The 270,611-nt window shown below is 28.7% G+C and overlaps 1 protein-coding gene and 8 non-coding genes across 10 annotated transcripts; 6 read left to right on the top strand and 3 right to left on the bottom strand.

Moving 5' to 3' along the window:
• Positions 1–40,577: 40,577 nt before the first annotated feature.
• EcR (Ecdysone receptor) lies at positions 40,578–215,026 on the bottom strand. 2 transcript variants are annotated; one of them, XM_065513966.1, is made up of 6 exons: positions 213,963–215,026; positions 211,571–211,740; positions 43,537–44,009; positions 43,324–43,467; positions 41,677–41,829; positions 40,578–41,601 (listed from the first exon to the last, which is right to left on the bottom strand). In XM_065513966.1, the coding sequence occupies exons 1-6, from the start codon at positions 215,009–215,011 to the stop codon at positions 40,855–40,857; spliced, it is 2,736 nt and encodes a 911-aa protein (XP_065370038.1). In that variant the 5' UTR covers positions 215,012–215,026; the 3' UTR covers positions 40,578–40,854. The 2 variants fall into 2 exon arrangements, with proteins under 2 accessions (XP_065370038.1, XP_065370039.1); XM_065513967.1 differs by lacking the exons at positions 211,571–211,740; positions 213,963–215,026 and adding an exon at positions 111,843–112,735 and having other exon boundaries at positions 40,595–41,601.
• On the top strand, positions 211,205–211,276 carry TRNAD-GUC (transfer RNA aspartic acid (anticodon GUC)). Its single transcript has one exon. It is a non-coding gene; the product is annotated as a tRNA-Asp (tRNA).
• Positions 215,027–217,391: 2,365 nt separating the features above from the next.
• On the top strand, positions 217,392–217,465 carry TRNAN-GUU (transfer RNA asparagine (anticodon GUU)). Its single transcript has one exon. It is a non-coding gene; the product is annotated as a tRNA-Asn (tRNA).
• A 242-nt stretch (positions 217,466–217,707) lies between these two features.
• TRNAR-ACG (transfer RNA arginine (anticodon ACG)) lies at positions 217,708–217,780 on the top strand. Its single transcript has one exon. It is a non-coding gene; the product is annotated as a tRNA-Arg (tRNA).
• Positions 217,781–218,042: 262 nt separating this feature from the next.
• TRNAN-GUU (transfer RNA asparagine (anticodon GUU)) lies at positions 218,043–218,116 on the bottom strand. The gene has a single exon. It is a non-coding gene; the product is annotated as a tRNA-Asn (tRNA).
• Positions 218,117–218,785: 669 nt separating this feature from the next.
• TRNAN-GUU (transfer RNA asparagine (anticodon GUU)) lies at positions 218,786–218,859 on the top strand. Its single transcript has one exon. It is a non-coding gene; the product is annotated as a tRNA-Asn (tRNA).
• Positions 218,860–219,350: 491 nt separating this feature from the next.
• TRNAN-GUU (transfer RNA asparagine (anticodon GUU)) lies at positions 219,351–219,424 on the top strand. The gene has a single exon. It is a non-coding gene; the product is annotated as a tRNA-Asn (tRNA).
• An 8,126-nt stretch (positions 219,425–227,550) lies between these two features.
• Positions 227,551–227,624, top strand: TRNAN-GUU (transfer RNA asparagine (anticodon GUU)). The gene has a single exon. It is a non-coding gene; the product is annotated as a tRNA-Asn (tRNA).
• Positions 227,625–231,045: 3,421 nt separating this feature from the next.
• On the bottom strand, positions 231,046–231,118 carry TRNAR-ACG (transfer RNA arginine (anticodon ACG)). Its single transcript has one exon. It is a non-coding gene; the product is annotated as a tRNA-Arg (tRNA).
• Between the last annotated feature and the right edge of the window lie 39,493 nt (positions 231,119–270,611).

Raw genomic sequence — 270,611 nt, 5'->3', positions numbered from 1 at the left:
AGGATAACAATGACTGATAATAGCCACACTATTCTTCTCATTATCCTCAATCTCTCTTTACCTAGGTGAATTCTGCTTGTAGACATTGTTAGTGAAATTTATGCCAAATGCTGGCAGTATCAGTGAAGAGTAGGAAGGAGTATCAGCGAATGCTGTACTAACTCGACATCACCGGCGTACGTTTTAATGCCGTGCTCTTTCCTCAAAAATTCCCAGTATAACATTGACTGCTAATAGCCACACTATTCTCCTCATTGTCCTCAATCTCTCATTACCTAGGTTAGACTTCTGCTTGTAGACACACTAACTATCTATTCCACCTAGATATCTTGAGTTCCTCCAGTGAATCACTGATTATCCTATATTCATAAACGAGAAGATGAGCTTCATCTTTTTAACAACGCTGCTAACGATTGAACTTTTACAGATTTCACTTTCAACAGATTTACCCTTTAGGTAGGCATGTTGAGGTTCACTAATGATGATCGTACCAATTGTGTTCCTCAGTTGTAGTTAGAACGATCGGTCATTCAAGTGTTTTAGATAGATAAAAGGACGCTTGCCCTATACGAGCTTTAGGATTACAGTGACACCGTTAGTACAAGTAACTTACGTTCCAAGGTAGTTACCCATGCTATCTTACTTCTTCTATTACATTTTATGGTCAGACTATAGTTACTGAAATTTAAAATATTCCTCGCGGTGGTCAGATTATATCGACCGTAAAATGAGCGAAGTCCGCGGAATATTGCCTGAACAGAACATCCATTTTGTTAAAATAATTTTATCAGCTGCACGTGTTGATGAACTCTACATACGTCCATGGTGATTTGCAAATAAAATTGAATGAATGACAGCCGCTATCAACTGTCAAAGTTCCGAAGTCCCTTTTGGAAGACTCTTTACAATGAAATAATTACCCTTAATTAATAGATTTAATCAAATAATAAAGGAGAGGAGGGAACAGTTGATATGTTGGGCCAGTTCATTGGTCCAAAGGATCGTTGGTCGACTGTTAGAAGACTGTCTAACAAACCTAAGTTCACGGGACCTCCTGAAAATTGGCACAGCTCCAAAGTATGTTATAGTAAGTACAAATAGGATCTGAAAAGGTTATTAGGAATACCTGAAAAAGCAAAAGTTCCGCCATATACTATCCAAAGACTTTCGTGTAATTGGATAGATTCAAAGTAGTATTTACGGAAGCATAATTTCTTGGCTATAAATATACGGAGGAGATGGCCAGTGGTCAGAGTATTACATTGATAAGTGATGTTGAAATGTCAATCTTTAGTCTGACCATAAAATGTAATACAAGAATTAGGGATAAATGGCGATAAGAACTCAGACTTTATAAGACTGTTATCCATCCGGGGATTACAGATTGTAATATTAAGGAAATCGATTTCGGTAAGACACACTAAGTTTAATACTCAGAAGAGATTAAAAATTGTAAGTATTTCAGGTTGGGGTCGTAGAGACTGAATGAAGGGTTTGTCGTATTCACTGATTGATCAAGTATAGAGATATTCGTAGACGGTAATGTTAATATAGGCAAGGCGAAAAATGTTTATGTTGAAAGCTTTGAAGTGTCATTGGGTAAAATTCGAATTAGTGGATGATTATAAAAGAGCTCTAAGTGGGCTAATTGAACTATACAGAGTCAGCCTATGGGCTACAGGAACAGTGTAAGCAGGAGAGTAGTTAGATTGCGGATGGACATGCGACACAAGGTTTGGAGTTTGATTTGGAAGTGAGAAAGAAATTGATGGAACGATGAATACGTCCACCACCAATGACCCAAAATAACTATTATCCAGAGGTGGAGAGGAGGGCTCTCGGAAAGCTGATAAGGCAGAGTGAAGTGCAAGGTGTACATATTTGTGGATCTGTGGATGCTCTATGTGGATATGTGAATGCTTTTAGGGATGAATAGAAGCAGTTTAAAATTCGTTGTAGGTGGTTTGACGGGTCATTATTCGATATGTTTACTATGACTAGTAAATGGGTCGCTAAAAACCTTAAACTTTAAAAAGACGATGTCAGATTTCATCCCTATTTGGACGATTGTCAGTAGTGTAGCGCCGATTTATCATTCGAAATGCCAAAGATCGATGAGGTGTGATTCATACTATTGAAGAAAGATGAGGTTACAGATTAGATCATTTGAAGAACTCCAATTATAGCTGTCTGTATTTCCGTCGATGAAGAAGGATGACATGATCGCAATTTGTGTAGATTTTTTTTATAATTTCATTTCACAAGTCGAAACGATGTGTTATTCTTCCACCTTCCAAATAAAATTGCAGAAGTCATCAATACAGCCAAACCATCCAAGACTGTTATCGATATATTCATGCTACTCCTGTTTAATTACTACCTAACAATGGCCAACATCTTGAAAAGGTATGTTTTGAATTATCTGAGTCATCTCCAGTCGTTCATGGAGTTTAAAAGCAAATTTAATAAAAAACCCGAAGTTAAAGAAAGAGTTTCTCAGGGTGGTGTCTTTCTGCACTTCCACAAGTAGTGAAAGCGATTACATATTCCGGAGACTTCAATAATATGCCGCCGGGTCTTGTCATTTATGACCTTTGCGGTTATCTCAGCATAGAACCATCACAAGCAGCCTTCAAATAACCTTAAGATAACAAAGGTTTATAAATGTCGCTATAATATATTATGTATGGGCTCCGATGCAATGGATCCTGCATATCTCCAGGAGCCTTTCACTGTGGAATTTCGAACTTTGAATGACAGCTCCGATAACTTATAGCACGATATATGACTTCTTTCTTCCACGATGTCAACGGAGGAGTTATTCAAGCTTCGAAATTGTAAATTTTCAAGCTCTTCGAGAAATGTAGAATCCATTAGATTCTACATCCAAGAAAGAATTTATTCATCGTTCTGTGATCTCATTGGAGGAGTCATTTAAACTTCGATATCAAACAGTTTGGAACTTCTTGTGAAGGATATATACATACAAGAAAGGAGGAGACATTCAAACTTCGAAATCACATAGTCATAGTCATGCGGGATCCTTAGGATCGCAACTCGTACATAATAGCTTTGAAAACATCTATAAAGACGCCGTCAATTCCGTATGGTCAATATGTGGTCTTTATTTCTATATATAGTCTTACATTAGTTCGAATCAATAGCAAGACTACTAAAGGAGGTCTGGAGAAGCAGAAGATTATTTTAATTCTGGAAGTTTATAAAATGTTTTTTGGGTTTGAATTTCAAAGTAACTTTGGTTCTATCTAAAGGATTTTTCCTTAAGCGCTGATGAAGAATTATGGACTGTCGCCAACCCAAAATCCACACAAAACAGTGACTTTTTCGGAATGTATTGGACGCTAATTGAATAAATGACAGCCGCTATTAATTGTTAAAGTCCCTATTGGAAGACCCCCTAACAATGAAATGATAAAGGAGAGGAGGGAACTTTCGATATATTGGAATAGGGAAATAAAAGTATCGAAGGTCGACTGTTAGAAGACTGTCTAAAAAAGCTAAGTTCAAAGGATCACCAGAAAATTGACTCAACTCCAAAGTATGTTATAGTAAGTACAAAGAGTATGTGAAAAGGTCATTAGGGATAACTTAGAGTGAGTTGAATCCTCGCTAATGATTGATTATAATCATCGTAAGTGGAGCTCAAATGACATTAATGAAGCGTAAGAAACTTAAGATTTCTAGGTGAAATAGATAGTGTGCCAACAAGCAAAATTTAAACCGAGAGATTGAGGATAATGAGAAGAAGAGTGCCCAGAGGGTGCTCACAAGTAGGAGTGTTATTGTGACTATTAGCAGTCAATGTAATCCTAAGGTTTCAATATACAGTGGTTGACAAAACAATGAAAACTTTTCCAAATATTTCATTAGTTGCCTAAAATCTGAAATAATTTTTTGAAAAATTTTAACATTTTTGTAGTATTTTATTTGTATACTTTTATTAATTTAATTTAACAAAAAGCAAAGGACATAATTAATTAAATTCTAAAAATGAGAAAACAAAATTAAAAGATTTCTTTATTACGGCATTGACAAAACAATGGAAACTTAGGTATTATTTTAACAAATATGGTCTAAACTTTGCAATAACTCAATATTTTGTTGGGTATCCCTTATTTTTATGGTCTCCTTTGAAATATTTTGCCATTCCCTTATAACCGCCTCCGATAAATCTTCCCTCCTGGTGTAATTTTCTATGGGATTGAGATCTGGCGATTGGGCAGGCCACTTCAAAACACGTACCTCGTTGGATTGTAACCACTCGGTTACAACCCTAGAGGTGTGTTTCGGGTCGTTGTCGTGTTGGAATCTCCAAACTAGGGGCATATTTTCCTCAGCGTATGGATACATCATCATTTAATATGGTTCTGTATCCTATACCTATCTTGGTATCTTTTACAATACGAATTGGGTCCATACCTTGCCCTGAAAACCATCTCCATACCATAATATTGCCACCGCCAAACTTTACAGCCTCATTTGTGTACTTTGGATCTAATCTTTTTCCCTTTGGTCGTCTTACAAATGTTCTCCCATCACTGCCTCTTAAATTGTATTTGGATTCGTCGGAAAAGAGGACAGTATTCCATTTCTGTATCGACCAGTTTAAATGATCCCTGGCAAATTGTAGACGAGCAGAACGGTTCTTTTTAGAAATGAATGGGATTTTCACAGGACGAAAGCAACCAAGACCAGCCTCATTTGCCCTGCGACTAACTGTTCGGGTACTTATTTCTAATTTTAGGCTATTAACAACCTCTCGAGGAGTTATTTTTGAGAATATCTTGAACTCTCTCGCTATTAAATTATCTTGTCTAGGAGTAGTCTTACGAGGTCTTCCACCTAAATGTTGAGTTTTTACAGAACCGGTCTCACGAAATTTCTTTATAATTTTTGAAACTGCTGATTTATTTATTGAATATTTGTCACAGATACTTTTTTGTTTTAAACCAGCTTTAAAATCGTTAATTATTTTATTTTTTTAAATCTTCACAAATCTTAACTTTAGCCATTTTCGTTAACTTTGAAAAAAAGCAATTATGCGAAAAACTTAGAAAAAGAAATTGTGAAAAATTACCAGAATTTAAAAATAAAATAACTGTAAACAGGATGCTTTTTACATCGATCTTTTAAATATTGTTACGAAATTGTACTTGAATTCAAATATAACGATTTTAAGGGCTGATTTAAAAGTAGCATAATGCTATCAAATAACAGTGCTGTAATAGCAAACTGTAACATATCTGTGGGCATTATTAAATAAAAGCTTTCGGTTGATTTGATCGTAAGTTGGCAACGCTGTATTCGAATTCGAATATTCAGTTAAAGAACATTGTAGAAAGTACACCACAGATGGCGTATGTATTAGTAAGATTTAGAATATTCGAATTTTGACAGTTAAAGAACAATCTAGAGTGCAGATGGCAGTGTTATAAATAGTGGCAGAGGTTGCAGTCGTTAGTCAGTTTATCAGAGACGCTTTTCGAATAAACATCAACTGAGTGCCTTAAAGTGTGTTGTGTTTTTCAAGTAAATTCGTGTACATTATAAATTGTTCTTTATTCTTTATTTCTGCGAATTTACAAACGTGTATAAAAAACATTGAGTGACTATTTAATTCTGTTGTTGTTGGCTTTTATTTGCAATCAAAAGTATCCGGTTTATTTAAAGGAAATAAACCAGCGTTTTGAAAAGGTTAAAACGTAACAATATTATTTTCGTTTTACACTTTTTTCTTGCAGAAGTTTAAAAGTTTCCATTGTTTTACAGTAGCGAAATAGTGAATATTTTAAATTTTGTTCCCTTTTTTCCAGAATATAATTAATTATGTTGTTTGTTTTTCAGTTAATTTATATAAATAAAACTATACAAGTAAAATACTAAAAAAAAATGTTATTTTAAACAAATATTTTAAATTTTGGGCTACATATGGAATATTTGGAAAAGTTTTCATTGTTTTGTCAACCACTGTATATGATTTTTTTTTTAAAATATAAAAAAAAATTTTAAATTTAAAAAAAAAAATTAAAAAAAAAATTTTAAAATAACTATTCAAAAAAACATTTTTCACAAAAAATTAAAAAACAACTTTTGACAAAAAAAAAACATTGTTTATCTAAAAATATTTAAAATTTGTACTTGGAAGTATAATTTGGTGAAGGGTTTATAAGATTCGGCACAGCCGAATATAGCTCTCTTACTTGTTTGTTCATCAACTTTGTTCACGTGAAAAAATTCCCCCCATGTTGTAAAATTTTTAGATGGAATTTTGTAAACAATAAGCAGCTGTTACGAACAAAATCAACTATTGTGAATGAAAAGTTCATGGGAATATCACGATAGCAATTTTGCCTTAAAGGGCAATGGATATTTAATGGGAACAAAATTTCACATGTCGATAGGGGTGATTGGGAGGTCCCCTTAGGGTCTTTCTTTACATACATAAATGGTAATATACTTTACCTTTTTTAACCCTTTCTATGGAATTTAAACTCTATAAATTTAAATATATTTCAAATATAGATATATATATATAATTTATTTTCTTTTCATTTCTTTTTATATAGATTTTATATGTATGTATATAATAATATTTGTTTTTGTTTTTCAGTTTTTAATTATTTGTTTTTTTATACTCTTTTTTTTTATACACAACTTAATTTTTTCCATTTTTGTCTTTTGTCTGGGTTTATTTTTGTAATTTGTTTCATTATTTTGTTTAATATTTATTTTATACTGTAATAAGTTTTTGGTTTTTGTTTTTATTATTAGAAATTTCTTAATATTTTTTTGAATGCAGATTTGAATGAATTTTTTTTTTTGTTTGAAAAGTAATTAAGAATTAAATTCTAGAGTAATTGTTAAATTATTATTAATTAAGGTGAAATTAATTTATTTTTATTTTATTATTTATTTCAGTTATTATTAGTTTGAAATATAAAAACCGTTTTTACTTATTATTATTATTATTTAATAATTAATATTATTTCTTTTTGGTTTTAAATATAAATATATGTTTTATTTTATTATTATTTTTAATACAATTCTTAAGTTTTGTTTTAAATCTTACAAACCATGTTTTTTTATTTGTTGTTTTAAACGTGCACCATTTCAATTTCAGTTTTTTTCAATATTTATAATTTAATACTTAGTTATTTAACATTTACTTTACAATATCTCTTTATATTTGTTGCTTAAGCTCCAACTCATAATGAAAATTTTATTTTATTTTTTTTTTATACAAAATTTTTAACAAAATACAAATTTCATTGTGTTTAAGGGCCTTTTACTCTTTTTGTGTTTTTATTTATTAATCAATTTATTTTTTTCGTAAGTCTAATATTTAAACTTTAAACTCTAACAATCTCTTTAATTCTCTCTCGCAAAACATTCTAATTTATTTATTTGTTGCTTAAATTTTTTTTGGTTTAATTTAATAATAATAATTATTAATTGTTAAATTAATTAGAATTAAATTTGAATTATTATTCTTAAAAATTTATTCCCTATTCTCTGGTGTGTCACAGTGTTTTTTAAAAGGAAAGTAAGAGAAATATACGAATTTATTAAAGAACAAGTAAGAGAGCTATATTCGGCTGTGCCGAATCTTATATACCCTTTTCTAAATAAAAATTGTAAATATTTTTTGGTAAACAATTTTTTGGAAATTTTTATTTTTAATTTTTTGAAATAAATTTTTTTTTTCATAATTAAAAAATTTTTTTTTTTTTTTTTTTAAATTTTAAAAAAAAATTTTGGGTATTTTAAATTTTTTTTTGGTAAAAAATTTTTTTTTTTTTAAATTTTTAATATAATTTTCTTTTTTTAAATTTTAAAATTTTTTTTTAAATTTAAAAAAAAAAGTTTTGGTATTTTAATTTTTTTTTGGTGAAAAAAAAATTCGGTTTAAAAAATATTTTTTCCGATTTTGACCCATTCTAGGTCCAACTTATGGTCTTATATACGTCGTTGCAAAGGTCTTTGAAATATCTATCATTAGATATCCATATTGTCTATATTAATGACTTAGTAATCCAGATATAGGTCAAAAATCGAGGTTGTACTGGTTTTTTCCTCATATCTCAGCCATTTGTGGACCGATTTTGCTGATTTTAAATAGGATACTTCTCGAAAGCATGTCTGACAGAATTATTGAATATTTGGATCTCGAAGATATCTGGGGTCTTCAGAAAATTGATTTCAACAGATAGACAGGCGGACATGGCTTAATCGTCTCCGCTATCTATAAGGATCCAGAATATATATACTTTATAGGGTCGGAAAATTATATTGTGGAAATTACAAACGAAGGAGAAGGGTATAATAAATGTTAAATGTTTGAGAGGGATAAAATGTCTATCTTTGCAAATAGAGAGCGGATCAATAAGTCCTTGACTTTTTGAATGAAAGACTGGTTTTTTGGATTTTATTTTCCAACGATTCCAATTTTTGTATTCCTTCCAAAAACTAAGATTTGTCAAGGACATCATAATAGGTATGTGTTTTTGAGATGATTTCATCGTTGGAATCAAATCTCTTTCCGCCGTGCCATTTCTTCAGATTTGGAAACAAGAAATAGTAACTCGGTGTTTAATCCGCAGAATAGGGCAGATGAGGGAGCAATTCGTAGCAAAATTCTGGGATTTTTGCCATGGAATCTGCACATGTGTGCACCCTTGCATTCTTCTGGTGAAAAAGAATTTTTTTCTTGGCCAAATGCGGTCATTTTTATACCCTTCACCTTCGTGAGAAGGGTATATATAAGTTTGTCATTCCGTTTGTAATTTCCGCAATATAATTTTCCGACCCTATAAAGTATATATACTATTCTGGATCCTTATAGATTGCGTAGTCGATTAAGCCATGTCCATCTGTCTGTTGAAATCAACTTTCCGAAGCCCCCAAATAGCTTACATACACGATTCATACATCAATATCTCCGGAATTCTTCCGGCTCGGCTGCTATTTAAAATCGACAAAATCGGCTCATAAATGGGTGAGATATAAGGAAAAAGCCGGGATAACCTCGATTTTTGTCCTATTTTTTTATCTATATCTGGATTACTAAGTCATTAATATAGACAACATGGATATCTAATGATAGATATTTCAAAGGCCTTTGCAACGACGTATATAATACCATAGTAAATTGGACCTACAATGGGTCAAAATCGGAAAAAATATTTTTTAACCGAATTTTTTTTTCACCAAAAAAAAAATTTTAAAATTTAAAAAAAAAAAATTTTATTTAAAAAAAATTTAAGACCATAGTAAGTTGATGGGTCAAAATCGGAAAAATATTTTTTAAACCGAATTTATTTTGTTCATCAAATGTTTTTTTTCGCTAAATATTAAAAAAAAAATTTTAAATTGTAAAAATTTTTTTTTTTTTAATTAAAAAAATTGAAAAATACACAATTCGAAAAATTTTTTTTTCCAAAAAATTAAAAAAAAAATTTTTGTTTGCCTAAAAATATTTAAAATTTTTATTTTGAAGTATAATTTGGTGATGGGTATATTAGATTCGGCACAGCTTTCTTACATGTTTTATTTCAAATCCTTATTAAATCTACATTAAGTTGAAATAATATTCGCCATTGATTGTTTTACAGTTTTGAATGTAGTCAATGTGGATTATACAAATCCACCTATGCCTTCTTTGGCGTCGATTCAACCCGAGAAACCAACTGTTTTGAATGCATTTTGGTCTCTGATAATGGATTTTTGTGATGGATTTACGTTTCGTCCACGGTTACGAAACGGCGCAAAAATTCGTCTATATTGCGGTTGAACAAAGCCAACCACTGCTGCGAATTTGTCACACGATTGCGTTTGTGATTGCTTGTTAGCAAACGCGGCCCCATATTTCGGAAAGCTTTCTCATACCCAAATGATCATTCAAAATTTAAACCACTGGGCCATGTGTGATGCCTATGGCAACTACAACCTCCGATGGGCCAACACCATATCGTGAATTTTTTTGAATTGTTTCGGGTGTAGAGTCCTCAACTGGATGTCCAGAACTATTGGCATTTTCGGCCACAACGAAATTCAGTAAATCACTTTTTTACCATTGAAATTGATGGTGCAGAGATCCCCTTATATTTTTCAAACTTAGCCTTGGCTTGAGTGATGGTTTTTTTCCGCAAAAAAATAATGCTTAATGAGCACACGAAATTCACATTTTTTCATTTTGTCCTCAAGTCATGCTGTACTCTGCTATCAATGGCTGACAAACATCAAATAAATGAAGCAGCTTGTTCAAAATTTTTACAGGATTCAACGGACAAATGACTCTTGACAGGAGCAGTGTTGCCCTTTCAGTTAAGAGACGGGAAATTCAAAGAGTCACGGACTTATTGACCCGTCCTCGTACTTAATAATGCTCAGAGATGTGACTCAAAGGTGCACAACTCAAGTGTCTCTGAACATAATTTGAGATTTGACTAATAGGGATAGAATGTCTAACATTCATAATGTTTATTAAACCCTGTTGATTTTCAATTACCTTAAATTTTCATTGTGAATTGAATTTAAATGATTGTGACAAAATGTAGATAGATCGGAATGATTTGCCAAATATTTTGTAACTGACTTTCATTAGTATTCATTTTGGAATGACTCTATCTCCAAATTTATCTCTATCTTACGTTAAGCCTATACTAAGAGGGAAGGTCTCTAGATATGACACTTCATTCGCTAGTGGATTGCTTCCGCATAAAAAGTGTGGTCTTGTTGCCTTTTTGGGCATATCAATATTTCATATGAAATATTTTCCCTTTTTTCGTTCATCAACTTTGTGAATGTGAAAAAATTCCCCTTTTTGTGAAATTTTTAGATCGAATTTTGTAAACAATAAACAGCTGTTACGTAGAAAATTAACTATTGTGAATGAATAGTTCATGGGAATATCACAATAGCAATTTTCCCTTCGACGGAAATGGATATTTGATGGGAACAACATTTTACATGTTATTGCCGATAGGGGTGTATGAATTTAATCAGGCTCAGTGCTGTGTTGTCTGTTATTGATGGGCTAGAGGCTGAATATTGTAAAAGCTAATACATCTGAAAGATATTTGGTAGCTACATTGAAATATTTCAGTGTTTCTAAACTGGCAAAGTGTGGTGATGGTGTTCCGCTGATAGGAATTGGACATTGCAAGATGATCTAAGATATCCCGAAATTCGTTTGCATTAAACTCTCTTTATTTTTCTTACAAAATCTTGGAAATTACTTTTTCCTTTTGAACTTTCATTTCAGAAAACACTGTGAGATTTTTTTTAGTCATTAAAAAATTGTACATACTCCTAACAAACGCTTAAAAATTCCACACATTCTACTTCATTCAAAATATTATTAAACACTAAACCATCTTTAATCAATCTAAAAATTAAATAGTTTTCTTAAATCTTACATTTATTTAGTATTCAGTTCTATGTGAAAAATGAAAAAAAAAAAAAAAACAATTTCAGAAATAGATTTCCAAATTAAGCAAATACTTTTATATACACAACATTATACAGTTAGTTTAAAAAGGGGAAACAAAAAATTGGTTATAAAAAATAGTTCTACAGATGTGTTAAGTTTTAAAGCCCCCCTTAAATAAGTTTCTTTAACTTCTGGCAGCTGAAAATTGATTGGTTTTGCAACTTTAACGGGCGATTTTATGTTTGTTGTCAAGAGTTGTAGAGAATCTAAGTACTGAATAGTGGGTAACGAGTATTTGCTTATATTTTTAGGGTAATTGATCCTAAAAAAAACTCAGGGAATGACTCCTACCCATGCAAAGTATTGAGTTGGAACTAGGAAAATAGGTTATGGGAGGGAGGAAAGCGGGAGTAGTGTCGATTTGAATTTTCCTACATTGATAATGACAGGAAAGACTTCAATGGGAAGTTTGTTCCACGGCTAAAGAACGTATTTTCTCTTTAGAGTGTGTTTTTGTTGTTGTAGCAGCATAAACAATTTTACAATAATCAATCTGGATGTTCTGGGGGTTCTGCATGTTGTTCAAGTCCAAGAAAATGTGCTACTTCAACAGGATGAGTCCATAAATCCATAGAACTGGGTGATGTAGGGTTGGCTGTGGAGGGTGTAATGAGGACCCTGACCACATGCTGGTCATAAGTTAAGGACGGCACGGTCTATGCGTGACCAAAAGGCATTAAATCTGTTGCTCTATCCTGATCTAATTAGTGCCAGAACGACTCTGCAGAATCTTCTCGGCGTCTGCTATCGGTGGTGGATGACCTCCAAGTACGACATTCATACGGCATCCTGATACAGCAGAATTAATGGCGTCTCTGTGAATGTCGTTCAAAGCTGTCATATATGAGCGGCGATGAAATGGATCCTGCACATACCTCTGTATGCTCTCCTTGTATTTCCGTAGGTCCTGTCTGACATGCCTCGGGGGAGACACCAACTGTGTGATGTTGAAGTTTGGATGACTCCTCCGGTGACATCCCAGAAGTAACTGTTGCATCAACATGACGTTGTGTTCCTTGACCGGTAGAACCTTGGTTTCCTTGTGAAGGTGGTGTTCGGAGGTAATTTGAAGGCAGCTTGTGACGGTACTTAAGGCTGCGTTTTGACAGCTTTGAATATTTCTCCACTGGGTATCACTCAACGAAGGCGACCACACTGGAGCAGCATAGTTGACCACTGTCCGACCAATCGTCTTGTAAATAGCTAGCAAGGTTTATTTGTCAATACCCAACTACTGCCGGCTAGTTCTTTGTGGACCTTGTTCCCATGACAGCCAGTTCTACGTACTGGAATGACCCGAAGATCTTCGGCCAAGGGCTGTCAACCCAACAACAACAACTATGTAGTGTGCTGTGCTGTCCACTGGCCAATCGACCAGAATGTGATATGTTCTTGATGTAAATCGTGTATTAAGTAGAAATTTGCGGATATCAGGAACAAGTTCCATAATTTCATCAGAACAGTGAAACGCAGACCACATTGGCATAGGTGCTCCAGCGAATCAATTGATTTGGATTCCCCTACTGTCACCAATAACCACCTTCGACCTAGAAACTCCATAACGATTTAACAAATATCCTAGTATTTCCTTAATCTCCTTCTTTTTTCCAAAACGTCGCTGACAGGCATATATTGCCCTAGTAGCATTTTTGAAAGTGTTGGCAGTTCCAAGTTAGGGTTTTATCAAGTGTAACCCCAAGATATTTTACCTCCTTAGAAAACCCTATTGATGAGCCATTCAATGTAGGCTCAATGAGTCTAATAACTCTCCATTTAGTAAATGGTACACTAATTGTCTTGGCTGGATTAATGGTCAACAGTCGTCGGCTTGACCATATGTGCGGAATTCTAGGTTATTTAGTTCTTCCAGTAGTTCATCGATAACCAGAGTTCAGAATAGTGGCGATAAAACGCCACATTGTGGACATCTCCTAGTAGCTTGTATGGTTCTCGATGATCCTCCTATGTCCAACATAATAACCCTCGATGACAGCATTTCCAAAATCCATTTTCTTCCAATATACGGAACCCTTTTCCTATACAGTGCTAGATAAATAGCATTGTTTGATGTGTTGTCGAAGGCCCCCTGAATGTCAATAAACGCACATAGCGATATGTGATTGGCACCTACAGCCTTCTCGATTGAAGTCGTTACATGATGAATTGCAGTCACAGTAGATTTACCAGGTTGCTACGCAAACTTGAAACGGTGTATAGGATTTACCAGAAGATAGGTATCTCGTATGTAACTATCGAGTAGCTTCTCCATCGTTTTCAAGAAAAACGAACTGAGACTAATTGGTCTATACGACTTAGGCAGTTGTTCAGATTTGTCCCCAGCCTTAGGTATAAATATCACTTTAACCTCTCGCCAATTCATTGGCACGTGACAAGCCATTAAACTTGATTTGAAGATTCTCGATAGTTGGGGGACAATAATCTCACCTCCTTATTGTAGAAATTCCATCTTTTCCTGGGGATTTATATGGGCTAAATTTAGATAACGCCCACCTTACCCGCTCTAAACCAAAAATCCTGCCCACCAACCGGCGATTACTATTGGATATTGAGGGAATCCATCTGTGAGTCGCAGTTGCACTGAAAGGCAATGAACCAGAAAAGTGAGTAACCAGGAGAAGTTTACAGATCTCCTCCGGTGATTCAGTGTACGTCAGGACGTTTCAGCATACAGAGACCATTTTGATATCGAGATAAGGTATTCTGCAGCTGAATAGCATCCGGGAGATTATCAATTTATTATCTTGCAGTAGCTACGCCACGTTGATATTTTTTTTCTGCTGATATCCCTATTGTATTCAGTGAGAGCCCAGTAAGATAAGATAATATTGCCTCCACTACACATCAAATTTGTGGAGGCATTAGATAAAACTGGTCCATGTTTTGCCTTTCTTTCAAAGGAGTTTTCAAGGTTGATAACAGAAACACTAAAAGCTGGTGTTTTTAATGCCCACAAATAAGACTTTTAATGAAAGACAATGCTTTCATAGATTCAATGAATGATTTAGAAGCAGCGACTTGGAAATGTATTGTCGTTGTGAAAAATTTCTTATCAAATCAGAAGGCAGAATATTACGAAGGATTAGTCTTTTAAATCTTTGATCTAATCTATATATGTATATAAAATACAAAAAATGTTTCTACCTATGTCCGTTATAGACTCTGAGACTATCCAACCTATTAGCTCCAAACTGGTATCATTGGAAAGGAAATTTTCTGAATATGGTTTTGCACACCTAAAATACTACATTAGGTCCATTCGGTCGGTGATTTGGTAAAGAAGATTTTCGAATTTTCTTATACAAACATTTTTCATCTATATATATAAAAATTGATGTATGTTCCGAATGAACTCAAAAACGGCTGGACCGATTTTAATGAAATTTTCAGGGAATCTTCGGAATAGCTCTAAAATCAGATTTTTGAATTTCGGTTTGTGGGCGGAGGGGTGTGTCAAAATCAAATTTTTACATTATACCGCTAATGCCATCTATATATATATAAAAAACCGCTGGACCGATTTTGACGAAAATTTTCAGGGAATCTTCAGAATAGATATTTCATAAAAATGGATGTGTATGTATGTTCCGTATGGACTCAAAAATGGCTGGACCGATTTTGATAAAATTTTCACGGAATCTTCAGAAAAGGCTTTTGGTGTATAGTCAGATTTCTAATTTTCGGTCTGTGATAAACAATTTTGTTTACTCTTGCATATTAGGTGCATGAATAAGAAATTTCCATATGAATTCTACTTTTAATCAAAAAATTATGACGTTAACAAGTTCGATGACCAAATACAATTGAAAGTGTCTGGCGAAACAATAAAATACAAATCGTTTGACACAGGAATGAACGAAGAACAAGTCGTCAATTGTCCTACTTAATTTTTGAATTCATTGGAACCAGCCGAAATGCCACTACATGTATTAACATTTGGAGTACCGACTTTTTCCGGCACTGTATATTAAAATGGAGACCGAGATGCAATATAAAACAGATGTTTTTTAAAGGCCAGCAACGCGGACCGGGTTCAGCTAGTATAATCATAAAAATACAGTCATTTAGACATGTTTCCTGATAATTGTGGATCATATAGCGAATAACATGGATAACGTTTCCATCAAGATTTAAAATTTAATTGAAGATAGATACGAAGGTCGCTGGGATGAACATATGATGACGGATTAGCGTTGGAATAGGACACTCCTGTGTAATATTCCAACATATATCTGGCATCGAAATCGTATAGTTTCCTTTTTTACCCCTGAAATTTCTCGAACTACACGTAGCATACAGTTCGAATCAGGATATTGAATAAGCTTAAAATCTGTTTTAGTTTTGGCGGCACCAAAATCATTGTAGACCTGTGTTAATTGTTGGTGATTTTTTTTTTAAGTTTTGTAGGCCCGCGGTGACCAACTTTCGGAAGATCGTGTACTGACCCCAAATAATAATTAAGCGTCAGAGGTCTTTCAATAGGGACATCCGAACATTGACAATTTATAGCGGTTATATTGTTGAAGCTAAATCTCTCACATTGGCTGTCATTTATTCAATCTGTCATGCGTTTGGAGGCGCCATATTTTTTTGAGAACGATGTTGGCCAGGCCATCACCGTCAATGGCAAGCGCTATAGGACGATGAATACCAACTTCTTTTGGCTAGAAATATATGATATGGGCACCAACGGCGCTACGTGCTACACATCTCATGCCATATTGAACATTCTGCACCATAAATTTGGGGGCATGGTCATCCATGAGGAGATGATGTAAACTGGCCACCAAGATCTTGTGATTTGACCTTTTCTTGTGAGGTTTTCTTAAGTCGCAGGTCTATGTGAATAAGCCTCAAACTACAGCGGCCCTCAAAGGCTACATAACCCGTGCCATCGCTATAAGTCAGCCTCTTTTATGCGCCAGAGTCATGGAAATTTGGATATTTCGGCTAAGCCGCGGCGGACATTTGCACGTTGTTATATTCCTTACATAATGGCATCGATATGCCTTTCAAACGAATAAATGTTGATGATTTAAATTTAAAGTAGGGAGCGCTTAATGAAAGATCCTTTACGAACCCATGTAAATACAAATCGTTCACGATTAACCGAATTGTTTTAAAAATAAAATGTTTCTAAACCATTGTGCGACAAATGGATCTTCATTCCGGAACGATACGAATTTTATTCGGCCAAATATTGCTAACTCAGCGATAGCGCTATCAGCCGAGCGTTTTTTTCGATGACAGCTGACTTGTTACAGCCAACAATAACTTACTTCTTTCTCTACACTTCGTGACAACAAAGTAAACAATCAGCCCAATTATGAATAAAAATTCCCCGGGAGTTTTTTCCCTTTTCTCATTTTTCCTATTCAAATTCAAAACAAACTCTCGGGGAATTTTTTATTCATGATTGGGCTGAATATCTTGCTATTTGCCCTGCAAAACGTCATCGAACTGTCAACATGACAGTCAACACTTGACTTGACACTATGAACTTTTTTAATTTTAAACCTAATTTTTTGTTTCCCTTTTTTTCTTACAAGTTTAACAAAATTAACAAATAACTTAAGCCCTTTCCTTTATTGCATAGTTACATACATACATAATTAAAAATTAATACGATTATTTACATTCAACATTTTGTTTGTTTTGTTATTTTGAATTATGACCAGAGTTACCATTATCGTTAAAAGACATACCAGCCTACAGAGTTACCATTTATTTATTTGTTTTAATATTTATTAATAATTTTAATTTTTTGTGTATTGCTATTCTGGTTGCTAAACTTTTCTTGGGAGTTTATTTCTTCATATATGTATGTTGTATGTTTTATTTTGTTTTAATAATTTATTTCAGTTTTGAACATCCAATTCAGGTAGCGGTTATTTGTTCAAAAAAACCTATTTCAATTTTTCTTTTGTTATTAGAAAAAGCTTATTTTTTATTATATTTCTGTTAGCAGCCATAATTGTTCAAAATATTTTAATTTTTAATTAAGTTTTTTCAATATCTAAACAAAATGTTTTCTTTTTTTTCTTAAATTGTTTTATACGAATCTTCTGTTTTTTTGTCTTGTGTGGCAGTGTAACCTATTTATTTTTTTTGTTTTTATGGGAAATTTTTAATAAAATTTTATTTTGTATTTTTTTATAATATTTTCTGAATTCATTTATTTTTAGCAAAAAAAAAATTACGTATTGTTAAAGATTTTTCTTTTTCTGTTTTAATAATATAATAATTGTCTACGTTTTTATTTTTTTTTTGGTTTTAAGTATATTTTTGTTTAGTTTCCGTTTTTTTTTTTCAATATAAAGAAATGCTTTTGATCAGTTTTTTTATTTATTATTTTCTGTTTGAATAATTTCTTAATTTTTTTTTGTTTAAAAAAGTGTGCGTCATTGTACTTATTTATTTTGATAAACTGCAAATGGATTTTCGTTTAATGTTTTGGGAATTGATAAAAAGCTAAGCAAATTATATGAAAATGTTACACTAATCGAATTTCAATTACAAAAATATTTTAATTATTTCCAAAATTCTGAATAATTTAATAATTTTTTTGGTAGAAAATTATTATTAAACCATAATTAAACCTGTTTTATTATTCAACAGTTAACCGTTAAACCATGTTTAAACTTAGATATGAAATTAAGTGTTTAGTTCTCTCTCCTGCTCTATCTTCGTTATTTGCTCTTACTTCTTGTTGTTTTTTTAATTACAAAATTATCTGTTTTTGTATACCATTGATATTATATGGAGGACAAAAAAATATTGCTGAGGATGACCGTAGCGGTTTTATAGTTCTTGAGTTTGAACAAAACTATACTAACTTTGGTTAGATCTCAAAAAGAACAACTCATTTGCAAAAAGAACAAATATACGAGTGAACGTGATACAGCTCTAGCCGAGCGCTTTCCAAAAATATAAAATTCTTTGAAATCGGATGGGAAACAAAAAAATGGCACATGTCGAAGGTACCCTACTTTTATCAAGATCGGACCAGCCGTTAAGAAATGCCAGATTTATTTCCAAAAAATTTCGATTCTGCCCCACTGTGCAGTGGCGCCCGTAGAACAAGTTAGGTTGCAAAAATCAAAAATTTCATGAACCCCTAAAAAATATTGAATAAACCTATTTTACAGTAAATTGTCCAACGATTTAAAATATGCTACTCTTATTACAATCAGATTTTTGGTTCAGCCCTTCAAAGTTGACTGATTTTCAATTTTCAAAAAAACACCATTTATAGGTAATTTGGCCCGCTTTCAGATACAATATATCGAAAACTATATAACGGATCGTCATTATTTTTTTGATAGATATATTTATATTGATAGAAATATTTATTAAGAAAAAACAAGTAAGAGTGCTATATTCGGCTGTGCCGAATCTTATATACCCTTCACCAAATTATACTTCAAAATTTTAAATATTTTTAGGTAAACAAAATTTATTTTTTTTCCAGTTGTTTTTTGAATTTTTTGGAAAAACAAATTTTTCGATTGTTATTTAATTTTTTTTTTTTAAATTTAAAATTTTTTTTTTTTAAATTTAAAATTTTTTTTTTTTTTAAATTTTAAAATTTTTTTTTTGTTTTTTCAATTTTTTTTAAAAAAAAAGAATTCGGGTTCAAAATTTTTTTCCCGATTTTGACCCATTGTAGGTCCAACTTACTATGGTCTTATATACGTCGTGGCAAATGTCTTTGAAATATCTATCATTAGATATCCATATTGTCTATATTAATGTCTTAGTAATCCAGATATAGTTAAAATAATAGGTCAAAAATCGAGGTTGTCTTGGTTTTTTCCTCATATCTCAGCCATTTGTGGACCGATTTTGCTGATTTTAAATAGCAAAATTCTCGAAAGCATGTCTGACAGAATTATTGAAGATTTGGATCCCGAAGATATCTGGGGTCTTCAGAAAACTGATTTCAACAGACAGACAGACAGACAGACAGACAGACAGACAGACAGACAGACAGATAGATAGACAGACAGACAGACAGACAGACAGACAGACAGACAGACAGACAGACAGACAGACAGACAGACAGACAGACAGACAGACAGACAGACAGACAGACAGACAGACAGACAGACAGACAGACAGACAGACAGACAGACAGACAGACAGGGATCCAGAATATATATACTTTATAGGGTCGGAAATGAAAAATGTAGAAATTACAAACGGAATGACAAACTTATATATACCCTTCTCACGAAAGTGAAGGGTATAAAAATAAAAATAAAATTGTACTGTTTGCTTTGTATTTGTCCAGGTAAATCAATATTTACCAACTATCCATTTTTTCAATATTTCTCAACTTTGATGGAAAATAAAAAAAACTATTATTTTCTATATTTGCCATATTTTCAAAATAAGTTCTTTGATTATTCCTTTACCTAATGCAAAAATCTCCAGCTGTCCGTCTTTGCCCCATTTTGAAAAAATACTTGTTTCCAAAAATGACATTAACCGTGAAAAAACAAAAAAAAAATATTTTTTTTTAATCTTTTCTGGAATAATTTTAAATCATAAAAGCCTTTAAAAAGAAACAAAAAAATCAAAAATTTTAAAAAATACTTTATTTTACTTCCCATAAAATTGATTTTTCCACAAATTTCAACTTTGCTAACCCATAAAGGCGTAGAACCATTTTTAAACACTCATTTCATAGGCTAATCAATTATCTATCATAGTCCTTTTAAATTTTTTGATTATCTCATTTGGTTCAAAAGTTATGATTTTTGCAACGAAAAAACTCAAATGGCGCCACTGTGCGTGGTAAGACTGATTGCCGCCATTGTGGAAATATTTGACAAGTCATACGAAATTCAATGATCTTATAAAATATTCAAAATATTGATAATTACTACTACAATCACTTCATTTAACATTTCATTTACATTGTACATTCCATGTAATCTAGCATGAACACAATTGTCCCTTAAGTGGCTCTAAGTAACCTAGAGTGTAGTCACTTTAAAAGTTTACTTTAGAAAATAGTTATTTCACCCACCAGAAGTAATGTATTGAAGAGTTGTCGGAGGAAGTTTTTTTTTGCAAGCAATCGGTTATTGGACTGTCTATGAAATGTCTTTTTAACTGACTATTTGAGGTAATTAGCACCCGTACATGTTAAAATACAGATTTACTAGAGAACAGGCATGCAAAAATGTTCCCTACATGCCTTAAATAAGCATATACTCCAAAAGCCTGGCGTCACACAAGAGTTGTCTTTCTACCAAAACCAAGCAAATGCTAAAGTGTACATATCCTATATTTCATCCATAACTAATACCGAATAATAAGCTGACATTTAAAGAGCACGTCAGTATTAGAGGTCGATCTATTGAGAGCACATTTCAAGAAATTCTACATTACATTGAGAGATCATTCAAAAGTTGATCATTTGAAAGTTTTGATCTAGACCGGAACTTATATTTTTCTCTTATTTTTACTCTTGGAAGCAGAATAGGCTCGTGACTTAGTCGCCTAAATTATGTTGGTGGCTTTAGTTCCCATAAGGAGCATATTTCCTCAACAAAAATGTTGCAATCGTTTCTACTTAATGCTAATGTACTAAATTCCATTTCAGCTTTTAGCCAAGTGTCTACTCTATTGTATTACGGGTAACATCGGTTGTCTTCGTAATGCATGGGCAATCCATCGCCATTTCCAATATTTCAATATGTATTTGGCATTGCTGAGTGCGCACACAGAGTTGTGTGTGAGTTTGATATGTCTTGGACCAGAAAAGTCTTATGGGTCTATTGTGGACGGCAACCTAAACTATACGACTGCCTATTCCACATGTTATGCCTCTGTTTTTGACCGTTGCATTTATCTTGTCCCGAAATACGTTAAATGGTAATGACGATAAGATCTAGCCTTGCTGATGAAGATAATCTGAAGTGTATCGAAAGCTTTTTGACTGTAAAAAGTTAACAAGGCAAACGAAGCTCTTGACATATCTTACGATTGGAAAATAGGAAAAACCTCTTGTCAAATCGATAATCGATGGTATTTAAGCAACTGCAATTTATGCTGCACTAGGAGGAGATTAGTAATCAGGACTGTTGTAACTAGGGACATTCATAAAAGAGATGAACATTCAATCAGTTTGTGGAACCTTTAAATGAAGCGTATTATTTTGCAACTCAAGGGGTTTAGTGTGAGAAGTTGGATCAAATTTATCGTTAAAATGTGAGGGTCTTCCAATAGTAACTTCCAAAATTTGACAGTTGATAGCGGCCATATTGTTGAAGCTACATCTGTCTAATTGGCTGTCATTTATTCAGTTTGTTTTGGCAAATCACCATGGATAATAGCGTTCAACAACATGTGCTATTTATTTATTTTTTTTATTTATTAATAGCAAATTAAATTTACATATTAATAAACATGTGCTAATTATAAAATTGTTTTATTGAAATGGCTGTTCTGTTCGGGCAACGTTCCGCCCGCTTCGGAACGTGGCTTAATTGGTTAGCGCATTTGAACATTAAGCATGATATGGTATTTGCCGCCTGGGTTAGATTCCCAGCCACTGCCAATCAACTACATCAGTTTATGATAATTATTAGCATACTAATAACTAGTATTTATCGCAGCACCCTCCTTGAATAATGCGCCTACTCACAACCAGAGGCGCTGCATCATGTGCATCAAACAAAAAGCTTTTCTCCTCCTTTCATCACCTTTCCTTCTGCAATCTAGCATTAATTGCTACTTCTCTGTATTAATAAAAAACAAAATTGTTGAATTTGGAACGATACCAATCCTCATGACTTCCATGAGGGTCTTATGCATTCTGAAAGAATGGTCTGGTGGCGTCATCGCTCCATATATCTTTGAGAACGACCATCACCGTTTATGGCAAGCACTATAGGTCGATAATTGCCAACTTATTTTGGCCTGAATTGAATGATATGGTCACCAATGACATGTAGTTTCAACAGGACAAAGCTCATGTCACATTGGACATTCTGCATGAGCGATTTGAGGGCATGGTCATCTCACGTGTAGGTAATGTGAACGGCCACCGATATCGTGCGATTTGACCCCGTTAGACTTTTTCTAGTGGGGTTTTCTTAAGTCGCAGATTTATGCGAATAAGCCACAAACCATAGCGTTCCTCAAAGCCAAGATAACCCTTGACATCGGCCAAATACAACCTGATTTATGCGCCAGAGTCAGTTTTTTTAACATTACAGTTGAAACTAAAGTGATCAGTTCTTAAAATCATAGTAAAAAAAAAAAGAAAATTTATTTCTTCGAGAATCGCATTTATATCACATCAAACAAGAAAGCAAGTCTTTGGAAGTTAATCACTTCTGAAAAGTAAATTCTTAAAATGAATTTTTTCCATTATGTTTCAGTAAATTACTGAAATGTTTTTAAAAATAAATTTAAATTTCGATTAGTGCTTTGAAATTAAAACAAATTACGGCTCCTTGGCAGTGAATGCAATAGATCTGATTTGGTTTTTTTATGTTTTAAAAAAAGGGAAATGAAAAAAAAAATAAAAAAATGCAATAATTTAAAATTGATTTATGATACGTACGATTATAGAAAATTCTTATAAATTGTAAAGTACTGCACAGTTTTGTACGCAACTGTTTGAACCGGAATTAATGGTGTTTGTGTGGAATGTATTGTATTGTATGTCTTTGCTAACCGATTTGAAATATTTTGAAAAATTGTCTATTTTTCTTATTTCTTTGGTTTTTGTATTTTTTTTTTATAAATTTCTCTTTAAGGTAGCGCTTGTATTAAAAATTGATTGATTTCTTTCATTTCATTTCTTTTTTATTTTATTTTATAAGTATGGAGGTGTTTTTCATTATTTATTTATTTTTACAGTTAAGAGAATTTTTAAATCGTAATTCTGTTGTTAGTTTAAATTTTGAATATTTTTATTTGGTTGTTTATATGGGTTTCAAAGACTGTTTTTTTTCAATATTATCTTTAACAATATTTTGTTTATTTTTAATTTGTTTTATGTTTATTATTATTATTTGTTTTTTCTTTTCTTGTTCAATCGATGAGGTAGCATTATTTTGGATTATTTACATTAAAAAATTTGAAGAAATTTTACTTAAATACAAATTTTACCAAAAGAAATGGGAATATTTTAAATTGGATATTAAATGATTTATTTTGTATGGAAAGTATATTTTAGTTGTGGTTTTGTTGAGTGTTTTAAAATATAAACATTTTAAATATAGAACAAGAAAACAAAAAGAAAATTTAACAAATTAATGTTTTAAATTAAATGGGTTCTTAAAATTAATTCACTTTCGCAGAAAAACTGTGACATGCCTGATTATTTATTTTAGAATTTAATCAATTTAAACAACTTGGGGAAAATCCTTTAAATTCTGAAAGAAGAGCAACACTAATTTTTTCTAAATTTATATTCTTTCACGCCAGATTTAACTCAGGTCAATTTTAAATTCAACTGTCATGACAAACTTTAACTCAATAACATCGAATGGATAGAAAAATACCCAAAAATAGAGCAATTTTAGAAAAATTCTAGAAAATTCTAAGAGAGCGATATCAAAAATCTTTTTTTTGGAATAGATAAAGTAAGAATCAAACTACTTAAAATAATTTTTTCGGTAATATTAGGTCATTCCTTGCTGGGGAACTAGTGGGCCAAAGTTGGGCAATTTTACAAAATCACAAAATTGGAAAATAAACGGCTCTAGAAAACGGGGGGAGTGGAGGTCCCCCATGTCCTCCTTGTGTCTAGTAGTCTTAGATGTCCTCTATCAGTAAACAAAATAACCAAGTGATTACACCCACTTTCCTAAGCTACATGACAAACTTTAATCTAACGCTTTACAGTGGTTTCGAAACTTTTTACTATGAAAATATTTGGGTAGCTCGTAACCCATGTAAATAAAAATCAACTCAAATTACCTTAGTACTGATATCTCAAATCGTTCACGAGCTACTCAATGATTTCCAAAATAACCAGTTTCTAAACCACTGTGCACTTCGATCAAGAATTAAGGGAAAATGGCCGACTGAAAATTTGACAGTTTAGAGAATTAATCCTCTAGATTTGAGAATTTGTGGAAATAATCCAAGGTTGGCAACAGTTGTAACTTTTCATCTCGACTACCGCTAAGCTGCCTTTCACCATTACTTCGTAATTTCTACATTTTTCACTTGCGACCCCATAAAGTATAACAGCCCAATTATGAAAATAAATTCCCCGGAAGTTTTTTCCCTTTTCTCATTTTTCCTATTCAAATTCTATGTTAACAAGTAAGATAGCTATATTCGGCTGTGCCGAATTTTATATACCCTTCACCAAAATATACTTTAAAATAAAAAATTTAAATATTTTTAGGTAAACAAAATTTAATTTTTTTTCATTTTTTGGGAAAAAAATTTTTTCGATTGTTATTTTAATTTTTTTTTTTTTAAATTTAAATTTTTTTTTTTAAATTTTAAATTTTTTTTTTTTAATTTTAAAAATTTTTTTTTTGTTTTTCAATTTTTTAATTTTTTAAATTTTTTTTCCGATTTTGACCCATTGTAGGTCCAACTTACTATGGTCTTATATACGTCACTGCAAATGTCTTTGAAATATCTATCATTAGATATCCATATTGTCTATATTAATGTCTTAGTAATCCAGATATAGGTCAAAAATCGAGGTTGTCTTGGTTTTTTCCTCATATCTCAGCCATTTGTGGACCGATTTTGCTGATTTTAAATAGCAAAATTCTCGAAAGCATGTCTGACAGAATTATTGAAGATTTGGATATCTGGGATCTTCAGAAAATTGATTTCAACAGACAGACGGACAGACATACAGACGGACATGGCTTAATCGACTCCGCTATCTATAAGGATCCAGAATATATATACTTTATAGGGTGGGAAATGAAAAATGTAGAAATTACAAACATAATGACAAACTTATATATACCCTTCTCACGAAGGTGAAGGGTATAAAAAGGGTCTTCCAATAGGGACATCCCAACATGGATAATAGCGTTAAACAACACGTGCAAATGATAAAATTGTTATATCAAAATGGCTGTTCTGTTTGGGAAAAGTTCTGCGCGCTTCGGCTATTTCCAAAAGCGTTCAATACATCCCGAAAAAGTCACTGTTTGGTGTGGATTTTGGACTGGCAATCACCGTCAACGGCGAGTTCTGTAGGTTGATAATATGGACACCAACGACATGTGGTTTCAACAGGTCCTCGCAAAGTGACACTCAACTCATGGCACATTGGACATTCTGCACTAGCGATTTGAGAGCAGTTAAGAACCCATCAACTCAAAATTTCCTCAGCACCTCACGAGTAGAGTATACAAAACCGAAACCGGGTCAACCGGTTTTTTCATCTTTGTTAACTCCACCGGTTTCGGTTTTTTTAACTTTTCGATTTTTTGACAAACCGGTTTTTTGAAATCAATTTTCTAAAGCTCATTCAAACATATTTATGAAAAATTTTGATACAATTTTTAAAAATATTGATTTATTTTATGGAAAATTTTAGCATTTGACAACATTTCGTAAAAGATATAAAATAATTGCATAAAGAAATCAAAAATGCTAAATTTTCATTAAATACAAATTTATTATAAACCGGTTAACCGTTTTTTTTTTGAAGACAAAAACCGAAACCGCTTAACCGGATTTTTTAAAAGACAATAATCGAAACCGGTTTTTTCAAAAACACACCTTTTCAGTTAAACCGGAAACCGGTTTTTTAAATTTGCCGGTTTCTTGGACACTCTACTCACGAGTTACAGACTTATTTTCAAAATAAAAACTTTCTAAACCACTGTGCCCCTTCGGCCAAGAATTAAGAGAAAATAGCCAACACCAATGTTGATGCTAAACTGAAGTCGAATAATGTTCTAAATATTTAAAGCAATCGTTTTCTAAATTCATCTTTTATTCCTCCTGTTGTAAAGCGAAACCGAGTAACGATTTCGATTTTAAACGAATTCACATGTTTTGGTGTTCTGTAAATCAAATCCACATGATTTTTACTCGGTTTTACTTTTGGGTAAACAAACCAGTTTTAATGTATAAAATCGTGCGTTTTGCAGAACATAAATTTTTCGACTATTTGTTTGGAAACCACCCGATTTACAGAACAGAGAGGTATGTCTTCTTTTTTTTGGAGCTGCCAAGATATATAGATAGATAGATTTGCACTGTAAGAAGTACACTTCCACACGAAGACCCATAGGACCCATTAAATTGGAAGAGAAAGAAGGGTGATATAAATGTATCGATTATGGATGGCAACCGAACTTCAGTTGCGCTGCCAGAGGGTAACCAGAAATTTCGGGTTGCCAATTTGTCAACAGCAACTTCGGTTCGGTTGCCATCCTTAATCGACCCTAATGAGAAATAATCGGAAAAACCTATAGACTGGGATTCTCAGCGTCCTCTTACCAAAAATAGCCAGATTTCCTAGATCATATCTAGCTATAGCCGCCTGTTCATCATGGAATCTTTTCCGTAGCCATTTTTGTAATCTAGGACAGTTACACTGTTTCTAGTTCCTCAATATCCTGGCGCAACCTACACAAGTCCAGTGCCCCCATATCCATTTAACAATGAAGGCTGAAGCAGTGCCCGGTTATCAATCCTACTAAAGACCTGAGACTTTTGCTATCCAACCCAATAACATCCAACTTTGGCCAATTAGCCCTGGACACCCTGAAATCCATCCTACTACACCAGATTGGTTCATAGAGTCCCGGAATCTTTCGAAGATCAAGCTATACAGGTATGTTCTGCAAATCACATTTTATAAAAGTGGTTTGAAATCACATAAAAGGTGTTCTGAGCACATAATTTTGTGATTTTAAAACGTTCAACAAAGTCTCTAATGGTTTCAAATCACTTGGTTATTTCTGCGGCTATTGCATGGAAAATATTAAAATAAATTATTTAAATAAATTAAACAATATGTCCTTTATTAATTTTCTTATAGAATTACTTGTTTTATTAAAAAAAACACCTAAAATTTAATAAAAATCTAGAGACACCTTTTCTGCTGTAATAAGTTTATTTGCTTTTGTGATTTCTTTTGTGGTTTCAGGTTTGTTTTCAGTTGTCAGCTGTTTATGATTTTCGAAAATACATGGAAGCTTGCCGGACTAAAATTTTTTAATGTTTGTCTAAAATATGTTCAATATCTTTAAATTAATTATAGAATTCGTCATAAAATTTATAATATTTGTTAGATTATATTATAAGTTATCAATATGCGTTAAGTTTTTTGCGCAAATTGGAAAAAAAAATGCAACAAAGTTGAAGCAAGTGGTAACCAAAAGCAATTGTGTACTGTGGCAGCTTTACTGTTTTGTTTTCTTTTTGACATAGTGGTTGAGCTTGCGCCATAGTTTTTGCAAAATTTTTATAAAATGTAGTTCCATTCTTTTTAATTCCATTAAAGATATAACAGAAGCTCCAGGCATTTTTTTATTTTCACTTTAATATTTCTACAAAATTATTAGCAAAACAAAACATTTAAAATAAACGAATCAGCTGTTTTCTTGTGCTTTCGAAAATTTAAAATCACACCGAAAAATATAATAACAGTGTGATTTACAGAACAGGCACAAATCACATGTGTGATTTTAAAACGGTATGTGATTTGAAATCACGTGGATTACAGAACATACCTGATAGTAGTGGCATGTAGGAGTTTTAACATCCCAATCCCTATTAATATTGTCCAGATCCAAACCCTACCTGGCCAGTTCATCTGCTATCCCAACCTAAACCAAGGTTGGCTACCGTTACCGAATTAACTGCAATTAACCGTTACCGCTAAAATACAGTTACCGATATAATCGTAATTACCGTTACCTCTATTTAATAATTTTATTTGAATTATGAAAATTGAAATATACAGCCCAAACATGAATAAAAAATCCGCGAGAGTTTTTTCCTTTTCCCATTTTTAACACTGAATTTGAATAGGAAAAATGAGAAAAGGGAAAAAAACTCCCGCGGATTTTTTATTCATGATTGGGCTGATAATAGTGAATGAAAGCAGAAGGTACCGAAATAACAGCAAATACCGTTACCGCTAAGCTGCCGTTAACGAAATAATCTAAATTATCGTTACCCTACATTCAGAGGTTTAAACAAATCATTTAGGGCATTTTTGGGAGATTTAAAATGTGAAATTGAAAAACTGCGGAATATATTAAGACATTATCCCCTATCGTGAAAAACATGTGAAATTTATGTTCCCATGAAATATCCATTTCCCTCGAAGGAAAAATTGCTATCGTGATATTTCCCTGAACTTTTAATTCACAATAGTTGATTTTGTTCGTAACAGCTGTTTATTGTTTACAAAATTCCATCTAAACATATCACAACATTGGGAATTTTTTCACGTGTGAACAAAGTTTAAGAACGAAGAAAGGGAAAAGTGAACATATTTCATGTAAAATATTGATTCGCGATAGAGGTGATTATGAAAATTAATTTTTATTATTGAAATATAGAGAATTTAAAATGTAATATAATTTTTTATTTTTGTAAATTGTATTAAACTTTTATATCAGACCGGAATTAACGTTACCGCTAAGCTGCTGTTAACGAAATAATCTAAATTGGCGATAACTTTTAACCGTTTTGAATCGGTAGCCAACCTTGAAAGCAACATTTGTAGGTTATAATTTAGAGGTTTAAACAAATCATTTAGGGCATTTTTGGGAGATTGAAAAACTGCTGGATATATTAAGATATTCACACTTATCGGCAATAAAATGTGAAATATATGTTCCCACGAAATATCCATTTGCCTCGAAGGGAAAATTGCTATCGTAATATTTCCATGAACTTTTCATTCACAATAGCTGACTTTTTTCGTAACAGCTGTTTATTGTTTACAAAATTCCATCTAAAAGAGTGGCAAGGGTATATATAAGTTTGTTATTCCGTTTGTAATTTATACATTTTTCAGTTGCGAATCCACAAAGTATATATATTCTGGATCGTTATAGATAGCGAAGTCGATATAGCCATGTCCGTCTATCCATCTGTATGTTGAAATCAACTTTCCGTATCCCCCAATTAACTTACATACATGATACATACGTTAATATATCGGGAATTCTTCCGGCTCGGTTGCTATTTAAAATCGAGAAAATCGGCCCATAAATGGCTGAGATATAAGGGAAAAATTACTATGTCATTAATATAGACAATATGGATATCTAATGATAGATATTACAAAGTTCTTTGCAACGATGTATATAAGGCTATATTAAGTTGGACCTATAATAGGTCAAAATCGTTAAAAAGAATTTTTCACCAAAAGTTTTTTTTTCGCTAAATATTAAAAAAAAATTAAAAAACAAAAATAAAATTTTAAAAATTTAAAAAAAAAATTATTTTTAAAATTTAAAAAAAACAATTCGATAAAAAAAATTTTCCAAAAAATTAAAAAAAACTACTTTGGAAAAAAAAATTATTTTGAAGTATAATTTGGTGAAGGGTATATAAGATTAGGCACAGCCGAATATAGCTCTCTTACATGTTTAATTTAAAAATATTTTATTGGAACAAATGTTTGCTGAAAAATTTTTGTACTAATGTTAATGAAAATTTTCCATTAAAAATTTAAAATTTTTTTTTAAAAAATTTTTATTGAAAATTTTTTCTGAAAATTTTTATTGAAATTTTTGTTAGCCAAATTTTTACTACACCTTTTCCAATTGTATTTCAGAAGTTTCTAATTGTATTTCAGAAATTTCCAATTGAATTTCAGAAATTTATAATTATATTTCAGGAAATTCCAATTCAATTTCAGAAATTTCCATTTATATTTCAGAAATTTTCATTTATATTTCAGAAATTTCCAATTATATTTCAGAAATTTCTAATTATATTTCAGAATTTTCTAATTATATTTCAGAATATTCCAATTATATTTCAGAACTTTCTAATTGTATTTCAGAATTTTCCAATTGTATTTCAGAAATTTCCATTTGTATTTCAGAATTTTTAATTTATATTTAAAATGTTTCTAATTGTATTTCAGAATTTTCCAATTGTATTTTAGAATTTTCTATTTGTATTTCAGAAATATCCATTGGTATTGCTATTATAATTTTCTGAAATACAAATGGATATTTCTGAAATACAATTGGAAAATTCTGAAATACAATTGGAAACTTTTTAAGTATAACATAAAAATTCTGAAATACAAATGGAAATTTCTGAAATACAATTGGAAAATTCTGAAATACAATTAGAAATTTCTGAAATATAAATGGAAAATTCTGAAATATAATTAGAAAATTCTGAAATATAATTAGAAATTTCTGAAATATAATTGGAAATTTCTGAAATATAAATGGAAATTTCTGAAATATAAATGGAAATTTCTGAAATTGAATTGGAATTTTCTGAAATATAATCAGAAATTTCTGAAATTCAATTGGAAATTTCTGAAATACAATTAGAAACTTCTGAAATACAATTGGAAATGGTGTAAACATTTTTTTTTGCAAAATTTTTACTAAACATTTTTTTTGCTGAATTTTTTTTTAGCGAAAATCATTATTAAAACAAATTAAACTAAACATTTTTATTGAAAATTTATTTTCCGAATTTTTTTTTTCGAAAATTTTTATTGAATATTTTATTTTTAGTATTTTATTGCAATATTTTCAAAAAAAATGTTGAGTGAAAATTTAGTATCAATGCCATAATCTCAAAACGAAAATTACAATAAATTTTGCTCGGTAAAATTCGGCGGTAATTCCTGGCTGTAAGAACCATAGAGAAACTCAAACAAAAAAATTACTCAAAAAAGTTACAAGTTGTTTACACATAACTAGTTTTTTTTTTGCTAATACATTCTCACCACTTAGGTTTTTGACAACTGAGTTAGGTCTTTGTTAAGAGAGTTTCCGATCTATGTGTATTAATCTATTATATGTTTTCCTGGGTAATTGCTTTGTTTTAGAGGAGAAAAAAACTATATAAGAAATTTAAAAATAAAAAGAAACACAGTTGGATTTTTTTTCATTTAATTATTTTTTTTTTTTCAAATTTTTCATTTTTTTTTTGTATATATTTGCTTCCAGTTTTTCACGTTTAAGGTAATAATATTCACATTCTTTCTGGTAATCATTATTATTGTTTTAAGGTTTACAAATTAAAAAGAAATTAAAAAAAAATAAAACAATAAAAAAAGGAAATAATTTTATAAAATAAAAACATGTTTATATTAAGATAATAATAGTAGGTATGATTATGTATTTATATAAAAAAAAACTCTGAACTTAATAAAAAGCTGCTTAACATACAAGTGGGGGGAGGGGGCTAGTGAGAAGGGAGGGGTTACAGGGTTTTCTTAAAAGGGTGTATTAGGTATTAGGTTTTATAGTATTATTGTATTATTAAGGGGCTGGTTGTTGTTTAAGTGTAAAACTTACATAAATATGAATGAATTTAATTTGCCATATATATAATAAGTAAATTTACATTTGTTTTATTAGTTTTATGTTTTTGTGGGTTTATTGTTTTTTTGTTTGTATTAATTTTAATAATATTTTTTTTTTATATTTATATTTAACAAGTTTTATTTATTTTATAATATAATCAATCTTAAAGTTAAACAAAGTAGAAAATTTGGGTTTTGTTTTTGTTTTGTAGTAATAATAATTATTTTCTTTTTTTTGTTGAGTTTAATTTAAATATTTTACATTAAATGTGGTTGGTTGGTTTTTGTTTATTTTATATAATATACATTTTAAAAAATATGAGAAAAAAATGTTGAATATTTTTTTTTATTTTTTTGACTCTTAAATTATTAATATTCGTATTTAGGGGTTTTTTTAATTTAATTTTTAATTTTAAATTAAATGTTTTTTTTTCTTCTTCATTATTTTCAATTATTGTTATTATTTATAGTTACTTTTATTTAAATATTTAAACAATTGCACAATTTCGAAATTGAAATAATTTTCTTTTATTTTTTTTATTATAATTATTATTTAGTTTTCATTTATCTCATTCCATTTCTTTTTATTTATTTAGTTAAAAAAAAATTAAAATTACATTTAATTAACTTAAGCAAAAAAACAAAAGCTTTTATTTTGGAAAAAAAATTGTTCTAAACAATTTGTTTTAAATTATATGTAGTTTTTCTTAAAATCATAAAGTGATTAAATTTTGCATAAAAAAATTTTGTTATTTTTTAAAACATTTTTGTGTTTGTTTTTTTTTAATAAAAAATAAGGCCTTGTTTTGGAAAAAAATTATATAAAAAAAATTTTAATTAAAATATATATTTTGTATATAGAAAAAAATAATTGCCAAAGTTTTTGTGCCAAAATTATTTTGGTCTTTTGTTTTTCTTGTTAGAGATTTTAAAAATTATGTATAAAAAGTTTCTAGTCTTTTCTTTTTTTTTAAAAAACAAAAATAAAATTAAAAATTAAATAAAATAAAAAAAAATTTTAATGTTTACATTTTTACAGCTAAAAGTATAAATTTTTTTTTAATATATAGATTATTTATACAGAAAAATTATAATTAAAAAAAAATTATTTATATATAATAAATTACTATCACTTGTTTTTTCTTTTACTAAAATCAAAAGTTTTCATTTTTTTTAAACCTTTAACATTAAAGGCGGGAAAATTTAAAGAAAATTTAGAAATTCCAAAAAATTTCCTTAAATTCTGCAAAAACAGTTTTAAAGAAAATTCCAAAAATTTCCTTAAATTGTGAAAAGAAAAATCAGAAAATCTAAAAATTTCACAGAAAATTTCCTTAAATTGTGAAAATCTAGTTTAAATTCCAAAAAAAAATCGAGAAAATTTCCTTAAATTCTAAAAGAAAATTCAGAAATTTAAAGAAAATTCCAAAAATTTCCTTAAATTCTGAAAAGATAAAACAAAAATTCCATAAATTTTAGAGAAAATTTCCTTAAATTGTGCAAAAGCCAGTTTTAAATTTAAAGAAATTCCAAAAAAATTTCCTTAAATTCTGAAAAGAAAACTCAGAAATTCCCAAAAATTATGAGAGAAAATTTCCTTAAATTGTGAAAATCCAGTTTTAAATTTTAAAGAAATTTCCTTAAATTGTGAAAATAAAAATTAAAAAATCTAAATATTTTACGGAAAATTTCCTTAAATTGTGAAAATCTGGTTTAAATTAAAAAAAAAATTCGAGAAAATTTCCTTAAATTCTGAAAAGAAAATTCCAAAAATATCCTTAAATTCTGCAATTTCACAAAATTTTAGAGAAAATTTCCTTAAATTGTGAAAAGCTAGTTTTAAATTTGAAGGAAATTCGAAAAATTTCCTTAAATTCTGAAATACCAAAAATTTTAGAGAAAATTTCCTTAAATTGTGAAAAGCCAGTTTTAAATTTATAGAAAATTAAGAAATTCCAAAAAATTATTTCTGAAAAGAAAATTCAGAAATTCCAAAAATTTTAGAGTAAATTTCCTTAAATTCTAAAAATCCAGTTTTATTTTTATACAAAATTTCCTTAAATTCCAAAAAGCCAGTGTTAATTAAATTGACTTGCCGTAGACATTATAGATGATTGTGTATAAAGTTTTCTTTCATTTTAAATTCAGTTTTTAAACCTCATGATCATGATTAAAAGCTTAAATTAAGTATGAATATTTTTATGGAAAATAATTTTTTTTAATTGATTTATTTGTAATATTTTATAAAAAATTTTAGTGAAAATTTATTATTGAAACAAATTAATCATTTGTATTGAAAATTTATTGTTAGAAATTTTTGTTGAAAATTTTTTATAAAATTTTTTTTTAGAAAATTTGACTGAAAAATGTTTTCGAAATTATTTTTTATTGAAGCTTTAAATTTTTAATTGCAACTTGTTTTGAATTTTTTATTAAATTTTTTTTTTTAGAAAATTTAACTAAAAATTTTTTCCGAAATTATATTTTATTGAAACTTTAAATTTTTAATTGAAATTTGTTTTGAATTTTTTATTAAAATTTTTTTTTAGAAAATTTGACTGAAAAATTTTTCTGAAATTATTTTTTATTGAAACTTTAAATTTTGATTGAATTCAATATCTTATAAAAATTTAAGTGAAAATTTATTATTGAAATTTTTGGTAAAAATTATTTACTGAAAATCCAGTATTTTCGTATTCTAAGCGAAAGAAAACTGATTCGTTCACATAAACACGAAGTAAGGAAAATCAAAATCAGCTTTCTTTCGCTTGGAATGTGAAGGAAATCTCCATATTGTGAAACAGGCTATACATTAAACAAATATTTAACAAACCTTAAAATATCCATTTCCTGCCACTAATTTTTAAAATTTTGGTTTTCTTGAATTTTAAACCGTTTTTTTCTTTGTAATTTTTTTTATCAATTTCAAAAATTTCAATTTTTCAACTCTCTCTTTAACATTTTGCAGCTGACATTTACAATAAACAACGTTTGACGTAAAGCAGTGATGCAAAATGGTGCTTTTTCTAATGCTTAACTTTTTTTAAAAACTGCTGGTTTAATATTTAAACTTGACTTAAGCTTTTGTATCTGGTTTAAGTAAAACTTAAACTTTTTAGACATTTAAAGGTTTTAAATGGATTTCAAGTGTATTTAAACATAATTTAAGATAAACTTTAACACATTATCTTAATTATTAACATAAACTAATTCAAGTTTAATTTTCTATAAAAACAAACCGGCTTTGGAATTTTTTTTTTTTATTAGTTTTACTTTAAATTTTCCCTTTATTTAATGCAGATTTTATATGTATTTTTGTTTTGTTTGTTAATTGCCGCCATTTCTTTATAAATGTTTAAATTTTGTTTTAATTTAAAAAATATTTAATATATAGTTTTATATATATAAATGTGGTTTTTTGTTGTTGTTTTAAAGGGAGGGAATTCTAAAAATGTATTTTTTGTTAAATTTAAATGTTTTTGTTTTGTTTTTTTTATTTTTCTTCTTAATATTTTCAATTTATTATTTTTGTTTTCCATTTCATGGTAGCTTATTGTGTAACTCGTAGATCTAAAAAAATGTGAGAAATCAGTCCAAGTTTGTTTTTTCTTTTTTTTTTTCGTATTATTATTAATTATAATAATAATAATAATTTAAAAAAAAAATAATATACAATATAATTATTATATATGTTTAAATTTTTATACATATATTATATTAGAAAATATAATATAATATTTAATATTAATTAATTGTTTTAATTTTAACATTTATAACATTAGTACTGTGTAGTTTATAATAGTAGTTTTTAAGCTTACAATTTCTTTGTTGGTTTTGTTTTTCATATTCAAAAAGACAAAATTAATTCCCAAAAAACTAAAATTTAAATGAAAATTTCTTTAAAAAAAAGTGAAAGAATGTAGTTTTTACGGTTGGTTTTGTTTGCTGGATTATAAATATTTTTGTTTTGTTCAAATATAAATGTTTAATAATTATATATTGTAGAATATATATATATTTTAGTATGTATAAGAAATTTCTTTGATTTTTTTTCTGTTTTTGTTATAAATACATGTTTTTGTTTTGTTTTTACATATAATTTGAAGTTATTAACATTTTTAGCATCAACCTAAATACTAATGAAAAAACATTTTTTTTTGTTTTGTTTAACAATCTTTACTCTCAGTTATTTTTTTGTTTTGTTTTTTTATTTTGTAAGTTTAATATATAGAAAAAAATTTTGTTTTAAAATTAATGCATTTAATAAATTTGTGTTTTTTTTTAAAACACTTTAAAAGTGTTTTTTTTTTTTGTTTGTGGAAATTACTAAAATAATCATGCAAAAACTATAAAAAAATTCCTCCCGGCTGTTTAAAAACAGAAATTTTATTTAAAATTTCAAAATAAAATCATAAAGAATTAAAATCTGAAGGTTTTTGAAATATTTCAGAGTTAGCTTAAGTTTTTTATTTAACAAATTTGCTTAAAATGAAAAAATTTAAAGAAAACTATATAATTTTGTTAACAATATATAAAATATGTTAATATGAGCTTTAAACCGCTTAAATAGCATTTGAAAATACATATATGGCATCACTTAACGCCATTTTGCTTTAACTCTCTTTTGACATTTAACCAGTGATGGCCAAGTAGCGATTTTAAGCACGCCAAACTATTACTTTATGTTACAGTGATGCCTTGTTACTAAATTTGTCAAGAAAAACTGTTTTAAAATGACATGTTTTAATTAAATCAATAAAATAAAGTTGTTTTTTTTATTTCATTAAAAAATAAAAGTCTTTTAATAAATTTTGTTAGAAAATGTAAAATTTTTTTTGCCAAAATTTAAGAAAATAATAAACTTTTCTTAAAAACTTTTAATAATTCTTGATATTATTGACTTTAAGGCAAGAAACTCACAATGGCAACTTTAAATGCAAAAATAAATCTAATTTTATTAATTTTAAGTTAATAATAAATATTTTTATTTATTTTTTTTTAGAAAATTGTAATTTCTTGCTATTTAAAAGAAAATTAAAGACTTTGCATTAAAAACATTTAGGGCTGGATTCAGAAACACAAAAGGAAAAAAATTAAAAGTTTTATATGAAAAACACAAAAAAATATTTAAAAACTAAGTGATTTCATATCAAAATTTGAAATTTTTTTCCTTTCGCGTTTCTGAATTCTGAACCTTACTTGTTGGTATTAAGTTGACTGAAATTAAGAAAATGAGGCAAAATCTCATCTGTAACCAAAAGAATTTGAAGTAAGATTTCTCAAATTCAAAATGGCGTCATTAAAAATTCATCGCTTTATAACAAATATAAACTTTCTCTTCAAACCTCAGTTGTTGGTATTAAGTTGACTGAAATTAAGAAAATGAGGCAAAATCTCATCTGTAACCAAAAGAATTTGAAGTAAGATTTCTCAAATTCAAAATGGCGTCATTAATAATTCATCGCTTTATAACAAATAAAAGCATTCTCTTCAAATATTTCATTAAAGTATTTATGGATCTGTTAAATTTAGAATCAGTAATTGGATTATTAAACTATAAAATTGCTAATCCAATATGGCGCTTTAATTTTGATAAAAAAAAGTAAAAATTTATTAAATATGCTGACATAATTTGAAAATACAGTCTTATGATCCTACTTAGGTATACAAAAAAAACGTATATGTGAAGAATTAAGTGAAATTAATAAATTTGAAAAAAATTTCCGCCATTTTGTTTGTGCCTTATTGGTTATTTGGAAATCTAAGTACGGATTCTATTTAACTGATACCTAAAACTGGCGTATGTAAAGTTTCAAGTAAATTCCATTACTTTTGAAAAAAAATTCCCGCCATTTTGTTTTTGAAATTTAAAATTTTTGGAAATCTAAATACAAATTATTTTTGAGGGACTCCTAAAACTAGCTAATGTCAAGTTGCAAGTAAATCCAATCACTTTTTAAAAAAATTGTCCGCCATTTTGTTTCTGCTATTTAAAATTTTTGGAAATCTAATTACAAATTCCTTTAAAGCGACTCCTAAAACTGACTATCAGAATCTAAAACTGGCATATGTTAAGTTTCAAACAAATCCTATCACTTTTTAAAAAAAATGTATCCGCCATTTTGTTTCTGATATTTACAATTTTTGGAAATCTAAATACAAATTCCTTTTAAGGGACTCCTAAAACTGGCTAATGTCAAGTTTCAAGTAAATTCCATCAATTTAAAAAGAAATTGTACGACATTTTGTTTTTGATATTTACAATTTTTGGAAATCTAAATATAAATTCCTTTTAAGGGACTCCTAAAACTGGCGTACGTAACATTTCAAGTGAATGCCATCACTTTTTAAAAAATTGTCCCCCATTTTGTTTTTGATATTTTACATTTCTGGAAATCTAAATAAAAATTCCTTTTAAGGGACTCCTACAACTGGCTAATGTCAAGTTTCAAGTAAATTCCATCAATTTTAAAAAAAATTGTACGCCATTTTGTTTTTGAAATTTAAAATTTTTGGAAATCTAAATACAGATTCCATTTAACTGACTCCAAAAATTGGTTAATGTAATGTTTCAAACAAACCCTATCACTTTTTAAAAAAAATTGTCCGCTATTTTGTTTCTAATATTTAACATTTTTGGAAATCTAAATACAAATTTCTTTTATAACGACTCCTAAAACTGGCTATTGTCAAGTTTCAAGTAAATTCTATAATTTAAAAAAAAAATTGTCCGCCATTTTGTTTGTTGCATTTTTAATTTTTGGAAATTTGCTTCTAGATTCATTTTGAGCGACTCTTAAAACTCTACCAGAGTCAAGTTTCAAGTAAATCAAATGATTTAAAAACAAAATGGCCGCCATTTTTCAAATACTTTTAAGCGAATTTTAAAACTGACTAGAGTCAAGTTTCAAGTAAATTCAATTATTTTTAAAAAAATTTCTCCACTTTTTTGAATATTAAAAATGCCTTAGGCATTGGAAAAAGTAAATGTTTTTAAATTATTTGTGTCTGTCAATTTTCAATCAAATCCCATCACATTTTTAATAAAATATCCGCCATTTTGTTTGTAATATTTTGGTATTTTATGTTCGAGAAAGTACTTTTTATTAAAGTACCCATTTAACTATTGCAAGTACCATTTTTCTATGGTTAAAATAAATCATATTTCATTTTAGAAATATTTAATACTTTAATTTAAGCGAATACCTTAGTAGTATTCGAAATTCAACGTTTTTTAGTTAGCTAAATCTTACAACTGCACTATTTTTTGTGGTTGATTGTAAGCAACAATGTTTACATCTCATGTTACAACAACAGCATCATGATGGCAACATTTTAACTAGAAACTGTTTTTCTAGGTTTACATATTTTCATACATTGTTGTTTTGGCGCCATTTTAAAAAAGAGAGTGAGAGAGGGAGTGAGGAAATTTAATAAACATAAACATTGGCCATTTTTGAGTATTGCCAAAACACAGTGGTGTGATAATTGCAATTGTGGGAATTTTGAGGTTAGTTTAAAACGAAAGCTAACAAATTTAGCTTTCTAAAGCTAATAAATAGATTAAATATTATGGAGCAAGTAATTAAAATAGCATTTACTTAAGAAAGAAACTGTTTAAATAATTTTTACTAAATAATTTTACTAAAATAAAAACTTTGCTTGAAATTTCGCTAAATAAAATTGAATAAAATTTAAAAAAAAAGTTATGGTCATCAATGTCTAATTAATTTGTTTATAGTGTTTCCATATGAAAATTAACGACATAACATAACCATAACTTTGTATTTGAAGTACTTTTTTTCAAAAAATAAATTAAAATCAGTATTAAAAGTCTTAAACTAGCATCAAATTAGTTCTAATTAAAACACAATTGTATCAATCTATCATAAAATCAATTTCTACTATGTTTGCAAACAGATTTTGCAAATTTTTTAATTAAAACTTTTTGAAAAACCTAATAAATTGTTACAATTGGACTTAAGTTATGCTTAATTACTTTAAATATTACGATATTGTTGTAGTTTAAAATAAAATTTTACTAATAATATAAAACAGTTGTTAAATTTTAAGCTCTTGGTACTATTTTACTCTTGGTACTAATTTTTAGTACCAAAAAGCGGCCTCTTTTTGAAAAAAGGTATTTTAGATAAACGAATTTGTTATCTTGAAGTACTTTTTGTATGAAAATTTAGCGAATTTGTTAAATAAACTAAAACTCTGAAATATTTCCAACTCAAGCTAACCTCAAATTTTAAAAGCTGCTAAATAATGTAAATAAATTTGTTTAAATAATGGTTAAATATAAAATGCACAATAATTTAATTTAAAATCTGGCCGAAAATCTTTAACTTTTTTTCAACTTATTTTGTTACTGGTAACATGCCTGCATATACATACATTCTTTACTTTTTTTCTTTTCGCTTCAACGACCATTTCAATTAGATGCCTTTCTTTTTTTATACTCAATAATAATTTCTTTTGGTCTGGCCTGAACTCTGTGTCTTTCATTCTCATTTCAAAACATTAATTGAAAGAAAACTCACGTTTTAAACGCCTTTTTTCTTTCTTTACTTTGTTTTGCTTAATTTGTCACTTGCGGTTTCTGTCTCTTTGTTGTTGTTGTTGTTTTCTTTTTGTTTTCACTTTCTCTCTTTTTCTATTCCAACCCCTGATGATCGGCAAAAGCTACTACAGCATTAGCAGTACTCTCTAATAACACTACACCCTCATCAACGTCGTCGTTGTCGTCGTCCATGTCATCGACGTCATGCTCATGGTTAACGTCATTTACAGGGACAACGGAGCCCTCGTCGTTGTTGGCAATAGTTAATAGCTATTGCTATGCCGTATCCGATTGCACCAAACTCATGCTCATATCGGTGCCCACGTAATCGACACCGGTCCCGCCATTGGGCGTGGAAGCTGCTGATAGGGAGACGGCTGAGGGCGATAACGATGATGAGGATGATGTCGCCATCGAGGTATTTATGGAGGACGATGAGGTGGCGGCCGCTGAAATGGCCGTGTGCGACAGACCCGAAGTGGTAGCCTGAGCTTCCTGGGCGGCCTTTTCCGCCTGCGTGGCCTGTATGTGTGACTGCACCGAGGGTGGAATGGCATGGACATCCCAGATCTCTTCGAGGAATTTTGGCAGTTTGCGATTTTTCAATTTCAACGAGAAACACATTTCGGCATTTTGATTGCCCAACGTACGCAGTTCGGTTAGAATTGACAGAAGCTTGGCAAAGAATACGAGACTCATGGGATCGCCGCAATGGCGATTAAGTATGTAAATGCGGAGTGTATCGATGTAGTAACTTTGTATCGCTTCGACTAGTTCGGCTTCTTCGAGACCCGGCCGATCGGAAAAGATCACAATGGCAGTGAGTAAAGCATATTCGACATTGTCCACCTTCATCGAGTACATTTGTCGACAGAAATGCAGCAGATCCTCAATATTATCAGCCATGCCGGCCATTTTGTACGAGTCACGCGTATACGATCGATTGTTGGCAAAGAATATCGAGTCCGAATTGTGATCGTAACGTCGTGCCATACGCAACATCATAACTTCCGATGAGCAGGCCTATAAAATAACGAAATTTTGTTTATTATTCAAGTTTTCTTTGGCTTTCAAACAAAAGTTAGCGGATATACTTACCTTTAATAGTGTAATTTGATCTTCTTGTGGTATTTTGGTAAACGCTGGCAAACCCTTGGCAAATTCCACAATTAATTGTACTGTTAGTATAGTGATTTCCGTTATATGACGAAATGATACATCATGTTGACTTTCATTTTCATCGGGTGAACTCTATAGAAAATGGGAATTGAGAAGGGGATAAATCGGAATTAATAAGGAAATAATAATTTCTAGATAAAATTGTGAGAAAATCTATTAAAACTGGGATCTTCAAATGGAAGATGTTTTAATCCGTTAATGTTCTCCAGCATGATCACTCTTCTGGTTTACAATTGAGTTTAAGAGACTTGGCTCGTTTTCTAGTGAAGATCAAATTGTTGTGGGATCACTGAGTTAAATTTGGATCTTCACAGGAACTTAAATTTATGCAGCTATTGGTCATTATTTTTTTAAATTCCTAAAAATTTTAACCAAAATCCCAAAATGGGGAACTTAAAAATAAGGAAAACTAAACAAATATTATAACAAAAATAAATTACTTTCAAGAAATTAAAAAAAAAAGATTTTTAAAAAATTCCCAAAATTATTTAAAAAAATCCCAAAACTGGGGAACTTGAAAATCAAAAATAAAAATTAAAATTTTACTTGTTATGAACACAAGAAGCTAAATTTTAAGAATTTTTTAAAAAAAATCAAGATTTAAAAATTCCTAAAATCACTCAAGAAAATCCCCAAAATGGGGAACAAAAAATTAGTTTAAAAAAATTTTAAATTTACAGAAACTAGTTTTCTTTAAAAAATTATTAGATATATTAAAAAATTTTTTAATTTTTTTAAATTCCTAAAAAAAATTTAGCAAATCCCCAAAGTGGGGAACTTAAAAATGTGAAAAACTAAACAAATTTGATTACAAAAATTAATTTACTTTCAAGAAATTACAAAAAAATATATTTTTTAAGAATTCCTAAAATCTTCTACAAAAATCCCCAAACTGGGGAACATCAAATTAAGAAATAGAACACAAAATTGTACTGGTTATAAATAGAAGTAGCTAAATTTTAAAAATTTTATTAAAAAAATCAAGATTTAAAGAATTCCTAAAATCATTCAAGAAAATCCCCAAAATGGGGAACAAAAAATTAGTTTAAGAAAATTTTAAATTAACAGAAAATTGATTTCTTTAAAAAATTAAGTCAGATATTACAAAATTTTTTAAATTTTCTAAATTCCTAAAAAAATTTTAACAAATCCCCAAAGTGGGGAACTTAAAAATATGAAAAACTAAACAAATTTGATTACAAAAATTAATTTATTTTAAGAAATTACAAAAAAAAAATATTTTTTAAGAATTCCTAAAATGTTTAGCAAAAATCCCAAAACTGGGGAACATAAAATTAATAAATAATAAATTAAATTTTACATTTTCTAAACACAAAAACATACATTTTAAAAATTTTATTAAAAAAATCAAGATTTAAAGAATTCCTAAAATGTCTCCAGAAAATCCCCAAAATGGGAAACAAAAAATTTTTTTAAAAAAATTTTAAATTTACAAAAACTAGTTTTCTTTGAAAAATTAGGCGAAATATTACAAAATTTTCTGAATTCCTAAAAATTTTGGAACAAATCCCCAAAGTGGGGAAGTCAAATTTACATTAAACTTACCATTATACGTTTGAGATCTTCCTCGGATGGCTGTTCATAGCCATCTTGATACCATATTAATTTATATATAACTGCCAATTGATTGTACGATAAAGGAGGTATATTACGAGCTTGACATTTAGCCAAAATGTCTTCAGGTAACAGCTAAAACAATAAAACCAAATAAGAAATTATTAAATCATACATTCCATTCAACCAAACTCATTAGCTTACCGGACACGTTGGATGCGATGGCGGCTCACATGTCATCAAATCGAGTATTTCCTTTTTAATTTCCGTTGCACACACACTGGTCTGTATTTTATCCTTCTCCTTCTGAGCCTTCTTCTCGCGTCGTTTCATTGCACACTGGTTCTCGGGCACCACACATTCCGGCCGCATGCCCACAGCCAAACACTTTTTCAGCCTACACTCCTGACACTTGCGTCGCATATACATGTCCATTTCGCACGCATGTCCAAACTTACAACAATACACGGCATTTTTGGTAACACTCCGTCGAAAGAAACCCTTGCAGCCTTCACAGGTGAGAGCGTTGTAGTGATAACCGGACGCCCGATCGCCACACACCAAACACAGTTCCTCTTGTAAACGGGGCGCAGGACCTTTTTTGATTTTCTTAACATCACTAGCATCGCTGGTTGAGAAGCCATTAAGACTGCTCGAGGGAGAAAGATCATCACGACCTGCAAGGAAAAATTAAATAGAAATTGTTAGTTTAAGTCATAATAAAATGGTTTCTAAATTGATATTGATAAATGATCAGTTGTGATCTTAAATAAATTTCAAAGTATTTTTTTTTCTAGAATAGGGCAGCTGTAGTATTTCAATTTATTTATGCGTTTTCAGTTCAGTATCCAGTTTTTTTTTTCTTACTTGATTTGAATATTTGAAGGTTTTCTTTTTCTACTCGCTGACATAAATAAGAATTTCAATTAGTTTTAGAAGAAAAAAAATTTATGTCGTACACAAAAATATGACGTCAAATTGTTGATCTGCATAAATGTTTGTTTATAAATGCTAATGATGATTTCAATTTTACATAAACAAATGTAAAACAAAGTTTATGTAAAATTTAACTCTATAAATATGTAAAAAAAACTGAAAAGATAAAACAGGCATAAAACAGTAAACAAATCTAGTTATTTATGTATTATTTATGTTTAGGCATAAATATGCATAAAATTCTTAGAAAATATAACGGTTTTTAACAAAAAATGCTTTTTGAAATGTGGAATTCAATTAAATTGATTTCTATGACAAGACATTTTTATGTCAATGTTAGTCCAGACGTAAGACATAATCTAAAACTGGGGACGTTTAAATTTCATAAAAAATTTAAACAAAATTACAAAAAATGTACATTTCTTTCATTAATCCGGCAATAAAAATTAAAAAAAAAATATTTTTTAAGAATTCCCAAAATCTTTCACAAAAATCCCCCAACAGGGGAACTATAAATTTCAAAAGAAATTTAAAATTTTAAAGCTATTAATATTACAGAATAAAATTTAAAGATTTTATGATATAAAATTCAGATTTTAAGAATTCCCAAAATGTTTCACAAAAATCCCACAACTGGGGAAACATAAAATTTCTTAAAAAATAAAAATGTTTACATTTTTAAACAAATTAATTATTAAATTACTAAAAATTTCTTAAATTTAAGTATTCCCAAAATCTTTTACAAAAATCCCCCAACTGGGGAACTTTAAATTTCACTAGAAATTTAGAATTTTAAAGCTATTAACATTACAAAATAAAATTAAAAGATTTTATTATATAAAATTTAGATTTTAAGAATTCCCAAAATGTTTCACAAAAATCCCCAAACTGGGGAACTATAAAATTTCTTAAAAAATACGAATTTATTAGTTTTTAAACCAATTAATTGTTACATTTCTAAAAATTTCTTAAATTTATGAATTCCCAAAATCTTTCACAAAAATCCCCCAACTGGGGAACTTTAAATTTCACTAGAAATCTAGAATTTTAAAGCTATTAATATTAAAGAATAAAATTTAAAGATTTTAACTTATAAAAATCTGTTTTTAAGAATTCCCAAAATATTTCACAAAAATCCCCCAACTGGGGATCTATAAAATTTCTTTAAAAATAAGAATTTTTAAATTTTTTAACTAAATTAATTCATAAATAACTAAAATTTCTTAAATTTAAAAATTCCCAAAATCTTTTAAAAAAATCCCCAAAGTGGGGAACTTTAAATTTTACTAGAAATTTAAAATTTGAAAGTTATTAATATTAAAGAATAAAATTTAAAGATTTTAACTTATAAAAATCTGTTTTTTAAGAATTCCCAAAATGTTGCACAATAATCCCAGAACTGGGGAACTATAAAATGTCTTAAAAAATAAGAATTTTTATATTTTTTAAACAAATCAAGTTATAAATTAAAAAAAAATTCTTAAATTTAAGAATTCCCAAAATCTTTTACAAAAATCCCAGAACTGGGGAACTTTAAATTTCATAAAAAAATTATAAAAATAAAAAAATTGTATGTTATTTCCATTAATTTAGCAATAAATAAAAAAAAATTGTTTTTTTTTAAATTCCCAAAATGTTTATGAAAAATCCCCAACTGGGGAAACATAAAATTTTGGTTAAAAAAATGCCAAATTATAAAATTTTGTTTTTCTTTTAGTATAATACAAAATACTTCAAGATTTTAACATATAAAATTCTGTTTTTGAGAATTCCCAAAATGTTTAACAGAAATCCCAGAACTGGGGAACAATAAATTTCACAAGAAATTTTGAATTTTAGTGCTATTAATATTACTGAATAAACTTATAAAATTTTGTTTTTCAGAATTCCCAAAATGTTTCACAAAAATCCCCACAACTGGGGAACTATAAAATTTCTTAAAAAATAAGAATTTTTAATTTTTTTTAACAAATTAAGTGATAAATTAAAAAAATTCTTAAATTTAAGAATTCCCAAAATCTTTAACAAAATTCTCAGAACTGGGGAACTTTAAATTTCATAATAAATTTATAAAAACTACAAAAATTTTATGTTATTTCCATTAATTTAGTTTAACAGAAATCCCAGAACTGGGGAACAATAAATTTCACAAGAAATTTTGAATTTTAGTGCTATTAATATTACTGAATAAACTTATAAAATTTTGTTTTTCAGAATTCCCAAAATGTTTCACAAAAATCCCCACAACTGGGGAACTATAAAATTTCTTAAAAAATAAGAATTTTTAATTTTTTTTAACAAATTAAGTGATAAATTAAAAAAAATTCTTAAATTTAAGAATTCCCAAAATCTTTAACAAAATTCTCAGAACTGGGGAACTTTAAATTTCATAATAAATTTATAAAAACTACAAAAATTTTATGTTATTTCCATTAATTTAGCAATAAATAAAAAAAAAAATTTTTTTTTTAAATCCCAAAATGTTTAGAAAAATTCCCAATCTGGGGAAACAAAATTTTGGTTAAAAAAATGTTAAATTATAAAATTTTGTTTTTTTTTTAGTGAAATACAAAATACTTCAAGAGTTTAACATATAAAATTAAATTTTTAAGAATTCCCAAAAGTTTCACAAAAATCCCCAAACTGGGGAACTAAAAAATTTATTAAAAATTAGAAATTTAACATTTTTTAAATAAATTAATTGATAAATTAATAAAATTTCTTAAATTTAGGAATTCCCAAAATGTTTTACAAAAATCCCCAAAATGGGGAACTTTAAATTTTATAAAAATACCAAAATTTTATGTTATTTTCATTAATTAAGTTATAAATAAAATTTTTTTGTATTTTTTTAAATTCCCAAAATGTTTAAGAAAAATCCCCAACTGGGGAACATAAAATTTTAGTTAAAAAAAATTTAAAATATAAAAATTTTGTTTTTCTAAGAGCAATTAATTAAATAAAATTTTAATTTTTTTAAGAATTCCAAAAATCTTTAATGAAAATTCTAAAAATGGGGATTTTTATGTTTTAAAAATTTTAAAATTTTGTGTTAAAATTATAAATTTGAAAATATTTTTTTGATTTTAGTTGTTTTTCCAAATTTTAGCCCATTTTTTTCTTGTAAATTAAGATTTTGGGTGTGGTTTTTCTATTCTATATTTAATTTTTCTTTTTAATTTACTTTTACTTGTTTTTTGTCTCTTCTGTTTTGTAAAAAAAAATGTTGTCTTATATTTTCTTTTCGTTATATTTTTCCTCTATTTTTTTTTTGTGTTATTTTGCGATAAATTTTTAATCTCAAAACAAATCATATAAAAGCGGCGACAAGTGCATTAAGAATATCAGTTCTATAGGTGGCATACTGTTTCCCTTTTGATTTTCTACCCACTTTTCCATAAAATAATGTTGAAGCTCTAGATACAATAATGAAAAAATAAAAACATTTTCTTCATTGTTGTAATTCTTTTGGTTTTGCTAAAAGCTAAACAAAAAAAACAAAAAAAAAAAACGTATACAAAAGATACAAAACAAAAACGCATAGAAGATACTCGTGTGTACTTGTACAATGCCAGCTACATAACATAATATTACTATGTTGAGTGACTAGATACATATTACAGCTACAAGATACAGATACATAGAAACTGATAGATAGATACATCTAGTATATCATTAAGGTATGTTGTTTATGTATCTTATAGAGTGAGTTTGTATAGTATATGTGTGTGCACTTGAACTGCATTCACATCTATAAATACTTTTACGTACCGTGTTGCCACTACTACTGCTGCTGCTACTTCGGCTTGTGAGAGATACTATATATATCTACAACTCAACATACATTCGAGTTGCGTTGTGTGTTTTATGTCATCGCGATGCACAGTGGGATCAAACGCTAAAAAAGTGTTAACACATCTATATCTTCTAAACTACTAAACCGATTGCAAAATGATGTATGAGAGAATTGTAAAGCAGGACTTAGGCTTTAAGAAACTCAAATTTGTAACCACCCAGTTCCAATACAAGGAGAGATACAGGGTGTCAAAGTCGACCACCTCGGGTCTGGATTAGGAAAACTGTGTACAGCTTGTAACTTGAACAAATATAAACAGATTTCAATGAATGAATTTAATGTATAAACAAATCATAGAGGAGGACATAAGCTTTGAGAAAATGAAATTTGTGACCATCCTGTTAGAATATAAGGTGAGATATAGAGTGTCAAAGTCAACCACCTCTTGCTAGGATTATGAAAATTGTTTACAGTTTGTATCCTCTACAAATTTGGACAGATTTCAATGAATGAAATTTATGTATAAGGAAATCATAGAGGAGGACATAAGCTTTAAGAAAATTAAATTTGTGATCACCCTGTTCCAATAAAATGTGAGATACAGGGTGTCAAAGTCGACCACCTCTTGCTAGGATTACAAAAACTTTGTACAGCTTGTAGCCTCTACAAATTTGGACAGATTTCAATGAATGAAATTTATGTATAAACAAATCATAGAGGAGGACATAAACTTTAAGAAAATGAAATTTGTGACCATCTTGTTAGAATATAATTTGAGATATAGAGTGTCAAAGTCAACCACCTCTGGTTAGAATTATGAAAACTTTGTACAGCTTGTAACTTGAACAAATATAAACAGATTTCAATAAATGAAACTAATGTATAAACAAATCATAGAGGAGGACATAAGCTTTAAGAAAATTAAATTTGTGATCACCCTGTTAGAATACAGCGTGAGATATAGAGTGTCAAAGTCAACCACCTCTGGTTAGGATTATGAAAAATTTGTACAGCTTGTAACTTGAACAAATATAAACAGATTTAATTCAATGAAATTTGTCTATAAACAAATCATAGAGGTGGACGTAAGCTTTAAGAAAATTAAATTTGTGACCATCCTGTTCCAATAAAAGGTGAGATACAGTGTGTCAAAGTCGACCACCTCTTGTTAGGATTAAGAAAACTTTGTACAGCTTGTAACTTCAACAAATATAAACAGATTTAAATCAATTAAATTTATGTATAAACAAATCATAGAGGAGGACATAAGCTTTAAAAAAAATCAAATTTGTGACCATCCTGTTACAATATAAGGTGAGATATAGGGTGTCAAAGTCAACCACCTCTGGTTAGAATTATGAAAACTTTGTACAGCTTGTAACTTAAACAAATATAAACAGATTTAAATCAATGAAATTTATGTATAAACAAATCATAGAGGAGGACATAGGCTTTAAGAAAATCAAATTTGTGACCATCCTGTTCCAATAAAAGGTGAGATATGGGATGTCAAAGTTGACCTCTTCTGGTTAGGAAAACTTTGTACAGCTTTGGCACCCTGTATCTCGCCTTTTATTCTAACAGGGTGGTCACAAACTTAATTTTCTTAATGCCTAAGTCCTCCTCTCTGATTTGTTCATACATCATTTTGCAATTGGACCAGTAGTTTTTGCGCTTAACCCCACTGTGCAGTGCGGTTGCACTTGAAGGCAAACTACTCTCGTGCAAATGTCAGCCATGCAGCCAGCCAGTCAGTGAGGCAGCCAACAAACAGTGCAAACAGCCTTCTTAGTTGGGATTATATGCCACATCATATACATAGATGCAGCAGGCAGGCAGGCAGTCATGTACTTTAGTTACAAACATCTACAGCTATATATCTACATAGCATGTATTTTATGGATACATGCATTTGTACTTGCCCATACATATTCTAGTATATGTATCTATGCCCTTCACCTCTGGTCGTTCGCTTGACTATGGTTGGATGGGATTTTTATTTTTATATTTAAAAAAAAAAAAAAAATACAAAAATGTGCACGTGCATTGTTGCATAGTTATGCAAAAGTTTATTGACGTACATTTTCCAAGTGTGTGTGTTTTTGTTTGAGTTTTATTTTTTTTTTGCTCCAAAACAACGACCGAAAGACCAACAAACCCACCAAACAGCCGAGCAACCACTATGACACACACATTCACTCACTCACCCATTCCACATTCAGATATCTTTATTTATGTATGTATGTCTATGTGTCTATCGGAATAGTAGTACATATGTACTAGCAATATATATACTTATATATATGTATAAGAACAACAAATAATAAATAAAACTACATACTATATGGAAAAACTTGGCTTAAGCACGTTTTTCCATTTACATGGCATTATGCCACTTTCCATTCCTTAACTTTTGCAACAACATGCAGCTAAAAGTGAATAAAACGAATAACAACAACAGAAAAACAAGTAAGAGTGCTATATTCGGCTGTGCCGAATCTTATATACCCTTCACCAAATTATACTTCAAAATTTTAAATATTTTTAGGTAAACAAAATTTAATTTTTTTTCCAGTTGTTTTTTGAATTTTTTGAAAAAAAAAATTTTTCGATTGTTATTTTAAATTTAAATTTTTTTTTTTTAAATTTTAAAAAAAATTTTTTTTTAAAATTTTAATTTTTTTTTTAAATTTAAAAATTTTTTTTTTGTTTTTTCAATTTTTTTTAAAAAAAAAAAAAATTCGGGTTCAAAATTTTTTTCCCGATTTTGACCCATTGTAGGTCCAACTTACTATTGTCTTATATACGTCGTTGCAAATGTCTTTGAAATATCTATCATTAGATATCCATATTGTCTATATTAATGTCTTAGTAATCCAGATATATGTAAAAAATAGGTCAAAAATCGAGGTTGTCTTGGTTTTTTCCTCATATCTGAGCCATTTGTGGACCGATTTTGCTGATTTTAAATAGCAAAATTCTCGAAAGCATGTCTGACAGAATTATTGAAGATTTGGATCCCGAAGATATCTGGGGTCTTCAGAAAACTGATTTCAACAGACAGACAGACGGACAGACAGACAGACAGACAGACAGACAGACAGACGGACATGGCTTAATCGACTCCGCTATCTATAAGGATCCAGAATATATATACTTTATAGGGTCGGAAATGAAAAATGTAGAAATTACAAACGGAATGACAAACTTATATATACCCTTCTCACGAAGCTGAAGGGTATAATAAAGAAAATGCAAATGAAAATTATGAACGGTCTTTAGAGACTTAGAAAAATAATGCACTAAAATGGAAAATTTCCAATTTTTTGTATTAAAATTAAATAAAAATTTTTAAATTTTATGTTATTCGTCATTGATTTGTTTGAAATTAATAAAATTTTTAATTTTTAAAAATTCCTAAAATTTTTAAAAAAATCCCCAAAATGGGGAACTTAAAAATGGCAAATTAAATCAAAATTTCTTTGCTAAAATAACATTTTCAACCATTTTTATACAAATTAAAACATAAATTACAAAAATTTTTAAAAATTAAGAATTCCTAAATTTTTTTAAAAAATCCCCAAAATGGGGAACTTAAAATTTCAAAATAATTCAAAAATTTTAATTCTATTAATAACTCTAAAAAAAATAGAAATATTTTAACACCAAAAAATTTTATTTTTATGAATTCCTAAAATGTTTAACAAAAATCCCAAAAATGGGGAACTTAAAATTTCAAAATAATTAAAAAATTTTAATGCTATTAATAACTCTAAAAAAATTTAAATATTTTAACAACAAAAAAATTTGATTTTTATGAATTCCCAAAATGTTTCACAAAATCCCCAATTGGGGAAATCCTAATTTTTTTTAAAAAATAACTCTAATAACCATTTTAAAAAATAATTTAAATATAAATTACTGAAATTTTTTAAAATTTAAGAATTCCTAAAATCTTTTAGAAAAATCCCCAAAATGGGGAACTCAAAAATGAAAAATAATTAAAGAATTTTAATGCTATTAATAACATTGCAAAAAATTTAAGATTTTAACACAAAAGAAATACATTTTTAAGAATTCCCAAAATATAAAATAAAATCCCCAAACGGGGAAAACCTAAATTTTCATAAAAATAACCATTTTTGGAAATAATTAAAGAATTTTAATCATAAATTACTAAAATTTTCAAAAATTTAGGAATTCCCAAAATCTTTAAGAAAACTCCCCAAAATGGGGAACTTAAAAATTAAAAATAATTAAAGAATTTCACGACTATTAATGCTGCAAACAAAAATTTAAAGATTTTAACACAAAAAAATACTTTTTTAAGAATTCCCAAAATGTAAAATAAAATCTCCAAATGGGGAAAACCAAAAATTTGGTAAAAAAAAATTATACAATTAAAGCATAAATTACATAAATTTATGTTATTTTAAGAATTCTTAAAATGGCTATGAAAAATCTCCCAAATGGGGAACTTAAAAATTAGTAAAACCATTTCAATTTATTTCTGTAAATAACAAAGAGACAAAGATGTTAAGCCATTTTGAAGAATTCCAAAAATGTTTAACAAAACTCCCAAAATGTAAAATTATAAAAATGTAAGAATTCCTAAACTGGGGAACTTTAAATTTCATAATAAATTTAAACAAAATTTCAAAAAAAATCATATTTCTTGTTTTAAACCTACAATAAATAACTAAAAATTGTATTTTTTAAGAATTCCTAAAATATTCCAAAAAATCCCCAAAATGGGGAACTTTATTATGAAATAATTAAAAAAAATTTAATGTTATTAATAATATAGCAACAAAATAAAAGGTTTTAACTCAAAAAATTTGTGTTTTAAGAATTCCCAAAATGTTAAACAAAAATCCCCAAATGGGGAACACATAAAATTTCTTAAAAAATAAAAATTTTAACAATTTTTAAGCACATTAAACCAGAAATTATAAAAATTTTTGTTAATTGAAGAATTCCTAAAATGTTTAACAAAAATCCCCAACTGGGGAGCTTTAAATTTCTTGCTAAAAACTTTAAATTTTGGTTTTATTTAAGAAATTAAGTAATATTTTATAAATTTTTTTAGTTTTTAAAGAATTCCTAAAATGTGTAACAAAAATCCCCAACTGGGGAACTTTAAATTTCGGCTAAAATTTATAAAAATATAATATTTTAGTTTTATTTAAGAATCTAACGCATATTTTATAAAAAATTTTAGCTTTCAAAGAATTCCTAAAATGTGTAATAAAAATCCCCAACTGGGGATGTTTAAATTTTAAGCTAAGTATAAAGAAAATATAAAATTTAAATTTTCTTTAACAATCTAATGCTTTTTTATAGAAATTTTTTGCTTTTAAAGAATTCCTAAAATATTTCACCAAAATCCCCAACTGGGGAAGTTTAAATTTCATGCTAAAAATTATAAAAATTTTAAATTTTGGTTTTCTTTAAGAATTGAAGTAATATTTTATAAGTTTTTTAGTTTTTAAAGAATTCCTAAAATTTTCAACAAAAATCCCCATCTGGGGAAGTTTAAATTTCTTGCTAAAAATTTTAAATTTTGGTTTTCTTTAAGAAATTAAGTAATATTTTATAATTTTTTTTTAGTTTTTAAAAAATTCCTAAAATTTTTAACAAAAATCCCCAACTGGGGAAGTTTAAATTTTAAGCTAAGTATAATAAAAATACAAAATTGTATTTATTATTAAGAATTTAATTAAGATTTAAGAGAAATTTTTAGTTTTAAAGAATTCCTAAAATATTTAACAAAAATCCCCAAACTGGGGAACTTCAAATTTGAAGCTAAAATTTTTTAAATATAAAATTGTATGTTTTTTTAAGAATATAAAGCATATTTTTTAGAAATTTTTAGTTTTAAAAGAATTCCTAAAATGTTTAACACAAATTCCCAACTGGGGAACTTCAAAATTTTTGCTAGGTATAATAAAACTATAAAATTTTAGTTGTCTTTAAGAATCTAATTCATATTTTATAGAAATTTTTAGTTTTTAAAGAATTCCTAATATAATTAAAAAAAATCCCCAAACTGGGGATCTTTAAAATTAGGAAAACTAATCTAATTTTACATTTAAATTATGCTAAATGTGGTATGCAGAAAATTTAAACTAAAAAATATAAATTTTTTAAATTCCCAAAAAATTTTAAAAAAATTCCCAAACTGGGGAACTTAAATTTTAGCATAAAAATGCAGTTTTTATTAAATTTTTTAAAATATTGGCTAATATGTTTTTAAATGCCACCAATAAAGACCAAATCTTGGTTTAATTCAAAATATTTGAAAAAATATTGGTTGGAAAACTTAAATTTTTTGTATTTTTTTTTTTTATTAATGCAAATATGTAATTTAATATTTCTTTGGCCATGTAGGGTATGCTGGGAAAACACCCAACAACATGCCATGCAATTTATTTATTTTTTTTTTTGTATACCAACAACACTAGAATGTTTAAAGAAAATGGAAAGCAGCAGCAAGCATACACAAAACATTGAATGAGAATTTTTGTTCAAAAAAAAAAGCAAAAAAACACACAATTTTCTATGTGTTCATTTGCCATGTTGCCTAGTTTCACATTATTAACAGAAGAAAATAGCAACAAAACAATTTTCATAATAATAATAATAAAAAAACAAAGTTTTGTTGTTGCTGTAATGTTTTTTTTTTAAAACCAAAGTGTAAATATAAGGCTTAAACATGAATTTTCTAAAGCCGTAAATGTTAATGTTAGTTTGTGGTGATGATGATGATGGTGAAGATGACGCTGTTGATGAGGAGGATTTTTTTTGCCTTTTGCAATTTTCTCACTCTCGAAACTATGGCTGATTTTTAATGTTGCTGAACAAATTTATGCATTCGACTGCAACCAACCAACCAACAACTTTCTCTTTGCAACACAAACCGATATTAACTAAAATAATATTTAAAAAAGAAAACAACAACAAAGATGTTAAAAGAAATCAAGTTTTTGTTGCCTTTTGGTAACATTATATCTTGAGCTATCATTATCTCTTGAATAATACACGATGTGTGTGTGTAAGAGTGTGTTTTGTTTATGTGGGGAAAATGGTTGGTTGGTTGGTTGTGGGTCTGTCAGTTTCACTGCCTGCTAAATGCAACTCTAACAATTGCAGCATTAGCAACTCTGAAAGCAAAAGCAGCAACAACAACTTTTAACTACTACTGATCTCATGCCCCATGTACGACGATGAATAAATTGCAAAAAAATACAAAATCAACGATTATAGTCTATGTTGCCTATTTTCTTTTTTGTTTATAAATTTATTTTGTTGTTGTTGGCTTGGTTTGTTGAACAACAATAATATGAAGAAAAAATGAATGTCAAATCAAGTCAATAACAAGGTTTTAAGAAGAGAAACTTGCTCTTACACGAACACATTGTCATACATATACAAACATACTCCACAAGTACGAGTCCAATGCAAGTCAAAGTGGTTTTTATTTTCCACTTTTTTTTTTTGTTGTTTTCATTCTTCTTGCAATTGTTTTATTTATTTTTTAAATTGCAAGTTGATTTTCCAAAAACCCACCCAATTAATTGTACTAGTTTAACTTGGTAGAAATATCCATAAAAACAACAAATACTACAATATATACATAAATATGTACATACAACAGTCTTTATGTACATAAATATATGTATATCGCTATTTACATATTTATTTACTCGTGCTTGTACTTGTACTTGCATGCCTTTAGTTTATGCTGGTAACCTATTGTTTTTTTCATATGTACACAACAATATATAGCAGGGCAATGGCAAAAACTACTAAAAACAACCTGCAAAAATAAAAAAAATGCTAAATAAAGGACTAAAGTTTAAGAAACTGACATAATACTCATACACAGGCAACTCTATTCTGCAGCTAACACAAGCCAGCAAACATTTGCTATTAAAAAACAAAAGACCTACCACAATAATTGAATAAAAATTCATGAAAGTTCTTAGAGAAATTCTAAACCTTCAAATTAATTAAAGAAAAATTCCCAAAATCGGCAACTGAAACTAAGGAAAATATGAATTTTTCCATAAATTACCAAAATTTTTCAAAATTTAAGAATTCCTAAAAAAATTTAGAAAAATCCCCAAAATTCCCAATTTAAGAATAACAAATAATTCAAGAATTTTTTTTGTTTTAAATGAAATACAAACAAATTTAAAGATTTAAACACAAAAAATTTAATTTTTAAGAATTCCCAAAATGTTAAACAAAAATCCCCAAAGGGTGAAAACTTAAAATTTCCAAAAAAAAAACACTGAACCATCAAATTGTTTAAACAAATTAATCTATAAATTACTAAAATTTTTAATAATTTAAGAATTCCTAGAAAAATCCCCAACTGGGGAACTTTAAATTTCTTATTCCCCCAAAACTCGGAACTTAAAAATTACAAATAATTAAAGAATTGTATTGCTTTAAATAAAACAGAAATAAACTTAAAGATTTTAACAAAAAAATTGCCATTTTTAAGAATTCCCAAAATGTTTAAAAAAAATCCCCAAATGGGGACAACTTATAATATCAAAAAAAAAAAAAACTGAACCATCAAATTGTTTAAGCATATTAAAATATAAATTACTAAATTTTTTGATAATTTAAGAATTCCTAAAAAAAATTAAGAAAAATCCCCAACTGGGGAACTTAAAATTTCTTAAGAAATTTAGCAAAATACTAAAATTCCACAAATCCAGCAATAAATTACCAAAATTTCGATTTTTTAAGAATTCCTAAAAAGTAATACCAAAATCCCCAAAAAGGGGAACTCAAAAATTAGAAATAATTAAAGAATTTTAATGTTATCAAGAAGACAGAAACAAATTTAAAGATTTTAACACAAAATATTTAATTTTTAGAATTCCCAAAAAAAAAAATTAAGAAAAATCCCAACTGGGGAACTTTAAATTTCTTAACAAATTTAGAAAAATACTAAAATTCAACAAATCTAGCAATAAATTACCAAAATTTCGACTTTTTTTAAGAATTCCTTAAATGTATTACCAAAATCCCCAAAACGGGGAACTTAAAAATGAGAAATAATTTAAGAATTTTAATGTTATCAATAACACAGAAACAAATTTAAAGATTTTAATTAAAAAATTTCATTTTTAAGAATTCCCAAAAAAAAACTGGGGAACTTTAAATTTCTTAATAAATTTAGAAAAATAAGAAAATTCTAGAAATCTAGCAATAAATAATTAAAATTTCGACTTTTTTAAGAATTTCTTCAAGAATTAAGAAAAATACCCCAACTGGGGAACTTTAAATTTCTTAAGAAATTTAGAAAAATACCAAAATTCAACAAATCTAGCAATAAATTACAAAAATTTCGATTTTTTTTTAAGAATTCCTAAAATGTTATAACAAAATCCCCAAAACGGGGAACTTAAAAATAAGAAATAATTAAAGAATTTTAATGTTATCAATAACATAGAAACAAATTTAAAGATTTTAGCACAAAAAAAATCAATTTTTAAGTATTCCTAAAATAATTAATAAAACTCCCTAACTGGGGAACTTTAAATTTTTCAAGAAATTTAGAAAAACAACAAATTTTTTTACAGTTTTAAATAAACTAATGTCTAAATTACCAAAATTTTAAGAAAATTTAATAATTCCCAAAATGTTTAATAAAAATTCCCAAACTGGGGAACATAAAATTTCTCTAAAAATATAAAAACTTTACAAATCTTTTCAGTTCTTAAAAAATTAAACCCTAAATATGAAAAATTTATGAATTCCTAAAATGTTTAAGAAAAATCACAAAACTGGGGAACATAAAATTTCAAAATAAATTTATAAAAAATTCAAAAATTTTCAATTTCAATCATAAATTCAGCAAAAAATAAAAAAAAATTTTTTTAAGAATTCCTAAAATGTGTAAAAAAAATTCCCAAACTGGGGAAAATAAAAATTCATAAAAAATTTAAAAAACACTAAAATTTTAAATTTCTTTCCTGAAACTTGTAATATATAACAAAAAATTTTATTTTTTAAGAATTCCTAAAATGTGTAATAAAAATTCCCAAACTGGGGAACATAAAATTTCTCTAAAAATATAAAAACTTTACAAATTATTATAGTTCTTAAAAAATTAACCCTAAATATGAAAAATTTATGAATTCCAAAAATGTTTCAGCAAAATCCCAAACTCGGGATCATAAAATTTCATAAAAAATTAAAAAAAATTCTATTTCTTTCATAAATTCAGCAATAAATAAAAAAAAATAGTTTTTTTAAGAATTCCTAAAATGTGTAATAAAAATGCCCAAACTGGGGAACATAAAATTTCATAAAAAATTTAAAAAAATACTGAAATTTTAAATTTCTTACCCTAAATAATTAAAATTTAAGAATTCCTAAAAAGTTTCACAAAAATCCCAAAATTTTCTATTTCTTTCATAAATTCTGCAATAAATAACAAAATTGTTTGTTTTTTTAAGAATTCCTAAAATGTTTAAGAAAAATCACAAACTCGGGAATACAAATTTATAATTAAATCAAACATTTTCGATTTCTTTCATAAATTCAGCAATAATTAAAACAAAATTTTAGTTTTTCAAGAATTCCTAAAAAGTGTAAAAAAATTCCCAAACTGGGGAACATAAAAATTCATAAAAAATTTAAAAAAATACTAAAATTTTAAATTGTTTTCCTGAAACTTGCAATAAATAAAAAAAATTTAGTTTTTTTAAGAATTCCTAAAATGTGTAAAAAAAATTCCCAAACTGGGGAACATAAAAATTTATAAAAAATTTAAAAAAAATACTAAAATTTAATATTTATTTCCTGAAACTTGCAATAAATAAAAAAAAATAGTTTTTTTAAGAATTCCTAAAATCTATGAAAAAATTCCCAAACTGGGGAACATAAAAATTTTAAAAAAATACTAAAATTTAAAATTTATTTCCTGAACTTGCATTAAATAACAACATTTTTGTTTTTTAAGAATTCCTAAAAAGTATGAAAAAATTCCCAAACTGGGGAAAATAAAATTTTATAAAAAATTAAAATAAAACACTAAAATTTAACATTTCTTTCATTAAATCAGCAATAAATAACAAAAATGTTAGTTTTTTTTAAGAATTCCAAAAAAAAAAATACTTTAAGCTGCAATATCTCTGCATTTACGAATGTTTGTCTACTTAAAATTCTTGCCTGGGTTGTCAAATATTTTTTGTTTATTTTCCTTTATATCCTTTAAAGTATATATGTATGTATTTGTGTATTCATTCATTTACGTGTGTATTTGTATATGTATTTATAAACATGCATTGCATCATGTTTATCCAGCCATGTGTGTGGATTTGTAAGCCTGCCTAGGTTAACATTTTTTAAAAAGTTTCTGCAATGCAAGCAAAAGCATGCGCATTCTGAAGTTTGTTATGAAAAAAAAAAAATAAAAAGCAACAACAAATGCCACTAAAGAAATCGATATTTTTGTTGTTGTTGCAGTTTTTTTCTATTTTCCTTTTGCTGGCATTTTATTCAAAGAGGAGTATAATATTTGCAAATAAAAAGGATAAAATAGGCAAAAGCGGCTTTAAGGAACTTTTTTTTAAATATAAACAAGAGATTTCTATTTATAAATATTATAAATCATTTTCTTTTTTAAATTATTTTCTTTTGAAATTTTTATTTTTTTAAGCTTCTACTCTTTTTTATATTTTTTAATATTTAAAGATTTGTATCAATAATTTTTTTTTGAATTTTTTGTTTTTACTTTAAGTTAATTATATTTTGTGTTTCACGTTTTTATTTTTTTTTTGTTGTTTTGTTCCATAATTTATTATATTTGACTCATGACTTTCTAGTTTTTTTTTTTAATATTTTTTGCGCTATTTTTTTTAAGTACCTAGACACAAAACAGAAATCAGCAATTTGAAATAATTGCACACCCACTCTATTTGTTAAAAATTTTAAATATAAAGTGTTTGTTTGTTTGTGTAGTTTTTAGTTTTTTTTTTACCTTCAAAAACCCACCTTAACATAATTTTTGTTAATTGTTTAAAATGTAAGTACATGTAGGTAAAATTCATTTTGAAAATAGTGGACAAAAACTAAAAAGTATGTCAAGAAGTTATTTTGCAATAACCACAATTTTAATATTTCTTTAGATAGCCATAAATAATTGTAACAAATTTTAAACATTTAAACCTGATTAAAAACTTTTTCTTTTAGATTTCAACATTTATTGTTGAAACAAATTACAGCCTACTTGTTATTTAACTGTTAAATGAATTTGGCAACATTGCTAAGAGAGTGAGTGACAAGCTCTTTTGTTTACATTGTTTACTGCAAATTCACCACGCTCTTGTTAAGCTTACCTACCACATAGAGAGTTATAAAAATAAAGTAAAATTCCCAAAATGGGCAACTTGAAAATGAGAAATAAATACAAAATTTTATTGCTAAAAAACAAATTAATAGATTTTAACTCAAACAAATCATTTTCTAGGAATTCCTAAACATTTGTAACAAAATCCCCAAAATGGGGAACTTGAAAATCAGAAATAAATGTACAATTTGAAAGCTATTAATAACACAGAAACAAATTTAAAAGATTTTAACACAAAAAATTTAATTTTTCAGAATTCCCAAAATGTTTAAACAAAATCCCAGAAATGGGGAAATTGTAAAAATTCTTAGAAAAACCAAAATTTTTATAGCTTTAAACAAATTAGTTAATAAATTACCAAAATTTTAAATTTAAGAATTCCTAAAAATGTTTAAGAAAAATCCCAAACTGGGGAACTTGAAAATCAGAAATAAATTTAGAATTTTATAAATATTAATAACACAGTAAAAAAATTAAAAGATTTTAACACAAAAAATTTAATTTTTAGGAATTCCCAAAATGTTTAAACAAAATCCCAGAAACGGGGAAAACATAAAATTTCTTAGAAAAACCAAAATTTTCATATTTTTAAACAAATTAGTTAATAAATTACCAAAATTTTAAAAAATTTAAGAATTCCTAAAATGTTTAAGAAAAATCCCAAACTGGGGAACTTAAAATTTTAAAAGAAATTTCCAAATTCCAAAAATTTATAATTCTTTCATTAAACTAACTATAAATCACAAAAAGTTTTATTTTTTAAAGAATTCCTAAAATTTTTTACCAAAATCCCAAAAATGGGGACCTTGAAAATCAGAAATAAATGTGGAATTTGAATTCTATTAATAAAACAGCAATAAATTTAATGATTTTAGTACAAACAAATTTAATTTTTAAGAATTCCCAAAATGTTTAAACAAAATCCCAGAAATGGGGAAATTGTAAAATTTCTTAGAAAAACCAACATTTTCATATTTTTAAACAAATTAGTTGATAAATTACTAAACTTTTTAAAAATTTAAGAATTCCTAAAATTTTTTACAAAAATCCCAAACTGGGGAACTTTAAATTTCATACAAAATTCCCAAAATTTATATTTTTTTTAATAAATTAACACTTAATCACCAAAAGTTTTATTTTTTTAAGAATTCTCAAAATATTAAAAAAATCCCCAAATTGGGGAACTTGAAAATCAGAAATAAATTTAGAATTTTGTAAATATTAATAACACAGACAAAAATTAAAAGATTTTAACACAAAAAATTAAATTTTTCAGAATTCCCAAAATGTTTAAACAAAATCCCAGAAATGGGGAAATTGTAAAATTTCTTAGAAAAACCAAAATTTGTATAGCTTTAAACAAATTTGTTAATAAATTACCAAAATTTTAAAAAATTTAAGAATTCCTAAAATGTTTAAGAAAAATCCCAAACTGGGGAACTTTAAATTTCATACAAAATTCCCAAAATTTATATTTTTTTTAATAAATTAACACTTAATCACCAAAAGTTTTATTTTTTTAAGAATTCCCAAAATATTAAAAAAATCCCCAAACTGGGGAACTTGGAAATCAGAAATAAATTTAGAATTTTATAACTATTAATAACACAGAAAAAAATTAAAAGATTTTAACACAAAAAATTTAATTTTTCAGAATTCCCAAAATGTTTAAACAAAATCCCAGAAATGGGGAAATTGTAAAATTTCTTAAAATTACCAAAAATTGTATATTTTCAAACAAATTAGTTAATAAATTACTATAATTTTTAAAAATTTATGAATTCCCAAAATGTTTAAGAAAAATCCCAAACTGGGGAACTTGAAATCAGAAATAAATGTGGAATTTGAAAGCTATTTATAAAACAGAAACAAATATAAAGACTTTAGCACAAAAAAATTTAGTTTTGAGAATTCCCAAAATGTTTAAACAAAATCCCAGAAACGGGGAAAACATAAAATTTCTTAGAAAAACCAAAATTTTCAAATTTTTAAACAAATTAGTTAATAAATTACCAAAATTTTAAAAAATTTAAGAATTCCCAAAATGTTTAAGAAAAATCCCAAACTGGGGAACTTTAAATTTTGTAAAAAATTCCAAAAATGTATATTTTTTTCATTAAATTAACACCAAAAGTTTTATTTATTTATCGCTGGTCTTTATATAGATCTCTATTCAGCCTTAAATTAGCTTCAATTGCAGGTCTTTATTGCAGATTAAGGGTTTATACAGTCCTATATTAGTTATTTATAAAGTTTTAGATTTGGTCTTTATAAAGTCTTGGATTAGCTTTAATCGCAGGTCTTTATACAGTCTTAGATTAGGGGTTTATACATTCCTATATTAGGTCTTTATACAGTCTTAGATTAGGAGTTTATACACTGTTATATAGGTCTTTATACAGTCCTAGATGAGGTCTTTATACAGCTTTAATCGCAGGTCTTTATACAGTCTTAGATTAGGGTTTATACAGTCTTAGAATAGGTATTTATACAGTCTTGGATTGATTTTAGTCGCAGGTCTTTATCAGTCTTAGATTAGGTCTTTATACAGTCTTAGATTAGGTGTTTATACAGTCCTAGATTAGGTCTTTATACAGTCCTAGACTAGGGTTTATACAGTCTAAGAGTAGGTAGTTATACAGTCTTGGATTGTTTTTAATCGCAGGTCTTTATACAGTCTTAGATTAGGTGTTTATACAGTCTTAGCTGAGGTCTATATACAGTCATAGATTAGCGATTAATACAGTCTTAAAGTAGGTCTTTCTACAGTCCTAGATTATACATTAATACAGTCTTATGTTACCTTTATGCCGCCATATTTGTGCTTTTTTTTAACATAAATTCCAACGAATTTTAAAACCATTTTCAACCCTTTAGCATAAAAACATATTTTCAACTACCGGATATCAAAATAATGAAGAAAATTATTTAGACAAGCCATTAAACTTAATCATTTTAATAAAATCTAAAAGTTTTCTTAAGGTTCCCTTGAATTTTAAGCAACTTTAAACCGGAAACAAAACACAAAGAAGTCAAAAGTTCATTAAAACATTAAAGCTCAAATGACAATTAAAATATGGTTAGAAAAGGCTGGTTAGAAATTAAAATTCTTTCAAAAAAATAAAAATAAAAGTGAAAGTAGGCTAAAAGTAATAAAATACTTTTCTTTATATTTTAAGAAAGATGGCCTATGAAATCTAACATTGTGGCTAAAAGATTTCTTAAAGGTATTTAATAAAAATACCCAAAAGTGTCACGTTAAATTTCATTTATTTTTATAAAGTATTTAAAGTTAATTGTATTTTTTTTTATTAATTTCCCAAGAACTATCAAACACAATCACACTTTTTTATGTGTAATTATTTGTATGAGTTAAGTGTTAGTAGTGTTTTTTTTTAATTTTTGCCAGTCCATGTTTCCTCGTCTTTAGTTACACCACAAGCGAATTTAAAACGTATTTTCAAGGTTTTAATACCGAAAAAAACATACATACGTTGAGTATTACAGATTTAACACTTAGGTTTTGTATGTATAACACAATATGTATGAATAAATAAAGTAGCTAGATAAACATAGATACAATTTAATAATATTACAGTAAAACTTCTATTAAATAAACTAAAATTTAAAGAAAAATTATATAGATTTTTAAAACAATAGCTTATTTTTGTTTAGTAAATTTTGTAAAAAAAACAAATTTTTATTTAATATTAAAAGTTTACATTTAACGAGTGTTTACTGTTTTGCTAGCCTTTTTTTTGTAGTATGTCTTTGTGCATGCCCAGCTAGCAATGTTTATTAACAACAGTCTTTTTTTTTGTATTTTTATTATTGCTTTTGATGTATTGAAGAGTATTAAGGTTCTCACATTTTCTAATTCAGTTAAAACAGAATAAAAATAAATTAAAAAAGCACAACAAGCTAAAAACAAAATCATATTAGTGCTACATATGTTGCGTTGTTTGTTAGTCTAAAGTTTATCTTGTACAATCATTTGTTGTACATATTAGTTTGTGTTTTTACCCCCATCTCTCCCTCTCTCTCTCTCTCTTCCTGTCTTATTTTCCATTTAATACCCTACTTGAGAAAGAAAAGGGTTTAAAGATGTTTAAGGCAAATGCCAATGGTAATTTGAAGCATTTTTGTTAAGCGTTCTGGTCCCGATAAAAATTTTGTTTAAATTACTTTCAAGTTCCTTTAATTTATATCTTGGATTTTCTTTTATCTTGCTAAATCCTTTAAAATCTATTAATTTGTATGATCTGCTGTCAATTTTGTTCGATATTTCCTCCAAACGTATCAAAACATTGTTTTCTTTTAGAGCCAACTCACCATTTAGCAAAGTTCACAACCCCTTTTGGTTGTAGGGAGGTCTTTATACAGTCCTAGATTCGTTTCAATCGTAGCTCTTTATACAGCCTCCGTTTAGCTCCAATCGTAGCTCTTTATACAGTCTTTAATTAGATTCAATCGTAGCTTTTTATACAGCCTTAGATGAGGACTTTATACAGTCATTGATTAGCTTTAATCGTAGCTCTCTATACAGTCTTTGAAAAGGTCTTTATACAGCTTTTTATACAGTCTTATATTACCTTCAATCGCATCTCTTTATACAGTCTTGGATAAGTTCTTTATACAGCCTTAGATAAGGTCTTTATATAGTCTTCGATTAGCTCCAATAGTAGCTCTTTATACAGTCTTTAATAAGCTTCAGTCGTAGCTTTTTATACAGTCTTGCATGAGGTAGTTACACAGTCTTTGATTAGCTTCAATCGAAAGTCTTCATAAAATCTTAGATGAAGCTTTATGTTGGTGAGCTAAGTACTTTTGGCAATCATTCATAATCATTATAATATCAAACAAAATTGTGATTAAATTACTTTAAAATTTCTAAAATTTAGAATTATTTACTTAAAAATACATTAATATTGCTTAAATCCTTTAAAATCTATTAAATTTTATGATCTTTGGGCGATTTTGTGTGATATTTCAACAAACCAAGGCAAATGGGTAGTGAACTTAGCCAAGTTCACCACCCATTATGGTTACGGCTGTACTAACAGTACTACAAGTGCTGCCAAGTTTATATATTTGCTAAATAAAAGTAAACAAGCTGTTAAAATGCTATTTTAACTTAAAATCTTTATTTTAATGAAATTTTTAAAGAAATTTGTATAAAAACCAATCTGTTAAATAATTTATGGAAATTTTAGTTAGAATTTCATTAAAAAAATATATAATTTGTAGCGCATTCCTTAAAGTCGACCATTTGTTTGCTTAAAATTGTTAATTGTTGTTTTTTTTTGTTTTGTATTATATTTTAGTTCGTTTTTTATAATTTTTTTTTGTGTTCAACTGCTTCCTGGTAGGTAATAAATACTAAAGTATCTTCTACATACCAAAGTTAAACATTTTTATTTTTTTTTTTAAATAACAACAACTACATTAACATTTCCAACAGCATATTATTAAATTGTAGTGTATTTCTACTATGAAAATACTTGGTTACTTACTACTACCACCAGTATTATTATTATTTTTATTATTTCTACCTCTCTCTCATAGCTTTTTGTTTCATTTGATTATTTATTTTTTAGCTTTAACTTGTTTTAGTTTTGTCTTTAAGGTTCTCAAAGGCTGACTATTGGAGGGAATGAAACCAATAACATTAATGGTTAAGTAAGATTAAACATTTAAGCTGGAAATTGTTATTTTTTCTAATGTTTAAGGTTTTAAAGAAAATTTAAATTTTTAGTTTAATATTTTTAATCTTTGTTAGGCTTCCTTCCCTATCACCATCATCATCATCAGCTTTGTTATTGTGATGTTGCTGATTTTTGCCACAGTCATTGTAATTAAGCCTCTTCCACTTTATATGATCTCGTGTTTAAATTCTTTTTTAAAGAACCTTATTTAATGTTTATGATTAATTATGTTTTTTTTTTGTGTTGGCCCATTGTATTATTTTTTTAAATTGTTATAGTTAGAATTTTATTTTGGGGGGTTTGTATGAATTAGATTTTATATTTATTTTTTAAAGATGATGTCATATGAGTGTAGTAACAATGAAGTGTAGTAACAATGTTTTTTTTCCAAATTATAATTATAAACGTGTTTTCTTTACGGCCTATAAGTTTAGTTTTGATATTTTGATTCCTGCTGTTTATTAAACATTAAAAATAACAATTAAATATGAAAGGTGGCAAAGAAAATAACAAAATAGTAAAGGTTAAAAGCAAAATTGAAGGGTAAATTAAATTGCCTTTAAATACAACAATTCCCCCCAAAAAAATAAGCGAAAATAACTAAAATCCGCCATTTTAGTTAATTGTTTACATTAAACATTAAAAATATGAAGACTTGGCAGCACTTGCATTGCAGTAAACTGCATCTAAGGGGAAAATGAGGTTAAAGTGGTGAATTTGTGAAAATTATTAGAATTTACTTAAATAATTCAAGTTTTAAGCCATTTTTTTAAGTAATAATTAAAAATTCACAAATCAGTATCAAAATATAAGGTTTTAATTTCGAATTATAATCGTGCTGGGTTTTTAACAAACTTTAAATGATATTATCAAAGATATCAAATCTTTTTGCAAAATTTTAAGAAAATTTCTTGACTAAGCTATTATTCTCCAATCAATCTCAAACATAAAGGGTTTGATTACAAATCATAATCAATTTGAGATCAAACTCCGTTTTTTGGGGAGTTTTTAAGCATACGATCTCTAATTTGAGCATTATTTTAATGTTTTTGAATGAATATATATATTTTAGAGACAATATAATGAAGATATTTTTATTCCAGGACGTATTAATGCTAGTTAAAAGGAATATTCCTTGTAAATTTTCTCTACATTATACAAATTTCCTTAAAAAAATCAATGTAAAGTTTATATTTTAAGGTTTGAAAAAGTTTTTCCGAAACAAAGAGCTAAAATTTTATTATTTCTCATAATAATCGCAATAAATTTTGTTAAAATTAATTTTATTATTTAATAAAATTGAGATAACAACAAATTTTATTAAAATAAATTTTAGTTTTTAATAAAATTTCGGTAATTTATAAATATTTATTTAAAAACATATCTAGTTTGTTAAATCCATTAAAATCTATTAAATTTTATTAAAGATATTCTATTTGTTTCATTTATATCCAAATAATTCTTTAAATGAAGCAAACTATTGTTTACTTTTAGTGTCTAATCACCACTTGACAAAATTCACCACACCACTTTGTTTTGGTATAACTGTTCTATTTATGTGCCCAACAAGTGCTGCCAAGTCTCTATATAAGTGGTGTAAATGCTTGAATCTTGCTAGTTTTACTTATAAACTGAATTTTTTAAGGAAATTTATAGGTTTTCTTATAAATACAATTTGCAAAAGATATTTATTAACACAAACTTATAAAACCTAAAAGTTTGATGGTTTTACTTAGAAAATAAAATTTTTAATGAAATTTATAGGTTTTGTTATGAATACAATTTGCAAGAGCATACTTACATATCTAGTTTGTTAAATCCATTAAAATCTATTAAATTTTATTAAAGATATTCTATTTGTTTCATTTATATACAAACAATTCTTTAAATTTAGCAAACTATTGTTTACTTTTAGTGTCTAATCACCACTTGGCAAAATTCACCACACCACTTTGTTTTGTTCTAACTGTTCTCTTTATATGTCCTACAAGTGCTGCCAAGTCTCCATATTAGTGGTGTAAATGCTTGAATCTTGCTAGTTTTACTTAGAAAATAAAATTTTTAAAGAAATTTATAGGTTTTGTTATAAATACTATTTGTAAAAGCTATTTATTAACAAAATTTTATAAAACCTAAAAGTTTGTACAAAAATTCTTGCTGGTTTTACTTAGAAAATAAAATTTTTAAAGAAATTTATAGGTTTTGTTATGAATACAATTTGCAAGAGATATTTATTAACAGAAACTTATAAAACCTAAAAGTTTGTCTAAAAAATTCAAACAAATTTGTTTTTTTTATAATTAAAATTAAATTCTTTAAATTATTTTGCAAATTTATGTTATTTTCAACTAATTTTTTTAAAACCTGATTGGCAAATCTTAAAATAGTTATTTCAGTCTCTGCTATCAGAATTTTTCTATAACAAAATGCCTTAAAATTTCGATAAAATAGGCTGTATAGTATTCTGATTGCTAAAAGTAATGATTTTTATTAAATTTCCTTAAAAAATATGAAAAATAAACAAAAATAGCTAAATTCAGTTATTTGCCAGGTTTGTTTACATTAACCTCTACAATATCAAAACTTGGCAGCACTTGGGTTACGGTAAAATGCAACAGAGAGCGTAAGAGAGCAAGTGTATAGTGGTGAACTTTAGGAAATGACAAGAATACATTAATTAATTTGGTAAATTCAGGGAACATTTAACAGAATGAATATAAAATCAATAGTTTTTAATATAATAAATTCTTAATTCAAATTTTTATTATTTTTAAAGATTTATCCCAATTTTAATTTAGGTCACTATACAGCAATTTCTCTGTAATATTTTTTCATTGCTAACCAACTTTTCTTTTTTTTTTAAAAAAATAGTAGTATTTTTTTGTAAATAATTTTATCTACAATTTTAAATGTTGTGTATTTTATTTTATATTTTGTTGTTGTTGTTGTTTAACTTAACAAGGTTAAAGCGATATGCGAAATGTAAAATACTGAACAGAAAAAAAAAATATATTAACAATCAAAAGGTAGGTCTAGGTCTTATTACTTGTTTGTACTTGCAAAAAATAAATATCAACTCATTGTATCGTTTAAAGTGCGTTTTTTGTATTGTTAATTTTGTTGTAGTTATTGCTGCTGTTTGTATTTGTTTTTAAATTTTTCGTTTTTGTTTTTTTTGCTTTTATTATTATTCATGTCAGTAGTAAGTTTAATGGTTTCCCAAATTTATAAATTTTATTTGTTTATGGGTGTGTTGAATGATTTCGTTTTTTTAAATTTTTATTTTTAACTTTTGTTTTTTAATAAATTAAAAAAAATGATTAAATTATTTATTAATAATATAATTTTGGCATAAATAATTTTTGATTCACACACTTTTTTTATTAAAAAATAAATAAATTGAAGGTTATGTAAAAAAAAAAATTAAGAAAATTTTAGGGAATTTCTTAAAAAATAAAGAAAATTATATTGTGGTAATTGAAATTTAATGAAATATTCCAAAATGTATCAATTTAACTTAAGTGTCCCACAGTAATCAATATAAAATCATTAAATTTAGCTTAACCCCTAAAAATATTAAGACTTGGCAGCACTTGTATGGTAGTGAAATGCAACTAAGGAAAGAAATCTGGAAAATTTCTTTAAAAAATTATGGAAAAATTGTGTTTTACATAATAAAACCTATAAAAACAACAAAAATTTTCCTTATTTTTCTATGTTTTCAATGCTTGCTGCATAAACAGTTGTTTTATTATTTTGAAATTTTACTTAAATGAACATTAAAGTGTTTATTTTATAAAATGTATAAATTTGTCTCTAAAATTCTTTAAAAAATTAAGTTTTTTTCATAAAAAAACCAGAATAAATAATTTCTGTAGTTGTTTACATTAACCTTAGCAAATCTAAAGACTAGGCAGCACTTTTAATACAGTAAAATGCAACTAGAAATTGGCAGCACTGATGTAATGCAACTGTGGTAGAAAATCAGGGTAGAGTGGTGAATTTTTGTAAAGAAATAGAAAATTAAGAGAAATTACGAAAATTAATGGAAAATTTATAGAAAATTAAATAAAAACTCTCGAATTCTTTATAAAATTTTTAAAAAAAAATTTTTATGAAAATTTTTTTTTATAAATAATTAATAAAATAACAATGAATGTGTAGAATAACTAAAATTCTTTAATTTAAATTATGTACAAAAAAAAAATAAATAAAAAGATTCAAACAAAAAACTTTGTTGATGTTTGAAATTAATTTTTGGCCAACAAAAAACAAAACATGACTATAAATAATGTTTATATACCAACATTTAATAACAAATTAATAGTTTTTGTTTAAATTTTACTTTAGCTGAAGCATAACAATACCTCCCCAAGCTTAGCATTAGTGCTGCCATTAAATTTAGCTTATTTTACGCACCACTCTTTTTTGTTTGTATGCTTTGTTACTTTTACACAATTAGTTATAACTTGTTCACTCTTGATTTAAATAAAAAAAACTCTGTAGTTTAGCACGTTCATAAATATGTGAACAATTTTTCAGCTTTTTTGGCTGGCAATTCAAAATTCAATTCAAATTGTTTCGCTTGGTATGTGTATTTAACGCAGTCAGTCTAGCAGGCATGTGTTTTCGTTTTTTGTTTTTAATAAGGTTTTCTTTGCTGTTTTTTTAATGTTTCTAACTAATTTTAATAATAAAAACATTTTAAGTTTTTTTTTTTCTATTCGTATTTTGCCAAAACGTTCATTGATCCTAAACTTAAGTCAAGGTTAAAAAAGTTTTCAAAAAAACAATAAAAAAAACGTGGATTAAAACAAACAATAGAAAAAGTAAATTAAAGTAAAAGGTAAATTGTAATATATAAGGGTTCTATTAGAATTAATTACTATTAATTTATGTTAAAATATTTTTTAATTAATAGCCTAAAATAGACCCCTTTATTTTGAAATTTAATTATTTTTGTTGTTTAAAAAGACAATTGAAATTGTTTTATATTTTAATTATAACTTTGAACCTTCTTTTTTTCCTTTGTTTTATTATATAATTTCTAGTATTTTTAATTAATAAAGTGTTAAATATTTCATAAGTTAAACAATCAAAAAACAAATTAATGTTAACCATAAGAAACACATAAAGGCATTACTAATTGTCTTAATTTAACAACAAAGGCAATAAATTAAACTGTTTTAATAAAATTGTAATTGTTATAAGGGTTAAAGTATTAACTAAAAAGATGTTCTACTAAAATATAAAAAAAAATATTAAAAATTTCAATTTCCTACATAATTATTTTATAACAAATTATCTTCAAATTGTAATTAACTATGCTTTAAACAATATTCATGCCAACAGAAATAAATTTAAATAAAATTTTCTTTAAAATCCTAAAAAAATTACTGTTAAATTTTTACATTTTGTCATTGTAAACAGACTGGGCAGCAACCTAAAACATTAGAAAGTAATGAATTTTTGCCTTAAAGTTTTAATAAAATAAGCTATAAAGTATATAAATAGCCAAAAACATAGAGTTTAGAACAGGCGCTGATCCAGGTCAACCATTTGGGGGAGATAAATTTGTTCCCCTTTTTTATATGAAAACTTTTCGGTTTTGAGGGAGGAATTCATATTTCACCCCTTCTGGGTCCGCGCCTGGTTTAGAATACAATTTTGTTTAATTTCCTGAAAAATTAAAACCTTGCATTCACATTTTATGATTTATTATAAAAAATCTACAAATTTACAAAATTTTTGTTCCATACTGGGGTTTGCTATAACAAATTTAATTGAAATCATAACGATTTACCTAAAATTTTCTTTCAAAATAACCAAAACAACAAAATTCAGACATTTTTAACTTTTGTTTACATTCACCACTACCCTTATAAAGACTTGGCAGCACTAGCAATACAGTAAAATATAACTGTGTGAAAATAACAGCATTTTTTAAATTTCTTTAACACTACCTATAAATATAAAGACTTGGCAGCACTAGCATTACAGTAAAATACAACTGTGTGACAATAGCAGCAGGAAGTGGGGAATTTTTGTAAATACTTCGAATTTAACAAAACAAATAACTTTAACCAACTCAAATTAAAGCAATTTATAAACAACTAAATATAAAACCTAAAAAATTGTATTTATATTCAAAGTTTTATTAAACGATTTTAGTAAATTTTGTGTATAACAGTATTTGCTATAGAAAATGTTGTGTATAACTTTTATTCTATAAAATGTTTTAAGAATAAAAGTTTTTTATAAAAAAAAAAATGATACACAAGACATTTTTTTCATTTATAACAGTTTTTTATTGAAAATACTTGGTATAAGGTATTTTTTGTTATAGAAAATGTTGTGTATGACAGTTTTTTCTATTAACAGTTTCTTGTGTAACAGTTTTTCTATAAACAAATTGTATATGACAGTTTTTTTCTATACAGAAATTTGAGTATAACTGTTTTTTCTATAAATTTCTTTGTATAACAGTTTTTTTTATATAAAAATTTGTGTTAGCCCACTTTTTTTTATAAAAAATTTGGGTATAACAGTTTTATCTATAGAAATTTAAGGGTATAACAGTTTTCTCTATGGAAAAATTCGAGTATAACTGTTTTTTTTTATAGAAAATTTCGTGTATAACTCTTTTTTTTTGTGTATAACAGTTTTTATCTATAGAAATTTAAGGGTATAACAGTTTTCTCTATGCAAAAATTCGAGTATAACAGTTTTTTTCTATAGAAAATTTCGTGTATAACTGTTTTTTTTATAAAATATTTTCTGTGTAACTTTTCTATGGAAAATTTTCAGTATTACAGTTTTTTGTTGGAAATTTGCAGTATAACAGTTTTTTCTACAGAATATTTTTTGTTTTTTATTTTTTCGATATAAAATCTTGGATATAACTGTTTTTTTATTAGAAAATTTTTAACTAAAAGAAATATTTCTGTGTAACAGTTTTTTCTATAAAAAGTTTCATGTATAACAGTTTTTTCTATAGATTTCTTTGTATAATAGTTGTTTTCTATATAAAATTTTGTGTATAACCATCTTTATTATTAAACATTTTGTGTATAACATTTTTTTTCAGAAAATTTCATGTATAACAGTTTTTTTTCTATGGAAAATTTCGTGTATAACAGTTTTTTATAAAATATTTCTGTATAACAGTTTTTTCTATAAAAAGTTTTATGTATAACAGTTTTTTCTATAAAAAATTCTTTGTATAACAGTTAAAAAATGCTGTGTATAACAGTTTTTTTCCAGAAAATTTCATGTATAACAGTTTTGTTCTATAGAAAATTTCGTGTATAACAGTTTTTTATAAAATATTTTCTATATAACAGTTTTTTCTACAAATTTCTTTGTATAACAGTTAAAAAATACTGTGTATAACAGATTTTTGCAGAAAATATCATGTATAACAGTTTTTTTTTCTATAGAAAATTTCGTGTATAACAGTTTTTTAATAAAATATTTTCTGTATAACAATTCTTTCTATAAAAAGTTTTATGTATAACAGTTTGTTCTATAAATTTCTTTGTATAACAGTTTTTTCCATATAAAATTTTATGTATAACCCAGTTTTTTATAAAAATATTTGGTATAACCGTTTTATTCTATAGAAATTTTAGAGTATGACGGATTTTTTATGGAAAATTTTGTGTTTTTTTTCTACAGAAAATGTTTTGTATAACAGTTTTATCTGAAACATTTTCTGTATAACAGTTTTTAATGATGGAAAAATTCGTATATAAAATTTTTTTCTCGAAAATGTTCTGTATTACAGTTTTCCTATAGAAAAATTCGTTTATACCAGTTTTCCTATAGAACATTTTGTGTATAACAGTTTTTTCTAAAGAAAATTTTGTGTATAGAAGTTTTCATTTCCCATCCCTGATACCAAGTCTCTCTGCTACAGCGAAATGTGAATTTACCCTCAGCTGAGAGTGTGAAATAAAATGGCTACCAAAATATGTGCTGCCCAGTTCTTTCTAGCACAACAAATGTTACCAACAGGATTATTTAAAGTTTTTGAGAGAAATCAACTATTGAAACACAAATTAAGTCAATAATATCTCTTTGCTATTAACTAATAAATATTTGTTGTGTTCCAGTATTAGTTAAATTTAAAGGTTAAAAGATTTAGCTAGCATTAATTAGAAAAAACATAATAAACTAAAGTTTTGAAAGGTAATAAAAGTGTACTAGCTTTACTACCACAATATTTAAAAATTTTTTAGAATTTATTTCAATATTTTTAATGAAAATAAGGAAATATTATTTACCTATACTCAAACTTTAAATTAATATTAACAAAAGTAATATTTTGTTAAACAAAACTGTTAAACTGTTATTATACCAACACCCTCGATTTTTAAGTAACTAAAAGAAATACAAAAAGTTTAGCAAAAAAATTAAAACATTCGTTACTGCTTGGTAGCTTTAATATTCAAGGTAGTTTGGCACGTTTTTTTGCTATACGAATTCATATTCTCTGTTAGTATTTCGTTTTTTCCACATGAAATTTTGCACGAATATTTATTTATTTTTTGTATTTTTTTTTGCTTTATATTGTATACAAGTGTGTACTTGAAATTTCGAATTTATTGTCAAAAATCAACACAAAATGTACTTGAAATATTTTTGTTGTTGTTGTTGCTTTGTTTATATATTTTAATGAATGCATTATATTTATGGTTATAATGGTTAACAATTTATTTAAGTACAATAATGGTTGTTTTTTGTAATTTTTTTTTTTGTTTTTTGCCAAGTAATGTTTGTTATTTTTACCTCATCATTGTGGTTGATTGTAAAAAAAAATATAAACAGTATTCATATTTTGGTAACAATTTATTTATATAGCAAATAATCATAGTTCAATGATAAATTTATTTTAACTATTACTAATTTTTTCAATAGATATTTTTTTTAAATTTTTTCTAATATTATGAAATTTGCAATAATTTCTTTTACAATTGAGAAGGTCATTTTAAATTAATTTTGCTTGGTATAATAGAGCCCTAGGGTAGAATGTTAAAGGTTTTTAACAATACAAAAAAGAATTTATATTATTAATGTAACAAATACTTGGTAGCACTGTTTTCCAAAGACACGTGTTATTGAAAATAGTTTGTATAACAGTTGTTTTTATAGATAATTTTGAGTATAAAAGTATTTTCTAGAGAAAATTATTACTAACACTTTCTATAGCGGTTGTTTTATGGAAGGTGTTTAGTATAACAGTTTCTTTTTCTATTAACAATTTTTAGTATAACAGTTTTTCTATAGAAATCTTTTAGAATAACAGCTTTTTCAATAAAAAAATTAAGTATAACAGTTTTTTTATAAAATTCTTGAGTATAAATTTTTTTTTTCAGAGGAAATTTTTAGTACAACAGTTTTTTTCTATCGAAAATTTTCCATATAACAGTTTTGTATAATAGTATAACAGTTTTTTCTATAAAAAAATTGTAGTATAACAGTTTTTCCTATTGAAAGTTTTAAGTATACAAGTTTTTTTATAGAACAATTTTTAGTATAACAGTTTTTTGTAAATAAAACTTATTTTTCTGTAGAACATTTTGTGTCTAACAGTTTTTCTATAAACATTTTTTTGTATAACAGTTTCTTTTATAGAAAATTTTTTGTATAACAGTATTTTTCTATAGAAAATTTTATTAATATGGAATATGTTTAGTATAACAGTTTTTTTTTGTATAAAATTTTCAGTATAAATGTTTTTTCTATAGAAATATTAAAGTATAACAGTCTTTTCTATGGAAAATTTTCAGTATAACAGTTTCATCTATAGCCCTAGGGTAGAATGTAAAAGGTTTTTAACAACACAAAAAAGAATTTATATTATTAATGTAACAAATACTTGGTAGCACTGTTTTCCAAAGACACGTGTTATTGAAAATATTTTGTATAACAGTTGTTTTTATAGATAATTTGAGTATAAAAGTATTTTCTAGAGAAAATTATCACTAACACTTTCTTAACGGTTGTTTTATGAAAAGTGTTTAGTATAACAGTTTTTTTCTATTAACAATTTTTAGTATAACAGTTTTTGTATATAAATTTTTAGCATATTTTAGTTTTTCTATAGAAATTTTTTAGAATAACAGCTTTAAGTATAACATTTTTTTTCATGGAAAATTTTTAGTATAATAGTTTTTTTCTAATGAACAATTTCCATATAACAGTTTTAAATAATAATATAACAGCTTTTTCTGTATAAATTTTTCAGTATAACAGTTTTTTCTATAAAAAAATTCTAGTATAACAGTTTTTTCTATTGAAAGTTTTAAGTATACAAGTTTTTTTATAGACATTTTTTAGTATAACAGTTTTTTATACATAAAACTTTTTTTTCTATAGAACATTTTATGTCTAACAGTTTTTCTATAGAAAATTAGAAGTATAACAGCTATTTCGATAGAAATTTTTGTGTATAACACTTTCTTTTACAGAGAATTTTGTGTATAACAGTTATTTTCTATAGAAATATTACAGTATAACAGTATTTTCTATGAAAAATTTTCAGTATAACAGTTTCATCTATAGAAAAATTTCATTATAACAGTTTTTTTCCGTATAACACTTTTTTGTATAACAATCTTTGCTATAACAATCTTTGTATTTAAAGTATAACAGTTTTTTCTATTGAAAATTTTCATTATAACAGTTTTTTCGGTAAAAAATATTTTAGTATAACAGTTTTTTCTATAGAAAATAACAATCTTTGTTATAACAATCTTTGTATTTAAAGTATAACAGTTTTTTCTATTGAAAATTTTCAGTATAACAGTTTTTTCGGTAAAAAATATTTTAGTATAACAGTTTTTTCTATAGAAAATCTCGGGTATAATAGTTCTTTTATGGAAAATTTTGAGTATAACAGTTTTTTTTCTATATCAAATTTGTGTATAACAGTTTTTTTCTAAAACAAATTTCTTGTATAACAGATTTTCGATGAAAAATTTTGTGTATAACAGTTTTTTCTATAGAAAAATTTCTGTATAACAGTTTCTTTCTGTATAAAATCTGCAGTTTACAGTCCTATTTATAGAGAATTTTAAGTATAACAGTTTATTATGGTAATTTTTTAGTATAACAGTTTTTGTCTATAGAAATTTTTTAGTATAACATTTTTTCTACAGAAAATCTTGGGTAAATGAGTTTTTTTATATAAATTTTTTCAGTATAACAGTTTTTTCTATAAAAAATTTGTGTATAACAATTTTTTTTACAAAAAATATAGTGTATATCGGTTTTTTTATAAAAAAAAATTTCTTGTATAACAGATTTTAGATGAAAAATTTTGTGTTTAATAGTTTTTTCTATAAACAATTTTCTGTATAACAGTTTTTTCTATAGCAAAATTACAGTATAACAGTTTTTTCTGCATAACATTTTCAGTATAACACTTCCTACTATAACGAATTATAAGTATGACATATTTTTCTATGGAAAATTTTCAGTATTACAGTTTTTTGTTGGAAATTTTCAGTATAACAGTTTTTTCTACAGAATATTTTTTGTTTTTTATTTTTTCGATACAAAATATTGGATATAACAGTTTTTTTATTGGAAAATTTTCGGTATAACAGTTTCTTTCGATAGAAAATTTACAGTATAACAGTTTTTTTTATAAAATTTTCAGTATAACATCTTTATCTATGCAACATTTGCAGTTTTTTTTAGAAAACTGTTTGTATAACAGTTTAGTTCTATAAAAAAATTGTGTATAACAGTTTTTTCTAATGAAAATTTTTATGTATATTAGTTTAGTCTTTCTAAAATTCTATATTTATTAGAGTTTTCTAATAAAAATGTTGTGTATATCAAAATGTTCTTATGGAAATAATAAAATTTTTCAATTTTAGTATTCTGGGGTTAAAAAAAGTTGTATTTCAATATTATTTTGATAACGTACCACAATTTCAGTATCCATCCCTGATAACAAGTCTCTCTGCTGCAGAATTTACCCTCAGCTGAGAGTGTGAAATAAAATGGCTGCCACAAGAAGTGCTGCCAAGTATTCCTTGTTACAGCAAATGTTATCAACAGAATAGCATCAAGATTTTGAGTAATAAATCAATCATTTGGAGGATTTTTGTTATAAAAATCTAATTTTTTATATATTTCTTAACCCTTTTTATTTATTTGGTACTAATGAAGTAACTTTTGCAGTTACCATAATAAAAAAGCCCCAGGGTAGAATGTAAAAGGGTTTAAAATACATTATAACAAATTTATTTCAATTCCAAAGTTATTCAATATTTGAAATCTTTTAAAAAAGTATTTTTAAAAGCTTTTTTTCTTAAACATGAAAAAGTCATGCTGGTTTTTGCCTTGTTTGACATATGTTTTTGCGTTTTTGCAATATGTATTTTTAAAATTATTACCTCCCGTTATTTAACCCTGTCCAACAATCGATCCGACGGCCTATTTAATATCTAATAGCGTGTGTTTGTTGTTACATTTAATGTTTATTTTTTTTTTTACTAATGTAGTGCGTCAAACAGTAAACGATAGGAACATTACTGTACGTTGGAATGTTTGTGTGTAGGTTTTGTGTCCATTTCAACCACAGGTTGCGGTAAACTTTTAGCGAAAGTTAATGTTAATTTCGAAACACCCACCCATTGTGTTTTAATTACAATATACATTTACAAAAGTTGACACTTAAATGTATGACTTACTTACTTATGAAAATGGCCTAAAAATATACATTTAAAAGGGCAGAGGGGAGTCCTCTCCCCACAATTTATAAGTGAACTATTAGATTTAACAAGATTGTGCTATTGTTTTTAAACTTAAGTACAAAATCATGCAGTTTCAATGTTATTTTCAAAAAAAAAAAAAAAAAATTTCATTAATTTCATCTATTTATAACATAAATAACTAAAAATTCATTAATTTTTATGTAAAACTGATCAAATTGACTTTATTTTCATTTTGGAGCTTAAAATCGTCAACATAACAATAATTCATCAAAGGGGGGAGCATTGTTTTAAGCAGAGATGCAGCAGAGAGTAAATAAATAAACAACAACAACAATTGTGCATGAAAAAGTGATACCAAGTTGTTTTTATATAAAGAAGGTGTTGAAAACATTTTAAAATGAACAAAAGTGTTAAAATAAGTAACAAAATATCAAAAATATTAAGATTTGAAGAAAATAAAGAGCATTTAAGTTGTTTTCATTCCTAAAATGTTTTAATTACTGTTATATATACATTTAAATGTAAAAATTGTAACTTATTATTTAAAGAATCCTATGTAACTCTATTATAATTGTATTTCCTTTTCTAAAACATTAAAAATTTTCTTTTATTATTGTAATTTTGTTTGTTACAGTCCAGTACTCTTTTTTTATTTATTTTCTATTTCTTTTCTTGTATCCCTGAACTTGAGTTTCATTTTACACTTAAACACATCGTCATCATTTTAGTTTATACAAAATACTACTAGTAGTACTAGCTTTTTTCTTATACTTTTATGTTTTTCCATTGATTTTTGTTTCTTATACAAAAATATAACAAAAAAAATACCACCATATATGTAAAAGAAGCACAAAAGTTCATGAACTTTATTTAAATTTTTTGCAAAATATTGTGAAGGTTAAACTAGATGATGATGTTTGCAACAATAGAGACATTTATAGTGTTTTTTTATTTTTGGACACTTCTTTCAACAATTCAAAAATTATGTAAAATTTTGCGGAAATCAAAAACAAAATAGAAAAAATTAATAAAAAAAAATGTTAACATAATGAATATGAACAATAACCAGTTTCTGCTATATATATTTGTTAAATATATTTCAATAAATTATAACAAAAATGTAGGTTTATTAATTTAAGAGGTAAGTGTAAAGGTGTGATCATAATTGGTATAAAAATTTGGTAAAACTATTATTAGAATTTATTAAAAGTAAAAAAGTATAAAATATTTTGAAAGTTTAAAATTATTTTAAAAAAATATTGTCAAATATTTAGGAATTTTCTCGCTATTTTTGGATATATTATTACCATTTTACAATAACAACAAGCTTTTTTATAAAAATTCTATAATTGAAAGCCAAAATTATCATGTTTCAAAAAATGTTCAATCCTAACCTCACTTTTTATAAAAATTTTACAATTATTTTAAATAAGTGAATTTTTTACAGGTCTTTAACACTATAAGTGTAATTTTAAATATTTTCTATAAAAAATTAGCTAAATTTGTGAAGTTCTCAAAATTTTTCTTTCTAACCTCAAATTTTGGAAAATTTTTTTTCAATATTTCAGAATTTTCTATAACTTTTAGTAAATTTTATTTGGATTTTATCATAATGACAGGCTTTATATTAACAATTAGCTTTCGTAAAGCTAAAATATTAAAATTCCAAGAATTTTTCAAATTTAACCTCACTTTTTAAGAAAATTTTGTTTAAAGCTTAATTTCAGAATTTTATTGAAGTTTTAAACAGTGTATATTAAAGCTTTAGCCGTATAAGTGTAATTTTAAATGTTTTCTATAAAAAATTAGTTAAAATTGTGAAGTTCTCAGCTGTTTTCCATCAAAAACTCAAAATTTCCAAAAATTATTTTTCAATATTTCTGAATTTTCTACATCTCCAATGACTTTTAGTAGTTTTTATTTAGATTTTATCATAATGACAGGCTTTATATTAACAATTAGTTTTCTTAAAGCTAAAATATTGAAATTCCAAGAATTTTTCAAATTTAACCACACTTTTTAAGAAAATTTAGTTTAAAGCTAAATTACAAAATTTTAATGAAGTTTTAAACAGCATATGTATCACTTATTTAATAACTATAGTATTTTGAATATTTCTTTTAAAAAATTAGCTAAAATTGTGCAAAAATAGCAAAGTTTTCAAAGTATTTTGAAAATTAATTTAAAATTTTCAAATAAAACATAAAAAATAATTTTGAATTTTCCAGATTTTTGTAATTTTTATATAAATTTGATTATAATAAGAAACATTTTAGTTTAAATTTGCTTTTTTGAAGGCAAAATATTCAAGTTTTAAGATTTTTTCAAACTTAACCTCACTTTTTGCAAAAATTTTACAATTAATGAAATATTTTTGAATTCTTCCTCTTTTTTAAAAATTTTTATTTAAATTTTATTATAATAAAGTGCACCTTATTTAAATTTCCTTATTTGAAGCAAAAATATCAAAGTTTTAAGATTTTTTCAAACTTAACCTCACTTTTTGTAAAAATTTTACAATTAATGAAATTTTCTGGGGTTTTAAACAATATTGTTATTAAATATGAAATATTTTCTTATAAATTATAGTTTTAAGAAGCTCATTATAAAAAGAATCTATAAAAGTTTTCAAGATATTTGTAATTTAACCTCAAATTTTATTTTTTTTTAATGATTTTTTCCTTATTTTTAAACTTTTTGTTAATTATATTTAAATTTTATAATAATAAGATGTTTTGTAATACAAATTAGTTTAATTGAGGTAAAAATATCTTAAATTTAAGAATTTTTCAAACTTAACCTCACTTTTTATGAAAATTTTACAAGTAGCATAATTTAATGCATTTTTAAAGGTTTTTAAGCATAATACTTCATACTATGTGTAAAATTTATATAAAATTTATGTTAATAAAATCAAATCTGCTTATTTAGTGTTAAAATATAAAAATTCAACGCAGTTTTGTTAACCTAACCTCAAATTTTTTAAAAAACTTAAAAACTATTTTTGAAATTTCTGGCTCTTTTTCCGATTTTAGTAATTTCTTTTTAAATGGTTTTACAATGAAATATTTTTTAACTAAAATAAGCTTAATTGAAGCATAAATTTACAAGTTCTAAGAATTTTTCAATCTTAACCTCACTTTTTAATAACATTTTTTTGAATTCTCCTTAAATTAATGAATTTTCTTAAAGGTTTTAATAGTGTACTTAATAATTTTGTAGTCAAATTTCTAGTGTTGAGTTATTTACTATAAAAAAGCTGTGAAAAATATCATTATTCTAAACATTTTTCCCAATTAAGCTGAAATTTAGTGTAAATTGTATTATTGCACAATTTCTCATCATTTATTTGCTTTAATTTCTTTAAAACGTTTAGTTATTTAGAATTTACTAAAACAAATGTTAAATAGTGCTGAATTTTCCATCCCCGGGTTAGTGGTGTTTATGTTGCTCTTTAAAAGTGCTGCCAAGTCTTAGTAGCAAGCTAAGTTATCAAACCAACATGGATTTTAGCCATTTTTATATAATATTTAAGCTTAAAGTCATTTGTTTTACACAAATTTGATATCAAATTAAAGCTATTGAAAAGATTTATCTAATTATTTATAAGAAATATTAAAAAAGTTTTTAAATGTTTAACAATTTTATTAAAAAAAACTATACTAGTTACATTTTTAGTTAAATTCTAATATTTCTGCTTTTTATCAACAACTTAATTAATTTCAGACAGTTAACGATTCAATTGCTTACCTTTATTACAAATTACCAAAAAAAAATTGTAATACAACTTGAATTTGCCATCCCCGGTTTAGTGGTGTTCAAGTTGCTCTTTAAAAGTGCTGCCAAGTCTTGGTAGCAAAGCAAGTTATCAAACCAAAAAATATTTTCGAATTTAACTTTAGCAAAATTTATTTGTTTTCCACAAATTTGATATCAAATTAAAGCTATTGAAAAGATCTATCTTATTCTTTATAAGAAATATTAAAAACTGTTTAATAATTTTATAAATAAAACTATTTTAGTTACATTTTCTAGTTAAATTCGTAAAATTTCTTTATTATATCAACAATTTAAGTAATTTTAGACAGTTAAAGATTCGATTGCTTTAAAATGATTACTTTTATTACAAATTACAACAAAAATTTGTAATACAAATTGAATTTTCCATCCCCGGTTTAGTGGTATTTATGTTGCTATTTAAAAGTGCTGCCAAGTCTTGGTAGCAAAGCAAGTTATCAAACCAAAATATTTTTGAACTTAATTTTAGCAAAAGTCATTTGTTTTACACAAATTTGATATCAAATTAAAGCTATTGAAAATATTTCTCTAATTACTTATAAGAAATATTAAAAAAGTTTTTAAAAGTTTACAAATTTTATAAATAAAATTTATTTACTATTTTAGTTACATTTTTTAGTTAAATTCTAAAAATTTCTGAATGTTAACAACAATTTAAGTAATTTTAAACAGTTAAACATTCAATTGCTTTCAAATGCTTACTTTTAATACAAATTCATTCAAAAAATGTAAAACAACTTGAATTTTCCATTCCCGGGTTAGTTGTACTCTTTGAAAGTGCTGTCAAGTTTTGGTAGCAAGGCAGGTTATCAAACCATAATATTTTTAGTTTTTTTTTTAGATAAATTTAAGCTAAAAAAAGCTTTCAAAACTTTAACACGTGACTTTAATAAAAAAAAACATTATTAAATAAATCACTATTTTTATAACAAAATCCCAATTGAGTTAACAACTAAAATGATAAAAAAAAATTCATTAAATGCCCCGTTTACCCCTTAACATTATGTTTTCTTAATTCAAAAATTCCATTTTAATAGCTTGCATATACTACATACACAAATAGTTTATTTGAAAATCAATTTGTTTCTTACTCTAAATTCTTAAGTTTTTCTTTTCTGACATTTAATTGAAAATATTGACTAATGTTTTATTCTACACTGGCTGTATTTATAAGTGTATATGAGGGTATGTATGTATATTGATTGCACAATGACCCCAATTTTTATTTCATTTCATTTGCTGCTGCTGCTGCTGTAGTTCTACATACAAACCAACATACGTTGTTTTCGGCACGAGTTTTATTGTGCATGTATGGGTAACCCCTATCCCCGGTGGCCGCCTGCTCTTGATTCTCCCATATTAAATGAAAAACAATAACAACAACAACAAAAAAACCAAAACACTCACCAAAAAAACAACAAAAAATGAAAGAAACAAATACATGCAAAACATGTTTATTCTTGTTTGTAGTGTTAATTCTTTTTTTTCTATTATTATTATTATAAATGTCTAGTTCTAGACCAGAGATCATGGTGAGAGAAGAGAAAATACATAGTTTTATACACAAAAATGTAGGTGAATTTTATTAAAAATTAATGTATGTATGTATTTGTGTGTTTATTTTTGTAGTATAAATGTGATGTATAACATTTTTGAAGTACTCATACTTTTTTTGACCTAAAAACGAAAAAATTAAATAAACTAAAGTGTTGCAATACAACAAAAAAAAATCAAACAACCCAAAATAAAAACACCCACTACACTACTGAATATAAACAAAAAAAATTAGAAAAACAAAAACCAACAACAAATTGAAATATCTAGCATAGTTTTTTTGTATATATTTATTTATTTTTATTTTAAATATAGCACAAATTATGACGTTAAAATTGATAACAAAATGAAAAGTAATGAAATTTGTGAGAGAGAATTTTTCCACTAAAATAAGGTGCATTTTTCTATAAATGTTTTAGTGTTATCAGTTAAATATCGTTTTTTTTTTCAAATCAAATAAAACAATACAATGTTTAACATTAATTTCATATGAAATGTATTTTTGTATACACACTATCTAATTTAAGCCATTTGTTTAGAAATTTCTTTTAAAATTTATACTTTTATCAGAAAATAATGGCAAATAAAAAATACCATAGACTTTTCCAACCCTGGTTAGTGATGCTCTTTAAAAGTGCTGCCAAATCTTAGAATTAAGGAAAGTAAACAAACCGGTTTGTTTTTATGTCTTTTTAAGCTAAATTTAAGCTAAAATCATTTGCTTTTAACAAATTTGATATGAAATTAAAGCTATGGAAAATATCTATTTAAAAATATAAAAGAAATGTTAAAAAAGATTTATTTAATTATATAAAACAACAATTGTAGTAAAATTTTCATCATAAATTTAAATAGTTCTTAATTCTTAACAACAATTTAAGATATTTTAGGCATTTTTTTGTTTTTCTTGCTTTAAAATGCTTTAATTTATAAGAAATTACAAAAAAAAGTTTAATACAACTGAATTTTCCAACCCTGGTTAGTGATGACCTTTAAAAGTGCTGCCAAATCTTAGAATTAAGGAAAGTAAACAAACCGGTTTGTTTTTATGCCTTTTTAATAAATATTTTAGATAAATTCATTTGTTTTTTACAAATTTGATATGAAATTAAAGCTATGGAAAAGATCTATTTAAAAATATAAAAGAAATGTCAAAATAGTTTTAATTAATTACATAAAAAACGATTCTTGTAAATTTTTTTCATAAATTTAAAAAAAATCTTAATTCTTAAAACAATTTAAGAAATTTTTGTAATTTTTTGTTTTTCTTGCTTTAAAATGCTTTAATTTATAAGAAATTACAAAAAAAAAAGTTTAATACAACCTGAATTTTCCAACCCTGTTATATGGTGTTTATGTTATTGGTTAAAAGTGCTGCCAAATTTTAGAAGCTAAAGAAGAAGCAATAATTTGTTCTTTCTTTGAACATTTTTAAGCTAAAATCATTTGTTTTACTCAAATTAGATATCAAATTAAAGCTATCTATACCATAATATAAAAGGAATTAAAAAAAGTCTTTTAATATTTAGATATTTTTAATTTTTTCCCACAAACAAAATTAATTTTCTTTGTTTTTGTATAACCTTTTGTAATTTCCTTACAAAATTTATAAAAATGAACGATTTGTAAAACAAATTAGCTTAATTAAAGCAAAAACCTCAAGGTTCTAAGAATTTGCCAAACCTAACCTCACTTTATAATAAAAATTTAAAAGCAGCCTAAATTGTTAACTATTTTACCGAATTTAAGCAGTATTTTAAATACTAAAGGTACAATTATGTAGAAATAACAAAATTCCAATGTTTTTTAAGCAAAATTAGGCTTAATTGAGTTAAAAATATGAAAATTCTAAGAATTTTTCAAACTTAACCTCACTTTTGAACAAAATTTTAAAAGCAGCCTAAAATAATGAAATTTAAGCGAAATTTATGTAAATACAACAAAATTCCAAAGTATTTTAACAAAACTTAGATTAAATGTGTTAAAAATATAAAAATTCTTCAAACTTAACCTCACTTTTGAGCAAAATTTTAAAAGCAGCCTGAAATAATGAAATTTTGACGGCTTTTATAAAGATTATTTAAAATTAAAGCTATAATTGTGTAAAGATATCAACATGGGAAAATTAGAAAGCAAAATTTGGCTTAATTGAGTTAAAAATAATAAAGTTCTAAGAATTTTTCCACTTTAACTTCTCTTTTCAATGAAAATTTTAAAAGGTGTCTAAAATTATGTAAACCTAACAAAATTCAAATGCATATTCACATAATTGAGTTAAAACTATCAAAGTTTGAAGAATTTTTCCATTTTAACCTCACTTTTCAATGAAAATTTTACAATTTAAACCAAATTAATGAATTTTCTTGGATTTTTAACATAATAATTCATAAAAATGTGTCATTTTATAAAAACTCTATAAAAAATCTGTTCAAATGTGCTAAAAATATCAAAAAATATTCAGTTTCTAAACATTTTTCAAACTTAACCTAACTTTTTCTAAATTTGTGAGTTTTCTTGGACTTTTAAATCTAATAATTCATAAATATGTGTTATATTAATTAAAATTTATGGCAATTAGATTATTGCCTTAAAAAATCTGTTCAATTGTGGTAAAAAAATATCAAAGTTCTTAACATTTTTGTATCATAACCTAAAATTTTCAAAAGAATTTAAAATTTTTAATGAATTTTCATAATTTCCTACAACCTTTCCTAATTTCTATTTGAATTTAATAGTAATTAAAATCTTTGTCATAGAAATAATCTTAATTTAAACAGAAATATTAAATTTCCAAATTTTTTTTTCAAACTTAACCTCACTTTTCTAAAAAAATTTTAAATTCTCCTAAATTTGTGAATTTTTTGGAGGTTTTGAACAATTTATTTAATAAATATGTGTAATTTTGTTTAAAATTTATGGTAATCACATGATTACTATAAAAAATTGGGTAAAATATCAAAGTTCTAAGAATTTTTCCAACATAACCTCAATTTCTCCAAACAAAATAAAGTTTTTAATGAACTTTTACTATTTAATACAACCTTTTGTAATTCTTATTTAAATTTTATAATAATTACATGCTTTAGTTTAATTTAAACAAAAATATTCTATGAATTTTTCCAACTTAACCTCAATTTTTCCAAAAAAAAAAAATAAAGTTTTTAATGAATTTTCGCGATTTCAAATAATTTCCATTTAAATTTTATAATAATTACATGATTTGTAAAAACTTTAGTTTAATTTAAACAAAAATATTCTAAGAATTTTTCCAAAAAAAATTTTATTCTTCAAAATCATTGAATTTTATTATGGGTTTTAAGCTATATTTTTCAAATATTTGTGATTTTGTTTAAAATTTATTGTATTCAGATAATTACTATTAAAAAATCTAATAAAATATAGTAAAAATATCCCAATTCTGCTACATTTTTCAAACTTAACCTCAAATTTCCAAGAATTAATTAAAAAAGATTTAAATTTACTGAATTTTTATTAACTTTTTGTAATTTACTATTTGAAAACTAACCAAAAAAATTATATTTTTGTAAAAATTTTAATAATTTAAATAAATTTGTTCATTAAATTTAAATTTTTTTAGAAAAAAATTAAATATCTTTCTAAATAGAAATTTTCCAAGATTTTATTTAAATTTTTCCCTTTTTTCATTATTACCTTCCTTTAATTTCCCTACTATTTATATAAAAATTCCAATTTCTTAAGCTCTATGTAGCAAAAGTCTATTATTTTAATCCAAAACAAATTATTTCCCAATATAATTCTAAATTCCTAACTAACCACTGTTCTTTGTAATTAAAAAGAGCCACAAATATTTTCCACTAGAATTCTAATTCAAATACAAAACAAATAAATGAATTTTTGTTTAATTCTAACGCTCTCTCTTCTTATCACTCTCTTGGTGTTCCCATATCGGTGATATCAATATGTCCTACATTTTGTTGCTGCTTTATAAATGTATTTAAAAATAAAAACAATACACTATCACAAAAACAACAACAACAAAACTAGAGCTCTTTACTTAGAAACATGGCTGCAGGGGCTAGAAGTTTTGTTTTGTTTTTTTTTATATTTTTTTTTATAAATAGATTAAGAAAATACCAAAAAATAATAACAGTAAATGTTTGTTTACATTATAAATGAAGAGCATTCATCAATAACTCTAAGAAAAAGGGTGAGAGAAAGAGAGAGGGAGGGTGAAAGAATGTGGGTGGCCTTAATAAAGCATGAATAAAGGATTAAACCGTTATGAAAACAAGCAGTGATGTCTACTACATAATTTTAAGCTAAAAACAGTTAATAAATGCAGAAAAGACTTAAAATCATATTTAATTCAATTAAAATAAATGTAAAAGTCTTTATGTGCCAAAAAATCAAAGAAAATTACCTATAACTTTACTTTTTATACAATTTTCTGTTCTATTTAAAAGGCTGTGTGACATTTTGAAATTTCATTAATATTTCAAGCTTTTAAACCATTTAACCTAATTATGTTTGTATTGTCTAAAAACCAATGGAAAATTTTATAAAAGTATTTCAAGTAATTAACTACAACCCAAAAATAAATCTAGGTCTAGGCCAGTTAATTGCTAACAATTGTATATAGACAAATAAATAAATAACTTTCATTTCAAAAAAAAAAAATTCTATAAACAACTAGCAGCGAAAGTGTTTAATAAAACAAAGTTATAATAATTATTTATTATTTAAACAATTATTTATTTGCTTACCCGGCTTTATACAAACTACATATTAAGTATAATATATAAATTTATTGATGTAAATCCAAAAACAAAAAACATACCTGAAAATAGAAATAAGAAAAATATGATTAGTTTATTATTTAAATGGATTTTAAAACATTGTTATACAAATTATATACATTGTATTGTATTTAAACAAATAAGAAATGAACAAAATATATAACACGTAAACAAAAAAAGAAAAAAAACCGACTGACAAGAGTGTTTAACAACATTGTATACAATTCTTAACAGTATTTACTTTTAGATTAAGAAAACCGAACGTTTTTTTATAAGAATATTTTCCATTTCATATTATTATAGGTATTATTGTTTAAGTATAAGTGTAAAACAATGATGCCACACAAATTTTAAATAAAAAATCCCAATAATTTCTAATAAAATACCAAAATTATCCCAATTTCTATTTAAAAAAATCTTTCCTTGAAAACAAAATTTTTTAATAAAGTGTGATTTTGCTTTAAATCATAAATTTATTTTAAGTTTTTAACAAAATATATTCAAATTTAAAGCTTTTATAAACCTAAATTTAACCGAAATATCATAATTTTAGCCTTAAATAAACCAATTACTTATAAAACTGCTTTAAATCTTCAGTTTATTAATTTTAACCTCAAAGAAAACGACACCATTGACAATATGGCATCATCATCACACATCTGGCATCTTTCGCCACAACAAACACATGCATTTAACTGCACTTGTATAAAACATTAGGGCAAGAGAGAGAGGTAAACAAAGCAACAGGAAAAGAGAGTGTAAATAACAACATTGTATAGAAATTGCTAAATATGGTATCAAATATATAATCTACGGAAATTAACAGTTATCAATAAAATATAGTAAACACTTGCAGAAAAATATGGTGGATTTCATTTAGAAATAAGAATTATTAAGACATTTTATTAAAATGAACGATTTTAAATGAAAAAAAAAAATCCAAAAAAAAAAATTCAGAATTTACCTGAAATAAAACAAAAGTTATTAAACAATTCATAGTTTTGATTTAATTATTCCATGCAAATAATTAAATTTTTAGATGAGCTTCAATAGTAGGTCTTTCCACATCCTAAGATTAGCTTTAATCGTAGGTCTTTATTTAGTCTAAGATTAGCTTCAATCGTAGGTGAGTCTTACATTAGCTTTAATAAAAGGTCTTTAGCTTCAATCGTGGGTCTTTACAGAGTCTTAGATTAGCCTCAATAGTGGGTCTTTACAGAGACTTGGATTAGCTGGAATCGTGGGTCTTTACAGAGACTTATATTAGCCTCAATTGTGGGTCTTTACAGAGACTTAGATTAGTCTCAGTCGTGGGTCTTTAAAGAGTCTAAGATTAGCCTCAATCGTGGGTCTTTACAGAGACTTGGATTAGCTTCAATCGTGGGTCTTTACAGAGCCTTAGATTAGCTTCAATCGAGGGTCTTTACAGAGCCTTAGATTAGCGTCAGTCGTCGGTCTTTACAGAGACTTGGATTCGCTTCAATCGTGGGTCTTTATAGAGACTTAGATTAGCCTCAGTAGTGGGTCTTTACAGAGACTTGGATTAGCTTCAATCGTGGGTCTTTACAGAGACTTAGATTATCCTCCATCATGGGTCTTTACAGAGTCTTAGATTAGCTTCAATCGTGGGTCTTTAAAGAGACTTGGATTAGCCTCAATCGTGGGTCTTTACAGAGACTTAGATTATCCTCCATCATGGGTCTTTACAGAGTCTTAGATTAGCTTCAATCGTGGGTCTTTACAGGGACTTAGATTAGCCTCAATCGTGGGTTTTTGCTGAGACTTAGATAAGCCTCAATCGTGGGCCTTTACATAGTCTTAAATTAGCCTCAATCGTGGGTCTTTACAGAGCCTTAGATTAGCTTCAATCGGGGGTCTTTACAGATACTTAGATTAGCTGGAATCGTGGGTCTTTACAGAGACTTAGATTAGCTTCAATCGTAGGTCTTTGCAGAGTCTTAGATGAGCCTCAATCGTGAGTCTTTACAGAGACTTAGATTAGCCTCAATCGTGAGTCTTTACAGAGTCTTAGATTAGCCGCAATCGTGGGTATTTACAGAGACTTAGATTAGCCTCCATCGTGGGTCTTTACAGAGACTTGGATTAGCCTCAGTCTTGGGTCTTTACAGAGACTTGGATTAGCTGGAATCGTGGGTATTTACAGAGTCTTAGATTAGCTTCAATCGTAGGTCTTTACAGAGACTTAGATTAGCTTCAATCGTAGGTCTTTACAGAGTCTTAGATTAGCTTCAATCGGGGGTCTTTACAGATACTTAGATTAGCTGGAATCGTGGGTCTTTACAGAGACTTAGATTAGCTTCAATCGTAGGTCTTTGCAGAGTCTTAGATGAGCCTCAATCGTGAGTCTTTACAGAGCCTTAGATTAGCCTCAATCGTGGGTCTTTACAGAGACTTGGATTAGCCTCAATCGTGGGTCTTTACAGAGTCTTAGATTAGCCTCAATCGTGGGTCTTTACAGAGTCTTAGATTAGCCTCAATCGTGGGTCTTTACAGAGACTTAGATTAGCCTCAGTCGTGGGTCTTTACAGAGACTTAGATTAGCCTCAATCGTGAGTCTTTACAGAGTCTTAGATTAGCCGCAATCGTGGGTATTTACAGAGACTTAGATTAGCCTCCATCGTGGGTCTTTACAGAGACTTGGATTAGCCTCAGTCTTGGGTCTTTACAGAGACTTGGATTAGCTGGAATCGTGGGTATTTACAGAGTCTTAGATTAGCTTCAATCGTAGGTCTTTACAGAGACTTAGATTAGCTTCAATCGTAGGTCTTTACAGAGTCTTAGATTAGCTTCAATCGGGGGTCTTTACAGATACTTAGATTAGCTGGAATCGTGGGTCTTTACAGAGACTTAGATTAGCTTCAATCGTAGGTCTTTGCAGAGTCTTAGATGAGCCTCAATCGTGAGTCTTTACAGAGCCTTAGATTAGCCTCAATCGTGGGTCTTTACAGAGACTTGGATTAGCCTCAATCGTGGGTCTTTACAGAGTCTTAGATTAGCCTCAATCGTAGGTCTTTACAGAGACTTAGATTAGCCTCAATCGTGGGTCTTTACAGAGACTTAGATTAGCCACAATCGTGGGTCTTTACAGAGTCTTAGATTAGCCTCAATCGTGGGTCTTTAAAGAGTCTAAGATTAGCCTCAATCGTGGGTCTTTACAGGGACTTGGATTAGCTTCAATCGTGGGTCTTTATAGAGGCTTAGATTAGCTTCAATCGTGGGTCTTTACAGAGATTAGCCTCAATAATGGGTTTTTACAGGGTCTCAGTCGTGGTTCTTTACAGAGACTTAGATTAGCATCAATCGTGGGTCTTTACAGAGACTTGGATTCGCTTCAATCGTGGGTCTTTATAGATTAGCCTCAGTAGTGGGTGTTTACAGAGACTTGGATTAGCCTCAATCGTGGGTCTTTACAGAGACTTGGATTAGCTTCAATCGTGGGTCTTTACAGAGACTTGTATTCGCTTCAATCGTGGGTCTTTATAGAGACTTAGATTAGCCTCAGTAGTGGGTGTTTACAGAGACTTAGATTAGCTTCAATCGTGGGTCTTTACAGAGTCTTAGATTAGCTTCAATCGTGGGTCTTTATAGAGACTTAGATTAGCCTCAGTAGTGGGTGTTTACAGAGACTTAGATTAGCTTCAATCGTGGGTCTTTACAGAGTCTTAGATTAGCTTCAATCGTGGGTCTTTACAGAGTCTTAGATTAGCTTCAATCGTGGGTCTTTAGTCTAAGATTAGCTTTAATCGTAGGTCTTTATAGAGTCTTATTTGGAGTTGGTGTTGATTCGGCGGTTTGTAGGCTGGGAATCACATACGATATCTAAAGCTTTCATCGCAAGTAATGATTTAGGGAGAACATGATTTTCTTTTATAGCGTTCAAACCAAATTTCACTGCTTTTGGATGAATCCTGCTGCTCTTAAATGTTTTGATATTGCTGCCTGAGTAATTCCCAATGATTTTGCAAGGTCTTGTTGAGTTTGTCAACAATCTTCATGGAATAATGCCTCTAATTCTTGGTCTTCTTTGTCTTTCATATCAAAATCAACACTTCTGAACTGCACAAACCATTTCTCGCACTCGGAAACCGATGAAACATATTCACCATAAGCTTTGGTGAGCAATCGAAAAGCCTCAGCGGCAGTTTTTTTTCAAATTAAACAAGTAAAGCAAAACTTCCCGCATATGACGATTCGTTGGTAGAAAATTCGACATTTTCGAAGCAAAGAAAATTAAAATATTTATGATTAACATTTAATTTTAATGTGCAAAAACTCGCAATGTTTACATTTTCAAATATTGCTCTAAAAATCTTTCAAATATTTCTAAAATATCCAAATATATCCAGGTGCTAGTCAATTTCTACCCTTTTATTATATGAAAAATCGATTTAAAATGTACGTTCACTTTAAGGTTTAACTGTTGAGACCTAAGCTAAATAAACCCTTTTAATATTTCAAAAGGTATTAATGGGGATTTCCAAAGAAACGTGTGGAAGTGCAAAACACGAGGTAAACACTTCCTTTAACATTTAATTCATATTTTTCTTTTCTATATTTCGTACACTTGCTTTCTATATACTAAACAAACAATTTGCAAATATGTACAAGAGAGATGCTTTTGCTATTACACTGCCCCCCCCTTTTACACACAACCAACCAACCACCCACCCAACCGACAACCATTTTGTCTTAACAATTCTAGTATTTGTCTACTACCTCTCTCCCACTCTCGCCTACTTTGCATTTAACTGCACTCACAATTGTTGGTGTTTTCTTTCTTTCCGATTCTTCTTCTTCTACTTCATTTCAATAAAATAGAAAAGAACATGTTCGTCATACATATTTTTTGTGTGTGTGTAGAAAGAACAGCATTATAAATATTAAACAAACATTGTTTTCGTTGTTGCTGTTGTTGTTGTATATAGGTATAAAAATAAATGTAGGTATTTGTGTATGTCAGCTTGTATATACAATTCATAAAGAATTATATATACAAGCAGAACAGCAGAGCAGAAAAAAATATATATAAAATAAAACTGCACTATTAGCACACGTTTTATAGGTTAATGACACAAAACCAAATGAAATAATACACAATAATAACAAAATAAAATAAAAAATAATTTTTCATGTGAAAACGGCCACAACAACAACAACAAAATAGATTTACACAAATAAACTAAAAATTTGTAAATATGAGTGCATTTAACTAACTATTCGTGGTATTAAAATGCAACCCAAGATTATTTTAGTTCAAGTGCACGTGTAGGATTTTTGTATACATACCAATTTATTGTTGTTTTTTTTTGTTATTGTAAATGTAAAATTAAACTTAACAAATATTAGGAAAATTTTACAATTTACTTAAGAAAATATTGCTGCAACTAATGCCAAGTGTTGCCAACTTGTATTGTAAACAAAACCCACAAATACAAGAATTCGTTCAAGTTTATTGCAACAACAAAAAATAAAATAAAAATAAAAATCGAAACCTTGTAATAAACACATTGTAAATAAATACCAATCTATGTATAAAATAAATATTGTGTTTAAAGCACAATGTATAAAGAAAAACTAATTGAAAATTATAAAAAAATTAATGTAAATAAATTTTCTTGAATTAATGGTTTTTAAAAATATAGAATAATGAGAAATTTTGTATGCAAATCTAAGACGGTTTGAGGGCCAACTATTGAAGCTCATCTAAGTCTGTTTAAAGATCTACGATTGAAGCTAATCTAAGACAGTTTATGAATCTACGATTGAAGCTAATCTAAGTCAGTTTAAGGATACACGATTGAAGCTAATTCAAGACCGTTTAAGGATATGCGATTGAAGCTAATCTAAGACTGTTAGGGACCTGCGATTGAAGCTAATCCAAAACTGTTAGATTGCCTGCGATTGAAGCGACTTTACGTATCCAGGAATGTCCTTGAAGAAATTGAAGATCTGTGATTGAAACTAATCTAAGACTGTTTATGGATCTATGATTTAAGCTAATCAAAGTCTCTGAAAAGATCCACAATTGAGTCTAATCTAAGTCTCTGAAAAGACCGACGATTGAGGCTAATTTAAGTCTCTGTAAAGACACACGATGGATGCTAATCTCAGACTCTGTAAAGACCCACGATAGAAGCTAATCTAAGTCTCTGAAAAGACCCACGACTGAGGCTAATCTAAGTCTCTGTAAAGACCCACGACTAAGGCTAATCTAAGTCTCTGTAAAGACCCACGATTGAGTCTAATCTAAGTCTCTGAAAAGACCGACGATTGAGGCTAATCTTAGTCTCTGTAAATACCCACGATTGAAGCTAATTAAAGTCTCTCTAAAGATCCACGATTGAGGGTAATCTAAGACTCTAAATAGGATTCAAGTTAATCTAAGACTCTGTAAAAACCCACGATTGAAGCCCTGTAAAGACCTACGATGAAGCTAATTTAATTATATATGAAGACTCATGATAGAAGATAATCTAAGACTTTGTAAAGTCCCATAAAGCCTTGTAAAGACCCACGATTGAGGCTAATGTAAGACTCTGTAAAGACCCACGATTGAGGCTAATGTAAGACTCTGTAAAGACCCACGATTGAGGCTAATGTAAGACTCTGTAAAGACCCACGATTGAGGCTAATGTAAGACTCTGTAAAGACCCACGATTGAGGCTAATGTAAGACTCTGTAAAGACCCACGATTGAGGCTAATGTAAGACTCTGTAAAGACCCACGATTGAGGCTAATGTAAGACTCTGTAAAGACCCACGATTGAGGCTAATGTAAGACTCTGTAAAGACCCACGATTGAGACTAATGTAAGACTCTGTAAAGACCCACGATTGAGGCTAATGTAAGACTCTGTAAAGACCCACGATTGAGGCTAATGTAAGACTCTGTAAAGACCCACGATTGAGGCTAATGTAAGACTCTGTAAAGACCCACGATTGAGGCTAATGTAAGACTCTGTAAAGACCCACGATTGAGGCATAATCTAAGACTCTGTAAAGACCCACGATTGAGCTCAATCTAAGACTATGTAAAGGCCCACGATTGAGACTAATCTAAACTCTGTAAAGACCCACGATTAAGGCAAATCTAAGAATCTAAAAAGACCAACGATTGAGGCTAATATAAGTCTCTGTAAAGACCCACGATTGGAGGGAATCTGCATAACTCTCTGTAAAGCCTCACGATTGAAAAGACTCTGTAAAGACCCAGGATTGAAGTAATTCTTTGTAAAGATCCACGATTGAAGCAATTCTAAGTCTCTGTAAACACCCAGGATTGAAGCAATTCTAAGTCTTTGTAAAGATCCACGATTGAAGGTGATCTAAGTCTCTGTAAAGACCCACGATTGAGGCTAATCTAAGTCTCTGTAATGTCCCTCGATAGAAGCTAATCTAAGTCTCTGTAAAGACCCACGGTTGAGGCTAATCTAAGACTCTGTAAAGACCCACAATTAAAGCCAATCTTAGACTGTATAAAGACCCACAATTAAAGCCATTCTTAGACTGCAAAAGACCTGCTATTGAAGCTAATCCAAGACTGTACGAAGACCTAATCTAAGAATGTATTAAGAAACTTGGAAAATATTCTTATTCCTTGGAGTTTCAAATAAGATTCTTTAGCCAACTAAATTTAAATATAATTGCTACACAGTTTCTAAATGTCTTTTAACAGTAGACATTTGTAAGTTCTTTCCAATTCCTTAACATTTTCAATACAAAATTCTCTACACCACAGTTCTATCCTAAGACCATTTGAAGCTCAAAAAGCTTCATCACATGTTCCTGGTCAATTAAAACTTCCTCAACAAACACGATCTTTATCGAAAAAGACATAAATGTCAAGTATAATTAGCAACACAAACAAAATAATTATAGAAAAAAATTATTCAAATTAAGAGGGGGATTGAATAAAACCCCTTCTAACAAAAGAAACAAAATTTAAGCACGCAAGAATTTATTTTATTATTTCTTCAAGAAACATACTTTTGTACAAATATATATAGATTTAAGTGATTTTTGAAACAACAACAACAATAACAGCTATAAATAAATTCAAGAAATAAAATGAACAAAAAAAGAAAGAAATAAAGAAATATGATTAACTTTCTCCAAGTAAAGAGCACAACACGTTTTAACCCACAACGAAAAGCAGAGTAGAAAACTAGTTATGGATGGCAAAACAACAAAATAACACTACTATTAACAGCAACAACAACAACAACTAACATTGAACATTGAAAACTGATGGCTGCAGAGAAATGTTTATTTGGAGTTTTGTTTTGCTTTGTTGATGTTATTGTTGTTGTGTTTTTCGTGCTGGGTTGTAGTTGGATGGTAGTGAATGTTGGTGGTGGCATGATTTTGGTACAATTACAATACAACCCAGCTTAAAGAAAGAAAAAAGAGAAGGTAAATAAAACACGTTCGTACACATGACGTTGTTGTTGTTTCTTCTATAGATAAATTGTGTGTTTGTAATAACAACAAGATTTCTGAGCTAAGTTTTATTTTCTTTTTGGTAAAACAAACATTAAATCAAGAAGAAAGTGATATTACTTACACGTTAGATATACACAGACACCATAAATTTATAGAAAAAAACAGTAAAAAAATAAAAATAAATAAAAAGAAGCTTGAATAAGTGAGTTGAGCCTAGTGAGAGTAAATAAAAAGAAATGTGAATGAAAGTTATTTGGTAGAAAGAAATAAAAAGAAAAAAAATTACAAATTAAGCAATGATTTGAGTTTTAAGTAAGAATACAGAATTTTGGTTAATAAAAAACCTGTTTTTGTGGGGTTTGGTTTTTTTTTGTCTAGAGGAAAAAGAATATTTTCTTTGACGTTATAGGTGAAAGTGTTAAAACGTTAAGAGTTATTGAAAGTAAGTGGCTAGTAAAGAGGAAATAATAGTTTCCTGGGTTTAGAATTATTAGCTATAATGGAAGTGTATTTTATTTATTTTATTTTGATAAAATATTTTTTATTTGGAGCCTAACTCTCTAACGATTTTCCCAATTGGTTAGAAAACAAAAAAAAATTCTAACTCGAATTACCTATAACATTACTTTTAAATCCAATTCATTACTTCGGAAATATTCTGAAAGTTTTGGAGAACTATATATTCTTTTTTTAATTTTTGATTTTTTAAAAATTCTAAAAAGAGTAAAAATATGTAATTTCATTCTTAAACCATTAAATAATATAAATGTTAAAATTTTTTTGTCCAAAAAAATTTTCACACAAAATTTCAAAATTTTTTTATATTTAAAAAATTCATAAAAAAATAGAAAACGTGCAAATATTTAATTCTATTCTTACAACATAAAAACCTTGATTTGCTACAAATAAAATGAGCCTTATTTTATTAAAATCGGTTTATATTCAGTGATGTTATGCACATTTAACTAATGATATGTCATAATAAACCGTTGTTTGGAAAATTCGAAGATTGCAGCTTATTTGTGAACATAACATGACAAAAATTTGTCCGATTTGTTTGAAAATTATATCACCAAGTTCTATTTAAATTTATCAGTTATTTTTACAAACATTGTTTTTAAAACTGCTTTGTAGTTTTAAACATATTCTGAAAGTTATAAAAAAAAATATTTTTTTTCTTAAAAAATTCTAAAATTTTTTATTTTTAAAAATTCATAAAAAATCGAGAACGTGTAAATATTTAATTCTAATCTTACAAAATAAAAACCTTGATTTCCTACAAATAAAATGAGCCTTATTTTATTAAAATCGGTGGTAATCTAAGGATTTTATTCACAATTAAGCAATGATATGCCATTATTAACCTTTGTTTACAAAATTATGGAGGTTGCCACACATTTTTGTGCATAACTTGACAAAAATTTGTCCAATTTGGCTGAAAATTCTATCAAAAAGTTCTAATTAAATTTATCAGAAACTTTCGCAAACATTGTTTTTGAATCAGCTTTATAGTTTAAGAGATATTTTGAAAGTTATGAAAAAAAAATTTTTTTTTTTTTTTTAAATTTAAAAATTTTTAATTTTTAAAAATTCATAAAAAATCGAAAACTTGCAAATATTTGATTATATTCTTACAGCATAAAAACCTTGATTTTCTACGAATAAAATGAGCCATATTTTATTAATTTTTTTTTAGAAATTCAATGATAATGTTCACAATTAAGTAATGTTAAGTCATAATAAAACGTTGTTTGGAAAATTAAGGAGATTGACTCACATTTTTGGACATAACTTGACATTTATATGTCCGATTTGTTTAAAAATTATATAAACAAGTTCTTTCTAAATTTATCTGGAACTCTTACAAACATTGTTTTTAAATCTGCGTTATAGTTTAAGAGATATTTTGAAAGTTATGGCAAAAAATATTTTTTTTTTCGCAAAAATTTAAAAATTTTTGATTTTTAAAATTTCATAAAAAATCGAGAACGTGTAAATATTTAATTCTATTCTTACAAAATAAAAACCTCGATTTCCTACAAATAAAATGAGCCTTATTTTATTAAAATATCTTTGAATTCAATGATGTTATTCACAATTAAGTAATGCTTTGTCATAATAAACTTTTGTTTGGAAAACTAAGGATGTTGCAGCTTATTTGTGAACATAACTTGACAACAATTTATCCGATTTGTTTCAAAAATATATCAACAAGTTCTATTTAAATTTATCAATAACTTTTGAAAACATTATTTTTAGATCTGCTTTATCGTTTTGGAGATATTTTAAAAGTTATGGCAAAAAATATTTTTTTTTTCACAAAAATTGAAAAAATTTTGATTTTTTAAATTTCATAAAAAATCAAAAAATTGCTATTATTTAATTATATTCTTACAACATAAAACCCTAGATATGTTACAAATAAAACAAGCTTAATATTATTAAAATCGGTGGTAATCTAAGGATTTTATTGGCAAATAAGTGATGATATCTCAGGAAAATGTGTTGTTAAAAAATTAAGGAGGTTGCTCTAAATTGTTGAGCATAACTCGAGGTTAAAGAGTCCGATTTATTAAAAATAAATATCCAAATATTGTAATTCAAATTAGCTTTAAGTTAACAATAGCAATATTTTTTTTAACAACTGTACAATATCGAAATATTTTAAAATTTTTGTCAGAAAAAAAATTTAAAGAAAATATTTTTTTTTTTTTAAATTCTTAAAAAATTAAATATGATTTTATATCTACTTAGATCATAATTTCCTAGAAATAAGGAAGTTAAAAATATGTCGCTTTACAAAAAGCAAAAATAATTGTTCGGTTTCTTCAAAAGACATTTGCAAATTGAGTTAAAAGTCTCAATAGCGTGACGCAATTTTAAAACTTCTATAAAACACGTACCCAACTACTAGTTATTGCCATTGTTTCTCACGACAAATGACCATACATATCATTCTTGCCTTCCCAACTAAAAACTTATTTTTTTCTTCGCACTTACATACACATTTTATATGAAATAATCTTGTTTTATAATTTGTATTGTCATGTAAAACAGTATAAAGCATGCATGAATTTCATTCTTTTATTTCTACTATTTAAGTATTTAAATATGCACCCCTCTCTTTAGCCCTCAGTTGCATGTCTCATCATGCACTCTTCTCTTTATTATAATATATGTATCAATGAAATGCATATTTATTTGTCATTATTCTTCTTCTTTTTCTACTACAATATGCACTTATCGCACACTATGAAAAACAAGCACAATAACAACAACAACTACAACAATAACGAGCAAGTAAGAAAGAATGAAAGAAAAAAAAAGTGACATAATAAAAATAAAACTGCAGCAACTAAAAAAATTCTTGGGGTAGGTTTTGGAATTTTGTTTTATTTATATTTTCTATACTCATTACAAAGAAAATAATATAATAAAAATAAAAACAACAACCAACTGCTGCTGCTGAATGCTGCTAAAGTTGTTGCTATTGTAATTGTAGTAATAAAATCTCATATACAACTCTGTATAGCAGCCACAACAACAACTACAAACAACTTTAAATTCAATTGCAAATGTCGTCTATAATCAGATATTACAAGTTCATGCATGCACATTTACACACACTCACTTAAACAACAACAACAATGCCAGCCTGCCTGCATGCGAAAATAATATTTACAACAACAACATAAAGAAAACATCATATAAAATGCAAGCCTGCATGCAGGCATGTTCGCACACAATCTATCATAACAGACATGGGAATGTGTAATTTCTTTTTTAATGCAAATTATGTAATATTTCAAACAAGACAGTTAAATTTAATAGAATTTAGCAGGGAAATAGATAATAAATTAAATAAAAAGCTTTAATTAGTAGATTAAAGCAAAACAGAAATTATAATCAGAAATGGAATGCTGGAACTTCAGCAAGACAGGTGAAAATAAAAGATTATTTTAAAAATAACAAATATTAAGCAAATCTTGATCAAGAAATTCAAAGGAGAAAACATAAACGGCAATATTCGATGTAAATTTTAGAAGTTTTCTGTATTCACTAACCTTCCTACATCCACAATGTTGGAAAAAGGTAAAGTTTTGCAAATTCAATAATAAAAGTTTAATGGTACATAGATTACACCTTAACAATATTTTCTTCTCTTCGCACATCTAGAATTTTGGTATTATTTTCAATATCTTATTCTAAGCTTCGATCTAAATTCAATGTTCAAATGTTTTCCATAACTTCATACCACAAATAGACGAAGTTGCTACAAAAAAAAACTCTGCAAGACTTTAGGATGTTTAAATTAATAAGTCTTTGAGATTTTGTTAGTAGAAGGAGATTATAGGAGGAATATACCCAAATAGAATCCTCAGCTTTGACCTAAATTCTATGTTATTTGCAGTTATCCTTCATTTTCCTTTCCTTTTTAAATCCAGGATGTTGCAAATGTTTTTTATGGCTTCGTATAACAAGGATACGATGTTTTTTGTTACGATAGTTCAATAAAAACGAATTTTCTGAAAGGTTTTATTTAAATGGTCCTTAAGAGGATCCATAATTGTGATCTTTAATCAATATTAGTCGATAATATTCTTAGATCTTCCTTTATAACACACTTTTATTGGTGAGTTCAATAAAAGAATATTTTTTTGACCTGTAGCTGGCTTCGTTGTTCGGGTTTTGATTCATTTTTATTTGGAAATTTACTTTTATCCTTCTGTTCCTACATCCAGGATGTTGGAAACATAATTTGAGGGCTTTTCAAGTTAGAAAGACGATGGGGCTCAATACAAATATATTTTCCAAAGAAGTGGCCTTTAGTTCAATGGTCCTCAAGAGCATCCATAATTGTGATATTGAATCAATATTGATTGACAATATTCATTTATCTACCCTTTTTACACACTTTTGCAGCAAAAATTGGTTCTCTTTCTACATCCAGGATGTTGGAAATGTTTTTGAGAGTTTTGTTAGTTAAAGAAACGAAGGAGCTCAAAAAAAATATATATTCTACAAAGACGTGGCGTTTAGAGGAGTCCATAGTTTGGTTATAAATTCAATTTTACTTAAAAATTTTCATTTCTTTTCCTTTCACATCCAGAATGTTCGAGGAATTCTATTCCATCTTATATCCAGGATGTGGGAAATGAAGACTTTTGCTGTTTAGACTGGATAAGTTCAATAAAAATGTATTTATACATGGAAAATTGGTACGCAACTGGCTTCTTTAATCGGATCTTGATTAAATTTTATTTGGAAATTTATCTTTATCCTCCAGTTCCTATATCCACGAAGTCGGAAATGTTTTTAAGGGCTTCTGTTCCTATATAAAGTTATAAAGACGAATGTTTTTGCAACTTTCAAAGGATTTCAGTGAAGTGGTCTTTATCCGGATTCATAATTTGGTTCTAAATTCAATATAATTTGGAAATTTACTGCTATCCTGCTGTTAAAGATAAAAAATTATAAAGAGAAGTAGTATTTTTCTGTTGTGACATGATAAAAACATAATTTTGGTTGGATTGGAGCTAAAATGGTCCACTGCCGAAATCATATTTTGGATTTAAAATTAATTTTATTTCGAAAAGTTTCTTCATACATCCAGGATGTTGGATAAGAAGACTTTTGCTGCTAAGTTCAATTAAGAAGTTAATTTAGATGAAGTACAGTTAAAATTCGAATTCATATTTTGGATATTATTTCAATTTTATTTGGAAATTTATTTTGTTCCCTGTCTATCTACATCCAGGATGTTGGAAATGTTGCTGCCAAGACTTTTTGGATGGTTCTAAGTTCAGTTTGGAAATTATTTGGAAATTTTCTGTTATCCTGCTGTTAACGATAAATAATGATAAAGAGAAGTAGTATTTTTCTGCTGTGATGTGATAAAAACATAATTTGGGTTTCAAATCAATTTTCATTTGGATAAGTTTCTTCATACATCCAGGATGTTGGATACGAAGACTTTTATTGATAAGTTGAATCAAAAAGTTAATTTAGATGCAGTACAGTTAAATCGTTTAAAATTGGAATTCATATTTTGTATGTTATTTCAATTTAATTTGGAAATTTTATTTTGTTTCCTGCCTTTCTACATCCAGGATGTTGGAAATTATGTCGTTAGATAAAGAAACGAAAATTTTTGCTGCCAAGACTTTCTGAAATGGATATAGCTTAATTGGTCTGTAGCAGGCTTTGTTATTCGGATATTAATTGAATTTAATTTGGAATTTTTCATTAGCCAACATCCAGGATGTTGGAGTTGATTTTAATGTTTTTGTAACATGACTAAACGTAGATTTAGTCTAATTGCTAATTGTTGGTGAGTTAATTAAGATTGAGTACAGTTAAATTGTTTTAAAGCCGAATTCATATTTTGAATCATATTTAACTTTTATTTGGTAACTTACATCCAGGATGTTGGAAAGAAGCAGAACATTTTTTCTGCTTAAACTTAGTAAAAACATTATTTTATGGAGAATTACATCAAAACTATGCAACAGCTGGATTCAAAGTTTAAATCTAAATTAAATTTTATTGTGAATTATTCATTCTCGATGTAAAGAAGGATAAAGCTTCTTACATCCAGGATGTTTTACATATTTCAAATGACTTTGTATGCCAAAGACATGAACATTTTTTCAACTAATGCTTTAAAAGTTCATTAAGGAGATGGAGTTTAGCTAAATTGTTTAATATTTGTATCAGGCACGGATCCAGGGGGTGAAAAAAGGAAATTTTCCCCCCAAAACCGAAAAGTTTTAATATAAAAAGAAAAAAACGAAAAATGTAAAATAAATTTTACTTTATTTCTACCCAAATGTTGGACCTGGATACTTGCCTGATTGGGATTCTTAGTTTTGTTATTAATTCAATTGAATTTGGAAATTTTATTTTCTCCTTTTCTTCTTACATCCAGGATGTTGGAGTTCCAAAGAATTTTTTCTTTTTAATTTATAGAATTAATCATTTAAATTCGCTGTACTCAAGAATAATTGCAAACAAACAAACTGAAATGAATAATGAACGAACCGAACAGCCCAACAACATGTGCATGAGAGTGCAATGACTACTAAAATTAAAAAAAAATACGAAAACTATAAAAAAAAACAGCAAAAACAAATTTAATTTTTGCTGTTTATTTAAAAAAAATACATATATATAAGGAGTGAGATCGAAAAATTCTTAACACACGTTTTTCATTACATTTTTTAACCCAAGTATTATTTGAATTTTTTTTTGATCAAGTTACCTTTGAAAAACATGTCAGTTATTATGTGTAATGTCAATTATATTAATTTTTTTGTTAATCTGATTAAAATGAGTGACCAGAAAAAAGTGCGTACTGAAATTATTAAATATTTTCAACAAAACCCAACTTGGTCTTACAAAAAGTTGGCCAAGCATACAAAGGTCTGCCGTCAAACTGTTTCCAATGTTATTAAACAGTACCGGGAGAACTTGTCAGTTGATAGAAAACCTGGTTCAGGTAGAAGGAATGGTCCACATGATGTTTCTAAAGCCAAAAAAATAGAACGCATTTTCAAAAGAGCTCCCAACACATCCGGTAGGAAAGCAGCCCGGTTAGCTCAGTGCTCGGACTATTTGGTACGAAAAGTTAAAGCTAATGCAGGTTTAAAAACATACAAGGCTCAAAAAGTTCCTGACAGGAACGCTACTAAAAATTTAGAGGCCAAAAACAGAGCACGGAAATTGAAGTCAAGTTTTATAAAAAAATATTCTTGCTGCATAATGGATGACGAAACGTATGTTCTGGCAGATTTTTCGCAACTTCCAGGTCAAAAATTTTATGTTGCTGATGCTCGAGGGAATGTTGAAGAAAAGTTTAGGACCCAAAAGCAGACAAAATTTCCCAGAAAGTTCTTGGTATGGCAAGCAATATGCAGTTGCGGCAAAAGAAGCCACTCATTTGTTACAACGGGCTCTATAAATACCGAAATTTACATCAAGGAATGTTTACAAAAAAGGCTGCTTCCATTCATAAGACTTCATAATGTGTCCACTTATTTTTGGCCTGACTTGGCATCCTGTCACTATGGCAAACAAGCCCTTGAGTGGTACAAGAACAATAATGTGGTATTTGTACCAAGAGAGGCAAATCCTCCAAACTGCCCGGAGCTAAGGCCAGTGGAGAGATATTGGGCTCTTGTTAAAAGAGAATTGAAGAGTACAAAAAAGGTGTCCAAAAGTGTGGTAGATTTTAAACGGAGATGGACTACATGTTCGAGCAAAGTGACAGAAAGCACTATAAAAACGTTAATGGAAGGGTTTCCGAAAAAGGTTCAAAATTTCATCACTAGTGATTAAAACTATAAAAATAATTTTTTTTGTAAATTGTAATAATAATTTCAATCAAATAAAAAAAAAATTAAAGCTGTAAGTTTAGTGGTTTCTTTTTTATAAACATATATGTATGTTAAGAATTTTTCGATCTCACTCCTTAAATAAATAAACGAAAACAAAATAGTATGGAGGTAATAGTTCGTCCACCCCGTTTTTTTTTAGTTTTTGCTATAAATGTGCTATAAATTCTTTATAAATAATACATATGGTTAAACATAGCTAAACGTAAATGCAAACTTAACGTAATAATTATAAAATAAACAAATAAGTCATAAAAAATATAACAGCTAACTGCTTAAATTATAAAGTTTTAATAAAAATTTATTTATATCAAAGATAAATATTAAAAAAAATGTTAATTTGAAGACTAGAAACAGCCCTGTTTTTTAATAAGCAGAGATGTTAACAGGCTTAAGGGAAATTTTATTTAAATTTCCCTGAATTATTTATAAATGCAAACAATTTCTACTAAAAGTGTTTATTTTTATTATTAATTTTAATTAAAATTAATTTATTAATGTTTCTTTTAATAAATTTTGTTATTTTTTTATGAGTGCGTGCCACTATCACAAAAATTAACCAAGTGCGAAAAATGTCCTTCATGTAAAGTAAATTTGCAAAGACAGCAACAACAACAACAACATGCTCGTTTATTTTTGTATATAAATGAAAAAAAAAAGTACGAAACAAACACATGATGACTTTGACCGCTTGTTCGTAAAAATGAATGTTGTTGTAGTTGCTGTTTAAACGATTTAACTTCGTGACTATGTTTAGTAGTATGCAGTTGTTGTTGTTGTTCGTTAGTTGGCTGGCTGCATTACATTACAGAACACGAAGCAGCAAAAATAAAACAGAAGAAGAAGCTGAAGCTGAAAGAAACAACAACAAATTGTAAACATAACAATTTGTTTATTGATGCATGCATGCATGCCTGCATTTTATATGCACTGCTTATTCGCTCTTTCTCTCTATCTGTGTGTTGCTCTCTTAATATAATAAAATGTATGCTTTTTGCTAAGTGTGTCTCTTTGTATTTTAACGAATTTAGGTTACGAGTGTAATATTTGACCTAACGTAAGTGCATCATTGTCACGGAGGACAAGGTAAGTTATGTGTTTTTTTTGTTTGTTTAAATACTTTTAAGATGATTTTTCTTTATAAAATCATAATAAAATTTGTTTATTAATATTGAAAATTCATTCTTGCTGGGTAATAATAAAAAATTCTAGTTTAGTTTTATAATAAAATCAAGCTGTAACAATATGTTTGCTTGCTGGGTTTTTATATTTTTTTCTCATATGACCCTGTCCTAAATTTGCCGTCTATTTGTTGCTATGTATACATTTTTGTTGCAGTTTTTTTTTTCAATTATTACTTGAAACTAGGTAAAGTACATATTGCAGTTGGTCAAGGACTCAATATCAAGGTTAGTTAAATGTCACTAAAGCAATCGATAGTAAAACTAGCTACAATCACAAGGGGATTTTTGGGGGGAAAACATAAGAATTTTTGAAGAAAAATTTGAAGTGGCATAATTCAAGTCTTTTATTAAAAATTTTTAAGCATTTTAGATCTTATTGATTTTAAGCTCCTACATCCAGGAAGGTGGAATATCTTGAATGATTTTGATATTTAAAAAATCAATAAAAACTACATTTAGTAGCTAAATTAATTCAATTAAAATTTATTTCAAAATTTATTTATCCCCTTCCCTTCATACATTCAGGATATTGGAAGTAAGACTAAAAAATAACCTGGATTTTCTGAAATAAAACCTTCAAAGTTCAATAAAAATATGATTTCTTTTGAAAATTTTACAATCTTCCTTTATTCCAATATCCAGGAAGCTAGCAAAGCTTAAGAAACAACAATTTTTGAAACTAAAATATCCTGGATGTAGCAAAAAAAAAATAATTTTTCAACTAAGTCTTTAAAACTTATATGGAAATCTTGTTTCTAGTGATAATAAATAAATTTTCCTTAGTTTTGATCCCAATTCTAGTTGAAAATTAACCCTCTCCCTTCCCCTCTTGCATCCTGGATGATTACAACGTTTTTGAAGTCTTTGTAAAACAAAAATACAAATACTTTTAATGCTAAGACTAAACAAGTTTTATAAAGAGATATTTTTACAGTTAGATGGGTTTGCAATATGAGTTTATTAGGAAATTTACTTTCTCTCTTTCCATCCTACATCCAGGATGTTGGAAATTTGTTCAATGACCTTGTAAGATAAAGAGACCAAGGTTTTTGCTATTACGACATAATAAAAATATATTTTTAAATAGAGTAGAGCTAAATTGGTTTATAATTTGAAATAAAATTCAAGTTTTTTTTCCAGAATTTTATTCCCACATCCAGGATGTTGGAAATGTTTTCGAAAACTTTGTAAGACAAAGGGATGAATGCTTTTGTTGCATAAAGTAGAGCTAAATTGGATCATAATTTGGATTAACATTCAAATTTATTTGGAAAATTGTATTCCTACATCCAGGATGTCGGAAATTTTTTCGAAAACTTTGTAAGAAAAGAAAATATTGTTGTAAAAAACATATTTTCATATGAAGTAGATCTAATTTTCTCCACAGTTGGATGTATATTTTGCATTTGAATTTAATTTTATTTGAAAAATTTCATTCTTACATCCAGGATGTTGACAACGAAGACTTTTGCTGCTGAGCCTTGGTGACATCAATAAAAATATGTTAACGTTTGGAGAAAAACTGTCATTGCTGCATTAACTATCATTGAATTCTGGATCTTGGTTCAATTTTATTCGGAAAATTAATTTTTCCTTTATTTCCTACAGCCAGGATGTTTGGAGTTGGTTGTATAAAGTACAGCTGATAAAGAAACGTATTTATTAACTTCCATAAAAAGACTCTTTAGATGGAGTTAGCTCCGATCCTAAAAGAAAATAACATCTAATACTCCTGATCTTTAAATAAACCGCCGAACTAAATGCTGATGAGGCTATTCCTGAAATCCAAAGCCAAATTTAATTCCTATCCAATAGGAAATCTTTGGTTAAAATGTCGTAGAATATATTTCTGAACTTCTAAACCAAGCGTTATACCTAACCCTAAAGAAATCGTAGTCATAAGTGCTTCAGAGGCTATTCTTGAAGTCCAAAAGCAAAGTAAATCCCAATCCTTAAAGAAAATAACATTTTATAGTCCTGGTATTTAAATAAATCGCCGAACTAAATGCAGCTCAGCCTATTCCTGAAGTCCATAGCCAATATTAATCACGATTTTTAAAGAAATAGTAACAAATATTCCCTATCCAATACGAAATCTTTGGTTTAAATGCTGCAGAGTCCATCTCTGAACACCTAAATCAAACGTTATACCCAACCATAAGGAAATCCTTCTCCTTAGTACTTCTGGGACTATTTCTGATACCCAAAAGCAAAGTTAGTCCCGATTCTTAAAGATAATACCAACTAATAGTCCTGATCTTTAAATAAACCGCTAAACTAAATACTGCACAGGCTATTCCTGAAGTCCACTGCCAAATTTAATCCCGATCCTTAAAGAAATAGTGTCAAATATTCCCTATACAATATGAAATCGTTGGTTAAAATGCTGCAGAATTCATTTCTGAAGTCGTAAATCAAACGTTCTACCCAACCATAAAGAAATCCATCTACTAAGTGCTTCATAAGTTATTCCTGAAGGAAAGACAGTCCCGATCCTAAAGGAAATGAAATTTAATAGTTCCGTTTCTTAAAGAAATTGACGAACTAAATGCTGCTGAGACTATTCCTGAAGTCAAGAGCCATGATGCTTAAATAAACCAATTTTTTAAATGTTCCACAGATTATCTCCAAAGATTAAAATCAACTTTATTCCCAATCCTTCAAGAAATACGTTTGGGTAGTCCATATCCATAAAGAAATCCCTCTTCTAAGTGCTTCAGAATCTATTCCTGTTGTCTCAAAGCAAAGTCAGTCCCGATCCTAAAAGAAATAAAATCTAATAGTCCCGATTCTTAACTAAATTGACGAACTAAATGCTCCTGAGGCTATTCCTGAAGTCCACTACCATGGTTAGTCCCGATCCTTAAGTAAATCGATGTTCGAAATGGTCCACAGATTATTTCCAAAGATTAAAATCAGATTTATTCCCGATACTTCAAGAAATAGGTGCGGGTAGTCCATATCCATAAAGAATTCCCTTTCCTAAGTGCTTCAGGGACTATTTATGTTGCCCAAAAGCAAAGTTAATTCCGATCCTTAGAGGAAATACCGACTAATAGTCCCGATCTTTATTTAAACCACCGAAATAAATACTGCTCAGGCTATTTCTGAAGTCCACAGCCAATGTTAATCCTGATCTGAAAGAAATAGTGTCAAATATTCCCTATCCAATATGAAATATTTGGTTTAAATGCTGCAAATTCTATTTCTGAAGTCCTAAATCAAACGTTATACCCAACCATAAAGAAATCGTTGTCCTAAGTGCAACAGAGGCTATTCCAGAAGTCCGGAAGCAAAGTTAGTCTCGATTCTAAAAGAATAAAAATCTAAAAGTCGCGATTCTTAAAGATTTAGACGAACTAAATGCTCCTGATGCTATTTCTGAAGTTGAAAGCAATGGTTAGTCTCGATCCTAAAATAAACACATGCTCCACGATTATTTCTAAAGATTAAAATCAACTCTATTCCCAAACCTTCAAGAAATAGGTTCGGGTAGCCCATATCCATAAAGAATTCCCTTTCCTAAGTGCTTCAGGGACTATTTCTGTTGCCCAAAAGCAAAGTTAATTCCGATCCTTAGAGGAAATACCGACTAAGAGTCCCGATCTTTATTTAAACCACCGAAATAAATGCTGCTGAGGCTGTTCATGAAGTCCACATCCAATGTTAACCCCGATCCTTAAAGAAATTGTATCAAATATTCCCTATCCAACATGAAATCTTTGGTTTAAAAGCTCCTGAGACTATTCCTGGAGTCCAGTACCATGGTGAGTCCCGATCCTTAAATAAACCGATGTTCCAAATGCTCCACAGATTATTTCGAAAGTTTAAAGTCAACGCTAGTCCCGTTACTTAAAGAAATAGGAACGATTATAAGGCATCCTTGTAGAAATCGTTTTCCAAAGAGCATAAGAGACTATTCCTGAAGTTCAAAATCAATGTTTATCCCGATCCTTAAAGAAATCGTTGTATTCCTGAACTCCAAAGCCTAATTTGGTTCCACTCCTTAAAGAAATCGTTGTTCTAAAGACTTCAGAGGCTATTCCTTAACTCCAAAGCCAAAGTTAATCACGATACTCAAATAAATAGTTCGTATAGTCCCGACCTAAATGAATTCTTTGACTAAAAGCTGCAGAGAAGTCTTAAACCAACATAGTCCCGATCCATAAAGAAAACATTATTCTAAGTGCTTAAGAAACTGTTCTTGAAGTTTAGAAGCAAAGTTAATCCCAATCCTCCAATAAAACGTTGTCCTAACTTCTCCAGAGGGTATTCCTGAAGTACAAAACTAACAATAGCTCCGATCCTTAAAGAAATAGCAATGCATATTCCCCATCCTTAATTAAAGCGTTCAATTAAATGTTGTAACATCTATTTCTGAAGTCCGAAATCGGAAGTGATCCCAATCCTTAAAGATATCGATGAGATAGATGATCCAACAATGTTTCCTTAAGTTCAAAAACAAAAATTACTCTCATAACTTAAAGAAATCGTTGATTTAAACATTCCGGAAGCCTAATACCCAAAATTCTAACGAATTCTTAAAGAAATTGTCATTCAATCTTATCAAAATATGCCAGACTTTTCCTGTATTAACAAATTTGTCGATTGCTCCAGATATCTACTTCATCCATGTTAGTCCAAATTCTTAAAAAATCGACAATCTAAATACTCTGGTCTAAATTAATGAGACTCAACTCACCATAGAAGTATTTCCGAAGACAATTTTATTAGAATTCCTAGACCTAGCTAAACACGTTCTCTTAATTATCTTTCTCTTTTTTTTTTGTGAACTCACCTGATGATATGGAATTAGCTGATTCAGATCTGGGTGTATGATGCATCATACTACTGTTGTTCATATGATGATGATGGTGATGATTTAATCCATTACTGATTATACTGTGAATGCCAATGTTGGCATGTATAACCTGACCATTCTGTGAGGCCTGTAGCGAGGATAACTGTTGGGCATTGCTCACAATATTGGGGCCATTGATATTGACAGACAAACCACCGCCTCCGCCTCCTCCTCCACCACCACCCACACCCATGTGGCCATTGGTGTGATGGCTACTGCTATTACTGTGGTTACTGTTACTGTTGTGGTGATTGTGAATGTGGCTGTGATTATTCACTTGAATATTAACACCGCCACCTACAATTCCTCCACCTCCTCCCAGACCATTGAGTGAGGTCATGCCGGGAACACCGCCACCACCACCACCTGTGTTATTATTACCATTTCCTGCTAGATTGGTATTTAAAGAGCCGACACCATTTGTATAATTTTGATTTTGACCACCATTTATGGAGTTGTTGTTATTGGAGTTGGGAGGTAAAGCTGACAGAGGTATGATGGTGGTTTGGGCTGGTAATGATGAGGTGCAGCCCTGCAGCGAGGTTATAACACTGTGCTGATGACTGTTTGTATTGTAGGAGGCTGAATCGTTGCACAGCCACATATCCTGATCCCCATAAACGGGCGAGTCCAGTGACGAGGGTGACATATTTATATCTGAGGACAAGACCAGACCATTCGATGAGGAGGTAACTTCTGAGGAGGATTCTTCTAGCATTTTTAAAGCGGCAAAACCGCCATTATTTGACCAACGTCGTTTCATCATTTGGAACCAGTTGGGGGGGTGAAAAATTCTCTATCCTTTTTGTGTAATTTTGTAGGGAGGTTAAAGGATTTTTTTCTTTCAAAAAACAGCTATAAAGTGAAAGGATTGGTTAAAGTATAAAAGAGATATTTTACAAAGTTTTAAAAGCCACAAATTACCCATATTTCTTTACTTGTTTGCTTTTTTGTTAAGGAAAGTTTCTTGTTTGTGTTATTTATTATTTATTTCAAGTAGTTTAGATGTCTAAAGAACTTTTGTTTAACAAAAATTCCATTTTAAGTTTTTGTTGTTATTGTTGAAAATTGAAGAGTTTCATAATGATGATTAAGCAAAGTGTTTTTTTTATTTTGTCGTTTTCGTTAACAAAAATATAAATAAAAAAAACAAACTTTATAACAATAAGAATCTATATGTGTTTAAACCGGTCTTAAAAACAAAACAGGTTAAACTTTAATTTGGTATCACAGAAGAAAAAAAATATGACAAGAAAAAAATTACAAAAAAATAAAACACAATTTATTCAAAGCGTGATTTCTGAGACTCAAATTCTTTGTGCGCGACTTTAAAATACTCAAATAACAAAACACACATACACACAGCCAAACACACACAACCTTTAAAAAGCGCTTATAAAGCCAAGTTAACAGACACTCAGGTTGATAGAAGACCACAAGTACAAAAAAAAATAATAAAAAAAAACCAGCCAAAAGCTAACAATTTTTTAACTAAGCAAAAACGAATTGTTAAAATCCACTATAATCAAGTACATTTTTATTATTTTCTAAAGTTTTGTTATTCAAAAAATGTATAATTGTTTGAATTTTTCTTAAATTTAACCAATTTATTTATTTTGTAAAAATCTAGAGGTTTTTTGTTATACTATGTAATGGGCAACACTGTTGTTTATGTTTTGCTTAAAATGTAAACAAACATGGCGGCCTTTTACAGAGAGCAGCTTTATTTGTTATGTTTGTTTACGGTAAATGAGAGTTGGCCTTACTATTGTTTATGTTTTACAGCTAGAGAGACATTTTTACAAAATGTAAACAAAGATGGCTGCCACTAAATAGAAGAGCCTTTATATTTCAAGTTTGTTGTTGTTTTTAATAGTCAGAGTTGTATTTTTATTAACAAAAACATTTAAATAATGATTAAGGATGTTAATAGGGCAGGTTTTATTTTATTTAAAGCAAATTTGTTATAACAAGTGACCAAGCCTTTTTAGAAATAGTTTTCTAGACATTTTATAAAAGTCTTTAAGCAGTTATTTTAAAGTTTTTATAAAATAAAAATGCGGTATTAAAAATAGATGGTATATCAAAGACAAAGATCGCCCAGGCCAGCCAAAAAAGTTTGAAGACCATGAATTGAAGGATGATTGAAGGACTGTTGTCAGACTCAACAAAGAGCTTGCAAAATCATTGGGAGCTACTGAGGCAGCAATTTCAAAATATTTGAAAGAAACAGGATTCATTCAAAAACAGTGAAATTTGGTACCATACGAATTGAAGCATAGAGACCTTGAAATATTATTTTGCATGTCCGAAATAATGCTTGAACAAAAGAAAATCATTTTTGCATCGAATCATTACTTGTGATGACAAATGGATAGGAAGCCCGGACAACCAGCCGAATCGACACCAAAGCCAAATATCCATGGCGCTTAGGCAATTCTCTGTATTTGGTGGGAAAAAAAATTGTCCTATCTATTATGAGCTGCTGAAATCTGACCAGACCATCGCATTCCTTTAGCTGATAACTTCAATATATAACATGATCTAGCACGCGACATACAAATGCGCTAGAAATATTTTAAAATGTCTAAATATTCAACACATTAGCAATTTTCCAATATGAGGATGTTAGAGAATGTTAAACTAATTAATTTAGCTGATAAATTCATTAAATATCACGACCTAGCACGCGACATAAAAATGCTGTGTCTTTTAAAATGTCTAAACATTCAACACATTAACAATTTTCCAAAATGAGGATGTTAGAACTTGGCAAATGAGTTACTTTAGCTGATAACTTCAATTTATAGCACGACCTAGAACGCGACATAAAAATGCTGTATCTTTTAAAATGTCTAAATATTCAACACATCAGCAATTTTCCAAGACGAGAATGTTAGAACGTGTTAACCAGGTTCCTTTAGCTGATAACTTCAATATTCAGCATGACCTAGCACGCGACATAAAAGCGAGCCATCTTTAAAAATGCCTAAATATTTAACACATCAGCAATTTACGAAAATGAGGATGTTAGAACATGTTCACTAAGTTCCTTTAGCTGATAACTTCAATATATAACACGACCTAGAACGCGACATAAAATCGCACTATCTTTTAAAATGTCTAAATATTCAACATATCAGCAATTTTCGAAGATGAGCATGTTAGAACATGTTAAACGAGTTGCTTAAGCTAATAACTTCAATATTTAGCACGACCTAGAACGCGACATAAAATGGCACTATCTTTTAAAATGTCTAAATAATCAACACATCAGCAATTTTCAAAGATGAGGATGTTAGAACATGTTAACTAAGTTGCTTTAGCCGATAACTTCAATATATAGCATGACCTAGAACGCGACATTAAAACGCACTATCTTTTAAAATGTCTAAATATTACACTTTAGCAATTTTGCGAAGATGAGGATGTTAGAATAAGTTAAACGGGTTTCTTTAGCTGATGACTTCAATATATAGCACGACCTAGAACGCGACATAAAAACGCTTTATCTTTTAAAATGTCTAAATATTCAACATATCAGCAATTTTCGAAGATTAGGATATTAGAACATGTTAAACGAGTTGCTTAAGATAATAACTTCAATATATAGAACGATCTAGAACGCGACATAAAAACGCGATATCTTTTAAAATGTCTAAATATTATACACATCACCACATTACCAAGATGAGGATGTTAGAACATGTTAACTAAGTTCCTTTACTTGATAACTTCAATATATAGCACGACCTAGCACGCGACATAAAAACGCTGTAGCTTTTAAAATGTTTAAATATTCAATACAGCAGCAATTTTCCAAGATGAGGATATTAAAACATGTTAAACGAGTTACTTTAGCTGATAACAACAATATATAGCACGACCTAGCACGCGACATAAAACCCGCTATCTTTTAAAATGTCTAAATATTACACATTAGCAAGTTTGCGAAGATGAGGATGTTAGAATAAGTTAAACGGGTTTCTTTAGCTGATAACTTCAATATATAGCCAGATCTAGAACGCGACATAAAAACGCTGTTTCTTTTAAAATGTCTAAATATTCAACACAGCAGCAATTTTCCATGATGAGGATGTTAGAACATGTTAAACGAGTTGCTTAAGCTATTAACTTCAATATTTAGCACGAGCTAGAACGCGACATAAAAACGCTGTTTCTTTTAAAATGTCTAAATATTCAACACATCAGCAATTTTCCAAGATGAGGTTGTTAGAACATGTTAAACGAGTTCATTTATATGATAACTTCAATATATATCACGACCTAGCACGCGACATAAAAACGCGCTATCTTTTAAAATGTCTAAATATTCAACACATTAGCAATTTTCGAAAATGAGGATGTTAGAACATGATAAACCAGTTCCTTTAGCTGATAACTTCAATATATAACACGACCTAGAACGCGACATAAAAACGCGATATCTTTAAAAATACCCAAATATTCAACACATCAGCAATTTTCCAAGATGAGGATGTTAGAACATGTTAACTAAGTTGCTTTAGCCGATAACTTCAATATATAGCATGACCTAGAACGCGACATAAAAACGCACTATCTTTTAAAATGTCTAAATATTACACTTTAGCAATTTTGCGAAGATAAGGATGTTAGAATAAGTTAAAAGGGTTTCTTTAGCTGATGACTTCAATATATAGCACGACCTAGAACGCGACATAAAATCGCACTATCTTTTAAAATGTCTAAATATTCAACATATCAGCAATTTTCGAAGATGAGGATGTTAGAACTTGGTAAACGAGTTACTTTAGCTGATAACTTCAATTTATAGCACGACCTAGAACGCGACATAAAACCAGCTATATTTTAAAATGTCTAAATATTTAACACAGCAGCAATTTTCTAAGATGAGGATGTAAGAACATGTTAACCAGGTTCCTTTGCTGATAACTTCATTAAATAGCACGACCTAGCACGCGACATAAAAACCCGATTTCTTTCAAAATGTCTAAATATTCAACACATTAGCAATTTTCCAAGATGATGATTTAAGAACATGTAAAACGAGTTCATTTAGATGATAACTTCAATATATAACACGACCTAGAAGGCGACATAAAAACGCGATATCTTTTAAAATGTCTAAATATTCAACACATCAGCAATTTTCCAAGATGAGGATGTTAGAACATGTTAACTAAGTTCCTTTAGCTGATAACTTCAATATATAGCATGACCTAGAACGCGACAAAAAAAATCGCGCTATCTTTTAAAATGTCTAAATATTCAACACATTAGCAATTTTCCAAGATGATGATGTAAGAACATGTAAAACGAGTTCATTTAGATGATAACTTCAATATATAACACGACCTAGAACGCGACATAAAAACGCTTTATCTTTTAAAATGTCTAAATATTCAACACATCTTCAATTTTCCAATTTGAGGATGTTAGAACATGTTAACCAAGTTATTTTAGCTGATAATCTAATTATTTTGTTTAGAGAATGTGAAAATTTTGAACTTGAAATGCGTTTTTCGATAGCAATTAAGCTATCAGTTACACCTTTCCTTAATTAGTTGCTTAAAACTTCAAATAAGAGTTTGTAAATTAAAAAAAAACTGTTGAATTAAATAGTATTTTAAAGTAAAACCTCTTAATATAAAGCATTTTCCCCAAAATTTGCAAAACAAAAGATTCAAAACACCTGTAAGTACAAAACATACTCAGAGAAACATGTTTATAAACCCCTTACTAAATATTTTATGATTTAAGGATTCATAACCAAACATAGAAAACAAATTTCCAAAAAAATTCCTAATAAAAGTTAATAATTTCACACAATAATTAAAAAACAGCCATAAAAAAGGAATAAAACACTTAAACGCAAAAGGGCGGAAGAAGACATTGATAGAATGAATAACAAAAACAACAAAATTAGACAGACAGACACACAATAAATACAACACTGTTTAATAATGAATTCAATGTAAATAATGAGCAATAAGAAGAACAAGAATAAGACGAACCAACCGACAAAAAAAAACACGAAATTATGAATAATAACAACAACAACAATGTAATGAATGTACTCACTACAAGTACTCTCTATTGGATATACACATAAGCCAACAAACATATAAACAATGTTAAAGAGTAGAGACAGACATACCTACATACATAAATAGTATGACAATTCATGATGGTCATTAACGATGACAGTCAGACAGACAGACACACACAGCATTATTATAATTGACTCTACATAACGTTGAAACGACAAGCGACATAGTATATTGTAGTCAACCAACCAAAAAATACCTAAAAAAAACTAAATAAATAAATCTACTACTTGTTCATAGTACGAACCACACAGAATAAAATAAAACATGAATACATATGAACATGTTATTTAGAATGAATAGTAAAAAAAAATAAAATTAAATACAATCTGTTCTGTTCAGTTTTTTTTTTGTCTGTTTCACTCAAACAAGTTTTTCAGGCGGCAAATCACGTCACGTCAGGTTGCGTTCTACTCTTAAACAACAACACACAACAAAATTATATACAATTTTTAGACTTGTTTAGTCAAAAAGAAAATAACATTATTAACCAATAATAACAAATAATAAAGGCAGGCTATAATTGTCTAAAAGCCAACAACGACTTTAGAATACTGCTGGCTGTTTGTAGATGGCTTTAAACTTAAAAATGTTAAATTAATTTAACTTTTTTTTGTTAAAATATGTAATAAAATTTATAAAAACAAGCCAGTTTAAGCTCAGAGTGCAAAAGTTTTGGGTTTAAATTCCATTTTGTTTTAAAAAAAATATGTATGTATTAAACAAAAATTGTACTATCAATCATATTATTTTAATTGTTAAATTACAGAAAACAAGTTTTTGAAGTAAATTCTGAAACTTAAAAATGAATAAAACAAAAGTCATTAAATTTAAAAACAACCTAAAGGGTCTTAAAACAACTCACTACATGATCAAAAATAACAATTAATTACAAATATTTAAAAAATAACAAGTAATCATATATTTTTCTGAAAATTACACTAAATTGCTCTAAATTATTTAATCGCCAGAAAAAAATTAGCTTTTCATTTGAAAATATATAAAAACTAGATTTTTAGAGAAATATAGAAACGAATAATCGATTAACCCATATTTGTTGCTATAAATTTGGATGACAAAAACCAAGAAAATGAATTTGTTTATAAAAAACGAAAAATTTTCAAATCCAAATAACAAATTAATCGAGTAACCATAGATTTTATAACAGGTACTCGTTTACTTTTTCTTAAAAAAGTGATTTTTTTATTCCAATTTTTAATCTCTAGTAGATATTATGACTTTTCATTAACACCAATAACCGATTAATCGGTTAACCCAAGATTTTTTAAAAAAGTAACCGAATTTTTTTACCCAAAATTGCAATAAATCTCATAAATTAATTTAGATTTTTAAACGAATAGTAAATAATTTACAGTTTTATTAACACGAATAACCAAATAAGCGGTTACTCATTTATTTTTTAAACGAGTAACCGCTAATTTTTTTATTAGAAAGTATGAGAAATTGTTAAAAACTTTCACAATTTATTAATTTATAATAAATTACTAGCAAAAACCTTAGTTTCAAATTAAACTAATAAACGAATAATCAAGTAACCATTAATTTTTCTTTTAATAAAATGAAAAAAAAACAATGAAATTAATTTTTATAAGAAAAACTAACAATTATAAACATTTTACACAATTTTAAAAAATGGTTACCGAGTAACCACACATTATTTTTAAAAAGTAACCATTTATTTTTTCTAAAAAAAGAAAGAAAAAAATCACAAATTATAGTAAATTAAACTAGGTAATTTAAAAAGTAAAAATTGGATATTTTATTAATACATATAACCGATTAATCGGTTACTCATTTATTTTTCATCAAATAACCACTTGTTTTGGTTAGGAAAAAATGTGAAATTGTTTCAAATTTTCATACTTTATTTATTTATACTAAATTACTAGCAAAAGCCATAGTTTTTAAATTAAACTAATAAACGAATAATCAAGTAACCATTAATTTTTCTTTTAATATAAATGTAAAAAACAATGAATTTAATTTTTATAAGAAAATCCAACAATTATAAACATTTTACACAATTTTAAAAAATGGTTACCGAGTAACCACACATTATTTTTAAAAAGTAACCATTTATTTTTTCTAAAAAAAGAAAGAAAAAAATCACAAATTATAGTAAATTAAACTAGGTCATTTAAAAAGTAAAAATTGGATATTTTATTAATACATATAACCGATTAATCGGTTACTCATTTATTTTTCATCAAATAACCACTTGGTTTTGTTAGGAAAAAATGTGAAATTGTTTCAAATTTTCATATTTTATTAATTTATACTAAATTACTAGCAAAAATCATAGTTTTTAAATTAAACTAATAAACGAATAATCGAGTAACCATTAATTTTTCTTTTAATATAAATGAAAAAAAAAACAATGAAATTAATTTTTATAAGAAAATCTAACAATTATAAATATTCTACACAATTTTAAAAAATGGTTAGCGAGTAACCACACATTATTTTTAAAAAGTAACCATTTATTTTTTCCAAAAAAAATCATAAATTATAGTAAATTAAACTAGGTCATTTAAAAAGTAAAAATTGGATATTTTATTAATACATATAACCGATTAATCGGTTACTCATTTATTTTTCATCAAGTAACCACTTGTTTTGGTTAGGAAAAAATGTGAAATTGTTTAAAATTTTCATATTTTATTAATTTGTAATAAATTACTAGCAAAAACCTTAGTTTCAAAATAAACTAATAAACGAATAATCAAGTAACCATTAATTTGTCTTTTAATATAAATGAAAAAAAAAACAATGAAATTAATTCTTATAAGAAAATCCAACAATTATAAATATTCTACACAATTTTAAAAAATGGTTAACGATTAACCACACATTATTTTTAAAAAGTAACCATTTATTTTTTCTAAAAAAAGAAAGAAAAAAATCATAAATTATAGTAAATTAAACTAGGTCATTTAAAAACAAGTAAAAATTGGATATTTTATTAATACATATAACCGATTAATCGGTTACTCATTTATTTTTCATCAATTAACCACTTGGTTTTGTTAGGAAAAAATGTGAAATTGTTTAAAATTTTCACAATTTATTAATTTTTACTAAATTACTAGCAAAAACCTTTGTTTCAAATTAAACTAATAAACGAATTATTGAGTAACCATTAAGTTTTCTTAAAATAAAATTTAAAAAATAACAAAGAATTTAATTTTTATAAGAAAAACTAACAATTGTAAACATTTTACACAATTTTAAAAAATGGTTACCGAGTAACCATAACAATTTTTTTAAGTAACCATATATTTTTTCTAACAAAAATAAAGAAAAACCAATAAATTAAGGTTAATTAAACTAGGTCATTTAAAAACAAGTAAAAAATCGGTGTTTTATTAATACAAATAACCAATTAACCGCTTAATCATTTATTGCCCATCAAGTAACCACTAGTTTTTGTTAAAAAAAATGTGAAATGATATCAAATTTCCATAATTCTAAAAGCTTTCAAATTCAGGTATTGGGTTAAACGAGTAACCACAATTTTTTTTAACAAGTAACCATTTATTTTCTCTTGAATTATAAATAAAGGTACATAAATTGCTCTAAATTAATTTAAATCATTTAAAGAGCAAGTAAACATTCGTGTTTTAATATTACGAATAACCGATTAATCGGTTACTCAACAAGTAACCAATATTTTTTCTTTGAAAAATATAATTTTAAACCAATTTTTTAATTTTGACACGAGCAGATTTAAACCATTTTAATCGAGTAACCATACATTTTTTAATCGAGTAACCGTTCTGTTTTTTTCTTAAAAATTATTTTTTTTCCTAAGAAATACTTTAAATTTGAAAGATTATTTCCACACTGGTAAAAAAATATACTTTTTTAGCGGAAAACCCCGGTTACTCATTCATTTTTGAATGACTATCCACAACTTTCATATATTTTGTTTCTTTAAATACATTTTTTTACGCAAATGTTTCGATTGATTTATAAACAGAGCAGTTTTAATCCATTTTCAATTTCAGTTAATCAATTAAACGAGTAACCATTATTTTTTCAATCGAGTAACCGTTTAGTTTTATCCTAAAAATTTAAATTTTTCTTCAAAATATCCTAAATTGGTGTAGATTATTTTATAACTAGCAAATTATTTTCATTTCTAAAGGTAAAACCCGGTTACTCGTAAATTTTTAAACGAGTACCCATTAATTTTTTATATTTTTTTCCTTAAATATATTTTTTCTTATAGGAATAATTTTCATTCTATATATGTATTTATAACACGAACATTTTTTGAACCATTTTGAATTTCAGTTAACCGATTAATCGAGTAACCATACATTTTGTAATCGAGTAATTATTTATCATGTTCCTAAAAATTAAAATATTTCTTCAAAATACCCCAAATTTCCATTTTATTTATAACACGAGACGTTTTTGAAGCATTTTTAATTTCGGTTAACCGATTAATCGAGTAACCACATACTTTTATACCGAGTAACCGTTTAGTTTTTTTCATAGAAAATAAAACTTTTCTTCAAATTGGAGAGATTATTTCATCACTAGTAATTAAATTTTCTTTTTTAATATAAAAAATGGTTACTCGAAATTTATTAAACGAGTACCCATTAAATTTTTCATTGGAAAATTGTGAAATTGTTTTAAATTTTCATAATTTATTAACTTGTAATAAATCAGTAGTAAAATTTCAATGTTTTGCTTAAACGAATAACCGTTTCAATGAGTAACCATTATTATTTTTCTTTGGAAACAATTGTAAACAAAACTATAATTAATTTCTGCATAAGAAATTAAATTTTAAGAGTTTTTCTATATTATTTAAACAATTAATCGAACAACCGCTTAATTTTTTATCTGAGAAAACGAAAAAAACCTATAAATTGTTCTAAATTAAACTATATTATTTAAAATCAAGCTAAAGTTCATATTCTGAAGAACGGTTAATCGAGTAATCATCGACTTTTTAAAAAGTAACCAATTAATTTTTTTCAGAGAAAATAAAGAAAAATTCATAAATTATTATTAATTTAACTAGAGCATTTAAAATCGAGTAAAAATTCAAATTCTGGAAACTGGTTAATAGAGTAACCAAAGATTTTTTTATAAAGTAACCATTTAATTTTTTCTAAGAAAACAAAGAATAACTTAGAAATTATTCTAAATTTAACTAGATTATTTAAAATCAAGTAAAAGTTCAAATTCTTGATAATGGTTAATCAAGTAACCATCGATTTTTTTACAAAGTAACCATTTAATTTTTTCTAAGAAAATAAAGAAAAACCCGTAAATTATTCTAAATTGAATAAAACATTTAAAATCAAGTAAATGTTCAAATTCTGGGTAACGGTTAACCGAGTAACCAAAGATTTTTGATAAAGTAACCAATTAATTTTTTTCTGAGAAAATAATGAAAATCCCATAAATTATTATAAATTTAACTAGATTATTTAAAATCAAGCAAAAGTTGAAATTCTGGATAACGGTTAATCGAGTAACCGGCGATTTTTTATAAAGTAACCGTTTATTTTCTCTGAGAAAAATAAAGAAAAACCCATAAATTATTATAAATTTAACTAAAACATTTAAAATCAAGTAAAATTTAAAATTCTGGATAACGATTAATCGAGTAATCGATTTTTTATAAAGTAACCATTTAATTTTTTTCAGAAAAAATAAAGAAAAATTCATAAATTATTTTAAATTTAACTAGATTATTTAAAATCAAGCTAAAATTCAAATTCTGGAGAACGGTTAATCGAGTAACCATAAATTTTTTTTTATTATTTTCTGAGAAAATTAGAAAAAGATATAAATTATTTTAAATTTAAATAGATCATTTAAAATCAAGTAAAAGTTGAAATTCTGGATAACGGTTAATCGAGTAACCATCGATTTTTTATAAAGTAACCGTTTATTTTCTCTGAGAAAAATAAAGAAAAACCCATAAATTATTCTAAATTTAACTAAAACATTTAAAATCAAGCAAAAGTTCAAATTCCTGATAACGGTTAATCGAGTAACCATAGATTTTTTACAAAGTATGCATTTTATTTTTTTCAGAAAAAATAAAGAAAAATCCATAAATTATTCTAAATTTAACTAGATTACTTAAAATCATGTAAAAATTCAAATTCTGGATAACGGTTAATCGAGTAACCATAGTAAAGTAACCGTTTATTTTTATTTTTCGTAAAATTTAAAGTCTCATAATTTATTTTAAATTAAACAGATTTATTGAATGCTAGCTGAATAATCGATTAATCTTTTAGTCATTTATTTTAGAATGAGATATTTAATTTTCATAATTTATTAATTTTTAAATTAAGTGAATAAAGAGTAACCTATATTTTGTTCTTTTAAAAATTACTTTTACATTTTGGTTTTATTTTCTAATTTCTAATTATAACTGAACTTTTAGGTACTGACATGAAAAATATTAACCATTTTCTATTAATTTAATTAATCGATTAACCATGACTTTTTTTTAAAGAAGTTTATATTTTTCTTAAACATTTTAAAATAATTAATCTGTTAATAATGACTCATTTTTGCTTTATTTTTTTAATAAAATATTGAAAATATTTTCCATAATCAAATCAAGTTGACAAGGCGAAAAATTAACCGTAAAATATTGATAACATTGACATAAAGATAATATTTATTAACATTTTAATAAGGAAAAGTATTAAAATAACAAAAATTCATTAAATTTAATTAATTTATTTCAATTACAAGGATTTTTTTTAATAATTAAATCCTTTAACCCTTTTCCTACCAGTGTTTAGTTGTTACAAAGTTGCCTTTTCTGGTACTCTCTTTGAAGTACCCTTTTTCAGCAACTCTGTTAATGTCAGCTACAGTGAGAAAAACAAAATACTTGATTAATCTAATTGCATTTTTTTGTTAATTAAAAGAACAAAAATTTAATCAAAATTATCTTTACTTTAATAAAAAAAATCAATACATTAGTATCAAACTCAAAATAAATACATGTATGTTTCAACAAAATAAAATAAAAAAAATCTCAACATTCTCAAAGAGAAATATAAGACAGTGATTTATAAAATGGGCGAAAAAAATGGCGTAGTCTGCTTATATTTGTTTGTTGAAATGTGCATAAGTGTGTGAAGTATAAATGCATGAATAAAAAATGAAAAACAAACGAAAAAAAAAACAGCAACAACACACAGTTGAATGACATTGTTTTTTTTCTTTTTTGTGTTTTCTTTATAATTTTTGACATACACAACGAAAACAAACAAACAAACGTCATTTGCATTAAAAAAACACTTTTTTTTAATATTATTTGTATGAATTTTATGCAAAAAAACAAAGTAGCATTAAATATACAGAGAATTAATAAGAATTTAATGAGCTACACACAGTTTTTAAATTGTTATTTTATTTTTCGGGTACTTTTTCCTGTTCCCTTCCTGCCCAGGCGGCGTCTCTGTCCACAAACGTTATCTATAACACTGACCGACCTTGATTGTTAATTAAACACGAAAAAAATGCACACACAAAATATACTTATTTAATTTTGACAATTTATCTGTAAAACAAAAAAAAGACTACGCAATTAAGTCAAACAAAACAGCATTTTGCAATCTCTTTCTAGAATGAAACATCAAAGTGACGCATTTTGAAAATTCACAACAACCATAAAATATAATCAAATATTGAGGAGTTAGGTTGCAGTAAAACAATTTTTGAGAATTTGTTGGTTGGTTGGCTTTTTTTTAATTCAGTCTCGGACTGATGACAAATCGCCTTATTAAAACTACCTGAGCGCATAAAAGTCGTGTGTGTTGGGGTCATTGTCACCTGAGTTAGTAGGATGGCAATCGGTTGCAAGAGTATGTTGGGGGGGCTTTTTATGTTTCCAACAAAAATTCATGGTATTTGATTTGAATTTGGCATTCAAAATACTAGATTAAAAGCTAAAAGTATTAAGGGTTAACCGGTTCTACGTTTATGGCCAAAACTACGTTGTTAATACGAGTACGTATGTGTGTTTTTTTTTGGGTTAAGAAAAATAATTTAAATGAATTAGCATGATGAATAATAAAAAAAATCTCATAAAATGAATAAAACATAAAACAAGTAACCGTAAATTTTTTTTATAGAAAAAAATTAATAAACTCAAATTAGCATTTAATGCAATTAATATTAAAAAATAACCAAATAATTAAGTAACCATTAAATTTAAAACAAGTAACCGCTAGTTTTTATTAGAAAAATAATTAATTTTTTTCAAATATTAATAAATTATTAATCTTAATTAACCACCAGAAAAAAACGGTTTTTAGTTATTGGTAACCATTTAATCGAGTAACCATATATTTTTTTAACAAGTAACCATTTATATTTCTAAAAAAACTCCACCAGCCCTCTCAAAATTTCCTTAGTTGATCAAAATGATTTATTTTGCTTCCAAAAAAAATCGATTATTCGAGTAATCATGAATTTTTTGAACGAGTAACCACTATTTTTTTAAGAAATAAATCTATGAAATTATTTTCTATTTATATAACACGAAAATTTGTTAACGTTTTTTAGTTAATTGATTAATTTTTTAGTAATTGATTAATCAAGTAATCATATTTTTATTTTTAACAAGTAACCATTTAGTTTTTCTTAAAAAATGTAAACAAAAATTATACAAGTTTTGAAAAAATACATTTTTTTACAACATGAAATATTTTACATGGTTTTTTCAATTTTGGTAACCGATTAATCAAGTAACCATATTTTTTTTAACAAGTAACCGTTTATATTTCTAAAAAAAATCCTCAAGTTCTCATACAATTTCCTAAATTGAACTAGATTATTTAATTTGCTTCCAAAAATAATCGATTATTCGGGTAATCATGAACTTTTTGAACGAGTAACCACTAATTTTTTTAACAAAAAAACTTTTTTATTTTATTTTATTATTTTATATTTATATTGCACGGAAATTTTTTCTGTTTTTTAGTTATTGGTAACCATTTAATCGAGTAACCATATATATTTTTTTAACAAGTAACCATTTATTTTCTCTTAAAAAATGCTCGAAAACTCATACATTTTTCTAAGTTGAGCAAAATTATTTATTTTATTTATATAAAATAGCGATTATTCGGGTAATCACGAATTTTTTAATGAGTAACCACTAATTTTTTAATAAAAAAAACTAAGAAGTTGTTTTAAATTTATAGCGCACGATTAAATTGTAATGGTTTTTAGTTATTGGTAACCATTTAATCAAGTAACCATATATTTTTTTCAAAAAGTAACCATTTAATTTTTCTTAAAAAATGCTCGAAAATTCATACATTTTTCTAAATTGAACATAATACTGTATTTTTATTATAAAACTAACCGATTACTCGGGTAATCACGAATTTTTTAAAGAGTAACCACTTATTTTTCATATTTATATAATACAAACAAATTTTAATGGTTTTAAGTTATTGGAAACTATTTAATCGAGTAACCATATATTTTGTTGAAAAGTAACCGTTTATTTTTTCTTAAAAAATTCTCGGAAACTCAAACAATTTTTCTAAATTGAGCAAAATTAGTTATTTTATTTATAAAAATAACCGATTAACCAAGTAATCATGATATTTTAATGAGTAACCACTAATTTTTAATCAAAAAAGAAACTAAGAAACCAGTTTTTAGAATTAAACAATTGCAATTTGATGGCTTACAACTAGAATTTTAATTGCGGATAACTTTTTTATCAAGTAACCATCAATTTCTAAACGATTAATCGATTATTTCATTATTTTTTTCAAGTAAAATCTGTTTTAAAACGAAAGATTATTTCTTAAAACATTAAAATATCAATTTATGTTAGTTTCATTTAAGCAATTACTCGAGTAACCGACAATTTTTTACCGGGTAACCGTTAATATTTGTTACTCAAAATTTAGTTTTAGAATTAATAATTGCAATTTGATGGCTTACAACTTTAAAAAGAGCAAGAATTTTAATTTCGGGTAACTGTTTAATAGCGATTACTCAAGTAATCGACAATTATTTACCGGGTAACCGTTAATATTTGTTATTCAAAATTTAGTTATAGAATTAAAAATTGCAATTTGAGGGCTTACAACTTTAAAAAGAGCAAGAATTTAAATTTCGGGTAACTGTTTAATAAAGTAACCGTCAATTTCTAAATGATTAATTGGGTATTTCATTAGATTTTCAAGTAAAAATCTGTTTTAAATGAAAGATTATTTCTTAAAATATTAAAATATCAATTAATGTTAGTTTCATTTAAGCGATTACTCGAGTAACCGAAAATTTTTTACCAAGTAACCGTTAATATTTAGTTCAGAAATTATTTTAAAATTCTATATTTATTAAATAGAATACTTTTCAGTTACACATACAAGTTTTTAATGGAACGATTTATCGGTTACTTGTCTGTTTTAAATTTTTTTTAAAAAAATAAAGGCTTTTTAATTTAGTTTAGGCTTAAAATTTAATGTTTCTTTTTCATATAACCAATAACATGGACTTTCTGTGTATGTATATAATTTTATTTTAAATGGCTACCCGTTTAATAACTATTCAAATGAATATCCAGCAATTCTTAAAAATTGTTCCTTTAAATGACCTTTCTGTTTTTCAAATACTATTTCGTATTTTAGCTGCCTGATTCCTTAATCGATTACTCATTATATGAGTTCATTTTATCCTATTGCCACCCAAAAACTGCATTCTTCAAAAAGGTTGGCAATGTATGGGAGTGTTTTGTTCTTCAAAATGATTTGTGGCCGGTTTAAAGGAAAGATTTTTTTTTTAATATTAATTTATGTTTTTAATATCTGAAACATGACTAACATGAGTTTAAAATGTGCATGTGTTGTTTTTTTTTTCTTTTTTCTGGAGTTAAAAGTAAATAAGGATGTCATTTAATAGTCGGCAAGTGATAAGGAAAGGTTGGGTTTTGAATTGTCGCTATGTCCGTCTGTCTGGTGTAAACAAAAAGGTGCGCCTTAAGTTTACAACCAAAAAGAAAGAAGTAATCATCAATATTTAGTAAAAATTTAACAAGATTTATTTGTTTTTAAGAGTTTTAATGATAAATTTTTGAAATAAATGTCCGTTTAAATTTAAAATGGTTAAGAAGAAAAGAGAGAGAGGGAGAGAGAGCGAACGTCATTTACGTTTTAGTACTAAAAAATGCACCTCTGTGACTAAAGTGCACTGCAAGAAAAACCGTTTATCACACAAATGTAAACATTAGTTATGTTTTGTTAAATAGTTTGTGATTTTTAAATAAATTTTGTTTAAATAAAATTAAAATATTGTTTATATTTTTATCAAATACGTTTCAAATTCATTGATAAATTGTCCAGTTTTTTGCAACAATAGGTCAGGTAAAGTGATATGTCCCGTTTGCACATGTTACGGGACTAGTATATTTAATAATGCTGCTATATCTAAAGCTTAACTGTATTTATTTAATGGCTTAAGTAAGATTAATCGTGTTTTCTGTGCAATTTGTTTTAAAAACAATTTAAATGCCAGATTATAAAACAATAAAACATTATTTGTATGCTGTACTTGTCTTTTATTTAATTGTTATTATCGCATTGCCAATCAAATTGGCAGCGAGGTTGAATTCCCTGTGATTCACAGGAAAAAATGTTCGACATTAAATCAGATACAGATTGTGGAAAAGTAATTAAAGTAAAAATTTAAATGTTACAAAGCAGATAAAACAATTCAAATAATAAAAAGTATTAAAATAATTAACAGTAAAAAACGAAAAAAATTGACAACTCTAAGAAAGAAATTTAAAGAATTTTTAAACAAATTTATAAACAACTAAATAGCATATTGCAAATATTTGTTAAGTAATGTCAAGTAAATAACTTTAATTTCATAATTAATAACACTAATTAGCTAATCTATTTTTACTTAAAAAAATAATGGAATACCCGATTAATTGTTTAGAAATTGACGGTTACTTGATTAAACGGTTACCCGAAATTAAAATTCTTGTATTTTTTAAAGTTTTAAGTAATAAATTTGCAATTTTTTTAATTCTTAAACTGATTTTGATTAACCAACATAAATGAGTACCCGATTAATCGGTTATTCGTTTAACTATAAATCAATAATTTCCAGTATATATTCAAAATAGTATACATTTTTAATTGTTTAAAAACAAAAAATAAATGGTTACTCGTTTAAAACTTAATGGTAACTTGAATTATTTTATTACAGAATATTAAAAAAACTTAAACATAATTAAAATTCTTCTATTTAAATGGCTTAAGCAATGATTTACCAAATTTATTATTATGAAACTGATTTTAAAATAATATATAACTGAGTACCCGATTAATCGGTTCAATAAAATGGTTAATTTTGTATGTAAAAAGTATCCAATTTAATAAAACAATATAAATTATGTAAAATATAGAAATTTAAAATAATTTCCCGACAAAATATTATCGGTTACTCGGTCAAAAATTTATGGTTACTCGAGTAATCGCTTAAAAGAAACTAACATAAATTGATATTTTAATGTTTTAGGAAATAATCTTTCGTTTTAAAAAAGATTTTTACTAGAAAAAATAATAAAATACCCGATTAATCGTTTAGAAATTAACGGTTACTTGAGTAAACGGTTACCCGAAATTAAAAATCTTGTAATTTTTTAAGTTTTAAGCAATAAATTAGCATTTTTGTATTCTAAAACTAACTTTGAATAACAAACATTAACGGTTACCCGGTAAAAAATTTACGGTTACTCGAGTAATCGTTTAAACGAAACTAACATAAATTGATACTTTAATGTTTTAAAAAATAATCTTTCATTTTAAAACAGATGTTTACTAGAAAAAAATAATTAAATACCCGATTAATCGTTAAAAATTTAAGTTTACATGATTAAACGGTTACCCAAAATTAAAAAATTTAAAGTTTTATGGAATAAATTTGCAATTTTTTAATTCTAAAACTAACTTTCTAAAACAAACATTAACGGTTACCCGGCAAAAAATTTACGGTTACTCGAGTAATCGCTTAAGCGAAACTAACTATCTATCAAATCTGTGAAGAGTGTATATAGAAGTTATCTATAATAACCAAAAAAAAAGTTCATTAATACAATATGTGAAGGCAATTTTGACGCTCTATAGTGTCCTCTGTATTAATACTTAACAATTATTGTAATAATATTATAAAAGCTACACTGCTTTTCTATAGTTTGTATAAAATTTTGTTTAAAACGCTTTACTAATTTAGAAGTTATCTACAAAAAACCTAATTGAGTGCATATTCACCATTGTCGAGGTGAATAACATTTAAAAGCTTATAACTCATACAATTATGAAGGGATTTTAAAGATTTTGATATTTTAAAGAAGTACTGAACTAAAAGAATGTTTTGCATTACATTTTAAGGCTGCTTAGCTATATTTTTAAATATTATTTTTAAAGTCCGCATTTGCAAAAATTCAAAAATATTTTTTTTTTGGAAAACTCGGAAATTTTTAAAATATTTTTGAATAATTTTCAATCATTTGCCAAAGTTTCCAATAATTTATGTAAACTTTATTTAAATTTGATAAATTTACAGAATTAAAAAAAAAATAGAATTCTGGTGATCAAATTTAAGCTGTTTTACAGCCCCTTGTATAACTATTTATCAAATCTGTGAACAATATTATTAAAGCTTATGGCTTGCTGTATTAGTATATCAAATTTTGTTAACATCGTCGAAACAATATAGAAAATATCTACATATAAATATCAAACAAAATCAACAAATTATGTCTATACTTTTTGGTTGGTTAACTTTGACTTACTATATCTTACCTAAAGTTTATATTTATCTTTTCTTTTATTAAATTTATAAAAGCTAAGCTTCTCTTCTATATTTTGTAAAAAATTTTGTGGAAATCTGTTCACAAATGTAGAAGTTATCTAAATAAACATAATTGAGTATATATTCACCACTGTCGTGGTGAATAACTTTCCAAAGCTAATAACTTCCTTAAATTTAAACGGATTTTATAGATTTTCATATTTTTATAATCTTGTAAGCAGGTTTAATGTTTTGTATTACTTTTTTAGAGCTTAAGATGTATTCTAAAAAAAAAATTATTTTTTCTTTAGATTTTTTTAATTTTTTTAATAACTTTTATATTTTTCATTTGAAAACGATATTTAACTAACTAAAAATTGTGTTAATATTAAGAGGACGAAAATTACATTAAAAGAAACAAAAATTTGCAAATGTTTTGAAAAAATATGGGTTAAACAAAATTTCTAAAAAAAATTGTTTTTATTGTATTCAGAAAACCAAAGGATGTAAACGCATTTTATATACAATTTTAGATGAATTTACAAAACTCGGCTAAAATGTTAAAAACTTTCCTAATTTTTGTTTATATTTAAATAATTTAATTGAAATTTTTAACATTTCAAACCAAAATTCGTTTAGTTTTTACAAATTAAAGTTGTGTGAACGCATTTTTTACAAATTTTGTGGAAATCGCTTCGCAAATGTTGAAGTTATCGAAGTGAAGCGAGATTTACCTACCTAAAACTTGTGTTAATAATTATGGGAACAAAAATTGCAGTAATAAGAAACAAAAATTTTCAAAATTTTGTAAAAGATTCGAAAAAGATGGGTTAAAAAATTTTCTAAATTTTTTTATTTTTCGATTTCCTGATTTTTAAATTCAGAAAACTAATGCTCGTGAACGCATTTTATATACAATTTAATATGAATCTTCAAAACTCTGCTAAAATGTAAAACAATTTCCTAATTTCTTTTATATTTAAAGAATTTAATTGAAATTTTTAGCATTTCAAACCAAAATTCGTATATTTTTTACAAATTAAAATGGTGTGAATGCATTTTTTCTCTAATATTTTAAACTCTAGTCAAATGAAAGAAATCATTTGCTAAATTTTCTTAAATTTAAAAGAGATTAAATTGTTTCTACAAATTAATATGATGTGAACACATTTTATATAAAAATTTCTAAAAGTTTGGGAAACTTCAAGAAAACTTTGCTTAATTATCAATATTCCTTATATTTTATTTAAATTAAATCCATATTTCTAAATATTTGTTTTAAGTTATAGGTAATTTGTGGCTTTTATCTATTTTTTTATAATTATTTCATATAAATATTCACCTTTTTGTGTAGAGGTTATTAAAAAAGAAATTTGTTAATAATTTCACAAAATTGTTTAATTTTAATCCATTTGACAGGTAGTTTTAGTAGTATGAACAGGGCTGCTGCTTCGGGGGTAGATTGTTTGCATAAATATTTTTTTTTATATTTTTTTGTAGATAAAATAATCCAATTTTGTTGTTTTAATATCACAATTTTTCCAGGTCAACGGTTGTTATTAAAAACAGAAATTAAAATGATTTCGCTTTTTTTTCAATACAATTTTAACAATGATCAACAACAGGTTGTTTTGAAAACCAATAAAAATTAAGAATTTCTTTTGTGTTTAAAGGTATTTTTTTTATTAAGGTAATTTTTTTAGTAGTGAGATTAAAATTTTGCACTTTTTTGTAGGTTGGTTTTCAATTTAGTTAATATTTTTTTTAAGCAGACAAGCAAAAAAAGAACAAGAAAACCATTCAAGGTCTAAGTAAACAGGGTTTTTCTTTATATTTTGTGGGTTTTTTTATAAGCAGACGCATAAAATTTAAACCAGACAACGATGATTATTCCTGCAGGATTTTACTAATACTTGTTAGACATTTACACACACACTCTGTTGTTGTTGCTGTTGGTTTTTTGGTTTTGGTTTTTCTTTTTTATTTTTCTTTAATGCTGCTTCTTTTTATTTTGGTTAATAATGAAGTTTCCAAAACGTCATTTAACAACAAAGGCCAGTCTTAACACGCACGTATTTTTCGCGTCAATTTTTTTTTTGGTTTGTTTTGTTTATACACACACTCTCTCACGCACTCTTAACGAAATATATGGAACGAACAGCCAAACAAACAAACGAACGAACGAACATGAAAACAAAATTGTCTGCACGACGAAGATTAAACGAAGTTATTATTCTTGTTCTTATTATTGTTATTGTGGTTGTTGTTGTTGTTGCTAGTGTTTAATATTAGACGAAGGATGTGGGTATGATGAAAACATGAAGACATGTTGTAGTTGTTGTTGGTTTTTTTATTAACATTACATTTTAAGCAAGATGTTTTTGTTGTTGTTTTAACACATAAAGTAGTGGCGTCGGCGTAGCTGCCAGCCTGCTGCCTGTTTAGAATAGTGCTAAGCAGAGGCGTAAAAATGGTTAGAAATTTTCTTTATGGGTTTTTTTACTTCTTTATTTCAACAATGTTTAGATTTTTTTTTAATTTTCAAGGATTTCAATGTTTAAAAGGAAACTTTTATAGATTTTTCTTTGTAATTAAAAAAAAAAAACAAGTTATTTTTTTCTAATTTTTAACATTTATTTTCAATATTTAAAACACTCTCTCTGGTTTTATAAATTTATTTTAATTTTATATTATTTTTCTTATTATTTTTATAATTTTCACATCATGATGTTAATTAAATAAGCACGTTCTTGTTTTTTGTAGCTCATTTTTTTTAAAAAATTTCCAAATTTTTTGTTTTCTATAACTAAGAAATTTCAATAACTTTGTTTTCCAAGCACGTCTTTTTTTAAATTCTTATTTGTGTTTTGATTTCTTTATTTTTTTCTTAATTTCTTTAAAAAATAACAACACATTAACTATTCAATATATACAAAAAATATATTTTGTCACGCAGCGTTTTTAGATTTTTAATAAATATTTTATTTATCATTTGTTTGCTTTTTTTTTTGGTCATACACTTTTCTCACTACGCTCCGTCTTTTAAGGTTTTTTTTTTGTTAAATTTTTATGCGTTTTTTTCTTTTGTTTTGTTTGTTCGTTTCACGTACTAGATACAAAATACTCCGCTAACGACGATGTCCAAACAAATACTAAATCAATGATTTGTCAGTCATTGCCAGAGTCGTGAACTCAGTTTTTTTTTGTATGAAAATACAAATAAAAATACACAGTAAAAGCAACAACAATAACAACTACAGACAAGCCAAAAGAATAGCAACAACAGAAAAAAAAATATGTATAAAAGAAGAAAAGCAAAGAAAAAAAAGGCAAAACAAAACACACAGATACTCAGTTACAGAAACAACAAAAATGGGCTTCATTCATGCACTCACTAACACTAGCATACGCTATATTCAAAGAGAGAGAGAGCAAAAGCCCATTTAAGAGCATATTATAAAGGAGAACTTTAAATAACTGTTACAGTTAGCAAAAGAAAAATAGCATAGTTCTAAAATATATATTTATTAAATCTCTTATAACTTTTAAACTATTCAACCAATCTTAACAACATTTGTTATGTTAATAGAAAAATAAATCAGCTTTCTGATTTTCTTAAAGATTGTTAAGAAATTTAAAAATAGCCAGCTAAACAGAGCAACAAATTCAATGAACTTAATTTTACAAAAATTAAAAAATTTTAAAAGAAATAGAATTAAATTGTTTTCACTTTGTTAAAAAAACAAAAAATCTATTGAAAATATGTTTGATCGTTAAGTTTTTTAAATTGACAAAAGTTCCTAAATTTTATGGAATTATAATTCGGTTTTAATTTACTAAAAGAATATGGAAAAATTTCGACAAAAAATATTTTCATTAAAAAAATAAAGTTTCGTTAAGTTTTTTAATTCAACAAAATTTAAATATTTTTATAAAATTTTAATACAATTTAAATTTATTGCAAGAAAACAGAAAAAAATCGTTAGAAATATTTTTTGTTATAAAAAATAAAGTTTCGTTAAGTTCTTTAAATTGCCAAATGTTACAAAATTTTATGGAATTATAATTAGGTTTTAATTTACTAAAAGAATATGGAAAAATTTGGGGAAAAAATATTTTCGTTCAAAAAAATAAAGTTTCGTTAAGTTTTTTAATTCAACAAAATTTAAATATTTTTATAAAATTTTAATACAATTTAAATTTATTGCAAGAAAACAGAAAAAAATCGTTGGAAATATTTTTTGTTATAAAAAATAAAGTTTCGTTAAGTTTTTTAAATTGCTAGAAATTACAAAATTTTTTGGAATTATAATTAGGTTTAAATTTACTAAAAGAATATGGAAAAATTTCAACAAAAAATATTTTCGTTAAAAAAAGAAAGTTTCGTTAAGTTTTTTAATTTAACAAAATTTAAAAAAATTTATAGAAATTTAATACAATTTAAATTTATTGCATAAAAACATAAAAAATCTTTTAAAATATTTTCGTTCAAAAAAATAATGTTTCGTTAAGTTATTTAAATTGCCAAATGTTCCAAAGTTTAATGGAATTATAATTAGGTTTTAATTTACTTAAAGAATAAGGAAAAATTTCGACAAAAATATTTTCGTTAAAAAAATAAAGTTTCGTTAAGTTTTTTAATTTAACAAAATTTAAATATTTTTATAGAATTTTAATACAATTTAAATTTATTGCAAGAAAACAGAAAAAAATCGTTGGAAATATTTTTTGTTATAAAAAATAAAGTTTCGTTAAGTTTTTTAAATTGCTAGAAATTACAAAATTTTTTGGAATTATAATTAGGTTTAAATTTACTAAAAGAATATGTAAAAATTTCGACAAAAAATATTTTCGTTAAAAAAATAAAGTTTCGTTAAGTTTTTTAATTTAACAAAATTTCAAAAGATTTATATAATTTGAATGCAATTTAAATTTATTGCAAGAAAACAGAAAAAAATCGTTGGAAATATTTTTTGTTATAAAAAATAAAGTTTCGTTAAGTTTTTAAATTGCCAAATGTTACAAAATTTTATGGAATTATAATTAGGTTTTAATTTACTAACAGAATAGGGAAATATTTCGACAAAAAATATTTTCGTTAAAAAAAAAAGTTTCGTTAAGTTTTGACAAAACTTAAAAAAAATTATAGAATTTGAATACAATTTAAATTTATTGCATGAAAACAGAAAGAAAATGTTGGAAATATTTTTTGTTATAAAAAATAAAGTTTCGTTAAGTTTTTTAAATTGCTAGAAATTACAAAATTTTTTGGAATTATAATTAGGTGTTAATTTACTAACAGAATAGTCAAAAATTCCGTCAAAAAATATTTTCGTTAAAAAAATAGATATTTCGTTAAGTTTTTTAATTTAACAAAATTTAAATATTTTTATAGAATTTTAATACAATTTAAATTTATAGAAGAAAACAGAAAAAAATCGTTGGAAATATTTTTTGTTATAAAAAATAAAGTTTCGTTAAGTTTTTAAAATCACCAAAAATTAATTTTTTTTTTAAAACTATAATAAAATTTATCTTTTTGTTATGAAAATGGAAAAAAATCAATTGAAACATTTTTGGTTTACATAATAAAGTTTCGTTAAGTTTTTAAAATTTGCTGAAAATATGAAATATTTCCTAAAATCCCAGAAATTTGCTACAAGTTATACAAATATGATAAGAAATTATTTTTAATTTATCAAGTTTTAAAAATAAAGCTTCATAATAGACCTAAAATACATAATTTTTCAATATGTATTTATACATCTCAATAATTTTAAACAAATATGACAAAAGTTTGTATTTAATGCTTCTTGTTTACAAAATAGAGTTCCGTTAATTTGTTCAATATTGTCTGAAAATACGACATTTTTCTAGTATTTTTTAAGTTCATACCCTAATAATGGAAATATGTTAAGAAATTATTTCTAGTTAATTCAGGTTAACAACTGAATAAGTTAAATAAATCACCTAAAAATATGAATATTTCACTACTTTAAACAAATATTGCAAAAGTTTTCAATATAAACATTTATTTTGTTTAGCAAATAAAGTTTCGTTAAGTTTTTCTGTGAATTATAAAATATTTTTCTTAACATTTGAAATTCAATAACTTACTGTTGCTGGGGGAATAATATATATTAACATATTTGTAAGACGTACCTAAAAAGAAAAGAAATAAACAGATTATTTAATTTTTTATAATAATCAAAATTTTAAATTAGTAGTTTTATAAGCCTTAAATTTTTTATTTATTTTTAAATGCATTTAAAAATTTAACTTCAATCTTTTTCTGTATTTTCATTTATTTTGCTATTTTTCTAAGCACGTCTGTTATGGCTTATAATAATCATTATCTTTCTTCACACCATAATTAAGGAGTTAATTTCATTTCATTCTGCTTTATTTCATTTGCAAAGTTCTTTACTTAGCTCGCTCTTGTTTATAACTACACACACACACTCTCTAACTCTCGCTCTCTCTTTGCTCTAACTGGTTTTGTTCATGAAAACCAGGTTTGGGAGTTGCAGTACTGTTAAAATTTTAACTTTTTTTATTAAAAAAAGAAAAATTTTCCAATATAAAGAGGATCTTTTGAACATTATGGAAGATTTTAATAGAAAATTATTAATATTAATGATATAAAAATAAAATCGATTCTTAGTCAATTTGGTGTAAAAATTTAAGTTTCGTTAAGTTTTTACAATGGCTTAAAATGAAAAATTTCTTAAGATTTTTAAAGCATTTGATTAATATTAAAGAAGTATAGAAAATGCAGATTCCAAATTAATTCGGTGTAAAAATTAAAGTTTCGTTAAGTTTTTAAAATGGCTGAAATTAAAAAATTCCTCCAGATTTTAAAAGCAATTTATAAATATTAAATAAATATAGAAAAAACTGCTGCGAAATTGCTTCGTTGTAGAAAATAAAGTTTCGTTAAGTTTTAAAAATTAACAAAAATCTTAAAATTTGTATAGCAGTCAAATTCTGTGGCTTTTAGTTAAACAAATAATTAATAAAATATTTTCAAATATTTTTGCATAAAAAATTAAAGTTTCGTTAAGTTTCTCAAAAGGCTTAAAATAAAAAATTCCTACAGATTTTAAAAGCAATTTGTTAATATTAAAGAAATATAGAAAAAACAGATTCCAAATTAATTCAGTGTAAAAATTAAAGTTTCGTTAAGTTTTTTAAATTGCTGAAATTGATAAATTTCCTAATATTTTAAAAGCTATTTATTAATACTATAGAAATATAGAAAAAACTGCTGCAAAATTGCTTCGGTGTAGAAAATATAGTTTCGTTAAGTTTTAAAAATTGCCAAAAATATCAAAATTTGTATAGCAATAAAATGCAGGGGCTTTTAGTTAAACAAATATTTAAAAACATATCTTAAAATATTTTTGCTGTAAAAAATAAAGTTTCGTTAAGTTTTTTAAACAATCAAAAATTATATTTTTTTTAAGTTTTGAACACAATTTAATCAATTGTAGAGGAATATAGAAAAACCTACTTTTTATTTAATATGAATTAAAAAATAAAGTTTCGTTAAGTTTTTTTATTGCATAAAATTAAAATTTTTTTTAAGATTTCAAAAGCAGTTTATTAGGGTTAAACAACTATATAAAGAAATGCTTTTAAATCTTTTCAGTTTGAAAAATAAAGTTTCGTTAAGTTTTTTAAATTCCCAAAAATTCATATTTAATTTTTGATTTTAAAAATATTTTATCACTTTTAAAGGAATATAGAAAAACATACTTTTCATTTAATATGAATTAAAAAATAAAGTTTCGTTAAGTTTTTTTATTGCATAGAATTAAATAATTTCATAAGATTTTAAAAGCATTTTCTTAGTGTTAAACAACCACGCAAATAATTTTCTTTTAATATTTTCAGTTTGAAAAATAAAGTTTCGTTAAGTTCTTAAAATTCCCTAAAATTCAAATTTCTTTTTTGATTTTAAAAGATTATGACCACTTTGAAAGGAATACACAAATAATTTTCTTTTAATATTTTCAGTTTGAAAAATAAATTTTCGTTAAGTTTTTCAAATTCCCAAAAATTCAAATTTCTTTTTTGATTTTAAAAGATTTTGATCACTTTTAAAGGAATAAAGAATAATCTACTTTTTAGTTAGTATGAATTAAAAAATAAAGTTTCGTTAAGTTTTTTTATTGCATAAAATTAAAAAATTTCATAAGATTTTAAAAGCATTTTCTTAGTGTTAAACAACCACGCAAATAATTTTCTTTTAGTATTTTCAGTTTGAAAAATAAAGTTTCGTTAAGTTTTTTAAATTCCCAAAAATTCAAATTTAATTTTTGATTTTAAAAGATTTTGATCACTTTTAAAGAAATATAGAAAAACCAACTTTTTATTTAATATGAATTAAAAAATAAAGTTTCGTTAAGTTTTTTTATTGCATAAAATTAAAAAATTTCTTAAGATTTTAAAAGCTTTTTCTAAGTGTTAAACAACTACACAAATAATTATCTTTTATTATTCACAGCTTGAAAAATAAAGTTTCGTTAAGTTCTTAAAATTCCCAAAAATTCAAATTTCTTTTTTGATTTTAAAAGATTTTGATCTCTTTTAAAGGAATTATCAAGGAAAACTAGCTTTTATTTAAAGCTATTTGAAAAATATTGTTTCGTTAAGTTTTAAAAATCATCAAAACTAAGAAATTAAACTTTATTCTAATTCTACATTTTTTATGTAGAATTAATATACTAAAAGCTTTTTTGAAAGTTTTTAGTTTGAAAAATAGAGTCTCGTTAAGTTTTTTAAATAATCAAAATTTCAAAAATTTCTTAAGATTTAAAATTTATTTTGTGTATTTAAAAGAAATACAAAGAAATCATACTTTTTATTTAAAGCAATTTCTAAAACAAGCTTCGTTAAGTTTTAGACAATATCAAAAATTTTTGTTATTTATTTAAATCAATAAAGACTTTGTTATATTAAATGATTACAGCTAGCAAATTATTAATAATCGTTTGCTTTAATAAAAAATTATTCATTAAGTGGCAAAAAAACCTGTTGAAATAAGAAATTTCCTAAGAAATAAAATAATTATTATAAAAATAGAGAAAAATCCTTAAATTTTCTAAAAAGCTTGAGATGTAATTCAAAAATTCGTTTAAAAATAAACTTAATGTTATGTAAACTCTTTTTATTATTAAAAAAGAATAAAAAAAATTTGAATTTAGATAATAATTATTGTTTAAATGTTTAAAACATGACCTATACCTTTATTTTATTTAAATTTAACATTTCCTAATAACAATTTTGCTCCTTAGCATATCACGTTTTAATACTTATCCATCCCTGCTACTTGGTTTCATTACAAAACTAAAATTATTTTCTCTTTACCGCTTTAACTCTCTTTATATGTAAAATAGTATCTTAAAGATATATTCTCCTTAAATAAAAGTAAAATTACAAAAAAAAAACTTCATTTTATTCTTAATTTCCATACGAATTCATAAAGAAACGTAAAAATAATACACGAAGTAGCTAAGTGTACTCTTCTTAATGTAGCCACTACAACAACAACAACAATAAGAAAAAGCCGAGTAATTGTAAACATACAACAATCACACGAACTCTCTATAAAGTTTAGCATGACTAACCCACATACATTTAAACATGCGAGACAAAAACACACAATCAATCGTCAAAGCAGACAAGAAAGAAATCAACAAAAAAAGAAGAAGAACTTCGGCAGCAGCAGCAACAACAACAATAATAAATAAACATGTTTACCTTCTCATTGGGATGCTTCTTCTAGTTAACTTTAATTTAAGGCTACCTGATGTTATTTTATAGGGAAAATAGTGGAAATTTGTTATAAATTATGGAATTTAAACACATTTACTTATAAAAATTATTAAAAATCCCTAAATTAATATTTTTAGAGCAAACATTTATAATTTTTTAATTAAAAAAATTGAATTGATTAAATTTTATAAAAATTTTGAATGATTTTATTAGACTTTTAGAAAAGTTTCGCCTCAAACTCCTAATATGAAAATTAGAAATTAACAAAAATGTAAGGAAATCCCCCAAATCCCCTTAAAACCCCACAAATCTGTCAGCCCCATTTAGAGCAGCCTGTATTAGTGAGTGTTTATTTGTCTGAATAAATTTTGCCGGTGAGAGAGACATAGTCCAAATAAAAACATGACATTGTCATTGAGTTGTATTTTTTCATCATGCTTTAAGTGTGCATGATTGTGTGTGTGTTTTTTTTGTATCTAACAGATACACAAAATTTCACTCTCTTTCTCTGTACACATTTTTGTTTGTAGTGTAGTGCGTTTCTTTTCAAAACACTATAATGAATGAAAAATACCGATGCAGTTGGTTTTTTTTTTGAATTTTCATCGTCTCTCCTCTGGTTTGCCTGCATATTTGTGTGTGTGTTTTTTAGCCAAAAGAGTACAAGGTCTGTCATTAGAACACGTATTACCACTCTCCCTCTCATTGAAAACTAAATTTTAACACGAATTGCTGGTGTATTCGTTAGATTCACTTAATGGATGACGATGATGATGTTGTTATGTGTAGAGAACAACAATAAATTTTGAAAACTAAGTATGCAGAGAATGCAAGTGCAAATAAAATAGATAAAAAGTATAAAATGTTAGATATTCCAACAAGAGTGTATTTGAAAATCAAATGCGAATATCCAAAATACCTTTAAATAAGGAGAAAAAAGTCATAAATTTAGGAATTTCTTAAGAATCCTATAAAAATTTAAATAAATCTCCAAAATACCTTTAGAGAATAAAAACCTGCAAATATGACGGTTTCATGTCTGGCGTTTTTCGACTAATGCTCGCATCAAACGAATCAATTGCATAAGGTACAGCTTTCCTGTGATGATCTGGTCAGATTTCAGCAGCTCTATAATTGGCTCCTACCAATTATGGAGCATTGCCTTAGTGCCTTGGATATTTATGTTGATTCGGCTGGTTGGCCGCTCTTCACATACGATATCTTACCCTTCGGGTTATCGTAATTGATCCATTTTTCATCACAAGTTATGATCCGATGCAAAACCCATTTTCTTTTATAGCGTTCAAGCTTAATTTCCGACATACAAAATCGGCTTTCGAGGTCTCTCGGCTTCAATATATATCGTACCCAATTTCCCTACTTTTGGCTGATTCCTGCTGCTCGCAATCGTTTTGCAATTGCTGCTTGAGTAGCTCCCAATGATTTTGCCAGTTCTTGTTGAGTTTTACAACAATCTACATGGAGTAATTCCTCCAATTCTTGGTCTTCAAACTTTTTTGGCTGGCCTGGGCGATCTTTCAGTATCAAAATCACCATTTCTGAACCGAACAAACCGTCTCTCGCATGTTGAAACAGATGGAATACATTCACCATAAGCATTGGTGAGCAATCGGTGTGCTTCAGCGGCACTTTTTTTAAAAATTAAAGAAGTAAAGCAAAACTTCCCGCACAAAATTCATTTTCTAGTTCTGTTCTAGTTCTATTCCAGTTCTATTCTAGTTCAGTTCTAGTTCTAGTTCTAGTTCTGTTCTAGTTCTGTTCTAGTTCTGTTCTAGTTCTGTTCTAGTTCTGTTCTAGTTCTGTTCTAGTTCTGTTCTAGTTCTGTTCTAGTTCTGTTCTAGTTCTGTTCTAGTTCTGTTCTAGTTCTGTTCTAGTTCTGTTCTAGTTCTGTTCTAGTTCTGTTCTAGTTCTGTTCTAGTTCTGTTCTAGTTCTGTTCTAGTTCTGTTCTAGTTCTGTTCTAGTTCTGTTCTAGTTCTGTTCTAGTTCTGTTCTAGTTCTGTTCTAGTTCTGTTCTAGTTCTGTTCTAGTTCTGTTCTAGTTCTGTTCTAGTTCTGTTCTAGTTCTGTTCTAGTTCTGTTCTAGTTCTGTTCTAGTTCTGTTCTAGTTCTGTTCTAGTTCTGTTCTAGTTCTGTTCTGTTCTGTCTAGTTCTGTTCTAGTTCTGTTCTAGTTCTGTTCTAGTTCTGTTCTAGTTCTGTTCTAGTTCTGTTCTAGTTCTGTTCTAGTCTGTTCTAGTTCTGTTCTAGTTCTGTTCTATTCTGTTCTTGTTCTAGTTCTGTTTAGTTGTTCTAGTTCTGTTCTAGTTCTGTTCTAGTTCTGTTCTAGTTCTGTTCTAGTTCTGTTCTAGTTCTGTTCTAGTTCTGTTCTAGTTCTGTTCTAGTTCTGTTCTAGTTCTGTTCTAGTTCTGTTCTAGTTCTGTTCTAGTTCTGTTCTAGTCTGTTCTAGTTCTGTTCTAGTTCTGTTCTAGTTCTGTTCTAGTTCTGTTCTAGTTCTGTTCTAGTTCTGTTCTAGTTCTGTTCTAGTTCTGTTCTAGTTCTGTTCTAGTTCTGTTCTAGTTCTGTTCTAGTTCTGTTCTAGTTCTGTTCTAGTTCTGTTCTAGTTCTGTTCTAGTTCTGTTCTAGTTCTGTTCTAGTTCTGTTCTAGTTCTGTTCTAGTTCTGTTCTAGTTCTGTTCTAGTTCTGTTCTAGTTCTGTTCTAGTTCTGTTCTAGTTCTGTTCTAGTTCTGTTCTAGTTCTGTTCTAGTTCTGTTCTAGTTCTGTTCTAGTTCTGTTCTAGTTCTGTTCTAGTTCTGTTCTAGTTCTGTTCTAGTTGTTCTAGTTCTGTTCTAGTTCTGTTAGTTAGTTCTGTTCTAGTTCTGTTCTAGTTCTGTTCTAGTTCTGTTCTAGTTCTGTTCTAGTTCTGTTCTAGTTCTGTTCTAGTTCTGTTCTAGTTCTGTTCTAGTTCTGTTCTAGTTCTGTTCTAGTTCTGTTCTAGTTCTGTCTAGTTCTGTTCTAGTTCTGTTCTAGTTCTGTTCTAGTTCTGTTCTAGTTCTGTTCTGTTCTGTTCTAGTTCTGTTCTAGTTCTGTTCTAGTTCTGTTCTAGTTCTGTTCTAGTTCTGTTCTAGTTCTGTTCTAGTTCTGTTTGTTCTAGTTCTGTTCTAGTTCTGTTCTAGTTCTGTTCTAGTTCTGTTCTAGTTCTGTTCTAGTTCTGTTCTAGTTCTAGTTTGTTCTAGTTCTGTTCTAGTTCTGTTCTAGTTCTGTTCTAGTTCTGTTAGTTCTGTTCTAGTTCTGTTCTAGTTCTGTTCTAGTTGTTCTAGTTCTGTTCTAGTTCTGTTCTAGTTCTGTTCTAGTTCTGTTCTAGTTCTGTTCTAGTTCTGTTCTAGTTCTGTTCTAGTTCTGTTCTAGTTCTGTTCTAGTTCTGTTCTAGTTCTGTTCTAGTTCTGTTTCTTTCTGTTCTAGTTCTGTTCTAGTTCTGTTCTAGTTCTGTTCTAGTTCGTTCTAGTTCTGTTCTAGTTCTGTTCTAGTTCTGTTCTAGTTCTGTTCTAGTTCTGTTCTAGTTCTGTTCTAGTTCTGTTCTAGTTCTGTTCTAGTTCTGTTCTAGTTCTGTTCTAGTTCTGTAGTTCTAGTGTTCTAGTTCTGTTCTAGTTCTGTTCTAGTTCTGTTCTAGTTCTGTTCTAGTTCTGTTCTAGTTCTGTTCTAGTTCTGTTCTAGTTCTGTTCTAGTTCTGTTCTAGTTCTGTTCTAGTTCTGTTCTAGTTCTGTTCTAGTTCTGTTCTAGTTCTGTTCTAGTTCTGTTCTAGTTCTGTTCTAGTTCTGTTCTAGTCTGTTCTAGTTCTGTTCTAGTTCTGTTCTAGTTCTGTTCTAGTTCTGTTCTAGTTCTGTTCTAGTTCTGTTCTAGTTGTCTAGTTTGTTCTAGTTCTGTTCTAGTTCTGTTCTAGTTCTGTTCTAGTTCTGTTCTAGTTCTGTTCTAGTTCTGTTCTAGTTCTGTTCTAGTTCTTTCTAGTTCTGTTCTAGTTCTGTTCTAGTTCTGTCTAGTCTGTTAGTTCTGTTCTGTTCTAGTTCTGTTCTAGTTCTGTCTAGTTCTGTTCTAGTTCTGTTCTAGTTCTGTTCTAGTTCTGTTCTGTTAGTTCTGTTCTAGTTCTGTTCTAGTTCTGTTCGTTTGTTCTAGTTCTGTTCTAGTTGTCTAGTCTGTTCTAGTTCTGTTCTAGTTCTGTTCTAGTTCTGTTCTAGTTCTGTTCTAGTTCTGTTCTAGTTCTGTTCTAGTTCTGTTCTAGTTCTGTTCTAGTTCTGTTCTAGTTCTGTCTAGTTCTGTTCTAGTTCTGTTCTAGTTCTGTTCTAGTTCTGTTCTAGTTCTGTTCTAGTTTCTGTTCTAGTTCTGTTCTAGTCTGTTCTAGTTCTGTTCTAGTTCTGTTCTAGTTCTGTTCTGTTCTAGTTCTGTTCTAGTTCTGTTCTAGTTCTGTTCTAGTTCTGTTCTAGTTCTGTTCTAGTTCTGTTCTAGTTTCTGTTCTAGTTCTGTTCTAGTTCTGTTCTAGTTCTGTTCTAGTTCTGTTCTGTTCTGTTCTAGTTCTGTTCTAGTTCTGTTCTAGTTCTGTTCTAGTTCTGTTCTAGTCTGTTCTAGTTCTGTTCTAGTTCTGTTCTAGTTCTGTTCTAGTTCTGTTCTAGTTCTGTTCTAGTTCTGTTCTAGTTCTGTTCTAGTTGTTCTAGTTCTGTTCTAGTTCTGTTCTAGTTCTGTTCTAGTTCTGTTCTAGTTCTGTTCTAGTTCTGTTCTAGTTCTGTTCTAGTTCTGTTCTAGTTCTGTTCTAGTTCTGTTCTAGTTCTGTTCTAGTTCTGTTCTAGTTCTGTTCTAGTTCTGTTCTAGTTCTGTTCTAGTTCTGTTCTAGTTCTGTTCTAGTTCTGTTCTAGTTCTGTTCTAGTTCTGTTCTAGTTCTGTTCTAGTTCTGTTCTAGTTCTGTTCTAGTTCTGTTCTAGTTCTGTTCTAGTTCTGTTCTAGTTCTGTTCTAGTTCTGTTCTAGTTCTGTTCTAGTTCTGTTCTAGTTCTGTTCTAGTTCTGTTCTAGTTCTGTTCTAGTTCTGTTCTAGTTCTGTTCTAGTTCTGTTCTAGTTCTGTTCTAGTTCTGTTCTAGTTCTGTTCTAGTTCTGTTCTAGTTCTGTTCTAGTTCTGTTCTAGTTCTGTTCTAGTTCTGTTCTAGTTCTGTTCTAGTTCTGTTCTAGTTCTGTTCTAGTTCTGTTCTAGTTCTGTTCTAGTTCTGTTCTAGTTCTGTTCTAGTTCTGTTCTAGTTCTGTTCTAGTTCTGTTCTAGTTCTGTTCTAGTTCTGTTCTAGTTCTGTTCTAGTTCTGTTCTAGTTCTGTTCTAGTTCTGTTCTAGTTCTGTTCTAGTTCTGTTCTAGTTCTGTTCTAGTTCTGTTCTAGTTCTGTTCTAGTTCTGTTCTAGTTCTGTTCTAGTTCTGTTCTAGTTCTGTTCTAGTTCTGTTCTGTTCTAGTTCTGTTCTAGTTCTGTTCTAGTTCTGTTCGTGAGATAGTTTTAACATGTCGCCCTTGGATTTGAGAGAAATTCCTTAGTTTATAAAAATAAAGGCCAAAATTGAACAAAAAATTTCAAAATTGCGAAAAATTAATTTTTTTTTGGGAAAACATAAATGATTTTCAAATTTGGTTCCCATATTTTGAGACAAAATTCCAAATTTATAATAAAAAAAAATGGGAAACTAATGGCAATGGTTGGTAATTTATTTTCGCATTTTATTTTGCGATAAATTCCATATTTGTCTAAAACAAAATTCAAAATTCCCTTAATAAAATAAAGCAAATGTCACTTAAGTATGTTTTATGAATTTATTTCTTGTAAATGGTTGAAAAAAATCCTCAAATTTCTATAAAAACTTAAATTTATTTAACCCTATTCTTATACTAAATAATATGGTAGCACTAGCTATAAATAAAACATCCCTGTATTTACTATTTTCTAACAAACCATCTGGCATCTTTTTTATGTTAATACAACCAACCCAATAAACCATAATACTTAAGTATTAAAATACCTGCTCAAATAAGTAAAACTTTAATTTTACTATCGATACCAAGAAAAGAAAATTACGAAAAAAAAACTGGAAAGTCATGCAAGACAGCAAAAGCTGATAATTGCAGCAATTGAATTACAAAGAAAAGAAATACGCCAGACGACAACTTACTTGTCATTGAGCAGAAAAACAACAAATCACAATAAAACACACATTTAAACATTAAAAAAAAGAAATTGCCAAACAAAATAAAATATAATATCTACAACACAATCATTTCCACAAAAAAAAAAACATAGAAAAACAAGTAAAGAAAACCAAAGAGAGAAAAATCGCTACAAAAAAACTAAGATAAACTAAACTTCATTGTCATACAAGAAAAACGAAGAAGAAGTAGAAGCAACAAAAAAAATTAAGCTTAGATGAACAAGTTCAAGTGTATGAAAACATCAACAAAATACATAAACTAAAAAATGCACTCTAAAATACACACACTCATCCATCCATACATACATTCATATATAAACCTACTCTTTTTATTGCTCTCTCAAATCGCACAGGAAAATTTATGATGAAAAGCTCTAAAAAAAAACATAAAACTGCACATTGACGCATTTATTTTGTACATGGGAAAACTCACACCGGCTTTTTGTTCATACATAATTATTTATGTACGAGTCTTGTTGTTGTTTTATTTACAACTAGCAGAGAACTCTTTTCAAAAGGAGAGATACTAACATGACTCTCTTCAATGATATAAAATGAAAACAAATTATAAAGAGTTTAGGTTTTAAGAGTTTTAGTTTGTTGTTAAAGGTAAACCAACGAAAAATGTTAAGAATGATTGAAAATTATCTATGAAATGAAAAGCAAACAAAAGAGATAAATAAAATATTAAACAAACTAAAGATAAAGGAAAATATATTATCTACTGCAACATAGCAGGGATAAGTCAAAGTCAAGAAAAAAAAATGTGGGCATGAAAATATGGTCACACACAATTTGGGGGAAAAAATATGTATCAAGTTTTAAGTGATGCTAAATAAAGCGATTTTAGAACCTGAAATCGAACAGAACTAGAACAGAACTAGAACTAGAACTAGAACAGAACTAGAACAGAACTAGAACAGAACTAGAACAGAACTAGAACAGAACTAGAACAGAACTAGAACAGAACTAGAACAGAACTAGAACAGAACTAGAACAGAACTAGAACAGAACTAGAACAGAACTAGAACAGAACTAGAACAGAACTAGAACAGAACTAGAACAGAACTAGAACTAGAACAGAACTAGAACAGAACTAGAACAGAACTAGAACAGAACTAGAACAGAACTAGAACAGAACTAGAACAGAACTAGAACAGAACTAGAACAGAACTAGAACAGAACTAGAACAGAACTAGAACAGAACTAGAACAGAACTAGAACAGAACTAGAACAGAACTAGAACAGAACTAGAACAGAACTAGAACAGAACTAGAACAGAACTAGAACAGAACTAGAACAGAACTAGAACAGAACTAGAACAGAACTAGAACAGAACTAGAACAGAACTAGAACAGAACTAGAACAGAACTAGAACAGAACTAGAACAGAACTAGAACAGAACTAGAACAGAACTAGAACAGAACTAGAACAGAACTAGAACAGAACTAGAACAGAACTAGAACAGAACTAGAACAGAACTAGAACAGAACTAGAACAGAACTAGAACTAGGAAATTGGGTACCATACGAAGAGAGATTTTGTGGAAGACGATTTTGCATGTCCGAAGTGATGCTTAAACGCTATAAAAGAAAATCATTTTTGCATCGAATCATTACTTGTGATGAAAAATGGATGCTTTACGATAACCCGAATCGTAGGAGATCGTATAAGAAGCCCGGCCAACCAGACGAATCGACAGCAAAGCCAAATATCCATGGCGCTAAGGCAATGCTCTGTATTTGGTGGGGGAAAAGGGACCCTCATAGGGAATGTGTACTGAATGCAACTGATTCATTTGAAGCAAGCATTGGCCGAAAAACGTCCAGAATGTGCGGCCAGTTATGAAATTGAAATATTCTATCATGACAACATTCGGCCAAATTATGCAATACCGGTTAAAAACTATTTAGAATGAAGTATTTGGGAAGTTTTGTCTCACCCTTTTTATAGTCCAGACTTTGAGCCGTCCGACTACTATTTATTTCCATCAAAGCAGCACGCCCTCTCTGGGATAAGCTTCACTTTGAAACAGATTATCCGAAGTTGGCTTGATTCGTCCAATATTTTAAATCTTCCGAACCATAAGGCACTGGTTATTTGACTCAATTCATTTAGCATCTTATTAACCCGATCCAAACTCCTAGCAATTCATTGAAAAAGCCTTAAAATACACATATAATCTTAGTTTCTGAGAATCTTACGAAATTTTTCATTGTAAGGTCTTTAAACTTACATTAAATGTTGTATTTAATTTAAAAATTTTCCATTTCTTAGACAAATTATATTAACCTTGGAATTTAGGGTAATAAATTGAATTTTTTCTAAAAAACGAATAAATATCAGACAAAACTGTGCAATAAATAATAAACAATCATTAAATCTCAAAAAATTTTCCTTTAAAAATGTTTATTTTAAGCTCAAAGCCAATGTTTCGCAAGTGATATTGTAATTTTCCTTAAGTTAATATTCCTTGTTTTCTCTGTAACGCAAGTTTTTGATTTTAATTGTAAAATTTCTAAACAATTTCAGTAAAAAGTTCTCATAATTTAAACAATATGGTAGCATTATCTTTAAATACTGTTTTTTTTAACACAGCATCTCTGTTTTTACTCTACTCCTTTTCAATTAGTAGCTGCCTACTACAATGTAAACAAACTAGACGTTTTTTTTTTACATATTTACATCTACATTGGCACTACTGTTATTTAGGTACAATGTAAACATGCGAGTACTCGCACTCGTACAAAAGTAATTCTCCCAAAAAACAAGAGAAACGAGAGGAAACGAAACAAGACGATTTGAATAGAGTCTTAACTTAACTGACTGGCCAACTGACTGAGTAACTGAATGACTGACTGCATGTTTCTGTTAATTTTGTTGTGGTTGTTGTTTTTTCTTCTTCTTATTAAACAAGAAAGACGATGAAAAATGCCTCGGCTAAATGACTTTGTAAATAAGGAGAAGCAGAAGGGAGACTGTGTGTCGTTGTTAACAGACTGACTGTATAAATAAATACAAAGTATTATATTGTTGTTGAGAAATTTATAAAGCAAGACACAACAACAACAACACAAGTAAAATAGAATAAATAAATAAAATAAAAGCAACAACAACAACGATAACAACAATATGTTTTTGTACTTGAGTATGATGGTGCATCCATCCTCTGTAAAGTGAAAGAAAGAAAAAAAGAAACAAATAAACAGACGAACCAACAGTCGAACGAATCGCCAAACGAAGGAACGTTTGAATTAAAATGAACGAGTGAGTGTTCGTACAAATGTGTGGAGAAGTCGTTTCTTTTATTGTTGTTGTGGTTTTAAAGTGAATAACAACGATTGCTTTGAAGAGTGTGTATTTGTAACTGTAACGAGTTTAAACGGAAATGTCCTTTAAAAAGTCTAGAAAAATATCCCCACTAATGTCTGACCACTTGGTTGACTCCAATTTATATATTTTGGGTCTTTTGACACAAATGTGGAATTTGTACTGTGGAGAAGAGGCAATTGGTTACTTTATACATCCCTGGTAATCTAGTGTGAAGACAATTGTCACCTAAGTGTCTCTAATTAATCTAGAGTGTAGTCAATTTGAACGTTTATTTTGTACAGCACTCAATTGAACCCCTGCTTAGGACATGCACGTCTTAAAATAAGTAACTAATCAGTTCAGGATCTAGCTCAGGTTCAAGTTCTAGTTTTGGTTGAGTTTACTTCTAGTTTAGTTTAGTTCTAGCTCAATTTTGGGTGTGTTCAGTTTGAATTAAAATTTAGTTGAGTCCAAATTACTGAATTTTCCTAGTGTTTATCTAAAGGGTCGTAAAAGAAAAGGAGTTATGCAAAGCTACAACATTTCAGAAGCTTATATAAATTGTTGTCATCCTAAATGATAAGTAAAATCACTAGTTCGGTATAGTCACCTAAAACTGACTTCTAATGACTCCATATCTTTTTTCAAACTCCTTTTCAAACTGCCCTCCTTTTTTATATTATATTTCACATTTTATTGTAATCTGGTGGCTGCTTATTGCCAGCCACTGTCTACCACCACCACCACCGCCATCAGTGGATGTTGGTGTTTGTTGCTGGCGGCATATATAGTATCAAATGATTTGATTCGTATGGATTGATCGATTATTTTTGAAACAATGCAAGGAATCAACAAAAAAAATCAAGAAGTACAAAAAGAATAAGAAAAGTTTTTCTTATAAACAACTTGTTAAAAAAAGAAATTTTGGAAAATTATGTATTTTGTTTTTCCAAGTCATTTAATGTTTGCGGAGGAGAGTCAATGTCAATCACAGATGAGTGATTTTTTTTGGAAAGGAGTGCATTGTAAGGAGCTAACAACACAGAGTAGGCAGACTGGGTGAAAAGTGTGTTTGTACTAAATATCAAAAAGAGTTAGGGGTCCTAAAGAAATGTATTAAATGGAAAATTTTTTGGAGCAAAATGGAAACTTTGTTTTATTTTAACATGTCTGGTTACTTTTCAGCAAACCAATGTAAAAAATTAATTTAAATTAAAGAAATGTTTTTGACAGAACTGAACTAGAACCTGAACTGGAACCTGAACTAGAACCTGAAGTAGAACCTGAACTAGAACCTGAACTTAAACTTAAACTAGAACTGAAGTAGAACTTAAGTAGAACCTGAAGAAGAACCTGAAGTAGAACCTGAACTAGAACCTGAACTCGAACCTGAACTTGAACCTGAACTAGAACCTGAACTACAACCTGAACTAGAATTAGGACGTGAACTAGAACGTGAACTAGAACGTGAACTAGAAACTGAACTAGAACTGAACTAGAACTGAACTAGAACTGAACTAGAACTGAACTAGAACTGAACTAGAACTGAACTAGAACTGAACTAGAACTGAACTAGAACTGAACTAGAACTGAACTAGAACTGAACTAGAACTGAACTAGAACTGAACTAGAACTGAACTAGAACTGAACTAGAACTGAACTAGAACTGAACTAGAACTGAACTAGAACAGAACTAGAACAGAACTAGAACAGAACTAGAACAGAACTAGAACAGAACTAGAACAGAACTAGAACAGAACTAGAACAGAACTAGAACAGAACTAGAACAGAACTAGAACAGAACTAGAACAGAACTAGAACAGAACTAGAACAGAACTAGAACAGAACTAGAACAGAACTAGAACAGAACTAGAACAGAACTAGAACAGAACTAGAACAGAACTAGAACAGAACTAGAACAGAACTAGAACAGAACTAGAACAGAACTAGAACAGAACTAGAACAGAACTAGAACAGAACTAGAACAGAACTAGAACAGAACTAGAACAGAACTAGAACAGAACTAGAACAGAACTAGAACAGAACTAGAACAGAACTAGAACAGAACTAGAACAGAACTAGAACAGAACTAGAACAGAACTAGAACAGAACTAGAACAGAACTAGAACAGAACTAGAACAGAACTAGAACAGAACTAGAACAGAACTAGAACAGAACTAGAACAGAACTAGAACAGAACTAGAACAGAACTAGAACAGAACTAGAACAGAACTAGAACAGAACTAGAACAGAACTAGAACAGAACTAGAACAGAACTAGAACAGAACTAGAACAGAACTAGAACAGAACTAGAACAGAACTAGAACAGAACTAGAACAGAACTAGAACAGAACTAGAACAGAACTAGAACAGAACTAGAACAGAACTAGAACAGAACTAGAACAGAACTAGAACAGAACTAGAACAGAACTAGAACAGAACTAGAACAGAACTAGAACAGAACTAGAACAGAACTAGAACAGAACTAGAACAGAACTAGAACAGAACTAGAACAGAACTAGAACAGAACTAGAACAGAACTAGAACAGAACTAGAACAGAACTAGAACAGAACTAGAACAGAACTAGAACAGAACTAGAACAGAACTAGAACAGAACTAGAACAGAACTAGAACAGAACTAGAACAGAACTAGAACAGAACTAGAACAGAACTAGAACAGAACTAGAACAGAACTAGAACAGAACTAGAACAGAACTAGAACAGAACTAGAACAGAACTAGAACAGAACTAGAACAGAACTAGAACAGAACTAGAACAGAACTAGAACAGAACTAGAACAGAACTAGAACAGAACTAGAACAGAACTAGAACAGAACTAGAACAGAACTAGAACAGAACTAGAACAGAACTAGAACAGAACTAGAACAGAACTAGAACAGAACTAGAACAGAACTAGAACAGAACTAGAACAGAACTAGAACAGAACTAGAACAGAACTAGAACAGAACTAGAACAGAACTAGAACAGAACTAGAACAGAACTAGAACAGAACTAGAACAGAACTAGAACAGAACTAGAACAGAACTAGAACAGAACTAGAACAGAACTAGAACAGAACTAGAACAGAACTAGAACAGAACTAGAACAGAACTAGAACAGAACTAGAACAGAACTAGAACAGAACTAGAACAGAACTAGAACAGAACTAGAACAGAACTAGAACAGAACTAGAACAGAACTAGAACAGAACTAGAACAGAACTAGAACAGAACTAGAACAGAACTAGAACAGAACTAGAACAGAACTAGAACAGAACTAGAACAGAACTAGAACAGAACTAGAACAGAACTAGAACAGAACTAGAACAGAACTAGAACAGAACTAGAACAGAACTAGAACAGAACTAGAACAGAACTAGAACAGAACTAGAACAGAACTAGAACAGAACTAGAACAGAACTAGAACAGAACTAGAACAGAACTAGAACAGAACTAGAACAGAACTAGAACAGAACTAGAACAGAACTAGAACAGAACTAGAACAGAACTAGAACAGAACTAGAACAGAACTAGAACAGAACTAGAACAGAACTAGAACAGAACTAGAACAGAACTAGAACAGAACTAGAACAGAACTAGAACAGAACTAGAACAGAACTAGAACAGAACTAGAACAGAACTAGAACAGAACTAGAACAGAACTAGAACAGAACTAGAACAGAACTAGAACAGAACTAGAACAGAACTAGAACAGAACAGAACTAGAACAAAACTAGAATAGAACTAGAACTGAACCTGAACTAGAACCAGAACTAGAACTGGAACTCAAATAGAACATTGGTTTCACTGCTATCCGAGATTGAATACCAGGCGTTGGCATTGCAGCCCAGGATTATGATGTCAATAGTCCCAAAAGAAGACAGAAGAGGACCAACTTCGGCTGGTGGAGTTATCTTCTCATAGCTGGAAGCAATCGTAAAGCTCTTACAACTGTTAGATCCGCTGAACTAAGCGGCGTACAGAGAAAAATGTTGATGGATTTTTTTTAGCAGTAATACTTGATCTTAGCCTGCCAATACTTCTAGCATAGATAATGTTGTATTACCTCCAAGTCTGAAGCTAAGGGTTCTTGCACCAGGTCAATGTCTTGGTTCTCTTCTGCTAAGTGTATCCGTAGGTTGTAATCAGAGAGAATTGGTTTTCATCCTTCTGCAATCCTAAGGACCGGAACAACTTTACCTTTGCGTTCCTCATTTCGCCTTCTCAGGTTCGACTGAACCAGATTCTGTGATGTCGAAAATTAGGCATGTGTGACTATCGCCATGTTTGGATTTTGAAGCTTCAAACACTCCAAAATCTTCTCCGCCTCGCTGGTCATTTTCAGTAACCAAATTCGTGCACTTGGTCTCACGAAGCTTTAAGGCTTAAAGCTTCCCATGCACCACTCATTTGTTAAGAAAGTGTTTTCATACCTCATCCAGCCATTTTATCACACTGAAGCCCCCATGAATCTCACCAGAATCAAAACGAGTTGCCGTACTTTTCCTATTAGCGAACAAGAGTTCCGTAGCAAGCTCAGCTTATTTGGATTCGATGGCACTCCATTCTCCAACCACAGAATTAATGAAACAATGTTGCCAGAGCCATTATACGATTGTTCTTCTCCATCTTGTTGAAGGGTCGTCTAGTGGATGTAGTCGTGGTTGTTGTGGCTTGCTTGTCGGCAACCTTTGTTCTCTTAGGCGATTTATCTCCCTCCGTCTAAGCGTTTTCGCTAGGGCCTTTCGGCGTCTTCGGCTGCTTCCTTAGATGAACCAACCCACAGTTTGGTATTTCACGCAAATTTCCTCATCAGGCTCATGGAGGCAATAAATCTTAGGCGATTTATCTCCCTCCGTCTGAGAGCGATTTCGCTAGGACCTTTCGGTGTCTTCGTCTGCTGCCTTAGATGAACCAACCCATAGTTTGATATTTCAGGCGAATTTCCACATCAGGCTCATTGGTGGAAATATTGCTGTGAGTGAATAATGTCTTTGTGTATCCGGATTTGAGGATGTCTTTCTGACTCATTCTCCTTGTTCTTTTTTTCTTTAATTAATCGCCAACCTTGGCATCCGATTGAAGAGGTTTAGTTGACATGTTTTCAGAGGGCAGTAGAGTACTGTGTCTGGCACTCACGCAATTTATCTCCCTCCGTCTGAGATCGATTTCGCTAGGACCTTTCGGCGTCTTCGGCTGCTGGCTTAGATGAACCAACCCACAGTTTGGTATTTCAGGTGAATTTCCTCATCAGGGGCAATATTGTTGAGAATGAATAACGCATTTGTGTATCTTGATTTGAGGATGTCTTTCTGACTCATTCTCCTTGTTCTTTTTTCTTTAATTAATCGCCAACCTTGGCATCCGATTGAAGAGGTTTATTTCACATATTTTCAGAGGGCAGTAGAGTACTGTGTCTGGCACTCACGCTGTCTGACAGATCATCCAAAGTCTCTTGACTGGAGGCTAGAAGGTCGTTTTCCGATGGAGATCCGATCTCATCTTTGGTTTTCTTCATAGTTTGGTTCCACGAGTAGGCAAGTAAGAGGATGGATAGACAAAATAATTACAGATGTCCGGAGGGAAGCTGTTGGCGACTAATCTCCTTTTACAACTAATTAGCCATTCAGGTTCTCAGCCCTGCTACCAACCACGTAAACTGTGCAAATGGGGAAAGACATAAAATGGGGACGTAGAAAGGTTGTAAGGACTGTGAAAGCCCTGCGATTAAAGCTAATCTGAGACTGTATAAAGACCTGCGATTGAAGATAAACTAAGACTGCAAAAATACCTCCGATTGAAGCTAATCCAAGACTGTATAAAGACCTACGATTGAAGCTAATCTAAGACTGTTTGAAGACTTTCAATTGAAACCAATCCAAGACTGTATAATAACCTTCGATTGAGGGTAATCCAAGACTGTTCAAAGACCTTCAATTGAAACTAATCCAAGACTGTATAATGACCTACGATTGAAGCTTATATATGTCGGATAAACCCAACGATTAAAGCTAATCTAAGACTGTTTGAAGTCCTACAATTGAAGCTAATTCAAGGCAGTATAAAGACCTACGATTGAAGGTGATACAAGACTGTATAAAAACCTACAATTGCAGCTAATCTAAGGACTATATAAAGACCTTTGCTTGATCATAATCTCAGACTATATAAAGTCCTACGATTGAAACTCAAATCAAGATTATTCCAGAAGTTTCTTTATTCATTAAAGATGACATTATAAGAAGAGGAGAAAGAAAACCAGAGAAGATTTAGGAGAAGTAGATACATAAACAACATCCTTTGGCAACTCCTCTACAAATATCTGAGCCATATAATTCCACGAAAATGAGTGTATTGAGGAAAATCCAAAAAACCAATTCTATACAATTGCAAAAAACGTCAAAAACTTCAAATATGGAGTACTATAATGACAAGTGTGGGGATGTGTGCTTTTCAAACAGCCTTTAGAAACCAATTCAAACGCAAATTGAACAAAAAAAAATTAAAAAAAACAGCAGAATAACAATAAGACCCCAACTTGAAATATATTGAAAATAACAACGAGAACGAGCAGCAGCAGCAACGACAACAAAACAATATATGGAATACTGACCGGCTAAATGGAGAAAAAGCAACAAAATAAAAGAAAAATGCAAAAAAAAACAAAAAAAAGCTGAATAATAAAAAGGCAAAACAACTTCGACAATAATAACAGATCAACAGCAACAAGAAAAAAGCAGACGACTGCGGGCTATTAATAAAATACAATAACAGCAACAGCAGCAACAACATCAGCTTCAATATCACCAATAGCAACAACAACGACGACAACGACAAAAACAAGAAAATAATAAAAGCACAAAGTGAAAATAATGTATGAGAAGCAAAAAAAATAAAAAAAAATAAAAAATTGCACACAAATTTATATGGAAAGTATGTGAGTGCGAGCGAGTGTTTGTTGTACATTTGAAAGTGTTTGTTTGTTTGTATTGAAACATATGTACCATGTGTTGTTTTTGCTGCTCTTGCTGTTGTTGTTGTTGGTATACAAACATATATCCCTAGATCCAATATATTAGATATTAAAATTGTTCGTCTGTTGTGTTTGTGTACATATGGATGTAGATATCTGTCTATCTAAGTATCTTTTACATATAATGGATACATAAATACACTTAGAGAAATACTTTGAAATATCTACTTGAAAGATAAACTCAACTCTGCATCCAAAAGATCCAGGAAGCTTTCAAAACGGCATTGGTCTGGATCTTACTTCTACTTAACTCTACTCCCTCCAATATGTCTTCTCACACTTGTAAAGTGGATATGGTTGGCAGCAGTCCAGAGAATATGAATGGCTAATTAGTGGTAAAAGAAGATTAGTCGCTAACAGCTCCTTACTTTGTCTAGTCCATGTATGCCGTCACTACGTGGATGGTCCATCCCCTTACGTGGCTACTCGTGGTATCAAAATATGAAGAAAACCAGTGAGAATTAAAACATAGACAAACAAAAAGCCAAAGATTAGATCGTATCCATATAGCCTCCAGTCAAGAGACGTTGGTCGAGCTGTCTGGCAGCCTGAGTGACAGACATAGAACTCTACTGCCCTCTGAAACCATATCAAATAAATCTCATCAATCGGATGCCAAGGTTGGCGATCAGTTGAAGAAAAGAACAAGGAGGAAGAGTAGGAAATATATCCTCAAGTCAAGATACTCCACAGCGATATTCATTCTAAACAATATTGCTAAGAATAATGGCAGTGGAGGAAGAAATACCAAACTGTGTTAGAAGAATAGCAAAAGTTTTTGGATTCCGTAGCCAGTACATCTAAGGCAGCAACCGAAGACACCGAAAGGTCCTAGCGAAATCACTCTCAGATGGAGAGAGATAAATCACCTAAATGGAGAAAGGTTGTAGACAAAAAAGACACAAAAAACACGAATAAATCCACCAGACTACCCTTCAACGAGGTGGTAAAGGACCATGTTTTAATGGTTCTGAGAACTGACAAAGAAGTCGTAAAGGACCATGTTTTAATGATTCTGGCAACTGACAAAGATGGATTCATTAATTCTGTGGTAGGAGAATGGAGTGCCATAGAATCCAAATTTGCTGAGCTTGCTATGGAACACTTGCTAGCTTATAGGAAAAGTACGGCAACTCGCTTTGATTCTGGTGAGATTCATGGGGGCTTCAGTGTGATAAAATGGCTGGATGAGTTTTCAAAGGACTATCTTAGCAAATCAGTGGTGCATGGGAAGCTTTAAGCCTTACAGGTGATCACTGATCAGGAAATTCCAATTGGACCAAGTGCACGAATTTGCATATCGAAAACGAAGGCACGGAAGATGTTGGAGTATTTGAAGCTTCAAAATCCAAACAATACGATGGTCAAACATGTCTAATTTTCGCCATCACCGAATCTAGATCAGTTGAACCTGAGAAGCCGGGTTTTAAGCTATTCTTCGGGGTAAAGGACTCAAAGGTGAAGATGTTTCGGTCCTTAGGATTGCAGAGGGGTGAAAACCAATTCTCTCTGATTACAACCTACGGATACACTTAGCAGAAGAGAGCCAAGACATTGACCTGGTGCAAGAACCCTGAGCTTCAGACTTGGAGGTAATACAACATTATCTATGCTAGAAGTATTGACAGGCTAAGATCAAGTATTACTGCTAAAAAAAAATCCATCAACATTTTTCTTTGAACGCCGCTTAGTTCAGCGGATCTAACAGTTGTAAGAGCTTTACGATTGCTTCCAGCTATGAGAAGATAACTCCACCAGCCGAAGTTGGTCCTCTTCTGTCTTCTGTTGGGACTATTGACATCATAATCCTGGGCTGCAATGCCAACGCCTGGTATTCAATCTCGGATAGCAGTGAAATCAATGTTCTAGTTGAGTTTCAGTTCTAGTTCAGGTTCAGTTCTAGTTCTGTTGTAGTTTAGTTCTAGTTCTGTTCTAGTTCTGTTCTAGTTCTGTTCTAGTTCTGTTCTAGTTCTGTTCTAGTTCTGTTCTAGTTCTGTTCTAGTTCTGTTCTAGTTCTGTTCTAGTTCTGTTCTAGTTCTGTTCTAGTTCTGTTCTAGTTCTGTTCTAGTTCTGTTCTAGTTCTGTTCTAGTTCTGTTCTAGTTCTGTTCTAGTTCTGTTCTAGTTCTGTTCTAGTTCTGTTCTAGTTCTGTTCTAGTTCTGTTCTAGTTCTGTTCTAGTTCTGTTCTAGTTCTGTTCTAGTTCTGTTCTAGTTCTGTTCTAGTTCTGTTCTAGTTCTGTTCTAGTTCTGTTCTAGTTCTGTTCTAGTTCTGTTCTAGTTCTGTTCTAGTTCTGTTCTAGTTCTGTTCTAGTTCTGTTCTAGTTCTGTTCTAGTTCTGTTCTAGTTCTGTTCTAGTTCTGTTCTAGTTCTGTTCTAGTTCTGTTCTAGTTCTGTTCTAGTTCTGTTCTAGTTCTGTTCTAGTTCTGTTCTAGTTCTGTTCTAGTTCTGTTCTAGTTCTGTTCTAGTTCTGTTCTAGTTCTGTTCTAGTTCTGTTCTAGTTCTGTTCTAGTTCTGTTCTAGTTCTGTTCTAGTTCTGTTCTAGTTCTGTTCTAGTTCTGTTCTAGTTCTGTTCTAGTTCTGTTCTAGTTCTGTTCTAGTTCTGTTCTAGTTCTGTTCTAGTTCTGTTCTAGTTCTGTTCTAGTTCTGTTCTAGTTCTGTTCTAGTTCTGTTCTAGTTCTGTTCTAGTTCTGTTCTAGTTCTGTTCTAGTTCTGTTCTAGTTCTGTTCTAGTTCTGTTCTAGTTCTGTTCTAGTTCTGTTCTAGTTCTGTTCTAGTTCTGTTCTAGTTCTGTTCTAGTTCTGTTCTAGTTCTGTTCTAGTTCTGTTCTAGTTCTGTTCTAGTTATGTTCTAGTTCTCTTCTAGTTCTCTTCTAGTTCTCTTCTAGTTCTCTTCTAGTTCAGGTTCTAGTTCAGGTTTTAATTCAGGTTCTAGTTCAGGTTCTAAATCATCTGAAACTAAGTTCAACTACCGTTACCTTGAAGCTATTTCCACAACTTTTTTGAATTGAATACTTTAGAAGTTGGAGTCCTTGTATTTTATTTTATATTTTTGGAGCTAAAATTTCTCAGAGTTGGTAGCAAAAGATCCAGGAATTTTCTAAAATGGTTTTGGTCTAATCATTCCTCTTCAATTTGCTATGGAATTCTTGAACATATTACCAAGTTTGATAGCAGCCAATGTATTTAAAGCTGTTTTAGTTCTATTATCTTTAAGTTAGGGTGAATTTTCTCCCAGTGTTTTTGCATACATGCCCACCAAAACCAACAGCATGATTGTGCAGGCTGAGATATTTCGATTTTTCTCTTCGTGTTTTTTTGCATGCTTTTCTTTTTTGCAATTTTAGCTTGACTGCTTCAACTGACTGAGTGACTGACTGAACGAATGAACAACCTAACGAACCACAATAAATAAAAGAAAATGACAACAACAAAAACACACAAACACTAAAAGTAGCAAAGAAAAAGAAATAAAAAAACTTTGCAAAAAAAGAAAGAAATAAAAAAAAGACATGCAGACAATTTATGCGAAGGCACACAAATCCAGTGAACGAGTCTGGAACATTGACTACTAAACTAACTAAACAAACTGAAAATCAATAGACATACAATCGTACTAACAACTCGTCCCATGCAGCCACTGCCACTGCCTCTGCCATTGCACTGACATTGTTGGTTGGCTCTAACAGCCACTAGACTCTACAAAGTGTAACGATGTTTAGATGTTGTTGTTGTTGCTATTAAATATGGGTATAGTTGGCAAAAAAATCTACAACAAAAACTTGTTTTTTTTAGCTCCATGTTGTTGACAAACAAAGAATCATAATAATAGAAGACATACAAAACAACAATAGAGTGTAAGAGAGAGAGAGGGAAGGAGAGGTTTAGGGAGCCCTACAGTAGTTAGTGTTGTACTTAGTCTGTCTAATAATAAACAATGATTTTTTTTCTTTTTTATTCATTCCTTTCTCTGTCTTTTTGCCCAATACGTAGCTACATATGGAGCTGGATTAGAGGGATGGGATGAAAAAAAAGTTGAACAAAAAGGATGTTTTGCAGATACACATTTTTCTAGAACAAACATCAAAGCGAAAAGTTGTTTTGTTAACAATTGAGATAGATGATGTTTAGTTTTTTGTGTAGTCTTGCTGTTGTTATGGTGCTGTCAAAGAATTTTGATGACAACCTGTTTTTGGGGGTTTTTTGAATAAGGAGAATCTTGTAAGAACTTTGTGATTAATCTTGCAAGGAAGTGTAATGAGAAAATTAATAGTAATTGTTGACTATGATGGTTATTTTTTTTGGGGAAAATTATACCAGTTTTTATTTTGTTAAAGTTCAAGGGATGGCATAAAGGAATTTAAGGATTCAAAGAGGGAAAATATGTTCTTGGAACTGTTTTTTAAAATTAAAAACAAATCCAGGACACTTTAAAAACAGTATTGGTTTGCACTTTTGTTGTTCAAAGGATTTTAATCAATTATGAAAAAAGTATCGAATTTTCCAAAATCATGGAAACTTTTTGGATTAAAACATCCTGGAAACCTTAAAAACGGCATTGGTTTGTGCATTGCCATTAACGTAGAGATATTTTTGTATATGTTAGACCTTAAATAGACCTAATTAATCCAGAGAGTTACTTACTTCCTTACAATTTCTAAAAGAGTTAAAGAAATCTCACTAATGGTTGCTGTGACTTGCACTCAACTATCCAGCAATCTTAAGAAATGGCACTGGTTTCAACTTTCGCTTGGAATTTTAAACGCTATTCTTTAAAATATAAATGAAGCCAAGCTATTTCGCCTTTCTAAACCAAAGTTCAGAGAAAATCATAAAATCCCAAATTCATTGATACTTTTCATACCAAAGCATCTAAGAATTCACAAAAACTGGATAAGTTTGTTTTCATTTCACATTCCTTGTAACATATTCCTAAAACTGTTGCCTTATTTACTCAGATTTGAGTGATATAAAACTTTCTCCTTCCTCCAAATCTTCAAAAATGAGTAAAATTTCAAAACCAAAAAAATCGTTCAAATTCCTGGTACGCAAACATCCAGGAAACTTAAAAAACGGCATTGGCCTGAACTTTCTCTGTAACTCTTGAAAGGTCTTCTTTAATTAGCTGCCATTATCATTAATTTTTAAATGATTTAGAGGCACTAAATTCCAAACAATCTTCAAAAAGGAGAAAATATGAAATTTCTCGAAACCAAGCATCCAGGAAACTTAAAAAACGGCATTGGTCTGAACTTTTTCCGTAACTCTTGCAATGTATTCTTTAATCTGTTGACATTATCAATATTTTTTAAATGATTTAGAGGCATTAATTTCCAACTAATCTTCAAAAATGACAAAATATTTCAAAAATCAAAGAAAATGTGAAACTGCTCGCGACCAAACATACTGGAAACTTAAAAACCGGCATTGGCCTGAACTTTCTTCGAAACTCTTGCAAGGTCTTCTTTGATTAGTTGCCATTATCATTCATTTTTAAATGATTTGGAAGCATTAATTTCCAACTAATTTTCAAAAAGGAGAAAATATTTCAAAATCAAAGATAATATGAAATTTCTCGCTACCAAACATCCAGGAAACTTAAATAAACGGCATTGGCCTGAACTTTTTCCGAAACTCTTGCATTATCATTCATTTTTAAATGATTTGGAAGCATTAATTTCCAACTAATTTTCAAAAAGGCGAAAATATTTCAAAATCAACGAAAATATGAAATTTCTCGCTACCAAACATCCAGGAAACTTGAAAAACGGCATTGGCCTGAACTTTCTTCGTAACTCCTGCAAGGTATTCTTTAATCTATTGACATTATCAATATTTATTAAATGATTTAGAGGCATCAATTTCCAACTAATCCTCAAAAATGTGAAAATATTTCGAAATCATAGAAAATATGAAACATATTCGTTAAACTGTGGCTTTATTTATTCAGATTTAAATGATATAAAACCTTCTCTTTCCTCCAAATCTTTAAAAATTAGTAAAAATTTCAAAATCAAATAATCTTTCAAATTCCTGGTACGCAAACATCCAGGAAACTTAAAAAACGGCATTGACCTGAACTTTCTCGAAAACTCTTGCAAGGTCTTCTTTAATCAGTTGCCATTATCATTTATTTTTAAATGATTTAGAGGCACCAATTTCCAACTAATCTTCAAAAATGAGAAAAAATTCCAAAATCAAAGATAATGTGAAACTGTTCGCGACCAAACATCCTGGAAACTTTATAAACGGCATTGACCTGAACTATCTCCGTAACTCTTAAAAGGTCTTCTTCAATCAGTTGATATTATCAATCATTTCTAAATGGTTTAGAGGCATTAATTTCCAACTAATCTTCAAAAATGAGAAAAAATTTAAAAATCAAAGAAAATGTGAAATTTCTCCCAACCAAACATTCTGGAAACTTTATAAACGGCATTGGTCTGAACTTTCTACGTAACTCCTGCAAGGTCTTCTTTAATTAGTTGCCATTATCATTAATTTTTAAATGATTTAGAGGCATTAATTTCCAACTAATCTTCAAAAATTAAAAAAATATTTAAAAATTAAAGAATATGTGAAATTTCTTGCAACCAAGCATCCTGGAAACTTTATAAACGACACTGACCTGAGCTTACAATGCATATCTTATAAGGTATTCTTTAAATGGTAACCATCCTTGTTAAGATCAACTTGATTTAAAACCATTTCGATGGATATAAACTCAAGTCATCCGTTGTTTCCAAGGTGAACCAACCAAATTCTCTGATGAAGGAATGTTTGCGTCTCAGATTCATCCTTAATAACTCATCTAAACACGAGAGAAGAATGTATACAAAAAAAAAATGCATCAATCTGAACATTATGTGGAACTCTTGTCATTGCTTCCTGTCAAACATCCAGGAAACTTGAAAAACGGCATTGGTTTGCACTCCTTCATAAACTCTTGCAAGGTTTTCTTTTAAAATCAACCACTTTTCTTAATATCTACTTGACCTAAAGTTCTTTCGGACATTATAATCGAAAGATAAAAGAAAAAAAACGTAAAATTTATTCATTTATTTCATAAATTTTGAAAACTACAAAAAATTTCAAACTTCTCAAAGCCAAACATCCAGGAAACTTGAAAAAACGACATTGGCTTGTACATTCTTTCAAACTCTTGCATATAATTCTTTAAAATACATCCAAGAAACTTGGAGACCTGGAAACTTGGAGGAAGAAAAAGAGGAATATCTTTCCAATCTCCTCTCCTCTCTCAGCTACCAGCTCAAGACTGGCGCAAGTAAACTTGAGGTATGTGAGAACCAGCACTAACTTAGAGAGTTAAAAAATTAAACAAATTTAGCGGAAGTTCCACAAATTTTGTTGTTCTTTTTCAATTTTCTATTTCAATAAATTTCTATTTAATTCAATTTATTTTAAAAACCAACAACTATTTACAAATTTCGTTTATAATGATGGCATTTAAATTAAATTAATTACAACAATTAAACTGATATTTTTAAAATACAAAAACGAATGCAACACATGTCTGCATGGGACAGACGACTCAATGGCTGGGTAAAATCAAAGTGAATTTCTGTCTAGCCGGTGAAAATTTTGCAATTTTTATATAAATAATGATTTGATTTTAAAATTTAATAAACAAATTATTAAGCAAGCCAAAGAAAAAGCCACAAATACAAAAAAATAAAATAATGAAAAGAAAATTGTGTTTATTTTAACAATTGAATTTTGATTTCATTCAAGTAAAATAAATAAAATAAAAATTAAAATTAAAACAGTTCAATGGACTTGTCGTGCATACAAAAGTCAAGCAATACATATCATACGTTATAATGGGGACTAACAATGAAGAGAGCTTAACTAAAATTTAACATGTGAGAGCTTTTTCAAATTAGAGGGGAGGGGAGCAGCTGAAGAGGGTGAGTTAGGGGTGTATATGAATAATTTTATAACCACTAGCACAAAAATTTCACTGTATTTATACATTTAATTTGATTCATTATAAAATAAATATCAAACAAAACACACAGCAATGCAATCTGTAGTATACAAGTTTGAAAATTAATAAATGAAAAAAAAATAACAAAATGTATATAGAGTGTAAAGCTAATAAATGTCAGCGACCAGTTTGAAAAACACACACTGCTGCTGCTGCTGCTATTTAAAAGAGGGGTCCCATTTACAGGCATTTTCAAACACATGTTTTATATATTTTTCGTAATATATATGTATATAAACAAAATATGTATGCAATTCGTCATTTCTATTAAAAATGAAAGAGCTTACAGTTAGTAATACAATTTAAATTTAGCCAACTAATTGAATTCTAGAAAATTTCAACGCAAAACAAACTCATATACTCCCAGGGCCACTCACAGACTGCACGTCATTTACTCTTTAAACAATTTCAATTTACATTTAGACAACACGTTTAATGAAAACTGTTTGAACTACAGTACAGGTTCATTATTTTAAGTAAACCCTGGGGGTTAATACTCACGCTCACTTTGAGGGGTATGAAAAGCCAATAAATAGAAATAAAAATGACAAATTATTTTTTCATATTTTTGTGAAATACTATAGAACCTGAATAAAACCGATTCTTTCCAAAAAATAGTCAAAACTTTAAAAACCAAAAAATTGTTCATATTCCTTGTACCCAAACATCCAGGAAACTTTAAAAACGGCATTGACCTGAACTTTCTCCGAAACTCCTGCAAGGTCTTCTTTAATCAGTTGCCATTATCACTAATTTTTAACTTATTTAAAGGCATTAATTTCCAACTAATCTTCAGAAATTAGAAAAAATTTCAAAATCAAAGAAAATGTGAAATTTCTCTCAACCAAACATCCTGGAAACTTAAAAAACGGCATTGACCTGAACTTTCTCCGAAACTATTACAAGGTCTTCTTTAACCAGTTGCCATTATCATTAAGTTTTAGCTGATTTAGAGGCACTAATTTCCAATTAATCCAAAAAATTAGAAAAAATTTCAAAATCATAGAAACATCCTTAAAACTTTGATATATATTCGTAAAACTGTGGATTTATTTATGCAGATTTAAATGATATAAAACCTTCTCTTTCCACCCAACCTTCAAAAATTAGTAAAAATTCCAAACCAAAAAAATGTTTCAAATTCCTGGTACCCAAACATCAAGGAAACTTGAAAAACGACATTGACCTGAACTTTCTCCGAAACTCTTGTAAGGCCTTATTTAATCTGTTGCCATTATCATTAATTTTTAACTAATCTAGAGGTATTAATTTCCAACTAATCTTCAAATCTAAGAAAATATTTAAAAATCAAAGAATATGTGAAATTTTTCGCAACCAAACATCCTGGAAACTTTACAAACGGCATTGACCTGGACTTTCTCCGTAACTCTTACAAGGTCTTATTTAATCAGTTGTCATTATCATTAATTTTTAACTGATTTAGAGGCATTAATTTCCAACAAATCTTCAAAAATTAGAAAATATTTAAAAATCGAACAAAATGTGAAACTCCTCGCATCTAAACATTCTGGAAACTTTATAAACGGCATTGACTTGAACTTTCTCCGAAATTCTTGTGAAATTTCTCGCAACCAAACATACAGGAAACTTTATAAACTGTACTGTTCAATTCGTTTTTAAAAGCTACTAAATATCTAGTTGAAATATACAAATACATTCTTCCAAACTCCTATACTTTCTTCTTTAAAATGCATCCGGGTAATTTTGAGATTTGTTTTTTTGAATGTTTTGCCATATTCATTAAGATCTAAGTAATGAAGACCTTTAAATAAGTAAAAATTGTAAAACCACAAAATTCGTTTTTAAACATCCATGAATCTTCAAAAACGACATAGGTCTGAGCTTAATCTGTAACTCCTGAAACATATTCTTGAATATGTTGGCATTTTCATCGAGATCTTAATGATTTAGAGGTATAACCTTCCACAAATTCCACAATATGAGCACAAATTTCCAATCTATAAAAAGTGTAACACTTGCTTGTCCTGAACATCCAGGAATATCACGAAACGACATTAGTCTCAGCTTTAGCTGCAACTCCTGAAACATATTCTTGAATCTATTGTAATCTTCATGCAGATCTTAATGATCCGGAGTCATAACTTTCCACAAATTCTATAAAATGAGCTCCAATTTCAAATCCATAAAATGTTTAAAACTTGCTTGTCCTAAACATCCAGGAAACTCAAAAAATGACGTTGGTCTCAGCATTAGCTGCAACTCCTGAAGCATATTCTTGAATCTGTTGATATCTTCAAGCTGATCTTAATGATCTAGAGGCATAACTTTCCTTAAATTCCATAATATGAGCACAAATTTACAATCTATAAAAAGTGTAACACTTGCTTGTCCTGAACATCCAGGAATCTCACGAAACGACATTAGTCTCAGCTTAATCTGTAACTCCTGAAACATATTCTGGAATCTGTTGTCATCCTCATGAAGATCTTAATGATCTGGAGGCATAACTTTCCACACAATTGCTGTGTGAGCAGAAATTTCAAAACCATAGAATGTTTAAAGCTGGCTGACCTAAATAATGAGGATACCTTAAAAAACGACATTAGTCTGAACTTTACCAGCAACTCCTAATACATATTCTTGAATCTATTGACATCTTCAGGCAGATCTTAATGGTCTAGTGCCATAACTTTCCACACATTCTGTAATATGAGCACAAATTTCAAATCTAAAAAAACTGTAACGCTTCCTTACCCTAAACATCCAGGAAACAAATAAATATTAAAATTTTTAAAGCTGGATATCCAAAATATCCAGGAAACCTTTAAAAACGGTATTAATTTGAACTTTACCAGCAACTCCTAAGACATATTCTCGAATCTGTTGACATCTTTAGGCAGATCTTAATGATCTAGAGGCATAACTTTACACAAATTTCAAATTTATTAAATGTTTAAGGCTTGCTTGTCCTAAACATCCAGGAAACTTGAAAAACGACATTAGTCTGAACTTTAGCTGCAACTCTTAAAACATATTCTCGAATCTGTTGTCATTTTCATGCATATCCAAATGATCTAAAGGCATAACTTTCCACAAATTCTATAATATGAGCAAAAATTTCAAAATCCTTAAAATTTTTAAAGCTGGCGGTCCTAAATATCCAGGAAATTTTAACTTATTCCCATGTTTGTAAAGATCTCATTGATTTCCTTTAATAATTAGCCATTTTCATTCAATTCCAAGTGATCAAGATCTCGAAATGAGTTGAATTCCTAAAAACCAAAAAGAAAATTAATCTCTCACAAACATCCAGGAAGCTTCAAAAACGGCATTTGCCTACACTTACTCTGCACCACCCAATAGATAATCTTGGATATATTGTCATCTCTCTTGAAATCTAAATGATCTATAGGCATTACTTTCCTTCTTCTCTGCCTTTGACCATCCCTCATAATCTATTTAAACAAAAATCAACCAAACATTTAACACCACCGGTAGTTTTTTATTCACACATAATTCTTATAAGCTAATAAATATTTGTATAAATAATATTTACTATTTAATTACGACAAAATATTAATTTACTACATCTGCTACTACATGACGCGTACTAACGCCACTCAAATGTTAACAGACAATCTGTTTATAAGTGAAACTCTTACGTATTAGAATGTTGGTAATAAAAAGAGAAATAGTTTTTTTTATTTACAATATTTGTTTGTGGGGAGGGGGCTTTAGTAGTGTTATAAACACTTTTTGGGAATTACTCATCAAAACCTCACACATGTAGCCGCCCCTATAACAACTGCATGCTCCTTCCTCTCTCCTTGTCTTAAATATTCTTTCATACATTTCATTTATATTTTTCAGCTTGGGTATGTACATCAAAAATTGTGTGTTATAATTTTTTCTTTTGCTAACCTTGAATTATTTAGTGTTATTTATTACTTATTGTTGATGGCGTATGAATTTCGTTTGTTGTACAAATGTATATATCTGAAATTTACTTTGTTGGAAAGTTCTGTTTACTTTTACTTAGTGTGCACTGGTGCAGACATACGATACAGGTTTGTTAATCAAAGATAGGAGGAGCAGAAGGAGTTAGATGATTAGTTTGTATGCTATGCCCTAAATAAAAGCAGTAATGCAGGAATTTTGGTTTAAAATCAAGACTTTCATAATATACTCCTCAATTTACAACAGTTTACGACTCATAGGATGTTTACAAGAGATTACGTTCGAAGAATGTTGGTAGAATGCATTAAAGTCAAATTATTTACTCTCTTCCATTTAAAATAGTCTTCTTTAAAGTTCATATTCATTAAATATGCAAGGAATTCTCATTGAAAGATCTATAAAGTAATTGTCAATTCAACGTTGTAGAGTTGGTAGCCCCATGAAATGGACATTTTAAAACCAACGCCGTTTTAGAACTTGTAGGTAACGCAGCCCCGTTCTATTGCAAATGTGAGGAGTAGTCATCACAAAGGTTTATTTAAGAATAGGAACGTTTAAAATTTTAACATATTTATTTTAAAAAAATTAAAAAAAAAAAAAAATTTCAAAATTTTTCATCAGATCCAAATTAATTTATCTCTTTCATTTGAAGTCCCTAAGTAACATTCATAATTGCATTCCATTGTATATACAAAACACATTCTTTTAAACATCTATATTATAATGGGAAATGGTAAAACAACGGAATTTTAGGACTTTTAGTGGAAGAAGCTATGAAATGGACATTTTACAACCAACCCCGTTTTAGAACTTGTAGGTAACGCAGCCCCGTTCTATTGCAAATGTGAGGAGTAGTCATCACAAAGGTTTATTTAAGAATAGGAACGTTTCAAATTTTAACATATTTATTTTAAAAAAATTAAGAAAAAAAAAATATAAAAAATTTCAAAATTTTTCATCAGATCCAAATTAATTTATCTCTTTCATTTGAAGTCCCTAAGTAACATTCATAATTGCATTCCATTGTATATACAAAACACATTCTTTTAAACATCTATATTATAATGGGAAATGTTAAAACAACGGAATTTTAGGACTTTTAGTGGAAGAAGCTATGAAATGGACTTTTTACAACCAACGCCGTTTTAGAGCCTGTAGGTAAAGCAGCCCCGTTCTATTACAAAAACAAGAAGTTGGCATCACAAAGGTTTATTTAAGAATAGGAACGTTTAAAATTATTACAAATTTATTTTAAAAAAATTTTAAAAAAATTTCAAAATTTTTCATTAGATCCAAATTAATTTATCTCTTCCATTTGAAGTTCCTAAGTAACATCCACAATTCCATTCCATTGTATATACAAAACACAGTCTTATAAAAATCAATATTAGAATGGGAATTGTTAAAACAACGGAATTTTAGGACTTTTAGTGGAAGAAGCTATGAAATGGACTTTTTACAACCAACGCCGTTTTAGAGCATGTAGGTAACGCAGCCCTATTCTATTGCAAATGTGAGGAGTAGTCACCACAAAGGTTTATTTAAGAATAGGAACGTTTCAAATTTTAACATATTTATTTAAAAAAAATTCAAAAAAAAAAATATAAAAAATTTCAAAATTTTTCATCAGATCCAAATTAATTTATCTCTTCCATTTAAAGTCCTTAAGTTATATTCACAATTGCATTCCATTGTATATACAAAACTCATTCTTTTAAACATCTCTATTATAATGAGAATTGTTAAAACAATTCAATTTTAGTGGTGGAAGCTATGAAATGGAAATTTTAAAACCAATGCCGTTTTAGAACTTGCAGGTAACGCAGCCCCGTTCTATTACAAATAGAAGAAGTTGGCATAATAAGGGTTTATTTAAGAATAGGAACGTTCAAAGTTTTAATAAATTTATTTTAAAAAAATTGAAGAAAAAATTAAAATTTTTCCTAAAAAAATTTTTTCATCCAAATTAATTTATCTCTTCCATTTGAAGTCCTTAAGTTATATTGACAGTTGCCTTTCGTTATAAATACAAACAAATTGTCTTTTAAATCTCAAGATAGGTATGGGAATTGTTAAACAAATAGAGTTTTGAACTTTCAGTGGAGCCAGCTCAACTATGAAATGGGAATTTTGAAACCAAAGCCGTTTTAAAGCTTGTAGTTAACGCAGCCCCGTTCTACTGCAAATATGAGGAGTTGTCAACACAAAGGTTTATTTAAGAATAGGAACGTTTCCAATTATAACATATTTATTAAAAAAAAATTAAAAACTTTTCGAAATTTTTCATATAAGGGATCAAAATTATTTTATCTCTTCCATTCGAAGTCCCTAAGAGTTACATTCACAATTGAATTCCATTGTAAATATAAAACACTGTCTTTTAAACATAAACATTAAAATGGAAATTGTTAAACCTACAGAGTTTTAGGACTTTTAGTGAAGGAAGCTATGAAATGGAAATTTTACTACCAACGCCGTTTTAGAGCATGTAGATAACGCAGCCCCGTTCTATTGCAAAAGTGAGGAGCTGTCACCACAAAGGTTTATTTAAGAATAAGAACGTCTACAATTTTAACATATTTATTTAAAAAAAAAAAAAAAATTTCAAAATTATCTTTAAAATTCCATGTATGGAATCGTACTTGTTAAACCAACCCCATTTTAGGACTTGTAAGTAACGCAGCCCCGTTCTATTACAAATGTAAGTAGTTGCCATTAGAAAGGTTTATTTAAGAATAGGAATGATTGAAATTTCAAAATGTTGAATTAATAAAAATTATACAAAAAATAAGCGAAATTTTTCATATTTTCAAACGATTCCAAATTTAATTATTTCCTGTATGTAAAATATTTTTCTTAGAAATTAACACAAATTAGACTAAAACATTATTTAATATTCGTTTTTGCATTGATATAGATCTTCCATCTAGATAGTCTCCAAAGAATATTTTAAAAAGAACTTTTCAAATCATATATCAAAAATTCTTCTTTAATAAGGAGTAATTATATAACATTTTGGAAATTCTTATGTAAGTCGTCAATATTGGAATATAAGTGGTTACACAAAGCACTTTTAGAATAGTAATGATTAAAATCAACAAATTTTTACAAGGACTCTAGAGGTATTGAACGTTTTATAGGAATATCTCATCGAACATTTTGGAATATTTCCAAAAAAAAAACATTAAGCAGTTGATTTAAATATTCTGGAGTTAAGTTTAATCTGTAGATCTATGAGTGGCAATTGAAAATCCTCGAAATTTAAGATTGAATGTAACTGTTGGTTCTTTCAAGATTGTGAAAATTGAGGAATAGCCTCCCTCTCCTTAAGAATAGGAACGCCTAATGAATGCTAAAACACACTAGATACATTGAATAATCATTTTATAGGAATATCTCATCGAACATTTTGGAATATTTCCAAAAAACATCAAGAAATTATTTTAAATATCCTGGATATGTACTTTCAATTCAATGTTTAGAGCTATAAGTGACACTTGAATATCCTAGCTGTTAAGTTTATTTCAAACATCCAGGAAATTTAAGATTAGAATTGAGTTTGGGATCTAATAGTTCTTGTAAGACTGTTAATTGATCATCTAGTTGTTCTTTGATGTCTTTTAGTTGAAGAGGAAGATGTATGAAGTTTTGTTTCATAATGTTCTTGATAGAAATGTTGGATTTTCCAAGGTACAAAGAACGTAGATCTCTCTAAAGCTATTAAACTATAATTTTATGAAACTATTATCCTTGAAAATGTGGGAATATCTCCTAATATGTCTGCTGTTGGTTCCAAACTTCGTGGATATTTAAATCCTTTAAGATCCAAGATTGACAATTGAATATAGGGGATGTTTAGTTTATGTTAAACTTCGTGGAAGTTATACAACATGAGTTTAGGATCCCAATTGGGTATATAAGAATGGTTATGGAACATCCTGGATGTGAGTTGATATCTGTCTGATGCATAGGAAGATTATTTTCTTTACAAGAACATAAAAATCTACAGTTGTTTCTAAAACTCCTGGATATTTAAAGCCGTTAAGATTCAAGACTGACAATTGAATTTAGGGGATCTTAAGTTAATGTTAAACTTCGTGGAAGTGTTTCAGTTTAGGATCCAAATAGGGGATATAAGGATGGTTATGGAACATCCTGGATATTATTTGATGTTTCTGAGTTGCAGAGGCAGATTAATTTCTTTTAAAGTACGTAAAGCTCTGGTAAACATATTGATTAATCCTTTTCTAAGGGAATCCATTGAACATTCTGGAATATTTCCAAAAAATTCTAGTTTGACATCTTGGATATTTTAGTAACGATGGAACATCGTGGATATTTGAGATTGACAATGGAACATCCTGGATACTAAAGATCGTTATTGAGTTTGATAGCAAAGAGTAGATAAAGGATTGATTGTCGAATATTCTGGATAAAATAAGATTTAAACATCCTGGATGTTTAGATCAACACCCAGTGGGTTCCATCGCAAAAACGAGGTAATAGATCCGAATCTTCTAAACTCCTGGTCCTATGTTTTAGATAACCATTGCTTTATGATCAAATGGTGGCTGCAAGTAATGGATATCCTAGATATTTGAGATTGACAATGGAACATCCTGGATACTATAGATCATTGTTCAGTTTGATAGGATTTATTATCGAACATTCTGGATATTGAACTTTTAAAATATGTTTTAAACATCCTGGATGTTTAGATCAACACAGTTGAGATCTGAATCTTCCAAACTATTAGTTGGATAGTAAAATCACGTATGAACGAATCGTAGAGGAGGATATAGGCTTTAAGAAAATAAAATTTGTAAACCCAAGGTGAGATACAAGATATCAAAGTCGACCACTTATGGCTAGAAAAACTTTGTACCTGAAATGATAGCTGCAATATAGACCATCAAACATCCAGGATGTTAGAGTTCTTTAAAGTCTGTAAGTTGAAGAATATGATTTTCTATAAAGATCCTGGATGTTTTAAATAATATAAGGTTACAAAAACTACCAAGACCTTCCACAATATCTGTCATACTCAGGTCATTACAGTTTCAATTGTCTTTTGGATTTCGGTCCTTTGATAAATGTTGCTCCTCGGAATAAACACTATGGTTTAATGAAGCCGTCGAGTGAGCAATTTATTTAGAGAAATTCACTGTTAATACTAAGACTATAATAGTCAAAGGAAATATCCAAGACCTTCAGGAGTTTCCCTCAAATATTCCAAATATTTCAAGTAATTGAATTTCCTTACCAAACTAAGAATCTCTCAAGCATTTCCAAAAATTCTCCATAGTTTTAATACCATTAAATTTTAGATTATTTCAAAAAACACCTAAATTTCCAAATGTCGCTAACCCAACACAAAAATTCTTATCTCCAACATTATGCAAGGCCCGTATCGCATGCATTCCATTATTTTTTATTATTATTATTGTTATTATTACTAAGTCAATAGAAAGTGAATACAGAAATTCTTGTTATTTTCTTTTCTAAACTAAATATATTATCACATACATACAAGTAGAATTCATAGATAAAGTCACTACTATTTAGATACAAACAACAAACAAACAAACGTAAGTCTAGGTAAAAACTATTCCATCTATCTATCTATAGTTATAAACAAATTGCTGACGCTAAAATGTCGTTGACGTTTATCGAAAATGAAATTGAAAACAAACAAACAAAAAAAAAATGACGACGACGAAAACACAAATAAAAACGATGAATTGGGGTCAGGGTTCCCCCACATAGAACTAAATACTCAACCAAAAAAAAAAAATCGAAAAAGTAGCACACATAGTTTTGACAGAGCTGGTGCTAGTACTAACAATAACAATAATGCTGATGTTGTTTCTGTTGTTGTTGCTGCTGTTACTTTAGTAGTGTGTTTCCCTGACGTATCTGTGTCAGTGCCTTGTTTTTTTTTTTTTTTTAATTTTTTTACTTTTGCACTGGAAATACTAGATTCTATACAAACGCACTGACTTACTCACACTCACTTGTTTATCAGACACTCACTCACTTACTCACTTCTTGCCCAGACACACAGATACATCCACAATTACTTTTTTTTAGATATATAAAATAACAAAAATATTTTATTTCATATAATTGCGTAAACAAAAAGCTTTCAATTTTATATTTTATTTTTTTTATTAAGTATTAAGAGTAACGTCGTAATTTTATTTATTCGAGACGAAAGCAATTTCTTGACACAACTCCTCCAGCCCACCCCGATTGCCTGATGAAAAAGAAACACAAAAAGAATAAAAATAAATTTTTCAACACCCAACTGACTGAATGTTTAAATTGAACATAAAATAAATATAATGCACAGGGTTCTTTAGAATAAAGATATATTTATGAGCAGTGGAAAAATCTTTATAATTATTTCAGAAATTATCTTAAATACCTGACGCGTTTGTATACTTTTGGAGTAAGTTCTAATTCAGTTAAAATTCTAGTTCAGTTCTAGTTCAGTTCTAGTTCAGTTCTAGTTCAGTTCTAGTTCAGTTCTAGTTCAGTTCTAGTTCAGTTCTAGTTCAGTTCTAGTTCAGTTCTAGTTCAGTTCTAGTTCAGTTCTAGTTCAGTTCTAGTTCAGTTCTAGTTCAGTTCTAGTTCAGTTCTAGTTCAGTTCTAGTTCAGTTCTAGTTCAGTTCTAGTTCAGTTCTAGTTCAGTTCTAGTTCAGTTCTAGTTCAGTTCTAGTTCAGTTCTAGTTCAGTTCTAGTTCAGTTCTAGTTCAGTTCTAGTTCAGGTTCTAGTTCAGGTTCCAGTTCTGTTTTAGTTCAGATTCTAGTTCAAGTTCTAGTTCAGGTTCTAGTTCAGGTTCTAGTTCAGGTTCTAGTTCAGGTTCTATTTCAGGTTCTATTTCAGGTTCTAATTCAGGTTCTAGTTCAGGTTCTAATTCAGGTTCTACTTCAGGCTCTAGTTCAGGTTCCAGTTCTATTTTAGTTCAGGCTCTAGTTCAGGTTCCAGTTCTGTTTTAATCCAGGTTCTAGTTCAGGTCCTAGTTCAGGTTCTAGTTCAGGTTCTAGTTCAGGTTCTAGTTCAGGTTCTAGTTCAGGTTCCAGTTCTGTTTTAGTTCAGGCTCTAGTTCAGGTTCTAGTTCAGGTTCTAGTTCAGGTTCTAGTTCAGGTTCTAGTTCAGGTTCTAGTTCAGGTTCTAATTCAGGTTCTATTTCAGGTTCTAATTCAGGTTCTAGTTCAGGTTCTAGTTCAGGTTCTAGTTCAGGTTCTAGTTCAGGTTCTAGTTCAGGTTCTAGTTCAGGTTCTAGTTCAGGTTCTATTTCAGGTTATATTTCAGGTTCTAATTCAGGTTCTAGTTCAGGTTCTAGTTCAGGTTCTGTTTTAATTCACGCTCTAGTTCAGGTTCCAGTTCTATTTCAGTTCAGGTTCTAGTTCAGGCTCTAGTTCTGTTTAAATTCAGGTTCAAGTTCTACTTCTGGATCTAATTCACGCTCTAGTTCAGGTTCAAGTTCTATATTAGTTCAGGTTCTAGTTCAGGTTCCAGTTCTGTTTTAGTTCAAGTTCTAGTTCAGGTTCTAGTTCAGGTTCAGGTTCTAGTTCAGGTTCTAGTTCAGGTTCAGGTTCTAGTTCAGGTTCTATTTCAGGTTCTATTTCAGGTTCTAATTCAGGTTCTAGTTTAGGTTCTAGTTCAGGTTCTAGTTCTAGTTCAGGTTCTAGTTCAGGTTCTAGTTCAGGTTCCAGTTCAGTTTCTAGTTCTGTTGTAGTTCAGGTTTTAGTTCAAGTTCTATTTCAGATTCAATTTCTGGTTCAATTTGGGTTCTATTTGAGTTCAATTTAAGTTCTATTTGAGTTCTATTTGAGTTCTATTTGAGTTCTATTTGAGTTCTATTTGAGTTCTGTTCTAGTTCTGTTCTAGTTCTGTTCTAGTTCTGTTCTAGTTCTGTTCTAGTTCTGTTCTAGTTCTGTTCTAGTTCTGTTCTAGTTCTGTTCTAGTTCTGTTCTAGTTCTGTTCTAGTTCTGTTCTAGTTCTGTTCTAGTTCTGTTCTAGTTCTGTTCTAGTTCTGTTCTAGTTCTGTTCTAGTTCTGTTCTAGTTCTGTTCTAGTTCTGTTCTAGTTCTGTTCTAGTTCTGTTCTAGTTCTGTTCTAGTTCTGTTCTAGTTCTGTTCTAGTTCTGTTCTAGTTCTGTTCTAGTTCTGTTCTAGTTCTGTTCTAGTTCTGTTCTAGTTCTGTTCTAGTTCTAGTTCTGTTCTAGTTCTGTTCTAGTTCTGTTCTAGTTCTGTTCTAGTTCTGTTCTAGTTCTGTTCTAGTTCTAGTTCTGTTCTGATTTTATTTTCATCTTTTCCAATTTCTCTAAAACAAAAACACTGTTCCTTAATTAATGGAAAATTTTCTTTTAAAAGTGCATTTTCTTTCAACATAAAAAAACCACAAAAATTAATTTTAAATGATGGCCCACACTCAATAAATTATAAAAAGAAAAACAGCCGCCTTCATCATAAATATAATGATTAAAGTCCAAGCAGACAAGTGGCGGCATGAGACAGTGGGAGTGTGTAACAATTGGAAATTTTCTGGCGTAAAATTATAAAAATACATTTTAGCTTTTAGTTAAAGAAAATTTAATAACAATTACAAAATACATATTTGCTTTTCTGTGTATTTACTAGTATTTACGTGAGAGTTTATTATTAAATATTTGTTTAACAATTTTTAAATCAACAATGAATTAGACAGTTAGGCAGACAGAGGAGAATTTGTCTAGAATTTATTTTAATGAATCATTTAAACTAAATACACTTTATAGTAGAAAAAAAAACTATTTAAGTAGAATTAAACAAATAATTCATTCTCTCTTCTCTAACACCCCCACAACTAACCACTGTCTAACCATGAAAAATGTATGTATTTATCAAACTCGCACGCGTAAAAATAAAAATCGTGCGTAAAAGCTGCGTTATCGCAAAAATGTTTATGAATAAAAGTGATGTTATTGTTGTTGTTGCGGTTGCTGTTTATTATTATATTTTTATTTGTTTATGAATAGGCAGCAACAACAACAATAATATTCTAAAAAGTAAATGAACTAGAAAAAACAAATAGACAACAAAATCTACCACAAACAAATTTAAGAATAAAGAAGAAGCTAAAAATATGTATTTTCATATGTATGAATGTGAATTAGTACTATTTAGCAAAACAACAACAACAAGAACAATGTTTATTGCAAAAAAAAATCATAATAATAATAACAACAACAATAACATGGTAGGGTAGACTACAAAATAGATTGTGGTGGGTCAGGGTGGTAATTTGTTGTTGTACAAATTATGTTTGTTTGAGCGAATGTGTGTCAGACAAAGACAAACCCACCACCATTTTCTTTACGCATTAAAATAACGGGTTAAATTTACAGAGAATGTTTGTTCGAGTGTGTGCGTGGGAATGTTGACATAAAACCTTTAAAGGGAATGAGAGAGAACAATTGTTGTTTTGGTTTAAAGGAATTTATAAGGTATTGCGTATTTTCATGTGGGATTTAAGGATTTATGGGTATTTAAGAGTAAATAAAAGTATTTTACTGGATAATTCAAGGTTTAGCAAGTAAAATTAATGTTGTGGCTAAATAGAACAGAACTAGAACAGAACTAGAACAGAACTAGAACAGAACTAGAACAGAACTAGAACAGAACTAGAACAGAACTAGAACAGAACTAGAACAGAACTAGAACAGAACTAGAACAGAACTAGAACAGAACTAGAACAGAACTAGAACAGAACTAGAACAGAACTAGAACAGAACTAGAACAGAACTAGAACAGAACTAGAACTAGAACTAGAACTAGAACAGAACTAGAACAGAACTAGAACAGAACTAGAACTAGAACAGAACTAGAACAGAACTAGAACAGAACTAGAACAGAACTAGAACAGAACTAGAACAGAACTAGAACAGAACTAGAACAGAACTAGAACAGAACTAGAACAGAACTAGAACAGAACTAGAACAGAACTAGAACAGAACTAGAACAGAACTAGAACAGAACTAGAACAGAACTAGAACAGAACTAGAACAGAACTAGAACAGAACTAGAACAGAACTAGAACAGAACTAGAACAGAACTAGAACAGAACTAGAACAGAACTAGAACTAGAACAGAACTAGAACAGAACTAGAACAGAACTAGAACAGAACTAGAACTAGAACTAGAACAGAACTAGAACTAGAACAGAACTAGAACAGAACTAGAACAGAACTAGAACAGAACTAGAACAGAACTAGAACAGAACTAGAACAGAACTAGAACAGAACTAGAACAGAACTAGAACAGAACTAGAACAGAACTAGAACAGAACTAGAACAGAACTAGAACAGAACTAGAACAGAACTAGAACAGAACTAGAACAGAACTAGAACAGAACTAGAACAGAACTAGAACAGAACTAGAACAGAACTAGAACAGAACTAGAACAGAACTAGAACAGAACTAGAACAGAACTAGAACAGAACTAGAACAGAACTAGAACAGAACTAGAACAGAACTAGAACAGAACTAGAACAGAACTAGAACAGAACTAGAACTAGAACAGAACTAGAACAGAACTAGAACAGAACTAGAACAGAACTAGAACAGAACTAGAACAGAACTAGAACAGAACTAGAACAGAACTAGAACAGAACTAGAACAGAACTAGAACAGAACTAGAACAGAACTAGAACAGAACTAGAACAGAACTAGAACAGAACTAGAACAGAACTAGAACAGAACTAGAACAGAACTAGAACAGAACTAGAACAGAACTAGAACAGAACTAGAACAGAACTAGAACAGAACTAGAACAGAACTAGAACAGAACTAGAACAGAACTAGAACAGAACTAGAACAGAACTAGAACTAGAACAGAACTAGAACAGAACTAGAACAGAACTAGAACAGAACTAGAACAGAACTAGAACAGAACTATGTAGAACAGAACTAGAACAGAACTAGAACAGAACTAGAACAGAACTAGAACAGAACTAGAACAGAACTAGAACAGAACTAGAACAGAACTAGAACAGAACTAGAACAGAACTAGAACAGAACTAGAACAGAACTAGAACAGAACTAGAACAGAACTAGAACAGAACTAGAACAGAACTAGAACAGAACTAGAACAGAACTAGAACTAGAACAGAACTAGAACAGAACTAGAACAGAACTAGAACAGAACTAGAACAGAACTAGAACAGAACTAGAACAGAACTAGAACAGAACTAGAACAGAACTAGAACAGAACTAGAACAGAACTAGAACAGAACTAGAACAGAACTAGAACTGAACTAGAACTGAACTAGAACTGAACTAGAACTGAACTAGAACTGAACTAGAACTGAACTAGAACTGAACTAGAACTGAACTAGAACTGAACTAGAACTGAACTAGAACTGAACTAGAACTGAACTAGAACTGAACTAGAACTGAACTAGAACTGAACTAGAACTGAACTAGAACTGAACTAGAACTGAACTAGAACTGAACTAGAACTGAACTAGAACTGAACTAGAACTGAACTAGAACTGAACTAGAACTGAACTAGAACTGAACTAGAACTGAACTAGAACTGAACTAGAACTGAACTAGAACTGAACTAGAACTGAACTAGAACTGAACTACAACTGAACTAGAAATGAACTAAAACCTTCTCGGAGATACTCAATAAAATAATCTCATCTTGGTGACCAGTCGTCAAATAGCCAATTCACATACAGGGGTCTAATATGGGCTTCCTGCTGACATACATTGCGCTCATGGCTATCGATGTCCTTGCTAGAGTATTGGATTTCCAGGATAGGTTACTGTCTACATTTGCGCTGTCCGAGATTGTTAACTCTTCCAAATATGTCTTTATATTAAAAATGTCCAGGAAAATTTATTTTATTTAAACATTTTTTTAGAAAATTATTTTTATACTTTTATAATTCTTTAGAAATTTTTAGAAAAATATAAGGAAATTTCAAAAAAATATTCTTAATTTAAAGAATGTTTTAAAAAAATTGTCTTTATTTAGATAAAGTTTTAGAAAATGATCTTTTTATTTTTAAAATTCTTTAGAATTTTTTAGAAAATTAAATTTATATTTTCGAAATTTGTCTTTTTATAAAGAATTTTTAAGAAATTATTATTTATTTAAAGAATTTTATGGAAAATTGTTTCATTAGAGAATTTTTTTGAATATTATTTTTATAATTCTTTAGAATTTTTTTAGAAAACAGTTTTTATATTTTTATATTTTAAGAAAATATTCTTTATTTATTGAAAATCTTTTTTAGAGAATTTTTTTTAAAAAGAAAGAATTTTATTGAAAATCCTTTTTAGAGAATTTTTTGGAAAATTATTTTTATAATTCTTTAGAATTTTTTAGAATACCGTTCTTCTATGATGAATTTGCAAGAATACATTATTTGTTTAAAGAATTTTACTCAAAATTATTTTTTTTAGAGAATTTTTTTGGAAAATTATTTTTATAATTCTTTTGAATTTATTAGAAAACTGTTTTTCCATAAAGAATTTTCAAGAAATTATTCTTTATTTAAAGAATTTTATTCAAAATTTTTTAGAAAACTGTTTTTCTATAAAGAGTTTTCAAGAAAATATTCTTTATTTATAGAATTTTATTGAAAATTGTTTCATTAGATAATTTTTTTGAATACTATTTTTATAATTCTTTAGAATTTTTTTAGAAAACAGTTTTTAATAAAAAATTTTTAAGAAAATATTCTTTATTTATTGAAAATATTTTTTAGAGAATTTTTTTTTAAATTCTTTAGAATTTGTTAGAAAACGTGTTTTCTATAAAGAATTTTCAAGAAGTTATTCTTTAATTAACGAATTTTATTAAAAAAATTTAAAAAAGAATCAGTTTTTATATAAAAAATTTTATTGAAATATTCTTTATTTAAAGAATTTTACTCAAAATTATTTTTTTTAGAAGAATATTATTAAAAATTGTTTTTTTAGAGAATTTTTTGGAAAATTATTTTTAGAATTTTTTTTAAAAAAAAAACTGTTTTTATATAAAGAATTTTATTCTTTATTTAAAGAATTTAATTCAAAAATTTTTAGAAAACTGTTTTTATATAAAGAATTTTCAAGAATATATTCTTTATTTAGGGAATATTTTAGAAAATTGTTTTTTTTAAAGAATTTTTTTGAAATTATTTTTATAATTCTTTAGAATTTCTTAGAAAATATTTTTTATAAAAAAATTTTATTGAAAATCTTTTTTATAGAGATTTTTTTTGAAAATTATTTTTATAATTCTTTAGAATTTTTTAAAGAATTTTATTGAAAATTGTTTTTTAAAAGTTTTAATTTAGAATTTTTTAGAAATAGTTTTTAAGAAAATATTCTTTATTTAAAGAATTTTATTGAAAATGGTTTTTTTAGAAATTTTTTTTGAAAATTGTTTTTTTTTGGAGAATTTTTTTAATTTTTTTTTTAATTCTTTAGAATTTTTTTAAAAAAAATTTTTCTATAAAGAATTTTCAAGAAAATATACTTTATTTAAAGAATGTTATTGAAAATTGTTTTTTTGAGAATTTTTTATAAATTTTTTTAAAGACTGTTTTTATAAAGAATTTAAAAAAAATGTTCTTTATTTATTAAAATAATTTTTTAGAATTTTTTTGAAAATTATTTTTATAAATTTATAATTCTTTAGACATTTTTTTTTAGCAAACTGTTTTTCTATAAAGAATTTTCAAGAAAATATTCTTTATTTAAAAAGTTTTAGAAAATGATTTTTATATTTTTAAAATTCTTTAGAGTTTTATTATTTTTTTTAGAATTTTTTAGAAAATTTAATTTATATTTTCGAAATTTTCAAGACATTATTCTTTATTTAAAGAATTTTATTAAATATTGTTTCTTTTAGAGACATTTTTTGAAATTTTTTTTAATTCTTCAGATTTTTTAAAAAGAAGAATAAAGAATTTTCAAGAAAATTTAAAAAAGTTTTACAAAATGATTTTTATATTTTTATTATTTTTTTAGAATTATTTAGAAAATTAAATTTATATTTTCGAAATTTTGAAGATATTATTCTTTATTTAAAGAATTTTATTAAAAATTGTTTCTTTTAGAATTTTTTTTGATTTTTTTTTTTAATTCTTTAGATTTTTTAAAAAAACTGTTTTTCTATAAAGAATTTTCAAGATATTATTTTTTATTTGAAGAATTTTATTAAAAATTGTTTTTTAAGAGAATTTTTTTTGAATATTTTTTAGCAAACTATTTTTCTATAAAGAATTATTTAACGAATTTGATTGAAAACTTTTTTTAGAGAATTTTGCGCAAAATTATTTTTATAACTCTTTAGAGAACTGTTTTTCTATGAAGCATTTTTAGGAATTTTTTTTAAAATTATTTTTATAATTCTTTAGAATTTTTTACAAAAACAGTTTTATATAAAGAATTTTTAAGAAAATGTTTTTAGTTTTCTGAATATTTTAGAAAATTATTTTTATAATTCCTTAGAATTTTATTGAATTTTCGATAAAATACACTTTATTTAAAGAATTTTATTTGAAGATGAATAGAAAATTATCTTTGTTTAAATATTTTTCCAATAAGTGTTCTTTTTTTCAAGATTTTTGTAAGAAAATTATCTTTAAATAGAGATTTTTTTATACCATTGTCTAAATATAGAGAATTTTGTAAGTAATTTTGTCTTTATATGGAGAATTTTTTAAAAATCTAATGTTATTCTTTATATAAATTCTTTTTTAATAATGAATTGTTATGGAAAATTTATCCTATATGAGAATTTTTTAAAAAATACACTTTTTAAAAAAAAAATTATAAAATTTTCTTTATATAAAGCATTTTCAAGTCAATTTTCTTAATTTAGATAATTTTTTTTTACAAAATTCCATTTGTATAATGATTTGTTTTGTATAACATTATCATTAATTTTAATTTTTATTGTTTTACAAATTCCATTTTGCTTTAAAATCAATATTTGGTAAATTTTTTTTTCCCGAAATTTCATTTCATTGTTTTGCCATTAAACAAAGTTAATTAGTCTTTGTTCTCTTATTATTTATAATATTTTTGACAAAAATTCCACATTTTTTTGGGGGTAATTTGTGTTTTACTTTCTTTTTTTTGGTGGGGAGGAAGAACAATAAAATATAATGTTAATGCATTTTAAGCGTGTATGTGAAATCATTCATTTAGAAAGAACGAAAAAAATACAGTATTGTTATCAAAATTTATGAGCAATTTAACCCAATTAGAAAAAGAAGAAGAATAAATACACAACTGCCTACCTACAAACATACATACTTATGCACTTGCATATGGAAACTCTAAAAATCAACAATAACAATAATAACAATGAACTCTATACAAAATTGTACACAGAGAAAAACAACCAAAACAAAACAAAGCAGAGCAAGAGACAGGTTTATTTTTTGTTACGGTACCCAACTCTCCTGTATGTAGAAATGTATGTATGTACGTATGTTTATGTAGATTTTTGTATGTTTTAATGAGTGTATAGTGTTTGTATGTAAATAATAGAGACATTAAGCTAATTTCATTTGATTGCAACTCTCAATTGAAGGTTTCTTCTTAATGTTTTTTATTGTTGTTGCTATAGTTGTTCTGATTACTGTTTACGCAAAGCAGCATTAGCTCTAAATAACTGAAATTAAACAACAATAACAACAAAATACATACAAATTATATTTATTATATGAATTTGTATATAATAGTATAAAGAAAATGGCTTTTTTTGTTGTTGTTATTTATCAAATCAGGTCAGAGACCCATTAACACAATAAAATAAAATTAAAAACGTAGACATCATCATTATTATGATATTAACAATAATGATAATGATGATTACTAAACACAAAACTTCATTATTAATGTCAATAAAATATAAAAAAAACACAAACAAAATAAATATAATGTATGTCACCCATTTCACCTAAAATATTAATCATGCCCACAACAACACTTATTCAATTGGGCCGCCCTGTTTTCCCACTTAAACCACAAGTTTATATAGTTAGCATCACAAAAATTTGAGTTTTTTTTCTTGATATTTGAAAAGTAATCGAATGTATGTAAGTGCATGTAAATAAGTGGGATTATTTACATAAATATCATAAATTCTGGGAATTTATCATGCTTTTTTTCTTGATATCATTTCAGTTTTTTGTGTGTTGGTGTATTGCTTAATATGGCATCATCATCTTTAGTATTATTGCCAAGTTTATTGATGGAAAATTTGTGGCCCTTTAATTTAGCGACGCATTTTTGTGTACACGCTAAGAAAAATTATAAAAATATGTTTCAATAGAGAATTTTATGAGAATATCGTCTAAAAATAGGGAATTTTTTTTAAATTTTTACGAATAAATATTAAAAAAAAATTATTTTTAATTATTATTCGTTAAAATTGATCGATTAATCGGATAAACTTTGTTTAAAAATTAAATAAATATCCAATAATTAATTAACAAACCATTTAAATACATTTTATTTGGAAAAAAAAGAACTTTAAACAATTATTCGTTAAATTTATTCGAATAATCGAGTAATTAAAATGCATAAATTTTCTAAAAAATGTTAATTATTTTTCGAAAATCTTAACAATTTACTAAAACAAGCTTTAAGATGCAAAATTTTTGCAATTATTCGTTAAATTTAATCAATTAATCAAATAATAATATTGTCTAAATTCTTTAAAATTTATCTAAATCCTTATCAAAATATTCTAGAACTTGAAAATTATTCACAAAACAAAATTTTTAGAATTATTCTTTTAAATTAATCGATTAATCGTTTAAATTTTATTTACAAAATCCATAGATCCCCAATAATCAACCATTTAAATGCATTTTAGAACATGAAAATTATGTCCAAAAGAAATTTTTTATAATTATTCGTTAAAATTAATCGATTAATCGTTTAAATTTTATTTACAAATTCCATAATTCTCCAATAATCAATTAATCAACCATTTAAATACATTTTATTTAGAAAATATCAACTTTAAAAAATTATTCGTTAAATTTATTCGAATAATCGGGTAATTAAAATGTGTAAATTTTCTACAAATTTTCAATTATTTTTAGAAAACTTAACAATTTACTTAAATATAGCTTTAAGAAGCAACATTTTTATAATTATTCGTTTAAATTAATCGATTAATCGTTTAAATTTTATTTACAAATTTCATAATTCTCCAATAATCAGTTAATCAACCATTTAAATGCATTTTATTGGGAAAACAAGAAATTTAAATAATTATTCGTTAAATTTATTCGAATAATCGGGAAATTCAAATGTTTAAATTTTCAAAAAAAAATTAAATATTTTTAAAAAACTTAACAATTTACTTAAATATATCCTTAAAAAGGTTAAATTTCTATAAATATTCGTTAAATTTAATTGATTCTTCGAATAATAATATTGTCTAAATTCTTTAAAATTTATCTAAATCCTTATCAAAATATTCTAGAACTTGAAAATTATGCACAAAACAAAATTTTTATAATTATTCGTTTAAATTAATCGATTAATCGTTTAAATTTTATTTACAAAATCCATAGATCCCCAATACTCAACCATTTAAATGCATTTTAGAATATACAAATTATGTGCAAAAGAAAATTTGTATAATTATTCGTTTAAATTAATCGATTAATCGGATAAATTTTGTTTAAAAATTTCATAGATCTCCAATAATCAATTAATCAACCATTTAAATACATTTTATTGGGGAAAACAAGAAATTTAAATAATTATTCGTTAAATTTATTCGAATAATCGGGTAATTCAAATGTGTAAATTTTCTAAAAAATGTTTAATTTATTTTTAGAAAACTTAACAATTTACTAAAATATCTCTTTAAAAAGTTAAATTTCTATAAGTATTCGTTAAATTTAAACGATTAATCGAATAATAATGTCCAAATTCTTTAAAATTTATCATAATCCTTCTCAAAATATACTAGAACTTGAAAATTATGTTCAAAACTAAATTCGTATAATTATTCGTTTCAATTAATCGATTAATCGTTTAAATTTTATTTATAAAATCCATAGATCCCCAATAATCAACCATTTAAATGCATTTTAGAACATGAAAATTATGTCCAAAAGAAATTTTTTATAATTATTCGTTAAAATTAATCGATTAATCGTTTAAATTTTATTTACAAATTCCATAATTCTCCAATAATCAATTAATCAACCATTTAAATGCATTTTATTTAGAAAATATGAATTTTAAATAATTATTCGTTAAATTTATTCGAATAATCGGGTAATTAAAAAGTGTAAATTTTCTAAATATTTTTAATTATTTTTAGAAAACTCAACAATTTACTTAAATATAGCTTTAAGAAGCAACATTTTTATAATTATTCGTTTAAAATAATCGATTAATCGTTTAAATATTATTTACAAATTCCATAGATCCCCAAAAATCAATTAATCAACCATTTAAATGCATTTTATTGGGAAAACAAGAAATTTAACTAATTATTCGTTAAATTTATTCGAATAATCGGATAATTTAAATGTGTAAATTTTCTACAATTTTTTAATTATTACAAAAAAAAACTTCGAAATTTGCTTAAATATGGCTTTGAAAAGTATAATTTTTACAATTATTCGTTAAATTTAAACGATTAATCGAATAATAATATTGTCTAAATTCTTTAAAATTTATCTTAATCCTTCTCAAAATCTACCAGAACTTGAAAATTATGCACAAAACTAAATTTTTATAATTATTCTTTTCAATTAATCGATTAATCGTTTAAATTTTATTTACAAAATCCATAGATCTCCAATAATCAACCATTTAAATGCATTTTAGAACATGAAAATTATGTCCAAAAGAAAATGTTTATAAAAATTATAAAAAATCCTTTAATTACCTTCTATATACAAAGAAAATTGTATTACTACTGTAATTTCCAACCCTGTTACCTAGTTAACATAAACAACATGGCGTATGAGTATGTAAAACTATGTAAAGAGAGTAGAGTAACATTACTCATACAAAACTGCAGCATACATTACGGAAACAACATGGCGTATGAGTAACAAACAGAAACAACTGAAAATGGCTACTTTTACAAGGAAATTTAATTATTTACAATAATTAAAGGATTTTTCACTATTAAATGAATGATTTGGGAAAGAATATAATGTAATATAATAAAAATAAATGGAAAGTAATAATATTGTCACAATATAGATAATAATTTAGAAAATTGCTTCTATGTAGAGAGTATTTGAAGAAACTTGAATTTATGTAAAGAGTTTTTTCCACAAATTATCTTCCTATAGAGAATTTTAGAGAAAAAAAAATTACTTATGGGAAAAAGTTTTTTAGAAAGTTGACTTCCTATAAAGAATTTTTTAAAAAAAAATCGTTACATATAGATATTTTTTATATTATTTTCTTTATATAGAGAATTTTGTTGAAAATTAATTTTATATACATTTTTTTTAAAAATTATTTTTTTCATATAAGAAATACATAATTTTTTTGGAAATTTTGATTTAAAAAGAGAATTTTTGAAGAAATTTTTTTTAGGAAAATTTTATAAAATTTGTAAAAAAAAAATTTAGAAAATTTTCCAATTTGTAAAAAATTTCTTAAGCATATAAAATCATTTAAAAATAATCACTTTATATACAAAATTTTCATATAAAATTTTTTAATACAGAATTTTTTCCCAAAATTTATTTTATATAAAGAATTTTTTAAGAAAATGTTAATAAAATTGATTTTATGTAAAGATTTTTTTTATAAAGTTGAATTTATACAAAGAATTTTTTAGAAAATTTCCCATTTTTCTAGAAATTTATACTATATACAGAGACAATTTTTTAAGAAAATTTATTTTATTTAAAAAGTTTTCCTTTTAATAAAATATTTCGTACAAAACCCAATTTTTTATCTTGTATTTCCAGTTTTTTTTTATCATAAACAAATAAATAAAATTACTTTTATACTTATTTTTTGCTGTGATTTCGAAACATTAGTGTATGTTTTCAATTGTAATCAAATTTTTTAACAAAGGGAATTTTTTGAAAGCCAACAAATAATAATAAAAAATGTCTGGCCTGAAAATGTACAAACAATTATCAACAACAATAACAGTAAATAACAACATCAATAACAAGTCTTACACTTGAGAAAGAAAACTTAGAGAAAAGTAGTAAAAGCATCCTATTTAGGGAAATTTTTAAGACAAACAGAAAAGTCCCGATTAAAAAAACAAATATTTCATTATATTTTTTCCCCAAATCATTCAATAATTTGTACAAAATCCTTTAATTATTGTAAATAATTACATTTCCTTGTAAAAGTAGCAATTTTCAGTTGTTTGTGTTTATTACTAATACGCCATGTTGTTTCCGTAATGTATGCTCTAGTTTTGTATGAGTAATTTTACTCCCCTCTCTTTACATAGTTTTACATACTGATACGCCATGTTGTTTATGTTAACTAGGTAACAGGGTTGGATATTACGGTAGTAATGCAATTTTCTTGGTATATAACCGTTAAAGTTTCGTTAAGTTTTTGTTAGAAACGAAAACTAAGATCTTATTTTATTTTTAATAATTATCTGTTCTAAACGAACATAATAAAAATTATTTTTAAATCCTTATTATTAAAAAAATAAAGTTTCGTTAAGTTTTTTTAAATCAAGAAAAATAAGAAATTCTTTATGATTATGAACTAATTATGTAGTTTAAACGAATATAACAAAATTTATATTCAAAAGCTTTTGGTTTTAAAAATAAAGTTTCGTTAAGTTTTTCAAAATCGTCCAAATTAAAAAATTTTTCCAGATTTAAATAGTAAGTTTTCTGTACTAAACGAATGTATTAAAAGCTTTATGCAAAAGCATTTAGTATAAAAAATAAAGTTTCGTTAAGTTTTTTAAATCGTCCAAAATAAGAATATTTTCCACATTTAAATAGGAAATTTTCCTTAATAAATGAATATATTAAAAGCTTTATGCAAAAGTTTTCAGTTTAAAAAATAAAGTTTCGTTAAGTTTTTTAAATCGTCTAAAATAATAAATTTTTCAAGATTTAAATTGTAAGTTTTCAATACTAAACGAATATATTAAAAGCTTTATGCAAAAGCTTTTATTATAAAAATAAAGTTTCGTTAAGTTTTTAAAATCGTCCAAAATCAGAAATTTTTCCAGATTTAAATAGTCCGATTTCTATACTAAACGAATACATTAAAAACTCTGCGAAAGCTTTTAGTTTAAAAAATAAAGTTTCGTTAAGTTTTTCAAGATCTTCCAAAATAAGAAATTTTCCTAGATTTAAATAGTTAATTTGCTATTCTAAACGAATATATTAAAAGCATTATGCAAAAGCTTTTATTATAAAAAATAAAGTTTCGTTAAGTTTTTAAAATCGTCCAAAATAAGAAATTTTTCCAGATTTAAATAGTCCGATTTCTATACTAAACGAATACATTAAAAACTCTATGCGAAAGCTTTTAGTATAAAAAATAATGTTTCGTTAAGTTTTTTAAATCGTCCAAAATAAGAATTTTTTCCACATTTAAAAAGAAAATTTTCTTTAATAAATTAATATATAAAAAGCTTTATGCAAAAGCTTTTATTATAAAAAATAAAGTTTCGTTAAGTTTTTTAGATTGTACAAAATAAGAAATTTTTGTATAGTTAAATAGTAAATTTTCTATACTAAAAGAATGTATTTAAAAATTTATTCAAAAGCTTTTGGTTTAAAAAATAAAGTTCGTTAAGTTTTCTTAAACAACAAAAATAAATAATTTCCTTAGAATTAAGAAGCATGTTATCTATTTTATACGTAAGCACATAAACATTTAATATTTAAGTACTTTAATAAGTTTAAAACTCTGCTAAACCTTTCATAACCACGTTCAATTAAGCATATTTCATTTTAAATAATAAAAAAAAAATTATAATTTATATGTACATGCCAACAAAAGGTTTTAAATCAATTCATTATAATTTTTTTCATTAACTTAATACTTGTTTGTTTTTAATACTTGCTTATATATTGTTGTTGTTTTTAGCATTATCTACAATAATTTGTTAATTTTTTTTTGCTTTTTTCATTAATATTTCTTTTTATTTTGTTAGAGTTTTGTTGTTTTTGTTTTAAATTGGCCTTGAATGCAAACACTGACCTTTAACTTTGTTTTAAATGAAAAATCCAATAACAAAAAAAAAAAATACACAAATAAACAAACAAAAAAAGCAATTGCAAAGTTTATCATATAAAGTTGTTCTGTTGTTGTTGTTGTTTTTCCAAAGAAATTGTAAAAAATGAAGAAGAAGCAGCATCATGCCATATTTGAAACAAAACAACAACAAATAAACTGCACGCAAATAATTAACAGTAATAACTCATTTACTAAGAAAGAGAAAGAAAATACGAACACACACAATTCTCTGTACAAACACACGCATAATCAAACATACTATGCAATCGTATAGACAAACAAACATACTTATGTTTAAACGAATGTGTAAGAAAAAGTACTTTCTTTTTGTTTTTACTTTTTTTTGATTTTAAATTCAGGGTTGGAAAGTTGTGTTAGTTAAATATTTAAAACAATATTTTTGATATATTTGTTTAAATTACCTACAAATGTTTTAAAATCATAAGAAATTTAATATTTTTAAGCAATTAAAAAACTTAACGAAACTTTATTACATAAAGAAAGAAATTTTAAATGGAATTTTTGCCATATTCGTTTGGTATTGCTAGGAAACTACTTAAATCGTATTTTGGGCAAATTATAAAAAAAACTTAACGAAACTTTATTTTGCAAACCAAAAGCTTTTGTATAACTTTTATTACATTCATTTAGCATAAATAAGCAGCTATTGAAATCAAGACAAATTTGTTATTTTTGACAATTTTAAAAAACTTAACGAAACTTTATTGTTGAAACCAAAAATATTTAAATCAAAATTTTACTGTAATCGTTAAATATACTTTTCTATTTACTCAAAACTGAAACAAAATTTAATTTTTGTCAATTTAAAAAACTTAACGAAACTTTATTTTTTAAACTAAAAATATTTCAAAATAAATTTTTCTATATTCCTTAATTAGATAATAAGTTTTATTTAAATACAGAAAATTTTAAAATTTTCAGCAATTTAAAAAACTTAACGAAACTTTATATTTTGAACCATAAATATTTTAAAGAAAATTTTTGCAAATTCTTTTAGAACATGGTAATGCAGTTTCCAATCTAGAAAATTTTAAAATTTTCAGAAATTTAAAAAACTTAACGAAACTTTATTTTTTGAAAAAAAAATTCATCCAAATTCGTTTATTAGATATTAAATGCAATTTAAATCCGGAAAATTTTAAAATTTTCATCAATTTAAAAAACTTAACGAAACTTTATTTTTTGAACCAAAAATATTTTAAAGAAAATTTTTCCAAATTCGTTTATAACATGCAAACTACATTATAAATCGAGAAAGTTTGTAAATTTCTGTCAATTTAAAAAACTTAACGAAACTTTATTTTTTAAACCAAAAATATTTTAAAGACATTTTTTCCAAATTCGTCTTTGAGATGTTAAATGCTATTTATATCGATAAAATTTTAAAATTTTCATCAATTTAAAAAAACTTAACGAAACATTATTTTTTGAACCAAAAATATTTTAAAGAAAATTATTCAAATTCGTTTCTTAGATGTTAAATGCAATATAAATCGAGAAAATTTTAAAATTTTCAGAAATTTAAAAAACTTAACGAAACTTTATTTTTTGAACCGAAAATATTTTAAAGAAAATTCATCCAAATTCGTTTATTGGATATTAAATGCAATTTAAATCCGGAAAATTTTAAAATTTTCAGCAATTTAAAAAACTTAACGAAACTTTATTTTTTGAACCAAAAATATTTTAAAGACATTTTTTCCAAATTCGTTTTTTAGATGTTAAATGCGATTTAAATTGAGAAAATTTTAAAATTTTCATCAATTTAAAAAACTTAACGAAACTTTATTTTTTGAACCAAAAATATTTTAAAGAAAAATTTTCCATATTCCATTATTAGATATCAAATGCAATTTAAATCCAAAAAATTTTAACAAATTCAGCAATTTTAAAAAACTTAACGAAACTTTATTTTTTGAACCCAAAATATATTAAAGAAAATTTTTCCAAATTCGTTTATACATTATAAATCAAAAAAGTTTGTAAATTTCTGTCAATTTAAAAAACTTAACGAAACTTTATTTTTGAAACCAAAAGAACTTGAATAAATGTTTTATTATACTTATTTATTAGGCATAGATAATCATCTATTTAATTTTATAAACAAAATTTATTTTGGTCGATTTAAAAAACTTAACGAAACTTTATTTTCTAAGTCAAAACTATTTCAAAGGAAAATTTTATATTGACCTTTACTAGATGTTAAATTCAATTTAAATCCAGACAGTTTTTTTAATTTTTGACAATTTAAAAAACTTAACGAAACTTTATTTTTTAAATCAAAAATATTTGAAAGCTGATTTATCTCCATACATTCATATATCTAAATTCTAATTTAAATCAAGAAAAAATTCTCAATTCTAACAATTTAAAAAACTTAACGAAACTTTTAGAATAAACATTTGTTTATAATTGTTAAATTTGTTTAATTTTCTTTGAAATTTAAAAGAAAATTTTATATTTTGTCAATATAAAAAACTTAACGAAACTTTATTTTTTAAACCCAAAACTTGTTAATCAAATTTCTTTTATATTCCTTTAACATAACAAAGATTTAATTTAAATTAAAGAAAATTTCTTATTTTTATCAATTTAAAAAAGTTAACGAAACTTTATTTTTCAAACTAAATCACTTAAAACTTTATTTTCTTTAAATTTATTTAAGTTAGCTTAATGTCTTTCTAATTCCAATCAAATTTTGTATTTATGTTAATTTAAAAAACTTAAAGAAACTTTGTTTTTGAATCCGTAATCTTTGAAATTATAATTTTGATACTAAATAGTTTCGTTAAATTAAACTAGCCATCCCTGTGTTATTATGATTAATTTTGTTGTTGCTGTTTAAAAACGGTGTGTGTGTTTTAATACTTCGTCTTATGGTTGGTTTGTTAAAAGTATTTGATTTAATTACACAGCATATAGACATGTTTTTTTATTATTTATTTTTCTTTTTATGTATTTTTTTTTGTAATATTGCAGCAACGCATTTTGTTCTCGTTTTCATTTGAGTTTTTTTGTTTTAATTTCACTTTAATTTACAACAACGACAAAATTTATTTTATTGTTATTGATGTTGCTGTTGTTGTTTTTGTGATGGCTATTATAAACGATGATGATTTCGTGCTCTTTGCTAATATTTCGTGTATTTTGTTTGCAATTTTTAACGATTATACTACTTAGTTGTTGTTGTTGTTGCTGTTTTGCTGGATTTGTTTTTTAAAGTGCATACACACATACATACCGGCTCCCTGTTTTTTTCTACTCTAACCTCTGCCTCCCTTTTTCTGCTCTTGCTTTTCATACTCTCAGTGTGTATGTGTGTTTGTTTGTTTGTTTCTCTGTCATCAACACAGCAGAGTAATAATGAAAATAAATTGTGTATAAATAAAAATAAAAAAATAAGAATTAATAAAGTGAAGCAACCGCATTCAAGGTCATGTGATAATTTCGCTTTTTTTTTTGCAATATTTACTCAGCAGAAAAAAAGTAAAAAATTAAAAAAAAAATTGCTTTTTTGTATTTTTCGACAACAAACGAAAAAAAGTGTTTTTAATGTGCATGAGTGTTCATACAAACAAACACATATAAAAAAAACTGCAATAATTTCAGACAATCAAATAAGTGATTGTAAAAAAAAACACAACAACAAAATAAAGATGGAGGGTTTCATCAAAAAAAAAATGTACAATAAAAGTGAAAATAAAGCAAATATTTATCTAACATTAATATCAATATTATAAATAAGCAAATATAAAATTTTTTGTTTAAAACCTTAAAGAAACAAAATTTTACAGAATAAAGTTCAAAAACTTTTCTAGTTTTAAATAAAAACTCATTTATCTTCAACATATTACGTAAAACCTTGATCTAAATATGTTTAGTTTAAAATATAAAGTTTCGTTAAGTTTTTTAAATTGACAGAAACTCAAAATTTTTTAATTTGGTTTCAAAACTAAACATACGTTAAGTTTTTAATATTATCTAAAATCCAAAATTTTTCTAGTTTTAAATAAAAACTCATTTATATTAATCATACACAGTAAAATCTTAATAAAAATATTTTTGGTTTCAAAAATAAAGATTCGTTAAGTTTTTTATATTAACAAAAATTCAAAACATTTTCAAAATTTTAAAGAATTTCATCCCTAATAAACGAATATAGCACAAAATTTAATTTTTGTAATTTGGTTTAAAAAATAAAGTTTCGTTAAGTTTTTTAAATTCACAAAAATCTAAAATTTGTCTATTTTTGACTAAAGGCTTATCTCTATTTAATGAATACAGTAATATCTCAATTTAGAAATTTTTTGTTAAAAAAATAAAGTTTCGTTAAGTTTTTTAAATTGTCCAAAATCAAAAATGTTTCTAGTTTTGAATATATAATTTATTATCTTAAATGAAAACAGTAAAATTTTGATCTAAATATATTCGGTTTCAAAAAGAAAGTTTCGTTAAGTTTTTTAAATTAACAAAACATCAAATTAACTTTCTAATTTTAAAGAATCTTATTCATATTAAAGGAATATAGCTCAAAATTTATTTTTTGTAAATCGGTTTAAAAAATAAAGTTTCGTTAAGTTTTTAAAATTGACCAAAATCAAACATTTTTCTAGTTTTGAATATATAATTACTTATATTAAACGAGAAGAGTAAAATTTAGATTTAAATATTTTCGGTTTAAAAAATAAAGTTTCGTTAAGTTTTTTTAATTAACCAAAATCAAAAATATTTCAAGCTTTAAATATATAATTAATAATATTAAACGAAAACAGTAAAATTTAGATTTAAATATTTTCATTTTAAAAAATAAAGTTTCGTTAAGTTTTTCAAATTAACCAAAATCAAAAAAATTTATAGTTTTGGATGTATAATTACTCATATTAAACGAAAATAATCAAATTTTGATTCAAACATTTTTGGTTTACAAAATAAAGTTTCGTTAAGTTTTTTAAATTGTCTAAAATCAAAAATTTTTCTAGTTTCGAATATATAATTTATAATGTTAAATGAAAACAGTAATATTTTGTTTCAAATATTTTTGGTTTCAAAAAAAAAGTTTCGTTAAGTTTTTTAAATTCATCAAAATCAAAAAATTTTATAGTTTTTAATATAAAATTACTTATGTTAAACGAAAATATTAAAATTTTGTTTCAAATATGTTTGGTTTAAAAAATAAAGTTTCGTTAAGTTTTTTAAATTGTCCAAAATAAGAAATTTGTCCAGATTTAAATAGCGGCTTATTTATGCCAAACGAATATAATAAAAGCTCTATTCAAAAGCTTTTGGTTTCAAAAATAAAGTTTCGTTAAGTTTTTTGAATAAGCAGATTTCAAAATTTTTTCTTGTTTTCAATATAGCATTATTTATGTTAAAAGAATACAGTAAAATTTTGATTTAGGTATCTTTGGTTTAAAAACTAAAGTTTCGTTAAGTTTTTCAAAATCAAAAATATTTCAAGCTTTAAATATATAATTAATAATATTAAACGAAAATGTTCAAATTTAGATTTAAATATTTTCGGTTTAAAAAATAAAGTTTCGTTAAGTTTTTTAAATTAACCAAAATCAAAAAAATTTATAGCTTTGGATGTATAATTACTTATTAAAAACAAAAATAGTAAAATTTTGATTGAAATATTATTGGTTTAAAAAATAAAGTTTCGTTAAGTTTTTTAAATAGTCCAAAATCAAAAAATTTTATAGTTTTCAATATATAACTACTTATATTAAACGAAAACAGTAAAATTTTGTTTCAAATATTTTTGGTTTCAAAAAAAAAGTTTCGTTAAGTTTTTTAAATTCATCAAAATCAAAAAATGTTATAGTTTTTAATATAAAATTACTTATGTTAAACGAAAATATTAAAATTTTGTTTCAAGTATGTTTGGTTGAAAAAATAAAGTTTCGTTAAGTTTTTTAAATTGTCCAAAATAAGAAATTTTTCTAGATTTAAATAGCGGTTTATTTATGCTAAACGAATATAATAAAAGCTCTATTCAAAAACTTTTGGTTTCAAAAATAAAGTTTCGTTAAGTTTTTTGAATAAGCAAATTTCAAAATTTTTTCTTGTTTTCAATATAGCATTATTTATGTTAAAAGAATACAGTAAAATTTTGATTTAGGTATCTTTGGTTTAAAAACTAAAGTTTCGTTAAGTTTTTTAAATTGTTCAAAATCAAAGATATTTCAAGCTTTAAATATATAATTAATAATATTAAACGAAAACAGTAAAATTTAGATTCAAATATTTTCGGTTTAAAAAATAAAGTTTCGTTAAGTTTTTTAAATTAACCAAAATCAAAAAAGTTTATAGTTTTGGATGTATAATTACTCATATTAAACGAAAATATTCAAATTTTGATTGAAATATTTTTGGTTTAGAAAATAAAGTTTCGTTAAGTTTTTTAAATTGTCCATAATCAAAAAATTTTATAGTTTTTAATATAAAATTACTTATGTTAAACGAAAATATTAAAATTTTGATTCAAATATTTTTGGTTTAAAAAATAAAGTTTCGTTAAGTTTTTTAAATAAACAAAATTAAAAATTGTTTCTAGTTTTCAATAAAACATTATTTATTTTAAAAGAATGTGGTAAAATTTTGATTGAAATATTTTTAGTTTCAAAAATAAAGTTTCGTTAAGTTTTTTAAATAAACAGAATTTGAAATTTTTTCTAGTTTTCAATAAAGCATTATTTATTTTAAAAGAATGTGGTAAAATTTTGATTGAAATATTTTTAGTTTAAAAAATAAAGTTTCGTTAAGTTTTTTAAATTATCCAAAATTAGAAATTTTTCCAGATTTAAATAGCGGCTTATTTATGCTAAACGAATATAGCAAAAGTTCTATTGAAAACCATTTGGTTTCAAAAATAAAGTTTCGTTAAGTTTTTTAATTTCACAAAAATCCAAAATTGTTTCTAAATTTATGTGGTGATTTATTTAGGCTTAATGAATATAGTACAAATTTTATTTAAAAGTAATTGCTTTCAAAAATAAAGTTTCGTTAAGTTTTTTAAATTATCCAAAATTAGAAATTATTCCAGATTTAAATAGAGGCTTATTTATGCTAAACGAATATAGCAAAAGTTCTATTGAAAACCATTTGGTTTCAAAAATAAAGTTTCGTTAAGTTTTTTAAATTACCAAAATTATTTAATTTCTTTGGAATTTAAAAGAATTTCAGCTATTTTAAATTGATAAATAAAAAAATAGCTTAAAAATTATTTCTTTTTAGAAAATAATGATGCTTTAAATTTATTTAAACACCCAAATGCCAGCAGTAATGCCAGTTTATAATAGTACAATATTTTAAAATGTGCTAAATATAACATATGCCCGCTGCAGGATGTTCTTAATACGAGTATGTCAAGTTTATGCCAGCAACAACAATTTCATTGCTTTAATTTGTTGCTCAACAAAAAAAAAATGCACTTTGTACAATACCAACAAAAATCCCTTTTATTGTTTTGCATGTATGTTTTCATTTCAAGGACAACAAATTTGCTTAATTTTTGTTAATAAATATTGTTTTCAAATATTGAACAAAAGGAAGTTATTAATATGTCAAGTTTAAGGCAACAACAAAAATTTTTATGGTTTAATTTGTTGCTCAACAAAAGAACACATGAAACCAATAACAAATGCACTTTGAACAACAACAACAACAACAAAAATCCATTTTATGTATGTTTTCATTTCAAGGACAACAAATTTGGTTAATATTTTGAGGTTGTTCTCTTTACTTTAATGCAAACAAAAACCGGTTTTATTAAAGCAATAACAACAACAACATTTAAATAATGTAAAGTTTAAAGAACAAACAGCATGAAATTATAAACTTAGAGACTTTAGAATGATGGCATTTGGCCTATATATGATTCCAGGTACATAAGTTGAAGCTTTCAAATACATAAATGCAATTTACACCAACAACATAAACATGTAGTGAGTGTCGTTACTGTTGTTGTCGCTAAACTGTGTTAGGGAAAGAGAAGAGTAAAAGAGACAGACTAGAGTTTAAACTCCAGACATATTTTAACCCTTAAACAATTATAAATGAGTAGGTAGGTTTAAAACAACAAAAAGCAGCTGCTGTATGATGGCAACATCCATACAATTGTAAGCTTTTTTGCAATAAATAAACTTGTGCCTGAAAAAAATTTAACTTTGTTTTTGTTAATTTAAACCCTTTTACTAAATGTCCAAAACAAAAAGAACCCGGTATAATTGTTTACAAAATGTGAACAAAAAGTGTGTGTCTGTCTGGCTGTAAAAAAAACAGTCTTTGTCGGTGTTGGTGTAATACCCCCAAAATTTTATATATTTCATATTCTTTTTTGTTGTTGTTTTTGAGTTGGTTTTTTTTCTCTTTCAATTCAAGATCAAGGTCAACACCGGCACATGTTGTGTGTTTTTTTTTCTCTTTTTTTGGTTTTTGGTTTTGAAGCAGCTAAAACAGCAACAACAATAACAACTAAAGCGAAAACAAAAACTGCACAAACAAGTTGTACTCTTGTTTTTTTTTTTGCTTTTTGTTATATTTTTATACCCTTCAGCTTCGTGAGAAGGGTATATATAAGTTTGTCATTCCGTTTGTAATTTCTACATTTTTCATTTCCGACCCTATAAAGTATATATATTCTGGATCCTTATAGATAGCGGAGTCGATTAAGCCATGTCCGTCTGTCTGTCTGTCTGTCTGTCTGTCTGTCTGTCTGTCTGTCTGTCTGTCCGTCTGTCTGTCTGTTGAAATCAGTTTTCTGAAGACCCCAGATATCTTCGGGATCCAAATCTTCAATAATTCGGTCAGACATGCTTTCGAGAATTTTGCTATTTAAAATCAGCAAAATCGGTCCACAAATGGCTGAGATATGAGGAAAAAACCAAGACAACCTCTATTTTTGACCTATTTTTTACCTATATCTGGATTACTAAGACATTAATATAGACAATATGGATATCTAATGATAGATATTTCAAAGACATTTGCAACGACGTATATAAGACCATAGTAAGCTGGACCTACAATGGGTCAAAATCGGGAAAAAAAATTTTGAACCCGAATTTTTTTTTAAAAAAAAAAAAATTGAAAAAACAAAAAAAAAAATTTTTTAATTTAAAAAAAAAAAATTTTTTAAATTTAAAAAAAAAAATATTTTTTAAAATTTAAAAAAAAAAATTTTAAATTTAAAAAAAAAAATAATTAAATTTAAAATAACAATCGAAAAATTTTTTTTTTCAAAAAATTCAAAAAACAACTGGAAAAAAAATTAAATTTTGTTTACCTAAAAATATTTAAAATTTTGAAGTATAATTTGGTGAAGGGTATATAAGATTCGGCACAGCCGAATATAGCACTCTTACTTGTTATTATTATTGTTGTTTGGTTATTCTATACCCTACAGCACAGCTCATGTAGACAGCCACATTAAGAGTGCAATCAAATCGTGTAATTGCCCGAGGGGTAAAATGAAAATCATAAAAAAAACACACCAAAATTAGCAAAACAACAATGAACCATGAAAAAAGAATGAAAAATCTTTTACTAGACTGAATAAAGCTCCTGAGTAATAAAGCAAAATGACAAAATTGTTTAAAATTAAAATTTTGAATAAAGAAAACCTAACAATGAATCTTAGTGGAGATTCCTTTATAACAGGACACTGAATAATCCGAACACATGCTAGAAAATTGGTCCTAAGGTTTAACGATTACTGTAGAAGCTGTCAAAACGAAGAAGAGGAGGAGACTGTGTCCCACCTATTCTGCCTAACTTGAGGGAACGTATCCCCCTTTCTCTCCTGTTTAGATGAGTTATCAAGCATGAATCTAAGAGGCATCCAGAGAATCTTTTTGGTTCACCTTGGCAACAACGGATGAAGTAAAATATCCTGCTATTTACTTCTTGGGTATCACAATGGGATCAGTTTTGAATGGACCCAATTGAGCTGCTTGGACCCTAACCTAACCTAGTGGAGATGGATAATACTTTAAAATTATAGGGAGTAGCTCTCAGGAGACAAATTTTGGTGGGAAATATCAAATTATTCGACAAACTACAAATTTGGTCATCACAATGAATCTGTTCTGTTTTCTTTGTGTATTTCTTAAAAGTTTAATAGACGTCCTCAATGCATTTAAGTTCAGATCTTACTTATGTATGCTTACAGCCAGCATTTAGTACAATTCAGCAACAAACATCTACCAGACAACACTTTCCCACAACAACTGGTTGTTCGTTCCGGAACGTGACAAACTACGCTCCGTCAATGATTGTCGCTGGTTATACGAATCTAAGAACAGACAAGACTCTCCTCTTCCTGGCGCAGTGATATGTAGGACTTATGTTTGCTTATATCCAGCATTTAGTGGAATATAGGAACGAGTTCGCACAACAATTCGATTTTCGTTCCGGAACGTGTCAAGCTACACTCCACCAATGAGTGTCATTGGTAATAGGGATCTAAGAACAGCCATGGATCTTCTGAAACTTTCTGGTGCAGTGATATGCCGGACATTATGATTGTTTATCCAGCATTTAGGAACGGCTGCCTATAAGAATTGGATCTTCGTTCCGGAACGTGCCAAGCTACACTTCGTCAAAGACTGTCATTGGTTATATGGATGTAAGAACAGACATGTATCTCCTGAAACTTAGTGGTGCAGTGATATACAGGACATTATGATTGCTTATCCAGCATTTAGTAGAATTGAGGAACGGCTTCCTAGAAGAATTGGATCTTCGTTCCGGAACGTGCCAAGCTACACTCCGTCAATGATTGTCATTGGTTATAGGGATCTAAGAACAGACATGGCTCTCCTGAAACTTTCTGGTGCAGTGATATGCAGGACATTATGTTCGCTTATATCCAGCATTTAGTAGAATATAGGAACGAGTTCGCATAACAATTGGTTGTTCGTTCCGGAACGTATCAAACTACACTCCGTCAATGATTGTCATTGGTTATAGGGATCTAAGAACAGACATGGCTCTCCTGAAACTTAGTGGCGCAGTGATATGCAAGACATTATGTTTGCTTATATCCTGCATTTAGGAACGCCTTCCCACAACAATTGGATCTTCGTTCCGGAACGTGTCAAGCTCCACTTCGTCAAAGACTGTCATTGGTTATATGGATGTAAGAACAGCCATGTATCTCCTGAAACTTAGTGGCGCAGTGATATACAGGACATTATGATTGCTTATCCAGCATTTAGTAGAATAGAGGAACGAGTTCCCACAACAATTGGATCTTCGTTCCGGAACGTGTCAAGCTCCACTTCGTCAATGATTGTCATTGGTTATAGGGATCTAAGAACAGCCATGGCTCTCCTGAAACTTTTTGGCACAGAGATATGCCGGATATTATGTGTGATTATATCCAGCATTTAGTACAATATAGGAACGCGTTCCCACAACAATTGGATCTTCGCTCCGGAACGACCCTAGTCCATGCTCTTCTGAAATTGTCTGTCACAGTGATCTGCAGGACATAGCAACAGTAACTACCAGGCAATAGGTTTCCAGAACGATCTCAGTCATAATCCAACAAATATTGTCAAGGCAGCGATAGCTGTAACAAATAGAAGTTTTTCCCAAAAAAAAAAAACTTTTGGTAGCTTCAGAACAAAATAGCAAGGGCACAAGATATGCAATTTTGCAGGCAAAAAAAAGAACAAGTTTTTCCGGGCTTTATATGGTTAGAAAGATATGAATCAAACATTTACACAGTTTAAATAATATTATTCTTAATTCTTATTGGTTTAAAGCGAACCTCTCTGAACTCAATAAAAGATTGTTGGCCAATTGAATGGCTCACGATCTATATTTTCAGTTAGATGGAAAAAGAACATTCTTTCATACGATATCCCTTAATACAGTAGATGGACAAAAGGAAATGAAGCTCTACATTTGACTTGAGGCCAATCAAATGGTTCATGTTCTATCTATACAGTTTGTTGGACAAACTGAACATAACCTAGAATATGTTACCACAAGGACAATTCTTCGACTAGTAAAAATGTATTTCAACTGTAGGTGATCCGAGTGAAGATGGCTGCAGTTGTGCGATATCCAATCGCTTATAACGCTACTTACTGAATGACTGTTGTGTCATTCTTGGGAAAATCAGAGCTTCGTATGACATCTCGGCAGCTGATAATATATTGCTTAAACTGAACTAGCTTTCCTTACATGTGTTCTTCTCAATAGTCAATAATTAGATCGCTTTGTTAACTTTTCTAACTCCAGCATCTTTGTCACTTACTCAACTCCAGGCTCATAGAGATTCCTCAGTATTAGCCGACCATTTATGTGGCTCTATTTATTAATCTTTCTGGCATATGTTATAATAAAGCTCTGGAAGGAAAATTCATGCATATTGGTCACAAATTCAACACAACTATCATTTTATCAACATTCTTCAGCATCATACTAGGATATGATAAATATTTGTCTGAATAGAATCGCCAATATGTCGTTTACGAACCTGCTTTGCTTCAGCTCTTTACAGTATTCAACAGTCTGGTCGCCATTAACTTTCCATAACCCGCTTATATTTGAGACTCTTCGTGAACTCTTCACGAATAGAAGATTTTCAGAGTTCTTAATATACAATCTACTAAAAGCTCCCACAAGGAAAGTCCAATAGTGTGCTGGACTAAGTGTTGCGGGTTCGATTCCCATTAGACAAGCAAAAGGCTTTGCAGTTTGTATTTGTTTAAAAAATTAGTGCCATAAATGATGATGTATGCAAATCTTATCGCTATGATTCTTCGATGGATTGAAGAAAAACCCTGAACACAACTCCTCAGCTTAATTCCTATTTCAACCCCTCTGGATCCGCGCTTGCTTTAGGTGATGTACACCACAACTTGCCAACTACTGAGCTTAAGTTGTTGTTATTCGAGACGTATGGTCTATGAGGATGGTAATAGGGATGTTGTCACGTTCGTCACCGGCGCAAAATGTTGTTGCTCTTGGGAATCCTTATGTTGTATATGAGTTGGAAAGTCTTGGGTAGATCAATGACGAAGTCTTCTTCTGTCCTCTTGACTCCCTGTGACTCACAGAAATGCATATGGAAGATTGATGAGAACAATACTGCAACCATGCCCCAAAGGGGAACAACAAAAGTACAGCAAGTTCCACAAAAGCTTGATCTCCTCTCCGGAACTATCCAAGTTACGTAAAATCTGAAACTGTCTGTCACAGTGATCTGATGTATATTATGTATGATTTGGTCCAAATTTCTTCATATTGAAAGAAAAGATCAATTGTTGCAAAGATCCAAGTGTCTTGAGATCGTTGTGAAAGACGTCAGGGTTTAGAACGACGATAGTGATCAAGATATTGGTAACGAAAATGAGCTGTGTCATCTATTTTGTCAGAAAAATGCGAGGAAGCTCATGACACATAGGTCATAGATGACACATAGATGGCATCATCTATGTCATTTAAGTATTTTTAGACTTTAGACATCCCTCGTAGTGTCCCCACAAAGTCACTGTCAATCTAACTAAAATAGTCTGCTACAAATATTTAATAGCAATAAGTAACGCAAATGTAATTTATTATCAATATGCTAGAAGACATGTGGAATTTAAGAAGCAGCCGCTGGCAAAAATAATGTTTATTTTTTTGTTGGTTTTCAAAAGCAAGAAAAAAAGAATGCATATTGCTTATCTTGTCAAGGAATAACAAGGAATATATAAATAAAAGTAAGTACTTTATTTATGTATAAAAATATCTAACTAAAAATGTTTCTTTATAAGATATTTCTCCATAAAGATAAACGCACCAAAAACCTAACATATTTATAAAAATGTATCCTTTGGATACAATTTCCTTTTTTGCTTCTCTCTCTCTCTCTCTCTCTTTCTTACTCACTTACTTTTTCCCTTGTTATTTTGTGCGTGTTATTTAGCAACTAAAATATAAAACACACACCTAAATATCATCCTGTCTAGACAATGAAACTAAACTAAAAGTATCTAATTATCTGTGAATTTCATACACTTAAATACGCACGCAAAATTTATTTATGCTTCAACTACAATATGTAAATGAAATTTTAGATAACAAATATTTTATATGTGTTTCTAAAGAAAGCACTAAAAAGTGATATTTAATATTTTTGCTTGATTTTTATAACCTTAAAAAAACGTCTCAAATATAATAATTTTTTACCACAGAATGATTAATTAATGACAGAGGCGTATTGAGGAAGTGTCAGACAAAAAGTTTGGAGTGTGAATTGCATGACTCAGCTGTTGAAATTAATGATTCAAATGGAATACAATAGTAAATAAGGTGGTGAAGTTAGGTATCCAAAAAAGGTGTTTGAAAGTTAACCTAAACTTTAACTAACAAAGTGTTTTAGTTTTGAACCAGAAGTTTTTTAGATTTCTGGGAATAAAGAGGCAACGTGACTAACAGAAATTAGTAATAAATCAGGGATATGTCATCTATTAATAGCAATACAAAAGAAATTTTTCCTAATTTGCATTGATTCCTCGAAGGAACTCACAAGTCTTTAGATACTAGCCAAGGGACTATTCCGAAGACTTATCGAGAGAATAATCAGCACACTAGCTGAGAGGTTAGACAAGAGACTAGAATAGAGACTAGACTAGGGACTAGACTAGAGACTAGACTAGAGACTAGACTAGAGGCTACACTAGAGACTACACTAGAGACTAGACTAGAGACTAGACTAGAGACTAGACTAGAGACTAGACTAGAGACTAGACTAGAGACTAGACTAGAGACTAGACTAGAGACTAGACTAGAGACTAGACTAGAGACTAGACTAGAGACTAGACTAGAGACTAGACTAGAGACTAGACTAGAGACTAGACTGGAACTAGACTAGAAACTAGACTGCAACTAGACTAGAGACTAGACTATAGACAAGACTAGATACTAGAGTAGATACTAGACTAGAGACTAGACTAGAGACTAGACTAGAGACTAGACTAGAGAATAGACTAGAGACTAGACTAGAGACTAGACTAGAGACTAGACTAGAGACTAGACTAGAGACTAGACTAGAGACTATACTAGAGACTAGACTAGAGAATAGACTAGAGACTAGACTAGAGACTAGACTAGAGACTAGACTAGACTATTTGGAAATGTTGCCAAATTCCAAGCATCATTTATTTAACAGCTGTTTTTCCCTTAGTCGGCATCCACCCATCCCATTCTGACCTTCCCGGCTTGGAGAGCTTTTCGGCCGAGCTCTGCTGGTTTTATAATATTTGCAGTCTGAGTGCCACCGATTCCTTTATTTCGGAAACCCCTGCCTGTGGCTTGTAATGTTTTTTTCCACTTGTTCTTGGAATTTTGCAACACTTTTCTTATTGCCGTTTAGGAGATTACATTTTAGTGTTATTCTTAAACGAGAAACGTTTTAGATTTGGGTCCGATTTAATAGTCTTCAATATATCGGCATAGGATGCTTCTTCTTTAGCGGAAACGATCACAGCATATTGCCCCTCCTTTCTCTTTTGAGTTTATTATATTGCGTTTCACTGCTTTCCATGTATTGGTTTCGGCATTTACACTGGGATTTTATGCTACATTATCAAATCTCACTTGTGTTTTCTTTTGTTTTTGGCCGGCCTTTTTGCTCCTCTTTGCAGCTTGGGTTTTCGGTTCTCCGCTTCTCTTTAAGTCCTGTACGGGGGACACGTTTTTGGAGTCGTCTGCTTGTATAAATCGTTTGTTTCAGGAACATGGGGTGTTTCATTGCACGATACTTCATCTCTAACCATGTTGGCATGATGTACATCCGATTTGCCCTTCATGAATTCAATTAGCTTCGTTATCAGGTTCCCCAGTTCTATGAATGGGATATTTCCAGAAGTGGTCTTCTCCTGAGCGGAAGATAGTACATTTGTTGTGTTTAGAAGTGTCCCCGGGTGTTGACCTTCTCAATGTTCCACTCCTCCTTGTTGATTTTGTTGCCTGGTAACTATAACTTCTATCTCAGCCAGGTGTGCTGCCGAATTAGAAGTTATTAGAGTAGTATGACCTCGACGACTGAGACCCTATTTTCAGGCTCTCTAAGACCCCTTTCACACTAGGCAATTTAGTTGCGCAAGTCTCTTGCCCAACAACAAAACAGCATGTAAAATTTTCTTCTCCTTAAACCGACATTACCTCTGGCATCTACAAACACAAGAGACTTGCGCAACTAAATTGCCTAGTGTGAAAGGTGTCTAAAGGCGTCGGTACAGATATAGGATTTTGTGTTTTAGTACTTCCTGCACCGTAACCTTGGATTCCCGTTTTTCCTTATTGTTGATGGAAGCAGTCCAATTTGGATACCGTTGCGCCTGGATTTTTTGTTTGGAATTCACGAAGTCGATACTCTTCCAACTACGGCTCTCTAGAGGGTACCCTTGTGGATGGATACCTAATTAAGGGTGGTATCCTCTCGCTCTGCTAGAGGACTTCGCTGAGCTTGTGTAATTTTTTTAGTACGCTCCTGTAGTGTCTGAATAGTCAAGAGACTGAAATAGAGACTAGTCTAGATAATACATTACATACTAGTCTAGAGGCTAGGCGAGAGAGAGACAAGACTATATACCCGTAGAGAGACTAGTTGAGAGTCTATAGTATAGTCTCTATTCTAGCCTAGTTCCTACTGTTTTTAATAAAAACCTTTATAAATGATAAACAAAGTAGTATATCCAATAACTATTATTAAAAAAAGAACTGTTTCACCTTCAAGGATTTATTTTTTTACCAAAACAGAAACAACAATTTAGCTGCTAGTAAAATAACTATGTAACAACATTTAAAATAACATTGTATTGTAATTTACACCGTCTATTTTTGAAAAAAAAAATCAATTAAGTTTTCAAATGCAGACGTTTCAACGGTTTACACGTTTTAAATATAAAACAACTAAATTTATATACAAAAGACAACAAAAAAAAAACAGAATTCCAAGTAACAAACATCCTGCGCGTGTTTGTATATTTAAGCACACCCAAAACCTATTAATTTATCAAATGCTAAAAAAAACCATAGAAAATTCTTACCAGTCTACAGAATCCTACAAAAATAATAACAAAAATAACAATGTGGGCGAACAAGAACATGAATTAGAGAATCTAAAAAACAACACCAAGAATAGCTGTCCTTTTCTTAAACAAAAACAACAACAATAGCAACCAAAATCCCTTACTGCTCTATTTTCTCTTGTAGCTGAAAAATTCCTCAACTAACGGCATTTAAGTAGAAAAGAGTGTGAGATTTAATATTTGCCACCATTTCTTTTTTTGTTCAACATTAAATAAGTTCAAGTGCTTTTCATTTCGTTGTTATTGTTTGTTGTGGTTGTGGCTGGGTTTTTGTTTGGGGGTGATTGTTGTTGTCTTTTTTTTTGTTTTTGTTTAAAGAAGACAACAAACGTGATGATATCCATACATACATAGATGGCAGACAGCAACGTCTGTCTGGTGACCTTCAACTTTTTTTCGGGGTTTGTTACAGTGAGTATAACAAACACACACACCCAAATTTAAATGTAAAACATGTCTGCCATGGATACATAAACTCTGCTCACACACAAGTACATTCATCCATCCAAATACATACAAATGTATCCCAGACTTTCTTTGTTCATAAAATCGTCCTTGACGAAAATTGCTTTTTTTCCAACGAACATTAGTTAGAGCTGCAAAGGTCTTTATCCTGTGGGTGGTTTTGCGCATACATATGGATATACACTCACCTAAATACAGCTAAAAATATAGACGTCATATCCCAGCAGTTAAACAAGTAGTCAATGTATCCCCCAGCAGTTCTAGGGGAATGTAACGAACTAATGTTTTTACCCATCATTTAAGGTGACATGTTGCTAACTTGACTAATTATTTCAACACGTGCATGTCCTATGCAGGGGCTCTAGTCAGTTTCTAGTGTAGTCTCTAGTCAGTCTCTAGTGTAGTCTCTAGTCAGTCTCTAGTGTAGTCTCTAGTCTAGTCTCTAGTGTAGTCTCTAGTGTAGACTCTAGTCAGTCTCTTGTGTAGTATCTAGTCAGTCTCTAGTGTAGTCTCTAGTGTAGTCTCTAGCCCAGAATCTAGTCTAGTCTTTAGTCTAGTCTCTAGTGTAGTCTCTAGTGTAGTCTCTATTCAGTCTCTAGTGTAGTTTCTAGCCTAGACTCTAGTCTAGTCTTTAGTCTAGTCTCTAGTCTGGTCTCTAGTGTAGTCTCTAGTCAGTCTCTAGTGCAGTCTCTAGTGTAGTCTCTAGTCAGTCTCTAGACCAAAAAAAACTGTACAATCCAGGCCATTTCCCAGGCCGACAAATATTAAATTCAAATCAACAGCAGCATATTACAATACGAACGTTTTGATAGATTATATTACCTTAATAGTAGTACTTTTATTTGTTTATTGCTCTGACTAGTACTTGCCAGTCAGGCAACTTTATACTTCTCCGGCTCATCTGGCTTACATCAACATGATTACACACACACGCCGTACATTTCTTATAGGACAGTTTAGCTGAAGACCCCCCATTTCTAGCTACGAAAAACTTATAAAAAAAATGGTTTTGCTCATGTCAACCGCATCGGCTCATAGGGTGTTGCCACAGCAAAGCTTTTTTCTAAAACAGCTTTTTTATTATTTTTGCAAACAGTGCCCTCTGTTATCAATTGTCAACAACTAGAGAGAAATAAATAGCTTTTGTATAAATAACTCTTGCTCTTATCATGTTGTTTGTTTTGTTAACATTTTCTTTGTGTAGCTTATAATGTTTATATTTTGAAATATACTTGTTCGCTTCGACATCCTCGATAGTATAGTGGTCAGTATCCCCGCCTGTCACGCGGGAGACCGGGGTTCAATTCCCCGTCGGGGAGATATACATTTTTTTGTTTAATTTTTTTATTTTTAAAATTAATTTAATTGTAATTGTAGTAAAAATTAATAAGTATTAATTAATATGGCCATTTTAATAACAGTTGTAAAAATATGAATCAAACATCATTCAAATACCAAAGTATTTCTTACAGATTTAGTAAAAATGTGTTTACAAATCGGAATATTAACACATTTTTATAAGAAAAAACATATAATTTTGAAAATAATTTTGGATTTTTTTTTTAAAAATAAAATTTCTTAAATATTTATAACTTTTGTATTAAAACACTCACCTGTTTTACCATTTGGACTAAATGGATCATAACTGCCCGCTGACATGGGTGAGGCGTAGCCATTTGACATATTGGCGCCATACATGTGATTTTGCGATGCCGAAGATGGACTTAATGGTGCTGTGCTGGGTACACTGCCAGGACTAGGGGTTGAAATCCATTCTTCTCTTCTAAAATTCATAAAAAGAAAGAAAATTATTAAGTTAGAATTAAACAAAACATCTAGTCTAGACTAAAGTTTAGAAAAAAAATTATACGAAAGTTTATATTAAAGTTTAAACTAGATTGTGGTTTCCAGTCTAGTCTCTAGCTTAGTCTCTAGTCTAGTTTCTAGTCTAGTCTCTAGTCTAGTCTCTAGTCTAGTCTCTAGTCTAGTCTCTAGTCTTGTCTCTAGTCTAGTCTCTAGTCTAGTCTCTAGTCTACTCTCTAGTCTAGTCTCTAGTCTAATCTCTAGTCTAGTCTCTAGTCTAGTCTCTAGTCTAGTCTCTAGTCTAGTCTCTAGTCTAGTCTCTAGTCTAATCTCTAGTCTAGTCTCTAGTCTAGTCTCTATTCTAGTCTCTAGTCTAGTCTCTAGTCTAGTCTAGTCTCTAGTGTAGTCTCTAGTCTAGTCTCTAGACTAGTCTCTAGTCTAGTCTCTAGTCTAGTCTCTAGTCTAGTCTCTAAACTAGTCTCTAAACTAGTCTCTAAACTAGTCTCTAAACTAGTCTCTAATCTAGTCTATAATCTAGTCTAGTCTCTAGTCTAGTCTCTAGTCTAGTCTCTAGTCTAGTCTCTAGTCTAGTCTCTAGTCTAGTCTCTAGTGTAGTCTCTAGTCTAGTCTCTAGTCTAGTCTCTAGTCTAGACTCTAGTATCTAGTCTAGTCTCTAGTCTAGTCTCTAGTCTAGTCTCTAGTCTAGTCTCTAGTCTAGACTCTAGTATCTAGTCTAGTCTCTAGTCTAGTCTAGTCTCTAGTCTAGTCTCTAGTCTAGTCTCTAGTCTAGTCTCTAGTCTAGTCTCTAGTCTAGTCTCTAGTCTAGTCTAGTCTCTAGTCTAGTCTCTAGTCTAGTCTCTAGTCTAGGCTCTAGTCTAGTCTCTAGTCTAGTCTCTAGTCTAGTCTCTAGTCTAGTCTCTAGTCTAGTCTCTAGTCTAGTCTCTAGTCTAGTCTCTAGTCTAGTCTAGTCTCTAGTCTAGTCTCTAGTCTAGTCTCTAGTCTAGTCTCTAGTCTAGTCTAGTCTCTAGTCTAGTCTCTAGTCTAGTCTCTAGTCTAGTCTCTAGTCTAGTCTCTCTAGTCTAGTCTCTAGTCTAGTCTCTAGTCTAGTCTCTAGTCTAGTCTCTGGTCTGGTCTCTAGTCTAGTCTCTAGTCTAGTCTCTAGTCTAGTCTCTAGTCTAGTCTCTAGTCTAGTCTCTAGTCTAGTCTAGTCTCTAGTCTAGTCTCTAGTCTAGTCTCTAGTCTAGTCTCTAGTCTAGTCTCTAGTCTAGTCTCTAGTCTAGTCTCTAGTCTAGTCTCTAGTCTAGTCTCTAGTCTAGTCTCTAGTCTAGTCTCTAGTCTAGTCTCTAGTCTAGTCTCTAGTCTAGTCTCTAGTCTAGTCTCTAGTCTAGTCTCTAGTCTAGTCTCTAGTCTAGTCTCTAGTCTAGTCTCTAGTCTAGTCTCTAGTCTAGTCTGTAGTCTAGTCTCTAGTCTAGTCTCTAGTCTAGTCTCTAGTCTAGTCTCTAGTCTAGTCTCTAGTCTAGTCTGTAGTCTAGTCTCTAGTCTAGTCTCTAGTCTAGTCTCTAGTCTAGTCTAGTCTCTAGTCTAGTCTCTAGTCTAGTCTCTAGTCTAGTCTCTAGTCTAGTCTCTAGTCTAGTCTCTAGTCTAGTCTCTAGTCTAGTCTCTAGTCTAGTCTCTAGTCTAGTCTCTAGTCTAGTCTCTAGTCTAGTCTCTAGTCTAGTCTCTAGTCTAGTCTTTAGTCTAGTCTCTAGTCTAGTCTCTAGTCTAGTCTCTAGTCTAGTCTCTAGTCTAGTCTCTAGTCTAGTCTCTAGTCTAGTCTCTAGTCTAGTCTCTAGTCTAGTCTCTAGTCTAGTCTCTAGTCTAGTCTCTAGTCTAGTCTCTAGTCTAGTCTCTAGTCTAGTCTCTAGTCTAGTCTCTAGTCTAGTCTCTAGTCTAGTCTCTAGTCTAGTCTCTAGTCTAGTCTCTAGTCTAGTCTCTAGTCTATTCTCTAGTCTATTCTCTAGTCTAGTCTCTAGTCTAGTCTCTAGTCTAGTCTCTAGTCTAGTCTCTAGTCTAGTCTCTAGTCTAGTCTCTAGTCTAGTCTCTAGTCTATTCTCTAATCTAGTCTCTAGTCTAGTCTCTAGTCTAGTCTGTAGTCTAGAGCCTAGTCCCTAGTCCAGCTTCCAGTCTTGTCTCTAGTGTTTTAATATCATTTATTATACTTACAATTCCATACGCGCTCTTTTCGATGGCACAAAAACTAGGCTGCCATTTGACGTAGTCAATGCCTCACCACTCACTGAGCCTGCAGTACTAACATTGACACCACTGCCTGCAACTGAAACACCACTACCCCCTCCGCCGGCACTACCAGTACTACCAGTAAGAGCCACTTGTGTGATGGCATTGCTTAAGGCAGAGGAATTTTTCAAAACATTCGCTTTAACGCCAGCAGAAGACATGGAGGAGGAGGAGGTGGCGGCGACGGCCACAGCAGCGGCATTGGAGGCAGGTATAACATTGGCCAAAGCTGAACAGGCCGCTAAGGTAATTATATCATCTTTATTGCTGGTGGCACTTAAAACATTACTGAGATTACTGTGGCCGCTGTGGCAGCCGCTGAGTGGGTGAGTGTTGTTGTGTGGATGGGGGGAGGTGTCGTGTTGCAAAGGTTCCGATTTAATGGCAGTCTTTAAAAGCTTTAAATTCTCTTCAACGGAAGATGTAGTAGTCAGAGCGTCCATTTGACCAGCGGCAACAGCTGAGGCCGCCACCAAAGCAGCCGCCGCCGCCGCAGCATTAGTAATGACCAGATTATTAGCTGGGGCGTTGTTTAAGTGGCGTGAGTGAATGGGCGGCTGAGGTGGCGGCGGCGGCGACGTATGCAGCTGTGGCTGATGATGCTGTATGCTGTGCAGTAGGGATGAGGTGGTGGTGGCCTGCCTTAAGGCTTGATGAGGTGTGTTCGCTTCATTATCATTAAAGTTATTTAGAAATACAGGCTCATGGGTATGATGCAAGGTGCTGGTGGTTGGGTGGCTGGATGAGGAAGAGCTGGCATTGTTAGAGGCATTCGCTGAGGCAGCATCCAATTGTTGTTGCAGCAATATATGACTGGGTATTATTTGTTGTTGTTGCTGTGACTGTGTTTGTATGGGCGTTTGTGTCGTTTGTGGCTGCTGCTGCTGTGGTTGTTGCTGTTGTTGTTCAGCTGCCAGTGGCAACTTTTGTCCTTGCGCATGATTTAGCCGGTACATCATCGGTGATAAATTCATTATCTAATTTTGTTTGGGGTCAACAATGTTGCAAGGTTTTTTCTGTAATTTTCTTTTTCTTTTCAATAAAGTTGCTGTTGTTATTTGTGTGTTGGATTGTGTGTGTCTTGTAGTTTTGCTTGTGTTCGTTTACATTATTTTTTACATGGGAGAGAGCGTCAAAGTAACGGTGCCCGTTATTTCGGCACCATTTTTTTTTTGTTGTTCTTCTTTTGTTTGTTTAATGTTTACAGTTTCTGCTTTTACTCTCTTTGTTGGTCAGAATCTGTTTAACCTTGCCTGCTCTAAATGACCCAATTTTGTGCTTCGAGTTTACATATAACAGCTTAATAATGATGACGTTGTCCACCATAAAAACAATGAAGAACACATACGTGGTGGACATTTATTGTTGATAATATTGCTGCTGCCAAAAGGTTTAACTAGAATTTTTAAAAAGAAAATAATAGAATTCTTTAATCATTTAATTATTTAAAAAAGAATCTCTGCTTAAGTTCTTAAATTTACAAAAAGACAGCAGTTATAAGAATTCTGAGTTTATTTTTTGTTGTTGTTATGCTAATTTAAGTGTTTGCTTTGTCAGTCACCTTTTAATAAGTTTAATCTGTCAGTCAGTGTTGTAGGTTTGAATGTCATTTTTTACATACTTATAATATGACAGACTAACTGACTGCTGCATATAAAAACAGCCTTCCATTGTTGGTTTTTTGTTTTAGCCATACATTGACCTACTTTGTTGAATCTAGTAAAGGGTGCTAGGAAAGATAGACAAAGAGGGGAAAAGGCAGAATAAAAATGCCAAACACAATCAGGGTTGAATGTCATATGTTAGTGGGGTTACCAGATGGAAATTAGTGCGGTTACCAGTTTTTGTCAAAAGTGTTATAAAATTATAAAACTATTTCAAAACTGCTCTAATTATTTCAAAACTAAATCTAAAACAGTTTTGTATGATTTTGAAAACATAAGATTTTGCATTAATTGCTTTAGTATAACAGTTTTATCACAAAGTGTTATAAAATTATAACAGTTTATTTCAAAACTTCTAAAATTATAATTGTTTTGTATGATTTTGAAAACAAAACACAATTTTGTATGAATTGCTTGAGTATAACAGTTGTTTGGCAAAGTGTTATAAAAATATAACAGTTTATTTCAAAACTGTTCTAAAATTATAACAGTTTTGTATGATTTTGAAAACAAAATACAATTCTATATTTAATGCTACAGTATAACAGTTTTGTCACAAAATGTTATAAAATTATAACAGTTTATTTGGAAACTGTTCTAAAATTATAACAGTTTTGTATGATTTTAAAAACATAAGAAGATTTTGCATTATTTGCTATAGTATAACAGTTTTATGGCAAAGTGATAAAAAAATTATAACAGTTTATTTCAAAAGTGTTCTAAAAATATAACAGTTTTGTATGATTTTGAAAACATAAGTTAATTCTATATTAAATGCTTTAGTATAACAGTTTTATCACAAAGTGTTATAAAATTATAACAGTTTATTTCAAAACTGTTCTAAAATTATAACAGTTTTGTTATGATTTTGAAAACAAAAGACGATGGTTTACTAACTGCTACAGTATAACACTTTTGTCACAAAGTGTTATAAAATTATAACAGTTTACTTCAAAAGTGTTCTAAAATTATAACAGTTTTTTTTATTGTTTTAAAAACATAAGAAGATTTTGCTTTAATTACTTTAGTATAACAGTTTTATCGTAAAGTGTTATAAAATTATAACAGTTTAATTGGAAACTGTTCGAAAATTATAACAGTTTTGTGTGATTTTGAAAACAAAAGACGATTTTGGCTTATTTGCTATAGTACAACAGTTTTATTGTAAAGTGTTATAAAATTATAACAGTTTATTTCAAAACTGCTCTAAAATTTTAACAGTTTTCTATGATTTTGAAAACAAATGACTATTCTATATTAAATGCTACAATATAACAATTTTGCCACAAAGTGTTATAAAATTATAAACGTTTATTTCAAAACTGTTCTAAAATTATAACAATTTTGTATGATTTTGAAAACAAAAGATAATTCTATATTAAATGCTTCAGTATAACAGTTTTATCGTAAAGTGTTATAAAATTATAACAGTGTATTTGGAAACTGTTCTAAAAAAAATTATAAAAATTTTGTATGATTTTAAAAACATAAGATTTTGCATTATTTAGTTTAGTATAACAAGTCTTGTAAAATTTTGAAAACATAAGAAAAATTAATATTATTTGCTACTAAATTTTCTCATGTCAAGCTGGGTGAATTAGAATTTTTCCATAATTTTATTTATCACCTTTAAAACCTATAATTCTTAACCCAGTAAAATGTTTTCACTATTTAAAAACTGGAATTCATGGCCTCCGTGGCGCAATTGGTTAGCGCGTTCGGCTGTTAACCGAAAGGTTGGTGGTTCGAGTCCACCCGGGGGCGAGCAATTTTTTTGTATATTTTTTTTTACAGATGAATTTTGAAGCAGTGTTTTTCGCTTAAAATTTCAAATTTAATGTTTTTTTATAGTTGTTGTGGATTGTTAATCAGAAAACTATTTTGTATTTATGGGAACGAATTAGTTGTTTTCTTTAGCTTAGAATGCGAACGAAATCTTTGATTCAATATTTGTTAAAATAATTATTCGAAATTATTGTAAGCAATGAAATAATGTTTAAGCAAGTGGTCCTGTGGCGCAATGGATAACGCGTCTGACTACGGATCAGAAGATTCCAGGTTCGACTCCTGGCAGGATCGAAAATTAAATTCTTTTTTTTAATTTTTATAAACATTTTCAATTATTTTTAACAAAATTAAAATTTGTCAGTAAATTTAAATAGATTTACAGTGATTTTTAGTTAAAATTTTTTATAAATTGCAAACAGGGGCCTTGAGATTCTATTGAAAATAGAATGCTTTCATTTCACTATATAAATATTTCTAAAATTTAAAATCTTTTTTTTTCAATTTTTATGACAAAAAAAAATTTTATTTAAAAAAATAAAAAAAAAAAATTAAGCGCCCCCGGGTGGGCTCGAACCACCAACCTTTCGGTTAACAGCCGAACGCGCTAGCCAATTGCGCCACGGAGGCCAAGTGGCCATCGTGAAAAATTTATCCACTACTAGATTCTAACATTGTTCATTATAATAGAACATTTCTTTTAAAAATTCGATCCAAAACTGTATAAATAAATGTAATGCTAACGCCAATTTGGCTTATTTCAGTTACGATATTTAGTAACGGTATGAAATCTGTCCATATTTGAGCATGTTTCAAGCTATACAAAGTTCGCCTAACCTGAGGTGATTGACTTTGACTCCCTCTCTCTCACTTTATATTCTAACAGGGTGGTCATAAATTTAATTTTCTTAAAACCTAAGTCCTCCTCTACAATTCTTCAATACATCACTTAGCAATCGGCCCATTTTGTTTGCGACAGTTAAAATGCCAAGAAATAATTTTTACGTTATAAATTTACTTAAATTATTTTATAATTATCATCTCTCTTTTAGTTAGTTCCTTTTTTCTATATTTTTTCTTTTTAAATAAAAAAAAGAATCGCTTTAATTTTAACCATTTAATTAAATTTCTTTTGACAAATTAGCTTTTACTGTAAATTAACATCTGGCTACTCTCTGCTAATAACAGTTAAATTGTAAAAACAACAAACATTGCAAAAAGTAAATAAACAAAACGAATACAACAACTCTCATACAGAGTGAGAGTAAAAGTAACGTATTTCTTAAACGGCAGCACATGGCCTCCGTGGCGCAATTGGCTAGCGCGTTCGGCTGTTAACCGAAAGGTTGGTGGTTCGAGCCCACCCGGGGGCGCTTAATTAAATTTTTTATTTTTTTTTTATTATTTTTATTTTAATTCCTATAACGTTAATAAATTTATAGTTATTTCAGTAGAATTTATAGAATATTTCAACAATTCTTTAAACAAATTTTACTTTTCTCAAGAAAATATATAAAGACAAAATAGGAAATGGAAAAAAAGATCAAATCCACAATAATAAATTCAGATAAATTGATAACAATTTCCATACATTTTTTTTTTCGAAAATTTGCATATCTTTTGTCTTGAAACACCACCGGAGAACATTTTTAAAATGTTGGTATGAAAATCACTCAGTTTTGAAATATTTTTCATACTAAAATTCGAAAATTCTTTTCTGCCCGTATTTCTGAGCCCTTAAACTTTTCTTTTTATTAAGTTGACTTCAAAAAATGTTTCATTCAAATAATTTGAAGTGTTTAATATTCAATTTATAAACACTGTCACATATTCAAATTAATATTATGTAGCCAACTAGAAAATCGCCTCCGTGGCGCAATTGGCTAGCGCGTTCGGCTGTTAACCGAAAGGTTGGTGGTTCGAGCCCACCCGGGGGCGACTTAATTTTTTTTTTTGTTTTTTAAAGTTAATTTTAATAATTTTTTTTATATATTGAGTAATTTTCTAACTACTTTAGAGATTCTATTTTAAAACCAATGTAGTTTTAGCAAATTAAAGCAAATGATAAAAGCTACACAAATTGTAGTAGACACATTTTGATGACGTGCATTTAAAAAGGAAATTTAAGCCAAAGATTTGAACAATTTTACGAGATTTTTAAAAAGTATTAAAGAAGTATTTAAACTTAGATTTCCCCGGTTATGGGGATTTTTGAAAAATTTTATGGGATTCTTAAAAAGTATTAAAAATTTTTAATACTTTTTAAGAATCCCATAAAAAAAACTTATTATTAATAATAATTTTTATTTAAAATAAATTATTTTCTGAAGCCCAAACATATCTAAAGTCTTAGATTTGCTTATTTATAGCTTCCCCGTTAAAGGGGATTTTTGAAAAACTTTTGGGAATTTACAAAAAAAGTGTTAAACTATAACATTTAAATTATTAAACCTATTTTCAAGAGTTTTATTGAATATTTTTTTCTTTTTAAATATTAGTAAGGCCTTAAATAGGTTTATTTGTAACTTCCCCGGAAATTGGGATTTTTGAAAAATTATTTGGGAATTATTAAAAAGTATACAAATTGTTAGTTTTACATTAAAACAAATATTTTCATGAGTTCTATTATACCTAATCTGGTAGATTTGTATATTTATAGTTTCCCCGTTAAAGGGAATTTTTGAAAAACTTTTGGGGATTTAAAAAAATAACTAATAAAATAATAAGTTTTATTTAAAAACAATTATTTTCTGCAGCTCTAAGATTTTTAAAGTCTTAGATTTCCGTATTTATAGCTTCCCCGTTAAAGGTGATTTTTGAAAAACTTTTGGGAATTTCCAAAAAAGTATTAAACCAATAAAATTTAATTAATTTAACATATTTCCATGAGTTTTATTATGTATGTTTTCATTTTAGTTAATAATAATGCCTTAAATAGACTTTTTGTAACATCACCGGAAATTGGGATTTTTCAATAATTATTTGGGAATTATTAAAAAGTATTAAAATAGTAAATTTTAAATAAAAACAACTATTTTCAGGAGTTTTAACGCTGTAAATGTCTTAGATTTGCAAATTTGTAGTTTCCCCGTTAAAGGGGATTTTTGCAAAACTTTTGGGAATTTAAAAAAAGTATCAAAATAATAAGTTTATATAAAAACAATTATTTTCTGGAGTTCTACGATTTTTAAAGCCTTAGATTTACTTATTTATAGCTTCCCCGCTAAAGGGGATTTTTGAAAAACTCTTGGGAATTTCCAAAAAAGTATTAAACCAATAAAATTTAATTAATTAAACATATTTCCATGAGTTTTATTGTATATTTTTTCTTTTTAAATAATAATAATGCCTTAAATAGTATTTTTTGAAACTTCCCCGGAATTTGGGATTTTTCAATAATTATTTGGGAACTATGAAAAAGTCTTCAAATAGTAAATTTTAAATAAAAACAAATATTTTCAGGTGATTTAACATTGTAAATGTCTTAGATTTGCAAATTTATAGTTTCCCCGTTAAAGGATATTTTTGAAAAACTTTTGGGAATTTCCAAAAAAGTATTAAAATAATAAATTGTAAACAAAAACAATTATTTTATAAAGTTCTAAGATTTTTAAAGCCTTGGATTTGCGTATTTATAGCATCCCCGTTAAAAGGGATTTTTGAAAAACTTTTGGGAATTTCCAAAAATGGGTTAAACCAATAAAATTTAAATAATTTAACTTATTTTCTTGGGCTTTATTGTATATTTTTTATTTTTAAATATTAATAAAGCCTTAAATAGGCTTTTTGGAGACTTCCCCGGAAATTGGGATTTTTGAAAAATTATTTGGGAATTATTAAAAAGTATTCAAAAATAAATTTTAAATAAAAACAAATATTTTCATGAGTTTTAATAATGTAAATGTCTTAGATTTGCAAATTTATAGTTTCCCCGTTAAAGGGTATTTTTGAAAAACTTTTGGGAATTTCCAAAAAAGTATTAAAATAATAAATTATAAACAAAAACAATTATTTTATAAAGTTCTAAGATTTTTAAAGCCTTGGATTTGCATATTTATAGCATACCCGTTAAAAGGGATTTTTGAAAAACTTTTGGGAATTTCCAAAAATGAGTTAAACCAATAAAATTTAAATAATTTAACTTATTTTCTTGGGCTTTATTGTATATTTTTTATTTTTAAATATTAATAATGCCATAAACAGTATTTTTTGTAACTTCCCCAGAAATTGGGATTTTTCAATAATTATTTGGGAATTATTAAAATGTTTTCAAATAGTAAATTTTAAATGATAACAAATATTTTCAGGTGATTTAACATTGTAAATGTCTTAGATTTTCAAATTTATAGTTTCCCCGTTAAAGGGTATTTTTGAAAAACTTTTGGGAATTTCCAAAAATGAGTTAAACCAATAAAATTTAAATAATTTAACTTATTTTCTTGAGCTTTATTGTATATTTTTTATTTTTAAATATTAATAAAGCCTTAAATAGGCTTTTTGGAGACTTCCCCGGAAATTGGGATTTTTGAAAAATATTTGGGAATTATTAAAAAGTATTAAAATAGTAAATTTTAAATAAAAACAACTATTTTCAGGATTTTTAACGCTGTAAATGTCTTAGATTTGCAAATTTATAGTTTCCCCGTTAAAGGGGATTTTTGGAAAACTTTTGGGGATTTAAAAAAAAGTATCAAAATAATAAGTTTATATAAAAACAATTATTTTCTGGAGTTCTAAGATTTTTAAAGCCTTAGATTTACTTATTTATAGCTTCCCCGCTAAAGGGGATTTTTGAAAAACTTTTGGGAATTTAAAAAAAGAGTTAAATTAATAAAATTTAATGAATTAAACACATTTCCATTAGTTTTATATATACAGTTTTTCTTTTTAAATAATAATAAGGGCTTAAATATGCTTTTTTGTAACTTCCCCGGAAATTTGGGATTTTTGAAAAATTATTTGGGAATTATTAAAAGTATTAAAATAGTAAATTTTAAATAAAAACAAATATTTTCAGGTGATTTAACATTGTAAATGTCTTAGATTTGCAAATTTATAGTTTCCCCGTTAAAGGGTATTTTTGAAAAACTTTTGGGAATTTCCAAAAAAGTATTAAAATAATAAATTATAAACAAAGACAATTATTTTATAAAGTTCTAAGATTTGTAAAGCCTTAGATTTGCTTATTTATAGTTTCCCCGTTAAAGGGAATTTTTGGAAAACTTTTGGGAATTTCCCAAAATGAGTTAAACCAATAAAATTTAAATAATTTAACTTATTTTCTAGGGCTTTATTGTATATTTTTTATTTTTAAATATTAATAAAGCCTTAAATAGGCTTTTTGGAGACTTCCCCGGAAATTGGGATTTTTGAAAAATATTTGGGAATTATTAAAAAGTATTCAAAAATAAATTTTTTATTTTTTCTTTCAATAAAATCAAAATTTGTATTTTAGCACTTTTTTATTTATTTTGTTTCAAAAAAAAATTGTAACACGTTTTCTTTGCTTAAATTTTTTTATTCTCCCTTTTATTTTATTTTTTTTTTTTGCACAAACTCTCACGCACGATTTTATATCTTACCCCGGTTTTGAGGTTTATGGTCATGGTAGCACAATACAGCAAATTATTAATTTGTTTATTTTAAAGAATCTCTTCATTATTTTATTAATGAAATTATGTTGCAAATTATAGGCTTAAAATGTTTCAAAAAAAAACTTTATTTTATTATTCAATCTTAAATAACTCAACATTAAACTATAAATTTGCTGCTATAGGAAAATATTTGTTATTGTATGGCTGTGTGGTTTGACGCTTCTAATGTGGAAGCAGTCAGAAAAGCGCAGGCGTCATTTTTATTGAAACATTACGCGATATTGCCAGAATGTTTTAATTTTCAGTATCAAAAACAAAAACCTCAATACAAATACAATTGAATGCATTATTAATGGCAACATAATAATAAAGGAAATTGTTTATTTATTTTCCTCTTGCTGGCCTTCTGACATTGAGTTGTTAATTAAAGTTGTTGCTTTTGTTGGAAAATAATTTTGTTAATAAAGCTGAAATTATTGTTATAATGATTACGAATAGAAAACAACAACAAAACCAACAAAAACACTGGGAAATCAAATCCATTATTGTTGCTGTTTTTGCTGTTTTTGTTTGTATTTACGACCGCACCTCATTTGTACATGAAAATGCATGCATGCATTCATTTTGCACAATCAATGAATTCATGTAAACCTCACTCTCCTAAACAGTTACACACTCACTCTCCCAACACCCCTCATTCGCTTACTTGCTCTTTACACTTTACATTGCTTGCTGTTGTTGTTGTTTATTTGTTTTCTCTCATATCAAGTTTTCACTTATTTTTTTTTGCTTGATTTTCGTTTTTTTTGCCTGGCAATTCGATTATGTTTGTTATTGTTGGTATTTTTACAAGCTTGTAAGTTACAAAAACTATTTTAGCTGAGTGTTTATTTGGCTGTGGCCATTAAAAGACTAGTTTCGCTCTGCTCTTAACCAAAAATGCATGAGTCGTTCTTCGTTGGGTGCTCGTAACAAACAAAACGAGTGCACGAGTGAGACAAACTGCATGTAAAATAACAACAACAACAGCAGCAACTACTACACAAATAGCAAAAAACAATAATAACAGCAAAAGCACAAGAAGAAGCAGCAGCAGCAGTAGAATGAGAAGAAGAAAAAAAAACAACAAAGACAAGTTGAATGACATAAAACATCTACTGACCTTCAACTTTAAGATTGAACTTATGGTAGAAATAAATAATTTTCACACACAAACACTCTCATCTCATGCATTTTCACTTACTCTCGCACACACAGGAAAGCACACACTTACAGAATGAATAAAAAAGCAATGTAAGTGGCAAAAAAAGAGAAGTGAAAAATAAAAGCCCCCAAAACGTAAAAAAAGTAGCAACGAAAAGTATTAATAATAATGAATACTAGTATTTTGTAATAAATATCTTGTCAAGCGTAAAAATGTTGTAAGAGGGCAAACAAAAAGAGCGAGTAGGTAGAAAAAACGAATACACAATTAAATAAACAAACAAACAAAGACATGATTTTGGACAAAACTTGACATGTCTCATCAAAAGAACAACGAAAAACAGACCTTAGACAACTTAAATTATAGTGATCCCTTTAAAAAAAACTAATTTAAGGCTAATTAAAGTCTTGAAAACTCAAAAACTTACTATTTCAACACTTTTTTGAAATTCCTAAAAAAAATTCAAAAATCCCTTTTAATGGGGAAACTATAAGTAAACAAATCTAAGGCATTTAAATTGTTAAAACTCCTGAAAATATTTGTTTTTATTTAAAACATTTTATTTGAATACTTTTTAAAAATTCCCAAATAATTTTTCAAAAATCCCAATTTCCGGGGAAGTCTCCAAAAAGCCTATTTAAGGCATTATTAATATTTTAAATGAAAACTATACAATAAAACTCTTGAAAATATGTTTAATTATTTAAATATTATTGGTTTAACACTTTTTTGTAAATTCCCAAAATTTTTTCAAAAACCCGCTTTAACGGGGAAGCTATAAATAAGACAATTTAAGGCTTTATGAATCTTAAAACTTTAGAAAATAATTCTTTTTAAATAAAACTTATTATTTTAATAATTTTTTTTAAGTCCCCAAAAGTTTTTCAAAATCCCCTTTAACGCGGAAACTATAAATATGCAAATCTAAGACATTTACATTATTAAAACTCATGAAAATATTTGTTTTTATTTAAAATTTAGGGGGGAACTATAAATATGCAAATCTAAGACATTTACATTATTAAAACTCATGAAAATATTTGTTTTTATTTAAAATTTATTTTTGAATACTTTTTCAAAATTCCCAAATAATTTTTCAAAAATCCCAATTTCCAGGGAAGTCTCCAAAAATACTATTTAAGGCCTTAAGAATATTTAGAAATAAAAAAATATACAATAAAACTCTTGAAAATATGTTTAATGATTTTAATTTTATTGGTTTAACTCATTTTTTGAAATCCCCAAAAGTTTTTCAAAAATCCCTTTTAACGGGGATGCTATAAATAAGCAAATCTAAGGCTTTAAAAATCTTAAAACTTTAGAAAATAATTGTTTTTGTTTATAATTTATTATTTTAATAATTTTTTGGAAATTCCCAAAAGTTTTTCAAAAATCCCCTTTAACGGGGAAACTATAAATAAGCAAATCAAGGCATTTACATTGTTAAAATTCATGACAAAATTGTTTTTTTTTTAAACTTTTTATTTGAATACTTTTTAATAATTCCCAAATAATTTTTCAAAAATCCCAATTTCCGGGGAAGTCTCCAAAAAGCCTATTTAAGGCATTATTAATATTTTAAATGAAAACTATACAATAAAACTCTTGAAAATATGTTTAATTATTTAAATTTTATTGGTTTAACTCATTTTTGGAAATTCCCAAAAGTTTTTCAAAAATCCCCTTTAACGGGGAAACTATAAATAATTGTTTTTATATAAAACTTATTATTTTTGGCACTTATTATAATTGGATTATCATTTCCCGTTTCGAAAATGAGTGAGCGAGCTCTTCCTGGAAACATGCATGAATAACAACATGGTCATTGGCACAAAAGGTGAAGAAGGTGACCTGGATATCCCCCGATAATGTTACCGAAATGTCACCTACCATATTCAGCCATCAACAGAGTATATAAAGCCCAACGAAAGTATAACGTCGATAAATTGTAGAGCCCAACAATCAAAGACAACTGCGTAGATACTCTCAACGCCTCCCTGTAAACGATTCGAAATTGGAATACCATTAAAACCTACTTCATTAACGCAGCCTTAATGAAAAATCAAATTTATGCTCAATATATTTTACGCTTTACAAGAATGTCAAGAAAAGTCCCATCCAAGATAAGCTTTAATGGATTGATGATCTGGCAGACTCTCGAATTCTTCATGATGGCTGTATTAGTGATTCATTCACAATTAAAACTGGAGTAAGACAAGGCTGTGTTCTGTCGTCCCTACTTTTTAATATCGTCCCGAAAACATTATGAGAAGAGCCTCGTGTGAACAGAGGAGAATAACTTGGGAATTCAACAGAAGGCTAGAAGATCTCTACTATCCAAAATATTCAATGATATACAGGCTAAGATCAATGCAGTACAATCTGAAGAAATTAAGGCTGGTCTAAAAATAAATATTGCCAAAACTAAAGCAATGATAATTAATGCCTTCTCAATAGACGAGAGGAATATTGAAGACGTATCAAGACGTTCTGCTATCTCGGAAGTCTTCTGAATATAAAAGTGGTTCTGCAGACCACTTAAGAAACCGAATAAAATTATTTAATTTCTGCATAAAATCATCTCTTCGTGTTGGATATGAATCGTGGAATGCAGCGCAGAAGGATGTCAACTCGTTACAGGTCTTCATAAATCTCTGCCTGTAGAAAATTTTAAAAATATTCCGGCCGGTTAGGATATCGAATAAAAGGCTATGGCGCCGGTTAGGGCATCAGAATTGAATAAATTTGTTATGGTCCTATGATCCTTGTATGAACTACGGGACTTATTGCTATATTTGAATACTTATTTTAAATTCTGAAAAGTTTTGCAAAAAATTCCCTTTAACGGGTAATTATTAATATGGAAATCTAAGACATTTACAATGTTAAAACTCCAGAAAATATTTGTTTTTATTTAAAACTTGCTACGAATAATTTTAAATAATTCCCAAATAATTATGGAACAATCTTAATTTCCGGGGAAGTTACCCAATAGCCTATATTTAAGACAGCATAATGCAAGGACTGAAAAAAACCTTTAATTTGTTAACTTATAAGAAAAAGGTCTTCAGTGTTTGCCTGAAAAGTAAACGTTATACGCTATTTTCATATACAATTTTCTTAAAGCAAAAAAAAAAATAATAATACAAAATACGTCACACTCTTGCTGAGTATTAATTACATATTATACTCTCTACAAAGATCTCTCATGTAACGGTAAGTACGTTGCAATTGCAAAATGTTAAATAGTTTGCGAAATGAGCATGGCCTCCGTGGCGCAATTGGCTAGCGCGTTCGGCTGTTAACCGAAAGGTTGGTGGTTCGAGCCCACCCGGGGGCGCTTTAAATTTTTTTTTTTTTTTTAAATTACTTTTATTTAATTTGTTTAAATTAATTATTAAAATATCTTTTACAGTGTTTCCCTAAAAAGAAAAAAATTGGCTAAAGCATAAACTATATGTTAGTTCAAACTTTACTGGATCATTCAAATCCCCTTGCAAGGGAATTGCTATCCATTTGAGGGACACAGAGGCCTTAGAAGAATGAAAATCTTGGACTTAGCCAGACAATCTTATTGATGAATATTTTTGTTGGATATTGCAGTGGAATTTTTAGATTTTTAATGAAGTCACATATTAATATTCTTACTGATTTTTTTAAGTTCTGACCATACCAGAAAAAATTCCGGAACAGGACGTACATTAAATTAAAGGCAATTGAACGTGCTACCGGAATCTTTAAAACTTATTTCGAAAATGTAAATTTTTCGATTTTTAATGATTTTTCGAAAAGTCACACATTGACATTTTTACTGAATTTTTGAATTTCTGTCCCTGAATGATTTATGTTCTGACCCTACCGAAAAAAATTCCGGAACGGGACGTACATCAAATTAAAGGCAATTGAACGAGCTACCGGAATCTTTAAAACTTAGTTTGAAAATGTAAATTTTTCGATTTTTAATGAATTTTCGAAAAGTCACATGTTGACATTTTAACTGAATTCTTTAAGTTCTGACCTTGAATTTTTTATGACCCTACAAGAAAATATTCTGGGACGGAACATACATCAAATTAAAGGCAATTGAACGTGCTATCAGAATCTTTAAAACTATTATGAAAATATAAATTTTTCGATTTTTAATAATTTTTCGAAAGTCACATGTTGACATTTTTACTGAATTTTTTAATTACTGTCCCTGAATTTTTTAAGTTTTGACCCTACCAGAAAAGATTCTGGGACGGAACATACATCAAATTAAAGGCAATTGAACGTGCTACCGGAATCTTTAAAACTTATTTTGAAAATGTAGACTTTTCGATTTTTAATAAATTTTCGAAAAGTCACATGTTGACATTTTTACTGGATTTTTTAAATGCTGACCTTAAATTTTTTAAATTCTGACGCTACCAGACGAGATTTCGGGACGGGACGTACATCAAATTAAAGGCAATTGAACGTGCTACCGGAATATTTAAAACTTGTTTTGAAAATATAAATTCTTCGATTTTTAATGATTTTTCGAAAAGTCACATGTTGACATTTTTACTGAATTTTTTAATTTCTGTCCCTGAAAGATTTAAGTTATGATCCTACTGAAAAAAAATCCGGAACGGGACGTACATCAAATTAAAGGCAATTGAACGTGCTACCGTAATTATTAAAACTTATTTCGAAAATGTAAATTTTTCGATTTTTAATGATTTTTCGAAAAGTCACACATTGACATTTTTACTGAATTTTTTAATTTCTGTCCCTGAAAGATTTAAGTTATGATCCTACTGAAAAAAATTCCGGAACGGGACGTACATCAAATTAAAGGCAATTGAACGTGCTACCGGAATCTTTAAAACTTATTTTGAAAATATAAATTCTTCGATTTTTAATGATTTTTCGAAAAGTCACACATTGACATTTTACTAAAATTTTTAAGTTCTGGCCCTGAATTTTTTAAGTTCTGACCCTACCAGAAAAACGGGACGTACATCAAATTAAAGGCAATTGAACGTTCTACCGGAATCTTTAAAACTTATTTTGAAAATGTAAATTTTTCGAATTTTAATGAATTTTCGAAAAGTCACATGTTGACATTTTTTAAGTTCTGACCTTGAATTTTTTATAACCCTACAAGAAAAGTTTCTGGGACGGGACATACATCAAATTAAAGGCAATTGAACATGCTCAGAATTTTTAAAACTTATTTTGAAAATATAAATTCTTCGATTTTTAATGATTTTTCGAAAAGTCACACATTGATATTTTTACTGGATTTTTTAAATTCAGACCTTAAATTTTTTAAATTCTGACGCTACCAGACGAGATTCCGGGACGGGACGTACACCAAATTAAAGGCAATTGAACGTGCTACCGGAATTTTTAAAACCTATTTTAAAAATGTATATTTTTAAATTTAAATTTCGAAAAGTCATATATTGCCATTTTTACTGAATTTTTTAATTTCCGGCCCTGAATTTTTAAGTTCTGACCCTACCAGGAAATATTGCGAGATGGGAAATATGTCGAATTAAAACTAATTTTGAAAATGTAAATTTTTCGATTTTTAATGATTTTTCGAAATTCTTACAGATTTTTTTAAGTTCTGACCTTGAATTTTTTATGACCCTACCAGAAAAGATTCCGATACAGGACGTACATCAAATTAAAGGCAATTGAACGTTCTACCGGAATCTTTAAAACTTATTTTCAAAATGTAAATTTTTCGATTTTTAATGAATTTTCGAAAAGTCATATAATGACATTTTTACTGAATTATTTAATTTCTATCCCTGAATTTTTTATGACCCTACCAGAAAAGATTCTGGGACGGTACATACATCAAATTAAAGGCAATTGAACGTGCTACCGAAATCTTTAAAACTAATTTTGAAAATGCAAATTTTTCGATTTTTAATGATTTTTCGAAAAGTCATATATTGACATTTTTACTGAATTTTTTTAATTTCTGTCCCAAAATTTTTTAAGTTTTGACCCTACCAGAAAAAATTTCGAGACGAGACGTATGTCGAATTAAAGGTAATTGAACGTTTTAATATTTTTTTTTTCAAAATTGTTTAAAACCAAAAAAAATTTATTTTTTTGTCAAATTGTTTTTTAATTTTTTTTAAAAAAAATTTTCAAATTTATTATTGAAATAAAATGTATGGCAAAACATTTTTTTGGTATAAAAAATTCAGGTGAAAAAATATTTTGCCCGATTTTGACAGAAAAAAAATTTCAATTAAATTTTTTTTTTTTTTTAATTTTTTCAATGTTTTTTAAAACTGAAAAAAATATTTGACAAAAAAAATTTTTTTTGTAAAAAAAATTCGGGTTAAAAATTAGTTTTCCCGATTTTGACCCATTGTAGGTCCAAATTCCTATGGCCTTTTATACGTCGTTGCAAAGGACTTTGAAATATCTATCATTAGATATCCATATTGTCTAACTTAATGACTTAATCCAGATATAGATAAAGAATAGGCCAAAAATCGAGGTTGTCCTGGTTTTTTCCTTATATCTCAGCTATTTGTGGGCCGATTTAAAATAGCAACCGAACCGGGTCTATAGCGTATATATTAAAGTATGAATCATGTATGTAAGTTATTTAAGGGGCTATTGGAAGTTGATTTCAACATACAGACGGATATGGCTATTTCGACTCCACTACCTATAACGATCGAGAATATATATACTTTGAGGGCTCGAATATGAAAAATGTAAAAATAACAAACTAAAAAAAAAATAAAAAAAAAAAATAATTTCGATCCTGCCAGGAGTCGAACCTGGAATCTTCTGATCCGTAGTCAGACGCGTTATCCATTGCGCCACAGGACCACTTGTTGGTTTCAAGCATTTACCGTAACACCAACTGTCTGCCTGTGAGATACATAGATAAAATACATATGATCAATTGAAAATGTGGGTTTTTGGGTCTTATTTATGTCGGTTTTATGATGACGTAGTTAATGAAACCAGTTTGTTGCGTTGCATGCGAAAAGATAATAATCAATTGTATAAATATATTTGTTTATTTACTTATTTAAATATGAAATGTTGAAATTATTGTTATTGTGGGTTAAATAAAGCATTTGGTCATAAAGTAGATGAGGTTGGGGGGAATATTTTGGAGAGCCGGCAAAATGTTTAATGAATTAAAGTTTATTGACTGTATTTTTTAACAAATTTCAATTAAATTAAACTAAATATACGACTCTTTAGAGGAAAAATAATAACAAATTTATAATCTTCAGTTCAACGATCTCTGCACTGATCTTTCTCATTCTATCTCCCTCTGATCTCTGATTTATTAAAAGCTGCTTAGATAAAGTCCATCAAAATAATATTTCAAAATTTTCCACCACATTTGATAGCTTTTTAATATTCCTATAATCTAACTAGCCTGGCTTAACCTGCTGCGAAATTTTAAATATTTCGCTTTGTTTAAAACTGCTGATCTAGCAAATTGCTTGTAATCTTAGGAATATTTTTCTATTATTTTCAGAATTCATTACAATGTAAATGAACTTTAAAAGTTACAATAAATTTTCCAACAAACTGAAAATACACCTAAAGAAATTTTCAAAATAATTCTTCAAATGACTTAATTACAAAAGATTTTCACCTTTGCTCTTTAAACTTATGCATATTTTGCTTAATTTTGTTGTCAATTAAATATTTTTTTTTACTTTATTTCCCATTTTATGAAGTGTATTACATGACTTTGCAAAACTGTGTCTTTGTGTAACAATTTTAAATTCGCTTTGCATTTCATTGAGATTTGTATATAAATTATCAGTTTGAAATTGCGGTTTTGTAAACAATACTTTATTCATTTTAATTAATAAAGAACAAAGCAATTGAATTTGTTGTAATAAATTAATAATTAATTTAAAAAATATATACATACATATGTAGTATTCTAAATGTGAAACCTTAAAAGTCAATAAACTTTAAGCGGAAATAAATAATTCAATAGTTAGCTAGCAAGCCTTTTTATACCCTTCAGCTTCGTGAGAAGGGTATATATAAGTTTGTCATTCCGTTTGTAATTTCTACATTTTTCATTTCCGACCCTATAAAGTATATATATTCTGGATCCTTATAGATAGCGGAGTCGATTAAGCCATGTCCGTCTGTCTGTCTGTCTGTCTGTCTGTCTGTCTGTCCGTCTGTCTGTCTGTCTGTCTGTTGAAATCAATTTTCTGAAGGCCCCAGATATCTCCGGGATCCAAATCTTCAACAATTCTGTCAGACATACTTTCGAGAATTTTGCTATTTAAAATCAGCAAAATCCGTCCATAAATAACGGAGATATGAGCAAAAATCCGAGACAACCTCTGAAAATTTCATCAAAAAACACAATGTATTGCATGCTTTGACAAAAAAACAACAAAACGTATGCTTGGGTGTGCAAGCTTTGTGTATTTGTTTTTTTTTTGTTTTTTGTTTCTTTTGGCGTTGTTGTTGTTTTTTATACAACTAAACGTTTGTTTGGTTGTGTGTTGGTTTTTTTGACAAAAAAGCAACAAAACGTATGTTTTTGGATGTGCATTCTTTGCGTATTTTGTTTTTTTTGTGTTTTGTTTCTTTTGGCGTTGTTGTTGTTTTTTATACAACTAAACGTTTGTTTGGTTGTGTGTTGTTTGTTTTGACAAAATGTGCATGCTTTGCGTATTTTGTTTCTTTTGGCGTTGTTGTTGTTTTTTATACAATTAAACGTATGTTTGGATGTGTGTTGGTTTCATTGCCTTGCGTATTTTGTTTTTTCTTTTGGTGTTTTGTTTCGTTTGGCGTTGTTGTTGTTTTTTGTGTTCTTGATAAATTTAGGATGCTGTACGCTGAAAGTGGGCAATGTACATACATATATACTAATTATAAAAAATAATAATGCATCCACAACAAAGGTGAAGGGTATATAAGATTCGGCATAGCCGAATATAGCACTCTTACTTGTTAAAATTATATTCCGTTTTAAAATTAAACCCTGATTTACATAAATGTACGTTTAATTACATATGTAAATTACAATAAATAAAAATATGAATTAACCTTTAATTTCACCAGAAAGTTAAAATAACTAAATTTAAGCTTCATAAAACTAATTGAAATATGTCTAACTATTTCAATTTAAATTTTTTAGAAATTTCCAAAAAGTTTTCAAAAAATCCCCTCTACCGGGGAAGCTATAAATAAGCAAAATAACGGCTTTAGAAAGTCATAGAGCTCTAGAAAATAATTGTTTTTATATAAAACTTACTATTTTAATACTTTTTTTGAAATTCCCAAAATTTTTTAAGAAATTTCCTCTACCGGGAAGATAGAAATATGCAAATCTAAGGCATTTACAATGTTAGAACTCTTGAAAATCCTTGTTTTTATTTAAAACTTTTTATTTTAATAATTTAGTAATTCCCAAATAATTTTTCAAAAATCCCAATTTCCGAGGAAGTTATCAAAAACCCTATTTAATTCATTATTAATATTTATAAAGAAAAATATACAATAAAACTCCTGAAAATATGTTTAATTATGTAATTTGATTATTTTAATACTTTTTTGGAAATTCCCAAAAAAATTTAAAAAATCCCCTTTAATGGGGAAACTATAAATGAGCAAATTTAAGGCTTTAAAAACTTTAGAAAATAATTATTTTCACATAAAACTTATTATTTTAATTTTTTTTTAATTCCCAAAAAAAAATTCAAAAATCCCCTTTAACGGGGAAGCTATAAATAAGCAAATCCAAGGCTTTAACAATGTTACAACTGCAGAAAATAATTGGTTTTATATAAAACTTGTTATTTTAATACTTTTTTTGAATCCCCAAAAAAATTTGCAAAATCTCCTTTAACGGGGAAACTATAAATAAGCCAATCTAAGGCATTTACAATATTAAAACTCATGAAAATAGTTGTTTTTATTTATATATCACTATTTGAAAACTTTTTCATAATTCCCAAAAGATTTTTCAAAAATCCCAATTTCCGGGGAAGTTTCCAAAAAGCCTATTTAAGGCATTACTTATATTTAAAAAGAAAAAATATACAATAAAACTCCTGAAAATATGTTTAATTATTTAAATGTTATTAGATTAACACTTTTTTGAAATTCCCAAAAAATTTTCGAAAATCTCCTTTAACGGGGAAGCTATAAATAAGCAAATCCAAGGCTTTAACAATGTTAGAACTCCAGAAAATAATAGTTTTTATATAAAACTTCTTATTTTAACACTTTTTTAGAAATTCCCAACAAATTTTCAAAAATCCCCTTTAACGGGGAAGTAATAAATAAGCAAATCTAAGGCTTTTACAATATTAAAACTCATGGAAATATTTGTTTTTATTTAAAACTTATTATTTTAATACCTTTTTTAAATCCCCAAAAGTTTTTCAAAAATCCCAATTTCCGGGGAAGTCTCCCAAAAGCCTATTTAGGGCATTGTTAATATTTAATATGATAAAATATACCATAAAACACATGGAAATATGTTTAATTATTTAAATTTAATTAGTTTAACACTTTTTTGGAAATTCCCAAAAAAATTTCGAAAATCCCCTTTAACGGGGAAGCTATAAATAAGCAAATCTAAGGCTTTAACAATGTTAGAACTCCAGAAAATAATAGTTTTTATATAAAACTTATTATTTTAATACTTTTTTTTAAATCCCCAAAAGTTTTTCAAAAATCCCCTTTAACGGGGAAGTAATAAATAAGCAAATCTAAGGCTTTTACAATATTAAAACTCATGGAAATATTTGTTTTTATTTAAAACTTATTATTTTAAAACTTTTTTTAAATCCCCAAAAGTTTTTGAAAAATCCCAATTTCCGGGGAAGTCTCCCAAAAGCCTATTTAGGGCATTGTTAATATTTAATATGATAAAATATACCATAAAACACATGGAAATATGTTTAATTATTTAAATTTAATTAGTTTAACACTTTTTTGGAAATTCCCAAAAAAATTTCAAAAATCCCCTTTAACGGGGAAACTGTAAAAAAACAAATCTATGGATTTAAAATTCATAGAACTCCAAAAATTATCGTTTTTATACAAAACTTATTATTTCAACACTTTTTTTGAATCCCCAAAAGTTTTTCAAAAATCCCAATTTCCGGGGAAGTCTCACAAAAGCCTATTTAGGGCATTGTTAATATTTAATATGATAAAATATACCATAAAACACATGGAAATGTGTTTAATTATTTAAATTTTATTAGTTTAACACTTTTTTTGGAAATTCCCAATATACATATTTTTAAAAATCCCCTTTAACGGGGAAGTTGTAAATAACCAAATATATGGCTTTAATAATCTTAGAACTTCAGAAATTAATTTATTTTAAATAAAAAATATTATTTTGATACATTTTTTTAAATCCCCAAAAGTTTTTCAAAAATCCCCTTTAACCAGGAAACTGAAAATATAGAAATCTACCACATTATGTATAAAATAACTCCTGAAAATATTTGTTTGTGTATAAAAGTTATTATTTCAGCACATTTTTTTAAATTCCCAAAAGTTTTTCAAAAATCCCAATTTCCCGGGAAGTTTCCAAAATGCCTATTTAAGGAATTATTAATATTTGAAATGAAAAAACATACCATAAAACACATGGAAATATTTTTAATTATTTATATTTAATTAGTTTAACACTTTTTTGGAAATTCCCAAAAAAATTTCAAAAATCCCCTTTAACGGGGAAGCAATAAATAAGCAAATCTAAAGCTATAAAAAGCTTAAAACTTTAGAGAATAATTATTTTTATATAAAACTTATTATTTTAACACTTTTTTAGAAATTCCCAACAAATTTTCAAAAATCCCCTTTAACGGGGAAGTAATAAATAAGCAAATCTAAAGCTTAAACAATCTTAGAACTGCAGAAAATAAGTGTTTTTATATAAAAGTTATTATTTTATTACTTTTTTTTAAATTCTCAAAAGTTTTTTAAAAATCCCAATTTTCGGGGAAATTAGGAAAATTGTAAAATAAGTTCAAAAAATCGGAGATAAAAGAAAAATTTATAATGAATTAAAAATAAAGAAATTATATTGCTGTGAGTTTTATTTAATATTTTTTCCCTTTTGCCCTTAATGCTGCCTTAATTATGCTGTTTCCTGACTTCCCCGGAAATTATAAATTTTTGGCAAAAACTTGCGGGATTAATAAAAAGTATTCAAATACTAAGATTTGAATAAAAACAAGGATTTTTCTTGAGTTTAAACATTTTAAATGCCTTATTTTTGCATTTTTTTAATTTCCCCGGAAATGGGGATTTTTGAAAATATTTTTGGGGTTTCATAAATTGTGTTAAATATTAAATTTTAAGTAATGTTAAACATTTTTACCAAATCTATTAGCCTCAAATAGCTTAAATATCACTTTTTGCAACTTCCCCGGAAATTGGGATTTTTGAAAATAATTTGGGAATTTATAAAAATTATCCAAATAATAAAATTTAACAAAATAAACATATTTGTGACAGTTCTAATAAGATTACAGCCTCAGATATGCATTTTTTTAGTTTCCCCGGAAATGGGGATTTTTGAAAATCTTTTAGGGATTTCATAAAAAGTGTTAAATATTAAATTTTAAGTAATGTTAAACATTTTTACAAGATCTATTAGCCACAAATAGCTTAAATAGCTCATTTTGTAACTTCCCCGGAAATTGGGATTTTTGAAAATAATTTGGGAATTTATAAAAATTTAACAAATTATTTCAATTTGTGGCAGTTCTGATAATATTACAACCTTAGATTTGCATATTTTTAGTTTCCCCGGAAATGGGGATTTTTCTAAAACTTTTTGGGGTTTCATAAAATGTGTTAAATATTAAATTTTAAGTAATGTTTAACATTTTTACAAGATCTATTAGTCTCAAAAAGCTTAAATAGCTCATTTTGTAACTTCCCCAGAAATTGGGATTTTTGAAAATAATTTGGGAATTTATAAAAATTATCCAAATAATAAAAATTAACAAATTATCTTTATTTGTCGCAGTTCTAATAATACTACAGCCTTAGATATGCATTTTTTTTAGTTTCCCGGGAAATGGGGATTTTTGAAAATCTTTTAGGGATTTCATAAAATGTGATAAATATTAAATTTGAAGTAATGTTAAACATTTTTACAAGATATATTAGCCTTAAATAGCTTAAATAGCTCATTTTGTAACTTCCCCGGAAATTGGGATTTTTTTAAAATTATTTGGGAATTAATAAAACATATACAAATAATAAAATTTAACAAAATAAACATATTTGTAGCAGTTGTAATAATATTACAGCCTTAGATTTACATTTTTTAGTTTCCCCGTAAATGGGGATTTTTTTAAAAAATTCGGGATTTCAAAAAAATGTTGGAATAATAAAATTTAAATAATAAAAATGATTTGAATGTATTCCCACGGCTTTAATTTACAATATTTCAAATTCCTGGGAAAATTTATATTTGGAATTTTGGGATTTTGGCTTCAAGGGAGGAGAACTTTTTTGAAACATTCACAATAGAACTTTCAATTTTCATTAATTGCAAAATTCCTCACCATCAACATTCCTTAAACAAAATACTTTCTTCAATCATTATAAAAATAACTAAAACTATTTTTAATACTAATTATATTTTTATGCTAAAACATTAGACAAAATTAGATAAAAACCCCTCCCCCCCCAAATTCAAAGAAACACACCAAAAACAATTAACAAAAAATAAAGAGGAACCGCAAAAATTCTGCAATAAAAAAAGAAAATTAAAAGCAACCAACAAAATGATTAAAAAAAAGAGGAACAAAACAAACAAAAACAAAAAAAAACTTTACCCGAACCTAACCCAATAAAGACGTTATTGACGTTCAACTCATACTAAAAAAAAAAAAACAAAAATTTAAATAAATAAATATAGAAGAGAGAGTGTGTGTGTGTGTGCGTAAAATACTCTCTGTATATAAGTGGAACTGTGTATAGATAAATATCAGAGTGTAATCAATGTCTGCGCACATTTTACTCCCTTACAACAGTTGTAATTTTGTTCGTACTCTACCATTAACTTACAACGAAACATCAAGTCATCGTCAGAGTTTTATACCCTAGAATTTCAATCGAAATTATTTCAAATTTCCCATACTCCTCCTTGGCTGTCGTAAATTTGAAAAAAAAGTATAAAAGGAAAAAGGTGGAAATGGAAAATAACAATAAAAAAAATATAAAAAAAAACTTGAAAAGAAGTCTGGTAATTTGTCTGTCTATCTAAAGTGCTGCTCATCTTTCTTTTTGTCTGTCTTTCTTACTTTTAGTCATAACAGCCATTACACAATGGTTCAGATTTTAGTTTATGCTAGAACCCTTAAGACAATTATTAATTCTAGGAAGGAAAGCAAACGGCCACAGACTGGGTATTCCACCACACCTATGAGGAATTTACATTCTATATTAAAGAACATTGGATAGCTGATTTAAAAAAAACAGCATTTAAATTAGAAAATCTTCCCCATTGGGATATTTTGGGACATCTCGGTGAAGATCCACGCGTTGATGTCATGCCTCAAAGGAAAATATAAAGCGAAACCGGGGACATACCTCATTCATGGTAATAATTTAATCTTTTTAAATTCTCAGCTGTCTAGAGTATTATCTAGCACTAGTTACGGGAGTCAGAGGCCCTAGGACTTGTCCTGAACACGTAGTGGCTGTAGTTTGAAACCCAAACAGGGTAGAACATCGTTGGTTAAAGAACAGCTATTTGGTCTAGTGAGAAATTTCGGACCATCAATTGTATCTTACTAGGCTCAGGAAACGTATTGTGGTACTGGTGTTCGTGATATACTCATCGTTGGGCTTGGTTCTCGGTCGAGGTATTTCACGCACTTTCACTTTTATCGGCCGGGAGCTTTTGAAGTCAGATATCATATATTGGATGTTGCCGCTTTGATAATTATACTGGCTTTGCTGATTGACCAGCTAGCTACGGATGGCAGGGATTAGATATCCCAAGCTCTCGAGCAAGTGGCTTGCTCGCAATTTCCTTGCTTTTGGAAGAATTGCTGCTTGAGTAGCTCCAAATGATTTTGCAAGCTCTTGTTGAGTTTGACAACAATCTTTAATTTTCTTTAAACAAAAACCGCTTTCAAAAGATACTCCATCTATTGTAAATCCCGCATTTTTAAGTCATACACCCAATAAAAGATACAAGAATGGCTCAGGATTGATCTATTAAAACGATTCATGATTGTTCCGGGATGGTTCTATTAAATGATTCAGGATTCTTTTTTAAAATATTCACGATTGTGCAACGATTGGTCTATTTAATGATTCACGATTGAACCAGGATTGGACCATTAAAGTTTCAAGATTGTTCCACAATTATTTTATTAAAATGTTCATGATGGGTCCGTGATTGATCTATTAAATGATTCAGGATTGGTCTATTAAAAGTTTAAGGATTGTTCCATGATTGGTCTATTTAATGATTCACGTTTATTCCAGGATTGGTCTATTAAAGTTACACGATTGTTCCAGAATTGTTCTATTAAAATACTCATGATTAGTCCAGGATTGGTCTATTAAAGTTCCACGGCGATTGTTCCAGAATTATTCCATTAAAATATTCATGATTGGTCCGTGATTGATCTATTAAAAGATCCAGGATTGGTATATGAAAAGATCCTCGATTGGTCCAGGATTGGTCTTGAAGTAGATCCACGTTAGTCCAGTATTGGTCCATTAAATGATTCAGGATTGGTCTATTAAAGTTTCACGATTGTTCCAGGATTCTTCTATTAAAATACTCATGATTAGACCAGGATTGGTCTATTAAAGTTCCACGGCGATTGTTCGAGAATTATTCCATTAAAATATTCATGATTGGTCCATGATTGGTCTATTAAAAGATCCAGGATTGGTCTATGAAAAGATTCATGATTTTTCCAGAATTGGTCTATTAAAAGATTCACGATTGATCTATTAAAATATCCTCGATTGGACCTGGATTGGTCTTTTAAATGATTCATGATTTGTCCAGGATTGGTCTATTATAAGATCCACTATTGTTGTAGGATTGGTCTATTAAAGTTTCACGATTGTTCCAGGATTCTTCTATTAAAAGATCCACGATTGTTTCAAGATTGATTTTAAAAAGATCCACAATTGGTCAGAATTTCTCTATAATCGATTGGTGTTTAAAAGATCCTCGATTGGTCCAGGATTGGTCTTGAAGTAGATCCACAATTGTCCAGGATTGGTCCATTTATGATTGGTCGGTCCATGATTGGTCTATTAAAAGATCCAGGATTGGTCTATGAAAAGAACAACGATTGTCCAGGATTTTTCAATGAAAAGATTCACGATCTTTCCAGAATTGGTCTATTAAAAGATTCACGATTGATCTATTAAAATATCCTCGATTGGACCTGAATTGGTCTTTTAAATGATTCATGATTTGTCCAGGATTGGTCTATTATAAGATCCACTATTGTTCTAGGATTTGTCTATTAAAGTTCCACGATTGTTCCGGGATTCTTCTATTAAAAGATCCATGATTGTTTCAGGATTGATCCACAATTGGTCAGAATGTCTCTATAATCGATTGGTGTTTTAAATGATTCACGATTGGTGCTATAGAAATATTCACAATTAGTCTACTGAAATAACAACGATTGCTTTACTAAAAGTTCCACGATAATTCTATTAAAAGATATCTGATTGGTCGACAAAAAGATTAACGATTATTCTACTATAAGATCCGCGATAAGTCTATTAAAATATCCATGATAGGTTTATTGAAAGATCCACTAATGTTCCACTAAAAGGTCCACCATTACTTCACGTTTTTCATTGAAGATTATTATTCTTGATAAAGGATGATGCCGAAAGTACTGATCCAAAAGAGCTTAGTGTTTGGAGCAGAGTGGTGCTGGCTCTCCGAAAATGTTGATACAATAATAACCTGAATTATTGTTTAATTTGATAACAGTGCACAAAACATTACTGCTGTTATAATCTTGATGAAATAAAGATATCCATGATTGGAACATCCTCTTCAGCGTCCCACATATCTAGAATACACCAACAAAATCGGCTGTTTGTTTTACAATGATGTGGAATTGTGATTTATATATTATGTTGCAAATGAAAGAACATCCTAATATGGAGATTGAGGCAGTTGACTGCATTTCTACTATGTCTGTGCAGTGAATTAACTACTAATCAAAGAATTCTGGATGAGTTTGCTGAAACGAATTAAGAGCAATAACACCAAAGATGAAGCTACATCCACAACTAGAGATGACAATCGGGACTGATTTTGGAAAATTCCGTGGTTTGGGATTTAATTTTGGGGGCATTTGGCTTCCACAAAGCATCTCCATCTTATACGAATTGTTATTCCCATGTAGGTTACACTGTCCTTCCTAATTATTGGAGTATCGTGCGTCTCCATATACGATGTTGCCATTAAATCCATTGTTATTGTTTGTATCAGTTTAAACGGTTGTTGTTCCAGCTAAGTAGATGATTGGTCTGCTGTAGCGGGTCTTCGGATACATGTATGATGTTGTCATTAGGATTCAATCGGTTGTTATTATTGCCTTGTGTCAGTTTCGTTAATCGGTTGTTGATCCAGCTAAGTAGATGATTGGTCTATTGTAGCTGGTAGCCAATGTCAAAATGCATGAAAAACAGCCAAAAAATTACAATTTCCCCAAATGGGATTTGGAAAATCCCGAAATTTCGATATTTTAAAAAAAATTTCGGGCTTCGGAATGAAGATTGAGGGATTCCCCGTTTGGCATCTCTATTCATAACCTATGGTTCTAGGATAGCAGTCCTCAATTTGTATGGACAAAACATAACTGTGAATTAACTTAGATCTGGTTGGAAGACCTATTCATCTCCATTGCCTGCATTGGTGTCTAGAGGAGCAAACGATTTCAAAAGATGTCCAATTAACTCTGCTGAGCTTGATTAACAACTTCTACTACTCTCTTGGATATTGAATAATTCATCAACTATTCATAATTTGTAATAGCATTTAGACAAGAAATTATTTGATTTGACAACATTTCCTTGAATCCCACATTCACCAATTTCACAACTTCGCCACCCATTGTGCTGTATTAAGAATTATGTATAAATTTTTTTTTATATTTCATAAATATCTTCTTTTATGTATCTTAACTATTAAAAATCTTCATCCCATTACAGTTTTTTTTTTTGTATCTATAGAATGTGTGGAAAAAACGATTAAAGAACAACAACCCACAATAAAATAATGAAAGAAAAAAATTGCTTTTCCTTTTTATTATTTAGTTTTTTTATTCATGTTTCTATAATTTTATTATTATTATTATTGATTGTTGTTGATGTATGAGTTGTAGTATTGCAAATATGAATATTTTACTACTACAGCTTTTTTCAATTAATTGTAGCACTCACTGCCTGGTTGGTGGTTTGTAGCTGTATGTAGGAGAGTATCCAGCAGTTCTGGGTGACAATTAGTTAGATAAATAGCGATTGGTCACCTAAAAGATCCACGATTGGTCTTCTAAAAGATTCACGATTTTGTTACTAAGAGATCTACGATTGGTCTACCAAAATATTCTCGATTGTTCTACTAAAAGATTAAATATTGGTCTTCTATAAGATTCACGATTGTTATACTAAAAGATCCATAATTGGTCAACCAAAATATCCACAATTGTTCTGCAAAGATCCACGATTGTTCTACAAAAATATCCACGAATGGGCTACGATTGGTCTACTAAAACATCATGCTTGATTCGCTAAAATTTCCATGATTATTCTACTAAAATATTTAAGGATGATCTACTAAATGATCCACAATTATTCTGCTATAAGATCTCAAATCAATTTCTCCATTCCTTTTCTTTATAGTCTTTGATCAGCTCCAATCGTACAACTTTATACAGTCTTAGTTTAGCTCCAATCGAGGGTCACTATAGAGACTTAGATTAGCTCCACTCGTAGGTCTTTATACAGTATTAGATTAGCTCCAATCGCAGGTCTTTATGCAGCTCCAATAGTAGGTCTCCATACAGTCTTAGATTAGCTCCTATTGTAGGTCTCTATACAGACGTGACTAGTTATTTTAACATGTGTTTACTCTCTAGATTACTTAGAGACACTTAAGTGACAATTGACTTCATGCTAGATTACCGGGGATGTATAAAGTAAGCAATTGACTTCTAGGAGTGTCTAAAATTGCCCAACATTTATAAATTGTAGTCTGCCATTAGTGATAATTACTGTGCCTAAGGTTTTCATTGACTACTTGTAAAACTGCTGGGCATGTTTAAATTAAACTGATTTGTTTGTTTGCTCGTTTTATTTCATTTTGCTCTCATTGTTATCACCCCATTAAAATGCAACCATCATTATTGTTATTATTGTAAATATTAAAAAAAGAAAAAAACGACAACAACAAAAAGAAACTTAAGCAGAGGAGACGCAACATTTTTCCTGTGGTGTAGGTTAGGAATTCGAATGCAGCCAGGCAACCAAAAAGCAAGCACACAACCCAGCCCCCTTCTATATGAAATACGAAAAACACGGTAGTTTTTTCGTTTTTTTTTCACATACTTTTAGTGACGTTAACGACATAAACACATACAATTACATAAAAACAACAACAGCAACAACAAATAATATTAAACAGACATGCACTCGCATTTATGCACTCGTCTTCGTTGTCGTTGTCATTTTCGTTATTTCTTGTTGTTTTTGCTGTTACTGCAGTTGTTTTTGTTGTTGCAGTTTTTTTCTGCTGTCGCCATCGTTGTTATTCGTTGTAATCTCCACTGTGTAGTGGCGAAGATAAAGTTCACTCTTTTTGCAAATTTGTTGTCTCTGTTATTGTTTTTTTGTTTTGTTTTCTTTTTACATCTCAACTGACTGACAGCCCGTTAAATGGACAGACTGACTGTCAGTCAGTCAGCAGTAAATACAATAAGAAATTTTTTGCATATCGTAAAAAAATGCACTTGAGTACGAAGTTACAATTCCATCAACAACATTTACACAGTATTACAACTCATAGTATTGCAGGTTTTAGAATCGCAATATTGTTATGAAGCTGCCAATAGGAGTAAATCCTTTTTTGCAATATTTATAATGGAAATACCAAATGAATAAATCAAGAATAAGACTTACGGCCTGTTCCGTAAGAAAGAAAAATGAGTCGAAAAAATTTGTATGAAAAACACTCAGTTTTTAAAATTCGTTCGAATAGTTTTCATACAAATTTGTTGGAATAATTTTTCTTTCGACATCGTGAAACAGGCCTTTAAACAGGCCAGTAGATTCACGACTGGTCTACTAAAACATTTTCGATTTTCCAACTAAGGGATCTACGATTGGTCTACTAAAAGATCCACGATTGGTCTTCTAAAAGATTCACGATTTTGATACTAAGAGATCCACGATTGGTCACCTAAAAGATCCACGATTGGTCTTCTAAAAGATTCACGATTTTGTTACTAAGAGATCTACGATTGGTCTACCAAAATATTCTCGATTGTTCTACTAAAAGATTAAAGATTGGTCTTCTATAAGATTCACGATTGTTATACTAAAAGATCCATAATTGGTCAACCAAAATATCCACAATTGTTCTGCAAAGATCCACGATTGTTCTACAAAAATATCCACGAATGGGCTACGATTGGTCTACTAAAACATCATGCTTGATTCGCTAAAATTTCCATGATTATTCTACTAAAATATTTAAGGATGATCTACTAAATGATCCACAATTATTCTGCTATAAGATCTCAAATCAATTTCTCCATTCCCTTTCTTTATAGTCTTTGATCAGCTCCAATCGTACAACTTTATACAGTCTTAGTTTAGCTCCAATCGAAGGTCACTATAGAGACTTAGATTAGCTCCACTCGTAGGTCTTTATACAGTATTATATTAGCTCCAATCGCAGGTCTTTATGCAGCTCCAATAGTAGGTCTCCATACAGTCTTAGATTAGCTCCTATTGTAGGTCTCTATACAGACTTAGATTAGCTCCACTCGTAGGTCGTTATACAGTCTTAGATTAGCTCCAATAGTCGGTCTTTACAGAGTCTTAGATTAGCTCCACTCGTAGGTCGTTATACAGTCCTAGATTAGCTCCAATTGCAGGTCTTTATAAAGTCTTAGATTAGCTCCAATTGTCCACGAGAAAGAAAAATTAGTCGAAAAAATTTTTATGAAAAACACTCAGTTTTTAAAATTCTTTCGAATAGTTTTCATACAAATTTGTTCGAATCATTTTTCTTTCGACATCGTGAAACAGGCCTTTAAAGTAAATAGAAATTAATGCAACTTCAAGATAGGCTATTGATCTGCTAAAAGATCCTCGATTTGTCTACTAGAAGGTCCACGATTGCTCTACTAAAATATGCACGATTGGTCTACTAGAAGAGCCATGATTGGTCTACCAAAAGATCCTCGATAGTTGTACTAAAATATCCATGATTGCTCTACTAAAAGATCCACGAGATCTACTAAAAGATCCAAGATTGGTCGGGATTTACAATAGATTATAGACCAATCCTGAATCTCTTAATAGAATAATTCTGGATCTTTTAATAGATCAATTACGGACCAATCATGAATATTGTAATAGAATAATTCTGGAACCATCGTGGAACTTTAATAGACCAATCCTGGAACAATAGTGAATCATTAAATAGACCAATAATGGAACAATAGACCACTCCTGAATCATTTAATAAATCAATCCTGGATATTTTAATAGATCAATCACGGACCAATCATGAACCTTTTAATAGAATAATTCTAGAACAATCGTGAAACTTTAATGCGCCAATCCTGGTTAAATCGTGAATCATTAAATAGACCAATCATTGCACAATCGTGAATCTTTGAATAGAAGAATCCTGGAACAATCATGAAACTTTAATAGACCAATTCTGGAATAATCATGAATCTTTTTAATAGATCAATCCTGAACCAATCTTTCATATTTTATTAGGTGTATGACTTAAAACTGCGGGACTTACAATAGATGGAGTATTTTTTGAGCGTGGTTTTTGTTTTTAATAACTTCTATGTCATTTTGAAGGGTACATATCTGATATTTACTCTCACTTAGTTATTGAACATTAAAGTGTAAACAATAAAGTTTTTTGCTTCGAATATTGTGATGGTTTACACGGTTCAAAAGTGATGATATGGACACGGAAGACATGGACCGCCCAGGCCCAAAAAAGTTGGAAGTGCAAGAATTGAAGGCATTACTTCATGAATATTATTGAAAAACCTCAACAACAGCTTGCTGATTCATTGAGAGCTACTCAAGCAGCAATTTCAATATTTTTTCAAGCAGCAGGATTCATCCAAAATCAGGAAAATTAGATACCAAACGAATTGAAGCCGAGTGACCTTGAAATACGATTTTGTATGTCCGAAATGATGCTTGAATGCTATAAAAGAAAATCATTTTTCCACCGGATCATTACTTGTGATGAAAAATTGTATCATTACGATAACCCGAAGTCTGGCGAACGTATTTGAAGCCCGGCCAAGCAGCCGAAACGACAACAAAGCCAAATATCCGTGGCGCTAAGGTAATTTACTATATTTGTTGGAAGCAAAAGGGTCCTATCTATTATGAGCTGCTGAATTTTGACCACACCATCACAGGGAACCTGTACCAAACGCAACTGATTCGTTTGAAGCGATCATTGGCTGAAAAACGACCAGAATATGAGGACATACATGAAACCATAATATTCCATCATGACAACGCTCGGCCAAATGATGCAATACCTGTTAAAAAGTATTTTGAATGAAGTTATTGCGATGTTTTGACTCATCCAATTTATAGTCCAGACCATGCCCCGCCCGACTACTTATTGTTTCGATTGATGCAGAACGCTCTCTACGGTATACGCTTCACTTTGGAACAGAGTATCCGAAATTGACTTGATTCGTTCTTGGTTTCAAAAGATGAGCAGTTCTTTTGGTTGGAAACAATGACCAATACTTTGAATAAATTTTTATTGTACAAATGTTTCAATATAAAAGCTAACAATTTCAAGAAATTACACATTTTTAAGTCATATTCCCATTAATAAAATATCAACGATTGGTACACTATAATATCCACGCTTATTTTGCTAAAATATTCACTGTTACTCTACAAAAGGATCCACGATTTTACTAACAAAAAATCCACAATCTTTCCACGACTATCTACTATAAGGTTCAGGATTTTCCTTTTAAGAGATCTATGATTGTTATACAAAAACATCCACGATTGGTCGGCTAAAAGATTCACGACTGGCCTACTGAAACATTCACGATTTTCCCACTAAGAGATTTACGATCTGTCTACTGAAATATTCACAATTGTTCTACTAAAAGATCCACGATTGGTCTGCCAAAAGATTGGTCTACTAAAATATTCACGATTGTTCTACTGAAAGATCCACGTTGGTTCTACTAAAATAGAGACACCATTGGTCTACAAAAATATCCACGAATGGGCTACGATTGGTCTACTAAAACATCATGCTTGATTCGCTAAAATTTTCATGATTATTCAACTAAAATATTTACGGATGATCTACTAAATGATCCACAATTATTCTGCTATAATATCTCAAATCAATTTCTCCATTCCCTTTCTTTATAGTCTTTGATCAGCTCCAATCGTAAAACTTTATACAGTCTTAGTTTAGCTCCAATCGTAGGTCCCTATAGAGACTTAGATTAGCTCCAATCGCAGGTCCCTATAGAGTCTTAGATTAGCTCCACTCGTAGGTCTTTATGGAGTCTTAGATTAGCTCCAATCGTAGGTCCCTATAGAGACTTAGAGTAGCTCCAATCGTAGGTCTTCATGCAGTCTTAGATTAGCTCCAATCGTAGGTCCCTATAGAGACTTAGATTAGCTCCACTCGTAGGTGCCTATAGAGACTTAGATTAGCTACAATTGCAGGTCCCTATAGAGACCTAGATTAGCTCCACTCGTAGGTCCCTATAGAGACTTAGATTATCTCCACTCGTAGGTGCCTATAGAGACTTAGATTAGCTACAATTGCAGGTCCCTATAGAGACCTAGATTAGCTCCACTCGTAGGTCCCTATAGAGACTTAGATTAGCTCCAATCGCAGGTCTTTATGCAGCTCCAATTGTAGGTCTTTATACAGTCTTAGATTAGCTTCAATCGTAGCACTATATACAGTCTTAGATTCACTCCAATCGCAAGTCTTTCTGCAGCTCCAATAGTAGGTCTTTATACAGTCTTAGATTAGCTCCAAACGTAGATCTTTTTACAGTCATAGCTTTAGTCTTAGTTTAGTTCCAATCGTAGGTCTCTATACAGTCTTAGATTAGCTCCAATAGTGGATCTTTAAACATTCTTAGATTAGGTATTTATACAGTCTTAGATTAGCTCCAATCGTAGGTCGTTATATAGTCTTAGTTTAGCTCCAATCGTAGGTCTCTATACAGTCTTAGATTAGATCCTGTCGAAGAGCTTTATACAGTCTTAGATTTGCTCCAATCGAGGGTCTTTATACAGTCTTAGAAAAGATTTACAAATCCCTTCCTTTTTCCACAAAAGAAAAACTCTTTTCCAACTTTCCCTTTCAATTTATATTCTGAATAAAAATCCTGACCAATTCTGCTAATTGAGAAAATAACTTATAGTTTGTAAATCATAGGGGCATATGGATTAACATCAGTTGCTACAAAATCACTAAAACATAATGACGTAAATTGCTAAAGGCAATAGAAGAAAATCCAAGTATGAGGGCAAACACAAAGTGCTGGTAGAAACTAACAAATTGCTAAATTATTACAGGCCCAGCGAGAGTGAAATAAAAAAAAATCACAGAGAAGATGTACAGAGAGCAGGCTAAATAATGTTTGATGTCAAGAGCATAAATGACATTAAAATCGTTGCAAAGGCTACAAGGCAAAAAAGCCATAAAAAAAGAGATAAAATAACGTTAAGAAATGTGAAAAATGCAATTTACTAATACACAAACCTACACACACACACACATATATTATAGCTCACGCATACTCACATATAGAAATTGAAGTAATGAAAAAAGAACAAAATCTTGCTCTCTTTATGTTGCACTCACTTTTCAATCGAGAAAAAAAAAAGAAACATAAAACTAAAATTAAATGCTATCTAATACAACAAACGAGCACAAAAAGCAGAGAAGGAAATACACAATGCTAAAGAAGAATGAAAGACAGACAGACAGACATACAAAAACTAATCGTTGCTGTTTTGTCGTCGTCGTTTTCCCTTTCAACGACTGCAAAAAAATAAAGCAAACCAGCAACATTCGCAACAACACCTCTGCCACTCTACCAGCAAATGCTTGCAACAAACACTTTTATTTATTGGTGTTGGCGAGACACAGCCGACTCGACTCTAACACACAGCAATTGCAGAGGTTTTTTTTCCTCGCCAATTTATGAGCAAAAATGTGTGCAAAACTAAAAAAAAAACGAACGAACAAACGAAAACAAATGGCTTCAGTATGGTTGGATGGATTGATTATTTCCTCTTGCATTTGGGGATCAGCAGCTAAAAGTCAGTTCTATTTCATTTCGTTTAATAGCAGCAGCCGTTGTTATTGTTGTTGCAGCACATATTCTTCTATTTTTATTACTTCATTTGTTGTTTTTATTTTTTCTGTGTTTCTTTATTTCACATCTTCTACGCCATTTTCCAAATGCAGTTTTGCTTTTAAATTTTTCTATAGTTAAAACCATTTTACATTGTCAAAGTCAAAGTCTCAAGTCTGTTTAGAGAGACGATTTTTTGTCGATGTGTTCAATGAATTTCAATTGTGGATGTGCAAGATCTATAAGGCAAAATTATGATAACATACATTAGTTTTATTGAAAGTAAAATTAATGTTTTGTGTTGAGGATTTTTAGTAGTTTTGTTGGCATAAGATTGTGGAAAATTTATTGAATTTAGTTGATCGAGAAGTTGTGTTTTAGAATTTCGGACAATCCAATCGTTCTGGCTCAAGCTGACCTCTATACGGAGGAGAATCCAATAGACCTGGCTCAAAGAGTCCTATATACAGATGACATTTTCTTCGCTCTGACTCATGCTGTCCTCTGTAAGTAGAAAAATCAATACAGAGGACATTCCAATCGCCCTGACTCCTGGTGTCCTCTATACAGAGGATGGTCCAATTACCTTGGCTCATGTTGGCATCTATGCAGAGAATAGTCCAATCGCCCTAGCTTATGATGTCTTCTATACAGAGGACTATCTAATCTAATGTTGTCCTCTAAACAGGGGACAGTCCAATCGCCCTAACTCAGAGAACAGTTCAATCGCCCACGATAATGGTGTCTCTATACAGAGGACAGTCCAATCTTCCTGGCTCCAATCGCCCTGACTCCTGGTGCCCTCTATACAGAGGACGGTCCAATTACCTTGGCTCATGTTGGCATCTATGCAGAGAATAGTCCAATCGCCCTAGCTTATGATGTCTTCTATACAGAGGACTATCTAATCTAATGTTGGCCTCTAAACAGAGCACAGTTCAATCGCCCTGATACCTGGTCTCCTCTATACAGTGGACATTCCAATCGCCCTGACTCCTGGTGTCCACTATACAGAAGACAGCCCTATCGCCCTGGCTGATGGTGTCCTCTATACAGAGGACAGTTCAACCGAGCTGACTCATGGTCTCCTCAATACAGAGGACAGTTCAATCGCCCTGGCTCATGGTGTCCTCTATACAGAAGACAGTCCAATCGAGCTGACTCATGGTCTCCTCAATACAGAGGACAGTTCAATCGCCCTAGCTAATGGTGTCCTCTAATCAGAGGGTAATCCAATCGTCCCAACTCATGGTCTCCTCAATACAGAGGACAGTCCAATCTCCCTGGCACATGGTGGCCTCCTGCGTCCTGACTCATGGTCTCCTCATTACAGAGGACAGTCCAATCTCCCTGGCACATGGTGGTCTCTAAACACAGGACAGTTAAATCACCCTGACTCATGGTCTCCTCAATACAGAGGACAGTTCAATCGCCCTGGCGCATGGTGTTAGTGAAATCGAGCTGACTCATGCTCTCCTCAATACAGTTGATATTCCAATCGCCCTGCATCCAGTGTTCTCTATAGAGAAGACAGTCCAATCGCCCAGACTCATGGTCTCCTCAATACAGAGGACGGTCCAATTGCCTTGGCTCATATTGGCCTCTATACAGAGGACAGTCCAATCGAGCTGACTCATGGTCTACTCAATACAGAGGACAATTCAATCGTCTTGGCTCATGGTGTCCTGTGGAGAGAGGACAGTCCAATCTCTCTGGCTTATGGTGGCCTCTAAGCCGAGGCGGTCCAATTGCCTTGGCTCATGGAGTCCTGTGTAGAGAGGACAGTCCAATCTCCCTGGCTCATGGTGGCCTCTAAACTGAAGCGGTCCAATTGCTCATGGTGCCCTCTCTACAGAGGACAGTCCAATCGGCTCATGATGTCCTCCATACAGTGGACAATCCAATCGGTTCATGGTGTCCTCTAAACAGAGGACAATCCAATCGGTTCATGGTGTCCTCTAAACAGAGGACAATCCAATCGGCTCATGATGTCCTCTATACAGAAGACAGTCCAATCGCCCTGGCTCATGGTGTCCTCTATACAGAAGACAGTCCAATCGCCCTGGCTCATGGTGTCCTCTATACAGAAGACAGTCCAATCGACCTGGCTTTTGGTGTCCTCTATACAGAAGACAGTCCAATCGCCCTGGCTTATGGTGTCCTCTATACAGAGGACAGTCCAATCGCCCTGGCTCATGGTTTCCTCTATACAGAGGATAGTGCAATCTTCCTGAATCGTGCTGCCTATAGAAAGAGGAAGGTTCAATCGCCTTGGCTTTAAGTTTCTCTATAGTGTTCATCCCATAAGCATTCCTTTCAAATAGCTTCACTATTAATAGTTCCTCCAAGAATTTCTCAAAAACAATTCTTAAAGTTCAATAGCTCATATTGCTGCTTATAAATAAAGTCTATGCTAAAATCATTAACTTGTTTTCTTGGTTGCTATTTCCACATTTACAGAACAGGTACCCACAAATTCAAGTTTAAAGTCCTTGAAAGGATTTAGGCAAGTAAATTTTTCACATTTAAAATAACTAAAATACAACAACAACCTTATGTACTTGTACTTTAAAGAATTACAATAACAATGGCTGCACAGCAGAAAAAAAAACAAACACAATAAACAAGTTGCTCAACAACTAAGTCATCAAATTGAAAACAAAATCACTGCTTGTTTTTTTTTTTTTTGCTCGTTGTCTTTTGATTTCATTTAACCGACTCTTGCACCACTGACTGGCTGGTTGGTTGACTGGCTGCTTGTTAGGTTGTTTGGCCGACTGGCTAGATAAATAACGATATGGAGGCAGGCATATGTACTTGCATTTGTTTCAGTGGAACCGGTTAGTGGGGCATATAGACAAGAAGACTTAAAAAGCTTAAAACAATACAAATTATGTGCGAATGCATATACGAGATTGCTGCGAATGCTTACATACATCCATCCATACATACATACGTACGATGTTAAATATATTCATTCCATTTCGTTTTTCAAGAAGTACTTTATTGTGTGCATCATGAATATGTATGTATGGCGATATGACGACTGCATAATGGCAGACGGTTGGTTGTTTGGATAGTCGCCAGAGTTTTCATGATACTTATTCTGTTTTACAAAAAGGAGCAATGTTGAAAGCAGTAATAAAGTTGGATTAGTTGGATGGTACTTGAATTTAAGTACTCAATAATTACATCAGATCAGTAAAGACTAAGGTAACATTGGGTGGGATAGGTAGACCTTTTGGAGATCCTCTAATAATCGCCACTATACACTCCAACAAAATGCCCGATAAATCAAGCTGTACACAGAGAAAACTACTAACTATTACTTACACAGAGAAAACAGATTCGTGATAGCAACCGAATTTGTTGCCAATAGAATGATTCGATTGCACACATAGAATTTTTCAGTTCTAACAACAGAAAGTCAGTTGATAAAGAAGAATTTCATTTAAGGCAACCAAACTTTAGTTGCCCCTTCCCAAAATTTTGTAGCCACAGCTGTAAAATTCGGTCACTAAGACAGAATCATTCGATTGGCAACAAATTCGGTTGCTATCACGAATCTGTTTTCTCTGTGTAAGTAATAGTTAGTAGATCTCAGTTTCCTTCTCGAAAGTATGTGTGTGGAAGTGTTGAATATTTCCCTATTCATTTTAATCTTCATAGCTCCTGCAGATGTCACAGAATTTAAGATATACATGCCGACGTTGTAGCGAGGTTTTTAAGATCTTCAATGGGGTTTGAATGTCGATAGAGCAGTTGTGAAAATAATGCTTGATCTTCCTTAATTGCTTTCTCAACGGTATTCTCTTGCAAATTCTATTCTCTTATTCTACTCTTCCAAAGCCAAAGATAGTAATTTATGGAATATCTCCAAAGCATCTGAATTCAACAAGACCATGATGATTCTCTGTCCTTAAAGTAGGCCACCAAACATAATTGGAAGATCATGCGAATATTCTTGTTGTTGAAACAGCATAAAAACTGATACTAGGATCTTTTTAAATCATGTTATGGACACTGATGGATTTTTTTTATTCAAAATATTGACTATCAGTCAGTGTCATATCTCCGCGGTCCAAAATGAATCGCTTGAAAAACGTGGAAAAATGCAGCAAACTTATTTCCAAAGTGAGTGTTGAAAAGAAATAAAGTTTGTCTGAAATGAAGAACGATCCGCTACTGCTATATGCAAGTTTTTGCAAAAAGTTCGTGAGACTAGTTTGGTAGTGGATAACACTCATGGTCCCCGTTGTCGTACGGTGGGTACCGACTAGAATGTGGATACTGTGGCCGAAAGTGTTCTACTTAATCTATTAAGCCATTTATTTCAACGGCGAGCGCTATTCAGCGACATGATTTTTATGGGCTGAAATGGAAGAAATGGGATAATATTTGGTTTCAGCAGGAGTTCGAACAGTTCATCAAACAATCGATATTTTGCGCTCTAAGTTCGGTAGTCGTGTTACTAGACTTCCAGACTTCTGAGCTGCTATTGCACTCCTTTAGACTTCTTCTTATTTGGTGCCATTAAAGGCCGATGCAATGCGGATAAGATCAACACATTTAAGGCTAATATCGTCCAAGCCATTCGTGAGATAGAACCATAAACAAAGTCTTGGAAAATTGGACTGTCAGGGTAAGCTACTGCGAAGCCAGATGCGGCAGCCACTTGTAAATGGACCACCATATGATGGTCAAGTCTAATTAATTATACTACTTCAATAGGATGAGACCATAAATCCACTAGACGTAGATAAGTAGGATTGGCTGGTCAATTAAATATGTGGGGATATCATGAGAACCATGAATACGTTATAATGGGGACAGTTAATGCTGGGCTAGAAGAGATTAAGCCTTTGTATCATGCTACTCCTCAGTAGTGGCTGAACGTCTTTTGCTTTACATGACAGAATATTCCCTGTGTCAGCAATAGACTGTGGACGACCATCATGTTATACAATCATGCGGTATCCTGCGACAGTGTTTACGAATGTCGCTCACATATCGCTCACATATCTCCTTATTTAGCCTGTTCATCATGCTACTCCTCAGTTGTGCCAGAACGTCTTTTGTTTTACGCGACTGAATCTGGTCTGTGTCAGCAATAGACTGTGGACGACTTAAAAGTTATAAATTTATGCGGTATCCTGCTACCTCTTTATTGATGACTTCTCTACGAATATGGTTTAAAGCTGTCAATAACGAGCTGCTTTCAAATGGATCCCAAACAGACTTCCATATTAAGCTTGTTCATCATGTTACTCCTCAGTTGTGCCCAAACGTCTCTTGTTTTACTCGACAGAATCTTCTCTGTGTCAGGATTAGACTGTGGACGACCTCCAAGTAACACATTAATGCGCTATTCTGTGACCGTGGTATTGATAACGTGTCTACGAAAGTTCTTCAAAGCTATCAAAAACGAGCTACTATCAAATGGATCCCGTGCAGACCCCCTCATTAAGCTTTGTCATCATGTTATTCCTCAGTTGTGCCCGAACGTCTTTTGTTTTATGCGACTGAATCTGGCCTGTGTCAGCAATAGACTGTGGACGACTTCCAAGTTATAAATTTGTGCGGTATCCTGCTACCTCTTTATTGATGACTTGTCTACGAATATGGTTTAATGCTATCAATAACGAGCTGCTTTCAAATGGATGCCAAACAGACTTCCATATTAAGCTTGTTCATCATGTTACTCCTCAGTTGTGACCGAACGTCTCTTGTTTTACTCGACAGAATCTTCTCTGTGTGGACGACCTCCAAGTTACACATTAATGCGGTATCCTGTGACCGTGGTATTGATAACTTGTCTACGAAAGTTCCTCAAAACTATCAAAAACGAGCTACTATCAAATGGATCCCGCGCAGACCTCCTCATTAAGCCTGGTCATCATGTTATTCCTCAGTTGTGCCCGAACGTATCTTGTTTTACGCGACTAAATCTGTTCTGTGTCAGCAATAGACTGTGGACGACCTCCAAGTTATAAATTTGTGCGGTATCCTGCTAACTCGCTATTGATGCCGAGTCTACGAATGTGGTTCAATGCTGTCAATAACGAGCTGCTTTCAAATGGATCCCACACTGACCTCTATATGTTCTCCTTGTACATTAGTAGGAGCTGCCTTACATGTCTCTGGATAACCTCCAACTGAGTGATATTGGAGTTTGGATGACTCCTCCGATATGACGTTGTATTACCGTACCTACAGAACCTTTTTTGTCTTCAAGAATATGGTGTTTGGAAGTTATTGAAGTGATGACCGATCACATTGGAGCAGCGTATAATGAATGAACTTGATGGGTATGTACGATGGTGATGTCGACTTTTCAATTGACTGTCTCACAGGAGTAAGGAGAGATTGTAGGTTTCCTCACCCATTCCATGTTATTCAGTTTGTTCCAAGAATTAGGCTTTGTTAAGATCAAGATTTCCACGATTTTACTAAAAAAAATCTTTCTACGTCTGGTCTACTAAAAGATTCAGGATTTTCCTTTTAAGAGATTAACGATTATTCTACTAAAAGATCCACGATTGAACTACTAAAAGATCCACGATTAGTCTGTTGATAGATTCACGACTGGTCTACTAAAACATTTTCGATTTTCCAACTAAGGCATCTACGATTGATCTATTCACGATTGTTCTACTAAAAGATCCAAGATTGGTCTTCTAAAAGATTCACGATTTTGTTACTAAGAGAGCTACGATTGGTCTTCCAAAATATTCACGATTGTTATACTAAAAGATCCAAGATTGGTCTTCTAAAAGATTCACGATTGTTCTGCTAAAAGAACCACGATTGTTCTACAAAAATATCCACGAATGGGCTACGATTGTTTACTCGAAAATCATGCTTGATTCGCTAAAATTTCCATGATTATTCTACTAAAATATTTATGGATGATCTACTAAATGATCCACAATTATTCTGCTATAATATCTCAAATCAATTTCTCCATTCCCTTTCTTTATAGTCTTTGATCAGCTCCAATCGTAAAATTTTATACAGTCTTAGATTAGCTCCAATCGTAGGTCCCTATAGAGACTTAGATTAGCTCCACTCGTAGGTCTCTATAGAGACTTAGATTAGCTCCACTCGTAGGTCCCTATAGAGACTTAGATTAGCTCCACTCGTAGGTCCCTATAGAGACTTAGATTAGCTCCACTCGTAGGTCTCTATAGAGACTTAGATTAGCTCCACTCGTAGGTCTCTATAGAGACTTAGATTAGCTCCACTCTTAGGTCTTTATGCTGTCTTAGATTAGCTCTAATCGTAGGTCCCTATATAGACTTAGATTAGCTCCAATCATAGGTCTTTATACAGTGTTAGATTAGCTCCACTCGTAGGTCTTTATGCAGTCTTAGATTAGCTCCAATCGCAGGTCCCTATAGAGACTTAGATTAGCTCCACTCGTAGGTCTCTATAGAGACTTAGATTAGCTCCACTCGTAGGTCTTTATGCAGTCTTAGATTAGCTCCAATCGTAGGTCTCTATAGAGACTTAGATTAGCTCCACTCGTAGGTCCCTATAGAGACTTAGATTAGCTCCAATCGCAGGTCCCTATAGAGACTTAGATTAGCTCCACTCGTAGGTCCCTACAGAGACTTAGATTAGCTCCACTCGTAGGTCTTTATGCAGCTCCAATTGTAGGTCTTTATACAGTCTTAGATTAGCTCCAAACGTAGATCTTTATACAGTCTTGGATTAGCTCCAATCGTAGGTCGTTATACAGTCTTAGTTTAGTTCCAATTGTAGGTCTCTATACAATCTTAGATTAGCTCCAATAGTAGGTCGTTATACAGTCTTAGATTAGCTTCAAGCGTAGGTCTTTATATAGTCTTAGATTAACTCCAACCGTAGGTTGTTATATAATTCTTGGCCTAATTCTTAGCCAAGAATTAGGTTTTGTTAAGATCAAGATTTATTTGCATGTTCTATGCAAATTGTAAATGAGAGTACCTTATACTTTCTTATATTAGGAACAAGTTCCATATTTCTAAGATTTAACGGACAGATTAGTTAGGAGTACTAAGACTAACTTTCAGATCCTTCAATACAGATGGTAGTTTAGTTCCTGGTTACCAATTGTGTTTAATAATGCTGATACAGACATCAATTAATTGATTGTCAAGGTTAACTACCGAATGTTTGGGGGCTCCCAAATAACGTATGAGTGTCAAATTCCAGGATTATTGACACAGTACTTTAGACCATCTATTCGACTATGGGCTTAAAGTGGCATGTGGAATCTCGAGAAGTGTTAGTAAGTGTAGTTTGATTGCTTCGCTCTTGAATTTGTATCTCAATCGATAATATCCGATATTGTAGCTTCAGTTTTAATGTGGTGACTAAGTGGAAGCCTGATTAATAGTATGTACCAACTATTTATCATCTTTTTGGACCATTTGTCTGTACAGAAAGGTTCCATAGTCAGAAGAAGTGGCTCCTTGTTATGTCAAGAGTGTCTGAAAGGGCTCAATTTCCTTCTTCTAGGACGGCAATGGCAAAGTTCCCGTTAGGAGCTTTGTAAGGACCATAGTAAGGATAGTAAGGACCACTTACTATCCCCGACTGTCCTTAGGTCCACCAGCAAAATACTATCAATTGGCAACTTTGTTGAAATTCTTTACATAGATTAAAGAACATAGTTTTGGATTTTTGTTGTTGGTGGAGATGGTCGGTTGGTTGGCTGGCTGATTGTTTGGCCGACTGAGTGGCGAGCAGGCCGTGTTAGATATTTTTTTGTTTTACATAAATATGTAAAATTGTTGTTCTTTTATAGGTTTTATTATTTTGTTTGTTTCCTTTTTTTTGTTTTTTATTCATATACACACGATTTTTATATTTTAATGCGCGTATTTATGTACGTACTACATGTGTGTGCTCACATGTGTGAGTATTTTTTTTATGAATCTGTAATAAAAAATATAAGTTTTTGTATGTGATTTTTATGCTAAAATGTGCGACTCGTTGAAATATTTAGATATTTTTCTGGCTTTTCCTTTTGCACTGTCTGTTTGAGAGTTGTTTTATGATTTTTTTTCTGTCTCTGCAACGTTTAGAATAGAAACAGACGATGAAAACAAAACGAAATGATGTGTTCATGTTGGAAAGAAAGGCCAACGATTAATGTATGTATGCAAAAACATTTTAAAGAGGGGAATTCAAGGGTTAAGAAACAATTGAATATTTTGCAAATAGTTACAATAAAGAATGCAATTCTTATCGAGATTTATGCATGTGAATCGTTTCAGTAATGGGGAATTAGTAATTGAGTTAGGTAGAGATTAAAGAACCATGAAAGTGGTAAGGTATATATGGCTTTGCAAAGACCACTATTATTGAAATCCAATCTCAGGTATTTATACAGTTTTAGATTAGCTACAATCGTAGGACTTTATACAGCCTTGGATTAGCTCAAATCATAGGTCTTGATACAGTTTTAGATTAGCTGCAATCGAAGAACTTGATACAGTCTTAGATTAGCTCCAATAGTAGGGATATATACAGTCTTACATTAGCTAAAATCGCAGGTATTTATACAGTCATAGATTAGCTCCAATCTAAGGACTTTATACAGTCTTAGATTAGATCCAATCGTAGGTCCTTGTACAATCTTAGATTAGCTACAATCGTAGGTCTTTATAGAGATTTAGATTAGCTCCAATCGTAGGTCTATATACAGTCTTAGATTAGCTCCAATAGTAGGGATATATACAGTCATACATTAGCTCCAATCGCAGGTATTTATACAGTCTTAGATTAGCTCCAATCGTAGGACTTTATACAGTCTTAGATTAGCTCCAATCTTAGGTCCTTATACAGTCTTAGATTAGCTCCAATCTTAGGTCCTTATACAGTCTTAGATTAGCTCCAATCGTAGGTTCTTATATAGTCTTAGATCAGCTACAATCGAAGTACTTTATACGGTCTTAGATTAGCTCCAATCGTAGGTCTTTATACAGTCTTAGATTAGCTCCAATCGTAGGTCCTTATACAGTCTTAGATTAGCTCCAATCTTAGGTCCTTATACAGTCTTAGATTAGCTCCAATCGTAGGTTCTTATATAGTCTTAGATTAGCTCCAATCGTAGGACTTTATACAGTCTTAGATTAGCTCCAATCTTAGGTCCTTACACAGTCTTAGATTAGCTCCAATCGTAGGTTCTTATATAGTCTTAGATCAGCTACAATCGAAGTACTTTATACAGTCTTAGATTAGTTCCAATCGTAGGTATTTATACAGTCTTAGATTAGCTCCAATCTTAGGACTTTATACAGTCTTAGATTAGCTCCAATCGTAGGTCTTTGTACAGTCTTAGATTAGCTCCAATCGTAGGTCTATATACAGTCTTAGATTAGCTACAATCGAAGTACTTTATACAGTCTTAGATTAGCTCCAATCGTAGGGATATATACAGTGTTAGATTAGCTCCAATCGTAGGTCTATATACAGGTTTAGACTAGCTTCAATAGTAGGGTTATATACAGTATTACATTAGCTCCAATCGTAGGTCTTTATACCGTCTTAGATTAGCTAAAATCGTAGGTCTTTATACAGTCTTAGATTAGCCACAATCGAAGTACTTTACACAGTCTTAGATTAGCTCCAATCGTAGGTCTTTATACAGTCTTAGATTAGCTCCAATCGTAGGTCTTTATACAGTCTTAGATTAGCTTAAATCGTAGGTCTGTGTACAGTCTTAGATTAGCTCCAATCGTAGGTCTTATCACAGTCTTAGATTAGCTTCAATAGTACAGCCGTAGACTTGCTTCATTTTAGTACTTTATACATTTTTAGTTAGCCTTTATACAGTGTTATATTAGCTTACATTGTAGCACTTTATACAGCCATAGGTTAGCTTCAATCACAGACCTTTGTACAGTCTTTGACTAGCTTCCATTGAGGCACTTTATACAGTCTTAGATAAGATTACATTTCAACACTTTATACAGTCTTAGATTAGCTTTAAGCATATGTCTTTATACAGTCTTATACTAGCTTACATTTTACAGTCTTACATAAGTTTCAAAGCGCCAAAAGAACTGCTCATCTTATCGGATACTTTGTTTCTGCATCCATCGAAACAAAGCGAGTGAAGCAAAACTTCCCAACCACTTCATTCGAAATACTATTTAATAGGTATTGCAATATGTGACCGAGCGTTGTCATGATGAAATATTACAGTTTTATGTCTGGCCGCATATTCTGGTCGTTTTTCGGCCAATGATCGCTTCAAGTGAATCTGTTGCATTCAATACAGTTTCTCTGCGATGATCTGGATAGAATTCAGCAGCTCATAAGAGAAAGGACCCTTTTGCTCCCACCAAATACAGAGCATTGCCTTAGCGCCATGGATATTTGGCTTTGGTGTCGATTTGGCTGGTTGGCAGGGCTCAACATACGATTTCTTACACTTCAGATTATCGTAATGCATCCATTCTTCATCTTAAGTAATGATTTGATGCCAAAATTATTTTAATTTCGGACATGCAAAATCGTCTTTCAATGTCTCTCGGCATCAATTGGGATGGTAGTCAATTTCATTGATTTTGTATGAATCCTGCTGCATGCAAAAGTTTTGAAATTGCTGTTTGAGTAGCTCCCAATGATTTTTTTTGCAATCTCTTGTTGAGTTTCACAACAATCTTCATGAAGTAATGCCTCCAATTCGTGGTCTTCAAATTGTTTTGGCTAGCCTGGGCGATATTTGTCTTTCGTGTCATAATCACTACTACACAAAGAATCTGTCGCACGTTAAAGCCGATGGAACACATTCACCATAAGCTTTGGTGAGCAATCGTTGTGCTTCAGTGGCACTTTTTTTTTATATTAAAGAATGAAAGCAAAACTTCTTGCATATGACGCTTTGTTGGTTTAAAATTCGAAATTTTCGAAGCGAAAAAAACTGTTGTTGTTTACCCTATAATGTTCAATAACTAAGTGAGAATAAATGAGAGATATGTACCCTTCAAAATGACATTTAAGTTATTAAAATCAAAAACCGCATTCAATAGACACAACATCTATTGTAAATCCCGAATTTTTAAGTCATAACCCCATCCTAGAACTTAAATCAGCAGAAATAATGGCCTGAAAGATGCTTGCAGTCTTGATAAGTATCTAATGTCCATCTTCTTACAATATAATTCACCACCTGCTCATTATCATTCAGTGGCAATGCGGCATAGATATCTCCTGGTATAACTATGGGTATCTCCTTTTTCCAATGTATCGGTTTTTAATTTTCTTTTAATAATTTCACAAAACCGAAGTTCAGTTCAGGCAATCTAAACTTATACGCTTTGGGCAGAGTATTCGATAGTTCTAGGACTCATGTTTGCTAAACAGAAAAAGTCTTACGACATAAGTAAGTTTTTTTTTACAAAAAAGTTTTTCGGAAACATGCTTTTTCTATATATTAGAAACATTTTGGTACAAGTTTTATACATCATCAACAAAAGCATTTCCTTTTTAACATTATTAGTATCTAAAAATATTTAAAATTCTATTCTTATTCTAAATTCTTAACAATTTAAACATTTTTTAATATTTAATTTATTTTTACTATAAAGTACAAAAAGTTGTTTATAAATCTGCTAATTTTATTCACATTATTGTAAGTTTAACCTTTAAATTAATGTTGCTGCTAACCTTTGACCCTTCTTTAATCACCTAATCACGTGTAAATTCCCTAAATATAGGCACGAAGGAAAACAAAAAAAAAAAAAAGTAGCCAAATTGACAACCTTGATTGGTGCTGTTGTATTTATTTACAATAAAGTTATTGTAGTTGTTGTAGTTATTGTTTCTACTCGTATTATAAACGAAGTCGTTGTTGTCTGTCTGCTACAAAAAAAAAACAACGAATTGCAAACCTGGTCTTTGTATTTATTTGCTGTTGTTTGTTGTTGTTATTGTTTGATTCTTCATACATTTATTTGTGTCTGTAGCTAAAAGCAGGACTGCCACATTGTGGAGATTTTTAACGCTACTTAAGAAAAATGGTAATAAGCTGATTTGTGGCTCAATGGTAAGTTGGACCTACAATGGGTCAAAATCGGGAAACAAATTTTAATCGGAATTTTTTTTCATATGAGTGACAAAGAAGCATTTGTCCAAAATCCCTCAGAGAATCGATGAATTTCTCAAACTTAAATTTTCAAAATTTTTTGAAAAATCTCACAAATACAATTTAGAATAATGGGTTATAGGTTCTGATAGGGTTGTCCATTGGCTTCATTTCCCAGGTCTATATGAGTGACAAAGAAGCATTTGTCCAAATATGTTCAAAATCCCTCAGAGAAACGATGAATTTCTCAAATTTAAATTTTCAAAAATTTTTTTAAAAATCTCTCAAATACAATTGAGACTAATGGGTTATATGGTCGGATAGAGTGGTCTATTGGCATCATTTTCCATATGGTATATATGAGTGACAAAGAAGCATTTGTCCAAATATGCCCGAAATACCACAGAGAATCGATGAATTTCTCAAACTTAAATTTTCAAAATATTTTTAAAAATCTCTCAAATACAATTGAGACTAATAGGTTATAGGAGCTAATAGAGTGGTCAATTGGCTTCATTTTCCATATGGTCTATATGAGTGACAAAGAAGCATTTGTCCAAATATGCCCAAAATCCCTCGATGAATTTCTCAAATTTAAATTTTAAAATTTTTTTAAAAATCTCACAAATACAATTCAGACTAATGGGTTATAGGCTCTGATAGAGTGGTCCATTGGCTTCATTTTCCATATGGTCTTTATGAGTGACAAAGAAGCATTTGTCAAAATATGCCCAAAATCCCTCAGAGATTCGTTGAATTTCTCATAATTATTTTTTCAAAATTTTTTGAAAAATCTCACAAATACAACTTAGACTAATAGGTTATATGATCTAATAGAGTGGTCCATTGGCTTCATCTTCCATATGGTGCATATGAGTGACAAAGAAGCATTTGTCCAAATATGTTAAAAACACCTCAGAGAATCGATGAATTTCTAAAATTTAAATTTTCAAAAATATTTAAAAAATCTCTCAAATACAATTGAGACTAATGGGTTATAGGGTCGGATAGAGTGGTCCATTGGCTTCATCTTCCATATGGTGTATATGAGTGACAAAGAAGAATTTGTCCAAATATGTCCAAAATCCCACAGAGAATCGATGAATTTCTCAAACTTAAATTTTCAAAATTATTTTAAAAATCTCACAAATACAATTCAGACTAATGGGTTATAGCTCTGATAGAGTGGTCCATTGGCTTAATTTTCTATATGGTTTATATGAGTGACAAAAAAGCATTTGTCCAAATATGCCCAAAATCCGTAAGAGAATCGATGAATTTCTCAAATTTAAATTTTCAAATATTTTTTAAAAATCTCTCAAATACAATTCAGACTAATGAGTTATAGAGTCTGATAGAGTGGTCCATTGGCTTAATTTTCTATATGGTCTATATGAGTGACAAAAAAGCATTTGTCCAAATATGCCGAAAATCCCTCAGAGATTCGTTGAATTTCTCATAATTAATTTTTCAAAATTTTTTAAAAATCTTACAAATACAATTTAGACTAATGGGTTATAGGGTCTGATAGAGGAGTCCAATGGTTCAATTTTCCATATGGTCTATATGAGTGACAAAGAAGCATTTGTTCAAATATGTTTAAAATCCCTCAGAGAATCGATGAAATTCACAAATTTAAATTTTCAAACATTTTTTTAAAAATCTCTCAAATACAATTGATACTAATGGGTTATAGGCTCTGATAGAGTGGTCCATTGGCTAAATTTTCTATATGGTCTGTATGAGCGACAAAGAAGCATTTGTCGAAATATTCCCAAAATCTCTCAGAGAATCGATGAATTTCTCAAAGTAAAATTTTCAAAATTTTTTTAAAAATCTCACAAATACAATTCAGACTAATGGGTTATAGGGTCTGATAGAGTGGTCCATTGGCTGCATTTTCCTTATGGTCTATATGTGTGACAAAGAAGCATTTGTCCAAATATGCCCAAAATCCGTAAGAGAATCGATGAATTTCTCAAATTTAAATTTTCAAAATTTTTTTAAAAATCTCACAAATACAATTTAGACTAATAGGTTATAGGATCTAATAGAGTGGTCCATTGGCTTAATTTTCTATATGGTCTATATGAGTGACAAAGAAGCATTTGTCGAAATATGCCCAAAATCCCTCAGAGAATCGATGAATTTCTCAAAGTTAATTTTTCAAAATTTTTTTAAAAATCTCACAAATACAATTTAGACTAATAGGTTATAGGATCTAATAGAGTGGTCCATTGGCTTCATTTTCCATATGATCTTTATTAGTGACAAAGAAGCATTTGTCCAAATATGTTCAAAATCCCTCAGAGAATCGATGAATTTCTCAAACTTGAATTTTCAAAATTTGTTTAAAAATCTCTCAAATACAATTTAGACTAATAGGTTATAGGTTCTGATAGAGTTGTCAATTGGCTTCATTTTCCATATGGTCTATATGAGTGACAAAGAAGCATTTGTCAAAATATGTCCAAAATCCCTCAGAGAATCGATGAATTTCTCAAAGTAAAATTTTCAAAATTTTTTTAAAAAATCTCTCAAATACAATTCAGACTAATGGGTAATAGGTTCTGATAGGGCTGTCAATTGGCTTCATTTTCCATATGGTTTATATGAGTGACAAAGAAGCATTTGTCAAAATATGTCCAAAATCCCTCAGAGAATCGATGAATTTCTCAAATTTAAATTTTCAAAATTTTTTTAAAAATCTCACAAATAGAATTTAGACTAATGGGTTATAGGCTCTGATAGAGTGGTCCATTGGCTTAATTTGCCATATGGTCTATATGAGTGACAAAGAAGCGTTTGTCCAAATATGCCCAAAATCCCTCAGAGAATCGATGAATTTCTCAAAGTTAATTTTTCAAAATTTTTTTAAAAATCTCACAAATACAATTCAGACTAATGGGTTATAAGGTCTAATAGAGTGGTCCATTGGCTTCATTTACCATATGGTCTATATGAGTGACAAAGAAGCATTTGTCCAAATATGCCCAAAAACCCTCAGAGAATCGATTTATTTCTCATAATTAATTTTTCAAAATTTTTTTTAAAAATCTCACAAATACAATTTAGACTAATGGGTTATAGGCTCTGATAGAGTGGTCCATTGGCATCATTTTCCATATGGTCTACATGAGTGAAAAAGAAGCATTTGTCCAAATATGCCCAAAATACCTCAGAGAATCGATGAATTTCTCAAAGTTAATTTTTCAAATTTTTTTTAAAAATCTCACAAATATAATTCGGACTAATGGGTTATAGGGTCTGATAGAGTGGTCCATTGGCTGCATTTTCCATATGGTCTATATGAGTGACAAAGAAGCATTTGTCCAAATATGCCCATAATCCCTCAGAGAATCGATGAATATTTCAAATTTATATTTTCAAAAGTTTTTTAAAAATCTCACAAATACAATTCAGACTAATGGGTTATAGGTTCTGATAGGGTTGTCAATTGGCTTCATTTTCCATATGGTGTATATAAGTGACAAAGAAGTATTTGTCCAAGTATGACCAAAATCCCTCAGAGAACCGATGAATTTCTCAAACTTAAATTTTCAAATTTTTTTTTAAATTCTCTCAAATACATTCTCCAGAAGTTTAGCTTAAGGAAAAGTATTGGGATTTTGTAAAATATCACTCTTTATTTCATAAAATTTATTTTTGATACAATTTTCGTTACTCGAGCTTAAAATTTTTTCATTTTCAGGGATTTTATTGATTTTTACATAGGAATTTGCAAAAATGGTGAGTTTTTATTAGGTTCAAAATAAATTTTTTATGATAAAATTGCAAAATAACAAATTTTTTAAGGTCGGCATTAAAAAATACTTATAAAACTTCTATTTTTTTCAAATTCCTGTTCATTTTTTTTGGGTTTGAAAACCTGCTGGCATCTCTGTTTAGTAATTTAGTTTTAATTCTTGTTGTATCAGTTTGCTTCTTATTGTTGTTGTGATTCTTGTTGGCCTAACACTTTATTCAAAAGGGGGAGAGTTATAGAGTTAAAAGGACAGGGAGGAGAGAAGTGAGATAACTAAAGTCAGGGAGTTTATGGTTTATGACATTGGGTTGCATATGATGGGGCAGACAAAACAGGGCATGTTTTTTTGTTTTAATTTTGTTTGCAATACATAAAAAGTCTATACACGCTCTTTATGAAGAGAGAACAAGTAGAAATATCTAAAGAAAAAATCAAATCAAATCAGACATACCTTAAAAAATAACAACAAAAAATCGTTTTGTTTTGTTTTTCTGCTCTTGCTGACTTTGTTTTGTTGCTGTTTCTTTTTGCTTGCTGCTGTTGTAATAAAGCTAAAAATTATTTTGCAATATTTGGAATTTTAGATTTTTAGCTATAAAACTTTTTCTTTTTTTTTCTATGATATTTTTAGATTTTATTAATTTTTTACTTTTTTTAAATTTTCAAAATTTAAAAGAATTTGGTTTCATATTATTTTTTTCATTCAATTATTGCACATTTTCTTTTGTTTTGTTTGGTAATTTAAACTTAATTTTTTTTTGTTGTAAATATTTCACTTCATTTGCATTTTTTTGCTTTTTATTTCATACACTCATTCAGTTTTATTTTATTACATTTCTTTTCATTTTAAGCTTTTTCTTACATTTTGTTTTGTTTTATTTTTTCTTGCTTACTTTTATTTATTAAAACATTGTTGTTGTTGTTGTTATTTTTGTTATAATTATGTTTGATTTTGTTTGTTTTAAACTTTGCATGCACATCCCCACTTGCAAATTTTGCCATTAATATGTATTATTGGTTATGTAGTTGTTGTTGTTGTTAGTATTTTAGCGTATAAACCGTGTAATTTGTTGTGGTTGTTGTTTTAAAATGGCAGCCCATTAAAAACTGAATTTTCATTTGCTATTTTTACAATTGCAACACTTTGCTTTTATTTCATTTCATTTTAAAGGGGATTATAAAACACTTTATTTTATATTTATTACACTTTTCAACATTCTTTTCATATTTATTTAACTTTTATTCAATTGTTTCTATTCTATTCTTTTCATATTGTTGTAGTATTCCTGTTTGTTTTTTTTGTTTTGTATTATTTCTGCTGACATTTTTCTGTTTCACATCTAAAAGCAACAATAATAATAATAATAATTTTTGTTTAACACCCGCACACGTATTTACCGTAACAACTTCTAATGAGAGACTAGTAATGTGTTTGCATTTAGTGGCTCACTAAATATTGTTTTTGCGCAAAAACACCAAACCAAAAACAAAGCTAAATCCAACTAAAACCAAATGTATAAGAAGAAGACATAAAAGCAACAACAACAACACTTGTATCTTATTCATAGGAAGCAGCAAGAAAAAAAGAAAACAAAAACAAACCCTATTGAATGAATGCAAAAAACTGTCTATGGCTAAGAGTGTGTGAGTGAGTAATTGCAATGTAATGTTAATATCAACAAGAGAGAAGATATAAAAAGAGTTTTTTTTTTATATTATTAACAGCTCTCTATAGTTGTCTCTGTTTATCGTGTGTATGTTGCCATTTATATGTAGGAATGCATATGATGATGAGTAAGTTGTTGTTGTTTTTAGTTTGTTTACCTTTTTTTGTAGCAGCAGCATTGCCAGTTGTAAATATTTTGTTATTAAGCTAATAAAAATGACCGTTAAATTCAAATACTACAGAATGATTGTTATTTAAAGGAAATTAATGAAAATTTTTAATGAAATTATGCATTTTAGTAATAAGATTAAACGATTTTATTAGAAATATTATAATATTAAAAAATTTAATAAAATAACAAAAAATTTAAGGCCTCATTTTATAAAATAAAACAATAAACGTTAAATAAATTTTGTATGTAAAACAAATCATGCTTAAAACCTTTTTCCAAGTATTCTAAACATAACAAAATTTACTAAATGTGATTAAATAAATTGTTTTAACCAGATTTTATTATAATTCAAGGGAGAATTATTAATTTTGGAAAACTTAAGACACAATTTAAGAATTTTAACAATAAATAAGAAAACAAATAAAAAGTTTTAACTAAAATTAAAAATCAATATAAATATAAATTAGTTTAAACATAATTCAAAGAGAAATTCTTAATTGATTTGAAACTTAGGACACATTGTTATAAATTTTTAAATAAATTTAACAATTTTAAACCATGATTTTAAGATTTTTAACATAAACTAAGAAAATATATAAAATTTTTAAGCAAAAATAAATAGGAATACAAATTTAAATACATTTTAGGCGAATTTAAAGGAGAATTCATAATTTATTTGAAACTTAAAACACAATTTAATAAATTTCTAAACAAAATAAATTTTTTTAAAACATGAAACAAAAAATAAGAACATTTATCTAAAAACTTAAAAAATAATAAAACTAATAAAAATTTAAATGAATTTTAATAAATTTTAATGGAGAATTATTAAATAGTTAAAAACAATTTAATGAAGTTTTCAAAAAGTTTGTTTAATTGAAACAAAAATTATAATTTTTAACTAAAAATTAATTTTGGGACTATCTTAATTTAGAATCAATTTATATTGTAAAAATAATAGAAATGTGTAATAGAATATTCGAAATTAAGTTCGAAATTTTGTATGTTCAAAATTGCACAAGAAATTTTGCAATTTCCTATGAAAACTCTAATAAAAACCATACAAATTCAAAATTTTCTTTCAATTTAGAAATTTCCTGAAAAATGCTCAATATCGAGTTTTCGAAATTAAGTTCGAATTTTTAAATATGTAAAAGTAAAACAAAATTTGCCATTTCTTTGGCAACTTTAATAAATACAATAAATTTGCTTCAAATTTGTAATTTTTCTTAAAAATTTTCAAGTTCGAATTTTCGAAATTAAATTCGAACTTTTAAACATTAGAAAAATAAAATAAATTGTTTAATTTCATATGAAAACTGTAATAAAATTTTTTCTGAAAAATATTCAAGTTCGAATTTTGGAAATCAAAGAAAATTGTAAAAAAATTTAATTTTTTGAAATATTGCATAAGAAAATTTGCTTTTTCCTATGAAAACTCTAATAAAAATTTGCTGAAAAATTTTCAAATTCGAATTATCGAAATTAAGTTTGAATTTTGAAATATTGTAAAAATAAATGAATTTAGCAATTTCTTTGACAACTTTAATTAATAAAATAAAAATAAAATTGTTTGTTTTTTTTAGTTCGAATTTTCGAAATTATGTTCGAATTATTTTTTTTCAAGTTCGAATTTTCGAAATTACAAAAAAAAAACTTAAAAATTTCTAGTTTTCTTAATTAATTGTAATCACAAATTAAAGAGAAATAGTTTAGCTTGAATTTGGAATATTCGAAATTCTTGACTAAAATTTTCTAGTTTTTAGAATTTTTTTTTAAGTCGAATTTACCAAACTAAAATTGAATTTTCGAAAATTTCAATTTCAAAAAAATAAATAATAATAATAATAAAAACAAATAAAAATTAATTTTTTTTTAAAATTTTCTAGTTTTTCAAAAAAATATTCGAGTCAGAATTATCGAAATTAAAATCGAATTTTCGAAAAAAAATTTGAAAATATCTATAAAAACATTTTCTAGTTTTTCGAAATTTTTTTAAGTTCGAATTTTGAAATTAAATAAA

The sequence above is a fragment of the Calliphora vicina genome, chromosome 5, assembly GCF_958450345.1.
Source record: "Calliphora vicina chromosome 5, idCalVici1.1, whole genome shotgun sequence".
In the NCBI taxonomy this organism is placed as follows: Eukaryota; Metazoa; Arthropoda; class Insecta; order Diptera; family Calliphoridae; genus Calliphora; species Calliphora vicina.
The sequence above is the reverse complement of the archived record's forward strand: the minus strand, read 5'-3'. Positions and strand labels throughout refer to the sequence as shown.

Excerpts from the sequence above, each read along its gene's own strand:
- EcR (XM_065513966.1), bottom strand. The coding sequence starts at position 215,011 with ATGAATTTATCACCGATGATGTACCGGCTAAATCATGCGCAAGGACAA. Across the intron at positions 211,741-213,962 it reads AAAAGAGCGCGTATGGAATT|AAGAGAAGAATGGATTTCAA; the intron begins GTAAGTATAATA and ends TATGAATTTTAG. Across the intron at positions 43,468-43,536 it reads CATCGCATCCAACGTGTCCG|CTGTTACCTGAAGACATTTT; the intron begins GTAAGCTAATGA and ends TTATTGTTTTAG.